Here is a 288,358-nt window from a genome sequence, read left to right as displayed (position 1 = left end):
TATAAATATATATATTAAATGAGTATCTATTTTATAATGGTGCTTTAAATATATTTTATTGCACATTGTAATTTGAAACCTCAGTAAGAATTTGAAATTGTAAATAAGGCATTTACTCATTGTTCTCCTTGTAGTGTTTTCAACGAGGATGTTGGTGACACCGAGTTAAACCACAAATGAAGACCCTGGAGTTTAGTTGCAGCTTGTTTAATTGTCTCCATGAACATGTGGTGAAAACTGAAATGACAGAAAATAAACTCCATCTCAACAGGCAGAAGCATGTTTACATCAATAAAGTGCATTACTCTCACTAAAACATTCATGTTAGCAAAATATAGATTAATATCCAAAGCTATCTGTATGAACTGTCATATAAAGTAACTTACGGCGTTCCAGCCTGATAATTCGGAGTAGATGGCATTTGATTACATCTCCATACTGCCTTTAGCATAAGGAGCCTGTTTCTCAGCAAAACCGAGTGCTTGACCGGAACCGGAAGTGCCTCGCCAGAACAGGAAATACATTTTAGTGATATTTTCCTTTTAACTAAAACGTATGTAAAGCATGAATTATTCATTTTAACAACACATATTAATTTTTTAATGGCAAATCTTTTTAGAATTATTTATTTCAAACTTATGAACCTATTTATTCAGAGAAATGCCTTAAGGGCAACACACTCCCCGCCTGGCCTCGGGAGGCCACTATGCTAAACAAACATTATGCATTCAGTCCTTTGGCATGAGGAGGATAATTTCTGTAACTGGTCGCATAAATGTCTTTATGCACCCTTGATCGCATGTCTTTACCTCAATTTCCCTTACTCGGGAATGTGGCAGTGACCCTGGCCATGGGTCAGCTGTTTCGTGCAACCTGCTTGTCCCTGAGCAGAACCAGGTCGCCAACTTGGAGGTTTCTGCGCGACCCGGTCCATTTCTGCCTTTTCTGCAATGTGGGTAGATACTCTCGCCTCCAGCGTGTCCAGAACTGGTTGGAAAGAGCTTGGACCCATCTCCATTGTTTGTTGTAGAGGTCTTTATCCGAAAAGTCTCCAGGTGGGGATAGGAGGCAAGATTTCTGCGTAAGGAGCATTGAAGGGGATAGGACGAAAGGGTTCTCTGGATCAGAGGACACTGGGACGAGCGGCCTTGCATTTATTATGGCTGTAACCTCAGCCATGAGTGTGCATAACACGTCGTGAGTCAGTTGAATCTTATTTTGTAGTAGCATGGAGTCCAGGATTCTGCGGGCGACTCCGATCATGCGCTCCCAAGAGCCTCCCATGTGGGATGCATGTGGTGGATTAAATTCCCAACTGCAGCCTTGGATAGTTAGGTACTGTTGGAGTGATTTATCCATTCCAAGTTCCTTTGAAGTGCTAATAAAATTGGTGCCACGGTCATATAGCAGCTGTTTGGCGGGGCCTCTCAGAGCGAAGAAGCGGCGGAGGGCGTTTATGCAGCTGGATGTGTCCAGAGATTCGATTACCTCAATATGCACAGCTCTCGAACTCATGCAGGTAAACATGATGGCCCACCGCTTACTTTCAGCTACTCCGCCCCTGGTACGCCTGGTTGTTATGGACCACGGTCCGAAGACATCCAGGCCGACGTAGCTGAAAGGAGGACAAGTTTTTAGGCGTTCAGGTGGTAGGTCTGCCATGAGTTGTTGTTCTTGTTTTCCACATAGTTTGCGGCAGGTTAAACATTTGTGGATTACTGAATTGACTAGTTTTTTGCCGCCTAAAAGCCACAGCCCAGCAGCTCTGATTGCTCCTTCCGTCAGATGACGACCTTGGTGCCTTGTTAGCTCGTGGTAATGGCGAGTGAGCAGAAGGGAGATGTGACTGTTTTTTGGAAGAATTACTGGGCTCTTTTCAACACTCTCAATTTCTGCGTGTTTGAGTCGGCCTCCAACAGAAATGAGACTGTCCTGTAACATTGGGCTGAGCTTCTTGAGGGGGCTCTGTTTTGAGATTGGCTTGCCAGCATCAAGGGGAGAAAGTTCCTTCTCAAAGTATGCCTTCTGTGTCTCTTTGAAGATGACAGTTTTTGCTTGAGCAATCTCCTCTGGAGTTTGAGGCAGATGACATTTGTGCCAGCCTTTGCATTTTTTGTTTGGAGTAGTCCCATTGAAGGACTTTGCAATGTGGATAAGATTTGCTATGGCTCTGACTAGAGACTGAAAGGTAGAAAAGTGCTCAAAACGCTTACAGATGAGTACTTGGAGGTGAGTGGCGTAAGTTTTTACTTCTGGTCTAATTTCTGAGTCCTTATCTGGTTCAATCAGGTCAAACATTCCACTCAGTTGTGTTGTCTCTGTGGCAGGATGGTGGATGAAGGGTGGTCCGGTGAACCAGGTGGACTTTTTTAGTTGGAATGCCGACAATGACCTAGACGCATGGTCTGCTGGATTTTCCTCTGTGCGCACATAATGCCACTGTTCTGGCTTTGATGACTGGCGAATGCGCTGTACTCTGTTGTGATCGTATGTGTAAAACCTTTTTGACTCATTACAGATGTAGCCAAGCACTACCTTACTGTCTGTATAGAAGTGCACTGCATCAAAGTCTAAGTCCAACTCATCTTGAATGAGGTCAGCCATTTCTGCTGCCAAGACGGCTGCACATAGTTCAAGTCTTGGTATTGTAGGTTCTGACAGGGGGGCTAGTTTTGCTTTTCCCATTATGGACCCAACCTCGACCTTCCCATCTGTTTGAATTGCCTTTAAGTAGGCTACAGCTCCTATAGCCTTAGTAGATGCATCTGAGAATAAACACAGTTCCTTTCGCTTTGCTCGACTTAGTGAGGTGGATGTGTAGGTTCTGGGAACATGTAGTTCTCTTAGATCCTGAAGGGAATTTCTCCACGTTTCCCATCTGCTTTGTTTGTCCTCTGGAAGGGGTACGTCCCAATCTGAACATTCCGAAGTAAGCTTTCTGAGTAGGGCCCTTCCTTGGATTGTAACGGGTGCCAATAGGCCCAGGGGATCGAAGACGCTATTGACAGAGGACAACACGCCACGGCGAGTGAATGGCTTGTTTGAGGTGGCCACTGACTAAGTGAATGTGTCTCTTGTTATTTCCCAAATGAGTCCAAGGCTTCACTGGGATTGTGTCTCTTCACCACTTAAATCTAAGTTTTTAATGACAGGAGCACAATCTTCTGGGCAGAAGGCCTGCATAACTGCCTGAGAGTTGGAAACGAACTTATGCAGGCGCAGGTTGGATTCAGCCAGTGAGGCTTGTGTTCTTTGAAGCAAGTCTATAGCCTCAGCAGGAGAGGGGACAGAGATCAAGCCGTCATCTACGTAAAAGTGCCTCTCCACGAACTTTGCTGTATCTGCACCATAGTCTTTCGAACCTGCTCTGATGGCCTTGCGTAGTCCATAAATGGCAACAGCGGGGGATGTTGAGTTGCCAAACACGTGGACTTTCATCCGGTACTCGACAACTTCGTTGTTTAGGTCGTTGTCCCTATGCCACAGAAAACGGAGGAAGTTGCGGTGGTCTTCGCGTACCATAAAACAGTGAAACATTTGCTGTATATCTGCCATGATTGCAACACTTTCTGTCCGGAAGCGGAGAAGAACTCCGACAAGTGTGTTGTTTAAATCAGGGCCAGTAAGGAGGACATTGTTAAGTGAGACACCCAAGTACTGGGCGCTAGAATCGAAGACAACCCTGATCTGATTGGGTTTTTGTGGGTGGTACACTCCAAATGTTGGAAGATACCAGCACTCTTCTCCCTTTTCCAGTGGGGGGGCCACCTCGGCGTGACCATTGGAGAGGATTTTTTCCATGAAGGCCACATAATGCTCCCGCATTTCAGGTTTCCTATTAATTGTGCGTTTTAAGGAGGAGAACCTTGTGGCCGCCTGCTGTCTGTTGTTTGGTAATTGCTGGCGGGGTTCCTTAAATGGAAGTGGGGCAACCCAACTGTTGTCCACGTCTCTGTACATAGCATTGTCCATCATTTTTAGAAAGAGAGTGTCCTGTATTGAGTGAGCTGGTTTGTTGTCGTTATCTGTCCGGTTAAAAACCGTTTGACCCAGAGTTTGTTCGGGCACTTTACCTGGCCTGTTTGTGTGTGGCATTTCTTTGAGTTGCAGAAGGCTATTGCATGGTTAGAAAACTGTAGGGTGTCCATTTTCCAGAATGACTGTCTTCAGGGTGCTGACTGTAGGCCTATGAACATTACCCAGACAGACCTCCCCAACTACAACCCACCCTAGGTCTAGGCGCTGGGCGAAGGGAGCATTATGGGGGCCGTTAATTCTCTGCCTGACCTTGTGTGCCTGTAAAATGTCTCTCCCTAGTACCAGGAGTATTTCGGCTTCAGGGTCTAGCTCTGGGATGTACTTTGCTATGGTACGGAGGTGCGGCTGGTGTAGCACTGCGCTGGGAGTTGGGATTTCATTCCTATTGTTAGGAATGTCCTGACACTCTATGAGCGATGGTAGAGGGATAACTACTGACCTATCCAGTGACTCGATATGGAAGCCTTCAGCTATTTTACCCCATGTTTCTACAACACCAGAGTATGTTCTAAGATTATAGGAGAAAGGTTCACTTTTAATGTCAAAAAGTTCGAAGAACTCAGGCTTGGCTAAAGAACGATTGCTCTGATCGTCTAGTATTACATATGCCTTAACAGCTCTGTCCTTGTAACCTTTAGGGTACACCCATGTGAGACATATCTTGGAACATGAACGTCCCCACTGACCTGGACCGCACACGTCTGTGCAGCTTGTTGTGACATCAACCGTGTCATGACTGTTTTCTCTCTCCCCGCCATTCTCTTGTGCCGGAGGTGGAGCCTTGTTGGTCTGTGGTGGAGGACCGGGATGCATGACTGCGTCGTGACTTGTGCTGTCACATTCAGAACACTTTACTGAAGATTTGCATTCCTTCGCAAGATGAGTGTCTGAAGAACAGCATCTGAAGCATATTCCTTTCTCTTTGAGGAAGGCCGTTCTTTCGTCCAGTGGTTTATTCCTCAATGTTCTGCATCTTTTGAGTGGGTGTAGCTTGTTATGCAGTGGGCAGTTCCGGTTAAAGTCCTTGTTAGGGGAAGAAATATTGGTTTTGTGTACAGTAATTGGCTTGCTGGAATTTAAGTTTTTTGCAAAAGGTTTTTCTGGTTTTAAGTTTTGCTGGTGGAAACTTGGATCATTGCGTTTCTTTGCCTCTTTACCTATGAATTCACAGAAGTACTCAAAGGGTGGGAAACAGCCTTGGTTGTTCTCTTTATATTGAGAGCCGTGTGACATCCACCTCTCCTGAAGTCCATATGGGAGTTTGTCTACGATTGGGCTAATTCCACGAGAGGTGTCCAGATAGAGTAGACCAGGCAGATGGCCGTCTTCCTTAGCGCCTTGAATCTCTTGCAGTAAATCTCCTAGTTCACGTAGCTTGACATGATCTTTGACTGTTATTTTTGGGAAACTGTCCAACCGTTGGAAAAGTGACCTTTCGATTATTTCTGATGCTGCATAACATTCATTCAGTCTTTCCCATGCTTTGCATAGAGCTAATGTGGGGTTGTTGACATATACTGAACGTATGCGTTTCACCTGATCACTTGACTCCCTCCCTAACCACTTCGTCATGAGATCTAGCTCTTGAATGGGGGTGAGTTGGACCTCAGCTGTTGCACTGGTAAACGAAGAGCACCATGCTCTGTAGTTCTCTGGCCTATCGTCGAACTGGTAAAGGCCTGAGATTATTAAATCTCGACGTGCCATGTATTGGGCAAAGGGCTCTGCTGGATTTAAAATGCTGGCCGTGGTGTTATAGTTATGTTGAGGTATGAATGGTGAGCCGCATGGGTTGAGAGAGGTATTTTGTTTCTCCACTTTAGGTTTTGTTTCACCTTTCAGCTGGCTGGGCTTATTTAGAGCAGCGATATTATCTTTGGTAAGTCTTGTTTCAGAGTTGATGGGTTGTGCCTCTAAATTGCCTTCTTCAGAGGGATGCCACGTTACAAATGTGTTAGGTGAACTTGCTTGGGGGCAAGAAGTGGTTGGTAATTTTTGTGGACTGGGAGATAGCTTGGTGTCCATTTGAGATCGTACATATTCATTTGTACGTTCTAATTTTACACTTTCTGATGGAGATTTTCTACTCAGGTTCTTCTTGTATTGCTTCAGCTTCCTCTAGCACTTCTGCTTCAGCTACAGCAGCATCAGCTTCCCTCTGTAATGTTAACACTTCTAATTCCGCATCTATTTTTGCCTTTTCCAGTTCGCTTTGAGCTTTTTCAACCTTTAACTGTGCTTCTTTTGTTGCATAGCATGCTCTCACCTTGGCAGCCTCTGCTTTAGCTCGAGCATGGGCAGCGCTTACTGCTGATCCAGATGAGCGGCTGGTCCTTAAACTGCGTGCAGACTTGTTACTGGATGCCATTTTGACCATGATGAATCATCAGTAGGCGCCTTTTCACGTGTAGTGTTTTCAACGAGGATGTTGGTGACACCGAGTTAAACCACAAATGAAGACCCTGGAGTTTAGTTGCAGCTTGTTTAATTGTCTCCATGAACATGTGGTGAAAACTGAAATGACAGAAAATAAACTCCATCTCAACAGGCAGAAGCATGTTTACATCAATAAAGTGCATTACTCTCACTAAAACATTCATGTTAGCAAAATATAGATTAATATCCAAAGCTATCTGTATGAACTGTCATATAAAGTAACTTACGGCGTTCCAGCCTGATAATTCGGAGTAGATGGCATTTGATTACATCTCCATACTGCCTTTAGCATAAGGAGCCTGTTTCTCAGCAAAACCGAGTGCTTGACCAAAACCGGAAGTGCTTGACCGGAACCGGAAGTGCCTCGCCAGAACAGGAAATACATTTTAGCGATATTTTCCTTTTAACTAAAACGTATGTAAAGCATGAATTATTCATTTTAACAACACATATTAATTTTTTAATGGCAAATCTTTTTAGAATTATTTATTTCAAACTTATGAACCTATTTATTCAGAGAAATGCCTTAAGGGCAACACACTCCTACTATTACAAAATCTTGGCAATTTTTTTATGCGTGATATTCAATCTAAGATGCAGTGAACAACTTTCGAACACTTTGAAATGATCTCAAAAAAAGAGTCTTGAGAAAAACACATATGAGGGTATATTATACACCAAAAGTTTAGGCACTGCGCAGGATCATCTTTATTTCATAACACAGAGACTCTACACAGATCTGCATCATGCAAATTAACAACTCGGTGCTACAGCAACATGGATATATCTTCTGTGCTCTAAAAGCAGCGGCAACAGCTGTTCAGGTCATAGCAATTTGTATGAGAGTTGAAAACAAAACAACCCAAAATGTGTAGCTAACTAGCAGTTGACATCCTCCTATCCTCGCGGTCACTTCCTCCCACACCTCCAGCATGCATTCTCCAGATAGGCACGAGCCCCTCCACTCCACCTCCCCACCCCCTTCCACTTCCGATTGCTCAGTGGAAGTGCTCAGGGCGTCTGGAGTAAGGAGTGAACAGCTGTTTGAATTAAATCTGCAAGAGTGAGTCTAGACGGGGCCAGGTTTATTGAAGCGATGTTGACTGTCAGATTGATGGAAGACAAGGGGGAGATGGCTCGGCTTGTTACAGGCAAAGCCAAACTGGATTCTCTGCCTGTAAGCTGCTGTAAATCTTCCCTGTTTGATGGGGAGATTAGCTGTAATTCTGAGGACATAAATATGGTGTTAGCTTGAAAGTGAAGCTGGCTGAAAAACGTGAACATGAGCATGCTGAGTTTTTAATTTTACTTGAACACATGGTCTTTAGTTAAAATCTGCAATTAGGGCACTTTTAAAACAAATAATTTCCAGTAGCCACTAATTTGAAAAGAGCATGCTTAGTCTCCAGTTATTCAGAAATGCATAGGACATTAAATTGCCCAAATTGAAAAAATAATTAATATTGTCACCAGTTTAAAAAGTATTTTTTTAATAAGTTAGGTTTGTCTAAGTTTTACCTGTGGTGAGAAAAGTATTCAAATCAATCACCAAAAGTACCAAGTGTAAAAATAATCAGTTATAAAACATCATACTTGAGTAAAAGCACAAAAGTAAGAGCATCACTCAGTAGCAAATGTAAGTTGAGCCCTTGGATGAAATCTTTTATTAGATTTTATTAGATTATTACCACACCGTAAAAAAGAAAATCCTAAAAAAACAGTAATAATCTGGCAGCTGGGGCGCCAAAATAATACCAGAAAATAACAGAGAATAACTTTCCCACGAAAATATGGTTATTTTCAGTAATGACAATACAGTTTGTTGCCCTAATTTTACATGGGATTTAAATTAGGAACAATTTAATGTGATTAAACAATTAAATTACCTATAAACAAGGTCAATGAATGCGGTAATATGAATAATAATACTTAAATGTACAGAAATATACAGTTAACAGTTGGTTTAAATAATAATGGATTGCATTCATATAGCGCATTTTGAGACCCTCAAAGCGCTTTACAATTCCACTTTATAATTCCCCTCTTGCCATCACCAGTTGGTGGTAAGTGAAGTGTCTTGCCCAAGGACACAATGACCGAGAGTGTCCAAGCCGGGGCTCGAACTGGCAACCTTCTGATTGCAAGGCAAACTGCCAACTCTTGAGCCACGATCGCCCTAAATAACAATAATAATAATTATTATTTGATGTAAAAAAATTTATACGAATCATTTTATATATTTTTCCATAGCATTACATTTGAATTCAACAGTTCAATCTTTCAAATAACGGACAAATATTTGTGAAATCATGATACATTTGTGAATGTATTTTAACAATCTAAATATGCATATGTACAGACAGATACATTTTAAAAAAACAAGAAAATTATGTTTTATTACATTTACAGTGATTTTACATTAATTTAAAATGTAAAATCACAGTCTATTTATGTGAATTTAATGATATTCTAGAAGAACAGTACAAAACTATACAATACACAGTAAAAAACTTTTATATTACAATTTTTTTTTACAGTGCACCATAGCATCACTTTGTATAAGAAGCATGTTAGTGTGACAGCTGCTTGAGATTAAGCTAATTTGACCTTCTTTGTAGTAAATGTCATATGCAGGACACCAGATAAATATTAGAGGTTTTGGGCTTTTTCTTAATTCTGTGATTTTTGGTGAAATACTGGACCCTGATCTGGAAGTCTTACAGGAGAGCCAAATACTATTACTTTAAGATAATAAAAAACAGTGTTTTAATATCTTACATCGGCAATGTCAAAGTCATTTAACACTACACACAATCCACTGGAGTGCTAAGTGGGCCAGATCAGTGAAAGTCCCTTTTTCTCTCAATGTAAAGAAGTTTAACTTTACATTAGTAAGAGATAGCTTACTATAAGATAGAGAGGTCCAATTTCAGCAGTTATTCTACATGATAAAAAAAAGGCTGGTATAGTAAATGGAGAAAAAAATACAGTAAAATTACAGAGAAAGTGTCTATGTCCATTACTTATAAATATAGCCTTTTGAATTTGGATGATTCTTTTTGATGCAACCTGTAGTATTTTATGTGCTTGAAAGTGTTATGCTTTGCTTTACTACTGAGCATTATCCTCAGACAACATTACATTACACCGCTGTGGAAAACTGTAAATGGATAAAACAGATAAAGTGTGTAAGCATATTTTAGGAAGCTTCACATCAGCAGTTTATCAAACCAAACTATCATCAATACCTTCCCAAAAAGATATCAGCAGGAGCAAACTCTCATTCTCAGTTTGCTATCTGTTGTCTCTCCTAACATATGCTGGTACCATGTAAGCATATTCAGTGTAGAAAAGAAAGTACTTGCTAAAAACTGTCATGGTGGAAATTCAGATACATGGTGTTACTTGGAGGCAAGATTAAATTTAAATATTTTATCCCTGATGCTGTCAATTGTCAACAGGGAAGATTTATTATGTGTACTCAGTGGCTGCTAATTTGCTAATGCTAGCTAGCTTACTAAAGTTGAGTTGATTAATGTAGCCATCTTTTTAGGATAGGAGTGATCCAGTCTAACCTGGTTTGCAGCAGAAAAGGATGATTTTGGCAACTGTGCTTTTATGACAGGGTTACAAGTGTGTTCACAGTGCCACGCTCTATGTTTTGCTAGAGCATGGCAAATGAGTGGTTTCTAGCCATTTGCACAGCCAACTGAGTAACAATGCAGCATGTTATCTTATCACACCTGGCAAAAAAAACTTCCTGGCACAATACAGAAACCTTGTTTTGTTGTTTTTTTAGCTGTAGGATAAAATTAAAGAACGGTGTTTGTGCTATAAGTTTCGTGCTGTGCTGTTTGCTAAAACAATATAGCCTTTTTGGCTAACGAAGAAGTGTTGACAAAATTTCACATGTGACATAAAATATTTCAACAAGAGCAAACTGTGTAACTTTGCAATGTTGACTCCATATGTGCATTTATCATGTGCCAAGATTACAATATGTGTCGGGCATCCTGTTTTTCCACCACATTTCTGCTGTAGCATCTGCAGCAGCTTGTATACAGTGTGTACACACTAAATGGCTGTGAACGCAGAAGAGGTGTGGACACCGGTCTTGTCTCCCCAACTCTTTTGAAAGTGACTCTGACAGTTTGGATAACAGTGCTACCCCGCTTTCCTCACTGCCCACACACATAAAGACACACACACCACCACCGCAGTCGCATTGCCTTCAGATGGCGGGCTTCACCGACACCGAGTGTTGGGGGCCAGCTTATAATTAACTTGCCTGCCAAGTGGTATTATATATCATCAAGGACTCGGCATTGGCCTAGAGGAAGCCCAAAAAAGTGGCAGCACTATTGTTCACCACATAATAAGGTCAATGCTGTGGCATGGTAAATTACAGTTATTTGTAACATTTAGACAACAAATGTGGTCAGATGTCAACTCTTGCTTCTCACACAGAAGTTTTTTGGCTAGAGGAAAAATCATCAGGGTCCTATTTATAGGCCAGAGCCAGTGAGAGCAGAGTGCAAAATAATGCTCTGTCATATATATATATATATTTCCCCAAAAAGATATAAAAATGTGTGGAGACAAGAGAGAATGGAATAGTAGGGACTTTTGAACCAAATGATGGCGATCAATGTTGCTGTTTTTGAGCTTGAGCAACTATTTTGCTGGTAATACCTGAAATGAGTAAAGAAAATCAACAGCCTATTTATGCAAGATAGTTCATAATTTTATTGGAGACGTTATATTGGTTGGTCTGATTATTGGGGGGGGGGTCATAACCCCCCTGGAAATTACACCCCTGGTGGGAATACGAGTGCGGGGAGATGTTAAACCAAATCTTTGCAGTTGTTGAAGTTCTACAGATAACGCAGGGACACACACACATGCACACCATTGCTACAAAGCAGTAATTACACTGGCTAATACACCTTCCAGAAAATCTGTACCGATAATAAACAAGAATGTAATGTAGTTTATGTTTTTTTTAAAAAAATAGGAAATAATACAAAATGTGTTCTGAAAGCAGAGGAAATTGTGACCTTGGAAGGTTGGCGGTGTTGCAAAACAGTATAAATGGTGTAAAATATGAGGCGAAACGATGTTATCATTCGTGAGCATTTTGTATTTTGATCCTTTTTCCAATATGATTGCATCAGATACTGAAAATCTTTTTCAGGGAGGTCAAGTGCATCTTAATAAATGAAGGAATCTCTGTGTGAAGGGCTGCCCGTTGCTTTTCTTGACACCTTGTGCTACTTTTATTTTGTGAATTCTGTGCAGCACAATGTAAGTTTGGTTTAGAAAGGCTCTATAGAAAGAAAGTCTATTATTATCATCTACTTCAGACTTTTTTGTGGTGGCACCTCACAAATGATGTTGCACTCGTACGAGACCCCATAGCGTCAGCATTCCAGATAGCACAGTTTATGAATAAAACTCCGCTACCTTTGCTAACATGCCTGCAATACTGCACTAGAAAAACAGGAAACGATAGGCTCTGCACACAACAGTGCAGCTTTCAGGCGTCGGACCTCTAGGTCTCTAATGTGTGTTTGCGCTCTGTGTACCTGACTGCTTGTGTGAACTGCTACTCACTGCCGTATTGATAAAGAAAAAGTTAAATGTTTTGGGAAATAGGCTTATTTGTTTTCTTGTAGAGAGTTAAATTAGAAAAAAAATGTCAGAGAACCAGTTACCAGGCAACCAACAGAGAAGCCAGGAAGGTGCTAGTCATGGCCAATAAATAGCCTTTGTGCAAAATCGCCCCCTTTGCTCACTCATTCCCAAGTCCCCGTATTATAAGCGCTAAACCGTTTTGTCAACTGTGAGCAGTAAATTGGGATTTTGGACATCCAGTAATAATGTTGCATGGTTACTGACAGATACAAGGATGCTCAACGATAGGTTTGCATCCATAATGCATTGCATTGTGGGATTGTAGCAGTAAACTTTTTGGTAGCATTTTGCATTAGGATTATTTACAGTGGACACATTTGATATATATCTGTAAAAATACTAAAAGCAGAAAATGTTCAATTAATTAACTTAGAATATGATGATCAGTGGGCTTCAGAGGTGCTGCTATGCTTTAGATGTATATTTGAGTAAAGAGATTACTTTAAAAAACGCTTCTCAGTTTTCAGATTATGATTTTTTTTTATGTTTATATTTCCTGTCTCAGCTTGTGTGTGTGGCATCCTGCTCACTCTCACTTACAGCAGTGATCATCGCGCTTCAGTTCATCCTGCTGTTGCCGACTTAACAACTTTGGTACTAGATTTAGCAACTTCTTCTTTACTGTCTTTTTAAAAAAAACAAAAGCAAAAACAAAAGGACACCTAAAATCTAAATGTATGGACAGCACTGCTCTTGACGTCTTGACCTCCCACCAGAGACACAGCTCTCTTTTTTCGGCTGTGGAGCGAACAAAACAACCAGTCAAATTGCGGTGTAGATTCATATCAACTTTCTTTTAATATCGCAAAACAAGGAACTATCTGTTATGCTTTCCCTTAAAGGGCTCAATAGTAGGAAAATAGTTTAACCTTAATAAATTGATAAAAAAAAAATATCACTACTTTACTGCCAGATTTTCCAGAACTACAACTCTCTGGCTGTGGATCAGGAGCAGGTCATTTATCAATCGTAAGGTTGGCAGTTCAACTTCTAGCTGCTCCAGTCTGCATGCCAGTATACATGGGCAAGATACTGAGCCCTAAGTTGATCCCAATGTGTTCATATGTGTGTGAATGACAGATAGAAAGCACTTAGGCCAAGAAAAAAGTGCTAAATTTGTGTGGATGTATAGTGCTTTGAGTGCTTAAGCAGAGTAGAAAAGCACTGTATAAGAACCCATCTGTTTACCATAACTTGGCTAAGGACTCTCCAAACATGACATCATTTACTTTTTTTCACAGGGCAAAACTTCCAGGTATAAGTCTGGTAAATCTTCCTAACAGCACACCAACTGAGATTTCTGCAAGCAGGATCAAGACAAGCATGTTCACAGGTAAACTGATAATCTCGTCTAGGTCTAACAACGCCTGAGCTGTACTACTACACAGAGTAGAAGAACAATCTGTCAACGAGTGAAGAGGAGGAGAGTGAAGAGCAGTAGCACCCTAACCCACTTCTGGAAACAGGTGAGTACACGTGATAGGCTGAGAAGAGAGTTATCAGAGGAAGATTCACACCCAAACAGCCATTAAATTGCCCATTAAGAATTTGAAGTGTAACCTATGGTGAATTCAAAGGGCCCGGTTTTATAGCATTGCACCGACGATTAGAAGTGGCACCAGATGTGTGGAGGAAATGAAAGACAATAAAGTGGATTTGTGTGATTGGCGTGTAGTTTATGGATTGTATTGGACCTTGTTTTGATATCAGGTGTGTCATTTCATCGTAAGCTGCAGGAAGCCGCAATAAGTTGACTGACAATAAATTTCAGAGATCCAAAGCTGTGCAAAGTTGGTCAGACGGAGACTACAGTTGTCCTCAGTGCCTCCCTTCTGTCTCTCCCCTCGTTCGGTTGGATGGTGTAATAGGGTTGAGGCGATTGATTGATTCCCAGAGACAGATGGCATGTACCCAAGATGGGCATTTCTGCCTCTATCCAATAATGTGGTGATTTTTCCTCCTCTATTGGATTATATTACAATGAGTGTGCTGCGCTTATTATAGCCGAAGTTTGTGTGCGTGCGTGTGCGTGTCACATATGAGAATGCTGCTGATACAAGTGCATATGTAGCTATGGGAACGTATGGACTTCAGCCTTTTCTATCCAGGTGGTACCTCGATTCCTCGCGGACTCCTTAACTGTTCTGTAGTCGTTCAAAGAAGAACATTAAAGGTAATAGAGATCTAAATTACATCCATCCAATATTACCTTTGCCAATTACAATTACACACCATGGATTAAAATAATCATTTAAGTTGAGGCACTTCTTCAAGTTGAAAAAGTGCCTCAGCAGGTGTCATTCTCATAAAGTGCAGCATTGATTAAAATGGTATATTGTCTCCAGTAGGTCTATGGCCCCACTGCGCCCACATGCTCTCTTTTTTCTCCCTTCTTTTCTTTTTTGTGCAATGGATGGCTGCTTTGTGCTCAAGGCATACAGAATGTGCAACGATCTTTCTATATGTATGAGTTAAACTTTCAGCCTATTGGGAGAAACACGAGTGAATGAGATGCTGCAGATTCAAAGCTTTTCTTTTTCACACAAATACCTTTGTCTCAGTCATTTTTCCTCCTCCTGTAGCTATTGCCTCACAATTACTCCGCTCTAGAATTACAATAAACTAATTCCTGCCTGGTTTGCATAGACTGTGAATAATGGGAGTGACAAAAAAAAAGGGTCGCTCAGAAGCAATAGTAATACAGGCTCTAAGCAATGTTTTGTTAGGCTTGACTAGCTTTTGCAATTATGTTTTCCCTGCATCCTCCCCTGACCATGCATGGCCCCAGAACTGCAGAATTCTGCTTTGCAATACAATCACGACCGAGTCTGATTTAAAGAGACCTTATTTCATTCCATATAGAGAATTTTTATGCAAGCGCAAACGGTTTATCTTTGTTTAAATGAATGTGACTCCACAGATTGCATTGCACAATAAAGCCTGTTAATTCAAGTGTTTGTGCAACATAAGCCCACATGATGTTCCGTCAAAGGAAATTAGGATTTACGCTAAAGGCTTCCAATACAAAAGATCTTTTTGTTAAACAAAACATAATATTAACATTTGCATATACTGCACGATTCTTATCCTTGATTTCTAACATATTGAATTTCTTTTGATACTTCAAAAAATAAAATAAAAAATAAAGGAACTACATTAGAAATTCACACACTGTCCAACTACAGAGGCTGCTCCTTTCAGGCTAATCTGAGGGGGGACATTATTTGGCTGTAAACTAGCTGTGCAACATGTTCTCAGAATAGCCCTTTCTTTTTTCCGCCTTGCTGTAATTACTGCTAATGGTTATTTCAAACGGTGGTACCTTCACAGCAAAAAAAAAAAAAAAAAAAAAAGTCACCAAATCTTACTAAACTTATCTCACAGGCACTAATTACCTCAGCTTAATGAGTTACAATCAACAGATCGTGCCTGCAATCTCCCAGTAGCATCCCAGAGCCCGTATGGTTCAGAGTTTGGAGGTGGGGGAGTGCTGTTCCTTAATGAAACCCAGCATGGAGCCCCCCAAAAAACAGAACACAGTGATTAGAAGCTTACACAAACACAGAAAAGGCTGCAAACAGTGATTAGGATGTAATTGTAATCCTGTAAACTAAAGGGGATCTCAAACAGTAGATTCAGTAGAGGAAGGGGTTAATTAAGAACAAGAAAACACAAAAAGGTTTCCCACTGGTCTTAAAAGCACGAGAAATATTTAATATTCATTAAAACTCTTTTTAGTTGTTGAGAATAATTGGCATACTCAAATTATACAGATTTCTTTTTGAAAGGGACTCTGCCAAACAAATAACATTTTTTTTCTGTGTGCAATTGCTCAGCTAAGTGACTATTCGCAGGCACATCCTGAATATCAATACATATAAGGAAGAACAAACATCAGAATAAAGAATAGCCTGACCAAATAATGCCATTCGTGTTGCCTCTGATACTCCATCCTTTCCCATTCTGTTTTTATCATCCACAGCCGTTCTGGGGTCAGCGGATTCTCTCTGCATGTGGTCACTCTGGTCATTACCAACAGGGCCAGCGCCGGGTTTCTTGACTTGTAATAGCAGAGCCACCCACACCGCAGCCTCACTGGGCAGAGCCCAACTCATCCCCTCTTTCTGTCGAATAGAAAGGCAGGGTCAAACGGGAAGCAGTCAAGCCAATTTTTCCCCCCGGGGCCTTCTAATGATGACAGGGCTTCCTGCAAGGCTCATTACGAATATCATCTGTGGGAGACTCCGTTAAAAGCATATAAAATACACTGTGTGGATGCACAAGCAGCTGAAGCATGTTCTCACCGGGATTACTGGCCAATTTACAAAGTGTGAACTAGAGCATCTCGTGCATGCTCTGCCCGCTCCTCAACTTCGGTGCTTCGCACGCTTGTTTCAAAAGCTCTGAGCTTTAGAAAGACTGAATCCACTGACGTAAGAAATAAATCTTTGTGTTGCATGCAAATCGAATGCTTGAGCGAAGCAATAAAGTGCCGTGACTTTGGCGATCCTGTCAGCATAACAAGACTGCTGCCCCTGACCCCCAATGGGCCCGTTAGCTTTCCCCGTCCCTCACTGTCTTCCTCTCGCACTCCCCCTCTCCTTCTGCTCTTGTCGGCTGAGAGTCAAAGTTCTCCCTTAATCAGCACAATGCTCTCGGTGGCAGGTGTTAGTGAGCTTTTTTTCTGGCATCTTGATCACCCCTCAGGGAGCGAGCTGGCCTGCGACGCTGGGCGCACAGCAGGAGATGTCATCGGGAGGGGAGCCACCCACGGCGGCGACAGAATCAGGCAAATTGCTCTCTCCGCAGCTAGAGGGAAAGGTTAGGGCCACAGGCTTAATCCAAGCGGCGTTTCGGCTCACAGAATTACAGTGGGAGGTTAGCGAGATACATGTAACTCAGCAACACCGGTGTGCATTAATGTGGCTAACAGAGATAACAGCGTGGCTCCGAACACATGCGAGGAGGGTCAGTAAAGCTGTATAGATTTATTCATCAATAAAAATAAAGCTGGTTTTGAATTAGCATTGTGCAATACTTAGTATAATCTGTGCCAAATTCGGGATTTACTTATTAACTTGCATTTGATTAAATCCATATTCGAAGTTCCAAGTTCCATATTCCAATTGGCTAAAAAACTGCTACAGTGTTATCGTCAGTGTTACAACTCATCCAGGAAGTTTAACGACATTCCTTCATTTTTCTCCCATTTGTCTTCCGATCCTGATGCATGCATTTGCACGTTTGAATTTTGCTTCATCTTCCGCCTGAATTCAACTTAAGAAGTGCGCTACTAATTGGATGACTTCTTCATAAATATTGTATGTAATGAAAGCTTTAAGACTGTTTTCACCTGAGTAGGTTTGTTAATGACTATTTCCATAAATTAAAGTTGGAAAATTGCATTGCACAAGTGATGTTAATTCCTCAAATATATTCTTAAGTTTTAGCAGTTAATTTGGCCACACTGGCCACCACTGATTAGAATGGCAGCGTCGGCAAGTTAAGCTCCTGCCAACTAATCAGCCTAACCGGAAAACTTTTTCATATCGGGTTCTTAAAGCATTGCAGTGGCCTACGGATCTAATATATGCTAGTTTATGACCACCTTATGCCAGGTTCAGACTACACAACATCAGCTCAAATCCAATGACATAAGGCTTGACTTTGGGACAGGAATGAAAATGGGTGTTTTGGATGACAGACCATCGCTTTAACTCTCATAGTGTGTCATCATGGATGAAAACGACACTACATCAGGGGTGACTCAGGACATCTTGCATATGTAGCAGATATGAGCTAGTTGTCTGCACTGTGTCAACAAACAGGAACAAGTTGCAAAGCTGAATTTATTATCTAGACAATAAGACCAAACAGCAAAATCAGTGCACAGATGGCAGCGGGCCTCTCTTCCCTTCCCGTCTAATTCTTAATGTAAAAAAAAATGTACATAAAAAAAATTATTGAAGGATTTGAATGTTTTCCCACACTAGCCGTTTCAAACACAAAATGGAAAAGTGTGATAACATTAAAATAGATATGAAGAAATGACATTTGTAAGTTGCTAACTGCTTAAATTTAAATTGCCACAAAGATAAATCACAGAAAATATATAGTCATAGAAATATACTAATGCGTAAATACCAAACAGAATTTAAAAGTATATTTTTTGTGCTGTAAGTAATCAAAAGCATTTTATGACCTTTACAATTAGAAATAAAAATGCCACATTTACATTTATCAGTTTATGGCTTTAGGAGAGGACAGTTACAAAGGAACACATCTTACCAGCACAGAGTCCATCTAACCCCCACACATGCAATCTGCCCATTTCTACTACAACAACACTCCTGATGAATCCTGATGTTACAAAGAATCCCAATATATTTATGAAGATGTTCACTGTTCTGAGCATTGCATTGCTGGGTAAAGGCGACTGGTTTCATATTAATAGATTGAATTTTGGAGTAAGTTCAGAAGTTAGGCAAAAGCACCAATTCTGAATTGAGTTTTTTCCAACAAACTCAAAAGTCACACAGAGATTTTTGCCGCTGACTTGAGATGCAGACATTGATTCTGGCATACAGCATGACTCAGCTGCTCAGCTGACACCCTGGTTGGTCTCCCAGTATAGCACGGTGCCAATGCAGAGCCTAGAGCTGCCTAATGCTGCCTGAAATGTAAGAGGCAAAGGTTGGTGCCTATAGGATTTTATGATTCTGTGGTGCAGACTCTGCAGAATACGCATGCACAGTGCAGCAGTTCTGCTTGCAAGGTAAATTGTTGAGCTTTCAGAAGTGGTATAAGGAGAGAGAAGCTGATTTGGTGAGCTGCTCGACAGCGCGCTCTCTTTCCCGCAGCTTCTGCTGGAGAGGGCCCCGTCACATTCAGCTATCAAAGTGTATGCGTCAGCAATCTCGGCTTGTCATGAGGGCTTTGGGGAGAGATTGGTTTCTAACATCCTCTCCTGAAGTATTTCCAACAAGCCATGAGGCGGAAATGCGAGGTGATGCGCTCCTCTGCCCCTCAGAGTGAATGGCCCGCAGTTCTGTCAAAGGGCCTTTCAAAGGAGCCGTTCAGGCCCAGTGGGCATATTCCTCTCAGGATATTGTCAATTAAGACAGTGCTGCTGCTTCCATGAGTGTTTGTGTGCACTTTTTGGTCAACTCAAGCTCAGTGCTCATCAGAAGGTGTGCCCACACTAATGACCACACCTTCATGTGTAAGACCGCCCCCCCCCCCCCCAAGCAAACAATGTGCTGTAACAGAAAAAAGCATAACAAACTAATTTTACCTATGATTGCTCAATTTCATCACATAGCTCAAAAAGTCACAGGCAAACCTGAATTACTTCAGCGCTTTTCCTGCCAACAACACAACAAAATGTCTGCAGTGACAACGATTTGTCCTCACCCTACAACAGATTAATGGAAGATCCATTCCAAAGTTTCTATTTGTTGACGTGTTATTGTGAAACTTGTGGAATATGCGCATATGTGAAACCATTCTGTACACACTGGGGAGCTAATACCTCTGGTCCTCGTGACCGTCTGTGCAAACCTATGCAAGCAGATATGTGAAGGTTGTAATGCATTATAGAGGGTTTGTCCATCCTCCTTAGAACGGTAAATGGCCTGTATTTGTATAGCGCTTTACTTGTCCCTAAGGACCCCAAAGCGCTTTACACAACCAGTCATCCACACACACACTGGTAATGGCAAGCTACATTGTAGCCACAGCTGTCCTGGGGCGCACTGACAGAGGCGAGGCTGCCGGACACTGGCGCCACCGGGCCCTCTGGAGTAGGCAACGGGTGAAGTGTCTTGCCCAAGCACACAAAGAAGCGGGGCTGTCGGAGGCGAGGCTCGAACCGGCAACCTTCCGATTACAAGGCGAAGATCTGAAACATGTAAGTGTGGCAAAAATATAAAAAAGAAATCCAGAAGGAGCCATGTACTTTTTACTGTTTTACATGCATTCGTTCCAAACTCATTATCCAAACATGCCAGTGTTTAGTAGCTTGAAGTTTGGAAGAGTATTAGCTACTAGTGCAAACCCCTTAAAAATAAACAAGACTGTACCAACATTGAAAAAGTGCAATTGTTCAATGCAACAGTCTAGCACCTTCTAGCAATCAATTCCACAGGTTTCCAAATGGACGAGTGGCTAAGCTGGTCAGTCCCCCAGTCTCTGACACTTCAGTTATCATCAAGCTAAATACATTTAAGTTCATGGAAAAAACTTTTTACAGTGTCTGAAATCAACCCTTCATGATCTGCATCACTTAAGCAAACACAGTTTGAAAGGATATTTACCTGAAGTTAACAGTATTCTCGTTGTATCGACACAAGCTAGCATGCTTTCTCACATATAGCGTTAGCCTGTCAGAGGGCTGTTTGAGGTTGGATAAAGGATTTGGATGTGTAGCCTCTCATGTCCTGTTTTTAGGTCCAACAAACACTATCACTCATTATTATTTAAAATATAACTCATGCTGCAGTGACATCAATAGCATCCACCACCTTAGCATCTTTTTAGCATGTTAATTTTCAGAGAGGGCTTGACGGTGCCGGCTGTTTTGAGTTGAACTTGTGCCACAGTTTTGGAAAGATAACATCAAAAACAGCAATCTATTTAGTGAATGCCTTAACCACTTATTTATGACAGACGAGGACCAGTCTATTTCCATTTTTTTTTCTCATCTGTTGCCTTGTAGCTCTCAAGAAACCTCTGAGATGTAAGTGGTTTTAAAGAAAATGTGGGTCGTGTATTACTGGCCTGAAAAATCTGGAGCTCTATCTTGGGTCTTCCGCTCTCTGCCCTCACTCTTTCCCCTCATCTGCTCTCTCTTTCTAATTAGCTTCTACAGCGAGTGCAGACTGGACAGGGGCCTATAATGGAGCCAGATGTTCGAGGAGATTTTACCCCGCAGGGGAATGTTTTGTTTACTACAGGATGAAAACAACTTTCTTGCCCTCACTTTCGTTTTGGGGTTGTTTATGTGCAAAACCCAAATTTCCCCTCTCGCTCTGGTTTACTTTCAGATGCCAAGAATCAGCCCAAACAGACATTTCATTTTGTAGGTTGTTATTTGGTTCATTGGAAAACCTGTCCGACTAAAGTGCTATTTTGTATGTCAAATGTCAAAAAAACAAATTTTTCATATTCAGTTGCATTAGCAGCACACGGAGCATAATCCATACCACTGAAATCCATAGTGGTTGCATCAGGAGCAGTCATTCCTTACCTGTTCTGTTTTTCCCTCATCCAACATAGCATGACAGCCATTATCCAGCGCAACACTTATCACCAAAAAATTGACACGTAACCCATTTCTGGGATGATTAATTTAGCTTTGGCTCAGCCTGCCAGAGGATCGGTCTTAATCAGCAGATAGAAAGAAGTGAGAGTGCCTGAGTCTGTACATCAGCCACTGCAGAAAAACAAATGGAGACACTTAGAATCAACTCCATCTGCATGTCAGGCTGATACTTGGAACAGGATTAGGAGGCCGAGTCGATGAGCCCGTAGCAGAGTGTCAGAGCTGGATATGTGATTGGACAGTAATACCCCCACACTCGTCAGTGTCTTGAGATCCACTGAGGTTGTAATTGGGTAGTGCTCCACAGTCGAACAGCTGATAAGGTTGATTAGTCCAATTGCAATGGAGGGTAGTGTGGAAATTTAGAGGGGAAAAACAGAGACGGGGATGAGATGCGCAGGGGAAGAACCAAAGTTTATGAAATCCTGCAAAACGGTGGCTTAAGTCAATCACTTTCATTCAGTATAACTTAAAACACAGATATATATATATATATATATATATATATATATATATCTAGATATATATATATATATATATATATATATATATATATGAACACCTCAAAAGTAAGCAATTGGTAGGTCAGTTGACTGCCTCATATATAAAGCGAAAAATGAAAATGACTACCCATAAAGAGAAAAAACAAAAGGCAAAAACCTGGTTGCTTTGAAAAGTAGGTTGAACACATATGTCCTCTAGAAAACTCTCACCCACCTCATTCTGGTCTCCTTGCAAAGAAAGAGCGAGAGAGAGAGAGAGTACAATCACATTAGCATGAAGTCAAATCTGCCTTTTGTGAAATGCCAATCCCATTAGCACGTTCTTGTTTAGCTCCCTCTTCCTAAATAGAGGCTTTTGCATCTTTTACAAGGATGATGTGCAGTAAAAGGTACATTTAGTAAACAGTGAGCCCCTCTGGCTTTCCTCTGGGACTATTCAAGCTAGGTGGCTAATGAAACGGGTCCATAAAAACAGCAGGGAGCTGTGAGAGAGGCCATGTGGAACACAAGCTCACAGTGGCAAGGGGTCTCCCGGGAAGTAGGGAATGAAAGAAAGGACGATCCTTGTCTTGGGGAATAGGCTGAAAGGTCCAGCTGTATTGATTGTTGATGATTATGCTCTTGATTGATATTGAAAAGGTAAAGATCCAAAGCGTTCTTTTAACAGGAAGAAAAAACTGTGCCGATAAGCAGGGGACTTTAAGATTTAATAGGATGAATGCAAATGCAGGTAGAAATGTGAGTTGAAATGCAAAATTCACTGCAGTGCTTTGGGGAAAATTCCAGCTGGAGGGAAGGTGGAAGCTGGAGGGAATTTTCTGCTTTACTTGGTGATTAGTCAGGAATATCTGAATCCATTAATTTTTTTTCCATCTTGTTATAGTTTGCAATATCTTCTGTAGCGCTACACTTGTAATTGGGAGAAAGACGTGTTCTCACCGATGTAACAGGTTAGCCAAGCAAAACTGTAAATGTATCTCGCACTCCCATCATAGCATAAAGTTAAAGTTTCCCAAGGTTTTGAAGGACTAACGAGTTCACTGAGTTTCACTGGTAACTTGTGGTTCTTCTTTAATTTGGCGAGTTCATTCTATTACTACAAGACACACACGATGAAACCAGAAATCTCTTCTAATTATTGGTAACACCACGGAAGAACGAGGGGTAACATGTTCAAATGTAATGCATTTGTGACGGCGCGTTTGGTGTGAACCCTCCCGTTAATGAGAAGCTTTACCGTGTCCGAGTCTCGCTAAAGGCTCCTGGTCATTTGTATTGAACTTTGAGGATTTCTTTTTTTTTAACGGCAAAGTTTCTGGAGTGTATATCGCTGGGAGGAAACCCAGCAGACCTCAAATTATCCTCCTCCCTTTTCTGGGTCTTTTCATCATTTCAGCTCTCTTGCACACCATTCCTTTACTCTTGGACATTTTACCCACAGTTATATCTGTTCTCGCTTGCACATTATTTTCTTGCTTTCTTCTTCACTCCTCGCTCCGGTCCATGCTTCTGCCAATTTCATGCCAGGCCAGTCCTTGGAGAATCACCAAGGGCATTGGAAACAATCAGACAACTCTTCCCTATTCCCAAAAACAGACCTGAGTTGTTTTTTTGTTTTTTTTTTCATAATCGACCATTTAGTTTCTTCTCTGTCGCAATTAAGAAGCAATACATGGAAATTATTTTTAGACATGGCTCTCGTTTCCTATTTCGCATTTCACAGTTCAAGATTATTTATCTAAACACAGCTCTGTGCAAGTGTGCATTCTGTGGCCCGGAGCTATTTTCCACATGGGCAACCATGAAGTCATATTGACACTAAACATATGGTCGGCCCTGTTTTGAGATACACTTGCAGACTCCCAACGTTTCACTTGTCTTAATGAATAATACCACGGTGGATTCCGGCGTCTGGAATCAGTGGAATTTTTCAACAGCACCAACTATGCTTTCATGCATGAATTAACACTGGTGCATTTCCATTTCTACATGGTGCTGGGGAACACAACGGTTTGTAATTTCATTTGCAAAATTATTAGGGAGGGACTAAAGAAGAGACCCATTCTGCTTGTAATAAGTAGCCCATTTTATGTTAATTTCCATTCCAGCTCAGCTGAGCACATCCCTGCACAGTAAAAAGATTGAAGCATTTGAGCAAAATCAATGATATTTTACGGTACTAAACCGCCAATCCTTAGTGATATATCCCTTTGTTATTGAAATGCATTTCTTTCAGAGGACCCTGGCTTCGTATCAAGAGTGGAGCTATTCCTGTGTGCACTGAACGGAAGAAACCTAATACTAAGTGACAGGATGGGAAATGAAAATAATGAGATCTCATAAATATAGTTTGGAAGACAAACCATCCACCACTGCTCAGACAAAAGGGGATATTTCTGTCCATAGGCCCCGTTTCGGTGACCTCTGTGGTGTAGTATAGCTGGAGGAAAGGGGGCGAGAGTATTAAAAACAGAAGCCTATATTTTTTCCTGTTTGTTTGCAAAGGTCGAATTGAGAAGCAGAGTGCCGTGATTGCTTTCATTCCAAGCGATGCCTTTGAAAAACAGCCTAATAGGAGATGCACAGGAAATATGACATGAGATCACAGCCCGTGTTTTCTGTTCGGGGACCATCAGAAATATTTGACTCTGCCACAACTGCTTGTCGCACAGCCGAGTGGGTCAGAAAACCTCACACTTTGTGGGGGTTTGGGTGGCTCTGAAACATTTTTTTTCCAATTGCAAACATTAAAAATCCCAATAAACATTTAATTTTAAACCAGAATTCTTAGGAATAATCTCCTCGACTATATATTAGGGGTGCAACGATACTCGTATCGATACTGAACCGTTCGATACAGTGCTTTCGGTTCGGTACGCATATGCATCGAACAATACAAAATTTTTAAATTTATTTTATCAACTTTTCTTCTGACGATGCTGTCTACTACTCCGCCTAGGCTGCACTGTCGAGCGCAGATCCACTGAGCGCAGCGCAAGCTAGCGAGACAGAAGTTAAGCTCTCCTTGCAACATGGCAAATTGAACCTCCCCCACCATCATTCAGATCTGGCCTTTGGAACTATTTTGGTCTTCATGTGAAGTATGACCCTGATGGTAAGCGCGTCATGGACAAAAGTTAAACAGTATGTCGGATGTGCCACGCAATGCTCAATGGGTGGGAACTAGTGCGTTAGCGCAGTTAGCTTGTTAACGTGTTGACGCCGTCCAGCCCCACGCACGGGGCGATCTGTGGTAGCTCGTTAACGGAGATTTGCCGTGTTGTGGCGTTAACGTCATTTCAGATTAACGCTGGGAACACAATGAATATGACTGCATATTTACGCCGACATCAACCTAGTGCAAAGACAAGTGGAAGCAGACAAAAACAACAAGCACGCATGCTACAAACTTTTTTTGTATCAAAAAAATATCGAACCGTGACACCAAAGTATCAAACCGAACCGAACTGTGAATTTTGTGTATCGTTGCACCCCTATTATATATATATATATATATATATATATATGTATATATATATATATATATATATATAAGGATGTTCATTCACATTATCGTGCCCCATGGTCCCCAAGTGACTTCTTCGGTCTTTACTTACCTGGAGGATGGAGCATGCATCAAGGTGATAGATATTGGACTGTTTATCTTACACTCACCACTGACGTAGCCCTTCAGTTCATTTTCTGCCTGAAACAAAGTGTTTCAGTCTCCTTCCCCTGTTTTTGCAGACAACTTTTTTTCTGATCGAAAACAGAAGTTTTCAATGGACACCTTTTTTCTTCTTTTTCCTTATCTTACCTTTTCCTCCTCTTTCTCATGTGTGCATGAATGCCAGGCAGTCCCACTCTTACCAGGTCCACCTGCAGGTTTCACCAGATCATGCAGTTTTTGTAGCAGTAACTCATCAGGGTGATTTTAATTGTACATGTTATTAATCGAGTGCTCAAATAGAGTAGAAAAGCACATACCCTTTACTCTTGTGTACTGTCGTCCCCTTTCCTCCTGTCTCCTCAGTGTGTCAGATTCTCATGCTAAGCTTGTCAATGGCTGCTTGCTGCAGTTTCCCCCTGGAAGAAGCACCTGCCTGCTCACACTCCACTTCCTGGTCAACTGGGGACTGTCCCAAGGTTTAGCTCATTCATTCTTTCTGTAATAAAACTGTGCAAGCACTATATGTGGTTCCACCAGTATTAGAATTAGTTTGAAAGCTATTCTATATTACAATGTTGGGCTGAGCAAAAGATAGGATATTTGAGATATTGGTGTTCAAATTTTAAATACATTTTTGTAAGGAATCACTCATGTCTTATATGTTCCACTCCACATACTTACAGCCTGTTGCTTCTATCAGTTATGCTGTTAATTTTTCACCAAATTTGGATAATAAGTTATAATAATTTAATCTGCCCTTTGTCATGACTTTCAATGTTTAATGACTGTTCCCAAAGTTTCTTTTAGCCAGCCCAGCCAGGGAAATTTGATGATGTCAGTGGATTGTGTTTTCCTTGAACTTGACGACTCATAACTCCAAAACCTGATTAAGGTTGATTAGCAGTTCGTTGAGCACGTGCTTTTGTGTGCATTTCTGTCATGCATAAATCTTGACAAACGGCCTCTTGGCTCAACATAATATGCATGATGTAGTACACACACTGTTCACAGCTCTGTGGCCTCATAGCTAGCTGAATACCATGCTGCGTCTGACTTTGATCAAATTGAATGTCGAATGACCAGAAAAGCACAATTTGAAATTGCTAACTAACCCTAACACCAAGGAATTCCTCATTAGCTAAACGTATATATGACACATGAAAATAAAGTATCCCCAACACCCGAGATAAAAAAGTTTCCTCATATATTTCTTTTTATATGCGTATTCACAAATGAGTGTAACTGCACACAGTGCAAAGGTCAAAGCAGCTGACATTTTCTATTTGATTTTATCATTTATCAAGTAGGGGGGAAAGGTTTGGAAATGAAATGAAAATTTTCTCTATACAACAGTAAATACCAAAGAAATGAATATCAACAGATAATAAGTTAAACAGCATAACCTGAAATAAATCATATTTTAACTCATTTAAAATATTTTTTAAAAAGTGCCTCCACAGTTATTTTGACCTGGGCCAAGGATTTCATCACAGTGTCTGTACCCTATTTTGAATCACAAATCTGTTTAAATGGCCTGCCTGACATTATTAAATGGATGAATAACTCTTCATTTATGCTTTTAGAGTGACGGAAGACTTTTGTTTGTTTGTTTGCATCTAGGTATTAAAACACTCATTTTTGACAAAAAGCATCAACTATCACACAGTGTCATGTCTTTTTTTTACTTACACATGAACGCATATCAGCTATAATATGTTTTATGTGAAAATGAAGAAGTGAAAATGAAGTGAAAATGGCAAGAAAATTCTGTAACTGCTGAGAATTATTATATAACCATTAAACCATTAAATGCTTCATTCACTGCTGTATCGTAAATAAAATCCTCGTAACTACCATCTAAAATTATAAACTTCAACATTTATTAACATTTAGAACAGAAATCATAAAAAATGCCAGTTGTAAGCTTCCAAGTGTGGTATATGTGTTTCGCACACTCACTGCAATGGCAGCTCAGGTGCTGTTATAATCTTATGACCCCTACAACCCCTCTTATAACCTCTGTTTTAATCTCAGTTAGCTCTGAGTTAATTTAATCTCAGTTAGATCAGAAAAAAATTAATCTGATTTGTTTATTTTTAGATTATCTTGTTAATGCACAGGTGTGCATCTCTATCAAGGTGCCCTTTGACCTCTGTGTGAACTCTATTTCTTATGTCTGCCATAGAGGGTTGCTAATCTGCTGTTTCAAACCTCAGCCTGTCTCTGTGTCAATGTGGGCAAATGTGGCAGGAGCACTCCTGACAGTGTAAGGAACTATAATCAAATTTCAAGGTAAAAGATTGACATTTGGGAATTCTCGTTAGTCAAAATGAGTTAAATTTGACCTGAACAGTGCATAAGGGTTAAGTTCTGGCACAAAATTAGAATGCAAAAGACATCAGATCGACTTCCTCTGTAAGTTAACTGCCCAAAGACTTCAGAATGACATCGGCATGCTCACCATATGGTTCTCAAAGGTTTCTGGTCAGTTGATCCTGGCACTGACACAAACGCCAACAATAAATCCATCTTACAATGTACTTCGTGAAATGTACCTCTGCTAATTAAGAAAGAATGACAGAGCTGGTACGGTAAAGGTTCGAGGGACAAGGAGCAAACATAAAGGTGCAGGTTAAGTGACAGGCCAGATGGTCTGAGTTTTGAACCAAAGTCACTTTAGGTAGTTGCACTCTTTTCACCTTGTTCTGCCTATAATGTACTGCTACTGCTGAATTGGCAAACACAGCAAATTATGTCAGTGAATTCAAAGCAGTACAATAACTTCACGAGGTCAGTTCTTGTTGGATTAAATGTCTTAAAACAATGAATCTTTATTAGGGTCAGCTACATTTACAGAGGTTAAAGACACATTTTTCAAGGTGATATTCGGATAGTTGTAATTGTGTTAAACACAGATGCTTGGTTTAAAAGATGAGCTGCCTGAACGTATTTCCCATAAAGGACCTCTTATCTATTCATGATGAATGATTTTGAATAATAAGGCTCAGAGGAGAAAATAAAACAGCATACACTAATTTGTACTATATAAATTTAGGGACATTTTTAAAACTTAAAAACCTGAAAACCTCTGACAAGGTAGCAAAGTACAAATACCTCACAATTGCACTTAACTGCACTTCAGTAAATCTAGTGTTCTTTTTCACATTTGCAAAAAAGAGCTGTCACTTGCAGCTTACTCATTATTGCGATGCGTCACATGACAGGACCAATAACGTCCGTTTTACAAGATACCGAGCTATTTTTCAGCATGTCTGTTCAATTAGCTAAAATTTACTTGATTTGTCGAGTGTCACACATGAATATTAAGCTGATAATCAAACTTAACACCCTGCCAACACCGAAGCCACTGATTATGTCTCATGGTTACTTAGAGTTACTTAGAGTTATAAGACCAGCCCGGACTGCTTTGTTACATATTTTCCTTCCCTTTTATTTCCTCTCCCGATGTGTTTTGATTGACAGCTCCAGACCCTCCAGCTCTCGTGCGAAGTAACTCTGACAAAGATGATCAAACACTCAACGTTTTCTCCGATGGATTAAACGAAAAACTTTTTTTTGCCTTTTTACTGTTTAAAATTGAATAGCTTGCAGGCAGAGACACCTGTGAATGATAATGTAAGAAAGGTCAATCCAGGCATGTTTGCAAAAACCCCATAATAACACAGCCGCTTAAAAAGCAGAAAATGAGGGTGCGCTGTCTTTAAAGCAAACGGTCACTGAAATCTGGTTGTGTGTACTTCACTCTTTTTGAACAAGCCAAGTGCATGTTATTGACTGAAGTTTGCTTTTAAGATGAAATCATTCCAGTGCTCGGTGCAAGCGCTCCAATATTTGCTCGGTGAGAGTGATACATCGAACAAATTCACATATCCGCATGCACTCTCGTGCATGTGGGCCACAGTACAGATGGATATTGATGACAGTGCAATACCAATTGGTGTAATTAATGCCCAGGTTATATTGGAAGGACATGGACAGCGATGTGAGCCATTTATCACCAACGGGCTTGCTCATTCCTGCCCCATTGAGCCGTTGGAGTAGGCAGGCTGAGCAGAATCTTAATTGCAGGCTCAACCCTACACCCACACTCTCAATACCTGAAGACACGGGAACAAGATGGGAAAGTCAAACAGCGAGCCAAGCCTCTCTCCCCTCCTTATTTTTGTCTTCAGTCATCATCACTTCACCTCTGCTCAGTGTGCAAAGGGGGAGAGGAGGAGAAGTAGAGAAGCACATGTGTGGCGGAGGGAAAAAGCGCACTTGCGCACATATACAGGCTGCCGGATAAGTGAGTGAAAATGAGGGGAGTCTGTCACACACACACACAGCAAGACTCGGAGTAGATTACAGAACTCCTGGGGAAATATTTCTTAGCCCTCAAACTGACAGTGAAAGAGGATTGACCATTTCCAAGCCCCAAAACAAACATTTACACTTCCCCTGCAATACATAGCTTTATATAAAGAGATGGAAGCACAGAGCACATGAAGCCTGAACGCAATCAAAAGAAGAAAAAAAAAGGAAAAGAGGAAAACAACTTTCTGCCAAATGGAAAATCGACAGGGAGCTCGTGGACTGCATTTACCCCAATTGGTGCGAATGTCAGAGTCATTTTGCAGAAGATGTGCCATTTAAAATGTGTTTCAGCAGGAGAGATCCACGCTGCTTTAAATGCACAGTATCAGCTGCCAGCATCACCTGGCTGTTTCTCAGTTTTTTTGGAAAAAGTCCCAGGAGGTGTTCTACTTAATGCATTTTTTTTCCCTTTTTTTTGGATGCAGGGGTTAAGGCGGAGGGGCACAGGGCTCGTCGGTGGAGTGCCTAATTGAAAACATAAATGTCAGAGAAGAAGCGAGGCAGAGCATAGTAGGATGGTAGAGGAGCAAGCAAGCTGGGAATACCAACTAGCGCTCATTATCATCGCTGTGTTTTTCACTGTGTTTGGCGAGTGAAAGGAGAAAGGATCTGTGGGGAGGAGACGAGGCAGGAAGGAGAAATGAGGGGAAAGGAACGAGGAAGGAGGAGGAGAGCTGACGCGTTAAAGATGGGAGACTGAAGAGAGTGATGGAAATGGAAAAAGCTGTAAATACAGTGAAGGAGCACATGGGAAATGACATTAAGCAAAACCAGCTGACAGGTGAACACGGAGGGACCTGCAAAGGCAGCTATGTGCACAAATAGGTGTGGTGTGGTTTTTTTTTTTTTGCATGTGACAAAAAAAAGGATCACGCCAGTTCAGTCGCAGTTTCAGTGAAAGCAAGGAGAACAAATGTACTGATGCACACCCACATCCCTCCTCACTTCATTGTTTTTGCACATCATCACATCTCTCTCTGTTGTTTTATCATTACTTCCCGTCTCTAGTGACTAACTGTCTGCCCGGCCAGCACGGAGTGAAAAATGCAAATATTTCTGCTGCACTCCACTATGAGATGCATAGCAAATAACACACCAGCACACCCCTCTCCAAACCACTGGTGTCAATACAGGGGAGGCGAGAGATATAATGTAATATGATAGACTGCCGACCTTTCTCTGTGATCAGAGGTGTCAATGGGATGACAAATAAGCCACTAAGTTGGGCAGGAATGCTGATGGTGAGCAATTCAGAGGCCCCAGATTTTCCAATCTTCCCTCAATTACTCTAAAACATATTGAATGAAGTTGACTCAAAACACATACATCTACAGCAGCTGTAATGGGTTTACGTGCAGTGACACAGAGGGGAGATGGGGCATCTGCGTCAAACAAATGCACACAACTTCTCAGTTCTTCACACATCACTGATTACCTTCAGTTTTGTTTTGTTTTTTTGACATTTTCACAATTAGTAAGAAGATTTCCTTTAAAAATTTCGCAAAAACATCAAGAAACAAGAAATTCGAGACTGTGTGTAACCAGACTCGCTAATCTTAGTGTTTTTGCCAAGAAATGTTTTCTTGAAACTGCAGCCCTTTCTCACCTCCCCAGTTGTCACATACTGACACATTGTGATGTGGTGGGTTGCCTGGTAGCGTTCAACAGGGATCCATCAACATCTGTGGGGGGAAAGTGCTGGTGTCATCACTCTTGTAGGATGGATAACTATGGTAACCGAGGATGTGTAATCATAATGGTGATTGGTACCGTCACAAATATGCTAGGAAATGAGGTTTGGGAAAAATTGGCATTTTAATATGAAAGGTGAAATTCAACCCAAACCATCATGTACCCTTAAATCTTAAACCAAAAAAAAAAACAGCAGCAGAAAAATTAAGCACAAAATATTTTAGCTTTTACATAGGGTTTGTGAATTACTTCTCATTTTTAGAACATCTTTGGAGTTCTGGTTATGACTGATAATGGGGAAATGATACACAATAACAGTAAATGATACTGTTATTGACATATTGCCACTAGCTAGATGCCAATGATGATATAGGTGTATTTTAGCCAGTGTGACTCTGTGGGCCAGATACTATGTGGTGCATATTTATGTGAGGCTGCAAATGTAAAAATACATCTATAGGAGGGGAAGTTTAACTGGTGAGCCACAGAAGATATGCTAATGTACAAACAAAGGCATAGTCTATTTAATAAATCAATAATCTATAACAACCAAAATTCATTAAAATGTATGTTTTATGCAATTCAGAGCAGTGAGATGCAGGAGAACAGTACTATGTTAGAATTTTTGTGATATTAATCTAACACACTTCACATCTGTCCCATTAATTCCTGCCTTTTGACAGATGTTTCAGTATGATCCAATACTAGAGAGAAGTAAAAAATAAAGACAGAAAGAACAAAATATGCCACTATTATTAAGGAGATAGTTGAGACTATACTCTGAACATTTAGAGTGAGGACCGAAGAGCTAAAGGAGTCAGCTAAAGCTTTGGTACCGCATTTACAGCTTTAAGCTATGCAGTGAAATTTAGTAAAATATAGACATTTCTGCAGGAGGCTTTTGTAAATCAGGTTTGGATGATTCCTTTTAAAAAACTTACTGTGTCCCTTCAGTAAATTCTGAAAATAGCTTTTTATTTTCAAATCAAGGTTTTGCAGTGGTACAGATCATTTCCAAAGCATGGCAATTTCCAGAAAGCAGGTTGAAATGTGCAGACAGCAGGAGATGAGAGAAACGCAAAGTTTTCTGTTGCAGACAGACCTCTGTGGACCTCAGGTGTTCTTCACTGGACACTGTGGATTTATTACCATCTACAAAAAAAAATGTGTAGGCTAACTTCTTATTATCCGGCTGATGTGGACAGTTAGGCAGCTGTCTGGTTATCTGCCTCTGAAAGATTTCCTGCATCTTACTGTAGTTATTATTCAATACAATGGATGTGCATGACAACGGACTCCAACTGTAAATTAAAGGATGCTCCAGACCTTATTGCAAATGTTTTACATCTAAGATAATGTGAATATGAATCAAGATAAGCTTGAAAAGACTAAGATACTGAAAATGCACTAAATGCAATTTAAAGTGGGTTTTATAGCTGCAATTCATGTTGAACTATGTTGATATACTGGAATATATAAAATCATGTTGGCCATAATTATTCAGCCCTAGCATCAATTAAAATGTACCAAAGGGAAAGCGACCATTGTTTTCATCTCAAAACATTCTCACCTGCTTGCCTCTATCATTTATATTACTGACATCTAGTGGCTGCTTTAAGTTATTGACTCTGGACACAGGCTTAAGTCTGCTTGAGTTTCTGTTGATTGTCACGGGCGTGTCTGTGTCCCTTTAACAGCAGCCTGGTGAAGCTGTGAGGACAGCATCTGTTTTTTGGTTGGTTGTGCATGTGCGTTGTGGATAAACCTCTGATCTATTTACTGGAGAAGCTTCTGGCTCTGCTTTCACTGCTTTGAGATGAGTATGGTCTGTGCATTTGTCAAAACAGAGCTAGCATTAGCAAGCAAATGACCACTATTTATCAACTTACCAGATGAGCTTTCTCTTACTAATCAGCTTGGCCAGCGTGTGTAATGTAGAGTAGTTAGAGTGCAGTTTGAAAAGGTTTGTAATAGTATCTTTAAGCAAACCTGACTTAGTCCCTGCCCTTCTGTACGTTACTGCGTTAAGTGTTAACTGTCATATTGAGAAAAGAAGTAATCTTGGAAAGAATTTTTTAAATTTTATTTCATGAAAAGATACTGTACATACAGAGATTACCATCATCCGAATCAATAAAGCATGTAAACCTACAAGATGTATCAACAACCAGTGTTGGGAAGGTTACTTTTAAAATGTATTCCACTACAGATTACAGAATACATGCCCCAAAATGTATTTTGTAACGTATTCCGTTACGTTACTCAATGAGAGTAACGTATTCTGAATACTTTGGATTACTTAATATATTACAACTATTTTTACAACTACATGAATGTACTATTGCTGTGTGATTTATTACTATTACTGAAGGTCCGAACCGTGGTAAAGGGACCTCTGGCATACGTCAGGTTCGGTGTCGGGCTCGTAGCCGAAAACTAGCTTTAATTTGTTGTCTGGGTCAACTTTGCTAGCGAGAGACAGAGAGAGGCGTTGAAAAGCTGCACCAACGGAACTTATTGTTTCGGAGGAAAACACGAACACAGTGTACAGTCGAGTCTTAATAGCTTACTTACAACTGGGCTCGTCAGGCACTCTTCTTGGCTGCAGTGGTTATTATTATATTTACATGCTTCCAGCTCCCGTTTCTGCTCGGTGGCACCTCGTACTTTTCTACTGTCCTTTTCCTCCCTCCTCGCGCTCACAGACACATAACGGGTATGGTAGTCCATTCTCCCTGCAGCACGGACTACACTGCCCATGAGGCTACATTCTTTAGGGCTATGACTGTAGCATTCTACCTATTAGCTTAGCACAACAACAACAACAAAAAGGCGCTCTCTCACCCAGGAAACACACAGTCGCAGAGAGCGTCATCCTGTAACCATGGCAACCGTAACGCTGCCGCCTGGAACAACAGAACGTAGCTGTCAAACAAAACCCAAACAGTCCTGACCCGCGACAATATGAAACAGGAAAATACCGCCGTGTAATCCATTTATTTCAACAAAGTAACTGTATTCTAAATACCACCTTTTTAAATGGTAACTGTAACGGAATACAGTTACTCATATTTTGTATTTTAAATACGTAACGGCGGTACATGTATTCCGTTACTCCCCAACACTGTCAACAACATAGAAAAGTACACTGTCTACTGTAAATGATTATGCAATATGTATGTTGGAGGCAATGTTCATACTGCAGCTTGTTCACCATGTGTGGGCTGTTCCTATAGCCTAATAGTGCTCTGAATCAGTCATCTAAATTCTGCTCCACACACATCCTGACTGACGATGTGTAACAAGAGGGGAGGGAAAAAAAAATCAAACTTCTGCTTTTCTTACAGCACAGCAGATGGATAGAGGAGACATCTGCACTGTGTGTACAATACATCTCTCTAACTTTCTCCTTCTACTCCCTCGTTCCCTTTGTGTCTGTACCCCCAACCCCCCCGCCCCCCAACCCTCTGGCTAAACACGCTCCATTGTATTCCTCATGTTGACTCGCAAGAAAAACTGTCACCAGCACACCAGTCCTGTGCCATCATCTGGCTCTTCAGAGGGGAGTGGTGGTGCTGTGTGCGTCTGCGTTATGTTTGCATGTGTGTTTGTGGGTGGCCTGCCATCCCTCTGTCTCTGTTGAACTGATGGGCATGGCAGCAGAGAGAGCAGACACTAATCTCATGTGCCAGGTTGGAGGCATTGCATGGGCTGCTATCACTTTCACAGATAAACAAGTGTTGCAGAAGTAATGCTGCCACAGTACGTCAGTAGACTCAATAAATGACATCGACCGGGGGTAGACTGAGAGTTTTATGCACTTCCTTTACACAGAGGAGGCAGTGGTCTGACAGTGAGGGTCACAAGTTCAATATCCAGAGAGTCACAAGTTCAACAAAAAGTGAAGGGGCCACTTTGTCTTGAGCAAAACTAGGACAAGTTATTGAACATTTCGGCACTCAGTGCCACTACATGACATGATGTGCCTCTTAAGGTGAAAGCCTGAATGCAGAGTTGCAGCAAAAACGAGTTAAACCCAGAGTTTCATTCATGAAAGCTGAAATATAACTGCTGCGTATGTGTACAGTTCTGTGCAAAAGTCTTGAGTGACTCATCATTTCACAAGAGTCAGTGAACTTCTAATGAGCTTGAAAGTCAATATTTGATCAACATCCTTTATTCTTCAACACAGCCCAAACTCTCTTAGTCAAGCTTTCTTCAGTAGTCTTCAGGAATAGTTCTCTAGGCTTCTTGAAGGAAATTCAAAGCTCTTCTTTGGATATTGGCTGCCTTTTCGTTCTGTTCTCTGTAAAGGTCTCACATTGCTTCAATATTGTTGAAGTCTGAGCTCTGGGGAGGCCAATCCATGGCTGATAGTCTTTTATTGTGTGTTTTTCTATCTATAGATATACCTTCACTGCACTGGCAGTGTGTTTGGGATCACTGTGATGAGACTAAGCTGTTGATGCTCTCCAGATGGTATTACACTGTGAATCAAAATCTGATGGTACTTTTCTGTGTTTATAATTCCATAAATTTTGATAAAGTCTCCAATACCACTGGCTGAAATGCAGCTCCGAGGAATGACAGAGCCTTTACAATTAGCTGTAGACACTGACTGTTAATAAGGGTTTAAACTATGCATTTCAAATCTGGATTTAAAAAAAACACCTGTTGCCACAGACTTTCAGTCCAGTTCTTGTGTAATTTGGCATACCTCAGCCTTTTTTTCTTTTTTAATTTCCGGCTGCATCTCTCTGGTCCTGTGTAGATTTTATCCCCTATTCCCTAAGCATATAAGCATATGACTTCCAAATAATGTTAATTTTTCTACATCGTTTTTTAGATCTGCCACTTCTATTGTCCCTCACTTATCCAGTTTCCTCAAGTTTTTTTTAAGGTCACACTGCACACCATGCAGTTTTTCCGTTAATAGTTCCTCGGGAATCACTTCATTGATGCAAATATACTATTTTATGCCTGTCAGACTGTATTATCTTTGGAAGAGTTTGTGGATTCAGCTAAGGAAATGGGAAGAAATTTAAATGACTTAAGCCAGTGGCTAACCAGCCAGTGTCCATTGAAAAATTCTAAAGAATTCAGAAAAAAAGCCTGTAGACCTACAGTATTACTCGAGACTGCAAAAATTACAGTAAAGTATGGCTCCTTGGAAGCAAAATATAAAGAAATAAGTGACTCAAGACTTTTGCACATTATTATTTAAAATGGTATTTAGTGTTAAAAATGTGCAGACCACAATTTTACCACCAAATACATGCAGTACTACAGCTTACTGCATGAGCAAAGAGGGCACGCTCAAGCAGAGCTGATGTATGAATTAAATATTTTTCAACCATGGCACTTTAGTGCCAACAACTATATTCAGGAAGTGTAATCTCACTTACTGCATGTACAAGTGAGATTGTATTGCCACCCATGGCTACATCCCCAGTCATTTAGAAAGCATCTGAAGACACTTGTTATTTATCCAGGTGAGTTTAAAGTGTTATTCTGCAGCACTGCTATTGTCAGTTTGAGTCACGGCAGACACTTTGTCAAGCTGAGTCTTTTCCACTTGCAACAATCACACAGCAAAGGAAGTTAAAGGTGTTGCTCAAGGGCACACTGTCAGTAATTGTCGATGGAGAAGTAGATCCCGCTGCTATATAAACAAGCATTTGAAACAGATGATGAAACCTGACAGCATAAATTCTCAACATCCCAGCGGTGACACATGTGGTTTTATCACACATTTTATCCCATGTGACTCAACAGCACAGAGTTGGGAACATCAAATGAGAACAGAAATTGAAGCCCAAATAGTAGAACTGTGTGATTAATACAGAGGATAAGAGCGTGGCTGCTGACATTAGGATGGCATTGTGCACATAAACATCTGTTTTGTTTTGTCAAGACAGCCTGTTCCCAGGGGCTCCTGCTGCTTAGCATCATCAAATCCATGTAGATTTGGAGTGTGCACGTGTGTGTGTGTGTGTGCATTACTATGCATGCGAGAACAAGTTTGTATATACATCGCCTATGTGTTTGTTGTGTAGTTAACACATGACACACACACAAATACAATTTTCTTCTTAAGGAAAAAGGCAGCAAGCAGAGGTTTTACCAAAGGGTCCAGACACACAGCCTCTCGTGGGATACGCACTGTAACTCCAATCCCCCCACCTCACGCCTCAAAATGCTCTCTTCATCATATTAGGTGTAGCAAAACAGAGAGAGGCAGCAAGTAAACAAAGTGGCTGTAGGGATGCTGCAGTTCACACTCGGGCCGTGGGTGTCTTCAAGTAAAAGACAGGAAGAAAAAAAGAGGATGCACAATCAGTTTGAGGTGCTTTGCTTTTTTTACGTGACATAAAATTTTGCAGAAGGGTGAATTTAAGTTCACGTCGCATGAAATTAGCGTCTGCAGCGTCATATTTCAAATAATCTCTGGTCTCGCAACCCATACATCAATCAGAAAACAACAAACTGATCAGTAATTGTCACAAAGCAGCGTCTTTTGATACTAAGATTTTTTTTTATACAGCGCTTCTGACCTAAATACATCAACAAAAAAGTTGCCTTGTTCTTAGCAATGTATTTATATAAATTTGTAGATGTATGCATGCATAAGTGCCTGAATGATTAGATTTTTTTCCCCCCAGAACTTTGGAATTTTTTACCACAGTTATGCAAAAGCATCCATTATAAATGTATATGCAAGAAGTCATAAAAATAAGTTCCATCCTCTTCAAACATAAACTTTATACAGAACTCCAAGGGGTGCTCTAGTATTTCTTTAGGCCTTGGGTTTGAGGATGTTTTGCACCGTGAAGTGTCATCCCTCAGTTTTAAAGTGATGGTTGGTACAAAGTGATGTAGATTTTAAGTGTTTAAGGTTTTAAAACAGAGATGGCAGGACCACACCTCTTGAATCTAGACAAAGGGAGTGCCGAGACAGAGAGACACCATTCAGAAATGCGTAGAATGGTTCACAGCGCATGTGTGTCCACATCTCTTTGGGTGGGCTATGTCACAGAATGAGGGCCGGTGTACGGACAAGGTGTGCAGCTCCAAAAATAGAAAATCAATTTGTGTCAGACAAATGGATACATTCATTTATATATGGCCACTGCCACATATAAATGAATATATGAGAAACTGCCTCATAAATAAACTTGCCTCCCTCCAGTATACTGAAGGTGCAGTGAATCATTTTGTATAAAGATGACAAACTTGACCAACCACTGACCTCATGAGACACTCATGAGACAGAAAAACAAGACAAGACAAAAAAAGAAAAAACAAACTTATTGTCTCCTGAGGCCTTTTGCTGGTAGAAAGACTCAAGGTTTAAGACCAAGAAAGGCTTTGCATTAAGTATTTTGTGTTTTGCTTGCTAGAGTTGAGTTGCAAGGATCCGTGAAAAGTGGAAGGAAGAGGCCACTCTCCCAGGACAATTGGCCCACGGATGTATATGCTTCTACACTCGACCCTCATTATGTGAATTGTATTAATCTGCATGGGTAGCCAAATCCATTGATCTTGGCAGAAGCTGAAAGTAGCTAATTAATTAGTGCCGTCAGGGGGAAGGAGGAGGGGGTGAGCAGAGAGAATACTTAATGCAAAAATCTTCCACACAGCAAAGACTCATCCGAAAGTCACTCCCATACCAGTGGTGGAGATTTCAGGTTGAGGCCTGGCTCTGTACCTTATGTAAATATACCTATAATGAATAATTCATGAGCAAGTGTCAGGGACAGTGTTACTTTGGTATGCAAAAGAGATATGTAAATAGATAGCAGCAGGTTGGACCAGCAGTAGGTTTAAGAGATCACTGAGGGATCAATAGTTGAATGGATTGGAGTGAATTCATTTGCTAATGTATGTACACGTTCACGTCAAACACTGCATATGTGAGCAGGGATTCAGTGCACCGGTACGGACTGTTTGAAGAAAAGAAAGGCAGGAGTTGAAAATGCACAGACTGGTATGAATCTATTTCTGATATGTTTCTAACAAAACCTAAAGGCCGACATCTTCGTAGTTATAAAAGTTCTTTCTTTATTAATGAGCTAAGACACTTAAAAATAAATGATGCACAGAAACACTAGGTTGGCTTTTCAGAATTAAAGTTCCAAAAAGACCACATACTTTTTAAATACTGTCTCCTTTGCTGCTGCTGGTCCTTTTATGGATCACCACAGCAGATCATCTTACTCTATCTCATCCTATCTCTTCCATTCTCCTCTGTCGCATTAACCCTCTGTGGTCTTCCTCTTCTCCTAACTGTCCTCCGTCCGTCCTCGCCTCGCTCTCTCATTTTCTACATTCATCAGATCCTCACAGTACTCCTATCTTCTCAATGCTCTCTTCACTCTCCTGTTAGCAAATTTCCATCTATATCATTAATCACTCAAACCATCCCTTTGAGCTCGATCTCTCCTCCTAGTCAGTCCTTTTCCTCTGTGGGTAATGAAAACACCTGTACCTCAAATATATTTGGGTTTATGCAGAAATGTATTTGCGGACATCATTATACCTGTTCAAGTTCATATCTGTACATCCGTGTGATTCATTATTACTAACTTCAGTTCATACCTAGCACATTATGTTCTGGCAGAACAGATCCTTTCCGTCAGAAAGCCTGAAGGAGACGAAAAGGTTGCATATTTTCAGCTGCTATTTGAACTAAAACTCAATACCAGCCAAAGTGTTATGTTTTCTCTTTATGCTGATGATGCAGTGATGAGCTGATTCTTCTCCTAATGCTATTCATCAGCTAGACTTAGGATTTAACACAGCATCGCACATACACGTGCTATGTTTACATGCACTGAGCACCGTCTGTCCTGCAGATTCATTACAAACCTTACTGGCCTGCTTTAATTTGATGGTCTATTTTGTTGTCCATTATTCTCTTTCAGTGAAAGGCTTTTATTTACAGTGTTATTCTTGGTCTGCTTCTGTCTTACTTGGAGAACTAAGTAGAATGAGGCAAACTGTTGACAAAAAAAAATCATTCAGATCACTGAAAAGAAGTGTGGGAAGTTACTGTCTTTACTCTCAAGACTTATTTCCTCCATCTGTCCCTGAAGCCCAGACTGAAGAGGAAAAACAGGGATTTAAATACATTGCTTCCTCCACTTGGAATCAGGTGGAAAGTCAACTCAATGTAATCGAAATGTGTATGGGAAAATAAGTGCGTATATTGTCCTGCAGCCACTCTCGGTTCAGGTGCTGCTTGGACACTTTTTTAAAACTACCTCCTGATCGCATAAATAAATTACTGCTCCAACATATTCCATCAGTTACCAGTCAGCAACACCCTGACAAACTCTCGTCACTAGGGAAGTTGCTGGCTGTTGCTAAGTGAAACTGCTCACAAATATGGTTCATTAATTAATCACTTGCTAAAATGTGCATCTTCCACTTGATTAGATAGTTGCTGCAGGAGCTGCTGAAATTAGTCGCAAAGATACGTACAGTGCTGCACAAACCAGCGGTTGCCAGGAGGTTGCCAACCACTTTTCCATGCCTGTGTCACTGGATCCTATTCAAATTGACAACTCCACAACAGTTACTATAGTAAATGGCTCTAATGGGGAGAGTGATTTATGTTTCTTTTACTGGAAGGTTATTTGGTGTATTGTTGATGTTCACACACAGCTAACTAATAATAATAACAATAAAAGGCATACAGTGTGGTTTATGACTTTTACAAACAGCTCTCTTTCTATGCTTCGCATTTTGACAATCCTTTTACCTACCCAGTCATTTCTTTTAGTTTAACAGTAATGAGAAGTGCAGCAGAGTGACAGAGCTAGCAGGGCACAGTGGGATGGAAATGGCTTGGTGTCTATCAAAGTGTCAAAATGGAATATAGCTGTGCTGCACTCTGGCCTCGAGCCACAGGGTGAGTCAGGCATTCACACTCACATGCAGACAGACATACACACACCTACACTCATACTGTAAGGTCAATAAAATCACTCCTGAGTCAACCGCTATATTCGTGATTTGGCCTCAAAGGGTGACTAAGAGAGACAAAGGAGTTAAACAGACAGGCAGAAACACTTAAGACTGGGTTCATTCTTGAGCTAGAGGGCTCTTTAGGCGCATAAGCAGGGCATTCTCACACGTGTGCGCTCTGGCCCTGCACATACAACTGCTCCATTATACATTTGTCCACATGGGAAATGATGAGATCACTAAGATCATTCTCTTAGAAAAAGAAATCCATTGCATTTTCATGGCTGGTGCCCTGTGCATGCTAACAGCACGAGGCAAGAAGAAAATCCAGCTCTCCATCCACGCGCCTCTCTCTCTCTCTTTTCCTCTTCCTTTTTCTTTCTCACTCATTCCTTCCCTCTGGCTTCTGTTAATGCAAAAACTAGAGCATGTGAAGGGAATACACAAGAAGCCTGCAGACAGGGAATTGGGGAAAAAATAAAAGGAAGAAGAAGGGAAATCAAAACAAAAAGTTAAAGAACAAGAACAGCTGTGGATTTCATGTCACCGGTTTGACGGCAGGTTCAAGTGTTCATAACTTCCGGGGCGCTTTGCTTTTTTGTTAGACTTCAGCAGAGGCTAACTGCGGTGGCAGAAGTGAAGTGTTTTAATTTGAGAGTCTGCAGCACTGTGTGCAATGACAATGCGTGAAAATTCTAGACAAGAAACATGTGATATGATTCCTGCTGCCAAAGTGTAAGCAGTATGCGTTATCATCAAGGCTAATTTTGCATAATATCTCCCCATGATTCATATGTCAAAGATGATCCTCGTCACAAAGTCTGCCATAAATGAACATTTCTACATAGTGGCCTTTCCCTAGAGTGTGAGTATTGTATGTTTGCATTGTTTATGCTCTTTGACTAAAGGTCGAACTCATGTTCTGGTTTTTCATCCAAACGAAAGTATTTGCTGCCTTCCTGATTTCTTAAGTTTTTTGGGCAGGGGGTTGCATATTTGTTACACTCACATGTTTCAGATTGTGAAACAAATGTTAATATTAGAAAAAGATAACCTGAGTAATTACGAAAAGCTGTTTAATTATTATTATTATTTGATTTATTAAGGGGGGAAAAGCTATCCAAACCACAGATGTGATTTTTCTTTCTTTCTTATTGTTGAATATTGTTGAAGGTTCAAGGTTCTTTATTCATCACATGCATAGATATACAAGTGTAACACGCAGTGAAATGAAACCTGACATGGTCCTTGACTTGTGCGGGGGGGGGGGGGGGGGGGGGAGAACATGGTTGGTTTAATAATAATAATAACAACAGTTATGTATACTTTATTGACATATATATATATATATATATATATATATATATATACATACATATATATATTAAAAAGCAGTTGTTTTCAAAATCTCACCAACTTCCTAGTAAGACTTTGGCTGCAATAAAAAAACCAACAAAAAAAAAACAAAACGTGTTCATCTTATGTCAAGGCCTAATTTTTAGAGCATAAAGTCTGGATGGAGGGGTTTGGGTGTTGGATACTCAATCAACTAGTCGTCTTTTTTTCTCAATCTTTTTACCCCCATCTATACTTCCATCTATTTGTCATTTCTCTGCCTTCTCCAGCTCTGTCTCCCTGCTCACTTTCTGTTATGTAAGTAGTTCTCATTAATCACTGGGCAGCTCCAACTACTAAGACCTGTATGGATTTTTGTCAAATTGCTTCTGCCACATAAATCTAGCACATATAAATTTGTGTGCATTCAACTAACAACTGATGTGTGATTAATGAGTGTGAGTGCATGTGCCTGTTCCACTGCAGATTTTTATTTTTTATTTTTGGCCTCACAACGCGTTGCATCAATACCTCATATCTGTAGAGGGACTTCACATGAATGGCTTTCATGGCTGCAGGTCACTGTGCGGAATTTGTGACAGCATAGGTCACAGGGAATCTCGCGGATGATAACTGGAGACCTCCACACACTGGTGTCTGTGAAGGTTCTCAGTCATCCAGGTCATCGTAGTCAAAGGAGCTTGCAAAGAAAAGCGTCTGGACTTGGTTTTGAGTTCCCTCCCCAGACGCCTTAACGCCCACTCACATCCTGGGCCATCTGACCTCAGGAATTCGCATGATAAGGTGGGGCTTACTTGTGGTTCCTATAATATAAAAGTAGAATGGGAGGCAGAGCCTTCAGCTTTCAGGTCCCTCTTCTGTGGAACCAGCTCCCAGTTTGGGATTGGGAGGCAGTCACTCTCTCTGGTTTTAAGATTAAGCTTAAAACTTACATTTTTAATAAAGCTTATAGTTACATCTGGATCAGGTGACCCTGAATCCTTCCTTGGTTACACTGCAATTGGCCAAGGATGCTAGAAACTTCCCATGATGCAATGAATGTTTCTTCTTCTCTCACCTCTTCATGCAGCACTCTGGATTTAATCGTTAGTTATTATTAATCTCTGGCTCTCTTCCACAGTGTGTTTTTTGTCATGTCTGCCTCCCATCACCTCCAACTAGTCAGTTCTGACGGCCTCCCATCCCCGAGCATGGTTCTGCTGGAGGTTTCTTCCTGTTAAAGGAGTGTTTTTTCATTCCACTGTCACCAAGTGCTTGCTCAAAGGGTGTCGTCTGACTGTTGGGATTGTTCTATGTATTATTGCAGGGTCTTTACCTTCAATATAAAGTGCCCAGAGGCAAATGTTGTGATGCGCTACATAAATAAAATTAAATTGAATTATGGCTTGAACAACATTTGAGGCAATAAAAATAAGCCTACCATATTCCACTTTATAGAAATGTATGTGATTGGCCACAAATTTACTTATATTAATACATTTCTTTCAGAAAACATTGACTTCAAGCAGATTAAGTGTGCTCACAGGCTGAAGCACTTACCGCGTGTGTGTCCATCTCTGCTGTGAAAGCAACAAAATTAACTGTAATGACATCATCCTCAGGGACATGATCGCTAGCAAAATAAACAGCGATAGAATTTATGTGATCACAATTAAATCAAAGTTATTGCAGGAGTTTCCTTATGAACTTGTTTATTGTTCCATCCACAACACATAAAAAAAGTTTGCCCTCAATCCCTCTGTGCATTCATAAAATAAATATGAAACAGAAATCATTTTAACAAAGCCCTAACTGCTATTCCTTAGATGCCATTTCCCGTGGTTGCCCTGGAAAAATAAAATTTAAAGACAATAAAAAAGTCATAAATTGTGGATATCAAATAGCTTCCTCAAAGGTTTATGGTTGAATTCCCCTCGCTGATGTGATTTTAAGTCGTTAATTTGCACCAGCGAGCATAAATGGGATTGAAATTTCTATTTAAATGGCATACCTCATGTTTGATGTTGGAGAAGTGATCAATGATTTCATTAATTAGCTTTACATATTTGAGTGTGGGGAATAGTGTCTTTTACCATATATTCTCTTTATTTTTCTTTTGCCCTGCAGTATGCTAAGGACGTACCCTTTCTTATCCTCCGGTGCCTGTAGTTTTATCTGCCTGCTGGTTCCACACTATCTGTCCTCATAGGCTGGTTGAACACGACACCGCTGCAGTGTGGACCTTCAATTCAGGCGAATGCCCGATTACTATCGAGGCCTCACCTGCGGCTTGGTGAGGCCTTGTGCTCGCCCAGTGAAGCCTGTCGGAGGTCATTGTATTTCCAGACTTATTGGCAAATTTGTATGCATATGGATGTTTTGTTGTTGCAACGAAAAAATAATCAGGTGCTTGTGAAGCTATTGCAGTGCTCTGCTTTGTAATATAATCACAAAGACAGCCTATACTGTACATCCCAGTTAGAAAGACTGTAGATTTTTGTTTTGAAGTAAGTAAATATTAATGTGCTTTCGTTATCTGAGCAATATTTTCAATCTTGTGTTTTGGCCTTGTCCTTGGCCCAGGGTAAAGACCCTGCAATAATACATAGAATAAGTAGTACAGAACTTTGGTCACTGAAGTTCAAATCCATGTGTCTTTGTACAACTTTACAGAAATAAAAACATTAAATACAGTCATCATGGGTATGAAAGTCATGGTATTTTTGATTTCTTGGTACTGTCCTATATCCAGGATATAACGATTAGACTGCAAACATCTTAATAAAACAAATGCAAAAGTTGGATTTTATTTTGGATTTTCTCTAATCTACACAGATTCCTGGCTTTTAAGCTTAGTCCACAGGATCATCAGCTCAAACAACATAAGTACATGTTTTTTTGATGTGTCAACACTTTGCCAAGGTCTGGAAGAAGACTGAAATGGTCACCCTTAGATGAGAAGAAGTTAGTTAGCATATTCAGGAATCCCAGGATCCAAGAAGGCTCAAGGCCTGCCATGAACTGTAAACTGCTGGAACACCAGTATCATTGTACACAGTGAAACCAGTTTTAATTGATTCTGGAGGCAGGTTTTATGGTTAGATGAAACAAAGATTGAGCTATTTGGCCACAATTACAAAAGTTATCTTCAGAAGAGTAAAGTTGGAGCTTTCAAACCTAAGAACACTGTACCAACAGCAAAGCCTGGTGGTGGTAGCATCATGATCTGGGGTTGTTTTGCTGCCTCTGATCCTGGTACATTGCACTAAGTGGATAGAATAATAAAATAGGTTTACCTCCAATTACTACCCAGCTGTGTCCAAACATTTGGACACAACAGGACAGTGATCAATACATCCAAACTGGTTTTGGAATGGATATATCAGACTAACATTAAGCTTCTGGAATGGCCATGAAAATTTATGAACTATGCTTAAAAGCCGGCTTTGTGCCTGGAAACCAATAAACTTAATTGAACTCTACCAATTCTGCCAAGAAGAGTAGTTAAATATCAAGCCAGAATTATGCCAGAATCTTGTTGATGGGCACCAAAAGTGTTGAGTGGCCCATGTACAACTTCCTAATGGATATTTAACCAAGTATATTAGGGGGCCTGTATGTATACTTTTGACCCTGTGTGGATTAAGCAGAATAAAATGTCAATAAAAATGGAAGTTGTACAATATAAACCCTGGAAAAGAATAGTTTAAACAAATCTTTGAAGGCCCCAAATTACTGTAGCATAATGCTTAACATAATGTTTTGACATACTTCTATATTCTGTCCCCTGCTTTGTAGGGATCTGTCCACATGTCGTCCATCTTTTCCATCATCTCTGCCATGTCATTTTTTAAATTTGTAAAATGAGCACAGCAAGTAAACAAACACTTGAAGTTCACTTACCCCTTTAATATGCTTTGACAATGGAATGCAAGTACTAATTTCTGATTCAAGCAGTGAATGGAGGTAAATGGGAAACAGGCTGGTTCTTATGTAGTGCTTTCCAATTCCAGCTGAGCACTCAAAGCCCTTTATATAACTTGCCTCATTCACCCATTCATACAAGCATTTTTTCTAAGCTTTTCTACATAAGTGCTTTCTGTCTAACATTCAAACTCAGATGAATGTATCAGAGAGCAACTTGGGTGGGGTTGGTATCTTAACCAAGGATATTTGGCAAGCAGACTGGAGCAGATAGGGATCAAACCACCACCCATAAGATTAGTACGTGCCCTCCTGAGTCACAGCCAACCCAAATAATGGTCAGGTTAGGACAGATCTTTTTATGTCAGAATTTGGCTGCTGCTCTGTATTGGTCCATCATGGTGATTGCACCATTAGTTTCAAAGCTTTGCAAATCAAGACTTTGATAGAATGATTTCAAAGGTAGCAGCTCTAGCGCATGACTTCAGCACTAAAAGTACTAAAAGTTGCAAATCTCAGTTTCTTGTGGATTTCTGATGTAAATTTAAATCCACTTAAATCCATTTGGCACTGACACCCAGTAGTAATATTTCCAAGATTTTCATGTTCAAACTACCTACTGGTATCTGTTGGTGTACTGAAAAGCCATGCATAGATCAAGGTAGAAGTAAAATAGGACCCAAGGCATCTCTACGATAGATAGATAGATAAATAGATAGATAGATAGATAGATATGCAAATTTAACACCAACGATGAGATAATCTGTTTCACATTTGACTGTATTGCTGCTGTCTCCTGCCATCCAGTGATGTCAGGCATTTTTGCACAATGTCTCTTGTTCTTATTTATAGTATTCATAATATTCAGTCACTGTTTTATTCACTAAAAATACATCTCAAAACAATTCATTGGTATGCATTGCCTAAACATTAATTACATTCAGTTTCATTCTAATTTGTCTTAATTTCCCCCTGTCTCAACAGAAAAATTAATACTACCCGCTGTTCATCCCATGCAAGGCAATTCAAATTTAAATTTTTTTGTCAGAGAGAACAAGAAAATGAGAGAGACAATTTGCATATCAACATGACTGAATCCTAGTATTTCTTAGAAGTGGCATCTTTTGAAGACAAACATGGAGAAAAAGATAATTGTCGCACATAAACAAAACTCCTCGGCTTTGTGGAAGAACTATGTTTTTCTCCTGTCCAATATTTTCAGGAATGATACAACACAACTCTACAGTCATGTTTTCATTGTATGTTCTCTTATGTCTCTATGACAGCTAAAGGGGGGGAAAAACTTTCTCCACGTTATTGAACACTGCATTGTAGTTCTATATAAAGATGCCATTAGCAGTTTGAGTGTGTAGGAGAGGCTGCAGCAGGCTGTTAATCAGAGCATAGGGAAAGGATTAGAATGGATCTCTAATTACCTAGACTGTAATCGCCTCATATATCAACCCAGACACAAAGGCAAGATTGGAAACCTATACTAAACTATATATGAATATAATACTATCCATAGTGATGACTAGTTCATGTTAATGAGATAAAGTTATGCAACTGGATTATAAAATATCAGTAATAGTAATCAGTTACAGCTACCGAGAAAAATTTAAATGTGAAACATTACAATAAAATATATATATATACACTTATGTAAAATGAAACATTCATTGAATTGCTTTGAAACTGTTTGCACTGCAGACTTTGATTGCAGATTCTATTGTTAGACAAGGACAAAAATGTTTTTCATGGCTGGAAATTCAGCAATATTTTACCTGTGAAAAATGAAAAGGGACCTGACATTATTGTGCAGAAAAAATATCAATGTGAAAATGCTCAATTTCAAAGATGTGAAAAGATGTTAATTTTATCCTATTCAGTCACGTGAACCTTTAAAAGTTCTTTATAAAGCAAAGTATAATTAATTACGAATTGATCAAACATAGAAAGTGTAATTATAATAAGAAGAGTTGCAAAGCTTATTATATTTCCTTTTTTTAAATCGCATTTTTAATACTATATGGAAAAGAATAACAGACAAAGCTTCCCAACTCAATTTGACAAATTAATGTTATTCTTCTTTGGAGGATGCAAATTTACAAGATCATGTTTAGAATATTTAATAGAGCAATCCTCAAAACTATTTTGTAATCCGTTTAAAATGTTCTCATAAATTTAAGCTGCATGAATTTTGTTACAACTGGATCAAATGTGTAATGTAAGTGTTGCAAACAGAGTCAAACTAACAAAGAATCATTACCTTATTCTGCAATAAACTTGAGCTCTGTGGAGTTAGTCATGTTAATGTTTTGGATGTCGCGTCGACTAATTTCATTTTTCAGCCACAATAAATACATAAATAAACATTTTGTTTTAAAAAAAGATAAGTTGTGATAAGTAATTTGCTTACCTCATGGTCAAAACTAAAAATGTAAGTTTAGAAAAGCAAAACAAAACTGTAAGATATTTAGTATAGACAAATTATTAGACACTGCCACTGTTACTGTGTATGTATGTGCAACAGTTTGCTAACACATTAGCAATAGCTACCTTTACAAGGTTACAATTCACCTAGCATTGGACAAAAAATAGTAATTGTAGAATTAGCAATTAAATGATCAAAGTTTTTAATTTTTTTAAACATACACATTAAAAAAATGGAATTAAAAACTCTTCAAAGACAGGTGTTGTTTTACCATGTTATATTTTAATTTCTGCAGAGACAAAAATGACAAGCAATTTATTTACACAAACCTGTACAAAAGCAAATTAAATTATGTAAAATATCTCATAAATAGAAGTGGACTTGCGTTCAATACACTTTGCCATGTTCAGCTAAGCTGCGTGCATAGTGACTCATATTAAACGATGATAAATTTGTTCCTTGATTTCTATATCAACATCCAAGTCGCAGGACAAATAGTAATGGTTAATATTACAAATCTCATTACACATTGTGAATGCTATATGTATAGAACAGAGCACAGACTGAACACATACCTCAGGTAGCAACATAGAGAATTTCAACATAAATCCCACCTGCTATTGTCCAGATTTTTGTACCACTACCCCAAATAAAAACAGTCTATCACCACTCAAAGATTATATGGTGTTGACTGCGCTTCTGCTTTCATTTCTGCTTCTTTTTCAGACACTTGCTCTACAGAGACTTTGTTTTCATTTTATCTGATCTCGAAATGCAAGGCATCACCTTGCAACACCATAGCAAACCCTGTACCGTGCTTAGTTGTAGGACAGGGTTTCATCATCTGCTGATATGCATACACTGTAAATCTATCTATACGAGTGTTGTGTTGCATGGCACATCCTGAGGTGTGTGTTCTGTCAGCCACTCTACCTTGCAGCTTTTTCCCTCCACACTTCCACTCCTAGTAAACCGTCACATTAGCATTTTTATCTCTAGGCTCCCTCAACTCTGAGCAGTCAAATGTCTCCAAGCATTTTTTTTAAATTTCTTTTTCCTGCTCTCTATCCTGCTAAGCTTCTAAAATCAGTCCTAGAGCTTGTTTCATGCACAAAGAAGGTTACTTGACCTCGGATGTCACACATGTACATGAGTGGAACACGACAAAAAAATCCATTATATCATTATTATTTCTACCAACAAGCAACTTTTGAATGTACCCGCACTCATTCGGTAATGCACTAAGCTAGGAATGGATATTTCAACAAGGTAATTGAACCCAAAGAGCAATAGCCGTTTGACTATTAGACTTACAGGCTCACTGACATTTGACTGGTCGTCCTTCAACAAGCCTTTGACATCATGGGATTTCATCTAAGATATGCAAATGTATTTCAGTCCTTAAATGCCACCCCATCTATTTTTGTGTTGCATGTCAACGTAATTGTTTATGCACCATTCCAAACCAACATTTAATCATACCAAGTGGTATAAAAAGGCACAATTGCATATTTGCATTCACTCTAGTTTTTTTTTTTGTATGTTTCTTTTTTTTCCCTTTTTTTTCTTTTTTTTTTCAGAAGCACTCTAAATATACAAAGTGGCACCAGGTAAAGAAAAAACACATAGTTTACTGATGATCATTTTCACGGCTTTTGACTGTTATTGTGAAACAATATCTGTGAGTTAAAAAAAATCAAATAAAAGAGGAGTATTTTTTTTAAAAAAGCAACCAAAAGCTTAAAGTATAAAGTTGATGAAAAAGAAAACATGTGAAAAATATGGGTTTTTGTTGTAGCACGAGGTGAAACAATAATGAAAATTAAGCATGAAAAATGTATGGAGAGGGTAAAAAAAATCAACAGCATAGTCCAAATTGATGTACTAAGTTGTCCTACGTAACTCGTGTTTTTAGGTATAACAAAAGCAAAAACGATGAATTTCTGTGTTTACAGGGATAACATTTTTTTTGTACATTTTGTTTTACACTTTTTTTTCTTCTTCCTTCTCAGTAAGTGAAGTAAGTTCCCATTAAACGTGCAGTAAAAAGTAAGTATTTATGTATACAGTTGATAAGTATAGGAGCACTTTCTTTCAAACAACGAGTAGTACTTACAGACTATAGATTACCGGAAATGCAAGAAAAAGCATCTCCGGTCAAACCAAAGGGGTTTTGCTAACATACAAAAGGTTCCATTGCATCTTTTGCTTTATTACAGTCATGAGATTTTGCACCTCTGTAGCTGCAAAGAAAAAAAAAGTCACTGGAGACAGGGAGGCACAACATCTCAACATTGTTATGTGTCTGTTTAACTGGTCATAAAGCATCAGCTCTGTGGGTGTAATGGATGTTTTGTTGAGACATCACATTCTTATCATTCAAACTCAAACCTTCATTTTTAAAAAAAGAATAGTTCTTCGTGTACTTACAGCAAAGTTCTCTCTGTTTTGTGTCTGCGTGTTATAAAAAAAAAAAGAAAAAAGGGAATGCTTTGTATTACTTACGAAGCTTTTGGTTTTAACTGTGACACCAAATTGTTCAGCCTGTAATCCAAAACCCTTCAGGAATCTGCTCATTCAGAAGTTGCGTTTTGATTGTTCTCCATTGAGCTGATTCTTACATTCATGCCCAAAGAGCCTTCGCCGTGTACTAAGGGAAGCGGCATGTACTACTGGTAGAACAGGTCTTAGACAGCCACTTGTGGGTTAATGTCACCTTGAAGGCTTGAGAAGAAGAGAAAGAGAAGTTGATGCTTGTTGGTCACATGTGCATTATGATATTTATTGCTCAGTCCTATCACACAACAACAACAACAACAAAAAAGAAAATAACAGTTTTTAGAAAAAGCTGTACTTGCAGCTGTTTTTAGGACCAACTAGGCCATATGTATGCTTCCCCCCTCCCCCCAGCCTATTATTGGTGTACATCTACAGTGGCCTATACAAACACACTATATACTGCATATCTGGCCCGTACACACATACAGTTTCCATTGAACCTTGACAATTTTAATCTCATGCCACACACTGTGCTTACCCAGGATTTTCAGTGAGTCAGTATAGCAGTGCCACCGGCCTCAGTTAAATGAATCTGCCTTTTCTGTATGTGTGTGTCTGCATGTGTGTGTTTGAGAAAAACAGGGTAAGTATCACAACTTGGTATAAATACTAGCATCCCACTAAGGTGATCCGAAATGTACAATTGTGGACACACATGCTGCTCTAGCCAATGCGGTTGTAGACGATGGCTGTAAGATCTTGCATTTATTAGGAAGGTTCGGGTCTCAATCTCGCCAATCAAAGACAAAGAACGAGAGACTGAGGAAAGGTAGCGAGACAAAAGGGAATGAGAGCGGTTAGCGCTGTTGCTATGAGCTGATGTTTATGTACAACGAGTGACTCCTGTAGAGAGCGTGCACACTGGTAGTTTAGAGTCAGTCATTGAAAGTTTGTCAGTCTATCAGTAGGGTTGTAGTCAAACCATGGGGGTTACTGCAGCAAACTGCATTGGCTCCCATTTCCATCCACGAATTCCCACATCGGGAGAGGAACGAGTATTTAAAGCTTAGTCTTTCCCCTCCTTATAAGATTCGAAAGCGGTTGACTTTTGGTCTGCAACGTTTATCACAAACAGTAAAGATTACAGAATCCGTGGTCCGTGTTACACCATGAGACCATGAATTTGTCCAGTATATTACTTCAGCCACAAAACATCATGTCCAGACACTGTTCTTTGAAATTTTTTTTAAAAAAGGGCATATCCAGACACACTGTAAAGTCAAAATAGTCTACATGTACAGCTTTGTTTCTAGAAAAAACACAAACAGAAAAAAACCAACGTGGGCTCTTTTGTATAGCGTCAACTTCAGGGAATGGGGCCCTTAATGAGAACAGGGGTTAATGCATGCATGCACTGTATATGTAAAATGAGCTGATTACTGTACAGACTGACTGTCAGGCAGCAGACTGTGTCCTAAGAGCCCGACTCGCCAGTAGAACAACCTCAGAGAGAGTTGAATCAGTGCCCTCAGCAGTTCTTCCTCCTCCTCCTTTCGTCCAGTTAATGGCCAGAATTAGCACTTTAAAAAAACGGTGACTATGTTTATATATCCACAGGGATTTTTCATTAAGAAGCTGTCACAAAAAAGTCTTTGGAGAAAGTGTGGCTAAAAGCTTCTAAAGCTGTAATGGTGGTGGGTAAGCAGCTATGCTTATTGTTGTGTTTGAATGCCATACGTTGTGACACATGAGGAGCTCTTCCAGCTCACAGATACACCTCCCGTCGCGTCAGAGTACCACATGTTGTGGGCTTGTACTCCCCAGTAGGTGCAAGGGGGATCTCCTCGGTGGGGTGGCCCAGCACCTCCTCCCCGGCTCCTGGCGAGCCATAGGGAGGCGAGCCGAAGGCCTCATAGGAGGAGGAGGAGGAGGCCATCTTCTTGTTGAGCAGGTTGCGATTGCGGTCACCCATCATGTGAGCAGCGGTGGGGTCTCCGTTGGCCATGGCGGCCATGGCGAGGGTCTCTTGGCTGCCGGGCTGCTCGGCGCTGCTGCTGCCGCTGCCGTTGCCGCTCATGAAAGTAGAAAGCTTTGGTTGTTGGGGGGTGGTGGTTGACTTGGATGGCCGTCGCTCGGGCGACGTGCGCACAGGCATCCAGCAGGAGTCCGAGTGGCCATACTCGTCACATTCCCGGGTGCACTTGCCAGTCATGGCTACGTCAGGCAAGGGCCGGGAGTCTAGAAGAAGCAGAAGAGAAAACCAAAAGTAAGTGACGCTGCTTGTTTTGCTAAAGTGGGCTATTTAATGATAAAACTAACGATGGTAATGACACACTCTCCTACCACTAAGTGTTTGTTTGTGGTATGTGTTACATGATTGGGCTGTCATGAATTCCTTCATTCGATGCGTGAATCTGTAACTTTTCCCTAATGAGGTCATCAACGCATCTGAATGTTAATGAAGAAGGTAGAAAACAATAGAAACTGGTCACGATGGTTGCCAGGCACCCACTTCCACAGCTAATCTGAGTTCCAATTTTTCATCCCTAGTGAGTCCAATAAGGCTTTTACGGAGATAGGTTGTTCTCATTTTCATGCAGAACCCATACCACATGACAGAAAAAAGTAAAACCAAAAAAACAGAGAAGACTCCACTGGTACGACAACAGCCCCAAACAAAAAAAAAAAAACTGTGGCGTGAATCAGAGTTGAAATAATGTCATGCTTCAAAACGCGCTTGTGCTTGCTGAGAGGGGAAGGGAGGAGAGGGGAAGGGAGGAGAGGGGACCAGCGATGAAGATAGAAGAGAAGAGGTCAGTTTACACTTTTGCTGTGTTTAAAGATACAAAATTAAGCCTGCTCTGTGTGGGAGTGTGCTTGTGTGTGTCTCTAATAATCGTGCGGCTGAGGATTTTTGGGAGAAGAGAGCACCGACAAGAGCCTGTTTTCTTATTTTGGTGATTGGCACACGGCAATCATGCTCTGATCTAAGTAGCTTAATAGCTTTGCGTGGCTCAAGCACTCTGATATCCTCTTAAATTCCGTAATAGGAGTCTTAACAAATTGCCTAGCAGGGCGCTGGCCTCAGATTAACCACGTCTACTGCATTATTGTAGAAAGCAAATTATGTGCTTACAGTGCTAAATCAGGACAACAGGTTGGACAGATATCCTTCTGTCAATAGCTACTGTCAGACTCTGTGAAATATATTAACCCAAATGCAAAGCAGAGCTAATGAATTGGTTCAAAATAAAATAGACCAAAACCGTAAGGAAGGAAGAAAAGGAGGAGCCCGAATGCTTAGACGCTACACAGTGCCAAAGGTAACACAAGTGCCGGTGCTATAGAGATGCTGTGTTAATGTCTTTTTATTCATGACCTGATGGAAAGTATGGAAACCCAAAAATCAAGCAAAAGCGAAGGTGAGTGCAAACCAAGCCAAGCATGCCTTTACCTTTAAGAAAAACAACAACAGAAATGAAAAATAAAAGAGTTTGGACCATGGCTTACTTTTAATGCTCTTTTTCTCCTGTAAAAGACAAAAAAAATTTGAAATCAATCGTTATGCCTTTATGTCACGCATTTTATATATATATATATATATATTATATGTACTGCAAGAGAAACCTTGAGCAGCCTTCAAACTGTAACTAAAAGACACGCTGACAGCGGCACAAAAAAGTTTTATGCAGAGCAGACACATGACTGAGGACAGAATGCAGCCGAGACAAGGACAGCAAAGAAAGGGGAGACAGATAACACAGAAATGAGGGTCTTCTAAAGTCCTGCTGATTTGATTTTCGGCTCATCAAACAAATCACTTGTTCCACTATGAAATTTGCCTCACAGCAAAGCATCTGATAGGACTTCAAGAGTGCCATTCCTACGCTCTCGGAAGCTTATCTTTGTTAAAAATCTGTTTGCGGTCTGTTTTCATGTCGGCGTCAACTGTGTAATGCTAGTCAATATATAGACAAAGCCTCAGGGGCGTAAGCGCCGCTCGGCAATAAGAAACTCAAATAACCAAATAAAACAAATCTTTGGGTTATTTTTCCACGTCTGAGGGCTCACAATACAAGTATTCGCGCCTAATGACTTGTAAACAGCTAAAGAAATTAGAAGAATGGCGTGGAAAATAAGTGAAATAGATGCGAGCGCAATCACAGTTAACATGGCGGCTGATGTGTGATGCAAATGATAACCTTTGCTTCAGATCGGCACCGTGTTTTCTTCCTCCCTTCCTTCCTTCCTTTTCCCTGCCTCACAGCTATCAAGGAGATAAGTGGACACCAAGTACTGATTGTCTTGCTCATTTACACATAGGATTGAGCCATTAAGCTACCCACAATGCACAGCAGCTCTCTCGGGGCCCGTTTCGTGGCCCTGCTCCTGAATGCTCATCCAACTGGATTCTCACCTCACTCACATTCAGGCAAACTACTCCACAAAAAAAAACAAAAACAGCAGGGCAGGGAAGACCACTCGCTACCTCCAGCTCTCGTGGGTAAGCAGTCAACCTTCGGCAGCACTGTCTCTGCCGCCCTGCGCAGTGAGATGCTGAGGTAGTTAGCCGGTGCTCAGTGTGTTGTGCACGCTGAAAGGAGGCTGATTTTCTTGCTATGGTCCATTGACTCTGCAGGCTTGCTAAAAATGAAGACATTTCCGACTGAGCTAATGAATTGGGCTGCTATATCAAAGCAAAAGTACTTTTTTTCCCTTCTTCTTCTCTCTTTCTCCCTTCACGAGCGTGACCTCCCCCAGAGGTTGGACCATCAATATGAAACCATTTAAATCCATCTGTCCTTTAGCTTTGGAGTAGTTCCTCCACCTGCTGGCTGAGGCAGTGCTAAATGAAATCACGTTGATTGTTTATCTTACCGAGAAGAGAAAGAAACATTATTCCTTCATTTTCCCACTTATGAGCCCACGCTGGGCCGCTCGAATCCTACTCACTCGAAATCTTAAGGATGTAAATCTGAACAATGAAAGCTGAAAAATAAAATAGTGTAATTATTGCCAGTTTGTTTCAATGGAGAGGACGCGCTGTGCTGCTTTCCATACACACACACGGGGCCCTTTCAAGAGCCAATTCAGAAATGAGGTCGTATAGACTATCTTCAAAGGAAAAGCCCTTGAGCCCACACAGCAGAGTCACTGGCTTTTTGCTACAATATTCGCAAACGTCCTCCGCACCCACGCTTGCTGACCACCATACGACACAATGCAAGTGGGTCAGATCTGGCGTGTTAAAAAAGCCTACTGCGACACTGAGAGCCAAACAAGGAGGCCTCTCCATCCTGGGTCACATCCCTAGGGCTCAGACCTTTTATTTTATTGTTGTTTTTTATATGCGGATCCAGAGCTAGAAAACTAGTGTGGATGCCCACTCTCTACATGGCTGGAAGACAAGAACTTTCAGCCGAGTGGAGGCTGGTCTGCTAATAATGGCCACGACTTACATTCGCTCAAAAGGAGGCTTCTGAAGGATGAAGGGAGGAGTGGCGATAATGACTCGGGGATTGACAAGAGCCAGAAGAGGAACAAAAGTGCCGAGATGCCTCCATACAAGCGACGCTCTGAGATGTCAGCGCCCCATGCTGCGCACACATTTTTAAGGGGTATAAAAAGAAGACTTCCTTCAGCTGTGCAGGAAAAAAGAAGCAGGCTGAAAGTGGGCCAGCGGCTGCACCAATCGTCGAGCTGCGGCTTTTCTTTAGTCAGCCACCCCTATCAGCTGACTAGCTTACACTTTGGGTATTTCAAAGAGCCTACGCTGCTAGGGTACAGTAGCGATTTGACGCGGTGTCTTTAGCGCTTGCTAAGATGTTGCAGTGGTAGTAAAAAAAAAGAAAAAAAGAGAAAAAAAACAGAGCGCCAGACTGTCCGGGCATTTGCACACACTTTACAGATTAAAATTTGTTCTGTTTTGTTTGTGTCAGAGTAGCGTATTGCGTGTTTTCACTACAGCGTGTCAGCGAGTTCATGTGATGGTCACTTTTTTTTCTGCAACACTCTCTGAGGCTTTCTCATTTCTGGCCAGCAGATTCAACCCAAAAAGCCAAAGCAAGGGATGGAGGAAAAATGAGGAAATAAAATAGAGATGATGCGCCTGCATGCATTTTTTTCTTCTTTTTCTCTTTGTATTTGTGTCTACTCTGTGTCTTTGACAGACATTGCACTTGGCTGGATAGCAGATAGGGGTCGGAGCGGAAAAAGGAGGCGAAGGGCATGAGGGAGAAGACGCAGACAGGGATGATGTAGAGAGCGAAGGACAGGCAGAAAGAGAATAAAGGAGAGTGATAGAGAGTGTGTGTTTGTGTGTGTGCTGAGTATAGCAGGGTCGGGGCATGGGAGAAGGAAAAACAGCAGACTGACTGGAGAAGACAGCATGGCTGCCTCTGGGCCGTCACAGGCCAAACACACTGCCAAAGAGAGCAGTTCAGAGGAGAAGAGAGTAGGGGAGACAAGGGGGAGATGAGGAAGAATTGAGGACATTAGCAAAGACAGGAAAGGGGGGAGATCGCAGGAGGATAAAGAAAGGCCAGAAGAATAAAACAGAATATGTGGTCTAGTGTAAATAGATCCTGGTATGCCACTCCATGTCTGCTCTAGCAAGCGCACATTAACTCATCAATCCAAAGCCTTAATTTAGCCCGTTTCAAGCTTCGGATTATTCCTCTAAACAATGAGGTCCTGTGTGCAGCCAGATGCGAGGCGCCACTCACCTCTCTTCTAACTCAATCTAATGTGCTTCTGTCTCACTCTCCTTTATTAAGAAGGCAAAAAAAAGAAGGCTGTGACCTCCCAAATGCCATTTACACCCGTCCACATGATTTCAATTTCTCGATTAAGACGAGAGATAAGAGAAAGATTTCAGGGCCTTGAAGAAGGTGTCTGTGTGTGAGAGCAGAGTCTAGCCTAGAAACGGACATGTGATTGCCCTGCAGCCCTGGTGAAAGGCCCTCCCTGTATCGACTTTTCTATTTTTGCAATCACGGCGCACAGTGACGACGTACGTTGCTGGGTGTCGTTGGAGCAGCTTTTGGAAACGCTCTGGTGTCTGTGAGGAAAAATGCAAAAAAAAAGGGGGGGACAAGTGTGAAGGGGTACGAGGAGACAAAAAAAAGTGGAACAAATGAGCCCGAGTTAGGGATCAAGCATAAAAAAAAAACAACAACACCAAAGAGAGCTAGCGTTCCCCCCACTGTTGCTCAGCAGTTGTCTTTCTTGTTTCCCTCTTTCTACTCGTTCGCGCCTCTAATAGGGTCCCGTTTAATTAGCTGCAAACTTGCCGACTAATTATGGCACAGAGCGAGTCTCTCCGTGTTTGGCGGTCTCACTTTTTTTTTTTTGCAGGGCCCCTGTGGCACTGCCTTGAAGCTGAGAGGTCCTCAGCATCAAAGAAAGATGGGTAGACAGCCCTAGCTGCAGATATGACAACCAAAGGTGGGTTAGAGAAGGAGGTTGGGGGGTAAAAGGGAGGAAATGGAGAGCAAAAAAAGAAGGAAAGAAAGAAAGAAAGAAAGAGAAGAAAGAGGGAGAAGGGTCTAAAAGGAGAAAATAAGGTGAGGGAGGAAATGTTCCTGGGAGAGAGGAGCGGCGAGAAAAAGGAATAGGTGCTAAATTATTAACGCGGCGACGGCGAGTTCAGACAGAACAATATCCACAGGAAAAAGCGATATTTGTCTTTCTCTTGCTGAGATGTTTGCCAGACAATTAAGGAGGGATGGAAGATAAGCAGCGGCGCAGGGGAAAACGAGAACAAAAAGGGAAGTCCTGGTTGAGTAATGACCTTTGAGAACCCGAGACGTGGTGTGCGCCGCCGGCGGCAGCGGCATTAATTGACGGCATTAACATCAACAGCGGATACTTCTTTTTGGTTTTTTTTCTCGCCCCTCTCAGTGGCATCTAACCCCCCAGTTAAAATCTTGCAAGTGGGAGGCCGCTTGGATCGAAAGACCATAAAATAACAAATTTCCCATCCTGTAATTACCATTCTACAAATGACTATTAGTGTTATTAGTACTTTTATGCAAATCAGGCACTCTTCCTGAGCCTACTTGACCCACATGTGCCCTTTTTCTTCATAACCGACATCTTTCTGCCTTAGCCGTGCTGCTCGTAGGCCGGTCGGAGGAAAGCTGTTGAATGGCAGCAGGTATATTCTGCACCTCCCTGTGCCTCTTGAAGTATTTACTACCCGGGAAGGGCAACTAAAGGAATATTCTGGATTGCCCCCTGCCTCACCTCCACCAAAACCTTGCCTTGAGAGGTGCAAGACAAGCTGGAGGAAAACCTGACAGTAAGAGGGGAGAGAAAACACTCAGACATGAGCATAAAGCTCTGATCAGGTTTCGCAGTGAGCTGTGGCCTCCCTTTTCCTCATTTCCCGAGATACCTAACCTCTGTGGTTAACAATGTCGTAAACATTTGAAAAGATATACACACAAAGCCATCGAGAACTTATGGGAGGATCTTTTTCTGGGTCACCGTATAGACAGGTAGAAGATATCACCGCTTTCATTTCCATTTCATGTTTGCAGCCTGCACTACTACAAGCACTACAATAACGCCGCAAGTAGGCATTATGGGTATGATATGGACTGCTTTTCTTTTTCAGCAGGGTCAATACTCTTTCCGCAATAATGAATGTACTGTGGCTTGCCCCTGAGGTAATTAATTCAGGAGAGATTAACTAGCATAATTTCATTCTGGTGACAATCTCTCAGCCAATTATCAAATGCAGCCTCGCGCTCTCCCCCTACCCTCTGCACATGTCCTCCCTCCCTGGGTCTCTGCCTCTCTCGGCCCATTTGAACACTCAGCACTCAAAGCCAAAGACCCCCATAAATAAAGCGTCCCAGCCTGTCATGCTCCCTCATTCATCTTGCGAGCACGCAGACTTGTGTGCAAGTGCGCATACGAGCGCAGGCGAAGTCTTTTTGTACAGCAGGTGGTTGTCATGTTTGGCTGGGAGCATATTCGCTCTCTCTCTCAGGTAAAAGCCACATACATAAATGTAGACACAACAAACTGTGTCACCTGTGCACTTCTGACCCAACTATCTATAAGGAGAGCGACTGCAAGATGATGTGGAGAGGAGGCGAGTGACTCATCCACGCTCCTAATAAGACTGATGATGCTGGCTTCCTGCCATTTACACACACACGCACACACACACACACACACACACACACACTGAAGTCTACTGAAACAACTCAAAAAAGCTTCCAAGCTACGCCCAGCACACCCAGAATCTTACAACAAGGCGATTTTCTCATCGGGCTTCATATTAGCATTGTAGCAGTTATAATCACCTTTACAAGCTGCGACTCAACACATTCTTATACGCAGTTTGTTTCCGCTTGAAAAACACCCAATTACAATATATAATAAAGTATTACCACCATTTCCCCCAGCATGCTACTCTGAGCTCACACAGAACACTCTGGAAGCCCCGTGTGAGGATTAGAATTAGCCGCTCTGCTATGGTGAACACATGCAGCACATGCTAGCAACCGATAAAACAACAACACGGCAGCGCGCTCACACAGGCGCTGGCGATTTCTTTCCCGCCGTAGCAAACTTCACATAAGCGTTTCGGGTTATGCCTAAAATGAGAAGACGAGCGTGCTACGTCACCTAACAGGGCGGACACAAGAACGCACATCGGTGTACAAGATGGCAAGAGCTCGCTAGGCAGCTGCGAGAGTGTTAGCCAGGGTTTAAATCAGTTAAAAATGTGTGTTTTCCTTCAGTTTTTTTTATTGTTTACTATTCCTATAAATTATCCCCCCTCTCTCTCTCTCACACACACACACTCCATCCCAGCCACCCCATCTCTCTCTCTCTCTCTCTCTCTCTCCAGTCTTTAGAAAAAGAAGTGTCATTGCTTCCCCTCCACTGTTACTCTTATCGCACACTCCCAGACACACTCACACAATAGCCTGTTTTACACCATTAAATGGTTATTTGTCAAAATACAATTTCAATTAAATCCTCCCTAAAATAAAAAAAAGAGAAGAAGAAAAAAGAAAACTCTGTGATTTGTGCTTTTTTTTAGTGACTGTACTATTAAAAAAAAACATCTAAGTCATAGGATTTCATGGACATACTGTAGGTCCACATGGAGAAAGAGCTACACACTATAAGCAGGCTGCTGTTATCAGCAGTTATCTGATACGGTTTAAAAAGAACACATTTCATGTTCAGCGCACGTTCTTTAAGAGAAAGTACAATATCTTACCACGTGGCAAGGACGTGTGCACGTCAGCAGCAAATCTGCATCAGAATTATTCATCCCGTTTGCTAGAAAGATTCGGTGTGACCCACATATCTCAGATTGTGTTCATGCATTGCGTCATTTTTATTTAAAAAAATAAACGACCCTATTTGAAATAACAAAAGACCGAAAGAAAAAAAAAAAAAGCCCAGATAAGTAATCTCCGCACGAAATGTCTAAAACAAAGGCTCCACTTGTAATAAGTAGTTAGCAGCAGCAGGCGAGCTAGTTAGCTTGTGAGTCAGCCAAATAACACCTACTATCTACCATTCTTGTCATCCTGTGTGTGGTAATTAGCTCTCAGCTGCTAGCACATTCTAGGCCAGAGTGAGCCGGGCATGGTGAGTCACCACCTTAATGGAAAGCTAGTGGTGGAAATGTGGAGGGTGTAATTATGCTGACCTAAAGGGACAGGCTTTCAGTTTTTCACCATGTAGGCTCATAAACAGGCAAAGTGAGCTCCACTCCGGGGCAGGAAAGGCAAATTATCTGGGGCCTGTGTTTCCCAGAGGGATTTGTTTTCGGTGTTTCAGCAGGTCCTGAAAACATGATGGACTTCTGTGTTCTACCTAAAAAACTCTGAAGGGAAACAGAGCTGACCAGGTTCTGCTGATTTAAGGAGGATTAAAAGTTGTCTTTCTTTCTTTTTTTCTTTTTTTGGAAAGCCGAGCCTATTAGCGAGTGCAATTCTGAGCAGGCGGTGAATACTGTGCACGTTGAACTAATAGCAGATTCAAAATCTACTTTATAATAAAGGTTAGAAAATGATGTGATAATGATGTGATTGGTTGTGACACCTGTTGCTGTGTCCTATGGGATCTCGTTGTATGTTGTTTTGGCTACTTATCCTTTCCCTCTAGTTTGACTTTTATTTTTAAAGATATGTGAATGTAGTAATGCTACAAGACATAGTCTTACACTTTAATGACCTGGGAAACCAAACAAGCGATCAGACAGATTTTGGAGAATTTCCCCCGCAGAACAGGCAGAACACCTACTGGGAAGGTTAAAAAACAAACTGCAACAAATGGCTGTGCAGAGTGCAGCCCCTGATGAAAGTGCTAAAAGGATGTGCCAGTCAGCAAATAGGTTCTCCAGCACCTCTTTAATGTATCCTTGAGTCTGACCAGGGTGCCTCTGCTGTGCAAAACCTCCCGCGGTGTTTGAGTGTTCAAGAATGAAAGCGAAAGCCTCAGTGACAGCATTAAGGCCTCATCCTAGACTATGGCAGATATCTAGTGAAAAGGTCCTAATAAGCCACTTCTGCAAACTGCTTATATGTACAAAACATATCCAGATGTACCGTGCACTGACAAAAAGTCACTTATTTCAACAGAAGAGCTCAGTGGGAATGGAGAGCTTTGATTTCTTGAGTGCCTTAAACACTCTCCAGCTACTCTTGCTCGGGCTGAAGCTCACAGCGATACAGCCTGATAACGCCAAGGTGTCCTGGATTATAGACTATCTCGCAGATAGGCCACAGTTTGTTCCCTTCTGGAGCAATATATTGGATTTGCTTCTGCAGTGAGGCACCGTGCTGTCACCTGCCTTATTCGCAATCTATCTTTTGACTCGAGACTCAACTGTGGGTCAAACCACCTCCAGATTTTCACTGATGATTCCTCCATTATGGAGTGCATCCAGAGAAGAGGAGAGATGGTGGGGTTGGTTGACAGTCTGTAACTGTTGCACGTGAATATCTGTATGATACAAGAGGCAAACAAAGAGTTTCGATCAGAGATGCCAAACATGGCCCGGAGGCCACAATTTGTCCAATAAAGACAGCAATCGGGCCCCATTGAACAGCATTATTGGAAATTTTGGACTTTTAACTGTATTCTTAAAGTTTTTAACACCTTATCTTTAATGATAAAGACCTCCCACTTGCCCATTCATGCTACACCAAAGTAATTAGGTGATGCATTTAAAAATAAAATAACACTGTGTAACCACTGCACACTATGCATTGCACACATGGATACACTTTTTTTGTAATTTTACATGTTTATTTCTTACAATTTAGGGGTCGAGCTGACAGATTTCTTTCATTAAGTACAGCACATTTTGTTATCTTGTAGAAAACACTGAATCTGCACTACTTTTTCTTATATTAAGATATCTCAAGGATTCCATGTGTAACTAGACTTCTTTAGACGGACAGAGATGGGGAGTTTCTGGCCCACTTTAGATCAAAGTGGGCTGTATGTGGCCCACGATGTAAAATGAGTTTGACATCACTGGTTAAAATGAATGAGGCACAGTGACACCTGTCGTCAGCACAGCATATGTCTGTGTGATATTTTTCTTTGTGACTTTTTTTCTCATTTGAAATGTAACATATATTACCGCAATGCACAGCTTGAAAGCTGCGTGTGCAGTACCCGTGTCTTCTCCCTAGAGGTTTTGCATGTTGGAGCAAATTATTCAGGAGGAAGAAGCAAAGCGTCAATCCAGGCATTTCTATCCGGTGCTTTTGCGTCACCAGCTGAGGGGAGTGTCGGTAACAGTGGCACACCACGTTTTAAACTTTCATCACCACATGTCTTTTCAGCAATAAGTGCCACAGGGAGACAACAAGGTTCTTCTTAGTCATCGCTTAAAAGTTGCTTTCCGTCCCTGCATCTCCAAATCTAGACGTGAATGCATGTGACACGTTAACATTTGGACGCGTCACACTGGTGAACAAGAAAAGGCTCAGACCGGAAGTGAAACTTGCTCTGGATTTAAATTACTACCGATGCCCTGCCTTCAACTCGCAAAGCACACCCCTTTTAACTGGCCAGTTTAGCAAAATAGAACACAGTGCCACAGCTGGAGCCATACATAGTGTATTATTTAAAGCACCAGGGGCCCAATTTGTCACTCTGGCGGGCTCATCACAGGCGAACATCCTTTATGAAATGCACTTTTCACGCTGCCTGTCAGAGGGATCAAAGCAGCCTTGGCTGTTTCTCCCTCTTCAGATTCTCTGCTCCGATTCCCACTGACAAAATGAGTCAATTTAAACCAAATGGATCCCCTATCAAAATAAAGAGAGTGCATGAGATAGAAAGATAGCAAGAAAGACAATCATTTCGCAGGCAGATGAAGTACAGACAGGTGGGCAGCCACTAGTGAACATCTACTGTCTAAGTTGTTGGATGTGGGATAGAAACGCTATCATTACAGAAGGACGAAGGCAGTTTTTTCAGCTGAACTGGGTAAATGGTCACATATATTGCATGATAGATACAGTTTAGCCTCTCAGCTCTTTCTGTGGAAAGCCACATTGCATACACTTACATTAAAACCACTAAGGTAAATAATTAAAATTCAACATTCTGGCAGAAAGCCTTGTGAATGTTGAAGACCAAGCACAGCCTCTCTAGGACAACGTGATACACAAATACCAAGAACACACCAAAGGTGCTGGTGTTGACCTGCACTCCAAACTATCCAATCCAAGGCTCTTATCCAGTCAAGGATCGTGAGGTACTCAAATTTACACTGTGTGCAATTTAGATTTAGAATCACCAATTAACCTTACTCCATGTCTTTGGACTGTGGGAAGAAGCCGGAGTACTCAGACAGATACGGGGGGAACACAGAAAGGTCCCACCCTCTGAAACTGCATTTGAACCCAGTCTTCTTGATGTGTAGCATTAGTGCTAACCACCATGCTAACACGCTACACTAATAGCTTAGCAATATCTCAAAAATACATTCTAATATAATGCAACTCTAGCATAAGCTCAGGTAACTACAGAAAACTTTGAAGTTTGAATTCTGCCACTTTTATTAGGAAACAGTTGTAAGTGAGAATAGAATGAATGTTAAATGTAAATGTGATGCAACTGTAAGCTGACATTTAGTTAAGGACATGGAAAAACAGCCTTTTAGCTACTATTGATAGCATAGCTCATGTTGCTTAAACCAGCCATTTAAAGGGCTTTTACTTAACAGGTGTTCAACTGACAGTCTAAAGCGTCTCTTTCAAATGTTGCAAAGATAAGTGGCTAGTTCAGTGGGCATTTGGTCACGGACAAAGGTGGGGAGCACTTCAGTGAATACACAGAGCCAGTTAGATTTGAAAGCCCCTAAAAAAAGCAGGAGCAGAGTACTAACTTGACACTGATATGCAATTATTGAGAACTCCTGTTGATACTTTGTGCAAATATTACTGATTGAACCTTAAAGAGCCACTTGAGAACCGCAAATTAATGCCAGAGAGTTCAAAAGCCTCGTGTTCACCTCAGCATTCTGTACTTTAATAGAGTATCATATGAGCCAAAAATAAAGTGACATTAAATGACACAGAGTCTATAACATGACTTCACTATGCCTTTTCTCCTCTGCCTTTGAAGCACTGAAAACATGCTTCATTATTCACCCAGCCTGACAGGCCTCTTCTTTTCTTTTTTTTTTCTCCCCTCAACCCCCTTTTCCCCAACCACCATGCCTCCCCACCCCCTTTTTAGCAAAGCTCTCGACCAATTGATTTTTCCTCTTTCCTCTGTCTGTCTTTTTTTCCCGTCCTTGATTCTAATGCTTCTGGGTTGTGGGAAATATTTATTCACATTGATCGACGACAGAGCTGATGGGTCTTTCATGAGCGTCAGAACTCAAACTGTTTTTGTCCCACCGATGTCTCCAAATATCAATCACCAGTGGGAGAAGTGCAGGCTGGACTGCAGATTAGGGCAATAAAGCCCCAGAGGCCAGACTCATTTTCCAACAACTGAATAGAGAACAGAAAAATATACACCAAAACACCAGCCGTCTGACGAGTGATGGAGCGTTTGTGGATTCTGCGATGATTCCTGTGAGCTGTCACTCGTCAGAGACAATGTTTTAAGGGACAAATAGAACTTCTCTAACAATGATTGAAATACCCGAAGCAAATCCATACAAGTCTGTCCTGAAGGTGCAGAATTGTTTGGGTGCTATGCATGAGGTGGTACTGGGGGCCAGAGGGAGCATTCTGAAGATAATTCCTGCATCTGCGTGGTCTCCATTAAAAATGCAGCGCCAACAGGATATTTTCTGCATCAAATTTTCATACCATCAAGCAGTCTCGACAGCCCTGTCTCACACACACACACACTCTCCCAAAATGATGAAATTCTTAAAGCGTGTGACTCTCTCCCTCCCGCTCTTGATTTTCTTTGAGGGACACAGACCAAGTATTGTTTTATGGTTCATCGACCGTATGCCATGTATTCTTATTCTTACCTTTTCTTCAGCCATGCTTTATGTTGGTTTTTATCGTCTCTCTTGCATGTGCACATAAAAAACTTTGCAAATGTCTTGAGCTGCCCTTCATTTCCTTGTCTTTTGCTAGTAAAATCAGACAAAAGAGTGATTTATTGAAAAAAATACATAAATGGAAAGACAATATATGAGGCAAAAACAGAGTCTGTGCTATTCTAACCAGCTTAAAAGTAAATATTTTTTCCACCCTCTTTATTCTTCAATACATGCCATAAACAACATCCAAAGTGATGATGACTGTGATGATCCCTGTGTGATCAATAATGCTGAGGTCTTGGTTCTGGGGAGGCCAATGCATGACTGATAGTAGTTTTATGTTTTTCTATCCAGGTATGCTTTTACTGCTTTAGCAGTGTGTTTGGGATCAGTGTTGAAAAATGATGCCATGGTTTTTGCCAATCAAATGCTTCATCTGTTCATAACCACATGTACCAAAATCTGATTGTATCCATGTTCATAATTCCAGCACAGCTTCTTTGACAGCCACGTGAGCCACGTGTCACTGAGACCATTTCTGAGGAAGCTTTAGTAAATATTAGATTGATTAATGTAAGAGCCAGATGCATCTCTAAGCTCCTGTGTCTGGTCTTTCCTGTTTCTTAAGGACACAACTTCCAGATATGTTCATCTACTTTAGGTAGTTTTTTAGGTCTGCCATGCACTTGTCCAGTTGTCTCACATTTCTTAAGAACAGACTGCACACCATGCCAAAATATGCCAAGTTTTCAGCAAATATCTCTTTGGGAACCCCTTTGTTGGTACAAAAAGTACCATTTCATGTCTGTCAAACTGTATTATTCTTTGATTTCTTCACAGATTCAACTAAAGAAATGGGATGTTAGTAATAAGGTGCCTAAATACACAATTTAAAAGATACAATTTGTAGACACAACACTGCTTCATCCCTTGAGTTAAGTGCCCTTTTAAAGCTTGAATTATTCATAGGTTAGTGTGAGTTAGTTTAACAGACATTTTCTGAAAATGGTCACGTACACGGGACTTAAATTGAGTGAAAACGCAGCCAATGTCTAAAGAGAAACTTTAAAAGACCAAAAAACTATTGCTTGGGGCTACAAGACTACTACAAGCAACAATTGTAGGAAAGTCTGGCTCCTTGGAAACAAAGCAGAGAAATGAGATGAGGTTGCTCAAGACTTTTGCACATAGCGATAGTACACGCACTCTTCCCCGGTGAGGTTAAATTACTATTTTCACATCATTTGACAAACCGGTACTAGTATTAAGTGACAGCTTCTAATTCATACGTAGGGAACAATATGTGTGCTACATGTGAAATGAGCCACATATATGTAAAAGTAAACAGTCTTAAACCCACACATGCCGTACAGTCAAATGACATAATATACGGTACCATCAGCAGCCAAGCTAGTAAACACATTATGCCTAATCCTCATGAATATCACGACCCGTGCTGACTCAACTGCTCCTTTCGTATTTTCATATTCATATTCTGCTGTCACATCCGAGGTAAAAGCACATCATTTCAGCAAAATAAAACTCTGCGAATCCCCGTTTCACCAATTGCTGAACGCAAGGTCATATGTAAATAGGCTTCGCTTGCAGCAAGGTAGACAGAGGCATCACCATCCGTGTCAGCGTCATAAAAAATGGCAAAAGCCTTGTTTGATAAATATGCCTGGCGCACAGTCACACGCATTCCCTTGGCCTAAGCAAATAATATATAAGGAAATAGAGAGCTCTGGAAGTTTCAGCTCCATGCACGGGCTATGAAGACGTATGTTCGCTTCATCCCCATTATAACCACAACAGATCACGCTCACATGTTCTCCTGTCATGTGTTGAGACCAGATACGATTTGGGCTCTATTAAAAGCGTTATCATGGAGAACGCAGAAGAGAAAGAAGTTACAGTTGCAGTGGTTGTACCGCGATATTAAACTCATAGTACTCTGGAATTATCACTTTCCATGCACACAGATAGATCAGAAAAGGAAGAAAAAAAACCCCTTTTGATGACTCCTAACTTAATTCTCACAAAGCTGACAGAGAATTCGCTTTCTATCCAGTTCACTGGATGAAAGATTAGCATTGTCTTTGTCCTGCGATGAAAAGAATTCACTAAGACTAGGACAGAGCAGATGAGGCTGCACTATAGCATATACAATGAGGAAGCAAGTGAGTCATATGAGGTTCTGGAGCCACGAAAGGGCATGCTGTGTTAATACCTGATGAGTGAGGGGGAAAAAAGTAATAATATGTATTTACTTCCTTTGTTTCCTCTTGAGAATGGAATAGGAGGGCGGCTGTTGAGTTACAGTGGAGTGTGCAGCCAAATTAAGAGAGTGGTAGGGAAAGAGTGAGAGATGCAAGTGTGTATGAGAGAGTGAGAGACACACAGACTGAGCGAGAGAGAGAGACTGGTAATATGCTTGGGAATTTAATAAGGCTCAGCGCTCCTCAATAATATCACCCGCTTCACAGAGTCCTCTGGGAAACATGAAATGTGCCGATAAAGGATGATGCCTCCCTCTGACAAACGGGGTGTGCTAAAAGCGCTGTGGAAAAAAAGAAAGAAAGAAAGAAAGAACGAAAGAAAGAAAAAAAACTGCCACGTGTCGCCGCAACAGCTAGCGCAGTATGCTAATGTGCCCCAGGCTACACTTTAAAGAATTATTCACTCTCTACTCCTTACGCTGCGATTCTCCAAACTTCCCTTCTTTAAGGTCACACATGCTGCACACTTATTCTGACTCCAGCTGAATATAGTCAGCTTTGTTCACTGTTAGTGGACTTGAACGGTGGATGCAAGAGAGACCCAACCCGCCCCATCCGCATTTCGAACCTTTCTGTGTAATACAGAGGAAAACTCTGATGTGTAATTTTAATTGTTAAGCTCTGCTTTTGTTTTGTTTAGCAACAAAAGCCACTAATGGTGGGTCATTCTGTTGATCACAAAAGATATTTTTCAAAAACACAATTAAATGAATACCAGTGCAACATTCATTTGGACTAATGCTGGTAATTTATTCACTGTTAATTTCCTTCACTGAAAGTTTATGCCAAAAATGACCACAGCCATTCTGCAGTCAGAAATTCTACCCAATTGTTTGACCATTTTGAGGACAAAGTATTTTAAACTTCCAGGGGAAAAAAGCAAAGCCAATGCTAATGTGCCTTAAACGTGCAATCTATCTGAAGGCCATCAGATGGCGATAGCTGTGGCAATAGCCCTACAGATAAAAAACGTCTCTCTGTCTTCACCTCAGTAAACAATGCTCCTGCTCAGGCTCACTCGTTCATTTTGGGTGATAATGCATAAAAACATCACGTCTATTTTCTAAATCTTGGTCATGCAGTGTTTGAAAATTGATTATCTGGATAGTCTTTGGCTAATATTTCAATCACAAGTTGCTAGCCAGTGATTGTACGGTTTCACAGGCACACCCCTTCTCATTATAGCCATTATTTTTGCATGCATGATGATGGCGGGAACTCTCATCTTGATGTTAAAAAACGGTATGACATCCATGATTTATACTATGGAGGAAGGGGCTTAGAACAGAGAGGGAAGAGATCTTTTTTTCGTCTGAGTAACTCAGTATGTGAAAAGTGTCCACATACTTTTGACATTACAACGTGGGTCTCCTACAGTCGTAGACTGAACAAAAGAAGTGGATACAACCACCATGATCTCACTCATTAGCTTATGGGCTAAATGGCATTTTTCTAAATAATGGTCTTATTCTGAAAAAGATCCAAAGCACACTGACCAGGAAGACCGGCATCATCCTGACCTTAAGTGCTGGAAGTCCACCGTATGTTTACAGGCAAATAAGCGCTGAACTGAGTGGTTTCATTGAGTATTTCAGAATTTCTGCTCAGTGTGACTTTCACAGACTTTCCTTGAGTCGCATTTTAGGTGCGACCCTACTCAGGTATGTCAAACTCAGACTGTTCATGTTGACACCAGCACAGCTGAGAAATGTACCCCCCACCCCTTCCATGACCTGTCATGTCCTGTCAAACGAACAGAGAAAGACAGCCTCTCGCTCTGTTGATTCCTGTGACATTTACATACCACACTGTCTAGTAGTGTAGGAATCACCCTAAGGCTATACCAGGCCTTAAATTTAGGACAGGCACTTCTTTTTCCCTTTTTTTTTTTTTTTTTTTGCAGTTGCCTTACCCAACCACCACCACCACCCCGTAGCCCCATCCGCTCTCTTGTCACTACCTCACTGGGACTTGCTCACGCTTGACAAGAAGAACCCCAAACATGTACCTTGCTCCACTGCCGCCAAAACGGCCTGCTGGCTTTCAGACAGGGGGACGCAAAGCGTGAAAGGGGAGAAAAAACATGCCCCATTTCTCTCTTCTCCCCCCCCCCCTCCACCTTCCCTCCCTCTGCACAACTGAGCAGACGTTGATGTTCCCATTTTTTTAAAGCAACTCTGTCTATCAAGGCTCACCTGCTCTTTTGTCTTCCCTAATCCGTTCTCTTACACTTGCTCAATTTCCCCTCCTTTTTTCCCCCTTCTTCCCTTCAATAACTTTCAATATTCCCTCGTTGTCGTCCCTGTAGTCACTCCCGCCCCCCACCCCCACCCCCACACCCAACCCTCATTTCTCTCATTATCTGCCTCCGCTCATCGGCCAACGACTCCCAATTGGCAAATTCATGAGATTGATCATTTTTCCACGGGTGGGTGGATTTACTAAAAGGGAACACCTCTCCCCGCCAATCCTCACCAACCCTCTTCTCCCCACTTCCTGGATTCCTGGATACATGCGAGTTATGTGGCACCCACAAACCCAGCCGGTGAGGCTCTGAAGCCATATCACTTAACATGCACTGGGCTCAACTCCCAGGAGGAGAGCGAGGGAGAGGAGGAGAGCCGGAGAAGAAAGCGGAGTAGCTTCTCAGCAGAATACTAATAAAGTGGAGCACTTGAGAAAAAGGAGCGGGGAAAAGACAGCAGCAGCATTCCGGTGCTACGAAATTACCACTTAATTTGATTCAATACTGTAGCATCTTGGATTTGTATTCTTCTTATGTTTACGCGTGCCAATGTGCGCGACCATTTGCGCGAATACCGTGTACGGGCGCATGTAAAAAGTGTGCCCACGGGCATGTGGAGATACGGAGTTATAGAACTCTCCACTTAAGATATTCATACGCCTTTGGGGACTCTGGGCACTCCATTCTCTCTCTCTCTTTTCGCCTTTAATGTCTGCACGCATGCGAGTGTGTATTCTCACAAATTTATGTGTGCCAGAGTTTGGTCGGCTTCTCTGATGGAGAGCGGGGTTGCATTAGCATGATTAAAAGGACAGTAACAAATGGCTGCTGTCTGAGAGAAGCCATGTGACTATCACAAGAGGATATAGGCCAAGTACATCAAGACACACACACATATCCACACAGACACCTTGATGATTTGATGTTAGTTCTCGAAGAGATGGTGGGCTGGGAGTTCAGCACACACTCTGTCTCTCACACACACACAGAAATGTTCAACAGCGTCTCACATTTTGATATTTTCCTTGATTGCATATGTTGTGTACAGTATTGTGAGACCCGGGGTGTGATGCGAGTGTGTTCAGATTGATCAAATATTAATGCACACGCGGTCTCTGGTGAAGCCTCATTATCACAATTTCTTTTAGGAGAAGAATACAGAATAGAGAGTTTCTTTCATTGCTACAACTGCTGAGTTGCAGGCAAAGGCGCTCTCTAAAAATAGCCCCAAGGTTTCATCACGTGCCGTAACCCACCCACCACCACCATCACCACTACCACCACCTACCCTTTCTATCCTATTTTTCTGGGTTGAAGTGCTGGTGATGGAAAAGTACATTTTCCATACTGGTTCCGCACATTATTATTCACTCGCGGTATTAGATGATTTTTCTTCTTTGCAACTTTTAATCACTTAGCTTGAGAATTATTTTCCTGCTGCCGGGAGGTTCATTTGTGCGGCTTTCAATATCCTTTCTCAAAGTCATCAATTCCTGCCTATCGCTCGGCTAATGCGAACCCGTGGCTCTGCAGCAAAGCCTCGCCGGCCAAGTGAGCTGGCTTCCAGTTCCACTCAGGAAGCTAAGGAAGAAGCTATCACCTTTTTTCATGTTAGCTTAGTGGAAAGAACGTGTTTCTGTCTTTGCCCGTGGCAGCATTCAGCTGGCTTTCATTAATATTGGAGGCAGAGGAAGCGAGGGAGTCAGAGAAAAAAGATTTTGCGGTACATTAGTGGCCAGATTTATTGACGTCTTTGCGCAGAGAATGTGGCAGGTGCTCTTTGGCTACTTTTCTGGGGTGGTTTTTGTGTTGGAGGAAGGGGTGGGGACATGCACACAGCGTTCTGTCAAGGTTGCCGAGACTGTTTTAGAGACTTTATGAATGTTCTCTGTCTTGTCAGGGCACAGTGTGCAGCCTCTCACTGACAGCAAGAACAAAATGATGGAGGATCTGTGCACACGGTTGCCAACAGTTGAAAATCACCTGCTGGACCTGTGGTCAGACCTTGAAAACAGACTAAGACCACTTTTGCGGCCGCTAAGTCCGATTTTGAATCCAGCGAATGCTCGTCTGCCAGCAGCCAGTTTTGGTGCAGAGAAGAAGGCCTTTGTGCCAGCTCAGCATTTTTACAAAGTTTGTTAAAAACATCACTGTATACAATTAATTTGCCTTTTTTGTAATGAATTCATTCAAAAAAAAAAAAAGAGTGATGCTGAGATTTAGAACTGATCTCTTGAGAGGATACTGTGCAAAATCTTTTTTAATCATTCACAAAGTGTTTGTTTTTTTTCGCACAACGCAACACCTTCTTCTCCTTCATCTTCTTTCAGCTGCTCCCTTTAGGGGTCGTCAAAGCAGATCATCTGCCTCCATCTCACTCTATTCCAAAGCATCCTCCTCAGTCACACCAACCCTCCACATGTCCTCCTTCACTACATCCATAAATCTCCTCTGCGGTCTTCCTCTTTTCCTCCTGCCTGGCAGCTCCACCTTCAGAATCCTTTGCCCAATATATCCACTGTCCCTCCTCTCCACATGTCCTCAGCCACAAGCCGCCCAACCTGAGTGGTCCGTCTGACTCATGCTCATTTCTGTCCATCAATCTTCTCCATCCTGGTCGCTCCCAATGAAAATCTCCACATCTTTGCAACCTCCAGCTTGGCCTCCTGTCATTTTTTTTTTACTTACTATCCAAATAAATGGTAGTGGTTAGGTTAGCTAATATCTAATACAGCACTTTTCTACTCTAATTGAGCACTCAGAGCGTTTTACTTAGCATGCATCATTCACCCATTCACACCCATTCAAGCACTTTTTTTCTATGCTCTTTTTATCTAAGTGCTGTCTATCTAACAGTCGCTCTCTGATGGATGCATCGGAGAACGACTTGGGGATCAGTGTGTTTTTGCAGGGATAGACACCTGCTCTACCTCCTGAGCTACAGCCACCCCAAATAAGTCCAAATATGTCACTCTCTTTGCCTTTTATTCATACCCGCAAACCAGAATACTGCTCCGGCATGCAGCTTATATCTATTTACATTGTTTCACTAGTTAAGAGCAGACATGAAAAATACGAGTCCGTTGCCAGCAGATGAATGCACCATATTCCCTTTCTTTCTCAAGTTTCCTACTTTTGCTTCATTTGTTTTGGCCACAGTCATAACCTTTTCACCCCAGATCACTTATCGCTCTCTCTCTCTCCCACTCAGGCCTGCAGCACACAGTGGGCTCCATCATTCACACGATGGGGACTTGATGTATGGTACAGCTCATCCGTTCAATACCGTTTAATTGTACTTTGCCTAAAGTCTGAGATTAGTCTTCAAATCTGAAGAAGCCGCACTGCTATGCAAGCGCCAGCTGTGGCGTATTAAATGAATGTGAAGCCAACACAGTCTATAAAGTGTGAAGAAATAATGACCACTCCGGTTTGTTTCTGCAGGTCAGCCCGGCCGTTTCGGGGGCTGTGTAGGTGTAGTCCTTGATGTGTCAAAGCTATTTGTCAGTAAATATTCCATGCAACTGCATACCTTGCTTATAAAACTGGCCAAGCTCGGAGACAACCTCCCTACTATGATGCCTTTGAAAAAAAAATAATAAGAATAGGGAAAAGGAGACTAAAACCACATTTTCATTGGATTTAGCAGCAAGGGAGCCTCAAAAGAATCAAAGGAATGAGCTTAGGCTATGAAATGCCATCTATTCTTGGATTCTATTTGTCCTATATTTTGGGGAGTTAGTGTGCAGCATAAATAAATATGCTATAGAGTGCTTTCAAATGTTTTTTATTTTTTGTGTCATGTGAAAAACCTCTGTCTATACGGGGGGAGGGGAAGAAAAGAGGCAATGTACACACTGCTACAGTTCATACAATACCAGCCTGGTTATCTCTTTCTTCATTTCCGTCTGTACGCTATAAAGAACACATTGTGTCATCCTTCAAATTGCCTTTTTTTTTTTTTTGCGCTGTTTGTGTGTTTGCGTGTGTGGGAGTGCAATGACATACAAATGTGGCAGCCCGATCTTCAACACTATGCAACTATGCACAGGTTTTGGAATTCAAACACAGACGCATCCCGGGTGCTAAATCTCTACCAATCGATTTGAGCTGCGCGTATCACAACACGGCAGGAAATCCGACCAAATATTTAATACACAACAAACATATCAGCCGCTAACAGCTGAGTATGGATTAGGCCATCTTCCTGTAAGTGAGCGCATATTTACTGACACAAACAAGCGAGGGAGCATATTACTGAGATGCGCACTGCTCGGTGCCAGTGTGTGAATGTTAAACTAAACAGTATGGAGGTTCAGAATTGCTGTGGCCTTTGAAAAAACATTAAAAAAGGAGACATAAACAATTCTTCACGCTCTGCTAAAGATTGCCAGATGCAGAAGTTGTTCGATGGGCTGATCAGCTTTATTTGAACGCAACTGGCGATAAGTGACGTTTCGACTGCTGCGAGCAGACAAACTAGCGGCAGATTTATTCTTTAATGCCGATACATTTTTAAGACAAATATTGACTAGTTGAATACATTTGAATGCTAGTAGACATTAAAAGCTTTGCCATCTGTGCAACGTGCATTCCCCAACAGCTGCTGAAGTAATGACACTTCTCTTTATAGTCATTTTTTTCCCCCCTCAACCTCACACTTTGTGTGCTGTTGGAAGGCGTTCCGATAGAGCGGCATCCATAAGTGATGAAAAGGAAAAACAAATGGGCCCCGAGTTCATGGATGTAGATGGCTGTTGTTTTTTTATTGATTACTGTCGGCCAAGGAGGCGGTGACATAGAGTCTCCGCTCATCAGGGCAGGTTATCGATTAGCTTTGGGGGGGGAGCAGCAGGGTTGCTCGAAGGGTCAATCGTGCGAGCGAAAAAGAGCTGGAATGTGGCCCGGTGGAAAGCATCGCGGCAAAACCCCTGACACCGGTAATTAATGTGGGAAATACGTTGATTTCTCTTTGGATGAAAATCCGAGAGTCAATGTTGACTTCTGCGCAGTACCAAAATGCAGCGTTGGCCTTCACAAACAAATAAAGCATTTACTATGCTTTGCTTCTTGACCAGTACTAATACTACCATTAAATGCATTGCTACGCCGCTACACTTTAAATAGCCATCCCTATTTTGCAGAGGCCTTTACTTAGAGGACACCAGTACACTCAGAGGTAGGTGAGACAGATGACATTTTGAAACCCCGCAAGGACTGAATCATTACAAGCACCTCCCCACTGGAAGTGTGGTGGGATCAGCAATATTTCACACTGACAGAAGGACCTGACAGCAGGCGTCCGCGCACAAGCCCGACTCCTCTTCTCCCATTTATTTATATATTTATTTCCGTGCCTCTTTCTTTGCCCCCAACCACCAACCTCACCCCCATTTATTTGGGAGTTGCCAGATTGGATCAAAAGCACATCAAATTCAAAGGTACTCTTTTACCCTATCACAGACGTCTTCAGTTGAGGGGGGGTGGAAAAAAGAAGAAGCAGAGTGTGTGATTAGAAATCTCAGACTCCACAGCTTTTCCTGACATTCCTCTTTATGTTTCTAATCAGCAGCTGAATGTAAATGCATCTTTGGCTCCAGTTGGAACGATAGGAGCAGAATCAGTATGTGTCTGCTTAACACCAAAGTGTTTAAAATGCCCGCTGAGTGCTCTGCTATCTTCCCCTCCTCCCCTTCCCTCCCGTCTCTACTCCTTTTTCTTTCCTCTGACTTTGTTGCTGTTGTATATGCAGAAGACACAACATCAGGTCTGTGGTTCAGCTGATTGAACCCATTTGCCGCAGACTCTTGCCTCTGTCCCCTCACCTGTTAGATAACGTCTTATCGCACAACAATTCCCTCATTTACATCTTACAGCGAAGATGAGCTCATTTGATGTGAATACTCCCGTTCTTAATGCATCTTGTTCCTCGTGCTATTTATTTCTATTTGGGCCAAAGCCTTTCTTCTCCCCGTCAGGACCCATGAATAGTGCATCATTCTTGGCTGTGAGCGTTTTAGCAAGAAACACAAGAGGCCTTGGAAGTCTGAGCTTGACTCCAGGGCAAGTCTCTTCTTCTGCACCCCGCCCTCCAACTATGTACGCCTGAGTCTCACCTCTTCCTCACAACACAGGAGTGAAACGAGTTGGAAATAACGCCTCTGTTTTTGGCAGAGCATCTGAACAATCTAGACATATTAGCTTTGGAAACTACTGACATGGAACGATGTTTGCTGACAGAGACCGCACTAAATCACTTAGGAGGAGTCGTTCTTTTGTCTTGCGTCTTGCCAAGAAAAGGACACTTCAGCCTGGGTGGCCTACATTGCCCTTGGGAATTAAGGAGAAGATGAGACCTTTCCAGTGCAGCTTTCTCGTTTGGTGATAGGACACTGAAGCTTGCATGTGTTACAGTGCTGAAATTTATCCAATATTTTACAGGTTAATTTTTTTTCCCTCATGTGCAAATCTTGGCGTAAGTACGGGCAAAAACTGGCAAGACTGGTTGGGAAATATCTGCCAAATGAATAAGTAAATAAACAATTTTTGTTGATTTCTGTTGGTATGAAAACATAAGATTTTTCCAACAATCTCATTTATTTTTTCCAGAGCTCCCACAAATTAAGCTCACCAAAAACTCTCCAAAAAATGATTCCACTATCAGCAACCACGAACAGTGACTAATACCATTTGTTGGGATCAATTAGACTGATTGGCTTAGGCTCTGTCTTGGCCAGCCCAGGGGGTTGGCAGTTGCAGACAAGTTGTCCAATTAAGTGAGCACAAGCACTTGCCAATAATGGGTGAATAATGGGCCTTAAGGGGAGTGTGATTCATCTCCAATGTTAGGCACCAGGGAGGCAGCCATTGAGTGTGTAAAAACCATAGATTTCTCTTTTCAGATTACAATCAATAGCACCCCCATGGCTTTGGCAATGGCCTCAGTGAAGGATTAGACTGTAAAGATGTTGGTATCCTGGGTTGATGCCAATAGATATTTTCAAACCCACTTTCTCTGTGTACAGTGCGCAAATGTCAACGTTTGCTCTTCAGAAAAAGTAGACACAATCATGTTAGTATTTGCATTAAACCCCACATTATGGATTATGGATCTATTATCAACATTAACACATATTGTTGAAGGTGTAGTCAGTTGTTTTGGGGTTTATTTAATAGCACAATGTTGTACTTATACATATTACTATGATTAGCTCAAGAAATGCATTCTTATAAACTTAAACTTAATCCATTAAATTATACATAGGAGTGCCGGTTTGTGAAAGCGTGTGAGTTTAACATCGCCATTCCGCCTAATTGTGTTTTGTATTTGTGGCTAAAGACCAGACACATATGTAGAGGCTAATTTTAATTCGTGTCTACACTTCAGAATCAAGATACATTTTTATCATCAGAGCAAAGGGTCTCTTTCACCAAAGGAGTGAAAATGTAAAGGAAAGAGAGAACGCATCCAATAAAACGTCCTCCTCTTCCCTCTAACGTCAAGCCTGAACTGAAGTCAGGGCTCTAACACATGAATATGTGCATAAACAGGTTTATTTAGTCCAGATATTGTGGCAGTTGCTTATTGTCAGCAGATTAGACATGCGACCCTTTTAGCAAGCTAAATGACAATAGTAGCCGATTGTAAGATAACGTTATGCTAGCTAATATTAGGCTTGAAACAAAAGTCACACTTGGCCTTTGATTATATTATCACATTGTCTAAGAGTTTAATCACTAAATGTCTGAGTCTGAATGTTAGATCAATTTCAAAAAAGTTTCATTAATGCTGGCTAACAGCAGCTAACGCATGCTAACAGCAGCTAACACAGGCTAACAGTGTTTAAGGAAATACTCAACAACTCAGTTCAGAATGAGTACCACTCGTATCAGACTTGTTTCAGAAAGTTTTACAGTGCCCTCCAGAGTAAATGGATGTGGACAGCTGAATTAATTAGCGGGATGACAGCCCACACTCACAAATGAATGGCAACCAGAGTTTTTTTGTCCAACAGTGGAGACTGTAGCTAGGATTATGCACTTCAATTGGGAGGCATAATAAAACAGAACTCTGTTCACGCCAATCTGCAATCTATTAACATGTAGTGGTGAGATTTTACACCCTGTACCTTTAAGTTGTTAAGTAATATAACTGACAAATAAACATAGCTGCAAATGTATTTATAGATAGAACAAGTGCTTCCCTAAGTGGATGGGAGAACAGTACAAAAGGTGGCAGTCAGCAACTACTTAAGCCACTATAACATTAACACGCAGAGACTTCAAAGTTGCTGAGAGGAAAAATTACTTTCAGTGAAGAGCTTGGAAGCAGTCACTGGCATTTTTTTTTCTATTACTTTCCCTTTTTTTTCCAGATCCATCTATAAGTCTTGAAGAACAGTCAATAAGTAGTTGAAAGGCTTTAATTTCTTCTGACATCACATCCAGTGCCTATCTCCCCTCCCCTCTCTTTCACTCTCTGTATCTCTTTTGTTGATGTGTCTAGCACTGGCAGGTTTCCTAATGTCACATGTAAGCAGCTGTAATTTAATGCGTTGGGTGCAGCGTCTGACAGTTGCACGTTTAATCTCCCCCCCTGTCGAACGCTTGTTAGTACCACTACCTGATCATAGGCCCAGAGTGGGAGATGCCACCGCGTGTTACAAAAGGACCATTTGAAATAAGAGCGAAAGACAGAGACGAGCTATAGAAAGGCTGCCATCTTTGATTCCCTCTTTTATCTCCCTTGTTTTCATTTCCTGTATTATATGATTATCCGCGATTGAACAACGCCACCTGAGGGAAAGAGCAAGGAGAGAGACAAAGAGAGTTTGCACTTTGCTGACGTAATCTCACCTTTATGGTGTTGCTTACTCACTCATTTCAAATGTAATTCTCCCCCCACCACCACCACCTCTCTCCCCTTCTCGTCTTTCTTTCCCTTCTATTGTATGTCTCTGTTCAACAGGAGAAAGCACACTTGTGATTGCGTGCATGCACACCTGTTCCCCCATGCAAGCGTTCCCTCGCTGATACCAAAGCTGTCAATCGTGATGGTCTGAGAAATATGTGCTTGAGTGCAGCAACAAGCTAGAAAATGTGCAGCTGTACACACTGCCTCTCACCACTGCCTCCATCCTGTCCGCCTGTACCTCCACTGGTCTTTCCTTTGTGTACAACCTTTGTTGGCTGTTGACAGGTTAATTGTTTAGGAGACGCACAGTTAAAATGTCAAACTAACATGCGAATGGGCGACAGAGGTAAGCTGGTGAGATGTTTAGCAGGAGTCCAATCAGAGTGTGTTTGAACAGCATGGTTTTCGTGAGTTTTGGCTTATCAGTTTGTGGGCGGGGCATTATGGGTGGAATGCAATTTGTTGCTGCAAAACTCATCGGCCTGAAGAATCACGTCAATACGGCCAAGAGCGGTGAGGATGGTTGAGAAACCAGAACACGGAGCCTGGAGGTTTCACTTAAAGCTCGCTGTGGTGTTACAGAATAGGCTTGTTTTTGAAACGGCAGGTTTTTACTGAAGCACCTGCACTGGTCAAATAAGTTGAACATAGAAAAAAAAACAACCTCAAATTGGTTCTGATCCATTTCAGATGAATGTACAACATTGGCACCAAGAATGCAATGACTTGATTGCCTACAAACAACAACCTGTTAGCTTTGGGCTGTCAGCAAGGGCTGAGTTAAAACACCTGTCACATACCCCACTGCCAGCCCCTTCCTGGTAGGTAGCTGTGCTGCTCAAGCTGCTAATGATAATGACAGCAATCAAAACATTGGCACTAATGCTGTTAATAGCTATGATAGCACTAATGAGGACACTACCTGGGAGGCTGTTTGCTTAAGCTGTTTTCCTGCTTTGCCCTCTGGGACCAGAGAAGACGGCCTGATATCCTGTTGCAGTATGCCCCCCGTGGCCTCCTTGATGTCCTGATACGCCTTCATCTGTGCCGGCTAGCCGCTAATACACGCCGCTAATTACAAACAGGGGAAATGAGGTAATGGCAAGAGAGCCTTGAGGGGTTGGGATGTGCACCCTGACTCTGTTGTCTCTCCCCGATTGCAACCTTTTGCTCCCTATCTTCCCCCTGGAGGTTTACAGCAACTTTCTAAACAGCTATTTTCTTAATCTCAAGCTGTCGTGAGGCTTGGCTGAAAACACACAGAACCGCATGTCAGTAGGAAGAAAATAAGCAAGTTGTTATCCTCTCCAGCGCTCAGGGTCTCTGTGTAGCAATTAAAACCTGAAATATTAGTCTGCAAAATGTCGGCATTACTGATCGATGCAGCGGCGGTGGAATGGCAAAAGCACAGGAAAAGCTGGAAAAGAGCTCTTAAGCTTGTCTATGTTGATGAAAGCTATTTTATACAGTGTTTTTCTGCTCCCTAACGAAAGTGTGAGGGAGGAAAGGGGGTGTGGGATTACAATGTTGAGGGACCACCTTTGTAATGCTAAATCCCATTCTAAATCTGCCAGTATTGATTAGCCATCACAAGCATCCATTTACAAAACAGAGGATTGTGGAGGAATCAGGAATTGGAGGGTTAGGAGGCGGACAAAAGCAACACAAGGCTCTCCCAAATGGCCGACACTGGATAAAACCAAAGCCAGCTTCGCCGAGCCTGCGCAGAAAGAAAAACAGAAAACCGAGGATAATGCTCCCCCTCTCATCTACTGCTTCCACTCGCCACAAGCACAAGGGAGAGAATAATCGCCAGAGCAAGACAGAGCTAAAAAGGAAAATAAATAAATAAATAAAAATGACGAAGAAGAAGAAGGGAAAAAGGGTAGAAATGAGCCCTCCTGCCTCCATTTGGCTCGGATATCTGGCAGTTGCCCTTTAAGAGTGAGAGTCTGCAGGGTCCAATCGGGGACAGGAGCCCAATCCCCTGTTCAGTCATTAAAAACAGTTTCTAGAATGGCATCCATCTGCTGCTCCCCTCATTACTGCTGTGAGTTATGGCGGTAAGGTTCCTAAATATGGTACTGACGAATTGTCATCGTGACCCTTGACTGGGGAAGTGGACACAAGCCGGCTAATGATGCCAGCATGTGGACAGAAGTGAGCCGTTGGGTTTCCAACTTGGAATCTATGCAGGTGGCGCGTCATTAAGCCTAAATGACTTGTCCTTTTAGGGATGGGACTGCCTTCCTGCCGCACCACACCACGGAGAGGCACATCAGGTGCGATCACCTGCATTATAACCCGCATCAAATATTTGAACGTCAATCAGCGTCGTCTGGCCCCCACCCCCCGGACCCGTTTCTTTTCTCCGCTGCCTTTAACATATGGAAAACTCGAGTGTGTGAAATGAGTAATAAAGCGTTACTAAAGAGCTAAGCTGTGACTCAGCAAACAGCACATTCACGAAGGATAAAAGCCTTTTTCCACAGCAGCCATTTTGATTTCACAACCTCGACGTGAAGTTGAGCCTGACGTTATTTTCCCCTCAACAGAGGGAAAATCTCTCTACAGCTCAAAATTTTTTATTTCTTTTTCCCCCCCTTCCTGCTTTGCTCTAAACTGGCCCCTCCCCTCTTCCCCTCTCCATAGCTGCAGTGTTCACTCCCATTAATTACCTGCTTACAGAGGCTTTGCATCCGGCCTGCCAAGGCACAAACAGAAATAGAGCTCGAGACAGAATGAGAGTCGCTCATGCTTCTTGGGTTTGCAAAGAACGTCTTTACCACCCTGGACACACTCTCTCTCTCACACACACACACACACGCACACACACACACATATATATGTATATATGCAAACCGCTCCTCGTTGTTCCCTTCAGACAACTAAGAACACATACACACACAAAAAAGAAAAAAAAAACATCAGCGCTGCTAACAAACAGCCTCGTATGCATGCTGATGTGAGTCTGAATATGCAAATCCATACAGTAGAACAACACGCGTGGACTTGTATGTTCACTCGCACCCGGCTGTTATTCATCGCTCCGAGAGGAATGAGACACCCTGGTGTTGCGTGTAATTACCTGGAAGAGGGAAATATACAGTACACTAAGGACTAATGAGCTCATTCTCTCTGCAGCCCAATCCCCAAAGCACATCGTACATACGCTCTCAACTCCCCCAACACTCTGTTTTCACCAGTCGCCGTCTCTGTTGCTTCCCCATTTCAGATTCCTCTTTGTGCGTCTCACTTCTCCTCCTTCACTCCTAGTTCCTGTTTTCTGTTCTCCTCCTACTTCCATTTCCCTCTCTCTCCTCTCTCTATCCCTGAGGCATATCCCAAGGAGCCTCACTGATCCAGCGGCTGTTTGTTTGGAGAGCAGTTGATAGGGCACTCGGGCACCTTGGGGCACAAAGACGGGATACGGGAAGAGGCATGTGAGGTAACGGGAAAGCAGAGGAGAGCGACTGCGATGCTCGGTTATGTGTGCACACTTGAAGGGAGAACGCTGAAGATGTCGGGAGGTACGATGCATATGCGCGGGATAGGTGGTGGCTTTGTACCCAAAGTTCTGGTGTAGATAGAAACCTCCTGGATCCCTGGTTTTCCCCATGCCCTGCAGCAAAGTCTGCAAAGCCTTACAGTCAACATGATCTACTGTACACCTCTGGAAGTAACTGCTACCAAAGTACCGGCAGACAGAATGTAGGAAAGTGGGGAGGGACGTCATGTAAATCTTATTTTGCTTGATTTGTTATTGTAATTTGCACTATTGATTAAAAAAAAGTAGGCATGTAGTACGTTTTCAAGTAAATCGATTTGGAAAAATCTTACTGTGCAAGCCAGCCATTGCCAGACACGTAAAGTATGTTCATTGTACTTACCCATATCTATCTACATCCTGCTCATTGATTTGCAAAGTTACCAGTGATGGGAATAAGAAAACCAACATTCCTCACAGTTGGAAAAATGTCAGTCTAGTGTCATCTGAGAACACCAGCCTGAAGGAAAAATGTGCGGACAGTGTTTATATTACTACTGTATATGTTCAGCCCTAATGTATAGCAATATTAAAAGGCCATTTAGATAAATGGAGGATTACGGTGACTGAGTTTCGTGGTTCTTTTTATTCTGAAACGGTATTTTCCTGCGAGATCAGAGGCTGGAAAAGAGGAAGTGCTGGCTCACAGTGTACTTGGATAGAAAACAGCTAACAGGCTCCATCTAAAAGCTTTTACTTTCACTAAAAGTAGCTCGCAGATGATTGACAAACAACAAAACTCCGTCGGACACGGCGATTTGTCACGTTGCTAAGGAAACGCGAACGCGTCCGCACAAATGTGCACTTGTTCTACATGACAGGAGCACAATAAAAGGGACACTCTAATCCCATAAAAGGTGTCTTTGTGGTATATGAAGCCACCGCACTGCAGTCTGCTTCACTTTGCTGGTAATTATCACTGCCTGCCTGGGAGACAGAAGCAGTAATGCTTCATTACAAAGTGCTGGAGAGACACTGAGGACACTGAGAGGAAGAGAACAGACCAGAAGAAGGGAGGGGGGTAAAAAAAAAGCAGTGAAGGAGTATCATTTTGTGCCCATTTGTGTCAAAACACAGAAAGGGGAATGGAGTAGAGTTTGAGGAACAGAAGGTGAGGGGGAGATTACTAAATGTTTGAGAAAGGAACTCTTCAGAAAAGAATCCAGTTCAGTCCCACGGCGTCTGCCGCCTGTCAGCGAGGACCAATTGGCGACCGCAAAATGAACCGAATCCAGTTCAGAGAAATGTGCAGTCGACTCTCCGATTCAATTTCATTATTCCACCTTTAATTACTTGCCCAATTTGGGGCTATAGCATGCCTTGATTAAAATGGACACTATTTAATAACCCCAGCCCCCTCTAAAAGGAACGCACCTTGAAGATGGAATAATTAAAGCAGCGGTGAGATAAGATTCATATCACCTCTCTCTAACTCACTCCCAGCAAATTGGATGTGCTCGGAAGAGAGTAGAGGGAGCCGGCGAAGGGGGAGAGAGCATCAATGGGTGGTGGTGGAGGTGGAGGTGATGATGGTCGGGGAGAGACAAGCTGAGCGAATGAGCGAGTGGTGGAAGGATTTGATGGACAAGTAGCAGGGTTGTGAGACAAGACGAGATGATACGTGAGGAGGTGGAGACATGTGGCATACAGATGGTTTTGTGGAAATGGAGAGCGGGTGCTGACTTTAGTGCAGGACTGAGCGCCGTGAAGAATCAGACAGGCGATGTTTAACGCTGCTGATGCGCCCGTGTTGTGAAGGGTAAACGGGCTCCAGAATGTCGGCGGGGTAGCAAGGCTGACTTTGCATGTGTCCAGTGGTGCCCCCTCCACCCACCCAGGGGAGGGCTATTTAAAGAGCAGCCTCCCTCACTACCTCACCGAGAAATGAGGGGCGCGAGAAGTGGGGCAGGACATTTTCAGCGTCCTCCACGAAAAAACATCCTCATCCCGAGTGCACGCAGCCTCTGAGCCTCTAATTTTTATTGTATTTCATTTTTTTATTTTTATTTTTTTGCACAAACAGAAACTGGACATGTTCCTACTTCACCTTAATCACACCCGGTTGGCCTGTAGGTTGTGGGAGTTTTTGCACTTCCTGTCAGTGCATTTTCAAATGTGTGAAGAGCTTTTCTGCAAAGGAATTCGCACCTAACAGAGAAACCTAGAATCTGAACCTGCTGACAAATGTATTTATGTATTTTTTTTCCCCTGATGTAACAGGAATGTTATATCAGCCCACAGCATGTCTGCATGGGCAGAAAGCTTCAGTGCGTTTGTGCGAGGGAGGCTGTATCGCACGCATGTGTGTGAGCTTGCCTGCTACTGTAACAACTACTAACCTGCCTGCCCTCCTGGCCTCACCTAGTGAGAGTGCCATGCCTCGTTAAGCTGGCGAGGATGATAGGGCCTGACATCTATTTACCGTAGCCACGCAAAAACACACACAGACACACACAAATGGCCCATTCTGGCCGACAGCATCACCTCCAGCTATTTTACGACTCTCCCTTTCACTCTTTTGCTTCCATTACCCCCCTCCCACACCCCCATGTCTTTTACCTCCCTCGGTTCTTCCATTTCAGTCTGAATCAGTTAGTGTCATACATGGGTATGAGGTTGAAACAGGAAAAAGGTGGAGTTTTCAGTGCCCTAAAATGTTTATATAAAGGCGGTGTAATATCTACTTGTAAGATGCAATAATGGGAGTAAAAAACAGGGTGTCCAAAGACATTAAATGACTGGTAGCTTCCTGAAGGCTCCCATTCTACTTTTAAATACCCTAGAAGTCACAAGTAAGGCAACAGTCTGAGAGCGAAGCACTCTGTTAGCATAACATGGTGCTATGAAGTCTTTGCGACAGATTTTCTATGTGAGGAGAAGGATTTTGAATTGAATTCTAACTTTAGTCAGTGAAGAGAAGCTAAAATCAGAGAAATGTGCTTTCTCACTACAGCATTAGTCATTTAAATACAGAGGGGTGACAAATTAAAGGAAATAATTGGTGGGTTCACTTGCTGTATAAGTAAGAATGGGATAATATTACATTAATAATACAGGTAGACCTGATATTAGTATGTTAGGCCTCCATCCTCCTCAGCAAAACCCTAAATGAGTGAACATTTATGTATCCATCCAGTGAAGTTCCAGTTGCTTCTACAAAGCTAAAGCATATAGTAGCTCACTGAATGACATGAGGTTACCTAACACCTTACAAAGATAGTTTTATGTTGTGTTTTTTCCCTTTAATTTGACACCAATGTGCTGCATGTGCACAGCATACTAATCACACAGTAAAATAATATGAATCTATGTTTTTTTTATTGGATGCATTGCCAAAAGAAATGCCTACATCTTAACTAAAGGCCTCTTTGAATATTGCATGCGGTATGTAGCCTGCTTAAGCATTTTACAAGGGCTTTCAGCATTCTCTCAGAAAGCGATCTAAATGAATGAAGCACTGCGAGAGGCTAATGTAGAAAGATGGCTGGAGAGAGCAAGAGAAATCACAGCTTGCTACCCTGGACTCAAGCAGATCAGCGCTGTCTAGGTCAGCACATTTGAAGTTAAAGCCAGTCTTAAATGGGTCTTCAGACACTCTCAAATAAAGCCGGCAGACAGCGCTGACCTTTGCAAACTACCGTCTGCAATGAAGAGCGGGAGCCGGGGTGCAGGGGGAGATCGAGCGCAACGTGGCCGTGGCTGAAACTCCTAATTGAAACTTTTCAATACTTTTTTTTTTCCCCCATCCAAGTTGAGCAAAACTCTAGGGAAGGAAAATAAAAAGAGGAGTGGGTTACTGTTTTGACTTGTTCTTTTGCAGCAACATCCCACTGCATTTCCAACTGTTGCAATGTTCAAATCCAGGTTGCTTCAAAAGCAGGGGAGGGTGGAGTGTTATTTGGAGCTCGTGTTTTTTTTTCTCTTATTTTTCCATCTCATCCGGTACCACGCAATTAAATTTAATGACACGAGCACTTGTCTAAGTCGTTTGAAGCAACTTAGCTTTTTTTGCTGGTGAAATAAAATCAGGAGTAGGCCAAGGTCGAAGACCCCGACATGTCATAAATCTCTGGTAACCGTAATCTAATGACCCCTAGTGTTCACCTGTTAATTCAGTCATTGCAAAGAGGCTGTAATTCAAGTCAGACATGCAGCAGGAGTGAGATATAGGAAGGGATGGGCTGAAGATAGCAACAAAAACCACAAAACCACAAAAATAAAAAAAGAAGCTATGCTCGCTGTTAAGCAGTGAATATTGTGGAAAAACCAGATGGTTTCAAACTTTTTCCTATTGGCTGGAGTGGCCTAAAGGTATAAGTTGCAACTTGCTAGAAAGCGTCAGGTGCATATGGGTGTATGGTTCAGCGCATGAGTTATTTGTTTATGCACGACATGCCTTGGCTGGGAAGAGCGTGTCAAGCGAGCAGGTGGGGGCGGTCACCAATGAAGACAATTAAACACCTCGGAGGCACTCATCCAAAACTTCCCTCTGTCCCCTGCGCTTCTGTATCCTTCCTCCACCTCCCCCTTCCCTCTTCCTCGCTCTGTCTCTGACGGATGATAATTCACTGGAAGCGAGGGGTCACGGCCTGACAGGGAAGGGCATCATCAGCTGTGATAACCATCGCCGGACACAGACAGTCAACAGCAAGTTGGCAGCTGAAAACAACAACAGACGTAAAGGGAACTTTTCAAAGACACACACAGAGGTGCTGCCCCCCGGGTTTTAACCGCAACCTCACACAGACACACACACAAACACGGCGACTCTCTTTGAAGGTGCGTGCACAGGCTTTAACGCCGAATCAGCAGTTTCAGTGAAGGATGGGTACACCGTGCTCTGGTGGGAAGCACACTGCTTACTCATCCTAACTCGACTCTCTTTTCTGCGTGCCGAGACCCAGAGACACACAAAACCGCCGCTCAGCCCCTTGTTGAGGTCAAAAGGGCTCTCAGTTTCTCTCGCATCCTCTCAAATGCTCGCTAATTACAAGGAGATGATGGGTATTATTGTACCCCTCTCTAATTGCTGGAATATTCTAGAAGGACAAAAATACTTCTGTCACTCGCGCAGCCTCAAAGGAGGGATTATAGTCCCAAACTAGAGAGGGGAAAGAAAAAAAAAAGAAAAAAATCGGTGTCACAAATGGGGATCGACTGTCAGCCCAGCTAATTATCCCCGTTGAAAAGAGCAAGCTTCATTTCCCGGACTTACGTCGAGGGGAATCATTTGTGGCGACCTCATCCCTGACTTTATGAAAAGAAACATTACATTCATAATATTGCTACCCCCCACCCCCTATTCTTTCCAGCTCTCTTCACAGTGGCTCTCATTTTGACGGCTAATTCCGGTGTTTTCATTTCAGAGGCACGAGCTTAATTCTAATGCATATTAGCGCATTACAAGAGGGGGTCGGGGTGGGGTGGGGGGTATCTGCGGTGGCAGCCCACACACACACACTCACACACACACACTCACACATCATACTGACACAAGGGGATAAAACATGTAAGCTCTCCCAACCCCACAGTTCCAACCGCAGTCAAAAAAAGAAAGCGGCAAGAGTCTGCTGAGTGATAGCTTCTGCACAGTTTCCGCATGTTAGTGCTTCTTTAATGCACTGACACCGTTAGCCTCGTGCCCTTAAGTGCTCCATAAGAAGTGCAGCTTGACTAACGCTGCTCTGCACCTCCATCGAAGCTCAGAGGGGAGCGCAGCACACCGAGGTCAGAGCCGGGGCGCTCGTGCGATCGATGCTAACGTGATTAGTGACATGCTAGTGTTCAACCGGGGGGGCCACATTCGCACCCGGTGGAGGTGCCGGTTACGGGATCTCTTTCCCATCGCGCGTGAACACACGGTAGCAGATGTGCGCGCAAGCCGATGTGGAGCTGCCCATGGACCATAATCCATTTAAGACTGTAAACATGGAGGAGGTTGGGTGGAGGGGGGTGGGGTTGGGGAGAGACATTTACTGTCAGACAGCACTTGCCACAGCCGGTATATCATCTTCCTGTCAGCAGTGTGCACACACACACACACTCACAAACACTCCATTCTGAAATCACAGCAGCTACTCTCAGGAACATTACCTTCGGGCCTCTCTACCTTCTACCAAAACTGTGAGCAGAAGACAATTTTTTTAAAAATGGGCAAGAGCTGTACCTGCCTCGATGATTATGAGTAAAGCGAACTCTAAGTAGTTATGCATAAGTCAGTTTTAATCTTGTATCCATTTCTATTAATCAGCCTGTTTAAGTGTATCGAGCTGAAGGTGGACGCAAAGATCGGCAGTAACGGTAACTTTGTTTGGCATGTCTATAGTACTGACGCTTCAGTGTGATCCTGTTGACCTTACACAAGGTGAATGAGGGCACAGTATGGCTGAATGGCAGCCAAGGTTAGAGAATTGTTTAAGAAGAGTTGACATTTAAACACATTACAAGGTTGCCTAAGCCTTTGGCCTCACAGCAGTCAGTCAGTGGCTTTGTGTCCTGCTGCTCTTGCCATGGCGTGCGGGTGACACTTAAGCCAAGGTTATGTACAATGCATAGGTGGGGAGGGGAAGGGAGATGTGCCACACAGAGAGGAATACGGTGAGACAACGGAGTGGGCTTTCTTTGTTGCTGTCTATTGGTCTAACACACACACACGTATATACACAATGGCACACCACGACACACTCTCCCTATCCCATTATGAAAACACCTCTTCTAACACTCAGCTTTTCTTGCAGACCTCTATACGTCTATTATTTTAGAAGGGCTCTCCAGCTACTCCTTTTGATTTTCATTTGTGGCGACTTCTGAGAGCAGGTGTGATGGTCTTGCTGGCAGAATCCGCCACTCGCGCTCTCACAGGGGACACGCAATTAACCAGCTCGCAAATATTTACACCTATTTAGATCTGTCTGCTCTGGCAGCAGACGATACATCATTAATGACTTTTTTTTCCCCTGTTTGTCAGCTCGAGGACTTTAGGTGAAGCAACGTGAAGCACAAACACCAACCCTTCCACGCTCAAAGTTTCATGCAATACGTTCAGATCGATATCTTCTTCCAGTACAAGCTGCTGGAACGTGGGGTGAGCTGAGCAGCACAAGCCTCTGTGTTCGACCTGTTTCCTAAAGGAAAAGAGGGAGCGTGTAGTCAAGGTTGGCAGGAGATGTGGGGTTTATGGGCACAGAATTTTAAGGTAGGAAGCAAAAACATCGACATCTGAGTTTGCGTGTCATTCTGGATGAGATAGAAAAATAATCACGAGCTCTGTCTTTTTTGAAATGTCTTCTATGAAGATTGCTGTTGTGTTGGTAAAAGTGTAATCTACATCCTGCTGTTAGTTATTGGTGCCTTCCTTGGATCTGCACCCTGCTTATCTGCTTGTTAAATCTGGTGTAATTAGCTATTAGCCCCAACACCTTTTAGTTTCTGAAATAAAACAAACACCAAGGCAGCACTGAGAGTAGCAAAAAGTCCAAAGTCTTTCAGTTTCACTAAAAAGTAATCAGTGTAGATGCAGGGCAGGAGAAAAAGAGGACTGAACAGAGTTAAATGTTAATAGTATGTCATTAATGCTGACACATGAAATGCACAACAGTAGTGCTACACACTTTTCTAACTTATTTATGTAGCATCAAATCACAATAGTTGCGTCAAGGCACTTTATATTGTAAGATAAAGACTCTACAGGAATAAAGAAAAAACCCCAACAATCAGATGACCCGTGGGAAGGAAAAACTTCCTTTCAACAGGAAGAAACCTCTAGGCTCAGTCGTTAGTGACCTCCTGGCAACCACAGGTCACTTGTTAAAGAGTACTCCCTGTTCTTTTGACAAGTGTCTGTTCTCTAGGTGAAAATAATAAAACCTGAACCGTTCATAACTTTTTGGTTGTAAAGGTGAGCGTTCATTTTGAATTTTAAGGTGAACACTCTCTGTTTTCAGTTTGCACTGCACATTTACAAGGTCAGCTACCGCTTGGTGAGTAGTTGGAGAGTGTTTGCAGACAAGACGACTTCTATCTTGCATGCTAGCTATGGTCAACTGCAGCAATCTGCCACTGACCAAAGTAATCGCCGGGAGGTTTTTCTCTTTGTGATTGATTTTACCTGGTTACAGCCAGAAGCCTCCAGCAAGTAGCCGAGGAATACATTATTGCTACAGGGTTACTGATGAGTCTCTAAGCCTGTGAGAGCTAACCCGGAGCTTTATGGAAGTAGAGTGACATGATTATTTTTTTCATTTCTTTTATTCACGCCTTGTCAAAAAACAAAGGACAAAGCACTGCAGAAGGTCAAAAATTCAACAACCTAGCAGCAGACGCTTGGACTTGGACAGGCACATACACTCACTCATATGCAAATGTCAACCGAACACTCTCGCAATAAGAACATGAAACTTTCCTACATTGCTGAACGTCTCGTGGCAACATAACACCACTCACAGACACCGTCAGAGTTATTAGTCTATTATTAGCAGCAGCAGCAGCCGCCTCCTCCCTCCCTGTCGACACAGCGCTGTCATCATAGATGACTGGCTTCTAATTGGATACAGAGGAGGCCACATCCATGTTTCACATGCTGCGAGTCGCCATTGAATGTTGAGAATCACATTTTCAGTTAAATAAGCCCCAAAATACGAGAAATAACATTTCTTGGGGAGGTGGCAGGCTGATTAGCCAGTGAATCATATTGGGGTTTTTTGCATGAACAGATTACAACAAGATGTTTGCAGAGAAGTGGGAAAACGAGGAGGTGGGGGGGGTGTATTTTGCTGAAATGTGGACAGATCTGAGACAACAAGGAGAGGGGGGAGAAGTTTGTGGAACAAAGAAAGACCCTCTCTTCCATGTCTCTCTGCGCCTCAAATAGTTGGCACCTAGTTTTTGTTTTTTTATTTCTGCTCACATAAAAAGAGGAAAGAAATAGTATGCAAGCACACACACACACACACAGCGGCGCTCACACATGTACAGTATACACACACACAGTGGGAAATTGGAGAAAAGAGAGTGAGGCAGCTGTGAAAACATTGCTTCTCAGTATCTGAAGAGACTTGAGAGGAAATATGGTGCAATTTTTTACAGCTTTCTGCCTGTCAGGGTGAGTAAAGCGAGCCCTGTCCAGTGGACCTTTACAGTCCACACAAACAAACACACATAAATGCACACACAAACACACATCGAGCTCCTAAATCAAAACCCTGGTGTCACTGAGTGGGTAGTAAACATTTGCCTTTTGCTTGATTTGAAACAACTTGTAGATTATTCGTGCGTTCACGCAATCTTTTTTTTTCTCTCTTCTCAGGCTAGTCTGTGGCCTAATTCTCACTCCAACACAAACAAGTGATTTCACGTTGGAAAACCTTATCACTGCTCTGTTTTGGCACCAGGTAGAAGCTAAACAACATTCTTTTTTTACAATTCTTTCTTTGGGAAGAACAATGCACACAGATCGCTCCCCTGCATCCACTCCGGTACGTGTACGTTACATTCAGGAACGCAATATGTGAGAAACAATTTAGCGACCGAATGTAATTTATTTCCTTTGTACTTTTATTCTTTTTCTGTAACAAATCAAGAGAGTAGGCATTCGTTTAGAGGGTGCGCACCAATGAAAAACCAGACATTGCATTTCATTAGGGGAAGTGCTCTCTGGCTCTTAAATGCGCATTCTTTGTTTCTCTTTATTATTATTTTTATTTATTTATTTTTTGCCCTATTCACACAATCAGCACTTCAGATTAAACTGACACAATCTCCTGCCCGAGACACACAATTAATCACGAGGAAGGGTAAGAGTCTGCTCTCCCCGGGTTGCGTAACACCTGAAAGAGAATCCGATGGCGTCTGCTTCACTCCCACAGTCTCTCCCTCTTTCTGCCTCCTGCTCCTTCCTCTCTTCCATCATTACTTTTTGCCAGAGGATAAAGACTTTGCCTTGCAGGCTTCGTATCAAAGCACCCCCCCTCAAAAAAAACCACACAAAAAAGGAGGTAGTTGTCTTTATTCTCGCAATCCCTTTTGCACTTTCGCCACTCTGCAAGCCAGCTCTGGCATCTGCCTCCTCCAAAGTCCCCCCCCACCCCCCGCTAACCCCTCTGATGTTTTAGAAACAAATTGCTTTGTCCTCACGCTGAGTTCAGCCAAAGAACACGAGTGTTGACAGCTATGGTCTTTTTAAGAGGAGAGGGGGGGGATTACCGCATGTATGTATTGAGGTGGATTAAGACTTTGACGCTAATGAAAGATCGTGACAGGAGTGGGGTTTTTTGGGGGTGGGGGGTTTGGGAAGTGGTCAGCAACTCTTAAGCTCTGATAATGCGTACGAGGCCGAAATGAAATCGCCAAAAGCAGGGATAGTAATAATCATAATAACACAGAGGAGGGGTTAAGGAGGGGAGAAAAAAGCGCAAACAATCAAGAAATGCCCGCAAAATACTATTTTCACTCCCAAACCATCTGTTCGTGGTTATAATCTGCAGCTGCTTTTGATTAAGAATCGAGGCCCGTGATCTATTAAGAGAGGGCAGGAGATTTTAAAAATAAGGATGAGCGATTTAAACAGTGATTTCAGGGGGTTTGGAACAAGGTGAGGTGTTTGCATGGATGCGTGTGTGTGTCCTTGCTTCATCTCCAATCACTCAGGGATTAAGATGATTTATGCTGCCCTGGAGTGACTTCACATTCACAATGTGCAAGGTGATGGAACCATCATTCATCTGTCTCCCTCTTTCCTTCTCGCTGTCAGTAAAAAAAAAATCTAACTTGTAGAGCTCTTCCTCTTAAAGCTAAACCGTCTACAAAGTGTTGATTCTCATTACCGCCAGTGCTATTTAGGCTAAGTGCATTCGGCGTAAACAAGAGGATTCTGGGTGTCACAAAAAGAGCACTTCGCAGACTTACCGTCGCACTCTTATGAAATGACTCGCAAAGAACAGTTTAAAAAAAAAAAGACATGCATCACAACCAGTGCAGTTGATTCAGGCACCTGTTTTATCGCACACACGTTCTTGTCAAAAGCCGCCATCTGCATTTCTCACAATGCTATCTGACCGCCGGTTTGCTGCTAGCCTCGAGCAGAGACGTGGATGTTTACAGAGGTTTGGCCGCTCTTCTTGTTCCTTCTTTCTCACTCATCCGATCTCGATGCTATCAGTACATTAAACTGCCGTTGTCAGTTGTTATCAGTCCCTCCTCCACCTACTAGCAAGCTAGGAAGGTGGTTATCATCCATTCTAATCAGTGATAAACAGAGAGCGAGCCAGATTGTGTAGGAGACCTTGCGGATGTGTGAATTCTTTGTGGATGAATGCCAATGCAAGCTAGCAAATTATGGCACTGCAATATGTGCTTCGCATTGAAAGGAGAAAAAAAGGTGTGTTTTAACCAAACACTGTGACCTTTTTCCATTCCTGAAATAAAAGTTTTGCTGCTTATGCCAAGAAAATAGAAGATAAAGTTCAAACGACGCGTCTCAAACTCATGTATCATTGCTGAAAGTTAAATGGATTTACTCTTCAACACCCCTACTACCTCCTAATGTGGACTTTTGTTGCTATTTTCAGACTGGACAGACACCACCCATTCCTCCTGTTCAGCAGAGCAGAACGGCCACATTTCAGTGAGGTGATAACTACCTTTTTCAACACATAACGTACTGACAATAACTGATAATGCCCATTTAATGGGTTGATGACGGCTGAAAAAGGTGCCTGACTCTAAACCCTAAGTTTGTTGTGAGTGTCAGACTTTTAGTCTTCCACCTGAGTCCTTCTTTTGTCTCAGGTGACATCACTTGAAAGCAGTTCATCAGATTACACTCGGTTCCCTCCAGGAGCCAGAAAACATCCAAATACTTTTTTGTTAGCAGCCCAGAGGTTTGAACAGAGTTTGATGTGAATTACCCTTTAAATATTTAAAGGCCGTAATGAGCAATAATGTTTACGGTTTGGAGAGTGCTGAGAGAGGGCAAACAGATGAAACGAGACAACTACCCTAAGAGCAGTTCGAGGACGAGTTCATCGCGGCAGCTGTAACTGGATAATGACAGTAACTTGTTTCCCAGCAGCGTGCGTGAACCCAATCTGTCACTTCCAGGAGATTTTCAAATCCGAGCTGTGCATTTGTGTGTGGGAGGCAGCCTAAACAGCACTACTCTGGATCCCCCAGACCCCTGTGCATACTGTAGCCCGGTGCAAGCAAAAAAGAAAAAAAAAAAGCACCGGAGTAATCCGAGCGCATTTTCTCATAATCGTTCAAAACTTCCAAAGCCGACTAAACACCTACAGCACCTTCCTGCTTACGTATGTACACAGCCTGAGGTCGACATCTCGCCAGCAGCATCTCTCCAACGACTGCTCAAAACACCTCGCAGTGAGTTGCAGGCGATGCAATGTTTGTAGAAGTTTGCAAAAGCTGATCCCAGGGCATAGGCATGTATAAAGAGATTGAATATATATCTATTTTTTGGGAGTTTTTTTGCATCCTGAACATGAGCTTTTATGCACATTTGTGTGCTGTTCAGTATGCACCAACTAGATTTGGATGCTTTGTTTTGTCATTTCATCAGCGGCAAGGGGATCTTTTGTCATCATATCTTCTTGTTTCTTTCTGCTCACTCACTCGTAACACCTGATAAAAGTCGAAGGGTTGTTTGAACCTGCGATAACAGGGAAAAAATTAACACAAAGTAATAAGGAATAAAAGGAAAGACAAATGACTTCGAAAGCAGCTCCTTAAACAGCTCTTTGGCTCTCTGTAGATCACTGCTCGCTAGTTTTCCACCACTTAAACTCAATCCTCCCTGCGCCCTGCGCCACTTCTAGTCTTACAAACCTCGGCTAAAGTGATTGCCTGAAGCTTAAGTTTGAACTGCAGAGAAGATAAATGCTATTGTTTTAGCCTTCAAGGTAGCCATTAGTCTGCGGGCGAGACTGCAAACAAAAGGGCAGGAAACAGACAAAGAAACACATACTTTGCCACAAGTGCACAAAAACAAACAAACAAAAAAAAAAACAGGTGTGCCCTCATTGCATTTGTTCAAGGAGTTAATCTTTTTGTAAACCCCAGAAGGAGGGGGTGGGGGGTGGACAGTCACCAGGCTATATCACTCATCAAATCCACACCACATTTACCTTCATTGTTTGGCTGAAGGTGTCAGGTTACGTCGCTCTGATTGGGCGTCCCTGCCTATGTGTTTTGGCTCCTGGGCTCTCTTTCCTTTTGTGGTTTTAAAACTGAGGCTTTTGACTGCCACTTTGGCCACTCTAATCATCCCTCACAGGAAGTTGTGCACGCTCAGGACTGTAGTCATCGGAGCCCACGCATAACTGAGCCGCCTGCTTTTGTGAGGTGATTGCGTTGCATTTAGAGGCTTGAAAGGACAGCTGCCACGGTGAATGGCACACAAAGGATGGGGAGAATTCTTCCTTCTTTTTTTTTTTGCTCCTTGTTTTGTGACCTCGGGTTAAGAAACATTCACACACACACACACACACACACACACACACAAAATGGAAAGAATAACATCCACACCTGGAGGAAGGGCGGGATCTAATATCTGAACACGCTTCCTTGCCTTTCACGACCAGGTGCGTTCCAAGTCGCAAACAACACGGAGGAGGGAGTGGCGTGCAGTGATGGAAACAGGGCCAGGTGAAATTTGTCAAGTCACGGGCTCGAGTTGACGCCGCACTTCAATTACCGGGTGCATATTCATCCCCCAGCATGATGGGAGGGGGGGTGGGAAATGGTGCATTGTGCCCCAAAATAATTCCCAAGCTGTCAGCAGAGCCAGGCAATGTTTTTGCCTGCTGCGACTCACAACATTTCATTTAGCTTCGAATCCTCGTATTCCAAGACGGGAGACAAGGTTATAGAGGAAGGAAGCGAACGAGAGAGAGTATTTATGAAGAGAAAACAAATAAGGGCCTGCTTAGAAATCTTGTTTTTTTTAAAGCATACAAATGCTGTGATTTTTTTCTTTTTTGTATATATTTATGCTGTTGTTTGTGACTGCAGATGCTATATGTAGGGGAATAAAGTGTTTACACTGTGAGCTAGGAGAGCACTAAAGCCCTTAAATGGGTCAACAATGCATAAGCAAGTAGCGTCACACTAACAAAGGAGAAGCAGACAGAGTGCAAATATTGGCAGCACACACACTTACACACAGGCAGTTTTCTCGTTCTGCACACACACACCTACAAACCACACCATTTTCCCAGCCACGTGAATGCGCTGAATGCGTGCCGTTTGTCTTAAGTAGGGTGAGCTCCCGGCCTTCATAAAACATGTATGGTGCTAATGCTGACCGTTCTGCGAATTTCTCGCCAGGGAAACTGCTTTGATGGACTAAATGGACGAGCCTTTGTAAAGAAAAAAAAAAAAACGTCTGTTGGAAAATGCATTAAGTCATTCTCAGCGACTTCTGAGAGAAGCGCGGAAGGATTGTTCAGGGTAAGAAAAATAATGAGCATTCTTCCTCCCTGCGAAATAGAAAAAAGAGGAAGAAAAAAAATCACACATCTGCGTTGAGAGAGGATTTTTCTCTTTTTTTCTTTTCGCTGATACATATATGGCCAAGAGTTATTGTGTCCATGAGCACAGTTCCTATTTAAAAAAAAAGAAAAAGTGCAGCTGAATGGAAATAAGAAGGGAGAAAATAATGAAATTCCTCAGCTACAGCAGCTCAGGAGGATATTGTCCCTCCAGGTGAATGGAGGTGTGCACATCCATGCATACAGCTGTATATAGAGGTACTTGTGATGCTTTCGTGTGTGTGTGAATGTGTCAAAGTGTTTTGTATGCAGCCGTGTCGCTCTTTTCGGAGCGGTGTGTGTCGGTGTTGTGAAGCCCTCCAGCATCACCGATGTCAAAGGTGGCAGCGCTGGCCCGCGCGGAGATCTCGAACGCGAACTGTGCCACAGGCGGGCCGGACTGTCCCAGCCTGTAGACCGTGTGTTAGCTTTTCATTTCAGTCCATCCTTCCCTCCCTCGCTTCGCTTTGCTCCCTCCCTCCTCCCTCGCTCTTCCACCATATGAGACACATTAATTGTGTCCTCAAAGAGAGAAGGCGAGAGAGAGAGAGCGGAAGGATAATCCCCCTTCTTCCATTGTTACACGCTTTCATCTATTTTTATGAGGCGAAGAGCAGGGGAGCGGAGGGGCGAGAGGGGAAGAGGGAAGTAAAAATAAGTTCTGGTGGGCCGAGTCTTGTTGCACCGCTGAGAGCATGATGCATCTCTACTTGGATTCGAGTGCATCTATGCACACGCAGACATGCTCGCACTAACAGCAGTTAGAACTGATTTCCTCCACTTTCTTATCCTGCCGTCTTAAGCATTTGTTAACACTTCTTTAAATGCTTAATTGATAATTTATGATTATCTATAATGGCTGATAATAAGTAATTATCGCAGTATCTATAGCTGGTATGGTAAGAGTTTAATAGACGACACAGTATAACATAAGTGTATTGGTGTGATTCTGCACCAATTAAGCCTCTTAAAATGACATTATAATGTGTTTGCCTTTATTACACATGGCCAAAGTTTCAAATAGTCAGGTGTCTCCACAAATAATGAGACGACAGCTCCATATTGAGGCTGCTGTAAATCCACTGGGTGGTGTCAGTCAGACAGCGTATGGCTTGCAGAAGTCTTGAGCCACCCCCTCACGTCTTTATATTTTCCCTCCAAGGGAAAATATTTCTTTTTCTTCTCATTATTTTGTTTGTTAAGCCACTTAACACTGACCTATGAATCATTCAAGGATAAAAAAAAAAAGTAACAGACAACTGAGCAAAGAGCCAGTTTTAAATTATATCTTTTAAATTGTGTTTTTAGGAACTTTGTTACTAACAGCATGTTTCTATTTCTTTAGTTGAATCTGTGAAAAATGCCAAAGATAACACAGTTTGACAGAAATAAAACAGTATTTTTTGCAACAACAATGTGATTTCCAATGAGCTGTTAGCAGAAAAGTTCACCTTTCTCTTCGTGGTGTGCACTGTGTCCTTAAAAAGTGGAGAACAAAAGAAGTGGCAGGTCTAAAACTAGCAGATGAAGGACCTGAGAGACGCATCTGCCTTTCTGTTCATCCAACTACTATCACTGTAGCCTCACCAGAAATGGTCTCTGTGGAAGGGTGGCTGTGAAGAAGCCATTATTGCCACAGTCCTGCCTGCTCTCGGTGTATGAAAATTATAAAGAAAAGGAAAAAGGGAAAGCATGTCAGATTACAAAGCAACTAGCCTAAAAATCCACAGCAATAGGTTTGATAACGTGTTGTTACAATGGAGGCCAGGACAGAGTCTATACTCAACTGCAAAACACAGTGGAGGCTCTGTCCTGTTCTGTTGCTACATTTCAGTCAGTTTTGTTGGGGATCTTGTCAGAACCATTAAAATACTGAACACAGAAATAACCACGAGATTTTGATCCATTGTGCAATGCAGTAAAAGAATCCCTAGATAGAAAAACACACAATGGAACTCAAACATTTGCGCAATATTATATAACGGTCATGTCACGGATAGAGCGCTGGCTGTGAGCGCAGGAGCGCCACTCACCTGCTGGGCTTTGTTTGACAGGCTGCACCAAGACTCAGTAAAAAGTAAATACAGATTCTACACATAAAGCTATTCTAGTAGAGTCCAAGAATAGAAATGCAAAGGTGGAAATGCACATTGCAAGTCCCCTTTAAGGCCCAGTGTTTATTCCTGAACATTTCATCATTTCCACCGTCAAATGACATTCACTCAGTTGTCACGACGAGAAAATGATGCTTGAGATTTACAGTTATTTTGCTTATCAGCAATTTCCAGGCAATACTGACAAAGATGCATAGCTTTAGCATGGGAACGTTTCACAATGCATCTTAAGGTCACACACTCCACACAATACACCGCACTGATTATTATTAGTTGTTTTTTTTTATTCAATGCCTGCAGCAAGCAAGCATTTGTTTCCCTGTTTTGACAGTTTTACAGCACTTAGCCGTGCCTCTGACTCATCAAACTAGCCCGATTAAAGACAAACACGATGTCAAATTCCTAAATAATGCGACCTAATTGCTATCAATTAGCGGTAGCAGCAGACATTGCTGGCAAAGCTTCCTGACAAAATCCTTTTCCAGAAGGAATGCCAGTCCGCAGCCGTGCCTACTGGAGATGTGGAACAGCAAGCTGCTCTGTAAATAGACACACGTGGGTAAACTCGGACGAGGTAGCGAGACGAGAAGAACTAAAGTTTGGAAATATATATATTTTTTTTTTTTCGTATTGCTTTTCACTCCTTTAAATGTGAATGAGCGGCAGAGCTGCGGGTGGCCAAAAAAAGCACAGTGTGACATAAGGTCAAAGGTTAAGCTGCTGGCAGGCTGGGTGCCACACATAAATAATGTGTAAGATAAACAGAGGAAGAGCTACAACATGCATGAGTCAGCTCGTGCACAAACACAGAGAGGGGGAAAATACACAATTTGCATTTTCTACCTTAAAGGTCAAAAACAGTGTCACTGCTTATATTCAGGCTGAAACTATGTCTCTCACAGCGTCACAGGGTCACAGCCTCACACACACACACACACACACACACACACACACACGGAGTCACAATATCTTACAGCAATTCTGACAAACTTTCTCCAAAATGAGAGCTACATTTTACAGTTCATGTACCGGCTACAAGTAGGTTACATCCCATTCTGGACAGTTTAATTTGTTCCCTGTTCACCTTTTCTTTTTCTTTCTCTGGGAAAAGGTTTGCCTGTTTTTTTTGTAATCAGTGCGGCATTCCTCGCATGCAAATGAAATTGAAAGTTTTCAGATGTGTGGAATGTTGAGCAAGAAAGCAAGGAAAAAAAACCTACAGGAGGGCTATTACGCTTGCATTTCTGTCTGCATCTCCTAACCTCAAGATATGACGGAGCGGGGTGGCAAGAGACGGTGTTTGCACACAAAATATGTTTGGCAAACACATGAATGAATGCATGAGGAGCAGCGGCTCGGCGTCGGCCTAAAGAACGTGCGAACACCTGAATCCTGTATGTTTGTGGGGGGTTTTTTGGACGAATTCCCTGAAGTGAGAAAAGCAAAAATACATAAAAATAGGACCTTAATGCTTTGTCTTTCTCAGTATTCCTCTCAGATATTGCTTCAGGTGTGAAGCTGGCGTGCTGCAACACACGCACTCCTCTGACCTCACTGTCTCTTCATCGCGTGCTTGAGAATCCGAAAATGCGCAAATAAATAAATGAACACTTGGCGAGTTAGGATTATTGTCATGCCTTACGGGCAATCCTCCTTCCTCGCTGTGGACCTCACGCTGGGAAAGACACGGCACCCACTGTGTCCCAGTGCTGCACACCTGATGTTCCAGAGTGCTCGCTCTGCACAACTTCTGCACCTCGGCGCAACCGTGCACGGAATCTTAACAGGATGTTTGGACGCGAGAGAAGAAAGTTAAAAAAAAGAAAAACAAGAAGAAGAGTTAGAGAGGAGGGTAAGATCAGGGCAGGAGGTGAGGAGGGAAACTGAGCAGAAGACGAGAGCGCCCTGAGACAAACGTGGTGGGGGTGGAAGGAGTGGAATGGAGAGTGGAGTGCAGGAAGCTTTTGGGTGGAGGTGGATGTCCGGGAGGTGTTTAATTGTCTTCGTTGAAGACCGCCCCATCCCAGTTGCCCTCAAACTCCACACCTGCAGATGAGGAGTGAAGATATTGTGAGAGACGTGTGAAGCTTAGGTGCATACCAAATTAACAGCTGTCGAAGATAGCCTTTTTTTTGCCTGTGCCGTTTGGAGGCGAGCCAAATTGCTCGTCGCTGCTTCGTTGCACCTAAAAAGCCACAAATTGCGCACGCCGGCGCACGTGACTGTAGGCCCTCATTGAAATGGCGGTCGCGTCTAAGCGAATGGCGTGAAAAACCATTCTGTTCTTTTAATCTCTCTGCTGCAAGACCCGACTCGCCCGCTTTATCAAGTATGTGCATCCGGATCGGAGGAGATGACGAAGAAATGCGACCGACTGCCAACTCTGAGGCGCGAGTATCCTTCCACATTCCTGGCAAAACAATATGGCTGCCTCTCTCAGTTGGGGGGGTGTCTTATTGGAATTACCTGACTATGACTTTAAAAACGCATTTGCCACGTTTTCTGTGTGTGTGTGTGCGTACACCATACATACAGAGTCGATCTAAAATGGCTCCACTTTTTTCTCTCTTAACCCAAATGGCCATTGTGGTTGTGTAATGCTTCTCTGTGTATCGGTGTTTGTAAGCCAGCTAGAATGGCTTTTGTAATCTCTGTCAGGAGTGGGTGTCAGTCTGCCCCTGGCTTCACAAAACACCACAGCAGCAATTCCATTATCCACACTCAGACAGCCACAGTGTGTGTGTGCGTGTAGGTGTGTGTGTGCACGACGTATGTTTTCAGTTTGTGGCAGGTTGCTTTGTAAGTTACATCGCAGGTAGTGATATTAGAACCATACCAACAAATCTTTTCTTTTTCAAGTCTTAAAACAAATCTCTCTTAATTGCATCTTCTTCCACATTTTAATCGATTTAGAACAGGGATGTCAAACATAAGGCTCAGGGGCCAAAATAGCCCGGCAAGGACTCCATATCGGCCCTATTGAATCCCTTTAGAAAACACGAGAGAAGGCAAAATATTTGTCCTTTTAATGCATTTTCATAGGTTTTACAACTTAATCGTTACTGCTAAAGACCTCCCACATGGCTGTTCAAACACTAAAGTTATAGATAAAAAAATTCAATGATTGAAAATTCCTGTTTTTTCACTACTGTAGAAATGTATATTTTCTACAATGGATACTCAGTAAAATCAATTAACTAACTACAACTTTCAGTTTTATAATTATAGGACAGTCAGCTATCGCTAACAGAACTTTTTCACCACTAATACTGGTGCTGACAGGTTTCTTTCATCTACAACAGTAGCACTTCTTAATCATGTAATAAAATGTCCTGTTGAGATTCCTTTTTTTATGTTAACATATCTCAGGGATTAAACATGTAGTTAAACTTTTTCACACTGACAGAAGGAGGAGTGTCACTGGTTTGGCTCACTTAAGATCAAAGCGGTCTACATCTGGTCCACAATGTAAAATGAGTTTGACATCCCTGATTTAGTGGATTGGTTTGCCTCTGTTTGCCTTTCGCTGTCTCCTGTTTCCCTAAAGAAATTGCAGGCAGGTCAGTTTAATTTAATTTGTTCCCCCCAAAAACTTAAAAATGACATAATTACTTTGCACAATTAAATCTTTAAATCATCTCCCAACTAAATAACCCCATTATTTACCTTTTGAGTTGAAATCGCTGCTTCTGTCCACAGAAAACTAACCTCATGTTTTTCTTAAACTGCATTTTTTCCACGCTGTAAGCTGGGAGAAAAAAGAAACCACTCCGATGTACATCATTAAATTTTCTTCAAATAAACCGTGAAGTCTCCATAATGACTTTAATTGTATAGCACGTTTCAAAACACAGAGTTACAATGTCCTTCACAGTTTGAATAAAAGCCACACCATTAAATGTAAGCACACACATTCAAACACACAGACACGTCACCAACCACAGAGTCACACATTCATTCCGACATACACACTTTCATACAATTTAACAAACTGAGGGAACGATTAAGGGGAATCTAACCTAAAGAAATTAGTTCTCAGAAGCCATTTAAAACAAAGCACACACTCGGCTGACCTGATAGGCCGAGGAAGGCTTTTCCAAAGTTTGGGCGCTACAACCTTATAAACATGACTGCCTTAGTAAGAAGGGTGGAACAGTCAGGAGACCTTGATCAGATGATCTGAGTAGCCAGCCGCCGCGACAAGCTGTCAGTAGCTGGATATATATAATGAGGGATCTGCCCATGTGGCGCTTTATATGTTAATAACAGGATTTTAAAGTGGATTTCAGTTGGAGCCAGTGAAGGGAAGCAGAAGTAGGTGTGTTATGTGATCTACTGTATTCTGCATCAATTGGAGACGGACTATGAAGACTGTGACCTGCGATGATCAAAGCGGGGAGAAAATGAAAATATGAATTAAACAGTTCATCGAAGCCCAGTCGAGCTTAGTGAGACTCAACATTCAGATGTGGGTCAAAGATGATACCAGTAGATGATTTATGTGGCTCCGTGGATGCCAACAGAAGTAAATGAGAGAAAGTTTTGTTTCCGGCACTTTGCTTGAACCGATCCTTCATCGTAAACATAAATGAGCCTTCGCCCGCTCCTTCCTCTGGTTTCTCCAGTTGGTTTTTAAGAGCAGGTATTCCTCGAGCTTAATTCTGTCAGCGTGCTGCGGCACTGAAGTGAAGGCTGCACTGAAGGGGCTTCAAAGTCCAAATGTGCCTGTGTGAGGAGAAAGATGGGATCACGGATGTGACACTAGGGTATGATTTGAATACCTGCCTCCTCCACCTGAGCAGTGATCAATCATCTCTGTCTGTCAACCGCCACTCCCTGCCGGCGACTCCATAACCTCCATCCTTGGCGTTTTCCTTCTGTTTCTCTCTCTCTCTCTATTTTGTTGTCTGTTAATTTTTTTTCCTCGCTATCTCCTGGTCTATTTCCAACCTCCCATCCATTTCTAGGCTCCTGTGCGGTGTGTTACTCATGTACTCTGTCTTGCCACTCATGCCTCTTTTTATGTCCCCCCCCCCAGTGTTTTTTTTTCTCACATCATCACACCAGGTTCTCTTGTTCTTTCTATCTCCCATGCTGTCCCCTTGCCTGAGGATATCACATGCACTCAAAAAATAAAAGAAAATAAGGGGCGAGTGGTAAGGGACAGATGGAAATGAATGAGAGACACACGGCACGACTGGAGGCGCGCGCAGAATTTAAACCTTGCTGCAAAATGCACAAGCGTCCGAATAATTTATAGGCTTTTTTAAAGATGTAACAGATTATCATTCCCTTTCATTCCTTTGCTGACTTAAATTTTCGGATTAATGTTGTGGTGTTTTTACGCCGTGACCTTGGGGAATGCACAAGCGGGAGGCAGTGGGGTGAATATATTGTGTAACATGCTGATTGATAGCACGGCTCCCTTCCGCTGAGTGATTTTTTTTTCTTTTTTTTTACACTACCGGTTACAGAAACACACACACACACAAATCTCGCCACCAAGTTGAGGGAAATCAGACCTAAGACCAGCGCCGCTGCCGCTCGACTCTTGAAATATGAATGGTTTTAATTAAACAAACTCGCTTTGCCATCTGGCCCTACAATTGGGCCTGCCTAATGAACAGCCTCACACACAAACACGCACACTATTAACCAGGCAAAGCGGCATTCCAACGGGTAAAGCTTTGGAAATGGAGAAACAACAACAATGAAGTGATCTAGTGAGGTGCTTCACAGAGCTGGAAAATGACTCAGTGGCTCATTGCGCCGAATGAAGGGTGGATGTGCGTGCGCGCACGCATCTGTGAGTGTGTAAGACGACAAAGAGATGATTTTTGTCTAAAAGTGGGCATTTGAGCGTCTGTCTGTCCGGCGTTTGCTTTGTTCTTGGTGATTTTGTTAGCAAAGGCTCAGATGGTGTTTGTTCTCGCTGACTACCTGATTGATAACCGCTGTGATGCGCCACTTGTCTGTCCTACTCTATTGAACCGACTAGCCAATGCTAAATGATGATGTTTGTAATCCAGCGGTGGTACCCCGAGATTTCTCAGCAGGACAGACAGGAGAAAGGTAGTGTTTGGTCTGTGTGTGTGTCTGTGTGTGTGTGCTGTGGGTGATTGTCTGCCAGCCAATGCAGAAAAGAAAACGTGGGAGGCATGCTAACATTAGCAGCCAGTAGGACGTGCTATCACTCTCTTAGAGGCTACAATAAATTTGCGGCGCTCCTCAGCCTCTGCGTTCAGCACAGGCGTCAGCCTCTGTGAGATCTGCACTGTGATGCAGAGGTAAATAAAAAGAGTCAAAGATCTCCTGCAGGTACAAGTCAGGTTATACGTGAGTTATACTGCGAATATCACACAAGCATTGTATATTTCTTGAAAACAAAATTCAGGCAGAAAATACAAAGTCTATTAACACTGTCCTGTCCTCTACATTCTCAACTTTCCCAAATGGTCAGGTCAGATGGCTGCACCTCTCTGGGAAAGGTTTCTTCCTCTTAAAAGAGAGTTTTTCCTCCCCACTGTTGCCAAATGCTTGCTCATAGAGGGTCTTCGAATTGTTGGGGTTTCTTTATATTACTGTAGGTTCTTTACCGTGCAACATGAAGCACTTTGAGGCGACTGCTGTTGTGATTTGGTGCTATGTCCACATACAGTAGTATCAGCAGGCCTTGCTAACCCCAGCATAGCCACTGCTAGCTCAGTGTACATAACAAGGTTTAAATGCAAAAGGTGAACCTTAAAAGTAAAAGGTTATAGATATATATTAGCAATTTTGTAAAGAAAAAATATATGTATATAATGTGATGTTGTGGATCAAATGCGATACATCCTTGGCAGCGTGACCTACAGCAACAAGCACATCACACTGCATAGCTGCACTGATCTACTGAAAAATGTTATTACATCTTCAGTGCCGGGAGCTCCTCAGATTCATGCAGAGCCTTTACAAAAAAAGAAAAAAAAAAACACGTTGCACACCTCGGACACGTAACTCATCATGAAAGAGAGATGTGGAAGCATGTTATTTTGAAGTGCACTTGAACTAACACGGTAAAAATTGAAAAATCCTCTGCCCCCCTGGCGATGCGGCGATCAATAATAGAGCACGAGTCTTTGACCCGCCGATAACGGCGTACATCTGGAAGGGCTGTTCGACATCCATAACGGCCTAATCGGCTGTTTGACTCCAAATGTTTATGAATATCTGATGAGCGCCGGTGTAAGCTTATGAATAAGTGAGGATGTGAGGGTGCGAGGGGGGGTGGGGGTCCAACTGAGCATCAAAATAAGACCAAGAATTCATTGAGACGTACCGAGTGGCGTCTCTGAGCGATACGGAGGCCCGAGCATAATGGCAGCAAAATTGAATTATTTTGCGTCCTGAGCAGGTAACTCGCAAGTATGAAATTTCAGTTTTGTTCAGCGGCGTTGGGAGAGGTGCAGCAAAACTTCCTATTGCTTCCTGGCACGGACTTTTTGGATGTCTCTCAGGCTGATCAAGCAGTGTGTGTTTGAGGTCAACAATGTGTTCATATTCCCACGATGAACTCCCTGTTCTGAGTCAGTGTGGGAAGAATCTGTCTTGGATGGAGAGGTTGATTGTTTTTTGTTTTGCTTTTGTTATTTTAAATTTTTTTCTTTTAACGCTCCCCACGGAAAGAAGGAACCCAACAGAAAATAATAAAGTTTGCAACATGACCTTGATGAAGGAGATGAGGAAAAGAAAACATGGTCCCTCAGCACATCTGTGCAGGGTGGAAAGAAAGGAAGGACGGGGAAAAGGAGGCAGGGTGAACACACAGTGTGTGTGTGTGTGTGTGTGTGTGTGTGTGTGTGTATGCGTTGTCGTGTGTGTGTTTGTCTCTGGCAAGAAGTGTGTGTGTGTGTGGTGGGGGCTACTTGCATGCATGCATTCATGAATGTGAGCAGCTGCGATGGAGGTTGATTGTTCGCGCATCGTGCGAACATTGATCGACAACGAGTAACCGAGAGCTGGAAAATGCTCCGAATCGAAAAAAAGCGGACACTCTCCTTTGTCTGCATTTCACCCTAACACAAAGAGACGGCAATCAAACACGATGGATCGATAACAAGGGGGGGAAAAATACAACAACTCTCAAATCCTCGGTTTCTAAAGTTGTCAAACAGATACTAATGCTTCCAGGGGCAAGGTTGAGATTTGGGCCTTCCATGGGACATAGCCGTTGCATTACGCACATAAATGTCTGCAGTTACATAGTTACATGCCGCTAATGATGCCCTTGTCGGCATCGAGCGCCGCAGCAAGCCATCTGCTGACTTTTGTTTTCCTTCTACCTCGTAATGCCCTCATTTTCTAAAAAAAAAAAAAAAATGGAAAAAAAGCATGTTTGGGGGGTGGGGTGGTGGGGGTTAACACTGAGTAAATGCGGTGCTGATGCTTTCTGTGCGAGCTCCTGCCACAACACGAGAAGGGATGCTAATGACCGCAGAGGCTGAAGCAGTTTGCCAATATTTAGCCTAACCTTAGATGATTGCATTTACTTTACACTTAGGTATTTAGCTGATGCCCTCATTCAGAGCGACCTGCCATAAGTGAGCAAGCAGGGACTCGGCGGCATCCTCAAGGACGCTTTAACTGGAAGCACAGAGATGCTTTTTTTTTTCTTCCTCCCTCTCTCTCGCTCTCTCTCTCTCTCTGGGACTGAATCACAGGACCTAGACCAATTACAGTCTCTCAGACCACAAGGCCACCCCGCTGCCTACCAGATTATATCAGCTCATAGCCTCGGAGTAGAAACTGTGTAAGAACTCCAATTTGTATAACTGTGCTGCAAAAGAAATGTGAGATGTAGAGGCTGATTTGGAAACAATATCAAGCCAACGTTCACAAGCGCTCCCTTTTCTTCCAATCACACATGTGCTGTTGCCTTGCCTTTCTCACACACGCACACACACACCAGTTCAGCCGATCTCACTAAAGATAGCAGCAACAGCGGAGAGTGTTGTTTCTCTTAGATGGAGACTGATTCATGAATTGACCTTGACTCTGTTCTCCAGCAAATCTCCTCTGAAGCGTCAGTATGCTTTTCACCAAGCTGAGGAATTAGCAAAAACATGCACATTGAGCTAAGAAGTGAAACTGGTGGGCATATTTGGACCAGTACGAGAGCTCCTTGGGTATCAAACGCTCCATCTTTGGTTTAATGCATTTCCCTATTTATGCCGTATTTATTCTAAAAGTGGTTTTACTCGACAGGCTCCTTAACTGGATCGCTATTGACTCACCCCCTTCCTGTAACAGAAACCAAAATGAAACGATCCTTTTAATTTAAAGTCTTATTTGGTAACTTAATGGGCACTCGTTGTCGGAAAATTGAGATTTTTAATATCCACGAGGTAGCCTTATCAGCTCACATGCTCACATCAAAGTGTTTCAAATCCCCTTTAATCTGTGTCGGGGCCGAAATTTGAAAAAGCTCACTGTGGACACTCCGGTATAACGGCCTGTTTGATGTGCCCATCTGTCTGATTTGACTAACTTTCTGTTGCTCGTCTCGAGTCAGTGCAAACACCATAACTAGACATCGGCCCTTGAGGTAGAACCAGGCATTTGTCCAGGCTCCACCTTGTGGATGTAATGGTGCTTGTGTTGACCGCACTGATTTAAAATAAGGTAAGGGCATCATCCGCCTAACAGCTCCATTGTAAAAAAGAGAGGATGTGAATCTTTAAGCCATTTGAATATCCTTATCCTAAGCTGCAGTGGGGAAGCCTCTGCACTTAGGCTTAGCACTCTCAAGACAGCTACTCCTTGTTAAGCATCGCCTCAGACTCCTAGACTATGAATGGGACCATTACCCTCATCTCTCACTGCACACCCAGATACACACACCCACACATAGAGACACACACATACATATATATTTTGGCTTTGGTAGGAAACTAGTTCAGGCTAGCTGTGAGGAGAAGGTTCTGCAAGAGAAGAAGCTTCACTTTATCAGGAGACTGCTTTTACAAAAGGATTTTTTTTTCACTTTGCCACCGCTCCCGTCCACTCTCTCTAGGCTGGAGTCTTTATGCATTACAACACACGGATCATCGGTTCGATCCCTTAATTGAAGCAAAATGAACTCCTTGGTGAGGGCCTCGAGGCCAAACACAAATCACAAATCAGTGCAGCAGCTGCCTGTACAGCTTCTAAACAATTCAGAGTATTAGCCCCCTCCCCGTTACACCTCTTTTACTTTATCTCAAAGAATGCAAGGCAAGCTAGAGAGCGAGATCTTGCTGAACACCTATCCTCCCCTGCAGCTGAGATCTAGCCTGCAAACGGAATTCAGCGGGATTTGTAAAACGGTGCAACAAAGCAACAAACTAGAAGGATAAAGACAGCCCTGAAAGGTGGTTGATCTAAAAGAATTCGTCTGCTACATATTCCCTCTTGTAGCCCCTTTGATCAAATAAGCCTTCTGTTTCTGAAACAGAGACCTCGGTTTTACAATAAATCCCGGACCTCGTTGTTCATACAATGTACACTGAATGAGCTTTAGGCTTCAGTAAAAAATAGTTGCATCACAAGCGCCACACCACATCCATACCCTTGGCACAGAGAAATGTCGAACTGACAACAGAAGCATTTTAGCACAAAAAAAGAACGAAAGAAAGAAAAAGGGACGCTCGTGTGTTTCTGCACTTTGCTTGTGATGCTTTCTACAGCGTCCCGCTTGGATTTCTCTAGCCAGCTATGTGCATGTGTTGTTCCTGTGTCTTAACGGTTTCTACATCTCCTTTCAGTGTTTGCCCCTACCATTTTCCATGTGCTCTGCCTCACCGACACTGCCATCCGGCGTTGTCCTCTCGTAGCTGTCCTCGGGAAGGGGAAGGGCGCCCAGCCGGGGGCCCGACGAACTCTTGCTGCTCGGTGTCTCCGACTCATCCAGGCCGCTGTCGTAGCAGCTCTGCAGCGATCCCTGCTGGTGAGGATCCTGGGGCTGGCTCACCACCGAGAAGGTCACTCGGCGAAACGGCTACAAGAGAAACCAAACGGCCGGGGGTCACTATTAAAGGGACTTCTTTACTTTTTTTTTTCAACTTTTATTATTGGATGTCAGCTTGGGAGCGGGATCCTTTGGAAATAGAAGGGATTCAAGTCAGGATGGCAGGGACATAGGTTAGGAAAACAAGGGAGGCTAGGATACTGCCTAGTAGACTGCAGTGAAGGCCATGGCTAAGGATAATAGCAGCTACCTTAGCAACCAAACTAGCTCTAATGCCACCCTCCAAAATAAAACTATGATCTCTTCTATCAGAGTAGCCAAGAAAGAACTACTTTGCCTTTCTCTAACCCTGAAAACTTTCAAAAGGACACAGAAGAAGCTGCACAAAGGAGTCTTTCACAAGCACGCTTAGAACTCAAGGGACCAAGGAGACATGGTAGCTAGCTAGATTTGTGTGTTAAATACAGCTAAAATGGAAAGAGGGAGTGGGAGTGGGGGAATGGTGGTGCATCAGCCTCATTCACTTGTTTACTTTCCCACTAAAACGAGGACAAGGTGAACAAGCTTTCAGCTCTCCGGGAGGTCTGATTCGCCGCCAGAGAGCGAAGGCGCAAAAGGCAAAAGACGGGCGCACACAAATAGGCACACCCACTTGACAGCATGCGACTAAGTGCACACGCACAAAAGGCTTTTCTCGATGAGCTGTGGGTTCACGCTGTCAATATGTGTAGCCCGCTCTAACACATTATTGAACAGTGTCTTGTGTTAAGCAGTAACAGAGCATGTCATTAAAGCCGAGGCCTCTTTCTCACTGTATCAGCCTGATTTTCTTTTTCCACTCTCCGTGTCTCCTAATCCCCCGCCTTAGCGTTGTACAAAGGTAAATGGCAGAGAGGAGAAATGAAAGAAAGAATGAGCGCAGGGCGAAGAACCAAACACCAGGCTTGGTCATTACCAGAATAAATGGCATAACAAATGGCTAATGCCGTTAATTAATTACATGCAAACACTGTCGGAGCTCGCCTCTGGTGCAGCACATCTTCTCTCTGGCACCTCACTGGACCTCATCACTTTCTCGTGTTCTCCATCTCTTCTGATTTTACCCCACGTCCCACGCACACACCTCTACACACAGACACATACTCCTCCTTCTGCTCTCCTTGTTTCCTTGTTTCACCATAAGAATATTACACAGGGACAGAGGCCCATTACTCAATTTTTATTTTTCTTAAAGCATTCTCCCTCCATTCGTTCCCCATTTGTGTCACCTGATGAAGTACAATCTATTATCAGCCACGGTTGCCTGCACTTTGAAATTTGCACATCATGCGTAACTCATCTAACACTGTCGCTCAGTCTCAGACGCAGATGTGAAAGCATCACGTCAAACTCCTTCTGTCAACAGATATTTACACGTGGCAGAGATCCATTAACTCAAAAACAAAGTGTTGAAAGGCCAGCTTAAAGGGACAGCTCACTGTAAAGTCAAACATTTTGATCCCAATTGCCTAGTTTGGAAGAAATCTGCTCTAAAAATGTCTCCCTTCTGTTGAGTAGACGCCAATAGCCTTGCGGTCCACAAAAGACGAAAATAAATAAATAGATAAAAATGCTTTAAAAAAACAAACAAACACTCAGCACAAATGTCTATTGTCAGGACCAAATTACTCAAAAAAGAAAAGAAAACACATTTGATTTTGCCGAAAATACCAACTGTATCCCACCCCCCAAAAAAGCATCTAGCTTGGTGATATGAGGACGAGCTTGGCTGTGATGTTGGCCAGCTACTTGGTTCTTTTGACTGGTGCATCTAGACGTTAAGTGACATTGCTCCTGAGTTCGGACATCCGAATTCCGATGTATCTGGAACGTGGCATGAAACATGGACATAGCAAAGGCCATCAGAGGACGATAGCAGTGGTTACATAAACGATAAGATAAGATAAACCTTTATTAGTCTCACACGGGGGGAAAGATTACTGGTCTATTGGAAAATGGCTTTCTAAAATGACCTTTGTACACTCTTTCCTGCTCATGGGCTCAGTCACTCATTTTTAGGTGATATTAGAATAAAAATTAAGTATATTTTGTAAGTTATTCAATAGAACTCGTTAGCGACTCAGCCTGTGGTTTTACAGTCAGACCCACCACCTCTCGACACATCTATTTTCTGACAACGCTCATCTTGAGGAATCTGAGCGAGACTTCAAAAGAACAACTAGCAATGTCACGGTAACTACGTCCATTTTATTTATACTGTCTTTCACTTAGAAACAATTTGCTTTGAAACAAACTCGTAGTCCATTTCGGACATTCCAGGCTCCTGTTGTCTAGGTACCGTACTCTTGGATGTACTACCAGTTCATGTCTCAGTCAGTGGTATCCTATCTTCTCATGGTAGTCGCTTCAGTCTCGTGCATATAAGTTGAGAAAAGTCTATCTCAGGTCCCATCTGCCAACAGTCACCAAAGGTTATTTGGCTCAAATTTAGTTAAGTCGCCAAAAGTTTCTGGTCACCACATCACTTAAGATCAAATATAATTACTTACAGTTCATTTATCAGATTTTCTTTCCTTTTTTTTCTTAAGTAACCAGGCCATGATTCTATGACAAGAAACACTTATGCTGAGTTTTTGTAAAATCTACTGTTCTGGTGCTTTGGGCTCCAACACAGTGAGTGCAATTCACTTCTATTATATTCAAGAGATGTCCAGCATGTCTACAGATAATTTCTTGCAAATTGAGACCGAAACAGCGCAGCACTACAGGTCACGGTCAAAAGCTGTAAACCTGATTTTGAGGTGAACAGTCATGTTTTTTTTTTTAAAGTGGACCTCTCCATCATTTAAACACTTAAACTTAGTTTAAGAAACTTCTGCCAGGCACACAGTGTGGCGTATTCTCTTTCTGATAATGAAAATTTCCCACAAGCCACTGGAAAAAACAACAACTTTTTTTTTTTTGCTGAACGGGTGTGTGTATGTGGGCAAATTTACATATATTTATATATTTCTGCCTGGTTGTCTTTCTATGGCTGGCTGACTAACACAGCAATCTTGGCAATAAATCATGTTTCCATGTAATTACAATCAACACTCAACAAATGAATTGGTATAAATATTCATGCAAATTTCACTTGGATAGTCAAACATTTGTTGCATAATTAAAACCGGAGCCCAGAAGGAGAACTGCTCTCTATAAGTGTAATAACACTTGAAGAGATGTTAAGATATTAAACCCTGTTTCGTTTTTTTTTGGTTTGTTTGTTTGGTTTTATTCTATTTCTTCAAAACACTTGTTTAGTGAGAGGTGTGTGTTAACAAGTCCATTTGAGCTAAAAAAAAAAAAAAAAAAAGCACTTTGTCTGGATCAGATTTAGAGCAGTGCCATAGTCCTTGGGAAACACGGTTTTCTAATGATACAAATTAAATGACTGCTGCCTAATGAATAGCAGGCGAGATCGCGGCAAAGAAAAGAAACACTCGAGCCGGTGCACGCTGAGGAAAAATTGAGTTTGTGGGGTGGGGGGGAAAGAAACTGACTAGAAGGGAGAAAAGAAGAAAAAAAAAGAAAGGAAAATGAACAAATGCATGTTATTCACCTGAATTTCCCCCCTTATTTTCACCGGAGGGAACGCAAGATAGAAAAGAAAAAAAAAAACCTAATTTGTTTGCAGACCAGAAATGGAGTTCATGCAGAGATCGCCGGAGGCTTTGGATTAGAATCTGCAGCAACCGCCGCCGTCTGCACAGCAACCTTCGCTCCCTTCATTCTGTGTCTTTTAAATAAATGATTTTTTTTTTTCTTAAAGTGATTCTTTCTCTGTGGTTCCCTTTTTTTTTCTCAACTTCTTTTTGTGTGCCTACGTCTAGGTGCGTGCTTCGCTAGTTGCCAGCACAGGAAAATAAATAAATAAATAATTGTCCAGCATGCTCTGTGAAATAACATATGGCTTTCTGGTTGTCACGACCAATTTTTCTCTCTCTCTCATTCACAGGGAAGACCGTTTTGGGACTCGACACATGTCCAAACCGCAGGGAAAATTTAACAATTATCTGCTTTGCATACGCACACACACGCACGCGCACACATGCATGCATGCATACACACAGGACTTGGGTTGACAAATGGGATTTTGCTCAAAGATAATGTAATGCATGAGCACGGGCAAGTGAGTGAAGCTGCCCTCCTCACTGTCTATCCATGCTGTCATATGGCACAGAGTTGACCTCCTCTCACTAGATATTGGCCATTTTCAGACCTGGAGTGTTTGTTAAGCCTGACTTACTACATGCCCTTTGATGCTGGTCCCTCTACCTCCTACCCTGACCTCCTGCCCTTCTGCTCCACTCAGCTGCCAGTCATTTCAGCAGTGACTGAGCCAGAGACACAGTGTACACACACATGTACACACACATACACACACGTAATGAAAATGGCATTTTAAGGACAGCCATAGGATTAAAAAAAAACAAACTTAAGCTGTGATTAAGCCACTTCACTTTATTGACTGTCCAATATATGATGGATATTTTGTGGACATTTGAAGACGATTCAATTCAGTTTTTTTATTTAGCACCATATCATAACAACGATTGCCTCAAGGCGCTTCATATTCAAGGGTAAAGACTCTACAATAATAAAGAGAAAACCCCAACAATTAAACGACCCCCCTGTGAGCAAGCACTTAGCGACAGTGGGAAGGAAAAAATCCCTTTTAACAGGAAGAAACTTCCAGCTCAGATAGGGGCAGCCATCTGCTGTGACCCGCTGGGGATGAGGGGAGGGAGATTGTACAAAAAGCCATCGTTTTATATGTGAGAAAGTACGCTGTAAAAACCCCATGCTGTGACCTGTCAGAGAGTAGCCAACCTTTTAATATATGGGTTTCATTACAAGTTAACGCTCCTTTGCTCTATTTTTGCCAGATGCCAGGAAGTCTTATAGGGTCCTGACAGCAGAGGGCCTTTAAGGGGTGTGCCTGCAATCTAAATCCAGCTGTGACAGCAACGGATGATTGAGCAAATCCGTCATCCCTCAAAAAAAATGAACAATGCAAACAAGCCACAGGTTTACTGGGACCTCTGGCTGAAGCTCGGCCCGGGCTATTTCCTGGATGCTAAAGGGAAAACAGATGGGCAGCCTGCGCTCAAACGAACCTGGAGCCAATAAAAACAGACCCGTGCCACTAGTGTCAATAATGTGTGACCTCTTGGATTTGATTTTCATTTCCTCTTCCCCCCCAAAACAAAATGCTGAGCCGCTGTCAGCCGCACTTTGTGTGAGTCTTACTTCTTTTTTTATCTCTCAGAAAACCTTGAAAGATAACCCACTGCTTAAAGTGGAGAGCTCTGCCTTTTCATGAAACCTCAGACCAACAACCCTGGTTGAAAATAGCTGATAAGATCAGTCTAGGTTATACAATGACTTTAACGTCAAGTACGGTCAAGGGGCTCTTTATTAGCAGAAGTCCACTTACCTTCTTTGTTTAACTTGGCAAAACTGACTCATTAATGCCAATGTGACACTGCATGCACTAAATGTGTGTGTTCTGTGTTAAAAATTCTTCATATACGAAGACTTGGCTTTATAATGGAGCCCCTGAATGAAGAAAAGGATGGAAGAACGATGGAAGTGAGTCTAGCTGAAATGCACAGTGTGTATGTATGTGTGTGTGTATGTGTGTAATTTCAGCTGTAAATACCCTTGGCAGATGGCAGTGACCCGCTACCGTGAACCACAGGAAGCAATTGTGGCTGGGTTGGACGTGGGGCGAGGGGAGCAAACATAAACTGCAGGACCAGTGTCTTTTTGCAGTCAACCAAGAGAAAGGATCCAGAGGAGGAAGTTTGAGTAAGGGAGATGGAAGGAAAGATACAGACCCTGCTTAAAAAAAGAAAGGAGAAAAAGAGGCCAGGATAGAATAAAGAGAAAGGAATGACACACGAGAACATTCGCGATTGCCAGAAGTGCCAATCGGTAATTAAGAACCCATGTTTCATATTTAATGGCAGCCAGACAGTGACCTGTGATACGCCACCTGAGACACAAAGAAAGTGCCAAATAGCCAGGGTACACCAAACAACATACTTACAGTGATCCAAAATTGGCTTAACCCAATTGCGCCTGCTCGCTTTGCAAAGATCAAATGCACGCGGTGTGATTCGAGTACCGCAAATTCCAGAGATCATGAGATGCACTGATGTTGAAGCGTTAAACGAGACAAATGTCCTCAAGGTGAACTGACTGGAAATTAATCGGAATCTGATCAAGAGAGGTTCAGGTTCTATTTGGGTGCAGCTCAGTTGTACTCAGGTACCACGTTACAGAGGAGAATGCTGATGCGTCGCAGCCTCAGCAGTTAAAAGCAAGCGGCGTTAGGCTGAAAGTGGAGGGTCTCTCCGGCCCGTTAGGTCCCCCCTGTGATTGGCCGGTGGGGGGCGGAGGTTTAAAATGATTCGGTTAGGGCTGAGTAAGTTGTGGGAATTTTCACAGAGCAGTTGGCTGCAACTTTTTTTTCTTTTAGGGCAACCACCCGCAGAGTCGAAGGTATCAGGTTCTAGCCTGACTGATAGCTTTGGCCCTGTCAAGCTCCAGCGCTCCTCTTCCTGTTCCTCGTCTTCTTCAGAATTCACTAGTCCATGCACATTCCTCCCAGGTCACTCTTTCCCATTAAAAAAGAAAAAAAAAGAGAGACAGGAGGAGGAAGAAGAAAAACTGGGGTACCGTTTCCAAAGAACACCCGAGACTCCAGGAGAAACCAAAGAAAAACAAAGGTGAGATAAAAGAGGCTCCTGCGAGTTGAGGGTTTTATTTTTTGCAACGTTATCTTCAGAGTCAACAAAGATGCAAAGAGTGTTGTTTTTTTTCCTCCTCTTCTTCTTTTTCTATTCTGCTGAGTTCAGGAAAAGTTTTTTTTCTTTTATTTTAACTTTCTTTTCAAGCTTACAAGGGCATCCAGCTTCCACCTTCTAGCCCTAACTGTGCACACAATCTCTTTTTCATAACTACGTGAGTGAGCTGTGGGGTCCTTTAATAAGCATGGGCGCAAAGCTTGATAATAACATTTTTAAACACCTTTTAAAAAAAGTTTTATTACATGAGGTGCAGATATTACGGGCAACACGGCGCACGGTCTCGTTAAGCGTTGATGATGCCATTAGCACTCTCCCGTTGATCTTTGGAATTGTGAGGGTAGTTTTTATTCTTCTGTTTTACCATCCGGTCGCTTTTATGGTCTGACAGAACGCCGATCAATTGACTGTCCTCTGGTGCTCATCTACCGCCGTTCTCTTGAGTCTCACTGACCCTTTATTGCCCTCAATTTTGGCATAAGGAAGAGTTGTATAAACATATGCGGTCCAGCAAGACAAAAAAAACCATTCAAGGAAATTCAAAAAGACAGCGGGGAACCCGAAACACGAACTCTCCGATGCCTCTTACTGTTGTATGGTTGGGGTTGTGCCATATAAAGTTGTTGCTAGGCACAGGAAACTCTGCGGGGATCAATTCTCAGAGCTTGTGCTTTGGGAACCACTTTGGATTGAGAAAGAAAGGGAAAAAAAATGAGGAAGTGGGCACTGAAGTTGGGAAAAAAGATGCAAACGTTGGAAAGAGTGTGAAAAGAAGCGTAGGGAATAAAGAAAGGTTAAAGAATTGAAATGAAAAAAAAAGATATAAAAACTGGTGATCCTTCCATCCCGAGATCCATTTCCTTTCTTCGTCCACTTTAGTCTTTTCTTTCCTCAGTGGGGTTGGAATGCCTTTGGAAGAGTGCCATTGCTAGCGCTTTGCTATTAGCATGCACCCCATGCACAAAGCCAGAGAGACGGGCCCGGAGGAAGCAAAAAAAAGACAGGAAAAAGATCATACGTGGTTACTTTCTTAAAGTCTGGGCTAAACTTTTAATTGCTCTTCAAGTGGCGGATTAGGCCACTGGTGTAACAGAGATACTATTCTGGTGGGATGGGTTTGAACATCTTCAGAAGCTTAGTCCAACCCCTGACCTGTTCTGAATGCCAAAGAGAAAGTCCTTTTTTTTTTGGTTCATGGGGTGTTGGAGCAAAATGAATTGTTGTTGGTGGGGACAGTAGAGTAGGGGGGGAGGGTTGGGGTAGATTTGACTGGCAGTGGATTAGCTTTGGGCTGACAAATAACATCCTTTGTAGGATTCATCTGCTTTTTGGATGCTGAACTCCAAGAACACTATGAAGACAAGCCCAGTGTCATGTAGCAGACCGCATGAGGCTAAAAAAAGGACATTCAAAGGCATAAATGAAAGCTTCGTAATTCACAAAAGGGACGCTTGTCAGTGTCGATGTACTTCCATGTATAGGGTGGTAATTTTTTTTCCCCCTTTTTTTGCGGGTTTCAACACCAACATCCGCTACCGTCAACTGCGAATTATGTTGCATCCTCTCATTAGGAATGGATGGGACCTTCTCCTGTGTCGTCTGCTGCTGCTGACACAAGTGCTGGCAGACATGGGGAACGAGTGTCAACCAAACCCTGACCCTGGTGTTGCTTACATAGAGTCTGCCTGCAAATCCTGAGATCGCATTTCCTGTATTTTTTACCCCCTCCTTTTCTACTTCAGTGCTCGGTTTATGCGATGACAGCTGAATGGCGTGGCATTCACTGAGTGTGTGCGCGTATCGAGTTGAAATCGCTCCCTGCACATTCAGGTGTGTGCGAGTGTCCCTCTCCTCTGTCTGAGTGTCAGCATTCATGTGTATGTGTCATGTCTTTGGCATCTTCATGTCATTTCTCATGTCACCCCCCTCAGCTAAGGCTCTCAGCTCTGGCATTTGGGGGTGGGGGGGGGTATCTAGGTGTCGCATGTGGGGATCCATCACAGGCACTGGCAGCGCTGCGTCTGACCAACGGCCTACTCCTGTCAGTTTGTGACAAGCCTGGGGCTGGCGCTAACATTAGCTCGTTGTGACACAGGTCTGGGTGTCAGCAGAAAGCATGACATGGCATCAACAAAGCCCGGAGTCGGCGCAAAGCGGCCAAATGCCTGGAGCCGAGCATTCGCCGCTGAGGATATGAGAGGCGGCAGCTCGCTTGCGTCGCTACCTGTCCTGCACATGCACAGATGGAAGATGTAAAAAGCCTTCAAATGCCATATCTAAAGAAAACGAATGCCACCGCAGAGAGAGGGAGAGGGAAGGAAAAAGAAAAAAGGAGCGATATGATCAAAAGGGATAGACAGACTTCGGATAGGGAGGGACAAAGAACGAAAAAGACAGAGATAAGGAGGAGAGAAAGAGACACTGTAGAGCCTTTAATAAGGCTGATAAATGATTCTTTATTTACCATCCTGAGTCACTGATGACAGATAACCTGCATTTAGGGGATCAGGGCTGCCATCCAAACAGGCAAAAAGAGAGAGAAGAGAGATAGATTGAGGGAGGTTAGAGAGCATATCCAGCTTATCCACTAATGAGGCGTTCTATTTGAGTATGATCGTGGGGGCATGTATCATTCATGTGGGATAAGTAGCGTGCGTCTCCTTGCGTGTCTGCAGCACTTGTCTGTTGTCTGCGCCCTCTTGTCATCTTTTAGAAACACCCACACGTCCCACACTTCAATGAAACAGTACCACCAGGTGGCGTGTCTTTGCCTCAATCAAATGAATTCCAACTGTATGTCCTGATCACAGTGCACACACACACAGACACACACAGACACACAGAGGCTTCCCTTACAGGTCCCATCCACCACCTGTTCCTGACAACAGAAGCATGGGATGATTACGATCCAAACAATTATGAAAACAATTACTACAAATGAGTAATTAAACCCTAATGTCAGGATAAATAAACTAACGGTGTGAAGGGAGAGGTATGAAGGAGGATGGGAAGAGCCCAGGGCGAGTGAGGGAAGGAATGAATAAAGAGAAGCGGGGTAGGAGAGGAGTCGACAGAGGAGCGAGGAGTCACGGTGTTGCACTCCAGCCGGCGTTACGTAAGGATTATTACCAAAAGCATTCAAAAGACGTTTTTAACACGGCTTCAACAACAATCCTTCCATCCCTGCTCATCATCTCCACTCGGACCCCTTTATCTCCCAACTTCCCCCTTCCCTCGCTCCGCTATCTCCGTCTCTGTCACTCTCGGCGGCTCCCTTCCTGACTCGCTATCTTGGTCGAGATCACGCAAGGTCAAACCTCCCCGACGTTTGATGGATGAAAATGGAATTAAGATGAAAGCACACTTTCAGATAATGAAGATATGCAGTAGGAGATTAGGAGGCTGGGGAGGCTGCCGAGGTGCCGACCAAATTAATATTGAAATTTATGTGTGTTTGGCTCCTGCCCAGACAATCCCCAAGTGTTATTTCCAATGGGGGTGGGGGTGGGGGGGTGAAGTGGAAAACATAACAAAAATTTTAATAGCATTTGGGGTGGGGGTGAAGAATAAAGGCGACAGAGTTCATTTTGTCTGATGTAGGAATGCAAAATGAAGTAGCCGTAGCAGTGCACTACACAGCTGTTCAGCAGCGAACGATGGACTGTAAAACGGTAAACGTGCACATTTTGTAGGTGTCTGTGTCTCTCTCAAAAGTAAGCATCTCATGTGTGGTGTTTAAAGGTAAGACAAACGCCCTGACTCGCTCAGGTGTGCCTGTGTGTGTGCCATTTAAAGCACGTTTGCATACTAACACGGGCCAGTTCAGATATTTGCCTGCACTTTGAAAGGCACATGATCTCTTTTACAAAAAGTGGCAAACGCATCTCACAATCCAATCTGCAGAATCTCAGCCGCTCTAAAGAGCTGAATCAGTCTATGTGTGTTTGAGGAAAATAGGCAAAAAGGGATAAGGCTCCCGTGCCTCAGAAGGCATCAAAGACAGACAGTCTATCAAGGCCCCGTATCACTGTCTGATGACGGCGATATGCACACTAATCCGCATGTAAAATAGTCCTTTTCCTCCAAGGCTCTTCTTGGAGTGCACTTAGCAAGCAGCCCCTCTCTGCTCTCCTTTCCTCAATCTTGCCTTCTCTCTGACACTATTCCCAGTGAAAAGAAGAAAAAGATGATAAAACCACCAGGGAGATCCACAACATGCTCTTAAGGTCTCATTTTCGTCCAGCCCTGTTAGATCTCATTACTCGGTTGTTGACTGGGCAGACTTTTTTTTTTTTTTTTGGTGGGAGTGGGGAAGCTAATGGGAAATTTGATAATGGCGTCAGGTTGTTTTGGTCTCCACTGTCACAGCTTTCCAGCACTCTGCTTGTGGCACTTTGTTAAGGGAACACAGGAGTGTCGAAAAACACAATTAACAGTCCGGCTTGTTTGTTCCCTCTAGTATTTCTCCTTAAATAAGTCAAAAGTAACGCAGGAAAGAAAAAAAATGAAAACACTGGAGGAGGAGTGCAAAAAACATTCATTCAGAACTGACTGACTTTGGCCTTGTTTTTGCCCTCTGTAGCCTGCAAGCTGTTCCCATTCACTGAATAAGAAGTGGTCAGGTTACATAGGACACCACCAACAAAGAAGCTCTCTGTTAAGGCATCAGGCAGAATGCAGAAAATATTTGAACAGATATATATATATATATATATATATATATATATATATATATATATATATTGCCAACCCAAAGGGTACCGAGGAGTCAAGAAGTCAAACAGCCATTATTACTCGACACCTGCGTCAGCTCCCGCGGGAACTCGGTGCCAGCGTAGCATTGCCCCCTTGTGCCTTCGGTCCCCGCCCACTTGTGTGCATGTCTACATGTGTGTTTCACCTGTTTCACCTATCACCTTACGGGCAGCTGGTATCCTAGGAATAAAAGACTCTTCAGCGAGATAGCCAGCAGCGGCGGAGGATGAAGGAATATTGTGGGTGGGAGAGCGTCAGCGGTGCAGATGGAAGGGATCCTGTGTTGAAGTGAAAGCCCTCCTCTCATAATGGTGCAGGTGAAAGCACCTAACTGGAATGCAGAAGCAGGAGCCCCCCCCACCTCCACCCTCAAAATTTTTTTAATCAAGACATGGAAAGAAATTAGAAGGCCGGGGGTTTCGAGGGGGAGCAGAAAAACAATGGCTGCCATTGAGGTATCCTGGACTAATATTGAGGGGGTGATATATGATATCACACACATGCATACACACAATATGCAGTGACGGCACCTGTTTTTGCTCGCTAGCTCCACAAAGGAGCTGGTGTTAGAGGTGGCCGGAGCAGTCCAAATATCGATAGCATCGATAGCAACGCTGGTATTGGTATTGGACTGATGCAATACAGGCCCTGTATTTACACTACTAGCTGATGTAGGTGGCAGTGATCGTGTGCGGCAGTCTGGGCATCGATTTAAAGCGAGACCAGCGTGACCGCTATCAGTGACGAGCGCCACGCGTCACGTGCAGTGGCAACATCATGGGTCTGTGATGCCAGATCAATACCCATATGTGTGTTTGTGATTGCCATAAATAGGCCTTCCAGCGTCCTTGTGGATTCTCTGTGTCCCTCCTCCTCCATCCTTCCCACCTCTATTTCAATATCTTCCTCCCTCTGCCACATAGTCACAACAGGGCTGCTTGGGAAAAAGAAAAAAAAATAAAGCCACAACCCAACATCAAGACTCAAGGCTCCCGAATCGAGGCTGTCACATAAAAAGACAAAACATCCATGTAATTTGAGCTTGTATTACATTGCCATTTTCTCTTTCTTTGATCTAAGAACAATGCCCAGGGTTTTCCTCAGACTGGGCTGTTTCCAAAGCCCATCCACTCTGCTGCACCTAGTTATTGCAGAACAGGTTTTCTCCCTATTCAGCGCCTCACAAAAGCAAAAGCAAGAGCCAACCGCTGTAGCACAGCAAAGCCCAGCACCCTACCGCACTAATGACGGCCCTCATCAGGCTGGCTAATTTAACCCCCCTGCGTAAATTGAGAGGTAGAGGTCATGGAGGGAGTTGGATAGAGAACGCAACAATAATCTCTCTCTCTTCCTCTCTCTGCAAATCTCGTAAAAGATCTGGAAAAAAAAAGACACAGAGGCAGCTGCCTGGCCCACATTTCTACACTAACAAGAAAATTGGGTGTGTTTTATTTATCTGCAGTGCAGACTATATTATTATGAATTTGGGGCATTGGAAGGCTAGTTATTTAGAAGGCTACAGTCTCTGTTATCCCCCATGTACTTAGTTTGCCCCCCCACTACCCTTCCTCCACCCATCACTGTGCCTCTGGTCTTTCTCTTCTTCTACTTCTTTTTCTACCTCTACTCCAGAAAGAAAAGCAGGTCAGGTAGAAATCACAACTCAATACATTACAGAATAATACACCACAAAGACGCGTGAGTGGTGGCCCTGCTAGTGGTTAGCATGCAATGCAACTTTACCACCATGAGGCAAATCTGTCTTTGAATATTATTTCAAGTCCTGGAAAATTGCACATGCTGCCTTTGTAGTATATATAAATATATAAATATATATATTTTTAATGTTGACATGTATTCCCAAGGGAGTGCTTTTGAAGAGGGTTGGGTTTGAGGTGAGTGTCCTTTTCTTTTGGTACTTGACGGTATAGAAATGGTGCCGCAATGGCTAAAGACAGCAAAGACAGCAGCCGGAAAAGAAACGTGTTCTGCATAAAAACAAGACAATGCTCATGGTGTTTTTGCAGGAGTCAAGCAGCTTTTTTTTTTTATTTAAACCAACATTTGCTAGGTATCAGCCCATCCAGATGTGATCATCGCCATTAGTGAGTTTGTTTTTTCAGCACCAACAACTTTTCATTTCTCATCCATCTGTCAAGAATATTTCCCGCCATCTCATCCATCACACTCACTTCCACTCCCTAATTCTCGTGTCTCGCGCTTGGCTTATCTCAGTACTTTGGGGCTGATGCGTAATACTAACAAGGTGGAGAAAGACGAATGGGGTTGTTGGGTTGTAAATCAAGTGATAAGGTGAGCGGTATGTTTCACATTACGCTTTGTCTGCCATGTAAAGACCTTGGAGGAACTTTCGGGTGTCTCAATGCTCACGAGGAAGCACACACACACACATATGAATAAAGGTCCCTGTCATCCTTCTCCCTCTCCACTAATGAGTTCCATTTCATTCCCACATTCCTTTACATGACCCTATCAACCTCAATCGTGTTGAGATGCCACCGTCTCCCTGATATTCTTCACCGTCACCCACCCTTTCTCTCCATGCAGCGCTTCCCGGCACAGCTGATCTCCGCCGAGTCCTACAATCTAGTTAATATTTCATCAAGTGCTGGAATCTCACATCTGTAGGTCACGTTCCGGGCCCCGGCAATTAGAAACTCAAACAGCGACCTGGCGTGCTTTTTTAATTCTCTGTCTTCTTTTTTTCCTCACCTTTCTCTGCACCCTTTTTTTTTTTCAAACAGAATTAACAAGTTGAAATTAATTTCAGCCCTCGCTGCAGTTGGAGAGGACTAAAAGGATGGGAAGAGGATGACATGCAGAGACGGAGCGTGTGAGGTGGATATAGCAAAGAGACCACCAGAATCCACATAAATAAATGAAGATTTCGGTTTTTAAAGTGCCGCGTAGCTAAATGAGAGGCGACCGCGGCCATTTGCTTTGAGAATAGATTCTCTTTGGTGTGGGACAAAATTCCTCGTTTAGGAAAGTAAGAATGTGATACCACCATGGCTGCTGGAGGCGCAGTGCACTGTAAAATGACAGTTAATTACGCCACTTAGTCCAGCTAAATATTTGTACAATAGTTGTGCGAGGCTGTGTGTTTTGACAATAAATTTGCAAGCTCTTGCTATTAGTGTGTGTGTCACTGGCGTGCACTCTCACCAAAAGACATCTGTTTAGGAGCATTAACTGTGTGCTGTGTAGGTCTTTGGTGCATGCTGGGTTCCGTGGGTTTACCCTAGATACAACATCTGAACTGGATTAACAATGCCTCATTCATTCAAGACCTTTGATTAACCCCGCCCATACCTCACAGTGCTGGGAGGCTTAACAAACAGAATGTCAGAACAAGATAGTGTGGGGAAGGGGGAAGAGGAGGGGGGTGTTAACGTACAGGAGGTCCTCACCATTCTTCACTGCTCTGCAATTTGAATGCAGGGACCAATATGCGATGCGAGTCACATGCTGTTGTTTTCACTCGGATGCGAGCACGGTGGCTCTGGATAGGATTTGAAAAGATTCCCGAGCCTTTATCTGCTTAAGATACCAAGTGGAGTTTGCATAAACACAGAGAGGAGCTCAGTGTGCTTTTTTAGAGCACTAAACAATGCTCGGTGGCTCTGATGACCACTGATGTGGGTTAGGACTACTGCTGATTTGGGACAACTAATAATAAGCAGTGACCACGGACAGCCAACCTGCTTTCTGTGCAGTGCACTACACACACACGTGACCTTGTGACCTTCTAAGCCTGGTAGCCTCCTTGGAGCTAATACATATCGATCGGATTGTTAGGGAAGGGAAAATGTGGAGGGAGCGAAAAGAAGATATGGATGGACTTTATGTTAAAATTTGACCAGATAAAATCACTCTGGCAACCACAGGTCCCTGCTGGGCTAATTTAAGCAGGCAAACAAGAGAGGCAAGGCCCAGCAATCTGGCAAACTAAAAAAAACAATGCTCCCGCTGCCACCAGCCAACCAAGGCCATCCCAGAGAGATGGCTGAAATCCACCGAAAAGTTTTTCAGCATTATAGTGTTCAGAAAAAGCCCCAGCGACGCGAGCCAATAAGAGAGCAGAGATGCACACCTTCTCACGGAAGCGTAGCCAACAAAAGACGAAGCTTTGACGCGTATGATCCGGAGCCGCACGAGACGACTGGAGACACGCCCATCCCACTTGCAGCCCAGATCTGTCCATCAAGCCATGCGCTTATCCAACCTGCAAAACGGCCCCAATCAACACAGAAGCCGAGGGTTGTCAGTCACACATTAGCAGCCAAGTCACCACAAGGCAGAGGAGGAGATGAGGCTGAATGCTTATTAGTGGCTGTGAAATCTTAGCCCCAAAGCTCCTTCTGCATTCACAGACTTCAGTCAGAAAGCACTATTGGTTTTCCATAAGAGGATTTTTTTCTCTTTTCTTTCTTTTTTTTTTTTTTTTTTGATTTCTGCACAAATTCATACAGGAGTAAAAATGTAGGGTGAAGGACAAAAGCACTATTATGTCCAAAACCTGTTGCTGTAGATGCAAAGGAGGCCTGTCTTTGTTCCACCCAGGTTTACTTTGGTCGCTGGCTGGAAAAAAACAAAAAAAACAAACATTTGCTTTACATTAAAATTCACGATCAAGGTCAGTGAATAGAGGTTGCTCACTCGTACAAGATGCTTATAGGTAGTGCTGTTTCCCTCTCTAATGCCCTTCTCCCATTCTCACTCCCCAGCTGTGCTCTTTTATATATACATCTCAATTTGATCCTCATTATCCTAAAAAAGTGTTTGGACAGTTTAGAAAGAGAAAAAAAGCCCACGTCTCACTATGTGAGCGAAGATCTTTAGAAGAGAAGCCCACATGCACAAATCTTTATACATTAATAAAAGTGTGCATTCGCACACACCAGTACAGTAACACACACACTCACTCCCACACACACTCCCACACAAGTGCCGAAACAACGCAAGCTCACATCTGCGCACTCGCAAAGGGACGGACGTGGCGTTTAAGTGGATGTGACATTAAAACAGGCAGCCCCGTTTGGACAAACGCACACACACACACACACACACACTATCTCTCTCTGTCCGCATCAATGTTGAAAAAGCGACGTCTTAACATATTTGTCAAACAGATGCGGCTACTTTACACTCGCCGGAGGACGATGCAATATGCAAAGCTTTATGTGATTATGTTTTCAATGGCGATAACGCAGCAGCTGTCAGTCAGAGCTTGACCGAATTTCAAAACACACTCCCACTCGTGGGCCTAATTAATAGTTGTCATGAGTCACCGTTAGGAGAAATCACTGCTGTAAGAAAGAAAGAGAGACAGACAGAGAGAAGAGAAAATGATAGAAAAAAGAAAAAAGACAACAGCATTAACTCATACACAGCACCAAACTGTGGTAATACGTTGAATCTTAGACACACACGCACGCATTCACACATTCGCAGAAGTCAGGTTTTTGCAGTAAACTGGTTAGCATAATTAAGACGGCAGGCAAACAAAACGCATCTCTTTAGATTTGCGTCACAGTCGAAGCATATGTACTTCGGATTGGAGAGACATGCACCCTTTGCTTAGCATGTTTTACCACTTCGTCTGTCCCCCATTGGCGCGTACCGACCCCGAGGATTGACCATCAATCGCGCACCGGTCCCCGTTCAATCTGCTCATTGTTTGATCTCAGCGAGGCAGAGCCAAGGAATAAACAAGTCTATCACAGAAGGATTTTGCATACAAGAGAAAGGCAAAGAGATACAAAGCAAACAAATAAATGTGCCAGCCCGTATGAGGAATTTCTGGGGCTGCGTAATTAGGCAACATTCATAATACATGACCGGAGGGAGAAAGGGGGAGGAGAGACACCGAGAGAAAGAGAGATGAAGAGAGACAAAAGGTGCAAGAGAGCGCCTGAGTGCGGTGGCAACGCCTGATCCGCTGTTGTCGATGAGATGGATGCAGATGTGCGCGCGCTCACGTCCGGTTGCTTCCATCATGTGGCCGTTCGTGCGTCTCTCCCGCGCCCCGCCGTGCACGCCAGTTTGTTGTTGTTGTTTTTTTCCCCAGGAACGGTGATGGAGGCAGAAGGCCCATGGCAGGTAGAAAATGGCCCGGGCCTTTTCATTTGACACCGCTGCACCTTCAAACAAACTACCTGGGGCCCCTGCGCACACCCATAATCCATTCAAGGTAGCAAGCAATTTTCATTATTGACTGGTGAGAAACAGGCAGGAGAGAAAGAGAGACAGAGAGGGAGGGGGGAGAGAGAGAGTAAGCGAGATGAGATGGAAAACTAAAAGAGAATAGCATGGCTGAAAGGGGTAGATTGAAAGTAGTAAAAAAAAGAAGGGGAGAAGTGGAAGAGATAGCAAGGTATTGGAAAGGGGGGGGAGAAGGTTCACTAAAAGAGAGAAAATAGATTACAAATAAAGAAGGGTCTCAAGAAAGGGGAAAATGGGGGGAGGAGATCCGAGAAGATAGATGTGATTGAGAGTGATGCGTACGAAGGGGCAGGAGGAGATGGAGGAGAGTGGAGACGAAGTGGATGCAATTGCAGGAAGTGCTAATGTATGGGGTCGAAATATAGGATGGTGATGCTTTAACCAGTGCCAGAGATGGTTTGCACCTTGTATCTGAGGACACGTGAAAGTGATACACGCACAAACTTAAGAGCAGAGGTATTCGGTAGAGGTGGGCCAATCGATCCAAATATAGATAGCATGGACACCAACGCTGGTATCGGTATCGGAACGATACTAGTACAATAGGATCGATACGCGTGGATCAAAGTAAATTGTTTTTTTTTAAAAACTAGAGCTCAAACATCTGCTGTGAAAAATGTATGAACCTTTTTGTGTGTGTGTTTGTTTTTTTAATGGCCTTTCTATGTTATTTAGAGCCAACTGCTTATTTAGAGACAAAGTGCTTTAGAGACAGGCACAAAGTACACGAACAGCTGAAAGGTGTGTTTTTTTGTGTTAGTTAATTATTATAGAAAGTAAAAATCACAATGATTTAGTGTTCAGAATTTTGCAAACTAATGTTGATTCCTCTCATGAATCACAACACGCTACTTCGCCCTACATTAGCTGCCTCTACTGGATAAAAATGTCGGTATCTGTATTAGCATTGGCTAAAGATAGCAACTATGAAAGGTGAAAGGGGTGGGACCAAGGTTTGACGGTATGCTAATCCAGACCTTGTAAAGACTACCAGGGCTGTCAACAACAGACACATGGTGGTGACCATGAGCTGACGGATGGAGGGAGTAAATTGTGCACATGCGGAAGAGGAACACACACACAGACGCGCACACACGCTCTTCTGTCTTCATCATGCCTTTTCTTGAAAGAAAAAAACAATCCAGATACAGATTTAAAGTCAGGTGAATTTCTGCCGCTGCCTGTCATTTTTATCTAGTTTTACAGTATCACGCTCTAGAGATCTGCCAAGAAAATTGACGGGGCTTTTTAGTTTTTATTTTTGGGACAAACTCATTGAAATGCAGCTCAGCAAACCTCTGAAGAAGAAGCTGCGAGCGAGAGAGAGAGGCAGCAGACTGATAGATGGAGGAAGGGAGGGTGTTTTGGGGGTGTTGAGAGTTGTTAACACTTGAAAGAAATCCCCCCTCCTCCTGTTTGTTACATGAAATCACACAGATTTGTACTGTTTAACCCCTTCCGCCCCTCCTTCCCCCCCAAGTATACTTGCAACTTTTTAAACCCCACTTCTTCTCCAGACAACATTTAGGAGAAAAAGAAATGGAGACAAAAGAATGTATTTTTATGATCGGAGCTTGAGCTTCGCATTATTCGCTGCAGGCCTTGTGGGCTAAAAGAGGAAAAAAAATGCTGCCAACAGAGAACATACTTTTCTTTTATATATAGGGAGAAGTTGTAACAAAAGGGAAAAAGGGGGGGTGGAGGAAGAAAATGAGAGAAATGATTGATATTCCATGCCTGTCCTGTTTCAGTCAAGTGACAGAATTTTCTCTCGCTTGCGTCTTTCTCTGTCTCTCTAACAATCCGATCCAGCAGCCAGGAAATGAGCCCAGCTTGTTTTGTTGAAATTTTCTTCCACCCCCCTATTCTAAATAAAAATGACACTTGATTTGTCGCCCTGTCTGAAGTTTTAGTGTTTTATTTATTTTTTCATTTTCTTGGTACAGCAAAAAGGTGCATCGTGTGAGAGTTTGGATGCCTCCGGCCTGAGGGATCACAGCAAGGGTACGGGAGCCCCGTCCCTCGCCGAGAAGGTTAATATCGCTGCATGTAGTGTGCACGAGCATCCGGCTGTGCAGTACTGTAGCATCCGTCAGACCTCGACGAATAGTTGGTAATAACCGCTCCGATCGCTGCCAGATTCCCACCCCTTGTTTCGCATTCATAGCAGCCACTTCCTGCTTCCAAACCCCTTATGCAGACACCCCACTTCTCTTTTGCCTTATCTTTTCCCTCCTCTCCTTTCAGGCCTCCATCCTTCGCTCTTTGCCTTGCTACCTTACACATACATCTGCACACATTACACTTTACACATTACACTTACAGGGAATGTGCCTAAGATTGTGAGTGTGTCTCTCTCTCTCTCCCTCTCCCCCCTCTCACTCTTTCTTTCTCTTTATGACCAGGGCTGGGGTCTGAAGTTGCCTCTGTCAGCACAATAAGGTCCTATAATGGATGGTAATCATTCAGCAAGCGTGGCGGCTACAGCTAGCCTGAATGGAAAAAAAAAAAAGAAATAAAGCAAGTGAACGAAAGGGAGAGAGAAGGAGAGGAGGGTAGAAAGGGAGAGAGAGAGAGCCTGGCTCCTCCGCTGCTAATCTCAGCTAATGGCTTCTGCAGAGCCAGGAGAGAGCCATACGCACTAATAATGCAGCGGGGGGGAGAAACTGAGGGACTGGGCGTTTGGGGTGGGGTGGTCAACTGAGCGTTCAGAAAGTGTGAGAGAGGGGCCAGGGGTGTAAAGAGAGAGTGAGAGAGGGAGATAGAAAGAAAGAAAGGTGGAGGCGGGAAGGGGGGGATAAAGGACGAGGGAAAAGGAAAGCAAAGTCAGCTTAAGAGAAGGGTTTAATAGCATCATTATTATGGGGAGGCACCCACTATGGGATTTAGAGCCCAACACACACACACTTTCACTCATATGCACAAGTCACTTTAAAGACTTTCTCTCCCTCTTGACACTCGTTATTAAAAGAATAGTTTGACATTTCTGGGAATAGCCTACTCTTATTCTCTTTACTGGAGGTTGGATGAAAGGACCTATACCGCTCCTCCCACCCTCCGCCCAGTAGCTAAGCTATAGCTGGTTAGCCTAGCATATCTTCGGCTGCATACCCTATTTGATGGTTCAAAGATGCTGTATTAACACTTTTGAGTTTTATAAAGCTCAAGCAAGGTGTATTAATGAGTTTACGGTTCAGGTACATGGATTTTGTTATCTTCAGGCAAAGCTAGGCTACCTGTTTTCCCATTTCAAGTCTTTAAGGTAAGCTAAGGTAGCCATCTACTGTCTGTAGCTTAACATATGAAGCTATAAATGAATGCCTGCTTGTTCACACAATAAAGCCTACTGACTGATAGGTAACATTCTCTGAATTTTGTAGTATAGCTAGAGTTTTCAAATCTATGACTGGACAGGTGGACAGAAAATGATGCTTTACACAAAGACAGCTTAGGAGAGGGAAGGAGCAACCACCATTTTCACTTAGATCATAGACGTCATGGACATAGCTTCACATTAGAAAAAAAAGAAAGAAGCTAACCTGCAGTCTATCTGAAAGCTACCAGATGGCGATAGGATTTTTGGTCCTATAGAAGTCTATGACAAAATTGATTTCTGTCTTTCTTGCGGCGTTTATGTGCTTTGTCACTCATAGAGTATCATACTGAATAAGAATTTACGTTTATTTTGAATGTCTTGGTCATGCTATATTTTAAATTGTAGAATTATCTGTGGTATGTGTATTTTTAACCACTCAAAGATAACGTCTGCTAATATTTCATAAACTTCAAGTCAAAATTTTGTTGCAAGCACAAATGGGGAGTCAAAGACGAAGAAAAATTCATTTGAAAAATGACCAAAAAAATAAATATTTTAATATAGGACAGTAATCAATCATCAGTTATGATAGAGCACATTGGCTAATGTTGCAATGAGCACCATGCTCTGAGGGATTCAGCGTTTGTCTAAAGGGATTAGCTGAAGGGATAAGCAGAATGTTTCCCCTATCTCTTTAGCCTAACTGAGCAGAGAGACAGCAAAATAGTACTTGTTTGTGCCTGGCTCATTTTCAATTTCCAAATATATATTTATCCTTTCATCCGGTTTTCATCATCCGCAAGGTTATGCAAGCAGAGGGACAGCACTACGTGGTCTTAATATATGAAAGGCCTGTACCAAATTACTATCGTCCAGCACTCAGCTCAAGCACAAGGACCGAGGCTGGGTATTGGAGGAGAGACCAGCGGGCGGATTTCTGTTATTACAACGCCAACAGACACAGATGGCCGTGTCCAGAGCAGGGGATCAAATCCGTTGGACAGCACCCAATGGGTGAGCTATGAGCCTACCCGTGGTCACATACTAACGTGACTGTGGGAAATAAGCTTGAGAGAAATAGCAAAGTGTGCAGAGTTCAATTTTGATGGTGACAAATGATGAAAAATCTTGAGTACACGAGAATTAAATTACATTTCTTTTGAGAAATAGCTGTCTTTGCTGTCAGTGTCATCTAAAATCGGAGCGGAGCTGCGGGTTTCACTTAGTGGTAATGGGAACATTTATCCATATCAACCTGGTCAGGCATCTTAAATAATTCTCTCAGAGGAATTCACAATAGATGATGTGGTGAGGATTTTACACAATTAGCTTTGCTAGACTGGCCTTGGTTTGAAAAGGAAAAAAAAACTGCCTCCAAATCTTCTGGCAAAAATAGGTCAGATTTCAGCATCCAGCACAGGGACAAAATAGACATCATCTATAGTGTGTGAATAAAAAGCCAAACAGAGAACAAAGAAAAATGAGTGGAAGAGAGGGAAAATGATACTTTTGTGTGAGCGTGCACGCTTGGGGGGAGGGGGGGACTGTAAAAAGCGATACAGTGAGGAGATGAGAGTCGGTGAAATGAATAAGATAAAGGAGATTGTAAGTAGATGAAACGGAAGAAGTGGGGGCATGGAAGAAGATGAGTGAAAAGGAGCTTAAGTTCAGAGACTGATGTCTAAATTATTACTGTGTGTCAAAGAGAAAACGGTCACATGCTGAAGATTCGCACAGTGTTGTCGGGCTGTCCACCACTTAGGTCCATAGCGTAAATATAACATCTCAAATTCTATTTGATGGATTGCCATGAAACGTGTTAGTTATTTACTTTCCACCAGAAGCTGTGGTGTGGGTCAGTGCTATTACCCATTCAGGGAGACCCCTTAACATCTACCATTTACTATAAATAAATCCAGACATTGATGTTCTGCATTTGGTGAATCCTAATGACTTTGGGGATCCCATGATGCATGTAGGTCTAGTACCAACATGAAACTCATATATTTTATTTTTAGACAGCTACTGAAATGGAAGTTCATGGAGGATAAATGTTTTGATCTCAGGGATCTCTTTACTGCAAACCTCAGATTTGTCCTTCATGTTTGTTTTTGATATATTACATTACTTTGTCAATAGGCAGAGAAAGTTAAACTAAGACAGCAACCTTGTTAAACAATATACTTAACATTTTAACATATTCTCCCTTTTGCTGTTTGTGTGCTAGCTTGCTGATGGTTCAAAGCACCATGTGTGAAAGTGCACTGTTGCCTTATAATAAGAAGGGCCTTGGTTCCGATCCACCATATGTAGGGTTTGCATCTTCTTCCCTGTGCATGGGTTCTCTCTGGGCACTGCAGGGTTACATTAACTGGTGAGTCTAAACTGGCTACAGGTGTGAATGGTTGTCTGTGTCTCTGAACCCCAACAACAGATCCTTCAAGGCCCTTTATACTGTAATGTAGAGACCCTACAATAATAAAGAGAAAACCCCTAAAATCGGACAACCCCTTATGAGCAACCACTTGGTGACAGAGGGAAGGAAAAACTCAACTTTCACAGGAAAAAACGTCTGGTAGAACCAGGCCCAGGGAGGGGCAGCTATCTGCTGCAACTAGTTGGTTGTGAGGTGAGGCAGCCAGGACAAAAGACACACTGTGGCAGAGAGCCTATTGGAATGGCCAAGAAGTCTGTGCTCAGCGCTAATTAGCAGCCATCTGTGTCAGTGTAAAGCATCAATACGTGTTATGGATGTACCTTACTAACAAAATTTAACTAAAACTTCTTTTCTGATTATTGTCAATTCCACCTCCAAAGGACTGAGATAGCAGTAATGCTCAAATAGGACCTCACAAAGTCATGAGTGAAGTCCCCCAACTTTTATAATTTGTATAGATTATGGTCAAGCTATAGCCATTTAGAGCAGCTAGTGTGACTATAGACTACTAATCTTGCATCCTCATGTTGTTAATATAATAATTTCTTGCATTCAGTGTGTCTTGCACACATTTTGTGCATGAAATATTTTTCTCTTCATGCTTTAGACCCAGACCATTTATTCTTCTTTGATCTTTTTCCACCCTTGTCTTTGCCTTCATTCCTTTCTTCTTCATAACCCCCTTTTTTCTTCACATTTCATTCCTATGTTATACCTCTCTCCTCATTTCTTTGTGTCTTCTTCTCTTTTCTTCCCACTCAGCATTTTGGAATTTCTGAAGGCTGAATGTATGCCTGTTTAAGAGATCAGTGGGGGGGTGCACTCATCAAGAAAGAGTTGCTGCGTCACTTCGTCTGATGTGCGTAAGCCTACATGTATAAACAAAGCTAATACTATCAGAGGCATTCGACATCTGTGTCTTGGGTGTGTGTTTGAGTGTGTGGCAGTGTGTCTGGGTATAAAAACACCTCCTTGAACCTTCTTCCACCTGCCGTGACTGACTGGAGGCAGTGTGTTGAATGCTCCCTGCTTCTTTCTTGTTGTTGACATTCAAACAGTGTAGTAGGTTTTGTTGCTAGTGAAGTGCCAGGGGTGGCATCCATCTGGCATTATAAAGAAAATGTGTTGACAAAAGAGTGCATTTCTGAAATACAAGCGCAGTCAAGAGCATGCGCGCGCATTCACGTGGATGTGTGTAGGACTAATACCCACAAAGGAACCATAAATCATGTTTACATCCTTGGTGTGAGACCTTTCATCCGTCAGTGCTGTGTGTGTGTGTGTGTGCGCCTGATAGTCTGCAGTCTCCTAATTTGACCAGAGAATGAGTGAATGTTATCATTTTCCTGCCCTTGACCTGTTCCCGCACTGGAGACAGAAGCACCAGATTGAGGAAAGATTGAATGAGGGGACTGGAGACAAAACTAAATAAACAGGAGAGACGGATAAAAAAGAAGAAGAAGAAGAGTGTAATAGTGGGAAAGATGCTGCTCCGGGCATCAAAAGTACACAACAACTGCAGGGGGAGAATATTATAAATAGTTTTGAAACTTCTTTTTTTCTGTCTACCGAGGCTTTTTCCATCTACGATGGAAAATCTCATTTTCAATAACACAGCATGTTGCAAATATTAGATTTTCTCCAAACCCAGGATGTCGCCATACTCATCAGAAAGTGTCATCAAAAAAGAGTTATCCTCAGCAGATGGATTAGCTTCAGTTTTCCTCATGCAGACTTTGACCTTTAAGTTGTAAATCGCAGATGGTTATCAAGAGACGAGCTGAAACAGAATGACAGCCGAGTTGAATCTGATCCTCCTGCTAAAACTTTCGAGCCCGTCAGAGGAGTCTGAACGCCTAAAAAGTTGGGTGAAACGCGTCCGTGTCAAGTTTTTTTTTTTAATCTCGATCCCCCATCAGTTTTTGACATTATCAGGTTTTCTAATAGGATTTTTGGCTGATGCGCGCACGCGAGCGAGCACTCGCTTCTCGCTGCGTTTGATCTGGCTCGCGCCGAGGTGACATCCCGCTGCTGGTAACGAGGCCCGCTCTTGAGCAAGGAGAACCTGAGGTCAAAGAGGCAACTACAATTCCACAGGCTTTCATTTAGTGTTCGGCTAAACCGCCCCACCTGCCTTTGAGCCGAGATTAAAGACCTCAAAAATAGACAGAGAGAGAGAGAGTGAAAGAAAGAAGAAGAGGGGGGGTAGAAAAAAAGTTCAGTGGCAACGAAAAGAAAAAAAAAGAAGAGAAAACCCTCAGTTGTCAAAACTCAATGTCATTGTATCTCAAAAGGGAATTGGTAATTGGCCGGGAGAGTGAGGGAAGAAGGGGACTGGAGACAAGAGGGGACCGGGGCGAAGGTTCTTCAGCTGTGTAGCCCTGCTGAGGTATGCTGCACGCATCATTTGTAGCCCCAGGCAGAGAGAGGCCAGCTCGGCTGCAGAAAAGCCGTGCCTCAACAGCATAGTTCTAAAATGCTATTGATGTCAAAGGAGGAATAAAACTCAACAGCATTTTCTATTGTTGTTGGGTGTATAAAAAGACAAAGTGGTCGCCCCCCTACTGTGATGAGGGGAAAAGATGTTGGCGTGAGTCATAAAGAATCAGCACTAGCTGCTCAATGGTTAACCAAATCACTTGCTAGGAACAGGGCAGGGTATCGTATGAATAGAGACAGAAATATTCTGACACAATTCTCTGGTCAAAAGCAAAATGTGCTAGGAGAGGCACTTACTCTTCACAAGCACAATGGTTATTCTCTCTCTTCATTTTTCCTTTTTTTCCTCTTTTTTTTTTAGGTGCAAGGGCACCTGTTTGGGGAAATCCTTCTAAACCTCAGCAGGAGGCTCTTATGCAAGACAAAAATCCAGCAACAAAAGACACAGGCTCCTTAAAAAACCTCAAGACTGCTTTGTTGCCCCTTAGAGAAACGGCGATATTGGGATGGCCTTCATTTATCCGTTTTCATTCAGCCTGTTCTTAAACTCCCAATGGCATGTGCAGAAATTTACTGAGTTAAGAGTTCAAGGGAGGCCAAGGCGAGCACATCAAAGGGCAGACTGAGGGTAAGCATCACTTCAAAGAGGGGGGGTAGCGCAGTTGTATGGAAGCAAGTCGGACAATGGCTTAGCAAAGAGGACATTCGAGTAGCCCAATGGTAACCAAGGGTTATTTATATGGCCAGTTTAGACCACAATCCAAAATCAATCCAGAGATTCAGTGATAAAAAAACGAATATGGTCCTAGCAAAGCAACCTCCTTATCCAAGACAAGGCTGGATAAACTATTAAACCTAACATGTAAAAACAGCGTTAACATAAAACTTGCTGTCATCAAGGCCCAAGCTTACACTCATCGAAACAAAACAGCTTGTCATATGAAGCATTGGACCATTCACGTTTTAGCAGCATAGGCGCACAAGATGAAAGTCACATTTCTACTGTGTCTTCACTCTAAAAATGCCAGATTGTTTGGGTTAAGCCAGTCACTCGTCTGACCTCAATCCTAATACTTCACTGCTAGATTTACCTTCTTTGGTCATTTGGTTATGTTACTAAATCCTGCAAGGTTTATCCAGACGGTCACTGTCCTGCGTGCGACGGTCCAAAAAAGAAAAAAAATGCAAGAAAAAGCAAACAGAGGATTCCCAGAGATATCTTTGCAGCACGCGGCTTTTAATATTTCAAGGTTGTGAGCATAAGTGCTTGCACACTCTGGGTCAGAGAATTTCACTTCAAAGGAAGGGCTTGTTTAACACTGAATATACTCTGAAACCATCCTTTTTTTTTTTTGCTCAACTTCTATATTTTCAAAGCCTGTAAACTTAAATTTAACTGTAAGTTGAAGCGGGATGTCAACATAACCATCTCTGAGGACTGATTTTTCTCTGTACATGGGGTAAAGTGGCATCCTACTATATCGGGCGCACAGGTACGTCGACATAAAGACGCAGCAGCGCCGCTTTCCAGCGAAGATGTTTAAATGATGCGGTCGGTGTGTGTTCCCTTTCTCTCTGGCCCTGCATCCACCGCCTCATCTTTTGTGCCTTTGACATGCTCGTACGTTCTCGGTTCCTTTTTTTCCACAGAGCTATGTCACGATCAATTTACCGCTCGGCACATGATGGCCCCTAGCGCCTCTGAGGATTTGAGGGACTTTGTGTGCAATCCCAGCCTGCCTCGCTTTCTCTCCCACATACAAAACGGGCATTTGTATTCTTATCCCGCTTTGGCCGCTGAGTGAGACTGTGTCCCAGCTTTTGCCTCTCCGATTCCAGGTTATTGTTTGGAAGAGAAATCTCTGAGCAGACATCATCTGGCAGTTGCTATTTCGAGGCGATATCTCAACTCGTTTTCAGCTGCGCGTTACTCTTAACACAACTCTGGCTATTTGCCTGCGCCCACATGCGGGCATGCGTGTCGGTGTGAGCGCAGAAAGGGGAAAAGCAGCGAAGCATTTTGAAAACATCAGGCTCAATCAGCGCTCATTTTGTTCAGGGACCCTGAGAAACTGGGCTCACTGCCTGAGTGAGAAGGAACCATTGACAAGTGTTGTTCGACGCAGCTACAGTATGTTTGTGCACCTGCTTGTTTTTTAATGGGCCCCTGACACCACACAAGGCAAACTTGGCTTGGGACACATGGAAACATAAAGGCACCATTTTCTTCAAGCTCAAGACGTGCCTTTGCTTTCTGCGGAAAACCTATCCTGAACAGACTCAGTTTCCAATTTTCTCAAAGAACTTGATCTAAAGTGCTAAATAGTTGGCCTAATATTCCAAAGAAGCAAGAACATCGAAGAAATGTGCAACTCAACAATAGCTCTCAGTGCTATATGTACCACGCCAATCAAGCTAAAATATTTTATCATCATTCTGCTTTCGTTTGCTGGTTAGTGACGCTACCACCAGCAAAGCTATGGTAGCGTGAGTGTGTATTTGGGTTCATGTTAATAATCTGACTGAGACTGAATGTTTTTCATTACTCCATCTCACCATCTCTGCCTTCTCTTTCCAGTCGTCTCAATGAGGTCCCAGATCTGTCTGGCCAGTACCCCGTGCCGGAGACTTTTACAGTGGGCCTTTCTTTACTCATCCTTCTAATTGAATAATGCATTGTAGTATAAAAACAGCTCTCATTAAAAGGCCTTCCGTGGATGAAAATGCTGAGGCTAACACATTTTCCGCATGCAGAGCTAAATTAATGCATTCGGTTACCTCCAGTAATGAAGTGAAAATGAGACTCGACCGACTGACGTACTCGAATTTATGTGTTTGCTAGAAAGAGCCAGGCTGGTGGCACACTCTGACCTAATGGTACTTGGCCAGGTTTGTAGGTCATATAAACACCATTAGGGAAAGATAAAGTTTAATGTGTGTTTGCAGACATATATCCACACACTTTGCTATTAAGTACAGTGTGCACAGTAATACATCATAAATGCAGGATTTACAGCTGTTTGTATCACATCTTTTAAATTCTTCTTTAAAGACCAATCTATATTAATGTCTAATGGACTATTATAGGATCTGCAAATTATCCTGCATGTTGTAGTAAAAGTTAACATCAGTCACATCAAAGTACATCTTTTCATTGTCTAGTTAACCCAGCAAGCTTTGTTACACATTACTTGATTGTTGTGCGTTGCTGACTTATTTTGTATATTTACTGATTTTATTCTTCATTATCAGTGAAGTCTTCTGGCTTCCAGTCTTCAATTCTTAGCAAGACCAGGGATTTATGCTTCAGTGAGAAATCAACGGCGTTGCTACGTCGTGACCGCAAACCCCTCTGAAACCCTGAAACCTGATGTGCGCCGCTAAAGAAATCTAACTACACGTCAGGTCATCGCAAACCGCAGCTATTGCGATAGTGCATGTTCATCCTATGCATGGCTCATTTTTTGCTGCAGTTGCTGAGTACATCAATGATATTATCACCTCAATATCTCAATAGTATTACTATAAGCACCCACAAATCTCAGCAAATTTCTGGAGGGGGAAACTATTGAAATGGGTTTGAGGGAATGTACAAAGAAGTGGCAACATTTTTTTGTAAAAAACTGACCACAACAAAAAGAATTTTATCTGTTCCTATTGGCTGGCACAGCATTGGCTGGCATATCATTCTAGGGTCTTTACCTTACAATACAAGACACCTTGAGGTGACTGCTGTTGTAATTTGGTACTATATAATTAAAACTGAAAATAAAAGTGAATTAACACATAATGCACCAGAGACAAGCGTAAAAGTTGGCAATGACATCAGCCAGTTCCATTGGTTATGCTGTGGGCTCAACAAAGATTCACCACAGAAGTCTGAATCAGGCCTTAAACTCACCCTTTCCTTTACATGATCTTTCCTGGTTCTGCAGTCAGACTAAGAAGAGTTGCTAGATTGCAAAACCCTACTTGCTACCTGAGGACAGTGGCAGTAGCTTTCCTCCAGTGAGACCTATCTAATCGCACAGATAGACAGACTGGGGCCCTCTACCAATCTTTAAGCCTTGTGCATCACATCGTGATTAGGCACACGCCACCTTCCTTACTTACTCCGAGATCGACTAAAAAAAGCTTAACATCGCTCATTTATCAAACCGACACGGGCTGACAGGGAGCAAAAAGAGTTTGTAAACCACTTTTTTTTCCTCCTCCTATTTCAGAAAACACAGAATGACTGTAAATCCCTTGGTATAAATTCAAATTACCCAGCCTCATCCTAGTATGGATATGAGATTTCTTTGGCTAATATTGATATGCAGAATTTTCTCATTATCCCAGGCGAATGAAACAGCTACAAACAACACTCAGGCAACCGTGTCTCATGCGAGGTGCCGGGAAGAAGAAGAAGAAGAGAAAAAAAAGAAGAAGAAAGAAAAGTTAATGTTTAATTTGCAAAAACAACGCCCTGACTAATGAATTTTCTAAGCTTGTTTCCTTGCTTACAGCTCCTTGTTTGGCGTTGTTTTAATAGAGCATGCTGATTTAGAAAAATGAGGGGCCGCAAGAGCGGGAGTGGAAAGCGAGAAGGAGGAGAAAAAAAAAAGGTGTTTCTGCAAGAAAACACCTTATTTGGACTTTTCTGAGGTGATCCAACTGTGCACTGCCAAAATGAGATGTTGGATAGTAAGTGTGAGACAAGAAACAGCTTACACGAGGAGTGCGTTGCCAGAGGCATTTTAATGATGCAGAGGGGCTTGAAACGTGAGCAACAGACAGTGCTCCTGTGAGCTTGAGACATGAGATGAATTATTACTGTACACAGAATCCAACTTTTCCTTGTAGGATCACATAAATCTCAGAAAGCAAAAAAAAAAAGAAAGAAAGAGGCAGGTAGGCAGGTGTCGTGGTGGTCTCAAAGAAATCGCAGAAGTCCTTTCCCATCTTCTGGAGTATAAATGCGAGGGAAGTACTGTGCATAGAAAGTATTAAAAGTAAAAGCAAGGTAACTATTACACTAAAGGTGGTAATTTGAAGAAAGAGCATATTAAAGTCTTCTTTGTGGAAATCTCTAAGTTGTTTATTGATTTTGTAATGGTCAGATATCAGCACCTCCAAATGGGAAAATCTCTTTGATTTGCTCGGCCTAATCTTCCTTCACCTAAAATAGGCAGCACCATCATTTACCTGTGACTCATACTTCTCTGACTGTACCGCTTTTAAGGCAACCTTTACAAAGGCTAAGGAAATGTCTTGAATTAAAAAAAAATCACTATGATATAAGCAGCCTGCCTGTTCCACATCTACACCTTTCAACTCTCTGCCGATCCCTAAGACGTTAGAAGTACTGGAGCCCTGACGTGGAATAACCTTGCAGAGTGCTGTGACCTTGTTGCAGTCAGGAAATAAACACTTTTGGAACTACGTGCCACAGCGACGGAAGCGAGGCATACGAAAGAGATGCACGCGAACGGAGACCGAACAGGAAAAACCAGAACAAACCATGTGGATGCCTTAAGAGTAAATGACAGGCAGAAGCTACTGTTACATTCCGGCCTGACAGCACAGGATGGACACGCCCACTGCAACACAAAAGCAAGACAAAAAAAACAAGAAATGACTTCAAGAAAAACCGCAATGTTTTCATGTTAAACTTGGCACAAGATGGCTTTTCTAAGAATTACTACTAATCCAAACTGCACTACAGTTGTTGCAATACTATTATGGTGCGAATAGAGGCATGTACTAAGATCTAAGTCGCCCGCTTCCTTTTCAGTTAAACCAGGTGAGTTGAATTTTATGATCTGGGCGTGTAAGTGAAGTAAGGAAATGCGAGGAAAACTTGGCAAAGAGCTTAGACTAGTTAGGGGAACAGTTGGCCTTGGCGACAACTTCTGTCAGCAGGAAAGGAGCCAGGTATTCAACGGTGGTCCTTTGAGGTATTCAATGGAGTGTAGAAATCACTCCAAAACTCTTAGAAAACCTTCTTAACTTTGACACAAGCCGTCACCCACTGTAAATTATCAGATATCTGTGTTTATTTAATTAAAATGAAACAGATTCATTTCCCTCCACGAGCACATGGGAGTCTCTGGAGAATAAGAGGAGTGTGTTCCATCCAGCGTGCCACAATAAATGTAATTACGCTGGGTATTTAATGTTTTCTTCATGTCTTTATCCCCCCACCACCACCACACACACACACACACCTTTTATACTGTTTTAACAAGAGCCTTGTCAGTCTGTAATTAGCGATCACTGAGTGGAATAAAAAAAACAAGAAAGACTTGTTTTTGTTGAGCTCCTTGCTTCTTCACATCTTCCCTTTCTCCCCTGAGGGGAAGATGCCTCACACACAATTTGATTCAGAGACGAGTGCCAGAACTCACTCGACTTCAGACAATGTTAACTCTGGGAGACTCACGCCCGTATCCTCGAAACCTGTAAGATTTGCTATTAATACATGTAGACACGGCTGTGGAGAGGATGAGACATTAAATCCTGCGGGTGCTGTTGATGCCTTGGTGTTTCGTTTTGTTCATCCCGAACAGACCAAAAAGACCTGGATAGCTTCTGTAAGCGTTCAAAAGTGCCTTTGTATTTGCGCTTTGATACATATCACTCTCTCCGCAGAGGTGACACCAACCCAGGGCTGGAGAAAAAAAATTACTGAGCTTGAAGGAGGAAAACATGATTTCTTTTTTTATTATATTTTCTTAATACACTGAATATTTAAAAATAAAGTCAAATTAAGCCTCAAGGGAGGGAAAACATTATATTTCCACCACTTCTTTTATAAATAAACGCAATTTTCTAGGCTGCTCTTTTTTCGAGATGCATAAATATTTCCTTCCTTGTCCATCATTATCTGTAATATAGGCACCCCACAGCTAGCCCCCTTTCTTGCTTTGTGCCTTTGATGTCTTTAGATGATCTCCCCGCTCTGCATACTGTATCAGCACGGCTACACAGATCAGTCACAACATTAAAATCACTGGCAGGTGAGGGGATTGACTTTTTTTAAGGTAAAGTTTAACTGGGAAACCTGCGGTTCTGGTATTCGGTTGCGCGCTACTTCCACAGATACCACCCACTCCGCTGAAGACTGCGGGGTTTTTGTGTTGGATTGGATCCCCAACCCAAAGGCTTTGTTACCGGTCGCCCCGCAACACCACCACATGTCCTGTTTCCGCGCCTCGATAGGTCAGCGACATGAGGGAAATCTACATAATATTAAGGAGATCATTTTAATGCTGATTAATGCTAATTTTCTGGTTCCACTCTACCTGAGCAATCAAAGAGCTTTATACATGCCTCATTCACCCATTAAGTGCTTTCTATCTAACATTCACATATCAGACACACTCCGATGCATCAGAGAGCAACTTGGGATTAGCCCAAGGATATTTGGCATGCAGACTGGAGCAGCCAGGGATTGACCACCAACTTTCAGATTAGTAGATGACCTGCTCTACCTGCTCAGTTACAGCAACTGATAATCCACGTGAAACTACGGTAACACGTACAGCTGGCTCTGCTGGAGAGATGTTTCTGGCCTTTTTTATCGCTAATGAAATCCACCGCCTCTCATAAAAATCAACACTACCAGAAAGACTTTTCGAGGCCTTCACTCTAAAAGGTTAGAAATCTTTCATTATGGACAAACAAGGCAAAGTAAAAGACCTTAATAATGTGTGAACACAAGCAGCCACAGAGTTTTATGCTTTGTGAGCTTGCACTGAAGTGCTATTTATACATGTAATGGACTGGTTCGCGTGGAAGAATTTTTATTTTTTCTCCGCATCCTATCAGACCGCTGAACCTCTTGGCTCAGCGGTCTGATGGGACTCTGATCAGAGATTGGAACTGCTGCTTGTTTGAGTAGCTTTCTAATACTGAGGCCCGCTGTTTATTCACCATTGATCCCTCTGTCCATTACACCTTAATGGGAGGGCCAGCCGTTGTCAGTAACTGCCATTACAGGAAATCTATATCTAATACCTTTCTTGTTATGAATGCTCATTTAAAAATCTTCAATAACACAGGAGCACTAGCATGACTAGTTATCATTATATTTTCAGGGATAGGTGATAAGTGATTTTATAGAAGTTGTTTATATTACTTTTTCCACCAGCTTTAATTTTTTTTTTTTTAAAGAAAGCCTTCAGGGAAAATCCTGGGCTGGAAATAAAATGTCAGTGTAGTAATACGCATGTACTTACGCTGCTGGTAAATGTAAATTCCAGCTTCATTGCTTTACTCCTGTATGGGGAGAAAAACAAACAAAGCATCTCCCAATAGCTTCGAGGGGTGTTGGGTTTTCACTCCAGTGACACAGGGAACACTGGAAGAAAACAAAATCAGCAAGGGAGCAGGCGCTTTTAAATTGAAATATACATTATAGATGTATAGATAGACTTATAGAGTCACGGGGAACCATTCTGGGGCTGTGATGAAACAATGACCCAGGAGCAGCCAAATTTAGAGACAAACTGGGTCTCCCAGGAAGCATCTCCATTCGGGCTGGAACAGGCGAGAGTGACCCTCATCTCTCTGCTCCTCACCTCCTACTAATTGAATCAGGCTGCCGCCCAGGATAACTCTGTGTGTGTGTGTGTGTGTGTGTGTGTGTGTGTGTGTGTGTGTGTGTGTGTGTGTGTGTGTGTGTGTGAGCAAGAGAGAGAGGCACAAGATAGAGAAGCTGTGGAGTTGTGGGTGTTTTTAAAGAGTCTGTAAAACCAGGCCGAAAAATCATTCAAATATATCTTTCTGTGCTGATGCTTGTGAAAATGTGAAAAGACGTGTTGCGGCGTATCCACAGCTTCCCGAGTAGAAATCAAACTAACCAGGGCCACCAGTCCTTCCACCAAAAGGGCAAATGTGTAACTCCACTTGAAAAAAAAAAAAAAAATATCTATTAAAATTCCTCATGGGCCTTGTCATGAAAATAAACGCATTATAAATTTGTCAGCTAACCCAACCCCTGAACTCCCTTCTGATACTGGGGCCTTTCTGATGCATGGACTTAATTAAGAAACTGTGAAATAAACATTAAAAATGTATGACTGGAAATTGCCGCAAGTTCCATATCCCCTTTTCTCTACTCTTTTATAGTCTCGTCCATTGAATATACCAAAACAATGTTTAACAACTGTTCAGAGCATTAATTAAAGTTTTTTTGGTGTGAAAGAGCGATGCCAGGCGACGACACGAAGAAGGGGACGCTCGAGGGGAAAGGCTCTTGTTCCTGTCTCTCTCTCTTTTTCTAATGCTCACTCACCAGCTCCAACAAGCAGCACCCTCATCAGCTTGTGAAATTTAAACACGGCCTTGAGGAGCTTGTGCCTAATAATTAGTCAGTAGTCTGCTTTAAGACTGTTGAGGTAAACAGGGTTTAATTAGGAAGGGTAGAGCAATCTGGGACAGATGTTGTGCAGGAAGAATCACGCTGTGACTGTTTTCGGTCTGAGTTGCAGCGAAGGGGAGGGGGTGAAGAAAAATCTTGCTGTTGCAGATGGGGAGATTAACTAATTGTTTCGTACACATGGGTCTGGAGCTGAGTATGCTGCTGTACTGGTTGGGCTTCTGCTAGTCTCGGCATTGCATTTATGGTTTTCAGTAAAGTTGGGCAGATCGATCCAAATCATGCTAGTATCGATACAAATGCTGGTATTGGTATCGGATTGATACTAGCGCGATAAGATGGATACTTTTGTTTGTTTCTGTCCTCAGTACACTGAACCCGTTCATCAAGAAAGGAGACACATCTGTGCAGACAACACTCTTCTCATGCAGTCAGACTTTAACATTAATCCAGAGTACATGTAGACTACGTACACATAGACAAAATATATATTCAAATATATTCAGCCCACTGAACTGGAAATGAAAAAATATACCTCAAAGATGAACTATGAAAAATGTGTGAACCTTACTGTGTTGACGGTTAAATGTTTTAATTATCGCCTATAACACATTTAAAAAACAGAAGTTGCACCTTAGAGACAGGTCTTGAAAAATCTGAAAGATGTAATTATTGTGTAAAGTAAAAAAAATCTGTTTTCGTGCTCATTAAAATGTGTTCAGAATGAGCAAATTGATGATGATTAACTTGAATCATGACACACTTCTCTCCTCTACTTAACCTGCCTTTATAAAGTATCCTTATTGCTATCGATGTCGGGAATATTAGCCCTTGGTATCGGCTCGATACTGAAATTTGCAGTATTGCACACAGGTAGTAATCATAACTTACATTTACAGCCCTGCTGCAAAGAAAAAAAGGGTCAGGGGCAGGTAGAATGTACGCTACCTAAAACCTACTGACGGGAGGGCTCCATCAAGGCCGCGAGTCACCGCTAAACCACATGAAGCTCTCCTCTTAACAGGCAGTGGCTGAATGAGGATCAACAGCAAACAATGTGGCAGTCACTGCACCATTTTGGGAAAGTAACAAAAGCAAACACACCTAAGGCGGGTTTTATGGATTCTAAGCCTTAAATAACCACGTCCGCTAAGCTGGAAGAACAGAGGGAGGGGGGGCAGGGGCGTGGGGGGATTGTTGGGGGGGGTGAGAACGAGAGAAAAGCAAAAACACATAGGAGAGACGGAGGAGGGCATGTTGGTAAGAGAATGGGAGCGTTAAAACAGAGATGATGAGAAACGGAGAGAGAGAGGGGAAAAGGGAGAAGAAGAAAAAAAGGTGAGCTTTGAGGGGCAGATGAGGATGACAGCAAGCTGTGGGAGGGAAGGAGGGAGAAGGAGCGAGAGAGGGAAAGAAAGATAGAAAATCACGCGTTCTTGACAGAAGCAACATGGCAGGATCACACAGCTATTTTTCATTCACACTCCTCTGCATTCGCACATGATTTCAAAAGGTACCCAAGCCCCAAGGAAGCCTTCCAGCAAACACTGTTTGCCAATTTTTCAAACCTGTCACTCCCTTTTGGTGTATCAGCTCGCGCTGCACAAAAGGGGCCTCCTCCTAGTGCTGTCGCAACTGTTGTTGTCATTGTGCCTGTGCACGGCAAACACGTGAGGCAGAAGCAGCGGCGTCCATTTCCTCCCACAATGCATCACTCTCGGATCAAACCTTATTGTGGGAGGGACACAGGGTGTGTGTGTTTTTTTCAGGGGGGGGGGTGCGGTGGGTTTTTCGCCGCCATTCCATTTGTGTTTTGACAGCACACAATATCCGTGCGGCGTATTTGAGTCAGAGCTGAAAAATCACACAAGCGCCTGAAAGTATGAGCGATATAAATAAGCCACGATGGATGAGGCAATATATAAGAAACTGTACACATTGCCTAGTCAGTTCCATCAGCTGCAGTTTATGAAGTGGAGCTCGTTTCTTTTTTTTTCTTTTTTCTTTTTTTTTTACCTGGTTGTCTTCCTCTTCAACCTTTTTATACCTCCTGGATGTTAATAAAAACAGCTGAGCCTCTCACGCAGCCTCGCCTGGAGTGAGATACATGCTAAGCAGGCAAAGCAGATCAGGCCGCTGCTGCAGGTGGAACAGGTAAAATGCAGCTTGTGTTAGCGTTGCTCACGTCTGAGAAACATGCACAGACACTATTCTTTGCCCCTCGTTTTATCACGCACCCAGGAACCCGGCGCTCACTGCCCACAGCGCTCATTATGAGCTTTGACATGAAGTCTGCAGAGGCGCAGAGGCCAGTAATCATACAGGAGCCAATGTGTGTTCCTAAAGGCAGCTCTAGCTTTTCTAGAACGAGGAGGAGGGATATTATTATTGTCAGAGAATTCTTCAAGTTGCCACTGCACTCTAGCAATGTCTTATGGAGACTGAAATACAGCACCTCCTTACAGGATTAGATGTGTAAGCTGAAATGGTAGTGGAAGTGCAAGATTTGACAAAACAAAGGTGAGTGTTTATCATCACCAAGCGTAAAACATGGAGCGAACGTGTTCAAACACTGCAGGTAGTCTTTGGGAGCAATTTCGCAGCAACTTCCCAATCAGGCGCATTCATGTCGTCACACAGGCAAAGTCCCACTTCATTAGGCTGCATGCTTGCCGAGAGTCATTACGGTGAAGAGATGCTCTCCAGCTAGATTTACACACTCACACACAAATACAGACATGCACGCACAGTTGCACAAACACACAACTTCTGGAGTTCACTCCTGTTATTCTTGCTTCTGGTTTTAAGCTTTGGGCTGATGAGCTTCCTGTGTACCTCTTGTTATGATTTACTGATTTACTGCCTTTCACTCTACGTACACAAACACAACCATATGGACACACACACACGCACACTTAGTCATTCACTCTAGTCCTTAGGCATTCACTGTATGCATTCACCATTCCTTCTTTTTGATCCTTAACACCAGTTCCTTTAATCTCCCTGAATGAATTCATTGCTATTCAGCCATCATTCACTGGATTAATTGCTATTCAGTCGTCATTCTCCTCAGATATGGAATAAAATACAGACAACTTGTTTCATCTCTTGATTCATGACGAGATTGTGTGGAAAGTTTAAAAAACACAAGATTTCAATACGTCCCATCAATAATAGGCTCGACCTTGCGAAGCATTTCTTGTCTCAAAAGGGCTGGAACTGCTGTTGTTTAGCCACATCAAGCATATTTTTTTCTCTCTTCTTGTAACTTGTAACAGTGCTTATAACTGAGCCACAAAATTGAGCTCAGGCAATCCCAGTAGGTCAGCTGATTCCAGGGCCAATCCATATTGGCTGGTGCCTCAGCTATTACCCTTTTAAACATAAAATTATCCAATCTCACATAAGGCAAACTATTTAAGTTGTTTAAACTTCCCCACAATTGCTGCACAGCTGCAAGTTGCTTTGTAACCCTCCTCCAACCCTGCTCATTTTCTCTAAAGACCTGAATAAAATCTGGAGACTGTTATTCCTGTTATACGTCTTCAAAGTCCACTTGAGGTCTTCGCCTGAGGTGCATGTGCAGTCAGTTCAGTGTAATGTAAAGCAACCGTGGACGAGTAAGATAGGTATAGCGATGTGTGCACAGACCATGATGAAATTTACATCAATCGGACCAAAGCGTACCCTAGCGGATAAGTGTAATCTAGGCTTAATGCTGCGTCTGAATGAATCAATGGCACATCTGTTGTCACTGATACCTGCTCTGTTTTTACCGCTGCTCTACCTGGTTCTGTCTTTCCATGTACGCGCATGGAAATGTGAGATGGGTCTTTCCAAGTATGCAAGTTTGCATGTGCAGAGTTCATGAACAGAGCCATACCACCCAGTATAATTTACTGCAGATGGAATTCACGATCATCTTTTGACTATAGTGGTCCCTCCTAGTATTTCAAATCTCTCTGTAGCGGTTTCATATTATGATTCACACATTTCGAGCAGAAATAGATGTAGGAAATGGTTAACCAGCAAGTGGAGCGCATTTGAGGCTTTGCCAAAATACTGGCCTTGAGTTAAAGAGCAAAGCATTGTGCAACCACTGATGTTCTCTCACTGTCTAATTTGATCTCATGAATCAAGAACTCAAAGTGGGAAGGGCAGTAAATCCCAAAGGTTCCCTAAGGAGATGTGACACAGAGAAGAGATGAGCCCACTGTAGTAAAGCAAACTGCTGCCAATTTAGTGTTCAGGGACCTTCATCTTTGAAATGCTCCCCGCTTACCCAGATGGCTTTATCAAAACAGTTTAGCGGAACATGACGTTCCCACGCCTCATCCAACTTCGGGCCAAAGCTGTTAAAATACCGTGACTTTTTTTTAAGCAGGACGTTGCCCCTGAGCTCAGCTTTTGGCACTGATGGGTCTGAATTACCGGGTACAAGCGAGATGAGAGAGCAGTGAAAACCTTTTAAAAAACTCCAGGCATATGGCCACGGGAGAAGTTGCGGTGGGTGGGGGAAGAGTGCGGCGGAAGTATATTGCCATAGTAACAATGGATAGCCCACCAAGGATTCCTGCGCAAACACAGGCATAAGGTTTTAAACAGCGACTGAGGACCCTAGCCAGTGTGCCTCCGTGTTCAAACAAAATCACGCTGGCACGGATAACGCTGGCATTTTTAAACATAAATTACAAGGTCTCCAATTGTCATGTCATGTCCCCAATTCACAGAGAAGAAGAGGCTGCTTCTGCAAAGAAAAGCTTATTCAAAGAGACTTTAAAGTGTAGGCACACGCACACACACATGCTCACACCCCGATGTAAATCTTTCAAATGTGCAGAGGAAGGGAAGGGAGGCAGGAACGGTTATGCATGTTAAGCACATTTGCGTAGACATCAAACGATTGCCCGCAATTGGCTTCACGGGGGAGAGTAATCTGCGCTACTCAAACATTTGATGCAGCACCCGCAGAATTCTGATGGTGATTAAACAGAAAGTAACAATCTTCCCTCTAAGTCCAGCTGGGGATCTCCGCGACGCACTTGTAAATGTCACCCGTGTAGGCACTTTGCCGCTTGTGGATGTCACTTTGAGCTCCCCTCACGTCACCAGTTCATAAGAGCCCTTCACTGTGTGATAGGCTTCCTTTATACACTTACGCTCACAGCAGTTTGCCTCCTTCCACTGAAGACTGTTATTAATATATCATTACAGGCAGATTAAAAGTGATGAATCTGACGTAAAGTGAAGCTTAATAAGCAAATGCTGGGTGAGGAATAAAGTTGGGGTACAAAAAAAACAAAAAACAGGAAAAACCCAGTCATGTTTAAGCTGCTTTGTTTACCATTATTCTAATAATCTCACTGCCCCGGACATGTCAGTTTGATTGATTTCCTCGCCTTTCTCCCCAATCCCAGACCTCATCAACCTCGACCCGAATGGCAACAAATGTAACAACATTCCCTTATTTCCCCCCACCCTGACTCTGTGGACCGGCTCCCCCTCAAGGCACTTCTCACCACTGAATCCACTCTGTAATTTAAAATTAGCTTTTGCGTCCCAAGTGTTGCACTGGAACAACTCAAAGAGTAAATGAACCTTGTCAAAGGCCAGTCTTTCAGTCTTGATTACAACCCCCCGTTTGTCTCTCCTCCATAATTGAAGAAAACTGAGCAAAAGCCACAGCTCAGAACACGTTCTTATTATTCAAGCACCTGGGGTCGCCCACTCATCGGCGAACCTAAACAGCAGGCCAGTTGTTTGCCCAGTGCAAAGTTTGAGAGAGAGACTAATGTGTAGTCGCTATCAAGAACTTTGTTGCCGGTAAGAGCGGAGGAGAAATAACTGGGAGGACTCAATCTCCTGAGATTCTGTCAGAAAAATAGTAAAAGGTGAAACCAAAGCTAGATAATAAACAGGCTATAGGGCAAGGTGCCGCAAATCAATACATGAAACCATATTAAATGTCTGGAGCTCCTCAATCCACAGTAGAATTTGTCTGACTAAAGCCAGTCGTCTTTGCTTTATATTGCAGTTTCCAACAGCGCCGGTCGTGGAAGTATATACACACAACGCACAAGGGCTGGTGTCAGACTATATACAGTGCCGTTTATTCTTGAAGGATGATACAGAGCTGTGCAAAAACTTTAACTGCTTTTTAGTCAAGACATCTTTTTTTTCTCTTTTCTTTTTAATCAGCAAAATCTACCACAGAAGCGCTGTATCATCACGAAAGTTATGAACACATATTTGAATCGCAGACCCATTACTCCAATGGTAACTAAGGCGCAACAGATTGTATTTTGATTATTATTGATCTAGTGAAGCCTAGTCATTTCCCAAAAGCCCAAATTAACTTCAGACTGATTTCTCTCATTTTTCTCAAACAAAGTTCTAAAACTAAAAGATATTATTAGAAAAATGCTTTTAGTTCATCTTTTTTTACATGTGCCAAATCACAAAAGTCAGTATGTGAGGTGCTTTATATTGTAAGGTAAAGACGCTACAATAATACAGAGAAAACCCCGACAATCAGATGACCCCCTATGAGCAAGCGCTTGGCAACAGTGGGAAGGAAAAACTCACTTTTAACAGGAACATGCAAGAATTTATTCAATACAGTTTTATTTATATAGCGTCAAATCACCACAGTCCCCTCAAAGTGCTTTATAATGTAAGTTAGAGACCTATACGCTACCACGAGACTGAAACTGTGATTGTCTGTTATGCTTGATTTTCTGTCCATAACAACTGAATAATTGCTTCAATTCTAAAAAATAAATAAATAAATACTGATTATGAAATCATACAATACTGATGCCACAGAACAAAAACTGGATTGGTCTCAAATTGCTGTCAATGCTTCTATTTCATGATAACACGAGTACAAAGACGAGATTTTTTTAAAATGCACGTAGGAAGCACTTATTCACATTGCTCTATGCAGCACAGAGAAAGAAGCTATCAGAGGGAACTGTACACCAAGAAAGAGGAAAATTGAAAAATTTGCTTTTTCAAAAAAAAAAAAAAGAAGACTAGCTGTACTTCATATTTCAGCTGATTTGGTAGCAGCTACCTCGCGAGGCCGGTCGTAACTCCAGCTGCCCCGTGACCTTCATTCTTCAGCAGGCAGGCAGATTCTTCCAGCCTCTGACAAGATTTATCGGGCCTGGCTAATAGCCTGCTCTCTGCCAGGTAAGGCCCCATCGATACAGGGGCTTCTGCTGCCCCTGCCAGTACTTTGCTAATGAATATTTCAGCTTTTTTTTTCTTTCTTTCTTCCAAGCATATCTGCAGGACTTAATATACGTGGAACTGCGAACGTTTAAGCAGAAAAGGGTAAATATATACGCGCTGGCGTTGCAATAATTAGCTCAGCCGGGGCGAAGAAGTTCCAAGTCCTTTGCACTTGTGATTGCTGAGAGCCACGAAAAAAGGCGCGCTATCAACACCCAGACTGCTGGAGCTTGTTGTGGATTTTTAAAAGGTGTAGATAAAGTATTGCCCCCGCCTTCAGTCTCCATCTGCTTCTTTACGCATGTGTGTAGAGAGTATATGTAATAACCAGGCACACATACAAATATAATGAACTGCATTCCTTGGGTAAACACAGCTTCGCAGGCACACAAACACACATACACAGGATATTGAAACCCTCTCAGGCATGTCGCTACGCGTGTGCCTGGCGTGCAGGATGATGGAGAGGCTGAACTGTGGAGGCCCCCGTTTGCTCTCTTCTCCAGTCCTCGCAGGATGCATAAACACACACACACACACGTGCATACTGTACACCCACACACTTTATCACACCCTAACAAATGCACACATGCATCAACACAGTGAGCGAACCCACTGAGTACACATGCACAAACTTTCACACAGGTCCCCCCAGGCTTTGATGGATGGTCGGTGAGTGCTCTGCCTCCTGTTTCATACACATATAATCTCATTTGGGGGCCACATGGTGGGAGCCGCACCAAAACAGGGCTAATAGAAGCAGTCAAGCTGTCCTATTCCTCCCCTACCCAAGTCAAGTCATATCCATTACAGTCTGCTGCTTAGTAAATATGCATGACTGCAGCCTGTTAATAAAAAGGCAAATCCTTTGGAAAGAAAAGAAAAGGAAAAAAAAAAACCAACAAAGCCTTTGGATGCATTATTTATCGCGGACAATTCTTACTTTGTCTTATGCAGTCAGGAGGTCTCTGTCCATCTTAATATTTCAACAGATTTTCAATACAAAAAAAGGACTTTTAAAAATGTGGGAAGAAAGATAGAACAGGTGCAAAAACCAAAAAAACAACAAAAAACTGAATCCAGAATGAACGCTGTACTTATTAAATACGGTCCAATTACACCTTTGAACTTGTTAACTTTCCCCCTGTCGACACCATGGCGTACATACACACGCACACACACACAGGCACGCACACACATTGTCTTACTAAGTCCAGCATCTTTCCTCTGCCCAGCTGGGAGACCGCATGCCAGTTAAAGCCTCTTTTTCTCCACCCGTCATCTTAATAAACAAGTTCACTTTTGCCCTGAGGAGCTTTACAGTTGCCTGCCGGTGGCAAAGGGTGGCACTTAGGGGTAAATTATGGATCGGCGTGTCTGGCTTTCACGGCTCTTATTCTCATTTTCATGAAGGCCACATGTGACAACATGGCTGATGCTGGATGGGGTTTTAAATCACCACCCCTCCCTCCCCGTTAGGTGGTTGTGGGAGCAAAGGGAAGCGCCTGTTCATACACTAAAATGAACTGAATCAACATCAAGAGACCAAATGACCTGTGACCTTTCCCCCCCCCCCACATTATTATGTACCTGCCAGACGCTGTTGCAATTTTGATGAGGTACAATGTCACAGTAAGCTATTGTTTTGCCTATTAGTCTCACAAACAGCCTCTCTTACTTTTTGATCTGTATTGTGAGCCAACCTGTCAACAGGGAACTTACTGGGGGGGGGTGTAGCAGCACAGCAGTAGAGCTAAGTGATGTTCTCATTTAGCTGAGCTCCGGCCTGTGAAGTCGATACGAGGGGACAGTAACGGGGAAAGCAACGAGGCTAGCATAGCATATCATAAACCTTGGGAGCCTTGTAAAAGTCAATTTACTGTACAAACTCCTCAGAACAATTGCCGTGAAAAACAAGTGTGCAATATGGCGAGTGCGCGGTGATTGATAGTGCCACAGGAAAAGCAAATCTGCAAATATGAATCGGCTTTATCCTGGTAAGCCCTATCTAATGTGATCGCTGCCGAGTATGAAATGAAATTCCATTTTCGATGACATCAAATTGAAAGAAGCGGCGAGGAGAAGGTGGCATCCTCGACACTGCCACTTACAATCAGCAGCGTGGAGAGCAATCAAGGTGGCACGCGGCTTAAATTTCTCGTCTTTTTGTTTTTTTCTCGCCTCCCCTCACTCCCCCCGTATTATCGTGACAAACGTTACAGGTGGGTCGAAGCTTTTTTGCCCTCCGTGATGGCAAGCGCTGCGATTTTTTATGTGCTCGCTGCCATATGCAAAGAAAAGAGGGAGGTGAAGAAGAAGGGGGAAAGAAATGAAGAAATGCTTTCGTGCTATGAGTAAAGGAAGTGTGGGGAGGAAAAAAAACACACTCAGTATTAAAATATTACGCAGAGTAATATAGCAGGCACTGTAGCAACCAGCCGTTGCAATCTCTCCCTGCCTTTTTCTCTCAGTCGCCACCATTTTCTGCCCATATATCAGGTAAGTCTAATCCTTAGATTAGTAATTGCCTTAGAGCGAGTGCATTCAAATCACCAAACCACATTATACCAGAAAATGCTGCCCGCTGCAGTTTCATGAGTATTACTGAGCTCTCTTACTCCCTCCATTTTCCTTTAGGAACATAAACAACAAAAGCCCGAGCAGCCGTAGATTGAATTAAGCCGTAAGAGATCCAAAACAATTTTGATCAAATTAGACACAGTCAGCAGTACAAAGGACGAGCACTAATAATAATAATGAGGCATTAAACAAACCAGCTCATTGCACATTATCTTATTTCTTACTAAAGACAAGATTTCAAGATTATTCTTTTTTTCCCCCCATTTTTGGCATTCTGTTGGAAATTTCTGTGAAGCTGAAATGTTTTCATTACCAGTTTTGCTAATTTGATAATGGTGCCAGTTGGCCAAAAATGTTTAATCTGGGTCCTAATGATGTGCGTTTGGAAATCCCGTGTCCGGGATCAGAAAATCCAACTTAGTTTTGTGCCAGTTTTTCAAAGCAGCATTAGACCGAAGTGCACGGATGCAAGATTACGAAATCTCGAATAGCAGCACTCTAAAGGCAATTACATATCACAGTGTGGGATGCTAGCTGAGCAAAGAACAGCAGGTAGAACAGCCAGCAGTGAGGGTCGACTCGAAGTGGTTTTAAATGAAAGGACGTAGAGCTGTGCAATAAAGCAATGTATTTAATCCTTCAGTTTCCTTTTTTTTTCTTTTTTATTAAGCAGAACATTCATCTGACAGAACCAAAAATACACAATCCCCAAATGCATTATGGGTTGTTTTCATAATGTATGTCAAATTCTAAAATAATAATATCCCGCAGTTAAATCTGAACAATCAATTTTCATGATCTGGCTCAGTCGAAATCTGATCTGATTATATCAGCCAGCCACATGCCCAGATATCTGCTTACCTGATTTTGCAACTGTCTGGCTCACATTATAACAAAGCAAAATAAGTGACCTGAATCAACAATTAGATGGAGACTGGGGCATGACTAAACCTGTTAAAGTTCTGACAGACTCAGCAGAACCTTTTAGCAAGTAATTGTCTTACTGAGCTGAATGAGTCACTAGCTCCCACTTATGAGAGTTTGATGCCTGTATATGTGTATTTAGAATACAAAAAACACACGCAATGGGCTGAAATCAGAGACATGATTACATGATCCTAAATGCACGCATTAATATAGAGGCTAACTGATCCTTTGTCAGTTTAAATTGGTGCACTTGTGGGTTTTTACAGGTGTTTAGGCAGCTACATTTCCTAAGTTAAAATAAATGATGCCGTAGGCAAAAAGCCACATTTCCATATTGGTTTCCTGATCGTCTTAGAGTCTGAAGGGCAATCGCATCCTATGTTTTGGCTACAACCACCACCCAAGTGACCTCCATTTGCATGGCGATATTGTTTGTCCTATATAAGTGCAGAGGGGCGAGGGTTTGCCCTATGCAAATCAGATGCTTCGCGGCCATATTCAGCTCGTGCAGGAGAGGTGCAGGAGGAACAGCTGGCCGGAGTGCTGGAGACGAGCACCGGGAAAGCCGGGTTAAGGGCAGCGTCCAGTTATGCTTGCCGCATCAGCCCCAAGGCAAGATAACCTGGTGTAAGTGGTTGGACGGCGGCGTTGACTGCCCTGAGGGGCTACGCTGCAAGAGCAGAGAATACAAGCTGCTGTGGCTCACTACTGATTAAAAGTGATCCACCTGGGCACGAGCGCCGCTTTGAAGTGTAATGATAAAACAAAAGCTGATGGCTTGTGCTAATTCAGTGACTAAGTGATTTCATTCCTCACAAGGTTGGATGGTATTATTTTTTTGCCGCTGCGCAGAACAGAAGCTACTGCCAAAAGTAATAAAGTTAAGTGTTCTGTTAAGTGAATGCGCTTCTCATCAGCCTTTGGATGGAATGGCTTGGCCGTGCGTATATAAGGAGCAGTTAGACCACGCATAATGTTGTGCGCATATAGCAAAAAAAAAAAAAAAAGAAGAAGAAAATAAAGACAATTACAAATGACATAAGCTCCAATCAATGGAGTGACAGGAAGAGATGAAATGTCAGGTCTGCTGCTGCTCCTGTTCAAACTCAGCAGCAGCTGGGTGACACGCTGGCTTCTGCCTCACAGTTAGCTCAACTTAATGACTCTTTAAATGTCTGTCGGGCTAAAAAGAAAGGTTCGCCTCACTGATAAACTTCCTCAGTTGCCTGGTTACCTGCCCGAGCAGGTTGCCTGTGCGGTTACTGTAAGATTAGGAGAGCGAGAAGGGAGAAAGATGGAACCCGATACCTCCGACATTACAGTCAGTGGTCAGCACTTTTCTCCCTCTCTCGCTGTCCTTCTCTCTGTCTTTCCACCCAACCCCAAGTCCCTTGTGAAACAGTGGGGGCCATTCTCTATACCGCTAACAGGGCCGTCATTCTTGCGCCCATCTCTATTCCTTCCCACAGATGGATAAAAAAAGCGAGAAAGAAAGGTTTTGTGTGTGTGTGTGTGTGTGTGTGTGTGTGTGTGCGTAACAAAACACGTGCACGGTGACAAATGTTCCGAAAGAAAGTTACAAGAAACTAATTGTGGCCAAATGTGAAAAAAGGGTCAATCTGACATTTAAATTAGCTCAGGAACATGAGTTTAGGTCTAAAAATGTATGACACATGATAAAAAAGCAGCATTCTTTGATCTTATCATTTTCTAACACTTTTTTTGTGCACAACTTGTTCCCATAAGCGAGGCGCACGAGTTTCCTAGAGTGTTTCATTATGTCCTTAGCCTCAGAAGCACTCGCCAGACAACAGAATATTTTTAGATGCAGTGATCTTAAAATCAAGAGCGTGACCGCTTCACTACTTAATCTCATACAGAGGTGGCTGTTTAATGCCATAATTGGAGCACATGAGCACACACCTTCTCTTCAGTTAGCTCTCTTGTGTAGCCATTTAATTATGTCCTTATGACCCAAACTGAATGCATCAACATGAAGTATTTACTGAGCCCAGAGGGCATAAATGGAAATTTGAACACATGCTATAAGTTGTATATTCAATGATAAACCAGCTATGTGACACAGTGATCTTAGATGTTATTGCCCAGTAGAGCACTAAGCACATTTTGTGCCATTTTAATGCCATTTGGGTTCCATAATTAAGCACCTGTGAATCAAAAAATAAAGAAATACATTTTAAAAATGCGCTGCAGATTGTTGTTGTTTTTCCTCCTCCAAGATACTGGATGGTAAGAAATGCACAGTCCATAAAAGTTAGCGGTGCATTAATGTAGAGAGTAAATAAATAATTATATAAGTGGAGCATAGTGACACACAATACATGCCGCTGCCGCAGCAGCAAATAGAGTGCCCTTTTAATTATGCAGGAGACATCCGAAAACAACAGCACTCCTCACACTCTGGGAAGCAGCTCAGTGAATGCATTATATTAGAGGCTGTTAGAGACAGAGCAGGGAAAGAGAAGGAAGAGAAGTTAAAAGAGGGCTGAAATGATTTGAAGGGGAGAAATACAGAGGGGAAGGAGAGAAGGGCATAGAGAGATGACAGTAAAGATTAAAAAAGAAAGCTCTGTAGGAGAAAAAAGGAGTTGGGCTGTGCGGGCTAAGATGTGGATGAGGCTGGAATAAATAGAGTGAGAGGAAGAGCTACAGAGGGGGGGGAAAGGCGGCACAGGTGGATGCAAGACATGCAAGGGAGTTCTACAAAGGTCCAAGGAAGAGTTAGAGGGGAAGGGGAAGAATATAAGCAAGAACAAAGATATCTAAAGGAGAAGGGGGAAACCAGGAAATAAAAAAGTGCAAGCAAGCGAGCAACACTACCGATTTCAAAAGGAGTAGTGCTGACACAAAGTAAAAGAAAGATCAATAATTCATTAGACTTCCATAGAAAAAAAAAGGAAAAATACAATGGTGTTCTTTTTCACGAAAACGCAAATAAGCTGGCTTCATTAAGTATTATCTTTGATTCCTCGCTGTTGCTTCACCTAACAGTGCAAAAGCAGCCAGAGAAATATAATGACCGAGTCCATAAAAGCGCACACTTCCTCAACTTTAAAAATCGAATAGCGTCACCTACAAGTTCTGTCTGTGCTGTGAAAGAAAGAAGAGAATTAAAGGTGGGGGGAGGGGGGGGAGCAAGGCAAAAGAAAAAGGAAACATGAAAGGGGAACGACGAGTGGAGGGCGGATACGTGTGGAAGAGAAAGAGGAGCAGGTACAAGACGGCATACATTTATAAACATGGAGGAAAAGAAAAGACGGAGTATGTGAAGCTGAAGCACAACATGGGAGTTGATATAAAAGTGTCAGTTTTCACTGCGAGGTCAATGAATTGATGCAGACCTTGAAGCACACCGTGATGTTAATGTGACTCGGGGCCAGATGTTCTTAGTCAAGTAGATTCTCTCAAAGTGACTCAGAGCCCTAACAAAGCCACATTTGTGTTGCATCTACCTTTTTCTTTTGCCTTTGTTCATTTTTTTCCTCCCTTGCCTGAGAAGAAAAGGTAGCCTTGTCTCAGACAGAGGGCAGGGCAGAGGGGAGTGCAGCCAGCCCCTGCCATGCATGCGCCCCTCTGGGATAAAATAACTGCAAACCAAATCCTTATGTGAGCTGTCTACAGTTTTCTAACACATATTGCCAAGGTTAAGAGTTGTGACACCCATGACGGAAAAGGCAGCTTAACGCGCTGAGATAAAAGTCCAAAATAGTCGGACATTTGGTTAAGTTGTAACAGTATCCTTTCCTGAGCTAATCTAAACCCTTTCTCTTTCCTTTCAATATTACATGTGAATGGCACTCCAAACCAAAACAGATCAATACCGCTAACTTGACACACATTAGCACCATAAAGGCAACAAGACTACTGAGACTAGCCCTGTCAGAAAGCATTATGGGAGAGAGAACACTAAGAGGAAAAAGCAGAAGACATTTAAGAGTAGTGGAGGGAGACAAAAGAACACTGAAATGTGTCTTCTTACCTGTTTGTTGTACTTGTTGATAGTTTGACTGCTGTATTCAGAGCAGTGGTCAGATCCAAGGGAAATGTTATCTCCGGTGCCAACAAAGGTATTGGCAGGGGGCAGGTCCTGAACTGCCTGGTGCTTTTTTCCAGCTGTCGGTGACTGCGGGTGAAGCTGCACTGTGGGCAGTGGCGAGCTGGACTTGTAGTGCCGGGCCAGATCTGGGCTTCCCGGCCCTCCGTTGACTGAACGGTAGCGGCCCATGCCAGGGCTGTCGGACAGCTTCTCGTTGACGCCGTCGTAGCGCTGCCCGTTGGGTTTCGAGGCCTCTACAGTGACAATGCTGCTGTAGAGCGGCTGTTTGGACTTTTGTTTCTTCTTATCTTTCTTGGGTTTCTTAGATTTGTCATGCTGCTGTGGTGTAAAGAAGTCTTCATGGTCTTTTTTGCCAGCCTCATAACCGTTCTTGTTCTTTGGGCGGCAATAACGGGCCATGACAACAACAAGAATGATGAGGATGACTGTCATGATGCCTGAAACTATTCCAATTACAATACTTAACCGCTGTTTGCTTAGGTCATAGTTGGGGTCGCCGGCGATGTTGGTGTTCAGAGATGTGCTCAGGCTCTTAGCCACCTGGGCCTCCACAGCTGAGGAGTTGGAAAGTGTCTCGTTAACATACACATGAACTAGTGTGGTGGTGCTCTGCGAAGGCTGCCCCTTGTCATTCACCTGAACCACCAGTCTGTGGAGGCCATGATGCTTCTGCTCCAGCTTTGCCATTAGCGAAATCACCCCTCTCTCTGCATCAATCTCAAAAAGTCTGAAGGGGTTACCCCCAATGATGCTGAAGTTCAGGACCGCATTGATGCCAGTATCTGCATCACTAGCTGTGACGGTTCTGACCACAGTTCTGATGTTAGTGGAGGGAGGAAGAAGGGTGTAGGAGCTGTTTATTGGGAAAGTGACGGTTGGAGCATTGTCATTTTCATCCATGACAAAGAGTGAAACTGTGGCGGTGGCAGATTTGGGAGGGTCACCTCCGTCCACAGCCTTGACGCGGAATGTGTAGGTACCTTTCTGTTCTCGGTCAAAGGACAGGGTGGAAAAAATAGTCCCGGTTTCATTCTCGATAGAGAAAATGTCCTCCTCTTCCTCAATAAAGAGGCCCATTTCTGCATTTTGGTCTTTATCTGCATCGATTACTGTAACCATGCCAACTGGGCTGTTAGGATCAAGGTTCTCTTTGACATAAAAGGTGAAAACATCCTGCATGAACTTTGGCTCATTGTCATTCTTGTCGGCCACAAGGACGACCACTGTTGCAGAACCCTGAAGGGTGTTTATGCCCTTATCTTTGGCTATCACTTTGAATTCGTAGCGCTCTGTTAGCTCTCTATCCAGAATGGTGTTTACTCGGATGTCTCCACTGTCTGCATCAATAGAGAAAATCCCATTTACTGATGAGTCTAGGGAATAGGCTATTTCAGCATTCCTCCCACTATCTGCATCTATGGCTTTCACTGTTGTCACCCTCTCACCAGGTGCATTGTTTTCCGGAAACGAAACCTCTACTACATTCTGGCTGAAGATAGGAGGGTTGTCATTAGTGTCGCCCACTTTGACGAGAAGAGAGTTATTACTCGCCAGACTGGGGCTCCCAGAGTCCACGGCCACTATGACCACATTGTATTCCTGTGTTGTCTCAAAGTCCAGTTGTGCAGACGTGTGGAGAAAATATTTCTTTTTATTCTGCTCGCCCTCCATCTCGCTGGCCGGTTTGAGCTGAAAGGGCACATCTCCTACCACTGTGCAAGTCACTATGCCATTTTCCCCCTGGTCACGATCTGACACCTGAACTAAAGCAATGGGTGTGTCCACCACCACATCCTCAGCCACATTGGCTATCCCGTCTTTTAAGAAAATGCGTCCAATTTTCCGAATTTCTATAGCAGGCACGTTGTCGTTCTCATCCTTGATGTTCAGCACCACTGTGGCCTTGTCCATCTTGGGTGGCTGGCCTCGGTCACGGGCCATTACTGTAAACCTCAGTTGGCTCACTTCTTCACGGTCAATGCGGTGCAACACACTCAGCCACCCCGTGCTCTCATCCAACCTCAGCAGTCTCCTTACTGACTCTGTGGCTGCCCCAAACACATATTCTATTTGACCATTAACCCCCACATCTGCGTCAGCCGCTTTGAGCTGGAGTATGGGGGCGCCAGGGGAGCTGTTTTCAGGCAGGTCAGCCTCATACACACTTTTCTCAAACCGAGGGCTGTTGTCATTCACATCAGTTATCATTACTCTAAGAATGGCCTGAGAGGAGCGTGGGGGATCTCCTCCATCCCTAACGCGCAGTGTAAGCTCATAGGAGTCTCTCTGTTCCCTATCAAGGGCCCCCTTAATGATGAGTTGAGGCTGCTTCTCTCCATCAGTAGTGTCAGCAACTTGCAGTTCAAAGACACTGCTCCTGCTCGCTCCCTCCTCAAATCTCCTCTTTCCTGAAAATGAATCCCCAGAAGACCCCAATCGCCTTGAATTCTCCCCATTGTCCTGAATGAGCTCATATCTCTCTATTCCATTTCTGCCAAAATCTCTGTCTGTGGCTGTGGGCAGCAGATAAAGGGTTCCAATGGGTCTGTTTTCCTCCACAGAAAGTGTCAGGACAGGGGAAGGGAAAGACGGGGTGTTATCGTTTATATCTAATATGATGACTTTTCCCTCAAAGAGGTCGACCCAGCTCTGCGCTGGTCCTATCACCGACACTTCAAAATCAATAAAACATTCGTTTTCATCAAATATCATTTGGCACTGCTGCAGTTTTTCACGGTCTATCCGCCTCTCGTTGGTGGAGAGCTCACCTGTAATGTTGTCTATCTTGAAAAAATCGGACCCGGATTCGAGGGTAAACGTCACCTCACCGGACCCGGCGACAATGCCCAGGTCGGTGGCTACGTTCCCTACTCTGACATCTGCTGGTCCCTCCTCAGCTAAACGGTACCGGAGCACTTGCTTGGCAGCGGGCTGATGCACAAGCTGCAAGATGAGCATGCAATAGTACAAATAGTCCACTGCACCAGTAGTCCTCATTGTTCAGCCCAGAGAAGGAAGGGGGAATGGAGAGGAAAAAAATGTCCACTTTAATATTAAGTGAAAAAAAAAAATCACTAATAGAAAGTCCGAATATGGGAAGGAAATATCGCTTTCATTCAGAGCGAAGCCTTCTGGTCTGGGATGCGTGAGACTTCATCCTCCCGGACGACTTTTCTCCTGCTGCAGTGAAAAAAAATCGGCAAACGCACGGGCTTACCCAGCTCTCCTCTGCTTTCCCTCCTTCGAATGTCTCTCCTTCCTTTCTTTTAGTATTTTCTGTTTGTTTGTTTTAAAGTGATGTGGAGAACAAGCCGGATTCTCCGTGCGCCCCGGACAGTGGCCCCCTCCTCCCAAAATATCTGAATGTCATGCGCGTAAAAAAAAAAAAAAAAAGCCAAAACGTTATAGTCCGAGCATCAAATAACCAGAAAGTAGATTCAGTCCAAGCCGCTCCGTTTTACTCACAGTTTGTAGACGCTCCTCTCTCTCTCCCGCTCTTTTAATTTTTGGGTGAGGCTCCAGTATTCCTCTGTATTCCTCTGTCCGGTGATATGTCCATATATGTCAGAAGATCATTTAAATGCCCGCTCAGTTCAGACAAGTCATCACCCGGCCGACTGTGTTAACAGCTCGTTAACTGTCTTGAGCTCGGCGATACGAACGTAAGGCAGAAATTACCTGTCCGGCTGTCTTCCTCCAAGTCACTTGCAACTAGCAGAATAGTACTCTCGCTCTATCTCTTTCGCTTCTTTTTTACCAGCTTGCTGCACGAATGTGTAACCTACTGGAAAAAAATCAGGGTAATATTAAAAATAGAAAAAATACATATACAAAATAAAACAAAACAAAGATGGAATGTACATCCGAAGCAGTTGTTGGGAAGCGGTTGGTTTAATTTCTCACTTTGTCCAACATATCCGTCCTGTTCCCACACCTGCAGACGCGCCGCGTGTGTTGGCAGCCCCTATCTGCAGCACTGTGAGAGGGATTCACAAATGATATTGCAGTCTCTCTCTTTCCCCCCTCTCTCTCTCCCTCTCTCCACCCCCTCCTCCGTTCGCTTCTCCCCCCCTACTCCAGCAGCGCACGTAAACAGGGTCGGACTTTAAGTCTCGATCGCCAGGTCTAGAGGCCAGCAGGCAATATTAGGAAAAAGTAATAATAATAACGGGGAAGACATATGAGGAACATGCACTCAGACGTTCGTTTTCATCGGTGTTTTCTCGAGACGTGGCTCGGCACTTTGCGAGGATCTCTCGGATGCTTCGTATTAATCCATTAACATCCTATGTTGTGGCTATGGCGAGAGATCAGATTCAAAAGCAAACAAAACTGTGATTTGAAAATCTTGAACGTACCGCTCTTATACTATTTTCCACCCTGTGCTGCATGAGATTACCCGGAACGCAAATCCAGAGTGCAACTTTTACGCACTGCCAGACCGACACAAGTGATCGGTTTTAATGTTACCTACACATGTTACAACTTGCGTGGTAAAACAAAAAAATCAGACAGTGTAAGTTCTCGGGTTTTAACACGACAGCAGCAGCAGGACAGGAGAGACGGGACAGGGCTTCCTGTGTGCGCAGAGCTGTGGTTTCCCTGTGGTTACTTATACGAATGCGTGTGGTCTCCAGTGGCTGTGCTCTCCGACGCAGCAAGCTCCGTGTCTTTCGGCTGCGTGCTGCTCAGTCCGTTCAGCGTCCAGGAATGTGAGAGACCGTGTCTATGAATTCATTTCCACAAAGAGGGAATAAGACACCCCCCCCCCCCCCCCCCCCAAAAAAAAAAAGGAAAATAAATAGATCAGCCCTGCATGGCTATCCAGACGATCACAGCAAAGGGTTTCGTTATTTCGGCCACTGCGCAAACCCCACTTCTCTGTGTGTGTGTGTGTGTGTGTGTGTGTGTGTGTGTGTGTGTGTGTGTGTGTGTGTGTGCAGTGTGTGTGTGCAGTGTGTGAATACTACAGTTGTCATTTAACTGCTTGTGCAGGGCACATTTTCTGAGAGACATCCTTGACATGCTCGCGGACGCTCTCTCCAGCAGCATAATTTCATTGCCTTGTGCGGACGCACGGTGCGAGGTACGTAAATGAGAACATTTTTAAGGTGCTTAAGGTGGATTCGTCTCTGTTACAGCACGTACGCGTTGTCGTGTTAGGTGCAAAGAAAAACGTGTTAGGTGCAAAGGGGTCCTATTCCTCTGCGGGGCAACCTGCATATGGCCAATAAAGCATTCATTCAATTCAATTCAATTCAAGAAAAAACGTGCTTTAATACGCGTGCGTGTGGATATCCTCAACTTTGAACTGAGGGTGGGGTGCCCCCCCCCCCCCCGTTTTCATCATAAGGGAGCATTGCGGCGCTGTGCGCATGTGAAATTATAGATACAGTGGATGAGTGTAATGAGTGAGTGAATGAGTGAGGGGCAGTGGGATGGGAAGAAGGAGGGGGAGAGGACAAGAGGCAGCCAGTCTCAGCAGCTGCATCTTTCGCACACGGCTCTCTGAATTCCAGCAGTGGGTTTATCCTTGCTGACTTGCGCCCTCTATTGTCGAACTAAAATCAAACCCGCTCAAAACACTTCGGACAGCAGCACAGCAGAGAGAGCTCCGTGGTGCAAATGCACTGCGGGCACTTGATCATTCAGATGATTAGTTTCTCTGAAAATCAAAAAAGAGCTTTCTAACTCAGACACTAACACACACAGCAGTTCTTGACTTATGTATGAAATAAGGGCTGCTTTCTGTATGACTCACAGTGTTTTGACTGTATTAGCGAGACAGATAATTATTAACTTCATCATGTATCCGTGCACTAAACATTGATGGGTGTGTTGGTTATCTGGTCCTGTTTAAGTCAGATGATTACAATACTGGGTTACTTTACCCTGTGATGAGCTGTTTTGGCATGGCACACCCTGGACATGTCACCAGCCCATCACAGGGCTAACACGAAGAGACAGACAACCACACACAGACATGTAAATTGATTGGCATTTATATAGCACTTCTCTTGTTTTTCCAACCACTCAAAGCACTTAAGACCACAAGCCATATTTAACCAGACTTTAAGTATGTTATAGTAGACACATAAAACACTTTATAAGCCTTAGAACCTGGAGGAAACCCATGAAGGCACATAGAAGACATTCAAACACCACACAGAAAGGCCTAATCCAGAAGCAACAGTGCTAACCACTGCGCCACCATAGGTCCTACTGTATTAATAATCAGTTATATTATATTGGATTGCCCAACATAAACACAGAGAGCACTATTCCACCCATGAGCGCCAGCTAATGTTAGCACTATTGTGTTGGTGTTGTTCCTGGATCATCAAAAACAAATGTGGTTCAGGTTCAACATAGCAAGTGACCAATCACATTGTTGTGATGTCATAGTTTTGTAGCTTGGAAACAGCATTATACCAAACCATTACCCCATGAGCACAGCTTCAACTATTGCCCTGTAACCCTGATCCTAACTCTTCTCTTTTGGAGGTTTTGAATGGACTTCGGCAGGGTTTTTTTTCCTCACGCTGCAGAACTATGACATCATAAGAATGTGATTGCTCATTTGAAATGTTGAACCTAGATCAACAGTAATTATTATGACAACAGGAACATGGGGGATATCAAATACATCATAAAGTTAACCTATTTACTGCATCTGTGCTGCACTGGAAAAACTGTCGCAATCTTGACCCAGTGACTGTGTGATAATAATAAACAAAACACAATCACATTTATACTGATGTCTTCTTTGAAGTCTCACTTTTTATTAACCAGTGTGACTCCACTTGATCAAACAAGAATTGGCAAGAAATAACAGCAGTTACTCTGTGCCCCAAGGCTGTTGGAATATCCAGTTACTAAGTGAAAATGAGCACGTAGATGAGTCAGAGACCATGTTTACCAGCAGAACCCTAGCGATCAAGGCTCAGCATCATCACTGAAAATCATTATCATATCTGTGTGTAACACTGCTCCGGCTCTGGAGTGAATGAGTGGTCTAAAATGACGCAAGGGAAAGCACTCAATGCCGTTGCAAAGACCTCATCAGTGAGAGCGAGGTGTTTTGAAAATGAGATGTTCAAAAAAAGTGACTCATACTCCCACGCTATGACTGATCGAGATTAAAATGTGGTATGATCAGAGATGATGCATCACATGATTTGGCCACAGAAAAAAGTATTTTTTAGACTAAATGTTTTGCACGTTAGAATTTTTGAATCAAATGTTGAGTAATGGCTGATTTCCAAATGGTCATAGCTTTAAAAGAAACACATCTTTTTACACATTTCTTCACTTTTACTTATTTTGCTCATTCCCCATGGACAGTCTGGAAGCATTAACGAAATGTGGGAAAAGAAAATGAAAAACCGAGATGATTGCACAGTCTGTCGAATTAATGCTTTTCATTTCATAAACATTATACAAGCTGCCTATGTCCTTACTACATACATTACAGTGGTTAATGCATATTGTAGTGCTGTGACACTGTTCGCAATAAAATTGCAATTATGTTAGTTGTCAACATGAAATTACATTCCTGTAGTTCGCTGATGAGAGAATGGGAGTATTGAAATCACTGGCTGCATGGCTGAAGCACAAAAATACACCTTAGTGTTATTATAGGTTTGCCGGATTGATTTGACACATTTCACCAATAGGGCTTTAATGGAGAGAGACACCTAAATCCTAACCATGTAATAATCGTTCTACAGATTAATTTTTTATAGGTAACAAAAGTGCACATACAGTATATCCATCTTCTTCGCATTTGTTTCCTCCAGTGTCTCGGCAAGTCCTTTCTCTACATTTATCACAGCCTCTGCGCCCTGACAAATGTTGCAGTTCAAAGTAATTACTTGCATATAAAAATGATCACTTGCAAGTAAGGTTGCTAAATAGCTAGATTTCAACTCACAGCAGAAGGTCTGCTACTCGGACTTAGTAAATACAGAATAACAATGTCTAAAAGTGCAGATGAAGACATGAAGGCAAAGCTGCAGTGTTGTTTCTGTGCTGTTAGAGGATAATATTTACACTTGAATAGAAGACTTTGAGCAACATGGTGCAAATTTATTCACGCATACAGAATATGTACACAGTTCTGTAAAAAAGCTTGTAGACTGAGAGGCAAGTGATGCTCTGCAAACTGTTGGCCACTTTATGGCTTAGTGACACTAGAATAAAATTACAAATAGCGGTGACCGCACTGAATTTTTTTCACATTTAGCGACTGGTTGCAAGTAGCTGAGGATCTCACTTTTGATCACAAAGTGATTGCACGTGCCTGGTGGTGGGCAACCTGTCTGCCAACAAATCTGCAATCACTCTCAGACAGACTGGTGAAGGTTTGTAAATATTTGCTTTCTAATTTATAAACAGACAGATTACCAAGATGTTGCAATCAGTGTGATTCATTTTTTTGAGATGAGCACAACTTGCGTGCAACACTTCTCTTTATAATAAGGGACCTGACTTAACGAGTTGCCAGCTGGTTGTATACTGGTCATATTTCTATATCAAAGTAAGGATGTGCATGTTGAGCACGTTTTTTTGCATCATTGTTTGTTATGCTTCAGATCTCTGAATGTTAGTTAACATGAATTCCTGTTTAATGTGGCTTTCTGTGTATGTAGATAGGAACATATTTGCAGCAGGCAGCAACAGGTTGGTGATTTTGGCCCATTTATCACAGTTCATTGTCATATTATCAAAAACACACTGCAATTAACTGCCAACTTGACCTCATTCAAAAGACTGACTCCAACTTATTTCCATTTTTATCACCATCTAGCACCAAAGTCGGTCGCAGACCTGGTCCCCACCTTCAGAGCAAGCATTTCAAAGTCACTGACATCACAAGTCCAAATGGTTTAGGCCGGGTTCCTGTCTCCAGCTGCTGTATGACTATAGTATGATACAGTACTTAAAGTGAAAATTTGGAGGTGTTATTTGTAACAAAAAGAAACTTAGATTAACATTCAAAACACTGCGGCAGATTTTTAGCTTACTTTAGGTCAAATTAAAGTAGAAATAGGCATGTTTGTTGCTTTCACTTATTATGAAGTAAATGTTGCAATCTGGACTAAAAACGTTGGTCACTACATTGGACTTTGCATTGAATCTTAATCTTAGCATCATATTCAGGAACAGCAAAAGCCTCAGACTCGATTCTGTTATACAAGAATAGCTTTATCTCTGAAAATCCTAAAAGAACCCTAACTCCACCTGTTTGACCCGTGGCTTTCCAGGCACAGCCATACAACCATGTCATGCCTCGCAAAATATAATTTAGCAAAAAAAGAAAGAAAAGAAAAGAAAGAAAAAAAGAAAATGTATGAATGACAATAATAAAGCAGTGTGGCTTAAAGCAAAGCTTTCATCTTCTTTGCTTTTGCTCTGTTTGCTCTGATTTGAAGTCTAAAATAAATTTGAAAACTTTTCTGACTGGCACTGCATTTGCAATCTGAATGCAGAATGCTGAACTCATACATTCCAACTGCACGATTGCCAGCCCTGCTTTATTGCTCCAAAATCTTGCTAATTGGCATTCATCCGTGATGCAGTAGATACCACAATGCTAGCAATTTTCCAACAAGACTTCAGGTATTCTTCTCGGCTCACAGTGGAAAGTTTAGATGTAACAAGCAAAACTGGCACCATTATTTCAAGCACGGCTTCGAAATTACAGATTCAAAAGAAGCGGGTGTTTTTTCTTCGTAACGGTTTATGATGGAACTTTACTTTACCATTGTAACGTCAGATAATTCCCACATATATCTCATGTGGAAAGCAGGAATACGATCATAATTGTTTGCTTTGAAAGTGTGAAAGTTAGTTTAGAAATGTTAGAAATAATGAGTATAACAGCAACATCACATCTACAATCCAGGATAAGCTGTCACAGTTTTTTAAAAAAAGAAGAAAAAGAAGAAGTTCATTTTCATACGTTATTAGTTATTTCATTCTTTGGAAATGTGCTATGCATAACAGCAACTGGACAATTCAGGATGCATGCAACTCCTTAATTGGCTTTCCCATTTCATTTTTTTTTCCTTTTGCATATGCGGTTATTTTCATCCAGCCATTAATGCTATGCCATGACAGCTGGATAACTCTACTCTTCATTCCCTAAACAGTCTGAAAAAAATCAGCCTATTTGTCGTCGTTGGAAGGATAATTTCTTGGGCTTTGAATAACATAAAAACGCAGATGCTTAGCTGGCCTGTCTTTGCATTTGATTAATTATGGACTTTGCAAGAAGTGTGGCAGTTAAGAGACGATGACATAATTATATATATTTTCAACCTTTAAGACATTACACAAGCAGTGGCATTAAATAATATAATTAAGGCTTTATATATTAGCGAGGTAATTCCTCTTTTCTGTGTGCACACTTTAGCACAAAAACTCTCTGAGAGGTAGAAACAAAAAGATGCAATCCAGTCTAAATGTGAACAGTGCCTTTTAAATGACAGTCTCCCCTGTCAGGGCTATCTTTTTACAGAAATCACATCCACTCAGTGTCTTATCTGCGTTGTGTCGACACTCCCCGTTGTTAGAGGAATGAGCCTAACCCTTAGCATCCGTGTATGTGCGTGCCCTTATCTTTCTCACTGCTTTCCCGTGCGTATCCATATGTGTCACTGCTTGCGTGTGGGCATATTTTCTGCGCATATGTGCCTGTTTTTCCCTATACGCCGCTACGTGGATGTGTCAGTCACTGTCCCTTGCCGAGCGCGTGCCGAGCCCCTTCGTTGTGTACTCTGACGGCGTGGCCTCGGGAGAGAAATACAACCATTCGTCAAGAATGTGTAAAAAGTCTGCAGAATGGCGGGCAGGCAGCCAGCCGGGCCACTCTTAGGCAACTCTTTGTAATGCTGCCCGAGAGGTAATATGTCACGGCATCCTCGGCTTTGAACCGCAGAGAGAAACATCAACAAGCGGTGACTCAACAGCACGGAGAAGGAAAAGTCCGGCATGATGGCGGTGTAGCTCAGCAGAGCCTTTTTCTCTCTAACTCCCTCTGGCGAGTTGCTATTTTGAGACTCCCAACGCCTTGTTCTGCCTTCTCCCTCTGGGCTTTGCAAGAACTGTTGAAGAGATCACAATACAATAGAATTGGTTCAGAAAAGTTTCAATACTGCCCAGATAATTCAGCTAGTCACAGGGGGTAAAATGGATGGCGCCGTGCCTTTTAATGTGAAGAGAAAGCAGCATGCCTACTTCTCGGTTCCTTCTAAACACATCCATTCAGAACAGCGGTGACTTTCATGAGTTATATTTGCTGCTGGTTTGACACCAGTACTGATACAGCTTGATGGTTTGCATTTTAATCACCGTATCTTACAGTATACTCTGAATTTGTTTGTGTTTTTTTTATTAAATGCGTCAAAAATCTCACTCTAACAGAGCACAGGCTGAAGCCAGTGACATATTAAAGAATTCGCACACCTGAGTCATGCAAATGAAAGCCATAGCGAAGACGCTTTCAGAAGTGATAGAATGAGGATTTTAATTTGGGACACTGGACTATTTTTACATGGACTTTTTAAGAGTAATTAGAATTTCAAGTAGCACATTTGTCACATTCATTCAGACCAGCTAAAATGTTACATTTCAAACTTTCAGAATTAATTTCATTGGTCAAAAATATCAGCAAGCCAGGACTCTTCACTAAATTTGGGGAATGATACAAAAATAGACAGAGCTAAACAAAAATAAACAAGGTTAGATTATTCTTATTACTATAAGTGAATGAGGGTTTGTTTCAATTCTATATTCTTCACTTACTTCACTCAGCCCCTAAACTTCCCCTAATTACAGATAAAACAGCCAGCCATTGGTCATGCTGTTTATTATTAGTATGTTTTATATTTCAGTAAGTTTTAATTTTCTTATTGCCACATTGCATACTAATACTCACAAGCTTGCTCAGCTGCTTTTCTTTTTAATCATTTGAACATGTACACTGTGCAGATGCCACACACAGTCTCCATTTGTTTCCCAATTCAAGGGTTTCCTCCTTTAAAAGTACGCAACAGCTCGGCCTATTCAGACCACAAATGTCTAGTAGAAGTTTATTTCTAACTGAAAAAGTAACATCTGTCCGTAGGACTTGGCAGGCAAATGTAACATAACTCAAAAAATTATAAACCCACATCACGTCTTATGCTACTGGAATAGACTCACTAGTAGCTAACGTCAGCACACCAGCTAGCATTTCAATGAGAAAGATTTGGAGGTTACCGGAGCCGTATTTCTCCTGCTTATGAAGAATATAAAGGGTGCTCCACACAGGACCAGCAGGGGTTGAAGCAATGCGTTCATGGTGCCCATGTAGCTGCAGTGGTGGTTTGGATGGTCGATGGGCATACAAAGTGCAGATATCCTTAGTGTCATGTGTGCTAACGTTGAGGAAGGTCTTTCCTGTTTCTTTTTAGGTCACTGCTGACTTTTGAAAAAGACCATGAACAAAAATAATAAGATCTCATTATGTTGAGATAGTAAACTGGTAATTACGTATCATCTAAAATGATGCTATATTTCAAAGAAGTAGTTTCAAATACAGAAATATCAATAATTTCTATTATAAAACCTTTTCTATCGAAAACATCTACCGGGTCCACTGGCATCCTTTCTTTGGGTTAGGTTGCTTTGAAACCACATGCTAAACACACATGTTTACAGAAAATTCAAATTTTAGCATTTAATAAAGTTCTTGTTTGAGAGGCTTTTCCATTTGGATGTGTGAAATAGGCAAAAATGGTAAATACTTTGATATTAAAACAGCATACAACTCTTAACTTAATGTCGAAAAAAGTATTTTTGGTTGGAAAATGAGACATAGGTACAGTGATTTAATGAAAGGTGAAAAAATACATGGAGAGACAGAATATAAGACAACAGTTTGTACAATTCTAACGAGCTTGAAAGTCAATATTTATTCTTCAACACATCCTGAACTCTCTGAAGCAGCTTTCTTCCAGTTTCTTTCAGTAGTGTTTAGGAATAGTTCTTTTTAGTAGTTATTTTTATTTAATGTAATAACTGTACAGTACTCTGTTTATAGTAACCATTGTCCATATGTAAATATGTAAGAAAAATTGTGTATGTTTCTGTTCTGTGTCCTGTGTACTGTTTGTTTGTATATGTGTCTTTCTGGCTGCTGTTACAACCAAATTTCCCCTTGTGGGACAATTAAAGGATTATTCTATCCTATTCTATTCTATTCTAGTTCTCTGTAAAAATGATCCCACACTGCTTCAACAATGTTGATGTCCAGGCTCTGGGGAGGCCAAACCGTAACTGATAGTACACCACTGTGTGTTTTTCTATCCAGATATGCTTTTCTGCATTGGCAGTGTGTTTGGGATCATTGTCATGCCAAGCTTAGGTTCTGGTATTGAATGGTGGATCAAAATCTGCTGGTACTTTTCTGTTTTTATAATTCTGTGTTGTACAGATGGCTGCAGACGCTCACTGTTGTACCTCTCTCCTGACCTCCTCTGTACATACTGATGACGATTTAAGCCTAACTTTGATATTCGGATTCATCACTCCATCAGACCTGCTTCACTGATTTCAGATTTTGCATAGTTTGACATACCTCAGTCTTTTCTCCCTGTTTCTCTTCCTTAAGAATGGCTTTTTGACAGCCAGCCTTCCACTGAGACCATTTCTGATGAGGTGTCAGTGAACACTAGATGGATCACGTGAAGGGCCACATGCATCTCTCAGGTCCTATATCAGGTTTTTACTGGATTTCTTTTACTATTTCATTAGGACGTGACTTTTGGATGCTGTTCATCTGCTGTAGATTGTTTTATTTAAGGCTGACACTTATTCTTTCATCTTTACTTATTTTTTAATCATTCAGTTCCTCAAATATTTTAAGGACACATTGCACACCACACTGAGATATACCAAGTGTTATTAGCTAATAAAAAAATTTAAATGTGTTTATGTCCAAATATTTAAATGTTTCACTCAGCCTTCAAAGAACTGAGCAATTACAAGCACTGGCACCATATCATGACAGTCAGTACAAGGGGCATATACATTGTGTAGACATTGTTCACCCCCACCCAGACACTCAGACACCCAGTCACAACTTAATCACTGACACCAGTGGGGACACACTGCTTTTCAGACTTCAAAAGGAGGACCTCTTAAACCATCTATTCAGAGGCTCATTTTCAATGGGACAAGGGTTGCTGTGGCTGTCATGAATAGGCTGATTTGGAGGAAATTTGGTCCGAGGCTACTTATATTGTGCTAATTCCAGTGTCAACACTCTGTACTCCTCCCTTCAACCCGCCGAACATCAATGAGCTCGACACTTGTCACAGAGAAAAAGCTTGAAAATCTGACACTTAAAAGGGAAGTTAGGCACAATAACTCCTCTAATTCAGCAGCCCCGCGACCTACCCTCCCGAAAGAAGAAAAAAAAAGAGGAAAAATATGAGCCGGAGCATGCAACAGTAGCCACATTATTAGGATCTGGTGAGGGGATAATAAGGATGGATTACCCCTCCTTCTCCTGTGACCTAAAAATTGCAGAGCATACTAAATCTCGCCCCTGTGTCAGTGGCTGCCTGTTATTTGCATGCATTAAAGTGAAAATAGCGCTCTGTTTTCTGACACTCATTTTGTGTCAGTGGAGATAGTCACAGATTGTCCCTCCAACCCCCTCCTCTCACACACCCCCCGCACACACACTCTCGCGCCCTCTCTCAACTTCAGCAGCCGTGTGGAAAGCATTATGTGTGAAGGGTAGTCATTTCCAATGCATAGTTACTTCTTGAGTGCCGCCGCTGTGTTTATATGTATGTGCAAGCGTGTGCGTGTCTGTTTGCCTGTCTGTCTGGTCCGCCCATGTGTTTATCTGTTTATGAACAGCGAGGGAGTGTTTGTGTGCACTGTCCCACTGTTTCAGCAGAAAATGAGAAGACACCTGCTCGGCGATTCGGAGCTGGCTGTCAAAAAACGGGAAAGAAAGTGCGGTGGAAGGAGAAGGAAAAAAAAGAGAAAAGAGAAAAAAAAACCAGGCAGCCCCGAGATATATCTATTCTGGCTCCCTGCTTCCCTCAAGCTGCCGGTAGGAGACTTCAAAATGGCTCCACTCCCTGCCACAGAGTGGGCTCTGCCCTGTCAAAATGTCTTTGAATGGAAAACACAGGCTGAAAAGTTTCCTCCTTTCCTCTCTCTTCCCCGTTGTTTTTTTTTCCTCTCTTGCTCCCTTGTTCTCTCTTCCTCCACTTCCCTGCCCCCCTTCTGTCCATCCTTCAGCGCGCACAGAAAGGGCATCTCATCCTCTCCAGTGGAGCTCCCATTGAATGCTGCCTTTTCTCTCTTTCTGTGTGTCTCTCTCTTTCCCTCTCGCTGGAACACTGCCAGAGCTCTCTGTCTCAGTGAGGTATCTGCCAGTCACTCCGAAGTCCATTCTTCACTAAAACATGATGTCTATCTCCTGGGTCCTGTCTGTGAGACGGTGCAGGTCTTGGTACCTTTGTCAGAAGCGATTATGATCTGTGTAAGCTGACGGAATTGCAAATAAAATCAAAGTGAACAAAGTTAATGAGTTCAGGTCATTTAACAGCCGACGTAGCGGAGATTTAGAACTAAGCTTAACGGCCAAAGCGTGCAGACACCTAGACATCGTGCTCTTCATTGTGATTTAATACGTTGCTGTTACAGTCTCCATTCTACTGGAAGGGCCTTCTGGAATATCTTCAAGCACTGGCTGTTTGTTTCTGTTGTGCCACAGGAGTCTTAGTGGAGAGCTGTACATAATAATTTCAGGTTAACTCTGGATGATGTTAGCATTGCCCGGTGTTGCGGTAAAAGGATTTGGCCTGCACAGATCCCTTAGCACAACACTGGCCAACCACACAAAGAATTTAAATTTAAATTTAATAAGGCCCGGTAACATAAATATATTCCCTCAAAATAAAAGTAATAATCATGAAAACCACTACTTCAGAATCACGCTGTTACTGAGGTAGTGGTTTTGAGCCAGAGTTAAAAGCCGGGAAACAAAGAAACGCAAACATAGGTGGACATTTTTCTCTTTATTATATATTACAAGGTGGCTTTAGATAGTATGGGGTCGCTGCAATGTCACGACACATAAACAGGAAAAATGTTCAACTATATTGTCATTAAAAATTTAATTTTACATGTAGCACATCTATCCTTTAAGAAGCCAATGATCATTCATTTTATGCTATGGATACTAAATTTCTCTGGGTATATTCGGCCCCCGAGGCACCTTACATTTAAGGCTGATCTAATACTTTGCCTAAGACAATGATAAAACCCATTCTGCCTCTGCTTTTCCCATTATTTCAGGTGGCTTCATCACCTGTGGCCAGAAGGAACTACCTAATGGCCATTTTCATTTGATAATTGGTTATCTTGACATTTCAAACTGGCTCCATAATTTGTTCATTCCTATTGTGAGTGGCTCATTAATTAGAGTGTGCCTGTGTTTAGCTCATCATTTCCAAAAAGGATTTGAGGTCATTGCCGAATTACATGGTTGGCATTCTTTGGACATGTTCATTAAAAAGAGCAGCTTTGCCTAACTGGCCTAACATAAGAACTTTAGAACATGTTGCAGCTCTAACCCAGAGGACTAGCCCCAGAAAGCAAATTAACATCGTTAACGACCTGATGAATTCAAAGTTATTTGTCATCGTATCTACACGTGTGCATCTGGTTCTCCTGTTGCTGTGCGACATGGTCTTCAGGACAAAGTGGATGATATGTGCTCTGACAGTGGTGAGAAAAACAGAGATCCATGTTCACTGAGTTAACTCCAAGGGAAAAGAAGTAAATGTCCTTGTGAAAGTCTTCAGATGAGTGATGCCTCAGACTAAGCCTTCAATCTCTCCACAATGCTCATCTCAGTAGTAATTCATTCTGCATCCTCAGAAATGGAAAATATTGATTTTCAATGAATAACACCCCAAACCAGCATGCAGCCCTGCCCTAAGATTTCAGGTAAAGTAAAAAATAGTGTGGACTCCTCTTAAAGAAACATAATGAAACAGACACATGCAAGTAAGCAGCCAGTATAGATGTTGTTTTTGCAACTGATTAGGATATAAGTTCTGTTTCCATTTAAAGTAAAAACTGAAAAATCAACATGAGGAATCACTGTAGTGACCATATTACCATATGACTGTTCCCACCACTAACACATGACCCTACACTGTGTTCACTGCATCATTCCATGTTTGGCACTGATCACCACCTGCACTCATGTATATATCTATCTACTTAGCACTTTTAATTTTAATTTTTATGTTTATTTAAGCGTTATCTGACAGTATGTTTGCACTCAGTACCGCAGCAATTTCCTAATGTTGTAAACCTGCTCAACATTTGGCAATAAAACCCTTTCTGATTCTGATTATTATTATCTTTATGGTAGTGAGTTTTATGACACACAGTTGTCAATACTAACGTGTTACTTGTCGATTTATTTCCAAAGTCACACAGGCCTAAAGACGAGTTGGTAACCAACCGGTGGTCGCCAGTGGGTGGTTACTAGTTGTTGCTGGGTGAAATCAATCGCAAAGGGAGTACTACAGCAAAATCTTCCTTGTGATTGCTTTGCCTGCTAGCAGGTTGTTGCAGTTGCCTGCAAGATGCCAACTTGTCTGCAAACACTTGCCAACTAACCTACAGACGGTAGTGAAACTTGAAAAAGTGCAACACAGATTGGAAAAGGAAAATGTTTGCCTTCAAAGTAAAAGCTGTCTGATGAAAGAAACACATTTGAAAAAAAAACATGTTTTACTCTGAAGGTCAATAGTGTCCATTTCTGGACTGCATCTCAAAGTTTCACTAGTAGTTAGTTAATGTTTGCAAACAAGTTGGCACCTTCCAATCAAAACACAGGCGACTGCACTAATTTGCTACCGTAGCAACCAAAGCAGAAGTTTCAGTGTATGACCATAAATCCCTTTATGGCCAATTTAATGTAATAATAACAAGCAACCTCCAGAAACCTCTTTGCTAACCGGTTGGGGGAATTTGTATTTTTACCTTAGTGTTCAGTGGTTGGTTCCTCTGTGTGACTGGGGCTTTTTCGTTTCACATCAACTGCTAACAATTACTTGCAACCAGCTGGTCAACACTAATTTTCCCTAGTAATCGGTGGTTACTCAGCTGGTCACCAGCCACTTTCGGCCGGTGTAACGTCATATTGTCCTCTTTTCAGTTAAACAGACACATACACAGTGAAACAGAGAGCAGAGGAGAGACTCTCACACTGTCCAAATGTTAGGACACATAAACACAAATGAAGTGAATAACAGTTTAAGTCCTTGTCTCTTTTTTTAATTGTTTGATTTTGTAGAGCAGAATGCCTGACACTACATTTTAATGTGAAGCGTGAGAGGTTAGTTTCTGAGTCTCTTTACAAATGCACTCTCAAGGGCAACCACAGAAAAAGGAGCTCAGGTTTCAACACACACAGAGGAAGTAAGAGTTCATCTCTGTGTACATTACTCCACTACATCTTTACAAATGTGGACATGATAAATGTAAAAACAACCTTCTCAGCTTGATCTGATTAGTGATTTTCGCTTATTATCTCTAATTATCAATTTCATTTTTCTCTATCGTTCACAGTTATTGTTAAGCTCACGTCTGCACAGAAATATCCTCGTTTAGCGCTGCAGTTATGCGGTGGAGCCATATTTGGCTCCATTGATAGGAATCCATTATGTGGCTGTATCAATGACAGTGATTCGCGGGGATTAATGTCATCATCAGGACTGATCAATAGATTATCCTAGATTAATTCTTCAGATCCAAGCTGCCTCCTGAATTTCTCATTTACATACACTCTGACATGGCCCTGAAAGCACTGATTTCCAAGCTTTAATTAATCTCAAACGTTCACACTTAACACCTGTTTATCCACAAGCAGAACACCGCACTTGGTCAGAAAAAAGGCTCCTACTGCAGGATAAAAGGTAGCCGTCTTTGAAACATTTTGGAGGATAAATGGCCCCGGCTTTCCTGATGTGATTAGAACTAAAAGTTTAATGCTTTAAATCTGCTTCACGATTTCTTTTTGAAAGCACACCGAGACGACAGCGGGATCAAAGAACGTTGTTAATTTCTGTAGGTCTTTGTGCATCGGTTACAGCCAGCACAACTATCATACCATTTAGCATTAATACAACTTGACCATCTCTTGAAGAGTCAATGAACTCTGCTTCCAAAATAGCAGGACTTTATAAAATGATCAAAAAAACTCAAATCCATCTTCTTCCTTTTATCACATTAATCCTTCTAGAGTTACTACTGTTACTGTTGCCCAACATAACCGTTAATATGCTACTTACGAGTGCTGTGAGTCACATACCAACAACTGTGGAAAAAAATACAAAAAGGGTTTTTCTCTGATCATTTTCTAAATGTTTGCCACCTGCATAGGAAAGTGTATCCTCTTTTAGTTTCAAGGGGACCTATTATGCTCGTTTCCATGTTTTTATTCTGGGACTCCGCTAGAGTAGCTTGAGTGGCATGACTCACACTTCAAAAAAAGAAAAAAAAAATCCTTATTTGTTATATACTGGTCCTTGATGCAGCTTCTCAGTGAATCCTTTGTTTTAAATAAGCCATTGTATCCCCTTCATCTTAAGGTATCCCTTCCCAAAATCTCACTTCAGACTGGCAGCCCCTCGTCTGGCTTCTGTCAATAGGACCTGGTACTTGTGAGCCCCGCTTTTTGTTCTTGCCACAATGGAGGTCCCAAAAACAAACTGTAAATTAAATAAATATAATGTTTTGTTCTTGTCTTCAACTCTTTCTGTGGCTGAGATGACCATATAGAAAAACTGAGTATATAAAGAAGTTAGAAGCCTGACGCTTTGGCTAAGATCACTGTCTGAAACTTTGATCATATTTGGTTCGAAATCACAAAAACAACAGTTGCCTCAAGGCGCTGTATATTGTAAAGTAAAGACCTAAAATAATGCAGAGAAAAACCCCAACAGTCAGACAATCAGACCAAACCCCCCCACGAGCAAGTACTTGGTGACAGTGGGGAAAAAAACTCCTTTTTAAGAGGAAGAAACAAGATGAGTTAAGAACTTTTAAGCAGCGCAATATCACTGAAAGTGTAAAAGATGGATGTAGTTAGATGTAGGACCTGCTGTTCCTGTTTTAAAGTCTTGAGATGAGCGTTTCTACTGTTGCCATCTTGGTTGCAAAAAAGTGGTTGTTACAGCTAACTCATGCTGATAATATAATATATGATGATATAATCTGACGAATGAAATAGAGCTTGATATGAACATTTTTTTTATCAAAAAATGCGAAAAAACATTTAAAACCTTAAAATCTATGACAGTGGAAATCTACATACTGCACTATCACATATACTAAATATTTGGCTCAGTTAACAGTTCAAACCCTGATGCTGAAAATGTGAATATTTTTATTCAAAATGGCCTGTTCGTACACGGCCTTTGTAAAGCATTTTTCCACACTAAGACTGTAGTGTTGTAAAGATCCCAGGCATGATCCCTTTAAATAGCTTCCCAGGGTGTGTGTTTGTCTCTCTTTGTGTGATCTTTCACTCTCTGTGAGCCAGGCAGTGTCTCATTTTATACCCGCTCAAATCACTCAACTGGTCCCCGGTTACCACATCCCCCCACCCCAGCCTCTGCAGTCTTTCTTATCTGGCCCCTCTCCCCTGGCCTTTGATACACCCCTTTAACATCCACCGGTTCCCCACAAGTGCAATCTGTTGTCCACTGGTATTGATCAGGCACACAGGGTTTTGATTAGCACACTTGGCTGGATAATGGGAGCTTCACTGCATGATTGTACTCCACCATTCCCCGTGTCTTGTTCCTCTATTGGTCAGGGAGTAGTTCACTTCATTGGAGTCAGTGATTGGATGCACCGTGGACCCCCTATCCAGCGTCTGTGGTAAAAGTCAAGTGGAGAAAACACCGGACTCGTGGATCTGAGTGTTTTTGTGTTGGTTTCCTCACATGAAGGCTGGTTAAATGCAGGCAGCAATGAGGAAAGGAGTACTCTCCGCTTCGAGTAGGCCTAAAGTCTTAACGCTGGACGTACATATAAATGAAAGAAATACAGTGATCGCATTAGTCAAAAAACTGAGGCTGAGGCTTTCACGTTCAATAGAGAATATCACAGACACTTCGGTGAAGAAAAGCCCGTAGACAAAAGAATGGTCGTGAGGGGAGATATGAGGTCGATACGGATGTTCGGTCAAGAAGGACGTCCAACTTTTTCTCATTTGTGGGAGACTGAAGGAAACAAGGGCAAGCTGTTGGCTAGTCAGGCATTCTGACATTGTAGCCTAAGAGTCAGCCACCCATTGGCCTATTCACTGGTCTGCCAATTAGGTCTTAGCTGTTAAGGTTTAATACCTACATTTAAGGCTACTATTGTGTGCCAGCTAATGCTATTTCAGGCTTTCACTCACTTTGGGAGCTTTCATTAAATCCAAAAGAATGCTGGGGCTATTCACACAGTGGCTCAAGTTAAAAGGGCTGCCTTTTCATATTTCCTTAACTCTCAGACCCCTGCGTATCCCCATATCTCCATACTAATGCAAAGACACAATCCTTCAAGTAAAGTCAGCAGTAAGGGCAAAGAAAGTTGATTTCCACATTTTGACTCTTGCTGTTTTTCATTTGACTTTTCTGATTTCCGCCCGTCATGTGTTTTACTGGGTCAGGATTCTCTCATTCTTTTAAAGTTTGCATCTCGGAGAAGTCTCACTCGAGGTCTTCATGTGATTCTCTGACTTTCTTTCTTAGAAGTCAGAGGAGGGTATGGATGGCGATCCCAGTTTCAACTGAGTGGTTTCCATATACGTTTCACGGTCATCTGACTCCATATTTCCGCTCTATGTTCCAGGCTGAATCATTGTAAACAGTACCCCTATTGAGAGTGAAACTTATCAAACAGAAAGGAAGGGGATGGGTGTGAGCGCATTCCTTTAGTTGTGTTCATTAGCTGCACACTCGCTGCGATGCATGCTGGGAGATGTTGGCTGAGCTTGGCCGATCACTCGAGCACTGAGCGCGTCAACAGATGTAGCTTAGCCTTTCCAAACAGAGGGGATCTGACGCGCTCAAACTTGGCCAGGAGTCTGGGGAGTTGTTGATGGAGTCGGAGGAAGAGAAGAGGACGAAGAAAGAGAGGAGGGCATGCAGTGAGAAAAACACAGCGCTGGAGGGAGCGAAGAAGAGGAAGGCTGTAAGATAAAGAGAGACAAACACAAAGGGGTTGGGGTGGGAGGTGGTAGGAGAGTTGTTCCCCTGAGGGATCACTCTTGGTGTCTCACTCCACTGGTCCTTCTAATGTGTGACGCTCAGGAGATTGACAGACTGTGTAAAACTCAGCCCACAGGAGAAAACAACAACAACACAAGTCAGACACATGAAAACGGCAACTCTACTGGGCTCTGCTGAGAAGAGACTGCTGCGGAGGAGAGTAGCACGGACAGCAGTACTGGTTAATGTAACCTCCGGACATCATGGGAATGTTTGCTGTGCATTAGAGCTCTTTTTTTCCCCCTGTCACCAAACTTTACACTTACATGGTTGCATGAATTTGAATGTGGAAATTACTTGGCACCTCCCCTCCCCTTACGATTTAAAAAAAAGAGGCCTTTTAAAGTGTCGCCGTGAGGAAACATCGGTGCCAAGGTGTACCGCGTGATGTTTGATAAAGTCCCAGAAAACTACTTTCTTTCCATCTCTTTTCTACAGTTGGTGAATGCTGTAAATTGCAAGTTGTCATGTTTAACCATGAGGTGGACTCAGATGCCAGACTCAGGCAGCAGTTTTACTGAATTTCTTTCAGTTCTCAGGAAGCAGGTAAGTGGTGCAGGAAGGACTTTTCTCTACTGGAACAGGCCTAGAGATTCTTCCAGAGAAGCGAGGACAAGTCAAAGGGAGTTTAACGAGATTTTATAATATTTGGAATCAGAGTCTGTCATCTTACTTGTCGACATCTTGAGCAGAAGATTCAGAGTAGCTGCTGGCAGGGATTCCAGGGAGTGGAGAGAGATGTGGAAGCGAGTGGGCAGGCAGGTGTATTGAGGTAAGTTATCTCTTTTTTAGTGCAGTGTCCAGCTGGAGGGTTCCGGTAAGGAAATTGAGAAGTATCCTTTAAATTATTCAAAGTAACAGGAATCCGGGAAGACAGAGGTAACATAGAAGTTTCTGGCAGGCAAACAAACAGCAAATGGGAAAGCAGGGTTACAGGACAAAAAGCACAAGAACAGATATGATATATGAGCAATGTTCCCTCTAAGCTGCGCGCTTGCGCAATTGCGCACTGCTGGCACGGTCTCTGCGCACAGAAAATCTGCGTCACGCACAAAAAAAAAAAAATTTAACCTGAATTAAAAAAAATATTTTAACAATTCTGTTTTGCAGTGTTAGTCAGTGACTGGCTGCTCCCGTAAGGGATTACAACGATGCCACCTTATCCCATAGTCCAGCCAATAATGCGATTCACGTTCGTATATACGCAGCTAATCAACGTCGTTGACAGGCTATGACAGCGTCCTTATGTGCCGATACCGGTGTTTTAGCTAGCAAAGCAGCGTGGCTGATGTGGAGTGAAGCCACGTTAATGACAACGTGTACAACCATTGGAGATGTGAGCAGGACAGGAACAATTGAGTGTGTGGACTTTATACCAGTTTTTAAATTGTGTTGATAGGTCACGTAAAACCAGAGTTATGATAAAAATATGCAATGTTTGGTTTTCTTCCTGAATACTATCGTTGTTTATATTTACTGCGGGAAGAAACGGTAAAAACGGCGTTTTATAAGGAAAACGCTCGAAAGCCTGTGGGCAAAAACAAAACCAAAAAACCCCACCCTTTCCTATTGGTGGAAAAATGTACCATGTCGACCAATCAAAAAATGATACGGCAACATGGCATTTAGTTTTAGGAGTGACGGCGGTGTTTTGAGATGTGAGAGATTTGCAATGTTTAGCGCAAATCTTGTGTAGTTAGTGTGCAGTGTAGTCAATAGTTTTGTTGTGTGTGTCAGAACAATGAGGCGACTGCTGAATGTTACAGGTGTTACAGGAGTGATACATCTCCTGCTGTCAGGCCTGCAGGTATCAGGCTGTTGTTCTCCTTTATCTCATAGTGGACAGAAATTATTTTTTGTGGCACAAATAATTTGTGTGGCATCAAATTTGATGCAGAACAGCTGATTGTTCTGTAAATAGTTTGAAATGTTTGTTTAAAAAACGCCTTGGCTGCATTTTCAGGTTAAACAGCTGCAAAAAACTTTGTTGTTTGCACAACTCAGTTACTTTTTTGAAGAAGTAACTATATAATTAATTGCCCAACATTGGTCTTTATATTCTGTATTTTGCAGACAGAGAGTTACAGGACTCTCTCCCAGACCACAGACTCATAATACAAGTCAGAGCTTTATAAAAAAATAAATAAAAAGAAAGTTGTGTTTTCAAAATTGGAGTTCAAGTTATTTTTACTTTTAATGGTGTTAACATGCTACACAGGTCATGAAAATTTTTTTTTTTAATTTTCATTGTAAGTGGGCTAAAGCAGTTAATTAAAAGTAGTCTAACATAAATGCTGTAATTTGATTATTTTAATAAACCATGTAACTTGGATGGATTCGATGCCGGCGTGACCACAGTGCACACGTCTGCTGTTGCTCACAGTGGTCCAAGGGACCGCTCAGGGGGTTTGTGTGTTCGCTCAGACACATGAAAAATTAGAGGGAACATTGGATATGAGTCATGTGAGGGCTAATTACCTCCATAATGGCAACAACGATCTGGTGGAGAGAGTAGCGGCACAAGCCGGTCCTAAAACACCATGAGACGGTGAGATAATGGAGAAAAGGTGCCTGGGGAAAAAGTCCAAGAAAGCAACACTCTGCTCACGGGCAGACCAGCGAGGAAACGGCGGCCCACAACTCCACCTGAAGGAGAGAGAGAGAAAGAGAGGAGAGAAACCCTGGCATGCCAGGACCAAAACACGTGCTTATGTAGGGTCAGTCGGTTTTTTTTTTCCTTCTTTTTTAAAAAATGTTTTTGACAATCTGACACGCAACACAGGTCTCCAGCCAGAGCCAAACCACAGACATTGCAATTTATGGTGTTAAGGCACAGCAGCAGCCTCACTACACGAGATATCTGTTCCCGAGATTTCGGCTGATATCAACACTACTTCCATTTGGAGCTGTGTTGCCTGCTGTGTGAGTAAAGCCTCAATGCCTACTGTTGGAAGTGTTTTGGAAGTGTCTGTCTGATGCTCTTCAACTGACTTAGGGAAATTACTATAAGAAGAGCATTTTTGGTGTTGCCTACAAAAAACCGACCAACAACAGTAATATGAAAAAACAGGTGAGCACAGTACAAAATAATATAAATGTAACAGGTTATTTTTTAGTTATCTTCGCAATAAAGAAAAAACAGGAAAAGACGATCTAACTTTTCAACTCCCAGCTTTAGGCCCTTTCCACCAGTGCTCTCCATTAGGCATATCGAGTGTAAGTTACAAGCTTTATAATATATTAGCTCTTTAAATCAGAGGACTCATTCACCTGATTTACTTTAAATGCAGACTCTCTGTCAACTCAGTTAGCAATAGGCACTTCTTTCTTCCTCCCAAACAGGAGAAACAGCTTCCTAGCAGTGAGAGGTTCACAACATGAGAGAAGCTGTCGAGCTGCCTACAGTCTCCTAAATGTCTCATACAGACAAAGTATTTAAAATTGGGTCTAATTCTAACAGTTCTAATTAGTCCTACTCCAAATTATGGAAACATAAGACATAAATTATGTCTCAAATCTGCTTCTGTTGTGTCCCAACTGGTCCAAGAGATTTGTGCTTCCTCCTTCTTGAACAAGGGATCTTTCACATTAGGCAAATTTGTTAACCTCTACCCTACAGAGCCACTCACAACAGCATGGAGCCACTGTGAAATTAACCTAAAATATTCTGAATAATTTCAGTCTTTTAATCAATTGATTGATTTGGAGATTTAAAGATTTGCTGTAATGGGTCATAGAGTATCATGTTATAAAATATTACATTTTTTTCTGTAGTTTTCTTTGTTTATTGTCACAAAATAAAATAGTAGCCCTATATATAAGTTTGTCCTGGATTGTCCTCCCACTCCAGCTCCAAACAAGCAGGTAACACTGCGGTGATGACCAAACAGTAGACAATGAAGCTAATGTTGACGGTAATAGTAAATAAAATTTGGCAAAGACCTATAATAGATTTTGCTTCATAAATATAAGACTCCTCTGGGCTATGTGTCGTATTATCCCACTCAGATAAAAGAATAATTGAATCTATACTTTTAAAAATGATTTAGCAATAAAGAGTATAACCTGGAGGAGATATAGCAACCATGGGAGAAATATAGCCTTAATAGGATTTACAGAGAAACATATTTTGAAAACAGTTCTTACAAATTCATTGACTTCTTGTAATGTGGTTTATTCCTTAGTTCATTCTGTTGCCCCAAGCTGTTACGGGTTCGTTACTGACCCCGATCCTGGAGAAATAAAAACACCTACCTGCTGCTGAAGGTGACGAAATCTGCACTCCTACTCTTTTTTTTTTCTTCTACTGCCAGCAACACACCTAAACCAATTTTATAAAATAATAATAAATACATTAAAAATAAAATAAAACAGATAATCTGCACAAATGTGACACTTATGGCTTATACTTATTTGAAAGTGTTTTTTAAATTAGTATGTTTATGACTGAAGCATCTGTTGCCCCCATTCAGGGGTGACTCAGTGGTTACCTCAAGTACTATTGTGGTGAAAGGTATTATATTTAGAAAAACCTCTCTCTTACTAATGCACCAATGTAGAATCACACAGAGCATTTTCCTCGGAACAATTGTAAATCAATATCGGAAGCTATTTTAGTTTTGGAACTGCAGCCTGCTCTTATTTCCAGGGCATGAAATATAACCAATAGCAGTCATGGTCCGTGACATCTTTATGGCAATAGTGAGACAGGTCCATCACTCCCAATCCTTTCCTTATTTATGGATGAGCATACTTTTTAAATGTGCACGGTTAACCCAAAGGACAAAAACCCCTCTCCGCCAACCTAGCTGAAAAAGTTCTTACTCCATAGCAACCCCTCCAATGTAATGCGGATAATTATCTTAAGGCAAACAATACTGGTCGGTGCACCATCTGCCAACAGACATTTTTGTGTATTTTTGAGACAGCAGCAGAATCAGACAGAACGGCAGGTTTTAACGCCCTGGGACGAGAGCATAATATTGTTTAATCATTCGGTTAAACGAAGCCTTTACACGGCTTAATTAGAAAAAAGAAGTCTTCACCACTGACACTGTACACACAAAGCAAGCGCCCCTAACGTCTCACTATCTCGTCCACGAAACTGAGGAGACAGAAAGAAAGCGGGATAACCTGTTTAATGGGGCCATACATTTTCCTATCTTCCTGCTTGCACACCTCACATGATAAAGCTGCGTATCACCTGGCGTGATCCTCCCACCCTGAAGTGGAAGAATGCCATGTAGGTCTCCACAATCCAACATGCACACATCCTCTCCATCATGTCTTTGGCACATGAACATATAATTGACTGCAAAAAGCGGACCATTTCTTTCACATGTATCTCTCAGCTTGACCTTCAGCGGTGATGGAGTGAAAACAGTCGAATGAAGATGAATGGTAAGAACCAGTGTGCCATGGGTGTGACTGGCTGGTTTAGTATGTCTGTGATCTGCTAATCCAGGGGTAGGCAACCTTCCTGATGGCGAGTGCCATTTAAAATTTCCTCAGAAGTCAGTGTGCCATATGATTGCATTCGCAATAAATGTAATAACGTTCTATATTAACAGTTACACACTATATAGAACGGCTTTATAGAATTATATTTGTCTGCAGATGTTGGCAGCTATCAGTGAATAGTTATCAGCTATTTTGAAACAAAAAAAGACACTTTTTATCCATAACAGCAAATGGACTGTACAACAGATAATACAAATGCTATTATGGTCTCCTCACAACAATGATAAGAAAAATAAACTGAGCCAATATGGCATGTCTGTTAATACAGAGACACATGTGTTAATGTGATCTCTGGTCAGACACAGGTCTCCGAGTGTCCAGCATTCAGACGGCTACCTGAGGACACATGTGAGAGAAAATCTGCTCACACAGATATGTGGAGCCAAATACTGTCAATAAGGCCTCTGCAATGTTCTGAAGACAGTTAAACTTGTCAGGTAGTGATGTCCAGCAGGAGAAAATGCAAGCTCCATGAACACGCACAGCTATGGATTCCAGCTGCTTCGATGTTGCATTAACTGGCATTAACTCAGCCAGTTAATGCGAGGCAAATCTAGCTGCTCATTAAAGCTTTCTGGTTTGTTCAGAAAATAAAACATTGGTCCACACACCTGAAAGTCCCGAAAACGCATTGTGTCTCGAGTCTACGGATGTATCCGTGTATTTCCGTGGTGCTGATGCTGTGCTGAGCGGAAAGCTCCTGAAGCTTTTGAAGTGTCGGAATATGGAAAGCTAACAACGTCCCTCTCACCAGTAGACTAAGTTATTTTTAGCCAATTACAAGTTGAATCTGGTAGTTGCGGTTATTAGCTAAGATACTGTCATTAAGAAGCAGCACAACTAATGCGTCTATGCGAGCTGATTTGCGATGTGCACCGCTGGCGCGGCCATTTATTTTTTGATGCACCTTCTCAGATTAATTCACTGCGTGTCGTGCCCAGGGCTGGACTGGGACAAAAAAACAGCCCAGGCATTTTGACTAAAGACCGGCCCACCAGGTATTAAAGCCATAAAGCCTTTGAATGAAAATAGATGCTGTTGTGACAGTGATGTACAGTCTTGTTGGTATATGTATGATTTCTATACATTTTATGTCAGATAAAAACTTTGGTTGTAAGCTTCAGATAATTATTTAATAACAGCCAGACATTTTAAAGAATAAGAAAGTATTTCTTTGTGCCCCTCTTTCCCTATTAATGCCCTACATGGCCCCCCTGGCAAAACTTTGCTAGACCCGCCCCTGCACAGTTACCAGCTGTCAGCTACTTAGAAAAGGATCCTGGTGTTATTTGTCTCTCAGAAACAGTTCATAACTTCCCTTCAACTCATTCATGTCACCTAAAAGGTGACATCACCTGTTCAGCTCTGATGATTCAGTAAGGACATCTCCTGGTTTCATCTTCATGTTTCCCTCTCACCAGATATACAAACCGACATCATGATCAGCAGCTTAACAGCTGTGGCTCCAGCTAACATCAGCTGATACTTGAAATTAGGGCTGGGCTATATCATACCGTTCATGGTAATACCGGTGTAATTTTGGGCAACGATAGGAAAATGAAATATCGCGATAGAATAAGGGTAAAACGCGCATGCGCAGTGCCTATGTTTACATACGCACATGGCGGTGACGCGGAATGAGAAGAGCAAAAGTGGATCGTTAAATGAAACGGATGAACTAGAATTGGTTTGTAAAAATGCTGCAACTTAAGTGGTGTGGAACTGGTTTGGCTTTCGTCCATCAGATACACAACAAAGCACTATTTTTGGTAGCGCATGCTAGCGGGCCGTCGTTATTACCGTGTTGTTTGGAAAATACGGCACACTTAAAATCAATCCTTTGATTTTTCTGAAAATCGACAGTGCCCCTTATAATCCTGTGTGCCTTATGTATGAATTCTGGTTGTGTTTACTAACCTCGAAATGATTTTATGTCGTACCCGGAGCTGGAAAATGTTTCAGTACGACTTTGCTAAGCTACGAACCTGCACCGCTTGATGGATTGTCGGAGCATTACGGCTATCGTAGGCAGGCGCCTCGCGGAGTGATACGTACTGTACTTCGACATAATATTACCGTATTGTGTGTGTATAACCTCTTTCTAAGTTTTGTGGATATTATACATGGTTATGCTGAGGATGTGTCAGCCAGTTTCCACTGGAAATGCCTTTTGGTTAAACTGTCAGTAAGGAATTTGCATTTGCACTGTTACATTTTAATATATCTTTAATGCACATAAAAAACTGCTGCTTGTTTAAGTGAAAATACATTGATTTTTTTTTTTTGCACTAATAAAGTTGTGGAGTTGTAAAGTACTTTGTCTAGTGTCAATTATATTGTCAGTTATATCGTTATGGCAAATTTTTAAATGTATATCGTGATAAATATTTTTGGTCATATCGCCCTGTTCTACTTGAAATTAATATTAAATAAATTCTAACAACAGCTGATCAAGCTTAAATGTGCTGCTGTTTAGCGTGACATCTGGCGGTTTCCTCTTTCTGGCACAAAGTGGGAGATAAACAAACAAGAAAAGCCGATCAGCTGATCATTGATCAGTTTCATGATTAAAGTAGCAACAGGAGAGGCAGCGGGAGAGAATGAGAGAAGAAGAGGCAGCTGTGCAGCGTAAACACAGAATAAATCCACCTTTGTGTCTTTTTCCATCCTAGACAAACTGCGTCCCTTCTCAGCTCAACACGAAACACGTAATATTTTCTCTGAATGCGGGACGATTCCGTTTGTACAGGACGGTTGGCAACTCTACTAACTAACCTTATGAATAAAATAAAGTTCACTATCAGTAACATCATAGCACCGACCCAGCTGTATAGAAACTCCGCCATGCTAGTACGAGTTATTGTAACTGACTGTAAAAAGTCAGCACAACGAAAATAAACTCCACCTAAACTTGGTTTATATCTGACCCAGATAGACTGCAGGTCATAACTTCTTACCTAAAGTTCAGTTCACCTGACACTCGGACTGGCGGCTGCCTCGGGTCTCTGCTCCTCCTGCCTCCCCTTCCCTCATCCACCTGCTGGCCTCCACCACTTGCTAATTTTACTGACTCTGTGGAAGCTCCGCGATAGCCACCACCAAACAACTGAGTTATTTTTACACACCGGCCAGCATCTGGCCAATCCACCACCTTTCATTGTTTATACCGTTACAAAAAAAAAAAAATCATCGGCCCACCGAGCAAATGCCCGGTATGCCCGATGGCCAGTCCAGCTATGGTCGTGCCATCAGTTAACCCTTTGTGTGCCAACTGTGGCACACGTGCCTAGGGTTGCCGACCCCTGTGTTAATCCTTACTTGGGATTCATCATTTTCATTCTCTGGCATTTTAATCAAAGTTATATGGGCTGAATTTGTCACACACAAGCGCAAATGCATATGTTTTACATATTTATTATTAGTAGATTTTAAAAAAAAAATACACTGTGAAAAGCGAAATATGTTAATTAGTTAATTATTCATTCTTACAAATGCATTTTTCTACAATATCTAATATTCCTATGAAATCAGTTTTGGAATATTAAAATAGATATTTTATTCAAACAGACATCTGTAGAATTTTTAAAAACAAATCTTGTATATATTTTGAATTAATGATAACCAGTGTAAACATAATAAGACTTTAAATGAAATTCATTCATAAAACACAATTATGAAAAGAATACAGAGATTTGAAGAAGCGCAAAGAACGAATGTGTCCTCAAAAGAGTCCTGATCACAGCACCATAAAGTCAGTCTGAGATTACAAGATTTTTTTTTCAGTGCACTTTGACTGAAATTAGGTTTTTAAATTTTTTCAAAGAAAAATACAAAAGCCATTATTTTAGATGGCATCCTTTCTGCTTTACTTGCAGAAGCCTTTTGCACACACTTTTATATATCCTTCTACATTCCTCCACTTTATATTGAAATACCTTCTGAGGTATCAAATACCTTTCTGGTAGTTTTATATGGATCACAGTCTAAGGGAAGGCCCCGTAAAATTTGTTGTACTTGAGCCCGTCGTAATCAGCAGCTGCCACTGTGTTCGTGCATTTGCATGCCCGTGCTGAAACCATGATGGCTGCCATATGGGAGCCATAAGTCCATTAGCGCATAAACAGTCTGCAAGTCTTACTTGGATAGGACACAGAACCAGACACCACCACCACACACACACTCACACACATGTAGAAATAGCTGAAAGTGCTTAAAAAACTTTTAGAGCTTTGTGATGCTGGTTAAAGGTTACGCTAAGATGAAAGTTTATCTGTGACAAATTTGTGATTAACCATCAAATGAGGCTTTATTACAGAGAGACACTGCAATAGATCATTGTAACGGGTCACTTCACCCACATTACAAAATGACAAGTTTTTCTGCCTTGTCATGTTTTATCAAGAAGATAGTTCAACTCTGGAGTTTTGAAAACGGAGTTTGTAGTATTTTGTCCTCTGTCACTACAGCATTAGACTTCAAGTGAGTGAAATTTCATTTGTTTCTTCAAGCGGCTTTTCAAGATGGTAATTAGGTAAGCATAGACACATGAAGGGTGAGCCATTTACTTGTAAGTTAGACTGTCATTTTGTGGCACTGGCACAAAACTGCATAAATACATTTATGCAGTCACACAGATGAGTCAATGGCCCTCTGCAAACTCTGGTTGCTAGGGAAAACTTCCTTGACTGGTGAAGGTTTCTGGCTGTTGCTCGTTGAAATCAGTTGCAAAGAGGGTACTGCGTCACGAGTAAAAGTTGTGCTTTGATGTTGCAACCAACCCTATTTTTAAAGACACAACTTTTTCCACTGTTTTGGAGATACTTGATATCTTCCAGCAACATGCTAATAACCACAACAATCATACAGTACATTTCCATTGCACCTCTTTGCTTGAGGCTGCTAGCAACCTCCAGAAACCGTTAGGATCTTGGGGTTGGGGTAGACTCATTTTTCTCTCCTAACAGTTGGTTGCCAGATGGTCACCAAGCAGTCTCAGGCCTTAGATGTAATTGAAGGTTGCATCCATTCATTTCCTGCTTCCGCTTATTCAATTCAGGGTCACGGGAGGCCTGGAGCCTACCCCAGCTGCCATAGGTACAGTCTGGACAGGTTGGCAATCTGTCCCATGGCTAACACTTAGAGATAGATAACTGTTCATGCTCATATTCACACCTACGGTCATTTTAGAATCACCAATTAACCAAATTAATCTTTGGACTGTGGGAGGAGGTTGGAGAGAGAGAACCCAAGCAGACACAGGGAGGAAATTTAAACACCACACAGAAAGGCTCCAGGCTGGACTCAAACCCAGGACTTTGTTCCTGATTGAATGTTGTGAATGGAATTATCTGACACAGGTTTTTGGTGCACTCTGTCCAAAGAATTCATGCTTCACTTTTGATGAGGGCCTGTTTTAGTTTGTCCCTGGAACTAATTAGGAGGTATTTGTGTCTCTGAAATGCGGGCGTGCAGTTTATGAATGTAGCTTGATAACCAGTATGGATGACATCATAAGTCCATCTTTCACACAGAGTTTGTGGTAAGCATATAAAGGCTCTCTCTATGACACATACTCCCACATGACAATTCTACAGTATATATATGTCTCATCACCACATTTCCACAGAGACAGTCATCTCGTGTGTGTGTGTGTGTGGTTGTCTGTTCACATATGTGTGACACATCTGCCAACAGGGATCGTTTGCTTGGTCCGATGTAATAAGGCCACCTTGAAATCCTGTGAGTGTTTGTGCTGTGTCCGCTCAGTTCCCACTCATGACACCCACACAAGGACGTGCGATTCAACCGCATGTAGCTTGACTTTTTTGGTGTCATATAACACACTGTGGCCGACCGCAGCTGTTGTCAAGCTGGACGGTGAACAAAGCATGTGCTGTTTCATCGTCACTTACGACGCTCGGCGAGTGAATCGAGAGCGCCGGGGTCGAGTATTTCTATCTCTATTAGTTTGCTGCATTTGTTGATAGCACTGCATCGCGGCTGAATGTATGCCTGTCTGAGGAGTTAAGCCTGCCTGAATGCTGGAGAGCAGGCCAATTACATGGCCTGGATTAAATGGCAAATCCCAGCTATAATGAGATGCTATAATGGCCGCGGGGTATCCTAGCAACCGGCAGCACTCAGGTGGTTGTTTGTGCATAGTACGTAGCGCGGAAGATTGTTGTTGTTTTCGTTGTTTGTTATTGTGAGGCAAGTGCAGATACATAAATAGAGAAAATGGAGGGGGCGTAAAAATGCGTGTTGGGGACACAAAAGAAGGGCTAGCAAGGGAGATGAAAGAAGCAAAGGAAAAAAATAGGAGAAAGCAAGAACAATACTGTGAAGTGGGTGAACTGACAGGCATGTGAAAAGGGATAGAGGGGAAAGGGAGACATGAAGGAAAGATGCACTGCGAGTAAGAGAGAGAGAGGGAAAAAGAGCAAGACAGACAGAAATCAGAGCGACAGAGGAGAAAACAATAAGGGCTCTAGAAGGAATTAGGCAGCTTAGAGGGCATTATGTCAGTGTACATAGGATTTAGTGTATAAGTCTGGATTATGGCCTTTTGCTTTGATAGAAAATGCCACCTTATAGGCAATGGAGCTGTGTTTTGTTCTTCGGATAGATATCAAAGAGGGCATCCTGCTGCTTTTTTGGAATGCACGGTCAGAAGGTGGGCACTCAATCCCTTTCGCTGGGGAATTCAGATGGGATTTGTAACACCAACCACTCCGTTTCTTACTGTGTGCGGCCAAATGGCCACGGTGCACAATGACAGGCAAAGCGGTGGGACAGACACTAATACAAATAATTAGGCACATATGCACAATAAGCTAGGTAGCTCACTTTAAAATGTATTCCATGCTGCTCAGTTTCTCTTCATTTTAGATTACAACATTTTGAGCCGTAAAAAGAAACCGCAGATATGAGAAAGTGAACAATTAGAAAGCTGAGGGGCTGTGTTTTCCCTTTTTGCATTCACATTTCCTTTTGTCACGTTTCTCTCTGATTTTTCTCGCTTTCCAAGAAGAAATATTATCCTCCATTTAACACATTCAAGCAGCTACACGCTCACACCAGTCGATCCATAAGAAAAAATTGTTTCGGCAATACACACCTACACATGTGCACACCCAAGAACCGCTACTATCCGCGTTCCAACCTGCACGTTTATTGTTAGCCGCATGAAGGATGTGATTGGTCTGAAACCCTACACAGTCCTCCTACACAGTAATGTGCTGTTTTGCACCATGAAGCTCTCTTTCAGGTGCCTCAATAAATAGGGCTATTGTGTGGAGTGCATTACCCAAAGGTTTTACTCCCATCTCAGTCTGGGGCTCGTCTCCTATTTGGTCCACTTTTCGCTGTTGAAGTCGAAAGGATTACGGGGTTAGGGTTGTGGTAGAAATCAGTATAAAACACTGCAGGAGCAAAGTAGTGTTTATTTCTCTTTCCTTTTTGTAAAATGGGTTACAAAGTTCTAGCAAAGAAATGATTAATAGCACAAAACAGGAATGAATAAAGCAGCCAAAAACTAATTAAAGACCATACTCAAGCTTTTGCATGTTTTAGCACATTAACTTCTAACTATGCACACTGTGCTGCTGCCATCTATTTTCATAGCACACTGCATTAATCTGATGGCATCTGTATGAGTCAGCTGCATGTCTGAATGAGCAGTCTGGACAACAGTTGTATAAAAATTGAGAAAGCAGACTTTTTTATTTTATTTTTTAGGTCAAACCTTGTAGCATTTATTTATGATGAGTGGTTTGCACAACTTTTACCTTCATCCATTCTACCTATGACTTTACAGTATATTTCTCATTCACTTATTGACACACACACTAGTACTGTGTGATACTGTATTTACTTGGTATCGAGCTGAAACCAAGTAATCTTGATGTAGACTTGACATGGACAAAATAATATTTTAACTCATCAAACTTGCGTGCTGCCATTACTTTAAAAGATTTGACTGTGATGCATTTTCTCTACATCCATAAGGCTAATCTCTTTCCATCTCTGAGTTTATATGTGGAAAGGGGTCTGAGTAAATATCACTTGCTGCAGGACTGTGCAGGACACGCACACAGATCCCGTGTAAGTGTGAATGATTAGAGAGGGCTAAATGTACAAAACAATGGCAATGCTTTAAAAAGCCTTTTGCTCTTAAGGCAAAAAAAGTGGAGGTGCGATGGCTTTCTCCATCTCGGTTGTGGGTATGTATGAAGCCGTGTGGAGCATTTCAGTAAGCGTGATCTACATTTGAAGGGCAGAATGCCTGCACTGTAACAGCCCGATGAAGCCAGCAATGTTATGTATCCCACGTTCTGAAAAGTGCCTAAAAAGGGATTAGAGCTGCTTAAAAGATTTAGCTAGCTAATTCTGTGAAAATAATTTCCCGGGCCTAACACTTCAGAAAATTGTCTTTCTTGTTACTTTACCACTACAACTGCCAAAGGGGTCATTTGACCTCTTGGTGTTTTCAATATCATATTACTCGGCTAAAATAAAACCCCGTCATCTCATGTTTCATGACTTTTCTTTAAATGGGTCCATTTGTCCGATAGTCAATTTGTGGGAGGTAAAATGAAAAACACATATTAAAACCACTTATACCTGGAGTCATTCTGACCCCCACAGAAATCAATGTAAAATGCTGTGGTCAATATATATATATATATATATATATATATATATATATATATATATATATATATATATATATATATGTATATATATATATATATATATATATATATATATATATATATGTATATATTTATGTGTGTGTGTGTGTGTTGATATGAAGCTAACATAATATGAGCTTTTGCTAGCTATACATTGGATAAAAGATTAATAAAGCCTAACAGGTTGTGGATGGGATTAGGGCTGTGCGATATGACCAAAATCTCATATCCTGATGTAAGACATTTCTCATCCCGATAATGATATATATCACAAAACAGTGCATTTTCTGTAAATTCTGTGAATCTCGGGTGAAGTGTTTATTGGCTGGGCGTCGTGTACCTGGAGTCCAGTGTTTTGACCGAAGCATGAAACTGTATATTTTTAGATATAAGTTGTAATGGCCACCATTTTCTTTGTGAGTATTTATTACATGGCGTGCTGCAGGCAAAAGCCTGTTCTAGCTTTTGAGTCAATGGTTTATTTTGAGCACCTGACGGATCTTTTTTGCTTCTCATCCGTAAACTCTCTCCATACTCTTTCACTTGATTCTTGCGTAGGTGGTAGAAGGAAAACAAATATTGCCGTAAACAGCGTATTTTGCAACACCACGAAACAAACAATATAATATGAATCAATAGATGTTTTCATGCCTGTGGAGTATACTAATGCACAAATAAACAGTGAAATACAGAGCAGAGAAGCTAAACTGTACAGGGTTCAGGCCTACGGACCATTTCTGTACAACGAGGACAGCAAGTGTTCCTGAGGCCATGCAGTGATGTCCATGACGAACCCGTTCCTGTTTTTAAAGGTACGGTGTGTAAAATGTCACCACTAGATGTCAGTAGACTGCAAATTGCAGTAAGCTCAATTCTGTTTTCTTTCTCCTCCTGATTCAATTGCATAATTCCAACTACAGTGGCCACTGTAAGACAAACATGTTTTAAGACAACATTAAATTTCGAGTGTACCCTATAACGATCATGGCCAGCTGGCATGTTTCTAATACTGTTTATAAACATTTTTGCCTATAATATATTTTAACATATTTGAATAATATCAAGAGTTAGCTATAAGTCAGGAATATAAAATGGATGAGTCAAGTAAACATTTTGTGATATTTTATGTTTTTACCCCTGAGTCACCTCTGCTGTCCATCTGTAATGAGTGTACGCAGTTAGCAAAGTGACGCTGGACCAAATCCACCTTGGGGGTTTTTGCCATCTGTGTAGGCTGTGAGTCCACTGTTTACCTCAGTTGCCGATGTTGGGAGAGAAACGTCCACGTCTGTTTTCTCTGGAGGAGGTTGTTAAACTTTGTGAAAGGAGTCTGACATGGAATGAGTAAATCTGTCTTCTGAACGATGACAGTGATACTGAGGTGAATTGTTGAGGATATTGTGAATTTTTCTTTTGTTAAATGCCCCTGTTTTTGCTGCTGTTAGCTGCTGTTAGCTGCTGTTAGCTGCTGTTAGCTGGCCTTAGTGAAAGTGTCTTGGAAGTGCATCTAAGATTGTTAGATTCAGGCCCAAAGAGCATGGGCTTGCAATATCGGATAAAACAGAAACAGAAGTTTCTCCAGACTTTATTAATGAATCTTTTGATATGTTTTCTGTGTTTTGTTGTTAAAAAAAGATAAATTTTTATGAGATTTGCAAATCATTGCATTCTGTTTTTATTTGGATTTTACACAGCATCAGAGCTAAGTTTGCAAATATTTAGCAAAACTAATAAACCTCCTAAACCTTTATCTTAAAAAAAAAATGTGCTCAATGACATAAATGATTCACTGGTCATTTAAAACGGTCATTATTACAATCTTTGTTTCGGTTGTACTGCTGTGGTTTGGTCATTGCAGCGCTTGTTTTTCTGTATACTGTACTACTCAGTTTCCCCTCGTTTCAGTCGTTTTATGCTTTTCAGGGCAGATGAAATTCATGTACAGGAATGGCTAAACATCTCCTTGTTTCCCTTGAATAGCTAACCTCAGTTTGCCACTTCTTTATTTTTATCTCAGTTCTTTTTGCCACTCAGAAGAGAGTAGGAGCAAGGAAGTTGAAACTGTCTGAACTCCCTAAACGAAATGAAAGTTATAAGGGTGATGTTACCCTGAACAAGTCACCCCATCATGGCATGACTCACATTTACACAGCCCCTGAAGGCACAAGAGCTCTGATGTCTCCCTCTCTGTGTTTCTGTCTGTGCCTCACTCTGTCTTTCTCAGCACTGTATCTCGATGTCAAATAGAGTCAGTGCCCACACCACAGGCCTGAGGGAACAGAGAGACAAGTCTGCATGAGTCTCTTCTCTTCATCTTTCCCTTGACTTTTCTCCCCCTTTTTCACGAATACAATGGGCAAACATCCACATTTTAGATAGTTATTTTCAATAATTAATTCCTTTCCTGCCAAGAGAAACCTTCAGAAAAGAAATATATATATCGACTGAAAATATTCAAGAAAGAGAAAACAGACTTTTAATGAAACCACTTTTCTCCCATGATGGGCATTTATACCCAGTATTCTTTGCTATTCATTTCTATGAAGCACAGCATGCTACACGTTCAAAATTGTTAACTACTGCTCGCTTGTTTATTAATGTGCATTACAATCGACACTGGCAGCACTATTTTCGGATATGATGAACACAGATTGTTTAATCAATATGAATGGTTTTCAGAAGCTATCTTTGGGCTTTTTTTTTTTTTACCCCGGGAAATCAAAGCGTGAATGACAGCGAATAGAAGAGAAACCTGGACGATTTGTTAGGAAACAAAGGAGGCTGGGAGTAAGGAGAAGGAAGGGCAAGAAAAATAGATGAGGGGACAATTAGGAACAGCAAGTGTTAGAAGCAGTCCAAACACAGATTGAGAGTGGCAAAGGAGTGAGAAAGAAAGAGTCTAAGAGTCTCTTATGATTTATATGGTTATTATCTTTTGCACTTGTGGGTGTGAATTGAGCCTGTCATGCATGCACCCTGCCAGGTCTCCTCTCCTTGTGGTTGGGGAACAGGGCCAGTCCCTGGGGCCCAAAGTTTGGCATTAGCATTCAGTACGGTAATGGGCCCCCATTTGCTGCTTGTCACCATAAGATAGGTGGCTTCGTCCTCGCCAGAGTCCCTCCAGCTGAGTGGGGTCCCGTGTTCCTGTTGTGCTCAATGACCCCTCTCACTCTGTCTGTCGATTTTCTCTCCCTCTTTCTTGGCCGCGCTCTCTCTGCTCTCCTTATTTCATCAGCTTTTCTGTCTTCGAGCAGAACGGCACAAGGAAAAAAAAAAGAATCAGCAGACTACAGAAGCCACATCCCATCTGAAAAGGTTCATCTAGTTATTTTTTTACCATTAAGCAGACAATTCTTCTCCAAATGAATGAAGGCTGAAAGCTGTCGTGCGGTCGGCGAAGTCCGGTCACCCCACCCCCTCCTTCCTCGGTCTAATCTCTCCTGGTCCGATGAGTGCAGTTATTTTCCGGTTTCATGTGGTCGTATTAGGGTTCATGATAGAACAGATGCCGGTGTGTACGCAGGCTAATGAGGTAGCAGAGTAGGGTTCAGAGTTCACCCCTACTCTCCACCGTGGAGACCTGAGTTTGTTTGGAGCAGTGCCCTCAGTGCTGCGTTGCCCTGAGCAGAGGAGACAGAAGATCAGTAAGGTCTTGATCGTACTACAGCGGAGAATATTAATTGGAATTTAGCGGTAAAACATTTTTTTTTCTTCTGATGCTGTGATAGATTTAAGAGGTAAAATGGGGGTTTGAGTATGGCCTGGAAATGCTTACTACAAAAATAACGCGCATGCATCGCTAATGGAGGGATCTTTGCCTTTCGTTCAACAGCAAAAGCAGGGAGTTGTTTCATCATCCTTTTTTAACATATTGAGAATTAAGAGCAAATTTCATTATGTGAAATCCAGCGAACATTGGGAGATCAATGAATCATCAATTTTGCATGGCTGTTCATTAGAGCGCGCTCCGTAATGGCTCGCCAGCTGTTCTGTGAAAGCCAGATCCCTCATAGATGGCGGAGTCAGTGCATTTTCTGACGTGTCGCTTTCACTTTTTTCAAATTAGGGCCTCGCTTGTTCAAATACACTCATCATCCATAACAATGAAACTTACACAACAGTGTGGAAGTACGTCTATCGGGAGGGGGGGATACAGCGATACAGGGCCTTTGGTGGAGGTGTACGGTGGTAGTATGACAGCAGGAATGGCAGTGGATTCATCATGTCCTGTGGGTTGCAGTTTGGGCCGCTGTAGATGACATTTGGATGCATTCTGTAAATATTTGATCTGATGGGGACCTTGAGAGTTTGAAGATCAGCGCATCACCTTGAGCTCAAGTTGTTCTCAAGCAGGTAGGGAGGCACTGTCTGCTGATTAAGGCTGCTGCCGTTATGAAGTGCTAAGATGGTGGAAGGATGGGGGAATGGGGTTGTTAACAATCTTTAGGTGGGTGCTACTTGTCGAGCCAAATTTCCCAGTAGAGCCTTGCATAGTAATGATCAACATTAAACACGCGACACATTACGTGGTTTTAAAGTTCTGTCTAATCAGAACGGTGCAGACGAACACGTCACAAGTTCTTTTCTGTCATCTGTTTGCTTACGCACATTCTCTTTTCGCAACTTGTGATTGCAAGTGGGTCACGCAGGAGAAAAGAGATGGAAACATCAAAGGTTATGGGGCATTGTGATGGCCGACATTACCGAGTTTAAAGATTAGCTGCTGATTGATGCACTGGCTGCTTTGTGAAGGTGAGAGGAGCTACTGCCTGAGATCCGTCGGAGCGTAATACCAGGCGACAGCCAGCCTGGTGTTTGTAGCGCAAGCCAAGAGGGATTATGGGTAGTAGGCTTTAATATCTGATTTTAATTAGCAGTTTAACACAGTGATCACGCCTCATTAGGGAACTGGGGATGCTGAGAATGTGCATGAGTATGCCGGAGAGTACCAAGAAAGAGGAGAGTAGAGGAAAGAATATAAATGCTTAAATGGCAGGTTTGTTTGTTGAGAAGGAGTTCAGACAAACTTCCATCGGCTAATGTGACATTGTTTTCACAATAATATACCAACTTCACAGAACCATACAAAAACTGCTGTGATTCGCACTATAATCCCAGCACCATATATTTGATCATTTACTGCTCCACCGTCCTCGGCAGGCAGCCAGGATTCATCTGTTTGTGGGGGTATTCCCCCCCAGCCTTGCCCCGGCGTGTCACTTAAGGATTTAGGGTGAGTGTATCAAATCTGTGAATAGTTCTCTCTAGCAGAGGATAAAAAGATTAAGGCATTTTAACCCCTGGGAAACCAATGCCCTTTTACTCTCTTCATCCAGGAATTAGTCTGGCTCCTCCAATTGTGTCCATTTCCTGGTGTTGATAGTGCAGCGAGGTGATGGGACACTCAGCAGAGCAGCCAGCGGGCTTGGCTCTGTACCAGAATGCTCAACGGCTGCATGAAAGCAGGGCCCTCAGTCTCGGTAATCTTACAATGGAGGGGTTGAAAAGCTCCAGCGGTCAGCTGGTAACACACCACTGCTCTTTTTTCTCTCCTCCCAGTGCTCCTTTTCTTCATCCCCGTCGCACTCGTCGACTCACTCCAAGTCCCCCCTTCTCTGTGTCTCTCCCCCGTTCCTATCGCCGTTCCCGCCGTGCCACTGGTTGTCTATATATAGTGAGATGCATTCAATCCACTTTCAATCCCCTGGGCTTAGTTCAGGGGCTATGCTCATTTTGTCGGAGGCAGTTTTGACCACCTCTCTAGCCCCTCGTATTGCTCTCTACCTTTCTTCCTCACATTTCACTGGATTTGAAAGGGAGCAATATAATGTGCTATATCTATCTATCTATCTATCTATCTATCTATATAGATAGATAGATAGATATGGCGACAGAATGTTTTCAGTATGTGCAGAAGTGCAGTAAAACAAAAAGCAGCAAAATAATGCACAATCTCGCCTAATTCCTTTGCTTTGTATATGCGTGTGTGTGTTTTGATCATCTAGAACGAATGCCTAAATTCACGCAAGATGTTCATGAAAATCCCTCATAATGCTACTTAAACAAAGCAAGCGGAAAGCTTTTGCTCTGCACTTAATAAGCATTAGCAAATTGTACAGGCGTTGCGACTGTGTAAAGGAGAAACATTAAAGTATACTTTAAGAATGCAATGTAAGAGTAAAACATGCTAATACTCCAAAGAGTCCATTAAGCCAGGGGATACATGGGAATTAGGGCCAAGATTATAGAGAAAATAGTTTGTCTGCGTATGAACTCAAAGTAATGACTGGCGACAAGAGGATAAGATCCATTGCACCAGATGTTGCTCATCTCTCATAACATGTTTGTGTCACTCAGACTCTCTCCCTAATGCCTTCATCTGATACCCACATATCCGTTGTTCTGCCTCTTTAAAGGCCCTCTGGTGTCTTCCAGATATAGACCAGCTCTATCACAATGATCATTTGGATGGGTGTGATGGATATCTGTCTACTCTGGTCTCACACAGAGATCCGAGTCCCAAATGAAATGAGCCGTGATATTTCATTCCCCCATTTCGTGAATCAAACTGAAATTGATTAGAGGGTACACGTAGAAGTATTTTCCACGTGGATGCTCCTCCACCCACGATCCCACCGTTACCTTTGTGAGGAAATTTCCCTTTTTTTCCCCTGCATCGTCCCGTCCTCGAAGGCAGCTCGTTTGGGAGTGAGTTTCTTCAAATCAAAAGTGCGAGTCCTTCCAACTTTCACTGCTGGCCTGCAGATCCTAAGTCAAGAGGTGCTGAGAGTCTGACTGTCTTTTCTTTGCCTCATTGAGCTTGCCTTTTAACACCACCATAATTAGTTTTTACCCAGCCTCCAGCCCTGGGTGTCTGGTTTTGTGGGCCGTGTCTCTCAAAGAATCGAACCTGTCTGGCAAACAGAAACAAAGTGCCCCGCGCAACTCCACTCGTTTGTATGCCTCCCTGCCAGATTGCTTATTGAACAGCGGGCATGACAGCTTAAGGGGCTGGAGGGGGCCGGAGAGGTAGCCGGGCAGATTCACGTCGAGCACAATGTTGCAGGACACCTCTAATTTTTTCATCATTTAAGTTGCCCTGTAATTAATCTGCCTGTACATTTAATTAAAAAGAAAAGTTAAGGGTGTAATCGAAAGCAATGCCTGCCTTGTGAGCCGACCCGGAGAACAATGTGAGTGGTAATGCATTGTGGCAGCAGGGATACATCACGTTAGTTAATCTGAAGTTGACCTCGGAGCAGCTTGAAGAAAGGGAGAAAACAGACACTATACCGCGGCAGATCTCTGAGCGGCACAGACAGACCCGCTGTTTATTTCATCTAAATTATTTGAAAAGCAGAATGAATGTGACAGTTCAGATTGGTTACTGTAATCCCATTAATAGCCTTTCTGGTGCTTTGCTTCATTATTTTTCCCTCTATTCCTGCACACAATCACATGACAAACATGTTACCAATTCATTAAAGGCCTAAAGGCTCGTTTGTTTTTGCATCAAAATCCAACATCTCGGGGTAAAGATGACTCACAGCGGCTCGCGCTCCGCGATTAGAAGAGCACAGATGCACTCTGCTGCACAGATCACTTCTTTCTCGGGCCGCGTTATTTCTCGCCCTCCAACACAAACGAATAATGGAAGAAGGGCAGAGCGATGCGCAGTCAGCTCGATTGCTAATGGCGTGTCATGCTTGATTCTGGCATGCCGCCATACTCCGCCAGACAACATCTGTGACATGTGTGCGCAAGGAAGGGGAAACAAAGCAATTTTAGATTTCATTTGAGCCCAGTCAGTCAGTGATGGTCCAGTGACAATGTTCTGTGCTGGGTGGGGAGGGGGAAAAAAGCGCTGTGGGTAAATGAGAGTGAAATAACAACAAGTGGCAGGCAACACAAATAACACAGGACTGATTTTACTGTGTTGGTTAGCCAAAGCTTGGCTTGTGATATGTCACACACTGTGGCATGTATTTTATGAGTGTTTATGGTGCGGAATTAAATACTCTATACATGTGTAAATACTGTTTTGTTTTGTTTTTGTTATCTGATAAAATAGAAGTGGTTTCTGGAAAGACATCAACTATTTATTTAATCTTTTATCTAAGTGATGGCAGCGTTATATTTTAACTAACAATAAGGTTCTCTGGCTAAACGACCATATTGATTTTTGATTTGTTCCTACAGCCTATAACAATGAACGCTGCTCTAAAGCAACATATAGCAGTGTTTCGGGGGAGGGAGATTGCCCTTTTTTTGACGTTTGACAAAAGACTCGACTTTGAGTTTTGTCTGGGAATAATTTTAATTTAAAACTTTCAGTTGTTGGTTAAACCAGTGGTGGGCAACTCCAGGCCTCGAGGGCCGGTGTCCTGCAGGTTTTAGATCTCACCCTGGGTCAACACACCTGAATCACATGATTAGTTCATTCCCAGGCCTCTGGAGAACTTCAGGACATATTGAGGAGGTCATTTAATCATTTAAATCAGCTGTGTTGGATCAAGCACATATCTAAAACATGCAGGACACCGGCCCTCAAGGCCTGGAGTTGCCCACCCCTGGGTTAAACCAACATTACATGGTTATCTTCAGGCACAAAAACAACTCAGTGAGGGTAAGGAAAGGTCATTGTTTGGGTTACAACATACTCTTTAACTATATTAAACACATTTTATCATCACATCTTTGCCAAACTGGCCAGTTCTTTAGGCACACAGCAACTTGATGAATGTAGACATCGTTAAGATGACCTAAAAACTGAGTTCAACCTCAGTTTTTACATTAAGGAAAAAAATGTGATTTAAGTGACATCACTGAGGAGAATGAACAGACTGCTTTGAGCTGATAGGAAGGCAACAGCAACTTAAATACAACCAAAGTGTGCAGAAGAGCATCTCTGAATGCACAGCATGCCAAACTGGAAGCAGATGCAGTGCAGCAGTAGCTACAAACAGGCTCACCAAACCTGGAAAACAGAAAACTGGAAAACGTGGCTTTGTCTGATGAGTCTGCTGCGGCATTTTGTTGGTAGGGTCAGAATTATGGTGTAAGCGAAAGCTTTGATTTTTCCTGACTTTGGGCCGCTTAGTACCAACTGAGCATTGTTTAAACACCGCTATATGCCACCACAACATTTAGCATTAAACCCTACGGCCATTTTTGATGACCGTGTCCATCCTTTTATGACCACAGTGTTCCAGTCTTCTTATGGCTGCTTCCCACAGGATAACACACTATGTCACAAACCTCAAATAATCTCAAACGGTTTTCTTGAACATGAAATTGCACTCAAATGACCTCCCCTGTTACCAGATCTCAAACCCATAATGCATCGTTTGGATGCAGTGGTTTCACATTTTGGATGTGCAGCCGACAAATCTGCAGCAACTGTCACGTCAACATGAACCAAAAATTCGGAGGATTGCGTCCATACTGCACTGAATTTTGTTTCAGTGTCAGGTCATCTTGTGGCCCATTCTACATTTAAAGATGTCTGAAACATTTTGAAAAGATAATAAATTAAATGCTCAACAGCAGTTATCATCATTAGCCAACACCGAATCGATGCTCTCATCTTGACTTTCGATGTGCGTCCGTTAACTAAGGGGCCAATTTTCCAAACTACTTTATTTGCAGTAGATTTGCAGTGTTTTGTTGTGCTGTATTTTTAAACCCATCTCCTGTATATCATTAAACAAAAGATTATTTGAGTGTAAAAAAAAAACAAAAAAAAAAGTAGGCCAATTTGTTTTCCATTTCCCCCGAATTACTAGTTAGAGTTTGTTTCCTCCATTGCAGGACTATGACCCATTCCAACATGGAGAGTTGGTGTGGCAGTGCTCTCACATCCTATTATCTCCTGTGATTGTTAGAAATTTAACAAATCCAGGCAATGCCCAGAGAATACCTCAGTGTTGCAGCTATGAAAGACTTCACTTCTTGGGTTCCTCAGATGGCCCCTGGTGAGGTGATCTGTGACCTTAAGTTCTAGGTGCTCTTTGTTGAGTGACAACAAACACCTGTCCTTTGTCTCAATCTATTGAGCTATGTAGGTTGAGCCTATTTAAGTGGCCTCTTCCTCAGATCATGTTCTTGTCCTCTCAACCTCTTTTCTTCTCATCAGTCACACAGGAACTAACCTTGTAATCTGTCTTTTGTTAATGAATAGACTTTATTTCCTTAGCTTGCGATCTTTTAAGACAGGTGTAACATGAGTTAATACGTCCTGATGTGAAAAAAATCCATAATGAGCATAACCCTATGCCCCCTCAAATTTATAAGCCTTTCTTAACTCCAACTTTTTTTTTTATTGCACCCATAGTGAACTGAAAACAACTTAGTGTACCTGGAAGGAATCATGGCAACAGGTGAAAATTGATAGCTGCGCTCCAAAATCCAATTCAGATGACGAGCCAATGAAAACTCAATGAATTAGCACCCAGAAAAATCAAATAAAACAATCCCGGGCATTCTAATGGCCTGGCAATTACTGTAACTCCCACATTCATACAAACAGCCCCAGCACAAGCCATGAGTCATTAAGATCAATTTTAAAGGCTGAGCACTTGCGCAGAGGTGGGGTTAGGGAAGGCTTTGTTTACCTGCACTTCCCTTGCAAGGCTGTTAAGAGGATTGACTGGGAAATTCGAATGTTTGCAGAAGTGCTGCTTCATCCACAGAAAATAAAGCAAGACAAACAAATATGTCATTTTGTTGTCCTTTGCTTATGCACAACTTGATTGGTACGTAAGTATGATTCAAAAGGCACGCAGCAAGGAAGATCGTCGTCTGCCTGCCTGCTGCAGATGTGTTTGCCTCGCTGTTAGAAAGGATCCTTGGCATGTTTTATGCATATACACATTTATGTTCTGTGTATGTGTCAAAGGCCTTTCAGTGTTCTTTATCATGCCCTCCATCCTGACACCACTCTCCTCTGTAGAGAAATATTGTGTCTTTATTTACCATTGTTTAATCAAGATGGTGGGCAGGTCGAGTTTAATTAACCCGGACTGGCGATAAATGTAAATGCCAAATGTCTGCCAGTGCTACAGCATAAAGCTTTTACGATGCAGAGCCCTTTTCTCTGAGGGGTATAAAGCAGCTTCGTACTGACCCGTTAATTCTGGAGTAGCCCAAGGTTGGTAATGAATACTGTTATGAGACAAGGAAAGCAGCTGGAATTTTACATATATGAGCGATATAATTCTTAGTTACATTTCACAAATAAGATCTTACAACACAGTTCTAATTTGGCTCAGTCAAAGGAATCGTTATAAACAGACAGAGGTTTGCATTTAAATTCACTCTTGAATATGATTTAAGAGGAGATTGTTGCTCGGAGTTAAACAATAAGCCCGGATACATCAGGATTCGACAAGGCAAAGATTTAGGGACAAGGCAGTTGTAATGAAATCTTTAACTATAAGAGTTTAGTAAACCATATAATTCAAGTTAACACTTGCCACTGTTCTGCATAAACTTAGGTTGTGATTAACATTAATACAGACATCAAGAAATGCACAAAATTTTAAGCTAGTACATGCTCATGCTACTGTATTGTTTGACCTGTTCATGATGTTAGCAAAGTTAGCATATGGAGAGAAGTACAAAAAACAAAATACAAATAAATAGTGGTGGTAGATGTTGTTTGTATGCAAAAACGGGGTCTTTTTAGCCCATTGTTGTGTGGTTGTTAGAAATGATTAAAGTCATTTTGGCCTGTTTAAAGGTGGCTGCCAGGCAATGTGATAATGCTAAATGCTAATGATGCTAAAACAAAAGGTAATTTCAGGCTATTCCTACGCAACATGGTGATGTCACAACATCTGGTACACATAAGAACCTTCAGATACCTAAAATTTTCCTGTGTGCCAAGTTTGGTTGCTCAGCTCCTGATGGTCCAGGAGGAGTGTGCAGACAAAGAAACAAACACAAAGACAGAAATTTTGTGTAGTACAGGAAGGTTTTGGAAGTGGTGACCGGTGTTTGGGTTGTTGTTAAAAAAAATAATGTATCATTTGTTACTATTTTTTTTAAAGTAATCTAGTAATAATTACCGCACATGTTTGGTGTTTGTTTTCTTCCTATCTGCCCATCATGCAGACAAGTGAAGAACTTTTGTGATAGGTAACACAAGTAACAACTTAACTGTAACTGCAATGTGATAACGCAATTCAGTGCACTGTTGAGTTACAGTAAATCACTGCATTACCAAAGAAATGTAATAGGATTATAGTGGCATGTTACTTTGTAGTCCACTATACCTGACCTCAGACCTCAGCTTGTGTTGCATAGATTCATTTGATTTGAACTTGACTTTAAAAGTTAGTCCTGGACTAACTTAAAATAGTCACTATGCTAATCTTCAAAACAGATAAGGAAATAAACTGCTCTATCCATTCTCTGTTGAAAATCTGCATTGACACTGTAGAATTGATTTCATGTGTATTTAAACCCTGTACTACAAATACTTTTTATATATCAAAATCATGTCAAATAAGATAAATATCTGACAAATGCTATTTGTCACATGAAGGAGCTATAGTCCTAAACTTCCAGTATGTTTTTTTTCTTCATGTCCTCTTGTTATGTCCACTGCTGTCATACTCCATCAGCCAAAAACTGACTGGCTGTGTAGTTACAGTACTCGGAGCCCGCTATCAGTGAAAAGTGCCAGATGTGTTTCACAGTGTGATCAACCCACAAGACATGTCTGGGCTGCAAGACTGATGTTTATCACAGCTGGCAGTTTGTGGCTGTAACACTGACAGGGTTAGGGGTTCATTTCCCACTAACACCAGCATCCAGTGTACTGTAAGGTACTTTAGTCAACAAAGAGGGAGCGAGAGTGACAGACAGAGAGAAAGAGAGAGAGTAGCACAGCATTTAGTGATCCCCTTTGTTCATTTCCACAGGCTTTTTAGAAATTTTAAATATATTTTGACAATCTGACCATCATTTTTCTGGTGCACAATAGGTGTGCCGTATATCTATGAAAATTTTTTTCTACCTAATTACACAGATCATTAATAATTATTAGGCTAATAATTTTCATCCTGTGCCATCTGCCTGCTTTACAATGAAAATAAAGCAATGCATCAGAAAGAGCGTCAAAAATACATGTCCTTGTCTCTTTCAGTTTCTGTTTCTCTTGATGTAGTAGCCTCAGTGTAGAAATGAACAAAAGTGTTTTTTTTATCTAGATAACATATAAAAGAAATATGTCTCATTTATTTCAGGTGGTTTACGCTACCAACTTACTCTGTGGCATGAGATGGCACTGGGTTATGTAGCTGTGGGAAACTGGGGTCGTGGTTGACTTGCTTTCCAACACAGCCATGAACGTTAGCCAAATCTCTTGTTCACTTCATCGCTTGCTCATATATTCGCTCCACCCCTCGCACACTTACTGAGTCCCACCCAGACTTCTAAGTACATGGAGCGGCATGGTGCGAAAGCAGAAGAAAATTGCAGATTCCCACTGTTCTCATCATGCAAGCCCTCACACATCTTGAACCCCTGCGAGGAGCCTCGGCTCTGGCAGTCCCCCCGTGATTCCAGCAGACAATACTGACTAACCCTGACAATCGCAGTCGGAGATGCTGGCACTTCCCAGGTGGGCGAGGGGGGTGTCCAAAGTACACATAAAGTTGGATCTGAGCTTTTGCAGTAAAGTTAAAAATAAAAAATGAGAAAAATTTAAAAAATGCACAAATGTGAAAGAGAAAAACATGTCTTTAGTGCTGCATTCACTGGGAGTGATAGAGCTCATTTCCCTATGCGCCCTTTGACAGAGGCTTGATAAATTCCTTTTTTTTTTGACACTGGTATAATCCATTAACATCTGACTGGTTCATTTCTGTAATTGAATATCATTTCTACTTCACTTTTGAAAAACCATGAAGTGGGCTGCAAAACAAACACTTGAAAAATGCTGTGAGGGGTTCAAGATGTTCGGCATAACAGGAACAATTAATTAGTGGAAAGGTGTCATCGATTCCATTCTGCATTCGACGGGTATTGTGTTTTATTCATTATGTTAAAAGAAATGTCTAATGCATGCTGGACACAAATGTTTGCAAAGGAAAGGGGAAAAAAAACCTGTAAAAGTTGATCTATTATTCATGTAATCACTTTTAGCGTAAGCACTATTTACTTGCTTTGAATATGTTGTTTAAGTATTTCACTTACGAGCCCATTAAAACTAATCTGTAATTTGCAATGTGCAACCCTGTCACAACAAAAGCGTAAAAAATGTTTTAAAAAATCCCGCAAAGGGTGTAAATAGGTGAGAATGTTTGGTTTAAGTATCACGCTGTTTCATATTTTATCACTGCATCCTCTCAGCTGCCTCTTTTAAAGCAGCTTAACGACTCTTGGGGCTATTTTCACACCCACACACGCTGCTGTACCTAAAATCAGTTTGGGGACTTTCAGGCAGTTAACTTACCTGAGGCTATTGGAGCTATTTTTACTTGCCAAGTGCTTGCAACTGCGAGACAGTCTCATCTCCAGTTTTTCTTTTCCGGATGCCTCGCTGGCGCTGCTATTTGATCAAGGCTTTGTCCGTCAGATTTTATTGGTTTATACTGATGCAATGGGAATGAATGAGAAACAGGCCTGTGAAAAGGTCAGGAGTCAAATGATAAAATATGAATATCTCTCTCCTCTGTTTGCTAGAATGATATTACGTGATATTTGGAATGTTTTTTGAATAATTCATGGATGACTGGTGCCAGTCAAGTAGATGGTCCCCATAACAGCTTACTGTCAAAATGTTAAGTTCTTCAAGAAAAACAACCATCTGAAAAGCACACACTTTCTGTTACTGCTGAGTATTAATGTGGTAATGGCGGGGTAATAAAGAAGAAATGAGGAGATAACAACATGGAGATTGGAAGTTGTTATCACTTAATTCCCATATTTAAACAGTAATAACTGCAGAAAAGTGGTTAATAAACTGTGAAAGTGTCACCACATTAAGACAGTTTTACATTATCATGATGGTAATAGTAGGATGTGGATTGGAGTGTCTTTACAGAGCAACCACCTTGAAATTTCCTGTCAATAAATATTTTGTGAATTGTGATTTAAAGAGTTTGACCATCATTTAGTTGCACACATTTACTTCCCAGTGCTGTAATATGAAATAACCTTAATACCCATGCCAGATTCACAATTATTTAAGACATTTGCTTTTAGCAAATACAGATGTTTCTTTGTCTTATTCTAGGTCATTTAACATTAATATGACATTTAGGAGAAAAGTGCAGTTTTGCATTCTGCAGCACCGATTATTGGTTATTACACAGAAATTACCACACGTCTTCCTGGGTAATCACATCACTTGCAAACTATACTTGTTAATTAGAAGTTGCCAACATGGAATTAGATAAGAAAGGCAATTTTGCATTTTCCAGCCTTAATTACCCTGAAACTACCACAGGTGTTTCCAGGCAATAAGCCACAGCTTTAAACATAATATTTATACTTTCACTCTCAAAGAAGAATGTTGGATCTATGAGGTAGCTTTAACTGCAGCATTTTAATATCATAGTACTACCTTAATATTTAAGTACATATCATACCATTTATGATGTACTTATCATTGTTATTACTGGGTAATTATATGGTAATAACTTGCTATTTTGCTATTACCTTCTACCTTATTACACCACTATTGCTACATAACAACTGAGCTGCATTAAAAAGTGCAACTAGTTTAGGATTAAACAGGCAACTGTGAAGACCAACATCAGAGTGCCGTTATTTAAATCTTTAAATCTGTTTACTTTCTATTTTTTTTAGTCATGTCATGTCAGGTCACAGGAGGACGGGGGGGGGGGGCAGCCTCTTTTTTTTTTTTCCTCTGAAAGCATTCTCCACACCCGTAACAAAATTGATCCGTCTGCATCCTGCAGCATTTCTAGAGTAAATGCACACTTTATTCTCTTTCCACTCAGGGAAATTAAACCAAGAAGGCTATGCTTGATGTGCACCCACACATCTAAGAGCATATCTTAAAAAAAAAAACTCTGATCTGAGGCAACCTGCTGGCTACATAAGCAGTTCATGAATCTGGATTGAGACATAGACAGCATGTGTTTAAAAACACCAGGGCGGCAGGAGAATGTGTGCTATTTTGTGGGATAAAGAGATTTGTCATTGTTGTCATTTGCAGTTCACTCTTTCTGTCCTGCTGCCTTTTCTACCTGTCTCTCCTCTCCTTACCCTTAGATTAGATAAACATCTCCAACACTCCCTTCCAGAGCTCCTAGACGTCTCTTTACAAATGCATAAGTGTATCTGTCCCTCTATTTTCCAAATGAGACAAGACCACTTCGACTAGCTTGAGGGGTCAATCTCATGGGGATCTGATTGGGCCATAATTGAATTTGAGGGGTCAGATCAAACGCACAGCTCTTACCCTGTTCTGCTACGATAACCTCTCGAGAAAGGAGCAAGAGAAATACAAAGGCGAACTCCGTCGGGAGCAGGAGAGATTAAATCTAGTAGGTTTGGCGTGGGGGCCATTTACTGTATGTGTTTGAGTCGTATTTTTCCCTTCACGGGGAGAAGATTGCGTTAGATGCAATTGATAGCGTGCATAATGGAGAAAAAATAAAGTCGAGATCTTAACTTTCATGTAGGAGCTTTTGGTTAGACATGAGAGGGAGATTCCTAATGGTGTTGTAGGGGCGAAGCATGTCAAATCAATTTTTTTCTTCCTTCATTAAACCTGAAAACTCCAAGCATATTAGCAGGCAGACCTGCGTGCTGATGCCTTTAAAGCCAAGGATGTGACGGTTACCTAGTGACCGCGACCCGGTTGAGAGGAGCACAAAGACGTATATAATCAGGGATCATCTCAGCAATAGGCTGGGGAGATGTGTCTTCATAACCCGGCGCTCCTTCTAAAGCCATCAAATTTGATTTCGTTGAGATTCGCAGCTCTCATTACCAATTCCAGTCGGTGATCCACCTTTCATGTCCTTGTCTGCATCCGTGAGTAATTCAATGTTTATCAAATGTAGTTTGTTTCAAGGTCCAGTCAGGTTTCTAATTAAACAAGTCTCTGTTTGACTATGTTTGCATTGACGATTGGTAGCAGCCAGCCTTCGAGTATCACAATGTGCTGTTAATTCTGTTACAGGCTGGGATATATTCATTGGCCCTCAATGCTCACATTTTTTAACCAGAACCTTAGTTCTGCTTTCATATTGAATAGCTTATGTATGGTACTATTGTCTTATACCTCTCAAAAGCCTCCCCTCCTGCATTAATGGACACTTGCAAGTTTAAAAGCATTTCAATCAATGAGACTGAGTCTTCTAATGGGGCCTCCTTTCAGGAAGGAGAGCTGGAATATATGTTTTCATTACACGGGCCAGATTGCAGTGTTCACTCAGCGCACTCAGCCCTGTATTGAAATGAGAGGTGTGCAGCGTGATTACCGGAGAGAGTAAAAAGCTTCTGAGAGATAGAAGATAGTGAAGATAGATACATATGCTATTTTTTTTCTCCCTTCAGCATCCCTTCTTTCATTCACATTTTAATAGAGAAGGGAAGAACATGATAAAGGAAGCGGGCGACGCCAAGTAGACGATGATATGCAGATGATGTCACTCCAGACGATGGCTGGTTGAATTAATGATGATGTGATTTTGAAATGCAGCAGTTTTTATCTCGAGTATTGCATTTGTCTACATTTCAAATTGTAATTGATACAGAGTACAGACAACGGGTGCGTGAAAGTGTTTACAAGAAAAATTACGTGTGAAGGAAGCAAAAGTTGGGTGACAGCAGCAGTGACCAAGTGTCAGGGGTAGCAGCCTGCAAACAGAGCAAAAATGGCACAATAATGCCATGAAATATGAATTGTATTTATAACAGTGACAGCCATTGTTAAAACTGGAATTACTTATGATTGGTTAAAAATAATTTGAATAAATTTGCCCTAATAAATCGCTGATTTAATGCATGATCCACTCTGCAGGCTAAATTATTCCAATAATACACAGCCACAAAGTTGGAAGAAATCTTATGACTTCCATCTGTTTTCAAACATCAAACTATGCTTTGGTTTAACAGTCATATGTTGAGTATCTGGTCTGTTTTGGAGAAAAAGTTAATGTAAAACGTTAATGCCAATAGTCTGATTCTTTTTTTAAACCAGGAAATGAAACTCCGAGTCTTTTACGCCAGAGTGTCTGGGACACATGCAAGATTAACCTTGCACCGGGACCGTCTTACTTTTAGCTCACAACAGTGCAAACCTCTGAGCTGATTTTGGTCTTGTTCCAAGATCGTCATTACAACTGACTGTCATAGTTTAGAAGCATGTGGACAAAAGCAGATGAATATAAGTGAAACATAGAAGTTTCATCCAAAAGAGTGGGGTTCATATGATTTAAAACCTTAAAAGACAAGGTATAATCAAAAAGTTCTTGGATTCAGCCCAGAACTTAAAGAAATGTTAATAAAAAGATCTCTCCTTCAAGGTTATCTTCTCCGGCTTCCAGTGTGAGTGATATTTTTAAATTGTTCAGTCTGTTCCCATTTCACGAGTGCATCTGCGATGCATGCTGGATCTCCTCCAGTGCATCAAAACATTGACCCTTGAACTTGATTTTCATTTTGTGGAATTGAAGGAACTCACATGTAGCCAAATCCGAGGAGTGGCGCAGGTGGTGAGCAATAATTATGTTGCTGAGGCCAAAAGTGTTTTCAATGCGCTGTGTGGTGGCACACAATGGCACCTTGGCATGCGCCGGTTTCGGCTGTTTCTGCTGAATGTTTTCCCTTAGATGCCTGAGATTGTTACAGTAGAACTGTGCTTTGAGAGTCTCGCTCTGACGGACGAATTCAACATGCACAACCTTGTGAATCTCGGGGAGGAAGAGAGGGGGGGGGAATAAGGCAAGCTCGCTCTCAGTCCAGCTCTTGTTTGGAAACTTTTCAATTCAAAACTGCTGTTTGATCTCTGCTTCGTAGCCAGAGACACTTCTCTTGTGGCCAGTCTTTATCCTCTACAGGAAAGTCAGGGATTTTGTAAGAGAAGCTGACCTTTGCTGCCTGTGCAGGTTTGAAGACCATAGTGAAATCACAAAGGTGCAAGTGCAAGAGGTCATAATGAGAAATATAAGAAATTTAAAATGGGAGTTTCTTCTTCTGAAACTTTAAAAATATGGGATTACTTAATTGGAGTGCTTCAGTATCATTTTCTTTTTGCTAGTTTCTAATGGCTCACACTTACAGCAACCCCCTTGTGACTTGAAAAATTGATTGTTTGATTGCAATTAATTTTTTTTGACAACATTTGACAGCTGACTGTTTTCAATCCCAAGCAATTGTGCAGGTTGCCCGGTTCACTTTAAAGTAGCTGACAAAAGTCCTTTAAGCTACGGCGGTCTTTTCCTGTTTGATATTTTAAACTATGCCCTCTCTATTTTTGGTAATTCTACGCCGGTGGAAACCCAAACAAAAGACACATTAAGAGGCTCTAATGCCTGTGTCTCAATCTCGCGGCCAATGCCATCCCTACTTGCGGCCCACATAATGACATGAAGAAATTTTTTTTTTTAATTATTATTCAAAAAATTATTTAATATGAAGGCAATAGGCAGAGTGCTACAGGCATAGTCACCGACCAGAATTGTCACTGAATTGTCACTGACCAGAAACGTGAGATGGAAGCATGTAAATATAATAATAACCGCTGCAGCCAAAAAGAGTGCCTGACGAGCCCAGTTGTAAGTAAGCTACCTTACCTTACCTTCAGTAGTAGTAATAAATCACACAGCAATAGTCCATTCATGTAGTTGTAAAAAGCATGATAATATATATGGGGTTGTGGCTGTTAACTGTTAATTTCTGTGTATTTGAATGGATTTATTCACAATTCCTAATGTTGTTATCCTAAACTGACTGCACTTAACTGCCAACTTGACTCCAATCAATCCCAGACTGATTGGAGGCCGACTCCATCTTTTTGCTGTTTTATTGCTTTCTTGGTGCACCAGTTGTGCCATTTTCTCCAACCACTATTTTCATGCTAGGGGAAACAGAAGTCCTTAGAGACTCAGTTGTCCTGCTGGTTCATGTTTATGAACACACACAATATTCTTCCACACCTGTGGTACCTACTGTGTGTGTGGAATACTTTAGTAATACCTTTACTATTTCTCAGTGTATCATATGTTGGATTTTTAGCAAAGAAAATATATAAAATATATATATATATATATATATATATATATATATATATATATACCTCTAAACTGTAATTTTTCAGGTTGTCTGCAAAAACATTTCATTTCAAATGTTTGAAATGCATATGAAGTTCAAAGCTAACTAACTAAAAAAGTCCTTGAACATTTACTCTGTGATAGTGAATCTACTAGAAATCGCATCTCCATTTAAATGAACAAATCTTACTGTAAAATACGAGCATTTTAAACGCTGGCGTGCACAAGCAAAGCGGCACGAGAACATAATTAAAGCGCACGGAGGAAGAAACAGTAGTGAGTTTCAAAGAAAACTACTTTTCAGTGCTCACAAATCACAGAGCCAGCATTCGACGTCCTGCCTGTAGATTCAACAACAAAGTAAGATAAGAAGCGCGAGCCAAAAGCATTGCTCCGTAGGGGATCACGAGCAGGCACGGCAGCCATCACATTCTTTGACGAGAATAGAATAGGTGTTGTTTAATTACTGGGGTTCTAAGGTGGTGTGAGAGCAGAGTGTGAATATAGTATAAATAATATTTGATAACAAAATGTTCAAGAATGACAGCAGAATTCCTCCTGCCTCACTTGTGCCACTCTGAGAGCGTGTGGATGTGTGGCGTCAATATGCGTGCATGTGTGAAGTGACTCCTTTCAGTCTCATCCACAGCTTTCTCGCTGTCACTTTGTTTCCAGTTTCAAGGGAAAAAAACAAAAAATCGCTATCAAAACGATTCAATATGTGTTTTTTTTTTTACATTACAATATGAAAATATCTCCATCACGCATAATTATAAGTGGGTGAAGTTTCAATTTCCCAACTTCCAGCAAATATAATTAATCAAACTAATTTGTGACACATTTAATAAACTTGATATTGCCTTTGGTAATGAATTGCACTTGAGCAAAAAATTAATTACTCTTCCCTATTGTGGCGTGCAAATACGGAAATAATTTAATTAGGTCTTGGGACCCGTTGCCAAGCTATTGCATAAGTGTGTTAGTTTGGGTGGTGGCAGTTGTGGACTTAATCCCTTTTTTGGCTCTCTTTTGTACTCTAAACGCACACAGGTTTTCTGGGCACTGTAAAGACTGCATGCAGCTAAAACTATATTTAAAAAAAGGCTGTTTTGATCTCCAAACATATCTACTGTTAGTAAGTTCTATCTCATATGCAGGTCAAATTAGTGTAAATATACAGTGCACAAAGATGTAACTGCTATGCTTTTTATTGCCTCACACGTCGGTCTATTCATGGATTTAAGGAGTGGCCATTTTGGGGAAAACTCGGTAGCAGATTGAAATCTTTGCCAGTTGTCGATGACTTTTCTCATAGTAAAAACTGTTATTAGGAGAATATCAGGGATCCTTTTGAATACCATCCATCCATTATTTTCTTTCGCTTATCCGGGGCTGGGTGGCAGGGCCAGCAGCCCAAGCAGAGAAGCCCAGACCTCCCTCTCCCCAGCCACCTCCTCCAGCTTATCCGGGGGAACACCAAGGTGTTCCCAGGCCAGCCGAGAGATATAATCTCTCTAGATGCCCAAACCACCTAAACTGGCTCCTTTCCATGTGGAGGAGCAGCAGCTCTGCTCTGAGCCCCTCCCGAATGGCCGAACTTCTCACCCTCTCTCTAAGCGAGAGGCCAGCCACCCTTCAGAGGAAGCTCATTTCCGCCACTTGTATTCGCGATCTCGTTCTTTCGGTCACTACCCACAGCTCGTGACCATAGGTGAGGGTAGGGGCGTAGATTGACCGGTAAATTGAGAGCTTCACTTTTACACTCAGCTCTCTCTTCAACACAACAGACCGGTACAGCGTCCACATCGCTGCAGCCGCTGCACCAACAAGACCCCGAGATACTTAAACTCCTCCACTTGGGGCAGGGTCTCGCCCGGAGTGGGCACTCCACTCTTTAATTTTTTTTAATTAAGTATTTTAAATACCTAAAAAAGAAAACACCACACCATTTCTACCATGAGTTTAAGTAGGGAAAGCTCCACTTGTTACTCCATAAAAAGAGATTCTAATCACTGGAACCTGTTATTCCAATTTTAGAAATTCAAAGCTCTGATACATGCAGGGAGGTAATTAATTCCCTCGAATGTGCAATATATTTGGCTATTTCAGTCATTTAATGCTTTCTTTTTTTCTATGCTCATCAAATATATTTGGTAGCTTCTTTTGTCAAAGTTTTGATGTTTATGCCTCTTAAATGCATCTATTTGACTTTTTTACTTTAGTAATTGTAGTATTTTAACCAATAATATAAAATATGATCAGATTCTTACTGGAATCATTGGAGATTTACAAACTCCTACCTGGCTTGTATTCTGTTGTATCACCAAGAAACACAGGTCGTCAGTTTTCAATGGTATTCATCTGCAGAGATGGGCAGTAACGCGTAATCTGATTACTTTTTTCAAGTAACGAGTAAAGTAAGGGATTACTATTGCAAAAACGGTAATTAGATTACCGTTACTTTCCTGTAGGAACGCTGCGTTACTGCGTTACTAAAACCGTGATTTTTTTGCGAGAATGTCTCATGACAGTGACGTAAGCGAGTGCAACGTTCGTGACAACAGCTGTGTGCAGATCAACAATGGATCATATATCGAGTGCAGGAGAGAGGGTGTGTGCGTGCAGCGTTTAAAGCGTGGAAGTACTGACCTTACTTTGAGTTTGATTCCATAAAAAGTGACAAAAACATTAAGTCCGTTGTGCGTGGGAAGAAAACTTCTTTTTACAGCGAAAAAAAACCCCTAAACAAGCACCGAGTAATGGGAAATTCACAGAGAAGCTGCCGTATCCTTCCACTGACCGCTGCGGCACACCTGCACCAGAGCACACCTCCGTCTACCCTACTCCTGCTTTACAGGTGAAAATAGAGCAACAGGACCGCTGAGTCTTTGATTTTATTTATTTTCTGCTGTGTTTTACTTGCATCTATTTGAAAGACTGAGTGTAAACACAAAAAAAATATTTTATTTTATGTGCTGGAATGTGCAGAAAGTAGGTTTAAATGTTAAACTAATTTCTTCAAGTCAGAGAATGTTGCATATAATTTAATTTTTGCTTGATGCATAAAGTTAAAAGATTAAAACTGATAAAACAAGTTAAAAAAAAGAGATTTTTTCATTTGATTACATTTTGTATGATGGATTATGCAGAAAAAGTAGAATTGGGCTGAAAGATCTATCACTTTATCACCTATTCAGGTTGTAAATCGTGTTTTTAAAAGTAACTAAGTAACTAAGTAACTAAGTAATTAATTACTTTTGAAAATAAGTAATTAGTAAAGTAACGGGATTACTTTTTGGGGGAAGTAATCAGTAATTAGTTACTGATTACTTTTTTCAAGTAACTTGACCAACACTGTTCATCTGTAATCAAGTCTGTATTCAAAGGTCTGGTGACTATTACGACTTTAATTCCTGAAATGTGATATTCACATGCACACATTTGCATATTTTACCTTAATGTGGTATAGATATGCAAGCTGCAAGGCCCGTCATTCATCATCTAATGGAAAGGAGTGTTTGATATGTAGACTACAGCCTTACTGAATTTCTCTGCAGGCGTTGCAGTCAGTGTGTCCTCACTGAAACTTGTTTCACTGCCTCACAACCGATACAAACTTTCACCTGTAACTTCGAGGCACTGGTGAGGTCTAAGTGCGATTTTCTATTGCCAGACTTTTATTCTGACTTTGAAACGTGATCTTTTTTTAGAAACACCAGTAAGTTCAGTGTTTTTTATTGAGTCTGACATAAATTTTCAGTCTAAAATGAATTTTATAATTAGAGTTTCTTCAAGAGAATTACATTTTTTTTTTCAAAAATTAGGTTACAGAGTATTTACAATTGTTTCTATGGTCAAATTAAATAAAATGATAATGAGTTCCACCATTAAAAAATATATATATAAATAAAATAAAATCATATTGTCAAGTTAGCAGCCTTGTGGTGTTTTTTTCCCCTGTTTTTCCATTCAGCAGACACTCAACCAACAGCAGAATATTGCTGCTGGTGAATTTATGGATTTTTGTTTTTAACTGAATGGCAACGAAGGTGGGGAGTCAGCAAAAGTCTGGCATTTATGATCTGTCATCTATTTCTTTGTCTTCCACTGAAGATACAGCTCTGTTTTATTGTACTTTTACATCATCTGGTATACAGCTGGGAATTAATCTCTTACAAGTCTCATTCCATGGACAAACACGGACGAGAACGGGAATGCAATTTGTCTCTGTGTATATGTGTGTGGTGTGTGAGAGAGAGTGGGGCACGCGGAGGATTGGAATGAGATTGGGGATGTTTGTCCATGTGTGAGTTTGAGTGTGTGTGTGAATACATGTGGTGTGTATGTTTTGTGGACGCTACAGTAAAACCCCACCAAGCTTCACACTGAGCCCAGTTGGTGTTGTATTATACCTCACCAGCTAACTAGCACCCCCTACTGCAATGCCACTGCAGCTTAGTGACATGTTGATTTCACAGCTCTTCGGGCCTATGTGGATGTATGATGTGTGTGTGTGTGTGTGTGTGTGTGTGTGTGTGTGTGTGTGTGTGTGTGTGTGTGTGTGTGTCTACGTACATGAGATCCTGCTGGATGGATGGTGAGCTCGACACCCTGCGGTGGTGCAGACATGGTTACTGAGCTGGTAGTCCCATGTAAACAGCTTTCAATTGAAGCCTTTAAGCACTACTTCTCTCTGCCCTCCCCCTTTTTTTGATTTTCCTCTCAGCATTCAGCCTGTTTTTTGCATTCAGTTATCTTTCTTCTCTCGGAATCAGTGACTTTGTGTGGAATCACATGCGCACATTAAAGCACACCCCACTTGCTGACAAATACACTATTGCACATCATTCGGTGCATTTTAGCACATTGATCGAGTTGTTGAGGTCAATATTGTCCCGATCGGTAAATCACGTGAGTGTGTGAGGGTGTGTGTGTGCACGAGTGAGTGTGTGTGTGTGTATGCGTGTTTTATGGCTAATGAGGGAGGGCTGGTGCACTGCCCAGGGGGCCCTTCCAGGAGCTCTACTCCAACTCAGACAGTGGGATGATTAATGGAATGTAAATGTTGATGGATTATTGAACAGGGAAATGATAAAGTTGGCCCTCGCTCACGTAGAAACTAGGAGTCGATCAGCTTGCGCGTGTATGGGTGCGAGTGCGAATGTGCACGAGGGTGTTTATGGGGCGAACCTAATAGCCCGAGGTTTAAAAGCCACGACCCTTTAACCTGCTTTCAAACTGAAAACCAAGGCTGGTAAAAGCCAAGCCCCAGAGTCGAATCAATACAGTTTTTAAGTGGGTCATCAATAGTCTGAGAAATTAAAAAGAAAATTGCACTGATATGATGTAATTAAATCCTGAATTGGATAATCAGACTAAATTACAATTCTTTGTGCTCGTTCTCTTCTCCTCGTCGTTTCTGATGTAAATTCACTTATAGACTCGTATCAAGTCAAAAACGGAGTGAGTGGAAAAAACCTCTGCTCTTTGTCTTATTCAATGGCTCCACATTTAGTCAGCTCAAGTAATTAATTTCCAGCAGAAGGGAGGCACTCATGGACTCAATGCTAAATGAGGAAAAATTATATGCTGGATAATGCGTGGCCTAATGAATAGAGAGCTACCCCAGCAAATAGGAGGGGAAAACTCAGTCAAGATGAAACATATCTCGTATCAAACAGTTTATGTTGTGATTAATTTATTCCTCGTGTCGGTGAGGTTTGTAAATTTGTGCGCCTGTCTAGCAGCACGCTAATGCGCAAACATGCTGTGAGGAAGCCCTGGTGGATTTATCAACTCTAATAAGAGAGACTTGAGAGGGAATAAAGGGTAGAAGCAGGAGACAGACAGTTTAAACTTAAATGTGATTAGATTGGAAATCTTCCATCAAGATGCAAAGCGATTGAGTGTCTTTGTGTATCAAAGGGGAAACGCTGGAATATACCACAAAAATTAAGGAATAAACAGAGCGAGGCCCCTATAACTTGTTTCCTTGACTTTGAACCTCACACCTCTGTATCTCACCATCTTATCTCCTCTTGGATGCTTAAAGTTCAGCTCAGCGGATTTGAATCAACAGACAAACTTCAGGCGGGTGGTGGTGGTGGGGGAAAGAGGATTAGTCGATTGTTGCTCTCGCCACACATGAGCTGAATACAAGAAGCCCATGCAGGGCAGCCCGGGTGCTCTTTTTTTAAGCAGACCTCCCCTATAGGAACACACAAACACACACCATACCAAATGAAGCTCCTCTAAAGGCCACTTGCATAACTCTTCAGTGAAGAATGACCTTTTATTTTTTACTGGTACGACACCAAGCCAAAGACAAAGACTGAACAGTGTAATAAGTTCCACAGCTTACAGAGCCTGCTCTGAAGATTTATTTATAGCAGAGCATGTTTCTGTCTCCTTCTGACAGAATGGAGCAACTCCCCTTTCAGGATTCATTTTACATTTGTAGTTAAGTGGTAAAATCGATGTTTAGAAATCATTCTTGACCAAAAAGCCTTAGTTGTATCCATGTTTGGGCGCAGACAGTGGTGGGAGAAGTATTTTATAACCGTGTAAAAATACTTCTTGACGTGTAAAGATCAGATAAAAAAGTTTAGGGAAGGCAGAAACTACGAGAGGTGGGTGGATCGATCCAAATATCGATAGTATGGATACCAGTGCTGTCTTAGTTTTGGGTTGACGCTAGCGCGATAGAATCAATACTTTGTTTCTGTCCTCAGAGTTCTGCATGTGGCTCACTGAACTGTGGTGAAGTATCTTTTCTGTACATAAAAAAATAAACCTCAAACATACACTGTGCAAAATGTCTAAACCTTTTTGTGTTGACTGTCACATCTATTTTATTTATAGCCTATAACGGAGATGCTGACCCAAAGTGCTTTACAGAGAGACGAATTTAGATTCCAGGTCTCCAAAAGACCCAGCTTCAAAATAAATGAAAAGCTGAAAGGTGTGTTTTGTTGTGTTAACTAATTATTGTGGAAATCACAGTGATTTAGTGGTCATTAAAATGTTTTTTAGAATTTGCAAACTGATGACCTTTCATCTCATAAAAACACGTGGGTATGAAAGTGCTGAGGGGAGGTGGGGGTAATGATTAATATGGTGAAGCGTGCCTGTTTTCCTGGGCGTCCAACTGCTTTTCTGTTTACATATCTACCACTTTCCCACATTGTCAATCTCAATACTGACATCATTTCTCCAGTCCAATTATCTTCTAGCCTGGCTTCTTTGAGCCAATAAGCCTCCATTTTGCATGGTTTAAATCTGTGCTCTCCACCATTCTCCCTTTCCGAATCTCTTTCGTGCAACCCACCTCCTCCTCATCTGCACCTCAGACACCTGAGCCAGAGCTCTATTCAAGCCTTGGCCTTCATCTTCACCATCACCACCGTCTAGACTCCAGGGGGGTCCTGTCCTAAATCTTATCACCGCTGGGATTCCAGACTCCGATAATGGGTCACTGGAGTCTAATCGCCAAACACATTAATTTCTTTATCTCAATATATCATGTTGCATTCTTCCAAGTGATCTGTCCTTATTGAAATATATCATGACTCCCCTACATAAGTTTCCTCTATAGGTTAAAAGTATCAGTATCGATACTGGTATTGACAATACTGGCCCTGTATTTACTTGGTATCAGATTGATGCTAAAATCTGCGGTATCGCACAGCATGACAATCGCTCAGTTTAAAGCGGCTGTATTTTTTATGGTAACAGACATAGAAGATTAGAGTAAATTTTAAAATACATAATTGAATATAGGGTTTTATATACAAAACTTACAGTGTTCACCAGTGCTCAATGTGGCCCCATCCGGATGCTTGCCATATGTCTGCTCTTTCTGACAGTACTTGTTTGCATCATTACCGGTAAACATCTGTGGAATTAAAGCTCTTGTGGTTACTACTGCATTAATGGTTGGTTAGCAAGATTTCCAATCAAATACTTTTGGAGTCATATATTACGATACATGCAAGATCCTTTTAGGAGCTCGAAAATAAGGTCACTGGACTTCTTTAAGTTGCTTGGAGACATTTCACCTCTCATCCAAGGGGCTACTTCAAAAAGCCTCTCGTATGAGAGATCAAACATCTTCAACAAACTTAAAGAAGACCAGTTGCTTTCTTTTCTAAGACTACTATGACCTGGATGACTGAGGCCTTACACAGACATCATATAAAATGACGTTATTGTATATTTGCATGTCTGTGTAACTGGTAACTTTTGCCTCTGGAACTCATAAAGCAAATGTAGGGGCATGAAATGAAGTAGCTGAATGGTACAAGGACCTTGAGTTGTACAGTGCTTTTCTCGTGTTTCAGCTGTAAAATGGACAAAAACAGAATATACACACTGTTAGTTGCAAAATGCTCACGAAAGTGGCTAGATTAAAAAGGACATGTATATTTTTCTGCAGATAGAGTAACTTCAGCATGCTGTGCAACCCTCGAAACACTCTCTTGCCAGTCTGTGGCAGATGCTGCAGTCTCATCCTGCCTGCCTGCATGGTGACAGGCTCGGGCTCTCTGGCTAACAAGCCAGTTGTGGGAAAGCACAGTTGTGGCATGAAAGCCTCCCTTTTGCTGTGCCATTACCCAGCTCCCGGCAGGGTTGAGGGAGATCATCATTTTCACATAACCAACCGTAGATTATTATTTTGCAGACAGTTTCCTCAAGTGGAAAATTAGCTTCCGCCAACCAGGCGTCTTTTCGCCCCCATTCACCAGCCACAATTTACCACGCAAAGAAAAACTGCGTAAATGAAACTAATTGCAGGAAAAGCGATCCCTACCTTCTGTTGGCAGAAGCCATCAACCAGCTCTGAGATGGGATGCTTATATAGCTGAGCCCCTGAGAGGTGGGGGAGCGTACAGAAAGAGGCAATAAATTGTTGTTTGTGGTCCAATTTACCAGTATTTGTGTCCAGATCATTTGGATGCACAAATGATTGCATTCATTACAGGAATGTCTTTTGTTATGCTTGGATATAGCAGCTGGTGTTGCATATAATTAGCTGTACAATCTGGTATCGTTCACAAATGGTATTTTCCGTCAGATGTGATGGCATGCGCTACATATGAAACACCAAATGAAGTATACTGACGTGAACTCACCTTGATTGCCTTAAACGGTCAAAGTGCTTCGTCTTCATCGAGTTTCCTCACGGGGAGATGTTCGGCCACGGATACGTTCCCTGTGGCCGAGTCAAGGTGCTCAATCATTTTCAGAAACTGTTAAAAGATATGCGAAATTAACCTTGAGCTCAAACTGAGCGATCGATTTATTAGCCTGTCCATTTAGTGGACAAATCATTTCTTTTCACTAAATGATGGATGAATGAGGGATGTGTCAGAGTGTGTATGTGTGCGTGTGTGTGTGAGACAAAAGAACAAAACATGACAGGTTGAGTAGTTAGCTCATGCTTGAATATCAGGAGAATGAGGCTCGTGCTGCTGTAAGTGGAGAATATCTCAAAAAGGACAAAATTTGATCAATGATCTCTGCCATCAATAGGAAATAGCTGAATTAGCTGCTACAGCAACAGAAACTTCAGTATATGGATATAGTGAAACAGTAAAGTGACTAGTACTTATAAAGCACCTTTCTAACGAATAGTAATTTCTAGTAAATTCAAAGGTTGGTGGTTCGATTGCTGGCTGCTCCAGATTTTATGCCTCGACCAAGATTTGTAACCCTGAGTTGCTTCTGATGTGTTCATCAAAGTTTGAATGTTAGATAGAAAGCATTCAGGCACGGGGAAAAAGTGCTTATATGAATGGGTGGCATATTGTATAAAGACACTGAATGCTCAAGTGGAGTAGAAAAGTGCTATGTAAGAATCCATTAACCAAGTTCCAAGACTCTATCCATTGAACACAGGCTTACGTCATAGTATGTGTGATGTAAAGTCTCCTCTACATAAGCATGGTCACTGAAAAAAGAAATGTAAAAAATGTCCATTATCAGCTCAGTAGAGGAGGCGATTTCATAGGTGAGTAAAAGGGGCTCAGAGGTGGATTATGGGAGCTGTTTACTTGTCTTTTTTTAAAAAAAAAAAAATGATTTGTAGTTGTAATTGCTTCTAAGCAAATGCCGTAGTGGATGCTAATCTTTCCCACAATATATAATGTTAGCTAGAGAGCAATGTCACTTAGAAACACATGATATCGTGATGCCAGCTTTCTGTTTCTATCAGGTCTTTAAATGATGACGCGATAAACCCAAACAACTCTGCATTAATTAAGGCTGTTGTGTTTTTTAACATGTTTTAATGCTTTGTATCTTGTTCTATTTAATCTGAACAAGCCCCTAAAACAGTCAGAGATCACTGTCGGCCTCTCTCGGTTTTTATAACCGCTGTTCATTTTAAAGCTCAGTTTTTAAAACCTTATGATGTAACTACAGCCCAGCCCATGCAGCAGTATATGAATGACTAACCTCGTATTGTGGATGAATTATCTCAGTTGTTCTCCTGGCTGAAGTTTGGTCCTTTTACAGCATCCTGCCATGCGATTGCATTTGTCCCTAACCATCAGGAACCCTCACATTAACTTTTATTGAGTGGAAAAAAGTTAGCGTTCATCCTCCAGCTTCACTGTGCTAATGTGTTTATATTATGCTAACCATAGCTGTGTAGCTAGCCACCACGTAGCACATCATTAAATACCAGCTAGTCCAACTTCAGTAACCCTACAGACGTCACTACTATTTAGTTTTCTGTCTTCGTTTAAGTTAGAAGTGATAGCAGAGCTGTATGTTTTAATTTTTTGAGAAATCCCTCAGTCAATACATGGTATATTATGTTTAGCTGGAAACTAGCAAGCTAACTTCATGCTAACGTCTAACTCTGTTAAATTTAATAAATTCTGTTTTCATCAATGCCTGGATGTTAAACTTAATTATTACACCTGGTAGAGCAGCCACACTGATCATTTTATAAAAGATGAAACAATTTAGACCGTTTTTAACTCTAAGTGTTGCCACAGTGTTTGTTTGACTTTGGTACCTGAAGCGGAGGTTGGACCCGCAAACGGCTAATGATGTCTGATAGTCATAACCGGATAGTCATAAATGTTTAGTGGAAAACAGGAGAGCAAAACGTTTTAGCTGTACTTTGTGTTTGTGTTTCCTCTTTGCATCACATTGGCTATGGGTGCCACTTGTCAAGTGGTCACTTGCTTATTGCTACTGCCGCACCAGATTACCCAGCATTTAAGACATGCCGCAATCTGCAAGTGGGTGGTTATATTCAGCCAGTCTTTCTAAGCTGTTGCTCCTTCCTTAAAACCTCAAGCTTTCCCAAAGGCAAGCCTACGATTTACAGAAATGTTTGAACTCACCCACCCTCTACTATGTATGTTTTTTTAGATAGACTGCAAGGGAGCTACATGGTATGCTTTTACTCTTTAATAATACTTGTCTGCACACTGACATTTTCCTGTTGTTTTACTTAGCCTTAAATCTATAGCAGTTGACTCCATAATCTGCTAGGCTATATTACTCCACTCCAGTCAAAGTATGATTTTTCTTTCCTCCATTCACAAAGACTATATGGTTGTTTGACCTCTGTGTAATTCATCTGTTTTTTGTCCTTTGTGCAATTCACAACAAATTCAATTGTATGTGGTGATTGCTTTCATTGATTCTTACACCCCCCCACCCACCTCGTCCCATGAGTCCGGCATGTATTCTGCATCACCTTATTCCCCTTCACACACCTCACTGCTCTCTAATAATGTGACCCTTTTGCGAGAAACAAGAGGTTACCCATGTGGCCTGTTGGGATTAGGCCAATTTAAGATATTCACAGTGGTGGGGCTAACGTATCATTATGCCTTAAACCTCTGGACAAGCCACACGCTAATTAATTGAAACATAGCAGTAGATGGGTAGAGCCAGAGGCTACAGATGGAGGGAAGTAGGTCTTGTGGAGAACGATGGAAAAACGTGCAATAGAATAGAGTAGAGGTCGGGAACGAACTCATAATGGGATTGTGGCTTAAGGCAACCACTTGTCTAGGCAACAGATCTTCGGTGCATGCAATTATACTGGTTGGGGGTGGGGTGGGGGGTGTCTTGGCAGTATTTTTCTATCTAACATGTTGCTGATAGTCTTATATTGATGATGCATGTGTAGCAGCAGGAGCGCTGAAATAAAAGCTAACACTGGAAGTTACTAAGTTAAGATTTATTTAAGTGTGTAGATGGAATAAAATCCAAAGGAGTTATGAAGCTGGCACCATGGGACCCAAAAGACACGGAATGGATCGGTGTCTTGGTATGTGGGCATAACTTTTTCGATGGACATAGATGATACAGTGAGTGTCATGCCTGTGTTTTTGTTTTTACCTAGGTGGGCTGACAGAAAGCACAGGAAGTGGGATGTGGGGGTGGGTGGAATAACTGTGGCGTGGCTGAGTAGCTTGATAAATGATTGGTTTGTCTTGGTGAGATTATTTCATTCTTCTTCCAAATTGGATAGCATGCAGATATTAGAATGAATGCTGTTGAGCTGTTGAGCAATGATGTATGTTTGCAAGCTACATTTGAATAGAGCAGGAGCCAGAAAGAGATGGAGATGTAGATGGGGGTTGGGAAGGTAGGATTAAGGTGTGGTTGAAAGAAGAGAAACAAAAAGAAATGTGTGCATTCTTAGTGGTGAGACACACTGCTTCTGTGAAAGAAAGCAGGCAAGATGTGGAAACATCCACGACACTCTGATAGGTCCACACGCGCCTGTTTGCAACCCCCCCTTTGCGCTCTCGCCTTCATGCACAGCTCCAGTTGGTATTCAGTTCATGAGGTAGAACAAGGGAAGGAGGTTCACTTGTCTCTCTTCCTACTCTCTTTCTCTCTCTCTCTCACTCACTCTCTGGCTCTCCTTCATTGTGCCGATGATAGATGAAAATCTCAGACCGCTGGAAATTGAACATTGCGTCCAGCCGACCATTCATATCGTGGTCCCTTTCCCCCGCTGCTATCATCGACATCACATGGCGTAGTCTTCGGCTGACAAGCTTGGGGTTTAATGGAACAGTTTGAAACACTCAAGTGTTGACAATAGTGTATTGGATGGGGCAGGGTGGGGGGTGGGGTGAAACCTCTGCTGTAGCGCTGAAAAAAATGATGTTGCAGGGGTACGGATGGACGGTCGACAGTCAATCAGCTTCTTGGAAATGGTCAGATTTTGACCATTTATCGATTTAGCATGGAAAGGTTGCCTCTGGGCATTTGTAATAAAATGAACAGCAAATTAAGTTTATTGCTTGCAGAAGTTTTTTTTTTTTTGCATTCTAAATGCTAAACTATAGCCTGAATCTCCCTCACAAAGTATAAAGCAGAAAAAAAAGCCTCTACCAACTCTCCTGCATGCCTTTCTCTCTGCCTCCCTCTTTCCCTCTCCTCTCCTCTCCCTCTTTTTTCTTTATCTTTCTCTGGGTGATGTCTCCAGTTCAAAGCGCATGCCGCACATGGACAGGGACTTAATCTGCCGAGCATGCAACAAAGGCGACCTTGAGGGGAGATTTGATTGAGGTGTTCAAAACCCGGGTGAAAAAGAGGATTGATAGAATCAAGCAAGTGAGATTACTTCACATTCTGTACCACACCCACCCCGCTGACCTGGGGATAGTGTTGCAAATGAAGAGCCAACAGAAGTTTGGGTGGTTGGGAGGGGGAGTTAGCTGGATGAGAATAATGAGAGAGAAGGTGGAGAGCAAAGAGAAAGAGAATGAAGGCTACGAGAGGAACGGGAGGGACAGGAGACGGCGAGAGCTGGGAGATGGTGGTGCAGACGAAAAGAGAAAGGGGAGAATCTCGCCTTTCTACTTTAACTTCTGTTAGAGTTGCATGATCAAGCTTAAGGAGCGTGCATAGACGGTGAATATCGATGCCAGAGTTCTACTTTGTATCGGGGCTTTTTGTGCCGTACAAGTTTTTGATTAGTTCGCCAATCCCTGCGCTTCACTTGTGTATATATGCAAAGGAAAAGAAAAAAAGAAAAGCTAAATAAATAAATAATCATCCCCGGCTGTCTGAAATGAATGGCAAATATTTTAGAGGAAGATGTTTGAATCTGCAGAGACATGCAACTAAGAACCTTGCGTATTTGTTTGCTCATAGCTTCCTCTCCTCAAGAGGGCAAAATTGCTGCTGCCTATTGATTCCTCTTGTCTGGCTTTGGAACTATGCTAAGTGGAACACAGCTTATTTGATGCATACTCCTTGTGTTGTTACATAAATGCTCCTTTGTGTGCATTTCCTCTTTTCATCTTCTCCTGCTTTTTTTCTCCTTTTTTTAAAAAAAAAAAAAAAAGGCAGTCGGGACGCTCCCGGCACTACAGTCTCAGCTGCATTCATCAGTTACGAGAGCCTCGCAATTATTCCCCCTTCTTCAGTCAAGAAAAGTCAACCTGCCAGTGCCGGTACACAGATGAATGACTGTTGTCTCCTCCGCTGGATTATTAGCCAGGAGATGTGTGTACACCGACGCCTCTGTCTCGCTCTCCTCCTTTCAATATGTTCCTCTTTGTGTTTCTCGGCAGGAAAACAAAATGCTGTCACGAGGGAAGGGAGAAGGCGGCCGACTAGAGTGCAAAGCCTGATGAGAGGCTTGATGATGACAAGCATGAGGGATCCGATATAGGTGCCCCCTATAAGGCTTTACTGAAGCTGCTAGATAAGACAAAGGAAAAGTACTTTACCACTTTTCACCCCAAGGTTGGAGCAGGTGTGGGGCTGGGGTGGGGGCATCATGTCGCACAGGGTTTGTTGTTTGTTACGATCAGGCAAAATGCAGAGGAATTCAGCTCATAAAACTACGACGAAAGCTTTTCAGAGCGCCATGTATCGCTCAGTATAAGTAAATATTCCCATTGTTTCTCCACAGTGACCTGTCAATACCACCTACTGTCCATAATTGAAGGGGAGGGTGCGTGCTTGTCCTCGTCTAATTCCGATTAGCAGTCTTTTTGCTCTCTGCCCGTGCTCTGCAGACCGTTAAGCGGTCAGCAAGGAGAAAGTCCAGGCTGGTGGGCCCCATTAATTTTGGTTAGCGTCTTGTCTTATGGCCTCACAATGTCCACAGCCGGCAATAAAGGCCAGAGACCTGTTATTTAAGAAGGAAAGGTGAAAAGGAAAGCAGGAGAAAATTGGATGGGGCTTAGCTCAGCTTTATATGAATACCCACTGTCATCTGGAGAGAGAGGGTATCTTTCACTTCTCAGGGGATGTATTTGAGACCATGCAGGGAAACAGCAAACCTGACGGGGAACAAGTGGATGATTGTATGTGTTCGATGAATGAAAACAGCAGTTTTTAAAAAAAAAAAAGCAGAAGATTGCAGCGTGCGCGCAGGGAGTGAGTGGGAGATCATGCTGTAGAGAATAATGCGATAAAAAATAAATAAATCGAGACAAGGCAGAATGTCCTACTGGAAATAAGTGGCTAAAATTTGACACTTTGTTTACTCCTCAAAGCAACGCTGTCGTGAGGAATTTACATGACTGTACACAATACGTGCAAATCCGCGAGCAACTTCCATCTGAAGGCAGCACACAGCCTCTGGAAGATGATTGCGAGATATTGTGCCCGATGTGCTTCACGCTATCCGTCACGCTCCAATCTTCTATCCTGTTCTTCACCCGGGCTGCAAGACACTATATCTCTTCATTCCTTTTATCTGCTATTCAGGAGATGAATCCCAGCAACTATCATTCCACATGCACTCAAATGACACTGAAACACAAAACTGACAGGCACGCCGACTCGAACATAGATTCTCCTTTCACCATCTCCTGCTTGCCGCGCGACCACCCCCCCAACCCCTCTTTCCTTGGAAATGTGCAGCAATTCCAGATCCGATTGTCACATCAGTTTCTACCGGTCAAGGGAAAAAGAAGAAAGAAAAAAAAAAGGGTGAAGAAAAGCAGTGAAAATGATTATTTCTCCCTCCTCAAGTTGGGGCCTGTCGTATGCAATCTGCTTCGACATTCCACCTCATCAGCTTCTCTATTTAACAATTTTGCGTGGAGAGGAACATAAAAAAAAGGCCTGCAGGCTGGCGAGAATATGGTGGCAGGTGCCTATTCAATCACTGAATATTAACGGTGGCAAGAGAGAGACAGAGGCAGAGAGAAAGAGAGAGAGAGAGAGAGGCCTAGGTGCAGACAATCATATCTGCTGCACTTAAAACGCACATAGGCATTAATTGTCATCCGATTTTCGTAGTTTGTGCCACCCCGCTCATTCCTCACGCTAACCGCTTGTGACACTACGCCCACAGCCGCGAAACAGGGAAAAAAGGGAAATATAAAGACATGTAGACGTATAGATGGGGGTGGAGGGTGGGGTGGGACCTTGTTGGCAAACATCACAAAAGGGAGCGACAGAACGAATGTAAATGGGCAAAAAGAAGGCATGACTCATCTGACGGCTGCCACAGGATCATTTTTGATTGCATCTTCTCACTTTAAAAAGACACGTTCGACACTGGGTCAGTGATCAGAGGATGAGCCCGGCTATTTGATCTGGCATTGTGGCTACCAGCTTGTCGGAGAGAAAACGGGCGCGACTCAGAAACAGGAGATGCTTTCTTTATGTCTCTGTGTGTGTCGAAGACGTCACATGAGTTGAAATTATTGCACAAGTAAGCAGTCGGGGATGGCTTGGTTACATATTTTCAATTTAAGTCAAATCTTTGTATGCTGCGCGGTATATTTAACCATCTATCAACCTTTGTTAAGCTGTTTTGTCTTGAATACTGGCTTCAGTCACGCTCTTCTCTCTACCTTAACTAGAATTCTCAAGTTCTCAAGCCAAGAAAATAGATCAAAATAAGCTAAATCTGGCTGCTTTCAACAATGTGTACCTTTTGGTTTACTTTGGTAATTAAAATCTCACTTCCTGCTGTCTTTTAGCGTCTAAAAACATGACGTGTTGCTTCAGTGTTTTTGGAATCGAGGTTTAGCTGGGGGAGGAAAGGCTGATTCAAAATGGACCACGCTGAGTAGGTTTTTGCCTCATTTTAAGCGAGACTGTGTTTGTATCCTGCTTCATTAGGATGAATGAGCAGTGTGCAGTTGCACTGTGGGTGAAGGGCCTCTTGTTAGTGATTGAGATCGAGGTGCTAGCGAGGCGGTGGGCGTCAACGAGAGTGCGGTTCCAGGGAGATGATACAGCGTTGTTTGTATAACATCCTAAATTAAGGCTGGAAGTCGAGCTGGGCGCAAAATAATCCTAAAGAAATGTGGGAAAATGTTTTATATTTTTAATGATGAGGAATGAAAAGGCAGTTATATACATTATATACAGCAAGTGCAAAGCCAGTTTGTTCACACCTGTGATGTGTCAAATTACACCGAAGGGATCTCTGCAATGTCATAGCCCAGTGTTCACCTTGTTCCTAATGAGCACTTGTAGACATTGGTGCTGTCATTTTTCAAATGCAAATTACCTGCTTTCAGACTCAGAGGTGCGCGTTTCAGCTCTGTCATCTTGAAAGGCAGGACAGAACGTTTGAGTCATTTGAGTTCACTGCAATTTATTTGTCTTTGACAGTGACACTTGTGCTGGAAGCAAATAAGTTTACAGCCCATGTCATCTTAATACAAGACCCCAAAATCAATAATAACTCTCAGGCTGAACAAGCTGCTAATGTATAATGTCAATGTACAAAAAATAATAATATTAAAAAAAAATTCATCTATTTTGAGTGTTTTGCACTGTTTTTTGACAAACAAAGGCGAGGTATGTGATTTTAAACACTGCAAATGTGAAAGGAAAGTGTAGCCATTACGTTTTTAGGCCACATACAGTTGTTTAACTCATTAACTCATAATTTTTGGTCATGTTAACTATAATTAATTGCTAATTTTCCTCTACATAAAAACTGAATGGTGTGAGATTTTATTGCTTTTTTAATGTTTTGTATTAAAGCTTAAAATGATGCATTATCTGGGGAGTGATCACTTTAAGTGGCAGTCAGATAGCTAGTCGTGTCCTCTAGCTATCTGAAAGGTTTCATCTTAGGCCTCAGTCAGACAGGTGTGAGCCCTGAAGCCTGGACATCTGGACCTGATGGGCGAGTAGTATTTCCTGTTATAAATCTATGAAGTCTGCTGCCTAGTGCATACATAGTTGGTGCATGCATATAGTGTAAATTCTCTGTGGATGAGTCCACGCACTCACAAATACTAGCGAAACATGTGAATGGTCACTGTCCAATGGTGAAATTTAAGTTACAGGGACAACAATAGGTGTCCATTGCACCTCTTTGTAACCAAATTCACGAAAACAATTGCCAGCAACCCCCAGCGAGCACTCACCGACCCATCATGGAATGTTCTCTTTTCTGTAGTGACCAAAGGTTACCAGTGTGGCAATCACCAGCCTCTAGGCCTGCGTGACTGGGACTTGATTTCAAATTGACTGCCAGCAACCTGCAGCAACCTGCAGCAACCAGCTGGGGATTACATTTTTTGCCTCAGGAATGGTGGCTGTGGGCAGTATGGTGGTGAGGTGGTTAGCTCCACCCTGGAACTTTTCTGTGTGGAGTTTGCATGTTTGCGGAAGTGAATAGATGGATGTTCTGATGGTCACCAGACTGTCCCTGTCGGTTATTTGTGATGTTTGTTTTTTTTAATGTATTATCTTAATTATTCATTCTACTTATCTTACAAGTAACATGGCTCATAATGATGTTCATCCTAGTGCCTACAAGTGACTCACACAGGCAGTCTATGGAGTGGTTAGCGAACATTTTCTGATAAGGACTCCATGCTTTTGCACAGTGCTTGGTAGCCCTCAAATCAATGGATGATGTCACAGTGGCAATGTCCATCTTTTATACATAGTCTATCTCAGTTACCATGTGGGAGCTACACACTGCTGCATAACAGTTTGTTGCATTGTGCTACATAAACATTCTCAGAAAGAAACATACATTTTCTGAATCCACAGCATCCAGTGCTCGGGGCTATTTGTCAGATTTCATGGGTTCCTAATGAATTAAATATCATCCATCACAACCAACTACATGCTCCTCTTGGTCCCACCCACCCAAGTAAGCGTTGTCTCTCCCCAGACAAACGCATTCACCTCTTTCCAATCTTTAACTTCATCTGTCAGAGATACCGAGGCTTCACCCTCCTCCCTTCATGCCACCACCTGATTCACGCACACACAGGCGCAGCCACACAAACATGCCTATGCACACACATGCACACATACAGGTACACACAGAGTCACTGTCTAAATGGCTAACCCATGCTTATTTGATTTGTCACAGTTCTAAGCACATGTGCACACACACACACATACACACACCTTTCTGACTGTGTGAGTGACAAGCGTGGCAATACCAAACCATTCTTCATCGCTGCCATCAAGGAGGAGGAAAAATAACTTTCCTAAACTAGCCCAACACGGGTACAAAGAAAGAGATTAATCAGCTAAAGAAAGGGGGTTAGGAAGAGGAATGAATATCACAAAGCCTTGACAAGTTCATAAATCTGAAGTAAAGATGGAGAGCAGGTAGCAAATAAGATGCCATTCAGGATCTGGTGTGTGTTTGTGTGTGAGACACAGTCCACAGATCTGTTGAGCTACTAAGCTTGTTAACCGTAAGTTACAGTTTTAATTAGCGTAGATGCTAGCGTAACTAAAGGCTCTAAAGAGTTTTTTGGGGGTTTTTTTAGAAGAAGAAGTATTTGTGCAACTTTGTGATCTTGTGCAGATGAGTGGTTCCTTTACAGAGCAAGGTTAAATAAAAAGAAGTGGTAGGTAACTGAGCAGGTAAGTGTCCTCAGGTTTGCAGTCTTGGCTTAAGCTGAAATAAAACAGAAAATATTCTGTATCCTATACGAAATGCCTTTAAATAAATATTCCCACTTCTGAATAGATCAACAGTTCTACAAAGAAATGCAACATGTTTTACAGAGGCAAATTTGCCTTTTTTGTTTCTTAGCATTGCGTTCCACAAAGATGAATAATAAATGTCTAAAGTGCCAATCAAAGCCATTCGTTTTTAACCTGCAAAGGAAGGTTGAAAATCACCAAGCTTGTATCTTCCCTCGCACTGCCCCCCTGCTGGCTTACCTGTCAGTCAACACACGCAGTGTCCCAAACCTGCAGAATCTTAGACGCTAAAGGATGTTTCTGTAAACCCCCCCTCCAAAATGTCTTATTTAAGTTTAAAGAAAAAAAGAACAATATTAATAATACATGTGTAAATCACTTGAGGACATGTTTTTTTTAACATTGTAAACAACATGCACCTGCTGTTGGACTGTTTTCAGCATGAATTGTGACATTTGTTGGTCTAAATATACAGAAATGTTCATTTAAGCAATATCTTTGGCCATACTGGGTTCACAGTTTTGCAAGTGTTATTTCATAGGTGGTGAAAAAAAAGTGCTACATATTTATTTTTAGACATATTTTAAACCATGCCGTGCATTCAGCACTAGAATAGGTTGTGATATGAGAAGCCAAGTAGGATTTTGTATTAAAGCTGCAGTACTAAACAAGAGTAAACATATTTTTGAGACTGTACAACCTGAGGACAGTGCGTGTGGTATACCAATTGTGCAGAGTGGTTTGGATTTTTGATACAATGCCTGAATTCTTCCAGCACTCGCTGTGGTGTCCTTTACACTCATTATTGTTCGTGCATTTCTCCCCAATTTTCACTGGAAATTCAATATCTAATGTCACAGCAGGTAGGCAGTTGTATGCATGGGGTACAGTTAATGGGAATCGGGAAACACAGTGCAGCGTGTGGGGTGCTTCTTAAGCTGCTTTTTTTCTTAAAACGTCGATTTTAACATTAGAAAAAGATCACATTGTTTCAATTGGTCCCTTCATATATCCATTGCCTGCAGCATGATTTAATAATAATTTAAATCTACTGGATTTTTTAATGCTTTAAAAAAAATTGTATTTGTTCCAGTATCCCCGGTAACTGTTACTGCTTTTCAGGCAATATAACAATTGACTAAGTTGGATTTTTGAATCACTGAGATGTGACAACTCAGTTTGAAGCCCTGCTGCTCCTGTGTTTGCAGCTGGCTGCTTTTTAACAGTCACGTCCTTAAATAGAGCTGTTATTTAACAAATTCAATCCTGCACAAGTTAATGGGCTGAGATGGATAGCGGTGTAGCAAGTGAAGTAAATGGAAAGATGGCAGATTTCTTTTTCTTTTTTTTTCTGAGTGTATGAGAAGTCAGGTTTTGCATGATGTCAGTGTGCATCAGGACTCACATGAGAACAGGCCTCTTGACCTGCAGCGCTCCCAGTTGACAGGACAGGCAATGGAATTGATATCAAAACTCTGACGGTGTTAAACTGTTGACTGTTTACCATCTACAGGATGTGGTGGGGTTTTTTTTAAAAAATCACATGCTCTTGGTCTAAATCCGCGTTGTGTTACGTGACAGATAAAAGACCTCCGGACCTCCTACTGATGGCCATAGGCACAATGATTGTGGTGAAGCCGCATACCTGCAAACAATGTTGGAAAATTCCTTTTGTGTCTATTTTTAGTCTGGAGAAAATACAAGCTGAACGTTTTCTCTAAACCACCTGCTGCAACCTGTCCTTTTTGTTTTTGTCTTTGAAAGCAGCGCTTAGGATTAGTTCAGGACAGACCTCTCAGAAACATCAATGTAGAGTTTTTTTAAAATGTATTTTAAAGCCAAACTTCAACAACCTGTTATACATTTAGGCTACCATGAGACAGACACTCTACTTTGCTGTAGACACTCACTGCTGTACCTCTCTCCTGACCTACATATTGATGAATCTGGATTCATCCCCCATCAGACCTGTTGCCACTGACTTTCAGCCTTATCTTGTGTAATCTAATACACCCAAGTCCTACACTACGTTTCCTTCCTTAATAATTGCTCCTTGAGGAGCATTTCTGGTGATTAATGGGTGTTAAGTGTCTTAACAAACAAAAGAACATCCATCTATAAACGGTCAGGTGAAAGACTGGAGTGAAAATAAGTGAAAAAGACGCCAATGTACAAAGTAAAACTTTGAAAAACCAGTAAGCCAGAATTGAGCATACCAGTATAATTTCCTAGATGTGACCAGTACAAAGGCAGTTAAATCTTATTTTAGAAAGTTTGACCTTATTTGACCTTGATGACGAGATCAGAGGTCCAAAGTGATGTGAAATTTAAAATCCCCACATCTCATTTCCATTGTTGTCAATACAAACAACAGCAGCAAAAAACATAGTTTTAATTATTAGCTGTATTTAGCATTATTATTATTATCAGCTCAATCTCTTGACCTTGAGGGAAAGATCAGCGTGCTTTCTATATGTTGACAACATACACCACACTGGTAAGAGTCATAGTTTAAGTTAAGGCTTTGTGTCAATTATTGACCAATAAGCCATTAAGTTGGAATTGTTAATGGCTAACAGTTAAGTTAGCAACTTTGCAGCTGCTGCACCCCAACAAAGTTTGATCAGAAGTCATTCAAAACTTTCGAGCTGTCCATCATTTTTTAGCTTTAATCAGCCCTGTGCTGTCTTTTTGCATTGTCCCATTAAACTTGCAGTTTGGGAGGCTTTTCATTGGTTTCCATTTAGATTTAAGCTCCATCAACCAGACTGTTGTCTGACATCGCTGTCATTTTGAACCTATAGCTATGTAATCCATCAGTGAGAGCTGTGGTGTCAGTGGCTGTTTGAAGATTTGATTTCTTTGTTCCTCTGAGGCAACACCTTTGACAGCCAACTTGTTTTGGGGTTTTTCTGGTCTTTTTTTTTTTTGAGATTACACTTGAAACAATGTGCTCAGCAGGAACATTAGACTTGGTTTGGGGATTGACACCTGTGCTTCAGATGAACTGGTGGGTATTGCTCAGACACATCTTCATATCAGCAGCTTGTGACCTTTCTAAATGCCAAAGCGAGGGGCCTTTGTTTGGATCAGAGCGACAACGCCAAGGCCCACACATTACATAAAGAAGAATGTAATGAGTCGCAGGAAACCCTCGTGTCTTTGTTAGCCAACCTCTGGGTCTCCAAAGCTTCGCGTTTAGCTTCCCTGTGTTAAAAATTATTATTCTGTGGTGGCCGGCTAAAATAATGCATAATCTGTTAAGCAAGTAAGGAGCGCGAAAGCAAGCAACGGTATTCGTTCTATCTGCATGACTGTACTTAATCACCCACAAGTGAAATAAATGGCTTTATTAAAATTCATGTGGAGTATTATGCCGCTAAATAGCTCGTCCTAATCTCTTTGCTGTTTTTTCCCCTTTTTTTCATCCATCTTCTTCACTTTGACTCTCGTGCTGTCTCTTATCATCGCTTCCTCTTCTTTACATCTGTTTTCCTATTTCGCCACCGCAGTACTATTCATTTTCGACATTTGATTACCTCTGTCTTTCTCCCACATTCCCTCCTTTCTGACACTGGACGCTCACGCTCACTTGCGGAGGCTTTCCGCACTTTCTGATTCTTTTCTTTACTCTTGTTCCCTCGACCGCACCTCTCCCTCTCTCTTCCTTTCTTTTCATAGTCCCATCTCTGTCGTCCTCTGTGTGCGCGCATGTGTGTGTGTGTGTGTGTCTGCCTGTGTATGTGGAGGCTCATTGCCATGCCTAGGAGCAGGTGTGAGGTCCAGGGAGAGAGGTTTGGATAGACGAAGCACTCTCTGACAGAACAGGAACAGGATCAGTTGAGGAGAATTAACCAGCAGGCCTCTCTTCTTCCCCTCCCTCCTTCTCTCTCTGTCTGTCTCTCTCTTTCACTCCTTCTTTCTCCATCTGTTAGGACAAAGCTTCCAGACAGTGACTCACGCACAAGGTGCGAGCGAAAAGACAGTGGTGCTGCTTCACGAAGAGAATCAATTCTAGCATCTAAATCTCACTTTACTCATTTTTCACGTTTGTTCTTATCTTTTTCGCTCTGTTTTTCTTTAATATTCACAGAGCAGTGGAACAAAAAAACAAACATTTGTGGGAGAAAAACATTCAAAGCATAGAAATATACAACCAGCCTTCCAAAGTGGCTACATCAGGGGTGGGCAATCTCAGTCCACGAGGGCCGGTGTCCCTGCAGGTTTTAGATCTCACCTTGGGTCAACACACCTGAATCACATAATTAGTTCATTACCAGGCCTCTGAAGAACTTCAGGACGTGTTGAGGAGCTAATTTAGCCATTTAAATCAGCTGTGTTGGTTCGAGGACACATCTAAAACCTGCAGGGACACCGGCCCTCGTGGACTGAGATTGCCCACCCCTGGGGCTACATCCTACTTTGTCCATCAGCATACCGGGAATGTTAGAAAGATGTATACCTTAAACTAATAGAGTCAAATGAAAATGTCAAATCAATAGAAAGCGGGCTGTTTTCTTTACTGTATTTCATAAACTTGCACTCCGCTGATGCAGTGCGATCCGCAACGAGAGGGTTAACCCGAAGCGTTGGTATCATGCTATATTAATTTGTCTAGCTGTCAGTGGAAACACACATATGTCTGTATTTATTTTGGTGCCCTCTCAGGTTCCATTAGAGGGTCAGGTTATTGCTTTTTGATTGTATTTATTCCCTTCTGCCTTTCATTTCCGCTATCTTCACAGAGAAATATTACCAGGAAATACACTTCCCCTTCACTGTTGTCAAAATTTGACTGATTGGTTTTTATATAAATATAACTGTTATGCTTTCGCTTGACAAAATCCTATTTCTGAACAGCCACGGAAAAACCAGCGTGGAAAATATCTAACCTTGTACTGTACGTTACATTAAGTGGGTGTTACTGGCGTCTATGCATTACCTAATAGCTCTGTTCCTGACTAGCAGTAATTGAGAAGACAACAGCACAGTCGATCCGTGCCATGAAAGCTAGAGTGTGTAAAACTAAATAAAGTTTTACATAGTCGGTAAATTGCACCATTGCTCAGCTCAGTTACACTCAGAGGCTTTGCTTTTACAGTCTTGCTTAGTCTGGCGTGACTGGCAGCTACAGACAGTCTAAAATATGGATGTAGTCATCATGATGTCACTCACAGGTTAGTGAAGCCTCGTTATGAAGCTTCAAACTGAGCACTTTCGGTTATTTGAAACTTAATGTGATGAATGATGGATCTGACTGTAAAACTGAGGACATCGTGCCCCTCGTTGCCTATAGATATACTTGTGATTGACAAGTTGCTAACTAATGACAACACATAATCCTCCTTTCTGACTCCGATAAAGAAAGAATTACTATTCTGAAGCACTAGGAAGTGATGTTTAGTTGAGTTTAGTTTCTGTATCACACTGAGAAAACAAAACTGGCACTTGTTTTTGTATGTTTGTCTGCTCTTCAAAGCAGTTAAATCAGTAGAAAATTACCTGATTCAAGCATTTACTGCTGTTTATTATGGTTTAACCTGTTACAACAGTTTGCTAAAGTGATGATTGTTATTTTTTTATGTTATCTTGCATTTATAGGCACCAATGACTGCACTGTGTTGTTAAATATTCTTCTAATGTGACTTTTTTCTGTGTTCATAATTGCATATAGCAGCTATGTTTAGAAGTATCTCACATATGCTTAAGGATGGTATAAACATGCCTGCTAACCATTAATTTAAACTATTTAAATTTAAACTTGTAACGACAGCTTCTTTAATCTTCTAGTACGGTGTCACAACTGTATGAAATTTGTTAGGACGCTGTTAAATTGGGGGGGAAATTACTTGTTTATTTCACGTCTAATAAACATTAATATCTGATTTGACTGCACTGTATAGTTTATAGTTTTATAGATAATTATTTTACGATTACACGTGTTGTGTTGGACTAAATTTGCACGAGTTGGATAAACTCATGCTCCTAATGTAATTGTGCTACTATGAAATTAGCTGGACCAATCGTATTGAATTGAGATGGACCAAACATATGTTAAAAACACTGTTAAATTAAATTGCACGCAGCTATAGTACAAAGCTGAATCATCATTAGTTAATTAGGTTGCAATGCAAGTGCAATAAATTGGAATAACAGAATTACATAATGCTAAAATCAATCAATTTAATCATGTGGAAATGCATTGCATGATTTATTTATTTATTTATTTATTTTGCATATCATAATCTTTTATTCTTTTATTCATCCTAATAAAAAAACAGAAACATTAACTGGTGATATGATCAAATACAATTAAAACAGAAAAAAATGTTACTTTTCAAATGATGATGTTCGATCTGCTTCTGCATGGAGGTTCTGCAAAACCACAGATTTCTAATGTTTTCTGCTTTTATTCATCATTAGAGCCCGTGTCTCTCTCGCTCTCGCTAGCTGTTGCCTCCTTTCAGAATCTCACAAGAAAGGCGCCCAGCAGACAGCGCAAGAGGCGCAGCGGAGGTGGAAGAGGAGGAAGTAAGAAATGCAGTTAATAACAACTCTCAATATAATCCTGTCCCCGACCGATGCCTTCGGATAGAAGCTAGATAAGAAGGGACAGGAGCGAAATCAGCAGGGGGCGGGGGTGGGAGGGGAGGGGCTTGAGGACGTGGCACGCTTGTGTGGGGATAAATGTGGAAGCCTGTAAATAACAGCAAAGTGCACAAGTTAAACAGCCAGTGATAAGGTGACAAAAAAATGTGTTTGGGCTTTAATGCTTTCACATGTGTGGTCATGCAGGTCCCCCCTCAAAAAATGCTGTTGCGAGGGAACGGCGACATGATGCGATAGAGGGGGATAGTGATACGGCACTTTGTTTGTAACACTACCATAAAGAAGTCCTGTGGTCACGCGTGCTTTTTTCTCCCACCTTATTTCCTTTATGTCTAGATTAGCAAATGTTCTTGACCCAAAGAGACGCTGTGCGAGAGATGAAGGAAAGCCTCTGTGACAGTAATGCCTTGACTGGTTAAACTGACTTTGATTGACATTGCAGGCTTTACTACAGGCATAAATCCAATGCTGCAGGCAGGAATACGTACTGTAAACAGCAGTAAATAAACACTGAAAGATTCATCTCTGCACTCATAGCCATGTCTTTCTACATTACTCACTGGCCAGTAAGCTTGTCCCTCTAGCCACAGTGTTTCCATGAGAAACCAGCACTGTTTCACCCTTCCGATTTTTGGCATATAGACAAGGTTGGGGAATTGTTAACTTGATTGGACTCTCAGTAGCGGGATGCCAGGAAAGAGCATGCAATCATTTGTAATTTGCTTAATTTACAGATGCCAGTTCAGAGCGTGTGGTTGAGACTAGTGCCATTTCTCATTTAATGAGCTGCCCATCGCAAGTGATTTAAAGTGAACGCTTTATGCTTTTTGGGGCTTTTCCTTTCTATAAAATATGCTAGATAGCATTTGTGTATCTGCAGAATCAAAGAGAACTGGGGTCTCCCTCAGAAAGTACTGCTCCCAAACTGCCCACATGCATCATGCGTAGTCTAGGCTGTTCTTTGTTATCTTATCTACATCACTATGTCACATATATTCAACATGCTGATTCTTTAACTCTGGAATTTCCCAAACAAGTGCTCTGTTGTTGGCTGCAAGAAGACACAGTTTATTCGAGTATTTTTTATAAAGCACCAATTTACGAAAACAGTGAGCTCAAGGCGCCGACACAAGAGTCTTCGTGCACTCAGGGTACTCACAGAATACCGTGTTCAGCTGTGCCATTTGCCCCATATAACCCCCTACCATCAGCCGGCTTTCATTTGCCTGTGCTTGACCTCTGGACCATGGTTTCATTAAAGTCAGCTTGGTAGTTGGTATTTTTTTTCCCTGAAAGACAAATAATACTGAAAACACAGCTGAACTGAGACTTGAGCCTTGGTGGAGGAGTAAATGGCCAAACTGCAAGCAATTTTGATAATAGTAACTCCACTTCATGAAAGGGACTTCTGTTAGAGTCTCTGTAAGGTATCTGTCTAATTGTAGTTCAGAGGTATGTGGTTCAACTACAGCTTATAGCTGGACTGCACCTATACTTATTTCTGCCAGGCAAGCTTAACAATCATAGCAGACTGGGATTCTCTGAAGGGGCATGATCTAAAAAAAATAAGTATTTGGACAAAGTGTTAAGAGGTCCTGCGGCATGAGAACAGTAATGTAATTTAACATCTAGCAGCTCGCTCAAATAAAAGGAAAACAAACTCATTTCTTGGGGTTTTTTTTTAGTGGATGAAGGGTGGCTGACTCACTTCCCAGCCACTCGAGATGCTGATCAGCATCTGTCGCTCCGTCTGTGCGAGTGTGCGCACATCCCTCAGATGCCTAATTTTAATTGTAATGTCAGTAATGTACAATTGATTGCTTATTCTTGGATTGCACCGACATAAACAGCCATAAACCACCGAAGCAACCATTGCAATAAATCACAAACAAACATGGCTCTGCACACTGGAGACTCGTAAAAGAGGCTGCTAAGAGAGCAAAATCAAACCAAATGTGTGGTTCTGTGCTCGTTTCAGCCGCTGTTTGCGCACGTGTTTGTTTGCCACAAGCCACTGCCTGGTTGTCTGCATGTTTGCATTATTGACTTACATCATCAACTTCATCAATAATTAACTGCTTTAGCAGCATTGCCACAGCCTGGCACTACTGCGAGCCACAAACTCAACATGTGAGTAGCACCGTGACACCATATTTCGCCTAGATAATGGAAAATTGTACATTTTCTTTGCACATACTGGATGAAAGCTCACAAACTGTTTCGCAACTGTCATGCAGCATCAGTCAGACGCTTCTACTTTTAAAGTAAAACTTAATGATTCATTGATTTGTTCAGGTTTCACAGATGTCAATAAATCAGTACCTGCCTTATGTAACATTTACTTCGGCGGGTTTCTTTTCCACCTTTTATAAATGTTCAGTAAGTCACAGAGGGTAATAGGAGATAACAGATATAGAAAGAACAGTGAACAGAGGCAAAAGACCCCAATGATTTGACAGATTTTGCATGATTCCCCCCCCCCCCCCACACACACACACACATCTGAGTGCAGTTATCTTTAATTTTCCACAGCTCAGAGAGGTATCGGAGAGATTTAATTTAATTAAACAATGGTCCAGCGATGCTGAAGGTCAAATGTGCCAGCTAGGACATTACTGCAGAGGCACTACAGTGGAGGTGGGGGCCTGACACACACACACACACAAAAGCCTTGAACAATTTTGCTAAATGATATAAAGTCAGGTTTTGTTAACACGGCTTGAGGCCAGCAAACCACTGGCACAAATTACTGTAATTGCACAGGTTCAAGGCACATTTTGTGCTTGGATACATTTTCATCACATCAAAGCAAGTTAAAAGTTATTGGAATGTTCATGAATAAGTTTAAAAATGTTTAATTTCCACTTTTGCCGTTGTGAATTCATTTCTCTTGAGTATCTCCTGATTTTAGAGCTTTTATTGTAAAAAATAAAATAAAAATGCTGTGCTGTGAGACTGAGATGCTTCACCAGCAACAGTGTATTTTAAACAGATGAGAAGTGGAGATGTTTAGCCACAATGCACAGCGCCATGTGAAAACCAGACACAGTATATCAGCACAAACACCTCATGCTAACTGTCAAGCACAATGGTGTAGATATGATGAGCCTCCTGCAGAAGATTGCAGTACTGGAGACAAAAATTCATCGCTTAGAAGTAAACGTGGAGGTAAATGGACTGTGTGGAAATGAAACAACCTTGCCTTTGATTCAAAACAATGGCAATGAGCAAGCTAGTACACAGCTAAGGAGCACAGATAACATGACCAAGAAAGTAGACTCTGTGCATTATAATAAATCCTCAAGTGATAATCCCCCCCTTGGACTGTCTTGGTGCAAAACCAAGACATAAATTATGTCTCCTGGAAGGGGGAGGACGTATCACAGGCAGGGCACAGCGAGCTGAAATCTCTGAAACCGACTGGCCTTCACTTCCTATGAGACAGAGAAGCTCTTCTACCCCTGTATACGGGAGGAAACAGGACTGGACAACCGTGAATAGGAAGGTTAACAACAAACCTCCAAAACAACTGAATGTGAGACTGCAGAACAGATTTGCTCCACTATCAAAGGACCCTGGATCTATATCGGACAACCATCCATCTAAAAGTAGCGAAGTAAGGTCTGAAAATCTGTTGAAAAGTAAAAGGCCACAGGGAAAGCTAAAGGCTAGGCCTGAAACTCTGATTGTGGGTGACTCTGCCATAAAGGATGTACAAAGGATGTGCGGTAAGAACACAAAAGTCCTCTGCTTTCCTAAGGATATGGTCAACAACCTGAAGGAGAGAATTCTTCAAATTGCAGATGAATATCCAACTGTGACAAACATTGTTCTGCATACAGGGTCAAACGATGTGTCCAAACAACAGTCGGAGGTTCTGAAGCGGGACTTTACTGGATTATTAAATGCTGTAAACTCTCTGTCATTGAACACTTCAATGACATATGTCTGAATACAGACAGTGGAACAATGTCAGTCTTAGTTTTACTGGATCTCAGTGCAGCATTTGATACAGTTGACCACAACATATTACTCAAACGACTGGAGAACTGGACAGGTCTTTCAGGAACTGTACTAAACTGGTTCAAAACATACTTAGAAAACAGGAAATACTTTGTATCAATAGGTAACTTCACATCTGAGCAGACAAGTATCACATGTGGAGTTCCCCAAGGTTCCATCTTGGGACCCCTTCTGTTTAACATTCACATGCTCCCACTGGCACAGATTATAAAGAACAACAAAATAAACTATCATAGCTATGCAGATGACACACAAATATATATCACAATGTCACCAGGAGGCTGAGGCCCTGTACAGGCTCTTGGTAAATGCATTGAGGAAATTAATGACTGGTTGTGCCACAATTTTCTCCAGCTAAACAAAAACAAAACTGAAGTAATAGTCTTTGGTGCCAAAGAAAAACGATTACAGGTCACCAGAGAACTTCAGCCTATACACCTAAAAACCACCAACCAGGCGAGAAATTTGGGTGTAGTGATGGATGCAGACCTAAACTTAGAAAAACACATTAAGACAATAACAAAATCAGCTTACTATCACCTCAAGAATATTTCAAGGATAAAAGATCTGATGTCTCAACAGGACCTGGAAAAACTAGTCTATGCATTCATCTTTAGCAGGCTTGATTACTGTAACAGCATCTTTACAGGTCTACCTAAAAAAAATCAGTCAGACATCTACAGCTCATTCAGAACTCTGCTGCTCGAGTCCTCACTAAGACCAAAAAAGTGGACCACATCAGTCCAGCTCTGAGGTCTTTACACTGGCTGCCTGTCCGTCAGAGGATAGACTTTAAAGTTCTGATGCTGGTCTATAAAGCTCTGAATGGTTTAGGACCAAAATACATCAGTGACCTCCTGACCCAGTATGAACCTTCCAGATCCCTCAGGTCCTGGATCCTTTTTTTTTATCAGTTCCCAGAGTCAGAACCAGACACGGAGAAGCTGCATTCAGCTTTTATGCTCCATATATCTGGAACAAACTCCCAGAAAGCCTCAGATCAGCTGAAACACTCAGTTTATTTAAATCCAGGTTGAAGACTCACCTGTTCTCAGCTGCATTTGAATAAAACACCAAATCCACACTTTTAAGCTTAAATTTCAAAACTTACATTTTAACTACTGATTTTATCTACTGTTTTTTATAATCAATTTTAAATCATGCTTTTTATTTGTTTTGGTTTTTTAATGTCTCCATAAAGCACTTTGAATCACCTTGTTGTTGAATTGTGCTATATAAATAAACTTGCCTTGCCTTGTTTTTGCAGCCACAGGACATGAGCAACATGTAGACATTGAGTTGACCATGAACTCCTCTGTATACCAAAGTTTCTAGAGACATATTTGAGGCCCTCTGTCCCACAGCTAGAGCTTGACATAAATTGAGATCTGAAACAAGACAATGATCCCAAACACAGCAGCATATTTACACACAATGGCCGAAAAAGAAGTAATGGTGTGGCCAAGTCAAATTTCAGACCTCAACCTGATTGAAAAACTGTTGTGGGATCTTAAGACATGAAAGAACCGAAGCAATCCTGTAAAGAAGAGTGGACCAGACTTCCTCCACAACAATTTGAGTGACTGATAAAGTCATATAAAAAACTGGATTCAAAACAAGCTTTTGAATCAAGGGGTGTACTTCACAGGTTTGTACAGTCCTGTGAAAACCTTCTTTTTCACATGGCCACATGGTCCAGACAGCAATGCCTATCTCCTTTGCAGTTTTTCTGGTGGCATGACATTGTTATTTTTCCCTTACCTGCTGATAACATTTATATTTGCAGAAATGCAGGTCAGCAAAACATAAAGGTATGTCAATTTATGCACTTGAGCAAACAATTTACGCCGTTTGCATTCTTGTGAAGGCACTTTATCTTTGCTCATCGGCCCTAGCTGCTGTCATGGCTGCTGTGTAGAAGCAGGGGAAGCCTGGGAGCACGGTGTAAGCTAGACAAGCACTTCACACTGTGACAAAATGAAGCTTACTTTCAGCACCGAGGCTAGTGTTGTTTCCCACCCTCTAGATTCTCCGTCTTCAGCATTTGTTACTCATAAAACTTAATTCTGTACTGCTGACTTCACAAATATACTGAAACTGCAACTTTACTTAGTTGGCAGTTGTATAAATGTTCGACACAGTGCTCAGCTTGGTGAGTGCAACTTTGGAGACATCAGTTCACGCCTGTCGTGGAAATGATTATACACACTGCTCATATTACGTGCTACCGATGCTGTGCCAGTAGAGTTTGGTCAGTCAGCTTTCTTGGTTTACAGGTAGTATTTAAAATGGTCTTGGTGGATTGTTTTAATAGGCTGGAAATGTACACACATGTACACACGCCCTCATTGTCTAGCGACACCCTCTAACCTAACCAGCAGAACCAGACCAGAAGTCTGGTGAGTGCTTTGTTTAAAAAAACAGTCCAAATATATTTTCTCACTTCAAGGTTGTTAATGGCTAATGAGCCAGTTCAATAGCTGCTTTTTCCTGTGTCTTCATTTTTGCCATGCATCCGGAGGTCATTGGGTGATGTTCCTGTGGAACATTGTACAACTTGCTAATTAGACTTTTTCCCATAACTTTTAGGCAAATGTTTGGGACTATCTATTAAAATATTCAAATATATTCTTTGAATGTCTTAAAAAATATGATTGCAAGAATCAAGCAGAACTGTACCACTACACTTTGGTTCATTAGGTCAACTGCTACTAATTCCTTGTAGAGACAGAGGTTAAAAGAAGTAATGCAGAAAGACACGAACAAAAGCCTGGAGCGGCACAGCAGTTGATAAAAATAGCCTCTCATTATGAAGGCAATAAAATGATAAAACACTCGTTTTAATAAGTACTATTTGCTCACGGGAAGCATTTGTTAACCAATCAGTTTCCTCTTCTCAGTGAGTAGTGGGCATGATCTCTATGTGAAATAGATCATCTCCCTTGAATGGCATAGTGACCAAGAAGCAGCCCTCAACATAGTTCATCAGCCTCTCTCCCACTCCATCCATTTCTCCTTAAATTTGAACCCTGATCCATAGCTTTAAGTGTAACCCAATCAATAGTTAGGGTGCTGCCTCAATACCTGCAGCACTAAAAATAGTCACATAGGCTGCAAGGGTCATATTAAACGTTTACAAGCCTTATTGATTCATTTGTCTCCTCCTTTGTTCTAGGTTTTCATACTTGATTTTCCTTTTTGCTCTTTGCCTACATTTATTCTCTCTTCCATCCTCCTCATCCCTCCCTTTCTTACTTCTGTGACTCCTGAACAGTCTGATTGGTGTGACGGATAACCAGGCTTCGGCATGGATGGACGCATGGGTCAATATCTATCTAAAGAGGATTGGAGCTCAAATGAAGGCTAGGCTACCTGAGAAAGCAGCCAAGGGAGAAGATGCTCAAAGGGAAGCGAAGCACTAAACTATGAAGCGCAAACAAAAGCAAATTGCAACTAGTGAATTTTGCCAGCAACCATATTACAGTCACGCATTGATTTTCTTTTATTACCTTTTCTTCTAGAGGTTGTCATGCCGTTTCACCATTCTGTTCTCTTAACAGTTATTTTGTTTTGTTTCTTTAGATGTATCGAATATTGCTGTATGTGCCATTGTATCCCGCACTCACACTGTAAAGCTTTTGACTCGCTGAAATAAAGGATTGTCACTTTTTGAAATTCCGGGGTCTATTTTCGATTTTCAAATGCAATTTAAAGCCATCTGTTCCTCCTTACCAAACTCTGTGAGAACAGTGAAATGTGTCATATTAAGTGTGATTGGTAACTTGCTTTAATCAATGTGCAATTAATCTTGAAGGATTCTGCTCACTGGAATGTTTACCGACTGTGGCATGTTAATTACATGTGAATAATTAGAACTTGAGTACTTTCAGATGGGCCGTCTAAAGTTTTAAAGCAGCCTTTGGACAGCCTTTAAATAGCTTTTAGACTATCGTGAATCGTGTTGATCAAATAAACCTTAATTGATTTCTAGATTTGCCTTTGTTTACCTGAAAGCATGCAAACCACAATAATTAAATTCATTTATTTTTCAGACATAGACGCTGTCATAGCTACTGGTTTATCTTTCTTGTTAAGCTAGCAGCTCATTTTATTTGGTGTGCAAAGACTTGTTTTCCCATTTCTTGAAAATACTATCGAACACGACACTATGAATTAGCAATATGTAAAGAGTAATTTTAAATGTAAATGTTCTTTTTCTCTTAAGGTTGCTGATGATGTTAAGGCCCCAGTCACACAGGCCTAGCATACTCTGGTTGCTAGAGAAAAATGTGTATTCCGCAACTGGTTTAAGAGTGGTTGCTAGCTGGTGAGATCAGGTGAAATCAGTCAGAAAGAAAATTGCTTTGGTTGTTGGCAGATTGCCATAATCACCCAGAGTTTGGAAGATGTCGACTTGGCTTAAAAAAAACATTTACTCCCAACTACCACTCAGCTACCTGTTGCAGTGGGTTGTTATCTTTTGGAGATGGGAGGCTCCCAGAAGGTCTCTGGGCCTTCCTGAGTGAGGCTTTAGCAATCGATTTTACAGCTACTGAAAGCAACTTCCAGCAATAACTCAGCAATTAGTTGGGATGTAAAGAGAGATGGTTGCTGGGGCGTCACCAACCGGTCACTAGCCCTGTATGACTGGAGCCTGTAATTGCCTCAGAAGGCAGGTCGTCTACTAACTGTAAGGTTGGTAGTTCAATCCCTGCCTGCTTCCATCTGCAAGTATCCACTGGGCGATATACCAAACCCAAGTTGCTCTCTGATGCATCCATCAGAGTGTAGATGTGTTTAAATGGTAATAGAAAGCATAGAGGAAAAAAGCCTGCTGTGTGAGTGGATGATTGAGGCATGTTTTGAGTGCTCAGGCAGAGTAGAAAAGCCCTATACAGGGAGTGCAGAATTATTAGGCAAATGAGTATTTTGTCCACATCATCCTCTTCATGCATGTTGTCTTACTCCAAGCTGTATAGGCTCGAAAGCCTACTACCAATTAAGCATATTAGGTGATGTGCATCTCTGTAATGAGAAGGGGTGTGGTCTAATGACATCAACACCCTATATCAGGTGTGCATAATTATTAGGCAACGTCCTTTCCTTTGGCAAAATGGGTCAAAAGAAGGACTTGACAGGCTCAGAAAAGTCAAAAATAGTGAGATATCTTGCAGAGGGATGCAGCAGTCTCAAAATTGCAAAGCTTCTGAAGCGTGATCATCGAACAATCAAGCGTTTCATTCAAAATAGTCAACAGGGTTGCAAGAGCGTGTGGAAAAACCAAGGCGCAAAATAACTGCCCATGAACTGAGAAAAGTCAAGCGTGCAGTTGCCAAGATGCCACTTGCCACCAGTTTGGCCATATTTCAGAGCTGCAACATCACTGGAGTGCCCGAAAGCACAAGGTGTGCAATACTCAGAGACATGGCCAAGGTAAGAAAGGCTGAAAGACGACCACCACTGAACAAGACACACAAGCTGAAACGTCAAGACTGGGCCAAGAAATATCTCAAGACTGATTTTTCTAAGGTTTTATGGACTGATGAAATGAGAGTGAGTCTTGATGGGCCAGATGGATGGGCCCGTGGCTGGACTGGTAAAGGGAAGAGAGCTCCAGTCTGACTCAGACGCCAGCAAGGTGGAGGTGGAGTACTGGTTTGGGCTGGTATCATCAAAGATGAGCTTGTGGGGCCTTTTCGGGTTGAGGATGGAGTCAAGCTCAACTCCCAGTCCTACTGCCAGTTTCTGGAAGACACCTTCTTCAAGCAGTGGTACAGGAAGAAGTCTGCATCCTTCAAGAAAAACATGATTTTCATGCAGGACAATGCTCCATCACACGCGTCCAAGTACTCCACAGCGTGGCTGGCAAGAAAGGGTATAAAAGAAGAAAAACTAATGACATGGCCTCCTTGTTCACCTGATCTGAACCCCATTGAGAACCTGTGGTCCATCATCAAATGTGAGATTTACAAGGAGGGAAAACAGTACACCTCTCTGAACAGTGTCTGGGACGCTGTGGTTGCTGCTGCACGCAATGTTGATGGTGAACAGATCAAAACACTGACAGAATCCATGGATGGCAGGCTTTTGAGTGTCCTTGCAAAGAAAGGTGGCTATATTGGTCGCTGATTTGTTTTTGTTTTGTTTTTGAATGTCAGAAATGTATATTTGTGAATGTGGAGATGTTATATTGGTTTCACTGGTAAAAATAAATAATTGAAATGGGTATATATTTGTTTTTTGTTAAGTTGCCTAATAATTATGCACAGTAATAGTCACCTGCATACACAGATATCCCCCTAAAATAGCTAAAACTAAAAACAAACTAAAAACTACTTCCAAAAACATTCAGCTTTGATATTAATGAGTTTTTTGGGTTCATTGAGAACATGGTTGTTGTTCAATAATAAAATTATTCCTCAAAAATACAACTTGCCTAATAATTCTGCACTCCCTGTATAAGAACCTGTCCATTTGGTGCACTTAAAATTGAAGAAATTGAAAAGTCCTGACTGTAAAGGTAGAAAAGGAAGTTGCACACCTCTTTGATTTTGAAAGAGGAATATGTTTTTAGATATAGTAAATCTTGGTAAAACACATTTGACTGACTAACAACTAAACAGCAGTCGGAGCCTCTCCAGATATGCAAGTGATGCTGATCTGTGGTGTTTAAAGCAAAAATGCATATTGCAAATAAAAATGGAGATACCACATAAATCATGTAAAGTGCTTAACTGTGTAATTAATCATGCAAAGCTCATTGCAGAGCACTAAAACAGAATTGATTACAGTGCTGCAATGCCTATAATTTATTTATATAAGTGGACACAGATAATTATCACCAACCCAATTAAAAGTGAGACAAACAAGTGATCATATGGAGGAGCAATACTTTGTATCTCATTTCAAGAATACAATAATTTATGAGCATGCAGCTCCAAGTGAAGAGAAGTTCAGGGGCTGGTTTCTAAAAAAAATATATAAAAATGGGGCAAAGCAGTGCATGTTCAGACATGGCTGACGCGCTTTTGATCACATGGCCCTATGTTTCTCCGCTATACTTTACTAAGATCGGGGTGCACTGGGAATATGCAACTGTGGCAGGTGAATCAGCGCAAGCATTTGTTTGCTTCATGGAAGCAGAAAGGAGAGCTTGACGGACTGCTCAGCATGCAGACCACAGGCTGTGGATGCATTTATTTATTCTGTCCATGAGGAGGCCCGATCCCAGGAGGAGGCCCAGTCCCTCCAAGAGATATATGATGTGCATGTTTCATGTTGGTGCTTCCATGTGTGTCTGCATGTTAAATCAATAGATTTATGTTACCAACGTGCACATTACAGCATTTTTACTGAATGCAATTGATTATTTTTATATCTGTGATTTGATGGTATTGAAACACACACCCAGACACAAACACACACACTACGCCTTTGAAATACAGCATCATCAAAAAAGCAATTTGGCTGTGGCAAAAAATATTACCAAGTAATATAAGTATTTAAGATAATAAAAAAAAAGAGTAAAAGTCACGCGCATACTTTAAAATTAACCATTTATTCTTGTGTATAGTTAGCACTTCAAGCAGGCAGGATATTCATTTGACCATACGGAAATGCAGGATTCTGGTGACATTTGTGAGATCACAAGTGATTGCTGGACATTGACCTATGGAACCAAGTTAAACCATAATAGTCAGTCTGGACTAGTCAGCTCCATCTGGCCAGTATGTTGGTATGTATTTCTGTTTAATTCAATTCATTTTTTTTACATAGCTCCACATGACAACAGGTGCCCCAAGGCACTTCATATTATAATGCAAAGATACTACAATAGTATCTTTGTAGTTGGCGACAGTGGGAAGACAAAACTCCCTTTTAACAACACGGAACCTGTGGCAGAACCAGGCTCAGGGAAGGGCAGACTCATCACATGTATAAATAAAAATCAACTGTGTGCTAGTTTTCAAAATGACTCAGACTGAAATTTTTAATCCAACTGGTAAAAATTAGGTCTTGTTAGAAAGCATTGTTTGTAAGTACTTGCCTGTTTCCACCTTCCAAAGATGACTTTAGTGATGGTTCTATACAACAATCTATCTTGTGTGCTGGGCTCTGTTTGTTTTGCAGGCATATGGAGAGAATTTTAATCTCTACATTGGTATAAATAAATATGTTACACTGTGAGCTTTATTGTTATGTCGGTTGCACTACATATTCAAGAAGAAAATAAAAACTGGTTGAGACGATAAGCTACTTAACAGTCACCTAACCACAGGTAACTATCTTCCCATCAAAACTCAAAAAGGAAATTGGAGATGGGTTAAGAGGCAAGTGCAAAAAGGTGTCCTTCTAAGCAGATAAATAATGTACTCAGATACTAGTTTGTATTCATGATGCGCAGTCAGTGGATAAAGTCATATCAATTTTATACTAGTTGCAGAAGTGTTTTTCTGTCAAGTTTGCTAATCTCAGCTATGTGTGATTAGACTCCCTTGGTATAACTGGAAGGGAGAGTCAAAGGTTGAGAGCCAATGGGGGCAGATGGAGAGAGTTTGTGAGTTTGGAAGGTGGAGGTCAAAGAAGTCACACTATCACAGGATTTCCCCCACAGTCAATGATTTCACAGTTAAGGTTAAATTCTAGGGCATTCATGGAGTATCTTTGCAACTCAGATACAGAACTGTATGAGATTAGGGTACCCTGATATACTGTCTCTCTACTCATGTTGAGATCGGCTAAAGGGTCACATTAAATTTGTCACTTTGCTATAAGTGATTTTTTGACAGAATGAGTGAATTTCACATTGGGTATAATTAAGAAATTAAAATGAGGATGAATTAAAGGAAAATCAGTATGCACATTTTGACAAAGTTGTGTCATTGACTCACGAGATCTTCAAAATCTTAATAAGATAAGCATGATTTCAACTTAAGCTTTGCTCTGTTGGCTTTTCAAAAAACACTTTTACTCTAATTTCCTTTGCCGCAGTTATTTCGGGTTCTGTTGTTGTTATAGTGTCATTATTGATGAGATCAATGCAAGAGTGGTAATCATTGCCCTTCTGCTGAGGACCATTCCTTTCTTTGGGCATGCTTGTCGTCTACTGCTTTCTACCGACTTGAGGTGATCTTCAATGTGATTCACCACTTTGGGCCATTGGCTGAGAGGCCTTCACAGCACTCAGTGTTGATCGCTTGGGCCTTCGTGGTCCAGTTTGCAGATGTCCCTGTAGCACATCTTTGGGTGGCCTGCTGTTCTCTTGCTATCAGAATCGTCCACTTGGCAGACATGACCAAGCCAGCACATCCTGCATTGCCTGAGCAAAGTGTACATCCTGGATACAAGGGTGTGCTGATGACACAAGCATGGTTGATAATCATCTTGGTTGTTACTTTGGTTGTCTCCCAGATGTATGTAGTGAGTCGGCTGTTGTGGCCTTCCCAATGGATTTTGACTAATGGTGGAGTCCATGTCAGTGAACTGATGGACAGCCTACATTTCATGGTTGTCAATAATCATTACTTGTGGTGCCTGACATCCTGCCCCATCACACTGGTATTTTTCAGACTGATGGTCAAACCAATTTCCTTAGAGGCTTAAACAAAACGATCCATCCTTTAGGCAAAAGGCTCTGGGGGTTTTGCTGCAAGTGTGGTCCAACCTCTGCATCATCAGCAGTCTCTGAAGATTCACACTCACACGCTTAGGGTTGGCTTTGGGGGGTTAGGTTGAATACTCTGCCAAATGATCTAGTAGGTATGTAGGTCTGTCCCTCGCAAAGCCAAAAATGTGCTTCAGAAGCATAGAAAAGAAAATCCATCCATCCATCCATTCCTTTCTGCTTGTTCTTATGGAGGTTGTGGGGAGACTGGAGCCCATCCCAGCTACCATAGGGCGAGAGGGGGGGTAAACTCTAATATTGTACTTGAATTGGTGTATTCTCTCTATTTGCAGAGCCATTTTCATAATGTAGCTTTAAAATTGTTATTATTTTTTTATGAAAATACTGACTCCTTAAAGAAGTCCAGACGCTTTTCTTTCCAAGCTCCTTAGACTGACTCTTTTTAACCCTCCAGTTGTTGTGATATTGCAGCAATCCCTGCCACATTACACAGCAACATTTTAATGCCAGAACACTACAGGTAATGCAAGCGTAATTCACAGTTTATAAATGTACTTATTAAACTATAGCCCTAGTAAAATGATATTAAAACACATCTGGCAAATGAAAACAAAGTTGACTTTTGAATAAGCCCAAAATGCATCTAAGGTTTGTTATATATTTCCATAGCTATAGAGACTTACAATTTTAGCATAGCGTAAGTTTAAAATAGAGATTAAAAAAAAAAAAAAAAAGCTTAAGGAATCTTTTCTCTTTACTTTTTAAATGGATTTGAACATCAGTGATTTATAGACCTGTCACATTTTCACTTAGCTCATGGTCAAACAAGTGTAGTTCCCACTTCAGCTAATATTTTTCTAAATTCAACCTTTATTTCTAAAGGTTTTATACTGAATGAAAGAATGAGAGCACCAAGTTACATGTTGTCCTGTCAGTATGCCTGACATCACATTTCGCTGTGTACATTATGTGCCAGTGATGCCCAGTGATGAGGGCATACTAAATGTGACATTGGTGATTGGAGATGAGCTTGCAAATCAAGGCTTTACTGCCATCACCAACCAGGGCAAGCACATATTCATCTATTTATACTCCTAGATTGCTAACATCAATCAGAGCATTATAAATCTCCCAACTCATCAATAGGCAATCTGCTAATGCATGCAGCCGATCAATTCCTGACTAACAGAGCCAACATGCGTTGCAACTCATCTCTTTTGCTCGCTCACTAGGCTTTTTTCCTCCCAATACATACAAACAAGCACATTTATATCCTTTGTACAAACACAGATTTCATTTAGAGATGAGTAGTTTGATCACATGGTGTTGCATTACTTAATTGAGGAAAAGAAAAGACTCAAGAAAGTGGCCCGGGGGTAACCTAGGCATAACATGAGGCGCGCCTCCACACTTCTATCACTCCGGAGAAAAGGCCAGCACACCAAACAGTCTAAGATGCTGAGCTGCAACGAGGTGAGCAATGCTAAGACAACAAACAACACGTTTCTAATGGGCCCTAATTTTCCCTAACCAAAAGTAAAAAGAAAACAAGGGACTTCTCTAAAGTATCCTCCTAATCAATAAACAAAAGCAAAAGGGTTCCAACAAACAAAGCTTCTCACTCATACTAAACTGCAACAAAGTGCCCAATATATACAGTGTGTAAGTATTTGCAGTGTTTGCAAGGATTATTTACACAAGGCTCTAAGCTCAGAACAGAGATATCGGAATATATCCAAGAATCTCATCACAGCTTTTAATGAGGCTTCTCACACAAACACTCAGTGCCAGTAGCAAACTACCTATCAGCTCTTTGCTGGGTGCACAGGAGAAAACGAGAGGAGCAAGGTGGCTGTCAGCTGGAGGTTAAGAGGCGGTGTCCATCCAGTGATACAATCCGTAGACAACAGCATCCTCAAACCAGCCAATCAGCCGTCTCCACCTGTCACAGCAGCAAACTCACACACACCAGCAAACCTTGGAGTTGGAAAGTTGCACACACTCAGACACACTCTAATAGGACGAGCCACATGTATGACCAGGCACAATTTTACTTGTTTGAGTTTGAATCAAACAACTAAGATGCGATTGAAGTGCAGACACCTTTAATTCAAGGGGTTTAAAGTATTGCATTACAGCCATTTTTAGACATAGTCCCTGATTTTTATAGGGTCAAGACTAATTGGAGAATTAACTGACAAACAGTTCTACATCCAGGTGCGGATCTCGCTGTTGTTATTTCGTAACAATTTGGCAGATCTGGGTTTAATTCCAAGTGCTCAATTTGCACTTGGCTGTTGTTGACTGGAACTATCAATGTGAGGTCAGAGAGGTGTTGATGCAAGTGATGTAGGCCACCATTAGACTGAAAAACAAGAAAATAAACCTATCAGAGAAACTTCAGAAGTGACCAAATCAAAAATCTGGTTTATCTTAGAAGGAATGAATGTCAAGTAAAGGATATTTTAAGAATTACTGTTACAATCAATACCTTTATGAATTTACAAACAGCGCTTTTACAACAAGGTGCAAACTACTGGTCACAATAAAAGACAGGAACGCCAAAAGCGCCGGCACAGTTCCACATCACCTGTTACATTTAGTAGAGGCAGTATTATAGTATGGGCTGCCAGTGGAACTAGTGTTTATTCAGAGAGTAAGTGCTGATATAAGAGGCTTTGTGAATTCTGTGGTGATATTTGTTGGGATACATGACTGTACCAACACCAGTGAAAAAGAAAATGACCAAATAAGAATAACCCCCCCCCCAGCCATTGCTGTTTTTTTCTCTTCTATTCAAATCAGAGAGAAAATATATATATTTGTGTCCCATAATGCTTGACCTATTGGGGAACAAAGGAAGTCATTCCTCTGCTCCATATCTTGGCAAATAACTGGACAGAAGCAAATGTCAGACATGGCGTGTTTGACTGGAGACAGTCAGCGACAGACTGACAAAACAAGACTTCCTTTTATTGACTCACACGTATGCTGATACTGTCTTGGTAGGTTAATGCATGACATATTCAGTTTCGCCATATGTAGTTTGACTTAAACAAAATCCCACAGCGCAAAATGTACACAGTGTATTACAATCATGTATGACTGCTGCAATTCTTTGTGACTTTTTCAGCAATTTAGATAAAGACAATATTCTGTCTACCATTTGTATAACTGAATGTCAGCAGTAAGAACTTCACTACAGGGCGCTGAGATTTATCAGGGCCTCAGTCCTGGAGGCTTCAGCTGTGAACAGCAATGGTTTGTTTGAAAAGTCCTTCAGATATGAATATTTAAATCAGCATTTTGACATTTTGGGAAATGCATTATTATATTTACTTTGCGAATATTTGACAAGAAGATTAATAGCCATCATCAAGACTAAAAGCAAATTGGCTGTCTCGGTGGGTTAAAAAACAGCTACAAGCACCACTGTCACTGTAGCATGCCACAATGTACTTGTGTAATTTATGCAAAGGATAAAATTATATTACAGTTTTATAGTTTTTTTGTTTGCTATAGAAACATAAAAATGCCATATTCTCCCAACCAGAATGCTATTATGGTACACCTTGCTAATCATATAGTGTCTCATGAAGCTTCCCTTTCTCTTTCCTTTCTTCCTTTCCTTTTTCATGGCACTAAAACATTCCTGAGAGATTCTGGTTCATGTTGACATGATAGCATCACACACTGGCTGCAGATTTGTTGACTCCACATCCATGATGTGAATCTCCCGTTCCACCACATCCCAAAGGTGCTGTATTTAACTGAGATCTGGTGACTGTGGAATCCATTTGAGTACAATATTTAAGAACATCGTCATGTTAAAGAAACAGTTTGAGATGATTTGAACTTTGTTACATGGTGTGCTTTCCTGTTGGAAGCAGCCATCAGAAGGTGGATACGCTGTGGCCATAAAGGGATGGACATCATCAGCAACAATTCTGGCTGTAGGGTTTACACAATGCTCAGTTTGTAGTAAGGGCCCAAAAGTGTGCTAATAAATTAACCCCTACATCATTACTGACACTCCCACCCAAACCTCATAACAGAAACTGAGACTCATCAGAGGAGGCAACATTTTTCCAACCTTCTGTTGTCTATTTTTTATAATCCTGTGCAAATTGCGCCCTCAGTTTCCTGTTCTTTGCTGACAGAATTTGCACCTGGTGTGGTCGTCTGCTACTGTAGCCCATCTGCTCCAAGGTTCGACATGCTGTGCAATTATAGATGCTCTTCACTACCTGGGCAGCAGTGAGTGCTTATTTGAGTTAGTGTTGCCTTGTTATCAGTTCGAAACAGTGTGGGCATTCTGTTTTTGTTTTTTTTTCTACCAAAAAAATGCTGATCACTGGAAATTGTATTTTTTCTAACCATTCTCTCTAAAAAACCCTAGAGATGGTTATGTGGGAAAATCCCAGTAGATTCGCAGTTTCTGAAATCCTCCAGGCTGTCTGCCAGCAACAACCATGGTCCTTAGATTACCTTTCTTCCACATTCTGATGCACAGGTTGACCTTCAGCAGGTCATCTCTGACGTAATTGGCTGATTAGCAGTTGAACCACTGTACCTGTGGCTGGTGAGCGCATTAAAGTGATGCAGAGCCCAAGGGATGCTAAAAACGCAGCAAAGAAACCCTCCCCAAAGAGAAAAACAGCTTTTATCACAATCACCTAATTGTTTTCTTTATTGTTTAATTTTTATTTATTTGTTTTTGGTATGTAGCTTGTGCAACTTTAAAGGCCAACTTGTCTTGTGTGTTGAAATTAAACAATGATTAATGTCGAATCTTGTGTTTGTCATCTAACTTGTCTTCATGTCTTGTCTTCTTATCCGACTAACCTAGTTTCATTGTGTTTAAGTGATTAGTGTTGACTACATGCTCTATCAGCAGTAGTGTGGGGTGTACATAAAAACAAGCAGCCAACAAAGAACAAAATAATGTCAATAAGCACTCTTAACCCGTGGTAGAACCTCAAAAATCCATCCTTTTGTGGTCCTCGGGACCAAAAATGGTCCCAGGTTCACCCAAGGGCGTTAACATCAAACTCAAGGGCTCTTGAGTTGAATTCTACTACTGTAATATGTCCCTGAGGTTTCTTTTGACACGAGATCTTACTGGAAATGACAGCTACAGTGACTGAAAAAGAAGCTCTGAATGTATTAGCCTTGGCTTCCGTAAGCCATTCACAGAGCACGTATTATACAAAGTACATTTTCTTGTAATGATTAGAATTGCTACCAAGCAGTACGCCCACAGTTCACTGGCCTTCTGAGTTATTCGGGAAGATAATAAGGAAGAGAAGAAAAAAAGGCCATTTAATAACAAAACCACACAAATAACAGTTATATTCTTCCCTTTGAATATGCATCATTTTGCCACAAACTCACTTCTCGGTACATAGTTTCATGTAAAATGTTTAATTTTAATTGGCAATTCCACGTGAAAATTAAAGTTTCATTCATTTTTTGACAAGGAGTCACGTTTTTCTTTAGATCTTTTATTTTTACTGAAAGTTTTATCCTTCAGTCAAAAGAAAATTACATGTAGAGTTCATTGAAAATCTAAAACCCGTCCATTTTCTATCTGCTGATAAAGATTATTTATAAATATCTGTCTTTGACTCTTTGATGCAGAAGATTAATGATGACATAAATTCAGCATCTTGATGCGTTCCTAACTTTTAGCGCTATCAACAAGTCCTTATCAAAATCCTGTATCGCTATGTGTTCTGGCCACCAGACAACTGATGCCCTGAGTCAACTGATGTGCATCTATAATTAGAAAAGCTGAAATGGTGTTTACAAGAAAAACACATTTAGTTTATCCTGCACACAAGATAACATGGCAGAGCCAATACTGTATGAACGCAAACAAGCAAAGCTGTCCGTGCATGCGGACACAGACGCACACGGGCAAAGACTGAAAACACATAGATCACCCCATCAATCACCTGCCCAGCAAACAGAGAAGCCAAACACAGACTGTGTTTGCTGTGCTCACCTTTACCACGCAATAAGTGCGGTGAGAGTGTGGTGAGAGATTTACCATAGTGGGCCGTGGTGGTGCCCTTGACTGCCCCTGCCCTTTCTCCTCCGTAACACAAAGGTAATTATCACCTTGTCTGTTATCAGACAGGGTCCCCGCTCATTCCACCCTGGCCCGCCTTCTCTCCCTTGCAACCCAGGGTAGATTAATTGCCATAACAACAGGCACAGGGGGTGCCAAGCACCTCCGGCTGGACATAAGCTAAGTAGATGACATCATGCCGTGTTATTAATGCTGACATTAGGGGAAGATGGAGCCCGGACCCTTGCACTACAGGCAGAGATGGGAAATGTCACTTTAACATGTAGAATGCTAATTATGCCACTTAATTAAAATTTTTTTTGTTGTTTAACCGTTTTTGGATGCTGGCCAATGGGAGATGTTAGAAGGATGCTCATGCAGGGTTTTGGAATGCCATCCCCAGTGCTTTAATCCGTTGAACAATGCACCTGGGTGTGTTTGTGGATGTGCGTTTGTTTGTCGGAGTATGTGTGCGTTAATGGGCTTTAATACCTGCATGGTTGGGCAGCAGAGGTTAGCAGCTGAATGCATCGACAACCGCACACCGTTCAAGCACACACACAGTTTGGCATCTAAGATGCTAGCGCATGACTCATATGGTGAGCAGGCTTCTTGTAATGCAGTAGGTGACTGGGTGGCAGGAGACGGGATATACTTCATTTTTACCAACACAAGGGGCAAGGTGCAAACTACATTTTTCTCATGTTTGTGCTCACGTACCTGAATTAGAAAGAAGATTAAAAACATATCTGCTGGGAGAATGAGCAGGCCTGAGTCATGCTTTGTTGAAACCCAGGCTTCTTCATTGAAAACTTTCTTTTGTATAAACATACCAACTTTACATGGTTAGACTTCCTCAGATCTCAGGAAAGAAAAAATGAAAATGTGGTAAAAGATTGACACAAGCAGCTGAGGCAAAGATGGGCGCTGTGGATGCTTATGTAACACGTCCTCTCTGTCTGTTTTATTTTTAAATGGGATGTGGTGAAACTTTATGATATCGTGAAATTCATAAAGTACTGTGTAAGAGTCTTGAGCAGCGTCTCGTTTCTTCATATTTTCCTATGAAAATGTGAAATAGGTGCAAATATACAGGCAAATACAGTATGCTAGGCAAAAGCAGAGTTTGTACAGTTCTAAAGAGTTTAAAACCAATATCTGGTATGACCACCTTTATTCTTTAGTACAGCCAGAACTCTCCAAGCTTTCTTGTCATTTCTTTAACTAGTCTTCAGGAATTGTGTTGCAGGCCATTCCTAAAGGTCATTCAATGCTCTTCTTTGGATGTTGGCTGCCTTTTGTTCTCTTCTCTGTGGAGATGATCTCACACTGCTCCAATAATGTTGAGGTCTGAGCCCTGGGGAGGCCAATCCATGACTGATCGTGTTCCATTGTGTGTTCAATGGTGCTAACTAACCAACTCTATCTATCTATCTATCCATCTATCCATCCATCCACCCACCGACCCACCCATCCATCCATCCCTAGAGAGAGAAAGTCCAAAGATAGAAAAACTTTCACAAAGGCTAAATAACTATTTCTCAAGCACTTAATAAGGATATCTGCCTCTTTGGAGTGTAAATAAAATAAATAAAGTTTAAAAAAAAATTAATGACAGATAATTTTGAGTAGCAATGCAAAACCATAAATATAATGTGGATACACAGATATAAGTTACTATTCTACAAAATTCTGCCATATGCATTAATAAGTATTCAGCTGTTTTTCCAAAAGTATTCATCAATTTGTTAACAAGCTCATAATTACAGGTATAGCAGGTTTAATGTTTATGCTCATTAAACATTTACCAAACCTCAGTTTAATGAATGCACAAACTTTTCTATCCGGCTGGTTTCTGTTACATGATGGCAGTCTGAGGCAAGACTCTCATCTCCACAAATCAAACATAATGAAATGCAAGTGTCAGGCCCGCAGTCAGCTCCATGAATCACAAATAAAGTATTAATAATAGAGTAATTAACTTACTAATTGGAGCTCTCGCTGGCTTAGAGAGTGTCCTGTGCGACATCTATTCCCTTTGTCGAGCCTTATCGTTGCGTCGGATATACATACTCTTCCTGGCCCTGATGTTTTTTGCTTCATTTCTGAAGGAACAACTGTTTTCTTCTTTAGAAGACTTGATCTTCATGAACCACATCAAATGTTGTTTATTTGAACAAACGCTTTGCAAATGCAAATCTGAGTGCTTACGGTCAACCGCAAGACAACTGTCAACCTCTGCCAAGATTCTTCAAAATAACATCACAGTACAGTGCCAGCAAAGACCTGCCACAACTGTTTGACATTTTCTGGAAGGGATGCAGTTTTCTGTGCCTCACAGACTCATGTTTGACAGAATGTAAACCAGCCAACTGAATCGGGCCACATGGGCTCCATCTGAAAGGTCAGGAACTCCTCAAAGCAACCGCCCAATCAGAACTGAGATACAGCTGTCATGATTGGAAGAAATGGAGGCGCGGAATGGTATCGCCATGGGGCAACACTTTCTAGAGCAGTGCAATTACAGCATCAACTCAGTGAGACTGTTTAAAGCTAATTCAGCCCCCTGGCATACACTGGGCTAACCTTTTATGGTTGTACATAAAGAAAACTTGTTGTCTGTGACAAGTAAACTTTGACCACTTGTCTTGATGTGTTTAGTTTCTAAATATAATATATATGGAGTGCTGTTTTTACACGACAGACAGAACTACTTGTACTGTTGTGACAGTAAACAATCCCACCTGTGGAAATGGAGTTTTCACTTTTTGATAGCCCTGAGTTTATAGGCGTCCAGCGGCAGATTTATTTAGTTATTTTTGATTGGCTTTGTGAATAAGCAGGGAAGCGCCTCCTTCGTTCCGTCTGTCTTCGCTTACCGCGTGCCACCATAACAGAACAACACAATTAAGGGTCACTTCTCGTTAGTCTGTGTCTAAGAGGGGGCATGGAGGCTCACACAGTTTTGTTATTAGAGTCTGCCGTGAACAAACTTCCACTGCTCACTAATAATCCTTGGTCATAATCAAAGGTTGGTTCCTTTAAGTCACAGTTGCTTGTCTGCTGGTGTCACAATAACAAGTAGCATTACACATATCCGGATACGGATGAAACAAACTGAGTGCAATTTTGTGTCTCGAAAAACAATTCACTTTGAGAGGGATCTGGGGTTTTTTTTGTTAAGTTACTGATCAGGGTGTTAGAGGACTGAAAGTACGTTTTCATTGTAACACAGTGCTTTTGTTTAGCAAGTCAGGTAATTTAGTAATTTCCTTTTTAGTTAGTAACAAATAACCAATATGTAACTGTTAAATATGGTTACTGTATTTCTTTCGTCACTTGCTATTTCAAAAGAAGAAAAATGTAAGTAAAGCTATTGGATAGCATAGAAAACATAGAAAACAACAATTGTAATTTCAGTATAAGGTAGCTCAGAAACTGCAGTGGCTAGTTTTTGGTTAAAGCTATCACTTCAGCAAATGGGTGTTATAGTCCAATTTCATTTGAAAAGGTAAACTTGTATAATGATTTTGCTTGGCCTTCAGCTCATCTGTATGTTTGTCTCTGGTTTTTCTCCTCTTCCCCTTGATGAAGTTGAGTAAGCTGGTTGATTTTGGTCGTAGTTTTAGCATTTAGCTATTTCCATAGAGCCTGCTAGCAAATAAATCTTCTAGTAAATGCTGTGCTGGCTTAGAACACAGTTGCCTAACCACCACCAACACCAGCAGATGCCACCGCAAGAGTGCAGAAGGTTGACAGTGGAGTTGTTCAATGCCTCTCAGATCTCCCTCCAGACTTCAGGATCCTGATTCTTAAATAAAGTGCCACATTTACTTTCATCGGTAAAGAGAACTTTGGCCCAATGAGCAACTGTCCAGTTCTTTTTCTCTTTAGCCCAGTTAAAATGTATCTGACATGGTCTCTGGTTTAGGATTGGCTTGACATTAGAAATGCAGCAGTTGTAGCCCCATTCCTGAAGACGTCTGTATGGTGACACAAGCCTATGAAGAGCTAATCTCTTCATCTGTGATTGTCTGTGACTTACCCTTATTGTGGAGGGTATCAATGATATGGATGTGGTTATGGTAGCACGTAGTATGGTGTGTACTACATATAACACTGGTATATTATCTTGATATATGCAGATATTTCTAGACTGGAGACTGCATCAACAGTTTACATAATCTAGTTTATTTAAGGAGTAGCCCCCAACTGGGCATGCTGCATTTATTAAGCCTTATTCATAATCCAAAACATGACACAATGATAAATTTAGCACTCTAATGTCACTGCAGAGTCTGAATAGCGATATCCACTCTGCAAAAGCTTAAGTTTCCTGGCTTCCTCTTCCTTCTCCCTGGGGCCAAATTTGCAAAAGCGGGTCATCCCAGACTTCATCTCCTCCCCCTGGTAGAGTAGTCTTATTCATCTATCATAAAGCTTCCCAGAGGATTTCCCTAGGAATGTAAATTGAGGTTCTGAAACAGCCACAGTTTAGGAAAAAATGCATCTGATGGCAAGCGAGAGCAACTCCTCTTTGCTCTCGTCTCTCCTGCTCATTCCCCAACCCCTTCTTCCTTATCTGTCTGCTATTTTATCTGCTCGCCAAGGTCAGACAGGCTTGAGGCGATCAGCCCTGATAAAGACGGGAGGTTTTGGGGGAGGTGGGGGTAAGAGGCAACGGTGGCAGGGTTGCGGCAGGCCTTGGTCAAACGGGTCATGTACAGTTGTTGACGGTCATATCTAAACAGTCCTCCAGACAGCAAAGTACTTTTGTATTTGAGTCACATTTAGGCAACCTGCCTGATGCTCTGAATATCCCCACAAGAGATTATTGTGTTGTCTAGCTGAGTCACAATGCATCCATTTATCAGGAATAGGTACGATTTGCTGAGTTGCTGTGGTTTATCAAATTTCATTTCAACTCTTTCAGAATCTTTAATGCAGTCTGTCGGGGTGAGACAAAAAAACAGTGAAGGCAGGGAGAAGGTGAGCTGAAGAATGTTGATGTGTAGGAGAGCAGGAGATCTCGTAACACCTGCACATTTCCCACACAAGGCTCTGGGGAGATACTACACCACAGAGACTAACTCATCTCTTTTCATTCTCTCTCTCGCTCTCTTGCAGGAGATAGATCAGGTTTGTGAAAGCCCAAGGCCCACATTCCTTCAATATCCTCCCTGTGCTCTACATTGTGATTTTGGATTGACTGACTGATTGACTACCTCTGTGTACCTGTTGGGAGAAGGATGAACGCATTCAACGTTTGAGTCATTGCTCATTTAAATTTGAACATCAGAAATATTGCAAGGATTTTTTTTAGGTGCTTTGCGAAATCAGCGCCTTGTTTTACTTACTTTTTAGTTACTTTTCTTCAGAAAAAAACTGACATTTGAGTTGTTTGCTAAAACAATAGCCTCACTTGACTTAAGTTGAGCCTGAGAGAATGCCAAAGCAAAGACAATAAAGAGCAAGGCACCGTAGAAACACCCAATAACACAAACACACACACACATGCACACACAAACACAAACATATTTCTTTTTCTCACTCCACTAAGGGAATGGGAGCTCTATTAAATAATTCAAATGGCTGTCCTAGGATGCCAATCAGAAATACTACAGCCATAAAAGCCACGTCTATACTTGGTGCAGAGTGGAGGCCCTGCAGCAAATGAAGGCATTATTCTTGTTATCCTCCGGAGGATGCAGCAGCGCCTAGTATTTCTTCTTTTTCTGCTTGTCGTCGATTTATTTCTTTATTTATTCTCCGGGTGCAAGGAGGGAGAGATGTTTCAGTTTTGAAGCAGGACATATCTGCAGGGGAAAGCAACTGTCAGCCTACTTTATCCCCATTTGAATAGTGCCTCTTTGCTTGCTCCAAGGTGAAACACACTCTGTTTGAAACTGGGTTAGGAGAAAAACTGCCAAGGCGGACTTGTAACACTACTGAAGGTATAAGCACCCCGAGCTCTTACCCCCACCCCCACCCACTTCGGTTTAGGTTATCTATGTGTAAACCAATGCATGTTTATTATTTATCACTGCTCTGGTCTGTGCTTTGGTATGGTTTGTGTTTTAAACAGCTTTAGATGCTCTTAGATGCTGATATTTTGAATTAGAGATAACAGTACGACTATCGTCCCAACTTGCTTGGTAACAATAACGATTCAATTCAATTCAACAATGCCAACAGCCCCCTCAAGGCACAGACAAGACAGTGTCATCAGCAAGTTAGAATTCAGGGCTTTCTGGAAAATGTTTTGATTGTCAAGTTTTTACTTAGAAAAATATAAAACTTTATGGTTGCTCTAGCCGAAATGATCAGCTAGATGGCTCTAACACCTCCTTCAACCATGCTGTTGAACGCTGTAAATAAAATGTAAAATGTAGTTACTCACAAATGCCAGTAAAATATTAATGAAAATCAATGGTAGATAAATATCGAGAGCTAAAAGTAACAAAATTAGATAAATAAATGCATCAATAAATAATTACTTACGTGTCAATACTTCACAGGTGTCAAACTGCAGGCTTCGAGGGCTGGTGTCCTGCAGGTTTTAGATGTGTCCTTAATCCAACACAGCTGATTTAAAATTTAAATGGCTAAATTACCTCCTCAACATGTCTTGAAGTTCTCCCGAAGGCTGGTAATGAACTACTGTAATGTAATGAACTTAATTCAGGTGTGTTGACTCAGGCTAATATCTAAAACCTGCGGGACACCGGCCCTTGAGGCCTGGAGTTCGACACCCCTGCTCTAATTTAATATTAAAAACATACATTTTATCATGTATATAATTAATTAAATAATATTTTAAGAAAACAACCTATGTGATTGGGGGGTGGGATCTGTTTTAGTCAGAATCATTGTTTTGGTCTAGAGTGAGCATCTTAAACTTTGTGCATATTTTCTAGCTTGCTTCTGGCAAGTACACTCAAGAGTGCAGACTTCCAAAGATGTAAGGATGCAGGGGCACTTTTGCAAAAAGCTCTATCAAACCCAATAAACCATGATGTTTCTCTACTTGATATCCTTCCACGTTAATGCGAGGATTTTTTAATTGTTTACGTAAATCAGCCTATGTTTGTGTATTATGTCTTATGTGTAACTGTCTTATAGTCAGAGGCACAAGTCTCCATTCAGTGTAAAATTTTTGAATTTAAAAATAAGTATTTCCGGGTCATGCAAAGAAACCCCAAATAATCATACAGTGATTTTCATCAATATTTCTTCCAGATAAAATCATGCTAATTTTATTATATTCATTTAGTATTTTAAAGTTCAAAAACAGTTCTATGTTGAGAATATCACACATTAGTGAAACAGCAAATCAGCAGCACTGTGCATTGTCTGCTATTTGTTGAGGTTTCTAACGCAGTTGCTGCACTATAATTACACACAAAATGGAGAAAACCAAACTGATGGTGTAAATTGTCCCCACCATTATTTGCTTCAGTGCTAAACATTATGCCGAGGGCTTCTCTGTTTTTTATGGTTCTCCAAATTCATCTATTAATTATTGATCTCAAAATTATATTTCCAGTAAAACAGATATTTTGTTTGTGACCCTCTTTTCAGATGGACCGAGAAGAAAAAAATCCAATAGGCTTTTAGGAAAAATATTTTCCTCCACTTTAACAGAGCAAGCAATCTCACTTTCTATGCTGAAGCAAAGCCCAGGAGTCCATCTTCAAACTGTGCTAATGGACAACTTAACCACCACTCTCCTTAGGCTCCCACTGCACCTTAAAAATGGAACCAATCCCCTTACCGCTAAACCCACTCCCACTTATCTATTTGGTTACCTAGAGATGATGTCACTCTATATCCGGGGAGCTTGTGCACAGCCATGTTCCTCTGTGTATGTGCATGTGCAAAGGAAGACAGCCAAGGTCATTACTCATTGATAAGGCACCGATGAAGCACTCATGTTATCTTCTCTGCCTGGGGACTCCCCAGAGCAAGCTCTACAATTAGCCACCTCTCCCTTACTATTTATCCTAGTAACAACCACCCCAGCCCAAATACTGTAGCTGAGATGGCCAGAGTCAACGGATGAGAGGCAACCCCCCCAGCACTGTTTAAGATGGGTGCTTATGAAATCCTTGGACATATCACTGCTCCCACATCACCTCAGAACACAGCAAATATAAACTGAAAATTGGCACATCCCATTTATGTTAACCATTTGATAAATGCTGCACATTGCAGGGACTGAATAAAACATAGGTACATCTGAATAAGTGCATCTTGACAAAATAATTGAAAATTCAGTCTGTTTTAAACACATGGGATGCATTACCTAATACACAAGAGATGTGTTTTTCTTTGCATATTGGTTGCTGGCAGTGAGAGAAGCCGGACCGTCTGTGAGCAAGGATGTTATTACTTAACTAAATAATCTGTTCAATTTTACTTGTAATTTTAAAACCCCATTACCATTCATTTACCCCTCTGGCCACAGTTTGAAAAGAGGAAGAAAATGTAATTTTAAGCAATCAAAAGAATACACCAGAATATCTCCCATGCTCACATCCTAAATGGCAATATTCACGAGTAGGCTAACCCGTGGAAAGAGAATAGATCCTTAGCATGACTGCAAAATAAACTCGCTATGACATAAACCTATAAATAAAATCATCCTTTTGGTCATTCTGTCTGTTAACGCCAAGCAAAATTACTACAATTCACTACATTTTTTAAATCAGATTTGTATGAATAATTACTCAGACACATCATAGTAAAAACTGGCTGGCAAACTTGTTGCGATGAGAAAAGATAGACTTTTTGTTTTGGTGATTTTTTTTGTTGTTTTTTTCAGCAACAAATTGCAAGTAACAAAACCTTTGGATACCAAACATGTAACACCCTCAACCTCTTTCAATCATTTAGTGATTCAAGCTTTTCACCAAAAATCTGAGTTGGATTTACTGCAATCACTCTCAGACTGGTTGGAGAGGGTTTGTAAATGATTGTCTACTGTATTAACAAACACAGGCTGTCAACATGTTGCAGTCAACCTGTGTTTGTTATTGGTATCAATAAATTTGATATCATTGGTACCAAATTGATATTATCAAAGCAGGTTAGATACTTTATCTCTGTCCTCTAAGTTCAGTATGTAGTCCACTGAATTGTGTCAACTGGAAATAAGAAATATGGAAAATATGTGAACATTTTTGTGTTGACTGTCATTTCTGCTAAAGCGCATTTAAACAACAGAAGTTTAGATTCAAGGTCTTCAAACAATCCAGTTTTCAAAAGGTGAGTTTTGTTGTTAAGCAGTTATTGTGTAAATTATAACTCAGAGAGATTTAGTGGTCTTTAAAATGTCTTCGTATTTAGCAAACTGATGACGATTCTTTAAAGGTTAAAAAAATCGGTATTGGTATCTTCTCAATATTGGCCTTGTATTTACTTTATTGGAATGATATCAAAATTGGCAGTAGTGTACAGCTCTACTCAACTCATCTGCAACTCACCTCTTTATAACAGGATTTAACTCATTTGGTTGGCATAGTTTTAAGCTGACTTTACTAAACAGAAACAGGCTGCAGAGAGACTGTGTCACATCTTGCAGCAACTCTTTGCTGATGGATTTCTGAAGTTCTGCTTCAGATCTATGTTATTAGGTTATTGCTGGACAGACAGCAAGTAGGTAATGGGGATTTCTCTGTGTGCTGACAGCAATAAATGGCAACAGACTTGTGATTTTCACTTATTTATCACACTCAAATTGCATGTAATTGCCAACTTGACTGATTCCGTCTCATTGCCGTTTATCGAGTGGTTGCAGATCCGCTTCACGTCTTTGAAGCAAGTATTCGAAATGCAATGAGGTCACAAGTTCATTGCGCACGCTTGCAGTAATTGCAGCTACAGTTTTCCCCAGTGTGACTGTAGCATAACATTAAATCACCGATGAATTTGATTGTTGAAGTTTAATTTTGGTGAACTTTGATGAATCTGTGAAGTTGATAGCTGCAGACCAACATGTACTGACCCCGAGGCAATAACAAAAATTAGAAAGAGTCTAAAATCTAATAAGGTCCTATTAGCTGTGTAAGAGCACAAGTAACAATGCCGGTAAAACATCCAGCACTACCTACAGTATTTTCATTACTGGGCAAAGGATTTTTACTTTCTTGTGTAGCCACCTTCTGTACTTATTGGGATAGTTTTAAAGGGCAATGCTGGTGTAAAGTGCATCATACAAAGAATATAATAAGAGTGGATATCCAAATTTTAATATAACATTAAGTTAAATAAGAAATCTGTGTTACAGAGAAAGAATATGTGCATGTTGAACTAGATAAATCAAAGGACAACCCTGAGAGTGTAAAAGCTTTGTCCAAATTAAATATGTTATGTATTATGTAAAGCAAACATCAGCTGTTTGGCAGCAGTAACCATTTTCCTTCTCAGTGCAAAATGTGTGCGTTCTTTTAAGTTCTCTGAAATGTAGAGTTTTACTCGTATCAGTCACCCAGTGGGAGCGATCTCATCCCGACATGCTACAAATTGCTAACATATTGTCAAGGAAATGTAGTAAAATGTCCTGCTTTCTGAGGAGCGAGGCCTCGCGTTGGAAATTTGTGTGTGAATGCATAGCAGGGTGGCTGTGTGTCTACCTTGACACAGTCTTCAGGTATTCGTTTTCTTCCTGCAGTGCAATGTATATGCCTCAAAAGTGGAAACAATTCTGGTGCAGGCAGGGAAAGAACTGATATATAATGAAGTGTTTCAATGCATGCTCTGTGTGCAATGAAACTTTAGAGGAAAACAGCAGCAACCACCACCAGTAATTGGCTTTGAAAATTCTGTCTGCAATTTAGAGGCCATGCTTGTGAAAAAGATTCATATGATTTATGTAAATCTGTCTAACAAATGCAAGAATATCATCAAGGATATAACCAGTCTAGACACATTGGAGGGACATCATTCAGGGTGAAAATGCAGTCTACCCAGTTTTAACAGACCTAATGCTCTTTGACTGAGATCATTCTAATACCAATACAATGGCATACAGCCTCCAGACGACTTTTTTTTTTCGCTGATGCCTTTTGAGGTTCTTGGAATAACAGTTTTTACATTTGGCTTTTTTAGGCTGATGATTTTCCATCTATCCATCCATCTTTTTCTGCCTATCCAATTCAGGGTTGTGCAGGGGCTGGAGCATATCCTACAGCCATAGGGCGAGAGTGGGAGTACACTCTGGACAGATTGTCAGTCTGTCGTAGAGAGACAGACAACCATTCACGCCTATCACTTATAAAATCTTAAACAATATCGCACCTAGCTATTTAACAGAACTTCTCAATTTGTATAATCCTAAAAAAGCACTAAGATCTTCAAACCAGATGCTCTTAATGCAACCTAAGTCTAGGCTGAAAACCAGAGGTGATCGTGCCTTTGCTATTGCAGCACCTAGACCAGGGGTCTCAAACTCAAATGAGCCACGGGCCACTTCTGGCACCGTCATCTCACTGCAGGGCCACTTTAGTGTCCAAGTAGTACAAAAAAACAAACACAAAAACACCCATTAATATTTCCTAAAATGTAGTGTTTTGTTTGTTTCATTTAATTCCAAATATGGTGTAACAAGACAAAATTGCAAACATGAACGCAATTTTTTTCTCACTCTTAACTATCTGAAGCCTTTCAAGTTTCATTTGTCATATGCAAGTTAGCACAGGGTCAACACTGCAATGAAATGTATTTGACAAGCAGAAGGCAGTCACTCAGCAGTGTAGTACAGTAGTTTCACTGAACTACCAAATAAACAGCTCTTTCTGGCCAGACGCGTGGCAGCACTTTTGCTACAATGTTGTTTGTATTTAACAAAATAAAAATGCAAGCATAAGCGTACACATTAGTTTTCAACAGCAAGTGAAAATAGTTTTCTTTCCAAATAAATCTCTCACTGAACGAACACAGCCAATCCCGCAACATGTTTGCACTCTCTTGTTACCTCGGCCAGGTCCGCGGCTCCGAACCGTGGTAAGGAGACCTCCGGCTAATACTTTGGGTTCCGTGTCGGGCTCGTAGCCGAGAACTAGCTTTACTGTCTGGGTCAACTTTGCTAGCGAGAGACAGAAAGAGGCGTTGAAAGGCTGCTCCAGCAGAACTTTATTGTTTCGGAGGAAAACACGAACACAGTGTACAGTCGAGTCTTAATAGCTTACTTACAACTGGGCACTCTTTTTGGCTGCAGTCGTTATTTTTATATTTACATGCTTCCATCTCCCGTTTCTGCTTGGTAGCACCTCGCTCATTTCGACTTTACTTTTTCTCGCTCCCTCACACTCACACACACACACACACAGCGGGAGGGGCGGTCCCACACCTTCTCCCTGCAGCATGGACTACACCGCCCATGAGGCTACAGTCTGAAAGGGCCATGCCTGTAACACTCTGCCGTCATTTTCCGTTTAATAATTAAAAAAAAAAAAAAAAAAAAACTTCTTCACATCAATATGCGCAAATGGCCAGCGGGCCGCGAGTTTGAGACCCCTGACCTAGACTGTGGAACAACCTCCCTATTGCCATTCGCTGAGTCTATTCAGTCTTTTAAATCTCGCTTAAAGACTCATCTTTTTACCCTGGCTCTGACTTAAGTTAGTTTGACTATCATTTGGTTGGCTTCTAAGTTGGTCTTGTGTTGCTGTTTGGTAAATTTGTCTTATCTTATTTATTTCCTAATTTGTGAAGCTCTTTGATCGACATTGTTGTTTTTAAATGTGCTGTATAAATAAATTTTGATTTGATTTTGATTTGAACTATGGGCAATTTGGAATCACCAATCAGCCAAACCCCACTAACTGCATGTCTTTGGATTGTGGGAAGAAGCCAAAGTAGCGGGAAAGACTCCACAAAGACACCAGGAGAACATGCAAACTCCACACAGAAAAGACCGACCTTCTTGCTGTGAGGCAACAATGCTAACCACTGTTAGCACTGTTGCCTCGCTAAGTGGCTGGTTTAATTTCTCTTTGTGATATTTGATTTTTTTTTTCGTTATGTATAAAGTTTCTGTCTCAAGCTCACTTTCCTTCCTCCTGAAGCCAGTCAGCATCCCTGATAGCTATTTGATGATACATCTATTGCTTCCAAATCACTGACTTAAACTTCGCAGTGAATTTTTATTATATTTAAATTTTTATAGACTCTGACTTTACACCAGCAAATGTGTTTTGCAGGTCTTGGTGGCCTCGCTCTCACTCACTTGATCCGCTTTCTTTCCTTAATCAGAGTAAAACGTCTCCTTTCTTTATTATTTCAAGACACGCACTGAGCCAATTACCTAATCATTATGGCAAGGCAGGTGGTGCACTAATACAAGATAATAACACACCTTGGGCATTCAGAGCCATCGTGCAGCTCAAGGCTTTTCGGAAACATTGCACAGTTCTGCGCAGCCCTAATTGGGTTGTGGAACATGGGGAGGAATAGGGAACACAGAAAATGATCATGGAAAGGAAAAGCTGTTAAAACTTTTTCACCTTCATTTTATTGGGGGAATTAAATGGCCATTAGTTGTTAAAAAAAAAGAAAAAGTGCAGTTGTTGATGAAAGCTTATAATCCCCTGTTTGCAGACACTGTGATAAAAGGGGAGGTGTGAGCATAATGTTAGATTTACGCCTCTTTATTTGTTTTCCTAGATAAAAAAAAAAAACAAAAAACGTAACAATTATCCACCTCTAATCATTTCTAATTGATCTCTGATGGATATGACAAAAAAAAGCTATTTCTATCATTTTCTTCAGCGCTCACATGTTGAGGCTGATGTTTCACATGGAAGTGGAAGACACCACAAAGAGCAGAAGACGGAGGTTTTGCAATCTGCATGAGCAAAAATGTGAAGCATATAAACGCATGGGTTTATGGCATATGCAGTAGGATTTATTTCCATTTCTAATCCGAAGGGAGATAGAATGGGGGAAAAGATTGCTACCAAATCAATCAAATGCATTTATTAAATAGTTCCATACATGCAAATTGTAACCTCGGGTCCATCAAGATAGACGGGACTCTTCCCCGATAGCAGTGGCGATGAACACAACCCTGGAAATGCGTGTATCTTTCCAGAAACCCCAATGTACCGGCTGCACATGTTTTCCTGTGTCCTATTTTCTGACTGTCAGTCGATAAATACATCCCCTGAATGCAGGATGAGGGAAGAGCGAACGCTGTCTCACACTGCATGCACCTGGAAACCGAATGGAAAAACAGATTTAGAATGGAGAATTTTGCCTAAAAATGGACATTTTCGATCTCCGGAATGAAAAGTACGCAGCTTCCCCCGCTGAGCTGGACCAACACCAAGGGCAGTTTCTTTCTTTTTGTAAAACAAATAATCATATTCACGAGCAGCTTTTGGATGATCAGTCCTTGCTATTGTTATTGGAAGGACTTTAAGTTCTGATGATCAGCGCAAGGTGACATTTGAGACTCTGCTATCAAAACACAAATCATGCGTGCTTATCTCAAAAATAACATTTGACAAGTGAGGGATCCAGGGGCGAGCATTCGCTGGCTGCCGGTGGGAGTGCTCGTGTCACGGCGAATGTGCTTTACCATGAAAGCAAACTGCCAGTCAAGAGTGTCAGAAGTAGTTTACTTCCATTAAATCCTCCCTCTGCCCGAGTCACATATCTGATATTCATAGAAACAACATTTAACACACCCTTTCACCAAGATGTGGCGTCTTTCTTCCCTTCATCGTGATAGCATCTCCGCAGGGCAAGATGCTGTGTTTCTGCCCGTTTTTGACTGACACGGTGGTTATGAGCAATGATAGCTGCCAGGGCTCCGGGGGAGCGTCTAAATGAACTGACACTGGCAGCGTGAAGACACCTTGCGCCAAATCCACTGACAACATTATTATACTAAAGGACTTAATACAGGATGATGAGGCCGGGAGAATCAATGTGATTGATGCGCAGCACTCGTAATTTCTCACGTTTTATTTGCAACGCTTGCTCAGAGGGCTTGTTGTGAACGTTGCCACTTGGAAGAGGTGATGTTGGTGAACGTTATGCTGGAAGCTTATGCACTTTCAGCTTTGCCGTACACAGAGGAAATTGGAGCTATACAGGAAGTAAAGCACAATGCCCGGCACCAGTTTGTAGTCATTTAGGGAAATGTCACTCCTGAGCAGCCTACAGCCAGCAGCACAAGCAAACATGGCAGTTGGGCTGGTTGTCTGTGCCAGGACAAGCTGCTGTACTCCTAGTGCCAGTCTCAAGCCTGGATAAATGGAAAAGGTTGTCTCAGAAACAACATTTGATGCAAAAAGCAATTCAGGAGGAGATTTCCATGCAGGGAACGGTGCACATCTGCTCTTGCATGAAGACAAAGGAGGAGGAAAGAGGGGAAGGTGTGTTCAAGGCCACAGAGAAGATTCATGGATGTAGTGAAGGAGGACATGCAGAGGGTTGGTGTGACAGAAGAAGATGCAAGGGACAATGTGAGATGGAGGCAGATGATCCTCCGTGCCGACCCCTGAAGGGAGCAAGAAGGAGATTCCAATCCATCCACTGGCTGAGGCCTATGCCTGCTGACACTGGATGAGAGGCGGGGGACACCCTGTAAAGGTCGCCGGTTCATCACAGGGCTATAACACAGACAGACAACCACACACTCTCACATTTACAAGGCCAATTAAGAAACACCAGTTTAGATAACAAGCATGTCTTTAGGCAGCGGGGGGAAACTGAGGGACGCGCAGGAAGTCCTGAGGCAACCAGGAGGTTTGAACCAAGGAGAGACACCACCTTCCAAAAGCCCCACAAAATATTGGGTTGACAGCTTTTCAGCACAGTCTTGCTAACATCAGACAAACAGCAGTGATCGCATATCTTAACTTTAGCTTTCGACCTGGGAAACAAAACTGTTATAAAATGCTTTATTTAAAAAAAACAAACCTACAAATGCTATATTGGAATGATGAAACAATTGTACAACATTTCCTGTTGATGTCAATCTAGGAAGCTGGAAATTTTAATTAATACCAAATTCCTTTTCTGTTATGTTTTCCCGTACTCTAGCCAAACATCTGTGTACAATGAAGCAGGGCCACACAACAGTGCCCACGTTTTTGTCTGCCATATGTGCCGGCCAACTGTTGCTTTGTGTAAAATCTACAGTGAGAGGTAATGAAACATGCTGTTTCTGCAAAACAAAGCTGCGCGCCGCGCCGGTAGTACCCTTGTTGTTTTAAGCGCTATTTTATCAGCGTTATTTTGTTTAACATTCAGCTGCTTTAAGGAAACCAAAGAGTGTAGTCTTGTCTCATTAAAGCAGAAGCAACACATTGAAGAAGTTGACAAAAACACATGAGCGCAGAATCTTATTTTAAGGGAATTTCAATCTTTGAGGAAGGAAGTAGGAAGTTTAAAGAAAAGGGAAAAAAGGAGGAGAGAATTCTAGCGGGTAATCACAAGATATTTGCTCATTTAAAAGGGTGCCCCGGGGCCGTGCTACTCACAGGAGATGAAGAAAGAAAGAGTTGAAGGATAGCTGCTTGTAAGGTAAGTGGAGGGTTACTGTTTATGGGGTAGTGTGAACACCCCACAAGCAGCTTCATGAGGAAACATTACACCAATGCCTCAGAGAGAAGTCTCTATTCAATGGAACAATCCTGTACGTGCGTGGTACCGAGCAGAGATGGGCAGTTCTGTAATCGGATTACTTTTTTAACGTAACGAGTAAAGTAAGGGATTACTATCGCAAAAACGGTAATTAGATTACCGTTACTTTCCTGTAGGAAGACTGCGTTACTAAAACCGTGATTTTTTTGCGAGAATGTCTCATGACAGTGACATAAGCGAGTGCTACGTTCGTGACAACAGCTGTGTGCAGATCAACAATGGATCATATATCGAGTGCGGGAGAGAGTATGAGCGTGCAGCGTTTAAAGCCTGGAAGTACTGACCTTACTTTGAGTTTGATTCCATAAAAAGTGACAAAAACATTAGTGTCCGTTATGCGTGGGAAGAAAACTTCTTTTTACAGCGAAAAAAACCCCCTAAACTTCCAAGCAAGCACCGAGTGCTACGACATAATGGGAAACTCACAGAGAAACTCGCGGATTCTTCCACTGACCGCTGCGGCACACCTGCACCAGGGTAAACCTCCGCCTACACCACTCCTGCTTTACAGGTGAAAATAGAGCAAAAGGACCGCTAGTCTTTGATGTTATTTATTTTCTGCTGTGTTTTACTTGCATCTATTTGAAAGACTGAGTGTAAACACAAAAAATATTTTATTTTATGTGCTGGAATGTGCAGAAAATAGGTTTAAATGTTAAACTAATTTCTTCAAGTCAGAGAATGTTGCATATAATTTAATTTTTACTTGATGCATAAAGTTAAAAGATTAAAACTGAAAAAAAAAGTTTAAAAAAAAGAGACTTTTCCATTTGATTACATTTTGTATGATGGATTATGCAGAAAAAGTAGAATTGGGCTGAAACATCTATCACTTTATCACCTATTCAGGTTGTAAATCATGTTTTTAAAAAGTAACTAGTAAATAAGTAATTAATTACTTTTGAAAATAAGTAATCAGTAAAGTAACGGGATTACTTTTTGGGGGAAGTAATCAGTAATTAGTTACTGATTACTTTTTTCAAGTAACTTGACCAACACTGGTAATGAGTTTACTTATTAGCAAACCATGGCCTCCCTCTACTCGGTCCACAAAAACGTGCTATGAAATCCATCAACAAAAGGCTTTAATGAGAGTAAACATGACTGATTTATTGACTCTTAATGAATGAGTATACAAGATCGTGAAAAGATTCTCTGAAATTCCCAGTGTTCTCATACAGGATGGAAAGGGTTCCCCATATCCATCCTGTATGAGAACACATACAGGATGGATACACATGGAGTCAGATCCGTGAATATTTGTCCAACAGCTGAGCTTTTGTAGTTTTGCCTCTGTACACCATTCCAGTGGATTCCAATTGAAACAAGATCGGACTGAAGTGCACACTTTCAGGTTTAATTCAAGGGATTTAACAGAGCTGTTTCTCTCTTTCACCATACTTCTGTCTTCACATCATTTTTGTAAAAGTACACCTTGGTTACATCTGTCCAAAGATTGTTTTTCAGAGCTAATAGCTCTGTTAGATGTTTTCTGGCAAAGCTTAATCTTGCCTTGTTAATCTTCGGGTATAACCAGTGGTTTGCATCTTGCAAACCCACTATATTTGCTTGAGAGTGTTCTTGAATTGGTTAGATGATGTGAAAGGAGTTTTCTTATCCAAGGAAAGAATTCGTGATCATCCATTTTAATGAAGCTTATCTGTAAGTTCAATAAGGAAGGTCTGTAATCATTCATCTGCCTTCTTTCCTGTGTGTTTGGCTGCTAGTGTGCTCTTTACTTCACTGCCACTTTCCTACGCTGTTAAAGTGAATATTATAATTATTAAACTAGTTCAGTTATCTTCTTTCCCGCCTTCTTTCAGTCTTAAATCTCAGTGCTCCGTCATTCTCCCTTTCAAACTCTCATTCATGCCCACCTCGTCCCCATCTCCAGTTTTTTTCAGTCTAACGATGGTCTCCTTCATTTGCACCAACATCTCTTTGGACCTCAGATTAAGAGTTCTGCAAAATGCAACGTTCAACTCTTGGAATCAAGTCCAGATCTTTTATCTGCTTACTCTGTCATGAAATAACAAGGGAATAGGTTTCACCTGGCCATGAAACTGCTTGTCAGTCAATTGTGCGATTAATTTTGAGGCCCTTGAATTTAAGCTGAAAGTTCACTTCAATCACATAGTTTGATCATTTGATTTAAAATCCACTGTGGCACTATAACAAGGCAAAAAGTTACTTATACTTATGAACCTAACTTTAATTATAACTAACTGTAACTCTAATAGTGATCACTGTTCGATCAGTTAAGTTCTGTTTACGGGTCCATTTGTTTCTGTCTTTATTTAGTAGTTCAAAAAAACTCATCCAGTGTCCCTCTAGATTATTTTTCTCTCACTTTTCTATTTCTCCCTTTTTTCATATACAGAAACCGTCCTGTAAAAAACTGACCACCTGTTCCTCTCAGCCGCCTCAATTTACCGCACCATATGTTTAGCTGGAGCTACTGAAGAAAATAAACATATAGCTCATAAATAACGCAGTGAATTAATGCTGTCTTTTCCAACCCAAACGCTTTGGTCGTTTGCTCTGCATCCATATCTAATCTGAGACATTAGTCATGGTTAAAGTGATCGAACGGGAAAACAGGCTGCGCTTCCTGTGATGGTTTTGGGTGATTTCTGGTTGGGCTTCTTCAGAGCTTCGCTGTGCTCCACGACAGCATTGGTGTTTTTTGTTTTTTTTTCTTTTAATCCTGTCACGTTTGTTGGTCATGACAAATTTACACGAAGACTCTCTTCCGATGGCTAGAAATTAATCAAATTAAATGGGGGAAAAATGCTTTAATATTATTGAAAATTCTGGAAAAAAAAAACTGGCGTCATGGCAAAGAGTGCGCTCCCCTCTGATAGACACAAGCTGTGCTTTTGTCTTGACTAAAATAAAAAAAAACACCACAACTTTTCCAAAGTTTGACAAATAACGCAAGTATCAGTAGGACGTTGATAGTATGCTGATGAGATGCTTTACTTCTAGTGGTGCAACGGATCACTGTTGATCCGTAATCCGGACCGATCCCACTCCACGGTTCGGCACGCACGTGATCTGAAGATTCAAAAAAGAAGAAAAAAAAGTATGTGTATGGTGCTCGTGGTCAGTCTGTCAAGCCATAGTTATGGCCAGCGCTAGCAGTCCAGGTGGAGGAGCAGAGGAGTTTGTGGCGTTTAAGCAGCCCTTTGCTGCGCAGTCCGTCCTGGCTAAAGCTATTACAAAAGCTATTGGGGTGTTTAGCTGCAGACGGGAGGCCGTATTCCGTTGTGCAAAACAAGGGGTTTAAACTATGATGAACGTGCTTGAGCCACGCTATGATATCTCGTCGCGCGTCCACTTCAGTGACAGGATCGTTCCAAGCATGTATGAGCAGGAGAAGTCTAAAGTTATGGCTGAACTGTCCCAGCATCTTCTGTTGCCCTAACTACAAATGGGTGGACCTCCAGGGCAACGGAAAGCTTCGTGACCGTGACAGCTCGTTATATCACAGCGGAGTGGTAGATACAAAGCCCTATATTACACCTTAATTTGTTTTTATATAATTGTGTGGAATGAGTCTTGAGTTGAATGTTTTTTAATAGGCAAAAAATACCTAAATAAGTAAATGGCGAGTTAAATTTTTGTCTTTTTTTGCTGATTCGAAAATTGATCCGATCCGTGACTTAAAACCGTGATCCGATCCGAACCGTGAGATTTTGGATCCGCTGCACCACTATTTACTTCATTAAGATGTGCATGGTGCTGTAAAAAACCCAACATAGATGGTGCCTGTCATGGTCTGTGTAAGCAGCTGGGTGTGGCCTATGTGAATCCCTGCCTCCTGTACCCACCTTGGAGCAGGCCTACCATACTCTCACCTGGGCAGCACACCTGGAGTTAATTCTGAGCAATCAATGGAGAGTATTAATGGCCAGCTTCACTGCTGCCTTACTGCTAGTTTGTCAGCCCCCCTAAGTTGGTAACAGGCTCAAACTCTAGCTCAAGAGCCAAGTTCCTTCTATGCTTATCTTGTCATCTTCTCTCCTAGCTGTACTGGCCAGCTACACTATGACATCATTACTAAGGTTCGCCTTCTGGACTCTGGACACAAACCCTCTCAGGATTCTCAGCCACACTCCTAGGAGCACCATCAATCTGTTGATGTCGATCTAGGAGGCTGGTTCACTTGGACCTCTGTCTCCCACCTCCGAGTCTCAGCCCCCTCCTGCCCAAGTAAGCCACTCCATTCCAGTAATCACTATAACCCCTGGCCCAACCAGCGCACCCACTAATTCCTTCTCTCTCTCTATCCTTCTAGTGTGCTCCGCGAGTACCACAACACCAGTCTCCATTTAAGAGAATTTGCCTTCAACTACCATGCTAGGATTCTTTGCCTTTTAGTGTATTGTGTATTAAGCCAAGTTTCTAGGTTTCACTTTGCCCCCACACTAGCGTTCCCCCACCAAGCACTATATTGTACATCTTGCCACGCTAAGTTCCTAGGTTTTATGTCTCCTCATTTTCCCTAAGCCATTGTAAATAAAAACTACTTTAGCTCAGCTGTTCTGCCTCTGCACTTCATCCCACACTTGAGTCCAGTTCTGGTACAGGCTCCTGGCCCCCTTCACAGGTGCCCATTCAATCTATGCCTGACACCAGCCAGACTTCTGAGCTTAGTTGTTTTTATTTTTTTATATATAAAGAATAAATATATGTAAACTATAAACATATAAGGAAAATTTCCTTAGTATTTACTTTTTGCGAGTTAGTAAGTAAACTAAACTCAGACAAGAAAAGATGAAATTAGGTTGTGAAGAAGCCACGCTGGTGCACAACACCCAGACGCTACAGAGCATATAATATGGTACATACAGGCTAAAGTTGCTTCACAATGACCAGAAACTGTACTAAACAAATGGACACTGACCTGTAATGTCCCCAAATGAATTTAGACATAAAATAGGTCTCAGAGTAGAAGAAATACACCCTGTGGCAAACGTCCTTTTATATAAACGGTTCATTCAAAGGCTAACATCACCTTGTACTTTTACTGTATTTTGTTGCTTTGTGGTGTCCTGGGGAAGTTTTGACCTACAAAGGGGAAAAAAGATGATTAGGATGTGATGTAGGGTAGAAATTGCGAGATCACTACAGATTTATATCCCAGCCACAGTGTGTTTGACACACGCATAGATTCATTTAAGGATAATGATTAAATGTGAATTTGCATAAAAGCAAAGCTTTTAGAAATCAACACATCAAGACGGTTCCACCAGAAAAAAGTAAAAAGTATTACTAGTGAGATGTAAATTTTTATACGCATCTCCACAAAAATAACCCGACTGTGTGAAGAATAAAAACTGTATTGTAGCTTTAAACCTACATTCTATCTACAGGCCAGCAGGGGGAGACTCTTCTGGCTGCAAAATAAAAGTCCGTCATGGATAATTGTAATTGTCTATGAGAAACCCACCCAGCTTCTTAATTGACCGAGGACACGATTAAACATTATTTTGATGCGTTTATGGTCTCAGTCGTCAGTCTCAAGTCATAGCGAAATCAACATAAAGGTATTTTTCTAAATTCCACCTACAAAACATGAACATGAGTTAGTGGACCAATTACCTTATTAGAGATCTGTCTCTGTAGGATCATATTTTGTCTTCATAACGTCACAGTTAAAGCCTCTAAATACAACTGAAATTAGAAAAATAACACTTTAACGGAGCATTTATAAAAGCAATATTTTAATAATGCAGATTTTCTAATGTAGGTGTAGCATAAATTATCAACAAAATAGCTGCTGTTATTTCCACATGAACACACTTTTGTTTGTACCCATATATGCAACACTTTAAGGTTAAAGACTTTCTTCCATAGGGAGTGGTAGTGTAAACCACTAAAGGCACAACAATGCACATGGAAACAGTCTTGCCCACGAGAATTTGAATAATGCTTTTGCGTGCATGGCTTTAAAAATTTGTCCATCTGTGAAGAAATAACAAGGTCATCTCGCTCAAGAATATTTGCCCTCCTTGTTGAGACAATCATGACTGCGAGGCACTGTAAAAAGAAAATGTGAATTGCTTACCAGAGCAACTACAGAGAAGAGAAAGGGCTTGACAGCATCAGCACATTTTTGCACCGTGCTGCTATCTCATATCAGGCGCCCATCAGATGATTTTGATATTGTAGATTTCTTTATTAAATAAACATGGTGTGGAAAAGGCGAGCGGGCCAGGATTTCAGGAACAGGCACAGATTTGATCACACACACAAGGAAAAGCTAAAAAGGCAAACCAGATTGGAAAACCAAGACAAAATAATTGGACTTGTGTCGGTAACCTGAGCGGACACGGACCCATTTATCTCCCTGTCTGAAGCAAGGGAGGAAAATTTCAAGCTCAGAAAGGTCACGGTAAAGAACTGACTTTAGGAA

At 41.9% G+C, this 288,358-nt stretch overlaps 1 protein-coding gene across 6 annotated transcripts; it reads right to left on the bottom strand.

The window, feature by feature from the left end:
* Window positions 1-49,656: 49,656 nt before the first annotated feature.
* pcdh7b (protocadherin 7b) lies at window positions 49,657-166,246 on the bottom strand. 6 transcript variants are annotated; one of them, XM_084924099.1, is made up of 4 exons: window positions 162,176-166,246; window positions 111,832-112,051; window positions 55,404-55,422; window positions 54,041-54,131 (listed from the first exon to the last, which is right to left on the bottom strand). In XM_084924099.1, exons 1-3 carry the CDS (start codon window positions 165,248-165,250, stop codon window positions 55,406-55,408), a joined length of 3,312 nt encoding a protein of 1,103 aa, XP_084780225.1. In that variant the 5' UTR covers window positions 165,251-166,246; the 3' UTR covers window positions 54,041-54,131; window positions 55,404-55,405. The 6 variants fall into 6 exon arrangements, with proteins under 6 accessions (XP_084780223.1, XP_084780224.1, XP_084780221.1 ...); XM_084924100.1 differs by having other exon boundaries at window positions 111,856-112,051; XM_084924097.1 differs by lacking the exon at window positions 55,404-55,422 and having other exon boundaries at window positions 49,657-54,131; window positions 111,856-112,051.
* Window positions 166,247-288,358: the final 122,112 nt, after the last annotated feature.

Source organism: Perissodus microlepis, chromosome 3 (assembly GCF_051167445.1).
Source record: "Perissodus microlepis isolate ML-2025 ecotype Zambia chromosome 3, ASM5116744v1, whole genome shotgun sequence".
NCBI classification, from domain to species: domain Eukaryota; kingdom Metazoa; phylum Chordata; class Actinopteri; order Cichliformes; family Cichlidae; genus Perissodus; species Perissodus microlepis.
The sequence above is the reverse complement of the archived record's forward strand: the minus strand, read 5'-3'. Positions and strand labels throughout refer to the sequence as shown.

What these genes read in the sequence shown, in the direction of transcription:
- pcdh7b (XM_084924095.1), bottom strand. Translation starts at nt 165,250, where the DNA reads ATGAGGACTACTGGTGCAGTGGACTATTTGTACTATTGCATGCTCATC. An exon ending in TCAACAAGTACAACAAACAG is followed by an intron (nt 112,052 to 162,175) that starts GTAAGAAGACAC and finishes TTTCTCTTGTAG; the next exon opens with CCGTTTCGCCGAGTGACCTT. An exon ending in GGCAGAGCACATGGAAAATG is followed by an intron (nt 54,132 to 111,831) that starts GTAGGGGCAAAC and finishes TGCTTCTTCTAG; the next exon opens with ACTCCCGGCCCTTGCCTGAC.